The following is a 243,793-nucleotide window of genomic DNA, read 5'->3' on the forward strand; positions in this document are numbered from 1 at the left end:
TAATTGGCACAGCCGGCATGGTGGCACACGGAGCAGCTGTTCTGCAAGTTCTGAAATAAACATCTCATACACTGATGCCCAAAATTACAGGTATTGGATAGTGTGCTCAGGTATCTCAGTGTTCCAAACCCATTGTCTGGAGAGCAATGTCCCAGCTGTCTGGAGACTACTAAAAGGAATAGCCATACTTAAGAAAACAGACAAATGTGATCTGGGTCACTGCAAGACAAGAAACCAGAGGACATGAAGGAGATAGGTTAAGAGAAGGCCACAGTAGGTAAGTGTTGAAAGGGAGCATGCAAACAGATTGCTTGCAGACTTTGCTGCAGATTACATCTCAGCCTTGTAACTTTTAATGTTTCCACGAATGAAACTGACACATCTTGTGCTGACAAATTTGCCCATGACATAAAACAGAAGCATGGTTGATACTGAGGGTGATCTTTACCACTTACAGCAGAGGCTTAAAGACCCTAAGGACAAGGATCACAGGGAATGGATGAGGTGCCATGTACTCAGCTTTGTATTGGCCACCTTTAACAGGCACCTCACTTCAGCTGCTTAAGAAGTCTGTTGGCCAGAAGCCAATTAAAAAAGACAGCAAGAGGCATTTCCAGAGGGCAATTCTGTTCTGAACCCCTGCTGGAAGAGCTTGCATCTCTTCATAGTCTACACAAGGAGCATGCAGCCCTAAGAAAACTAGTTGGCTGGGATGAATCCAGGATTTGGAGACAGTAAGAGGAACTTGGGCTGAAGTTAGAAGGTAATGAATGGAAATGATCATGAGAGGAGCTAACAATGAGCTATCGGTATGAAACAACAAAATACAATACTAGGCAGTATTGGCTGTGCAGGTAGTGAAGCATCAGTGCTGGTATAGAAGGTGCTCAGGACATCTCATCGTTGGTATGGCACATAGCACTTACCACCAATGCTTAAGAAGAATGACTTCTGGCTTGGAAAAGGTGCAGAATAGCACCACTGGGATCAGAGTGTGAAAGGCTTTCCTTGTTCGGCCTGGCAAAATGCCTTCTAAGAAAATATATGGCTGCTTATAAATGTATCCTGGGTTAACTGCTAGGAGCAAATAAAACTGTTTATGCTAAAGAACAGAGCCTGCACGGGAGCAACTGGGGTAATAAACTGCACACAAGTATCTTTTAACTCTGAAGCTATGGAAACAAATGTATCCACAGATCTGTCTGGAACAACTTTCCAGAAAGTGTAAGGGGAAACAAACTTTCTTACATGTTCAGAATTGAATTAAGTAAGTTTATGAGGGGGATTTTTGTGTCCCGTTTGTCTGCAAGGGCAGAGAACTGGCTTTGATGACTAAGGAGATCTTATCTTCAGTGCTAAGCTCTTCTGACTGTCTGTCAGTGAACACGGGAATGAGAGTTGCTGGTTGCTGAAATATCTAGAATATCTATTACAGCTGGGTTGCTGAGCTGATTAAAAAAAAGCAGTCTGTAATTTAAAAATAAAAGCCTGTATGTATTTGGACATTGAATAAAGATCAGACAAGAATGACAGTAAAAAGTATAAAACCTCCTGTGTATGAAGTTCATCATTTCTGGCTAGATTTGCTGTTCCAAGGGCTGTCTCTCATTCATACTTGGGAACAGAAGCAGTTTATCACGCCATTGCAGTAACCTCACTATCAGATGGCCAGTCTATGATCTGCTTCTGCAGAAGTGCATACCAGGAGGAAACTTCAGATCCTTCGGTCTCTGGGAAATGAATCATATAACCTGGGGACTATGAACAATCCCCATTGTTATGGACAGCCCCTTCTACTTCTTTTGCCCCAAAACAAAGACGTGTGTTCTTCATGGCATATGGCTATCATGTGAAGAAAAGAAATTCCTTTGAATTACTGGATTAAACAAAAAGAATTCCACATTCAGAGTCAAGATTGGTGTTGTGGTCTCTCTCTGATGGTGGGGTTTTGTTATTATATTTTGTTCCAAAGCCAGAACAAGGCAAGGAAGATGGATGTTAAGGGAGCTGGAAAGCTGGGGATACACTGTGGAGAGTAAGTCTGTTAGAAGTAGAGAACAAAGAGATAAATGAGAGATGCAGTCAAAAAGATTCAGGATACATAAAAAAATAGTAAAAACTAATGGTTAGCTAGGAATTTATAGAAGACACCATCATTAAAGACCTTAATCACAGCCACCTGTGTGCTTTAATCCTTTTTGCAGTCTTCTGCCTTTTAGACTACAAACTTTTCAGTGCAGGACTGTGTCCTTCTAGTGCTTCAGTCAGAGTAATTGAATGTTTACAAACTGTGAATAAAGAATAGAAAACTTCATGCTTGTCAAATAAATAGCATAGAAAAGTTTTTTATTATGACTTCATGACTGGTGAAATCTTAATTACTGTTAAGGGAAATGCCTAATTTAGATGCTGCTTCTAACATAATATTGTGTACTGTTAGTCTGACAACAAATTTTATTTCACACAATTTCATCTTGTAACCAGTTAATATCAGAGAATGGAGAGCTTTTGTTGCATGACTGAACATTTTAAAAAAGCAAACAACAAAGTCTTTTGAAGTTAATTTGAAATAAAGGAAAGAAATAGTTGTCATTTATAAATCTGATAATTTTATCGCTAATGTTTCAGCTCAGCACTGCAGACTTTATCTATATTTTGATGCTACTTCATTTTAACAGTCAAAACAAAAATTCCCATCCTTATCTATCTGGTCTTAGCAGAAAACTTTGTGCTACACATGTTGATGGTTTTTCTGTATGAAATCCTGCCTAGGTCCTGTAACTGAGGTGCTAAACTAATCTCCCTTTTTCAGCAGAAATAATAACATGCTAATAGAAACTTCTGACAAGTGACTTGTATTATTTAGCAGTTAGCAACTGCCACTGTAATAGAACTGAAACATCAACAAGGATAAAATGTGAAAAATTATTTACTTCTCCCTGGGACAGTTGTTCTGTTGGAGTGTTGTGCTCCTGAGAAGCAAAACCTTTGCAGAATTGATTTGATGAAGATATTTTGAAACATACAAATACATTCATTTTTTCTTGCTTCATCAGTAGCTTCAGTCAGTCCAGGAACATTAGTAAATTTCTCCAAATTTTGTGTTAAGAAAGATTAAAGAGAAGGACATAAATATAATTTCACAGCACAGGAAGTGCTATGTAGTTGCAAAATGCAGCTGAAAAATTACCCTCTGCCTAAGACTGTCTTTGTCTTGCCCAACATGGAAACCCAGTGGGTTTCTCCCTTTTCCAGGCATGCTATCTTAACTGGTACAAACATAATGAGGCATAAGTGCAGCACAAGAACGCAATTCAAACAATGCATCTTCCTCACAAGTTCTGTCTGGATTCCCAAGTGCATTTTGTTTGTGCTGAAAGAAACATGACACACCATCAGGGACATGGCAAGGGCAGAGACATCACAGAGAAAGCTTCTGCTTCACCAGGACACCCACTGCTACTGGAGAAGACACTCGCTGCCACCCAGCAGCTGTATGCTGCTCTGGGACTGGGTAGCTAAGAACCAGGTGCCGATGGCAGACAGCAGTACTGCTACACCAGCATGGACCAAGCCCAAAGGAACATCTAGGTCAGCTCAACGTAACATGATAAAAGTATTTAACCTCTTCCCTTCAAGAAGTCCAGTTAAAGATATATGCCTTTTCTCAAATAACAATACAAAATTTGGTTTCTATTGTTTATGCCAGCAGATGGGTCAGAGCAAGTCGGATCTTTCCCCCTGTTGGTACTTAAATGTTGACAGATGAGTTAAACACCTCACTTCAAAAAGATTTGGCCTTCTGATCAAGAACAGAAAAGTTCCTGTTTTCCTGGGAAAAATTCCTCAATATGCTTTTATCCTGAACCATCTGATTTACACAAGCTTTTGCAAACTCTACCACTCTTTACCTGTCTTAGACCATACTAAAAATATTTCATCATACAGGCTGATATATTTACATCACTCCTGTATTAGAAAAGCTCTATACATACAATATTGTCAAATGTGAAAACCTGTCTGGTTGGTTTTGAAAGATATTTCATTCTAAATTACCCTTATTACCTGGCATTAAACATTTCAAATCTAAAGCATGCATTTACTGAATGGTTCTTTGTTGTTATAATTTCAGCAGGAACAATATGCTCTAACGTGTACAATATATCTATAGAATATGCTTTGGATGTGAGGTTCAAATATTTTTTATGGAAACTTGCAGACCTTTAAGGTAAGCCTCTGAAAACTTTCTTTTTGTACACCTTCACAAATATGCATACTAAAAGCCTTAATGCGGTATATGAAGGCACAGACCCCAAGTGACATCTTTTATTGCATACATAAGTGCTGGTTATACACAATCAATTATCCACCCAAGTTCTGCCCTGGAATATGCCTACACACAGCAAAGCACCTTTGCAGCCAGTTCACAGTCCACCAAGCTGTTTACTTCTTCCATGCTTATCTGAGGAGGCCTTTTCTTCCCCTATACTTATGTGGGAGGCTTTGGGCACGCCCTGCATTGCAGACAGGTGTGCACAGAACTGATTTGCAGGTGAGCTCAGAGAGCCATATTTAGTGTTAGTTGTTTCCTCACTACATTTTAAAGCATAATCACTCTGCAACCTGGCACCCAGACAATGAACAAAGCCTTTTCTCAGAAAGGGCCCTTACACCTTAATACAAAGACCAACCATCTAACTGTCAAAATAATTTTAAATTTAAAGCATTCAAAACCAAGTTGAACTGCCTAATTGGTAAATTGCTAAACCAAGACAAAAGAAATCCTACCCATAGGCCAAACTCTCTAGCTCTATCTGTCTAGCAGTTAGATATGCAAGGTTGTTAGCTAAGCTCTGTCATGGGCACCAAGGGCAGGAGGCAGGGGCCCCTACAGAACAAGTGATACCGCTCATCCATTGGAGATGGCTCATGTGGGAGGAGACACATCTCCAAAGGTTGCCTCCTTCTCTTTCCTGATTATTGATGGAGCCTGAGTGACTAGGATAGACCACATGTCTATGTGTTAGGGAGGTAGGTGGAAAAAATTCCACCCCTACTGATGCAATGTCAGAGGCAGAATAGCCTTGTGTTGACCAACATGTTTTAAACTGACTGCAGCCTTTTCAAGTCAAACAATGACTTGCTTTCTCCTACTTTACCAACAATACTTGGAAGGAGCTCCACGTAAAAAGGCACAAAACCACCTCTTGATTCTCCATCAAACCCTCCTTTTACTGTGTTTATACACTAAAAGTGCCTGACATGATTTAAACTGCCAATGCGCCTAAACCTCTGCTAAGGTCTATGATGCTGAGCAAGAAAGCTTGATTGTTTCTGTACGATCCCTTTGTTTGTACCCATCTGTTTCCCTTCCTTCTATACTGACACAGAAATCTGGGGGAGGAGGCAGACTTCATTTTTTAAACCTCTATTTGTACAGGGCTTGGTGTATGCAGGTATCTGTTTATGGATACAGGTCCTAAGTGCTATGGAAATAAAAATAATATATAGGATTAAAATGAATACTTGATACTATTATTTTTCATTGTTAATTAGCAATTTCTATGCTAAACTGCCAGTTTCACAAGCTAAAAAGGGAGCTCTGCTGGGCGGAATGTTGATCCTCTGTTCTCTCATCACTACGTTCTCTGAAAGTATTATTATCATCACAGAATGGTTTGGGTTGGAAGGGACCTTCCAGATCACCTAGTCCCACCCCCCTGCCATGGGCAGGGACACCTCCCACCAGACCAGGCTGCTCACAGCCCCATCCAGCCTGGCCTTGAGCACTGCCAGGGATGGGGCAGCCACAGCTGCTCTGGGCAACATGTGCCAGGGCACTAATCCAAATCTGCCCTCTTTCTGTTTAAAGCCATTCCCTCTTCTCCTATCGCTACATGCCCTTGTAAAAAGTCCCTCTCCAGCTTTTCCGCAGGCCTCTGTTAGGTGCTGGAAGGCTGATTTAAGGTCTCCCCAGAGCCTTCTCTTCTCCAGGCTGAACCACCTCAACTTTCTCAGCCTGTCTTTACAGGAGAGGTGCTCCAGCCCTCTGATAATCTCCATGGCCCTCCTCTGGACTCACTCCAACAGGTCCATGTCCTTTTCATGTTGAGGGCTCCAGAGCTGAACACAGTACTTCAGCTGGGGTCTCATGAGAGCAGAGTAGAGGCTGAGAGTCACCTCCCTTGACCTGCTGGTCACACTTGTTTTGATGCAGCCCAGGACATGGTTGGCTTTCGGGGCTGCAAACACACATTGCTGGGTCATGTTGAGCTATCCACCCACCAACATCCCCAAGTCCTTTTCCTCAGTGCTGCTCTCAATCTATTCTCTGCCCAGCCTTTTTCAATACTGGGGATTGCCCTGACCCATGTGCAGGACCTTGCACTTGGCCTTGTTGAACTCCATGAGGTTTGCAAGGGCTCACCTCTCAAGCCTGTCAAGGTGTCTCTGGATGGCATCCCTTCCCTCCAGCATGTGAACTATACCACACAGCTTGGTGTCATCAGCAGACTTGCTGAAGGTACATGCAATCTCACTGTCCATGTTGCCAGCAAAGATCTTCATCAGCACTGGTCCCAGTATGGACCCCTGTGGAACAGCATTTGTCATCGGTCTCCACTTGGACACTGAGCCACTGACCACAACTCTTTGAGTGGGACCATCCAGATGATTCCTTACCCACTGAGTGGTCCATCTCTCAAATCCATGTCTCTCCAATTTAGAGACAAGGTTGCCATGTGGGACAGTGTCAAATGCTCTGCACAAGTCAAAGTACATGATGTCACTTGCTCTTCCTTCATCTACCAACACTGTAACCCTGTTGTAGAAAGCCACCAGATTTGCCCCTAGTGAAGCCATGTTGGCTGTCACCAATCACCTCCTTATTTTCCATGTGCCTTAGCATAGTTTCCAGGAGGATCTGCTCCATTATCTTGCCAGGCACCAAGGTGAGACTGACTGGCTTGGCCTGTAATTCTCTGGGTCTTCCTTTTATCTCATAAGGACAAGGGTCCTTGTTTCCACACCCTGTAGGCTTCCTTTCTGTGTTTGAGTTTGTCCAGGAGCTCCTTGTTCATCCATGCAGGCCTCCTGCCTTTTTTGCCCAACTTTGTCTTTGTTGAGATGCCTCGCTGCTGAGCTTGGAGGAGGTGATCCTTGGTTATTAACCAATTTTGATGGTTATTTATTTTAATATTAATGGTTAAATTGATTGGTTATTAGCCAGGGCTCTATCCCATGGTCTTCAACCAAACAGATCCCTGAAGAGGCCAAAGTCTGCTTTCCTGAAGTCCAGGGTGGTAACCCTTCTGTGTGCCCTCCTTGCTGCCCTAAGGATCTTGATCTCCACCACTTCACAGTCACTGCAGCCAAGGCTGCCCTTAAGCTTCATATTCCCTACCAGCCGCTCCTTGTTGGTGAGAACAAAGTCCCGCATGGCACATCTCCTCATTGGCTCCTTCACAGGCACATGCTTTCTGATGTTTTCCTCATTGCCCTGGTTGGGAGAAAACACAGAGGTATTTACCGGAATGAAGCAGAGCGAATCAGGACTTGAGTCACAGGCTCTCAAAGGTAATGGAGCTCAGATATATAGATATATAAATAACCCTGAGAAGTGGCATTACATCAGGTTTGAGTAACACCAGCTCCAACAAGCCTCTCCAAATAAAGCTTGTAAAAAGGAAAGATGGTGACAAGACCTATGTGCATTGAAATGTTACCGCTGCTTATGGGAATACTTATGAAGAAAATTTCCAAACAAACAGACACCAGAGAAAACAAATTAAGCCTCTTCTCCTTTTATCATCTAAGCAGAGATATTAAAAAGGGACCTCTTGAGTCATGAGAAAGATTTTCCTAGTTACCAATTATTATTTAGTGCTGCCAGAGTTACTTTCAGTAATGGAGATAAATAATGTGACATAAACTGACACAACATTAAAAATGATGGATGACAAGTAGGCCAAAAACTATAGGACTAAAGAGATTTTAAAACAACTTCTTGTAGTAGTTTGTAAACCAATATAAAAGAGAAGAAAATGTAACAGGTTTACAGTGTTGGCTTTTTTATTTTTAAAGTGGTAAAAATGTTGAAATAATTATAGCACATATTGCACACACTCCCTAATAATTTTAATATCAGTAATTGCTCCCAGTGGTTGAAAATGCATGAGGTGAACCAGTAAGGCAAGTACACTAAAATTTTTTCTTTAGTACTGAAGTATAAAAAGATAATTGGAAAGGTGACAGGAAAGCAAAGTATGTTATATACAATGGTATATGCGGAATTTAATTTGCTTAGAATTAATTATGCTATAGACTATTCAGTCAAACATAGAAAATACATTTGCTAACAAGTACATTTTTTTTTCTGCTTTGTGGATTACCAAGTGGTAAACCTCAGTGTTGTCTTGCATTAAAGTTGTATTATCCATCTGTGTGCTTTTAATAGTAGAAAACTAGCAAATTTACAATGGAGCTGCATCTAGAGGATTTGTAGAAGAGACCAAAAAGAAGACAAGGCTATGATGTAGGTAACAGTTCTTAGAGAAAAAAAGGAGAATCTGTTAATTAGAAAATGCCTTATCTATCCAGATGGACATAGGTCGTTTCAATGACTAAATCGCTTCAAGGAGAAGACTGATAACTCCCAGACAACAGCTACAAAAGGGAAGGATTTTGAAGCATTTCTCCGTCACAGCAATAGCTGTCAGCTCAGAAAGGCTGAGATGCCCAAATTCGTGGTGAGCAGACTGGAAGCTGACAAAGGTGGAACAGAATGGGTGACATTCTCATTGCCTAACTTTAGGTGACTACAACATGCACACTTACTTCTGAGGAGCTCACTTTTGGATCATTCAAAGTCATGAGGAAGAACTAAAGGCTTTTAGATCACCCCAGATCAGACAGGTCTATGTCTCTTCTCTGACAATGAAGCATGACCACTGTGACTAGTCCAGCTGTAGCCATCTGCCTTTAATCACATGAAACCTTCCTGCTCTGCATGACTTTTACTTTGCTCTAAATCCCTTTAAAACTCTGAGTCATACCCTTTGGCAAGTAAATTTCTTCTTTTTTTTTTTTTTTTTTCTTTTTTTGAGAAGGCAGCATAACGCTCCATAACTCCTGGTAGGGAACCTGTGCAGATGCTGATGTTAAGATTGCTAGGTTTGCAACCAAGAAGATGAACCCAAAGATTTTGTCAGGTAACAGAGATTTCTGGACTCCTGTGTCATCTGAAAGGGGTCCACCTGGGGGCTAGAAAGAATCTGGAGAAGGGCACCTCCCTTTAGGAGAAAAGCTGTGTTCATCTCTGCAGCAGGGAAAGGAGGAACAGGTATCTCCTGGTATATGAGTTTCCTTGCTAGCAACATTTCTGCCTTGCTGCTAGATCTCCAGCTAGCAGAGCAGAGCTACTGGGATGAATTAACAGCTTAGCTGCTGGTAGAGACAGTGACTATAACTTTTAAGCAGAGATGTGAAAACCAACATCAAACCGTGACACGGAGTCAGAATTTATTTCCTAGGTAAATATGTACTTAGCATAGACTTCAAGTCTGCTCCCCATGCAGGGAGGAATGTGGTATGCATAGGTTAAAAAAAGTCATTTGTCTTTACATCCTGTTTTAATGTTTCATTATTATATATATTTCTATTTTCTTTTTTGTGATATATATTAAGGTCTGATGACTAGCTTGACACATCTTTTTAAAATTCTTTATAGATTTTAGATTGCATTTTCTTACATAAATACTTAAGAAGCACAAGAAACACTTCATGCTGAACAGTCCGGTGAAATCAAACAGCTGATTTGTCACTGATCCAGTCTCCAGGAGTAGGCAGCAGCCTGCTCATGGCTCTTGAAAGCCAGACTAATTATTGAAGCAAATGCATGCAGACGTAACTCCACAGACCTTTCCTCCACCCCCTAAATTTGTCTATACTGTCCACGAAAGACAAAATAGCAGAAACAAAACACAGAGAAGCACCTTTTAGAAGAAGCATCTTGTTTAGTAGAGAGACCACAATACATAAAACATTATCCTCTGCCACAGAGGATACAGCAGCTCTGGCAGAGTTCCGCCTCTGATGTAATGGAACTGACATTCACAGCTGCAGTGGCATTTCCATAGATTATACACAAAAATTCATATGCTGCCTACAGCTACTCATGTTTAACACCTAACTTCGCTATTTCTCTCCTATTAATACAAGATGACAAGCACAAGCTGCAACAGGTCATCATGTGGGCACACTCCCATGGTGTGTCTATGCTTATAAAAGTTTTAAACTGTAGAAGAAATCTAATGATCTGTTTCAAATTCCAGTCAGTATAACAGGGAGCACTGAGTCACAGGGCAGAGGACACCAACATCCAGCTCACTTTCCTCCACTCAAGAAGAATTACACTGGCACAGGTTCTTAGTCTCAGTAAGCCCAGAAAGAAAACAAGCACAGAAGCAGTAGGGAAAAAACCTCCCCCTATAGAGGTAGGAATAATTCTGTGCTTGCTTGCTTTATATTCAGCTTCATTTTTGGATCTCATTGTGAGGACCCAGAAGATGTGAGACACTTCGTGACATGGGAATAAAATAAGATGTTGTTAATTCACTTCAACATCAGTCTTGGGAAACAGCATTGATATAAAAAAAATTACAGTGTTGAGTTTTAACTGGGAACAACTAATGGAAATTCTGAGTCTTCCTTTTTTCTTTTCAGAGGAACAAGATTTATATAGAGGCATTGCTAACTTCAAATGAGTTCATTATAAGAAATTTCACAGGAGAATGGTTGCAACTGTAGGATAGATAACCTAGCTAAAATTAATTTTTACCATTTAAAAGCATTTGCAGTTTTATATTTCATTTCTGATACCTGTTTTTCTCTAGTTACCAATTTGCTTACTTGTAATGCAAAATAATTTTCAAGTTTTCAGCTGTTCTTAATCTTTACATGAAAGAAGGTGGTTGTAATTGAGGTTTTGTGGTAGTTGCTGTTGCCAGTTAACCTGCCTGATAAGCTAATTTAGAGACTCATGCTGCAATTAATAATGTGTGACCAGACTCTTGCATCCTTACAGAGCTCCACAAGTATCTGCAGGATTTCTTGACACTTTATCATTCTAATAGCATGACCCTGAAAAGTTAAAGTAGAGCCCAACCCATGTTATTTTGATAATAAGAACTATTTTAAAAAGTGTACTGAAAACCCTAAAAATGCTGAGGTTGGGTCAGTTGCTGTATTTTGTTTGCCATTTTGGAGGGATAATGTATCAGTGTTTTGGATTTTTTTTTCACTTTAGAAGAAAAAAAGAACAATATGAAAAACACCTTGAACACGAAAAAGGCTAAACTAGGAATATGGAATGGTGAATGTTTATATATTCATAGGAATCTTCCAAATATGGAGAAGATACTACCACTGTATCATAGTTTTGCAAAGGTTAAGATCAACAGAACTTTGAAAGTTATCAAAACTCCTTGGGCTTTGCAGTGGTGGAAAAAGTTACAGCATATTAAGAAGGGAACAGATTTTATGCTTTCACTGCATTTATTAGTCATTACAGGGTCTGAAGTCAGCAACAAATTTATTTTTGTTAGTAAAATAGATTTATCTTACTTTGACTTGTGTGTATGCTACAGATATGAATAACTTTATTGAATCACATAAGGAATTTTTAGAATTTTGTGTTTTCTTTTGTTTAATTAAGGCAGTAGTTTGGACCTATGTTGCAAAAGTTAGGATAGAAAATGACAGTTTTTTAGCAAAGGAGGAAAAATTAAATTCTATGGTTAAAGGTACAGGGAGAAAAGGGAGATGAGACTAGCATTTTATATTAGTATGTCTTTCAGAATTTTTTTTACAAATACTTTTCTATTTCTGACAGTGTTTTCCTTGGTCAGCTGGCAGTCTTCTGTTTATTACTAAGCAACACACCAGCTTTTTTTAAAAAAGATTTACTCTTATTACATGAAACTGTCATCTGGTAACTGTAATTATAAATTCACATTATAGCTGGCTTTGTGTTATGGTATTATGAGCTGGCAAAATTTTTTAGAGAGTATTTTTTCCATATTTTGAACTCTAGAACACATTTCCAATATCTGCAGTCTTACAGAAGGTAGAAATTAGCTGAAGTGGAGCAAAAATGTAATTTTGACTTGCTTTGGGTTTTCTTCTTCATACCTGACCAAAGTCTCAGACACTGTGTACTGGCTCAGTTCCCTACTCATATGTCATCAAAACTGAAGATAATTAGCAAGTTTGGAAAGGTCTGCTAAGATGTTTGGGTGGGTCTCGAATTTTGTGGATCAAGGTTGGTGATCCCTCTGGAAGGACATGTGTCCAATGAGAAGTTACCAGTTTGAAGCAGGACTTGAAGCACAGCTGTAGAACTGCATGATCTGGGTTGGGCAGTCAGTCAGAGCACGGATCAAAATTGTCTCATTTGCCATTGAAATCTGTGGGGAAAACCCCAAAGATTATCAATAAGTGCAATATTCAGAAATGTATACTATGTGCTTAGTTCACTAAATCAGACAATGTAAAATATTTGAAATGTCTGTATGAAAATACTATTAATTATTTTATTATTTATACATTCTTTAATACTACACAAGTTGCTCTGCTTTCAGTATGTGGTACTATCAATACCAGAATGTTTCATTTGAATGACAAGCTTAGCCACATTCTGCTTTGGTTTGCAATTGTACTGAATTAGCATCATTTTCACAACCTGGTATATGGAAGTCAGCACTGACTCAGGTGACATATTTCATATGGTATCAAGCAATCTAAGCCACTACTTTCTGCAAAAAGAATGATCACTTTCTCCTTGAGAACAAGGACATACAATGTTTTATTTATCCTGTCTTTATCCATGCTCTGTTTCTAAAGGAATAGGAAAAGCTATTTATTTTTCTAACCCCTATGTAAGCAGCATGATGACTAAAGTGTGGCTTCAACTCAACAAAACCTGGCCAGTTTCAGGGAAATACACCATTCTTTTGTACTTGGATTCTTCTGATCCTTTGGCAGACAAAAATGGCCGCATTGGTTTGTGTGGACTGGAGGCAGTACAGCTGGTATCAATAGAGGTTATACCACTAACAGCAAGCAGAACAGGAGATAAATGTGAGAAAATGTGTTTCCTCTGCACACACACAGCCAGAGACCCTTTGGAGACATTAAATTACATTGTATTTCAGCTGTGAGGTTGGAGACATTAAATTACATTGTATTTCAGCTGTGAGGGTGGAGACATTAAATTACATTGTATTTCAGCTGTGAGGGATTAGTGTCTCGTGCTAAACCTGCAGTACCTGTATGTCCCATCTAAACAAGCCTCCGGGACTCCCTCTAGGTCAGTAGGAAGAGATGGGCACTACATGGGGCAATCCTTTCGTTCCAGTCATGACAGCTGCCTAAAACAGGTGGAATAGATTCCCACTGCAGCCTTTCTACTCCACAGAAAGATGCTAAACAACTGTTTTAGGGGAGAACTGAATGTTTAAAGAGCTGGCCTCAGAACGCCGTGTTCCTAAGCGTGGCTACATCTTGGAGCCTAAGTCTCCAGCTATGATTAATGTAAACCTCACAGATGAGACGATAAAGAATCAGTAAAAACTGCAGTGAGAATAATTTAGCTATTTGAAAGCTTTGAAACAGTTTCACTTCATCTTTGAAGTCTAAGGAAGCAAGACTGTATGAAGTCCTACTTCTTAATTTAATTTTCCTTTTGTTAAATGAGTCATCTTCATAAGCCTGTACCACCATTCTGTGACAAAAATAAAGTATCAGACAGCAAAGTATAAGGTCAGAGAAGGGCTTTGATGACATTTGAAATCTGATGGAAGCAAACAGTTTTTAGTAATTACAGTTTTCAATTGGATTAGTAGTTTATTATAGAATACCTCATATTCCAGAAAAAAAGTTACACTTGATAATTAGTTACTTCATTATATCTAGCCACAGTATATTTCACAGAGGTCTCAGAAAATTTCTCAAGAACTTTTGTAACTTACAAGTCTAAATCCCACAGAAAGTTAATAGCTCTTATGCTACTAAATCACAGATACTTAGTTTGAATGGCTTGTGTTTATCCCAATTGAAACGGCAAAACCCAACTGGTTTTAGGGACTGCAGATTTCACACCTATCGATATATTCAGTGGTAGGGTATTTTGGTAATTTATTGATGTGTAAAATACACATTCTAAATGCAAAGGTCTTTTCTGTTGAAGGCCAGCTGAGACTTTATGCACCAAGTTTGAATCCTCAAAACAGGATTACTTTGGTAAAAGTGTGACTTTGACCCAGAAATATTTTAACATGGATTAGTTAGGATTTAGAATTAACGCGAGGAGTGTAGAAAAATGTCTACCAAAAGGAAGGTGTTTTCTTGACAGAATAGTGTTGAGATTAAAGAAAGAAACATCTAGGCCAAATTGAAAAGTTCTCTTCAATTTTAAAATATTTAAGTTGGGCTTGAAAATTCAACTGCCAATTCACAGAACAACAGAATTTAACAAATTAAGAAAGAGCAATAGAAATCCAAATTCAGGTTAAGAGGCAACAGGCACCAACTGAAACACAGGAGGCTCTGTCTGAACACCAGGAAACACTTTTTTACAGTGACGGTGACCAAGCAGGGGCACAAGTTGCCCAGAGAGGCTGTGGAATCTCCATCCTTGAAGATGTTCAAAAGCTGTCTTGACATGATCCTTGGCAACCAGCTCTAGGTGGCACTGCTTGAGCATGGGGTTGGTCAAGATGACCTCTAGTAATCTCTTCCAACCTCAACCACTTCATGATTCTGTGAAACTGGGAAGCATGAAGTAGTCTAAAAGACTAGCCACTCTATACATTAAGAAATTATTTAAACGCCATGATAATACTGAGAGTTCATCCCTGCAGCTTAATCATGCTTTCTTTTTTTTTTCTTTTGTGTATTCATTCCCTTTCTTCTTGAATAGTTCATCATGCTTAACTTCTGCTACCAAATAGGTAGGCTTAGTTACAGAACAACACAAAAAGTAGAGTATTGTACTTAAGAGACAAATTCGTTTTTCAAATGGCCAGTCAAGTTTTAAATAGCACCACCACATCCTCCTCCTATTTTTTCTTTTGAATACACTCAAAAGAAAGTTATCGACAAAATTCCTTACACAAACCAGAATGGTGTAGGGTTGGAATAATCAATGTTTACATGGACAGTCTAACCCCACTTCGGAACACTAAAAATTGCTTTAAAAATAGCTGCTTCTACCTGAAAGTCCCCTAGTTCGTTGAAAGCACGAGTCCAGTTCTTGATCTTAGATTATTTGGAAATACTGGGCAACTGTTGACAGCTGGAGTCATGACACTCCACACACTGTAATGTGAATATAGAAAATAAGCTAGTACTTAAGTCCTGAAAAGGAGCATCCACTGCAATTGCTCTGTTCGCAGAAAAGCCAGCCCCAGAAGCCATATCTCAGTAAAGAAAGTAACTCACCACACCCCAGTTGCTTCGCCCAGTCTTTTGAATGCCCCAGCTACCAATTTAGGCCTTTGTTAGACATGTGTCTGCCGGGCTGCTACCATGAGCTTACACTTATTGAACAACATTACTCTGCCCACCGCCTGTCTTACTGTTGTACTGGAACAAATGTTGGTACAACCACAGGCAAAACTTAATCACACTGAAAATAAACCTAGCAAGAGTACTTAGGCTGGCTCTGTTGTCCAGAGGAGTGTAACTTCAACCCAACTCAGCTTCCAAAGATATCCCAAAGACAATCTGTTATTTGTCCATAGTCACATACATCAGGTGATCTAAAGGCAGCAGCATGGAAGCAAAATGCCAGTTCTGTCAGAAATTTGTTGGTAATTCAATAAATCAGACCATAAATGGGAGTAAAAGTAATTGCATTGGAACTACGCTAGGGATAGCTTTGGTGTGGGATGAACGAATCTCTCATTACCTAAAATCAACATTGTTAAGTTTCTAAAGAGACCTGTCAGGCATGATTGCCTGCAGTAACAGTGGCCTGGCCTCAGTGCAGTTGGTCTCTCCCAGCTCCTAACTAAACGATGTACTAATGAAAAAGGACTGTTCCGGTTTTGTCAGTCAGGTCCTCAGAGTATCTCTCGTGGCAACACTCTCTCCCACTGCAGTTTTATAATGATACCTTGGAACGCTACCGCATTGCTGCTTGGGACTGCAGCTCAGGCACTCAAACCAGCTTTTCTGACACACTCAAGAGATAAAAGACTATTTTTACAACTGTTTTGTTACATGGCAGTATCACAATTATCTTTTCTCCAGTTTTAGTCACCTAGACAATTGTACCTAAAGCCTCCAAGCAACAGACCTATTACAATCAATCAGTTACTTTTTGATGTGTAGCTTGCACACATAAATATACATAACTGTATATCTTTTAATGTAAAAATTGCTATTGAAGATGGGCTCAAAATGGACCCAGAGCTCCACAATGAAGTTAATTTTCTCTTTAGAGAGTACTTTAAGACAAAGGCCTTTTTTCCCATTTGACACAGACCAGAGCGAAGTTGTTATGTACAATTCCAGTACCCTGCACCAAGAGACAACAGTCGTCAGGAAAAAGGAAGACCCATGACACAGTCCTGATGGTCTTGAATACTGCGGGCACAGCCTTTGAATAAAGCTGGTGGTCAGATAATCAGGAAACAATTGAGTAAAATATGATAAGGCACAAAAATTTATTGTAACATTTCAAAGTCAATTATGGATAAACAATCTTCCTTGTTAGTTGGAAATATCTGGGGCCTGAAGAACCTGACCATGTAGACAAGGTCAGGAAGAAAGAAGAAGGACTTCTTCATTCTGTTCCTTGTACACACTTGGGAACTGTTCCATTAAGGAAAACAGAACTGCTTACCAATAATTCTAAAGGTTATTATTGTAATATTAAGATTTTAGAGAATAATTTCTGAAGAAAACAAACACTTATTTTTGGTCACCAGCTTTTCTGTTTAGATTCCATCCATAAAAAAGCTTCATATAAATGAAAACCTGACTATTTTCCTTGTGGAATGTTGGCCATTTAATGGCAGTGAAACTATTTTTAAACAAGATCCTCTATCTGAATCCTTTTATCTGTTAGAATCATACTTAATTCTTTCTTACAACTGATGATAAACTAAGCAGTTTGTAATTTCCCACTACATATCCCTCGAACACTTAATAAATTGCTTGCATTGGATTTCTTCCAAAGTTCAGAAATCCCTTTCTCAAAAACAGACATTCTAGATGTCTTTAAAATGTTCATTTAACTCTTAATTCTGTTTGCCCCTTCCCAGAACTGACTATTGTTCCTTCTCAAAATTGAGATACAGTATAACCTAGATGCCATAGAAAGTCTAGCAATTTTTCCAAGGATACAAAGGAAAGAATTTTTAGCAATAAGGTTAAATCTGAATTATACAAGAAACTTCTGCATTAGAATAACTACATCACCTATTTAATTCTACTTAGAAGCATGCAGATAAAACACTTATTTGCAAATAGTTTTCCTGAAAAATACACAGTAATTACTTTATGTATGTGTGTGTATATACATATATATGAGATTTGAAAGTTTTTTGCTGAACTTGCCTGAGTTTTAAATGGAAAGCAGAACACTTTGTAAGCATGTGTTTTGAAGTGTAAGGCACTCTTTATCTCCTGTTAAAAAGCATACAGATTTGAAGCATTAGTTCAAAAAACATAGCAACAAAACATTATTCTGGATAGTCAATACAGGAACACAAAGCTTAGGAAGGCATTAGCAAGTTAATTTACATTTTTCTGCACTACACTGTTCAGAACCTGAATTCTTGCAAGAATAATATGAAACCTTTTCTTTTTTTTTTAACTAAAGGTGGTCTTCCACATCCAAACTAATCAAAAGGTTGAAAACCTGGACATTACAGTGCTTTCTAATCCTGTGAGTTCAGACAAGGGAGTACTGCCTACTGGGACATCAATATTATCCCATTTGGGAGCATAAGTTTTCCATGACAGATACATACGTTCCTAGATCATGTACCCGACAAGTGTGATTCCACCTGTCAAAATCACAGGCCAAGGCCAAACAGCAACAAGCACTTCATAAAGTGCATGAAAAATGTTGTTGTAAATAATTTTTGAAAAAGGTTTTACCAAGTTCATGTATTCTAATGGTGATTATCTTTAATAATTGTTTCCTTTAACTAGATGACAGTTAATGAAAAATAAATGTTGCTTTGATGTCTTGGAGACTAAAGCAGGGCAGAATCTAGGCAAAGAAGATTTCCTATTTGTACTTTTTCATTAACTACATTATTTTAGAAGGCTTGACCCCAAACAAATTATTTATCTAAATACTAACATTAATTAGCTCACAATACCAGATATAACACTAAGACAAACTCATTAGAGGTCTTTATTCTGACTTTAAGATTTGAACAAATTATCTTTAACCATGTTTTGAACTAAGACAAAAGAAACAGTGTTATAGTTTATGGTTAAAGGAGGGGGAAAAAAAAGGCAAAATATGAAAATAGTTTCCTTTCTCTACCTCAGCCTGCACCACTGATCTCATCCAGAATTTTGTTTCTCTGGCCTCCTAGGAGGTACCTGCAAGGTGAATGGCAGACAAGTTAGATTATACACTTCAGCTCTGATGTAGGCAAAACTGACCGTGGATGCACCCAAGGAGTACTACATACATGCACAAAACAGCTGATTTTTGTGTTTGCTTTGGATTTATGACTTTTCAGCAGTAGTCAAGCCCCATCACTGGGTTGTAATTACTTTATTACAATATTAATAAAGCCACAAGCTAGTGGCAAATCCAGAGACTTGTTTTCGTTGTATAATATAATCAAATGAGAACTGCTTCCATATAATTGAACAAAGCCACAAAGAAAATTCGGAGACTTTGAACAACTGTGTGAGGTGAGTATTACAATGCCAGTAGCTGACAATTTAAAATTACTCTTTGACTACAGTAAGGATTTAGGGATGGTTATTATTTCATTGTCTTGAATTGTAAAGATTTAACATCTTATTCTAGAATAAGATAATGGAAGTGAAAATACTGAAAGGCAAAAAACTATTTTTATCAATTACTTGTTCTCCTTTGAGGATGTAATCCTCATTAAGAAAGAAACTCATAAGTGGAAAATAAATCCTTCAAAACAATTTTCATAGCCACTCTCACTAGAATAATTTAGACTAAATACCTCATTATATTAATGCAAATTAGTTTTTATTATACAATGGATACTTTTAAATAAAACCTTATCATTTAAACACATTCTGGAACTATCATATCGCTTCAGGAATGTATGAGTACCCTACACATAGAAAAGGAAAAACTGGCTTCATATGTCATTGGAACTGAGCAAAAAGATATAAATATATGTAGTTTACATACTGAATGCAGGTTGTGTGTATGTATCTATGTGTAGCACAGGGAAATGTCTTGGAGATCACTGCAAAGGAAGAATTTCTTAGTTCATGCTTTAACATGGATGTTTAATATTCATTACTACTACTATTCTTAGTTTCTAGTTTGCTATTAAAATATTCAAGGTCCTGTATAAGCTTAAATATATATACAGTCCTGTTCTGAATATATTACAAAATAAGAGAACTTGTTTATCATGTATGCTTTGCTCTATTTACCACCAAATGAAATGCATTTTAAATGTTGATTTTTGTAGCAAGTGATTCTCATTTGTTTTCTATTAAGCAGTGATATCCATGAGAAGTAAAATAACCTTTCGTCTCCTTTAAAAGCATCAGCTATTTCCTTGTACTGCATATGGGGATAATAGGAATATGCCTAAAAGTCATTGCCAACAATAATGTTTCATTCCAACACAGCACCTATTCTCCTAGTTTATTACTATTTTTTCAGTTCTCCTGCTATGTGATTTCATCACAAGTCTTCCAAGAATCAGCCAAACTACAATTTAAGTATTAAGTATACCATATTTTCTGTCTTCAAGAATTGTAACTTTCTGTTACAATTAACATTGCTCCGATACTTGCAAGTAATTAATGGGCTTTAGGACCCATATAACACAGTTCTTTAAAAAGAAACAAAGAAACAAACAAAAAGAATCTTTTTTAAAAAAAAAGAGAGAGAGGGTTCCTCCTGAGAAGAGGAAAAAAGGCAAATAACAGGATCACAACCCTGCACTTCAGAAGAGCAGATTTTAATCCGTTCAGGGATTTGCTTGGAAGTATCTCATGGGAGACCATCCTGGAGAGATGAAGGGTCCTGGAGAGTTGATCGACTTTCGAGGACCATCTCCTCCATGCTCAAGAATGGCCCATCCCCATGCACAAGAAGTCACACAACAGTGGCAGGAGGCCTGCATGGGTGAGAAGGAGCTCTGACTAAAACATCAGAAGGACATGTACAAGAGGTGGAAGGAGGAACACGTGCTAGAAACACTGTCCAAGCATACAATGACAGGATTAGGAAAGTCAAAGCCTATCTGGAGTTGAATCTGGGGAGAAGGGACTTGAAGGGCACGAAAGGCTTCTACAGGTGTATTAGCAGCAAAAGGAAGACCAGGGGAAATGCAGTCCTGCTGCTGAATGGGACAGGTGACCTGGTGACAAAGGGCTTGGAAAAGACCGAGGTACTTAGTACCTTATTCACTGTTTGCTGATAAGACTTTTCTTTAGGAATCCCATGCCACTGAGATCAGAGGGAAAGTCTGGAGCAAGGAAGGTTTACCCTTGATAGAGGTGGATTAGGGTAGCATCCTGATCAGCAAACAAGCTGCACACGGGACTTGAGTGGCTACAGGACAAGGAGTAATGGTTTTAAACTAAAAGAGAGTAGCTTCAGACTAGATATAAGGAAGAAAGTTTTTAAAATGAGGGTGGTGAAACATTGGAACAAGTTGCCCAGAGAGGTGGTAGATGCCCCATGCCTGGAAACATTCAAGGTCAGGTTGGACGGGGCTCTGAGCAACCTGGTCTAGTTGAAGATGTCTCCTGCTCATGGAAGCGGGGGCTGGAGTAGATGACCTCGAAAGGTCCCTTCCAACACAAACCATTCTACGATTCTATGATTTCAAGGCCACTCATCATCTTTGAAAGGTCATGGTACTTGAACAAGGCTCCTGAGGACTGGAAGAAAGGAAGTATCACTCCTATCTTTGAGAAAGGCAAGGCAGGAACTACAGGCCAGTCAGCCCTACCTCAAATCTCTAGAAAAGTGATGGATCATATACTCCTGGAAGCCATTTCCAAACATATGAAGGGCAAGATGGTGACTGGGAGTAGTCAGCATGGATCTACAAAAGGAAAACCTAACCAATCTGACAGCATTCTGTCATAAAATTACTATCTTGGTGGACAAAAAAAAGAGCATTGGGTGCTGTTTACCTTGACTTTAGCAAGTGTTTCAATGCTGTATCCCATAACATACTGAAGGACAAATTGATGGAATACAGGATAGGTAAGCAGACAATGAGGTAGACTGGCTAAACTACCAGTCTGAAAGCATTATGACCAGTGACAGGAAATCCACCTGGAGGCCACCCACTAGTGGAGCACCCCAGGGGTCAGTACTGAGTCAATATTGTTTAACAACTTCATTAATGAGCTGGACAATGGGATAGAGTGCACCCTCAGATACAAAACTGGGAGGAAAGTTGGTACACCAGATAGTTGTGCTGCTATTGAGAGGGAACTCAACAGGCAGGAGAAATGGGCCAGTGATGCATCCTTGCATCAAAGAAGATCAGGACCATCCTGGCCGCCATTAGGGAGAACACTGCCAGCTAGCTGAGGGAGGTCATCTTTCCCCTCTGTTCTGCACTGGTGAGGCCACCTCTGGCATGCTGTGTTCACTGTTGGGCTCTCCAGTACAAGAAAGACATGGCCATACTGGAGTGAGTCCAGTGAAGAGCCACAAAGGTGACTGAAGGGATTTAAGGAATTGAAGCATCTGACATACAAGTGAGTGAGAAGGGACGTTTAGCCTCAAGAAGAGGATGTTCATGGGGAATGTGGTCCATGTTTCTAAGGCCTGGATGGGAGGTTAGTAAAAAAGACAGAGCTAGACTCTTCCAGTGGTGCACAGTGACAGGACAAGAGGCAATGAGCACAAACTCAAGAAATTCCACTCAAACTTATGAAGAAGCTTTTTTATTATGAATGTGGTCAAGTACTGGCACAGGTTGACCAGAATGGTTGTGGAGCCTCCATCCTTGGAGATACTCAAAACCTGACTGGAGATGGCCCTCAGCAACTGGCTTTAGCTGACCCCTGTTGGACTAGATGATCTCCAGAGGTCCCTTCCGATCTCAGCTGTTCTGTGACTCAGTGATATTTACAAACACTGAGCCTCCTTTCAAAAGCAATCACAACTTTGAATGAAAGCCAAACTATATGGCCTGACTGAATATTTCATGGACTAACACAAAGAGGGGTTTTCTCTTTTGTGAAAAGGAGTGAAGTTCATCAGGAAAAAGCTTACTGACAGAAGTCCACACAAACAATTTGTTCTATTCTCCTCAGTCTTATTCCACCACTAAAAGGTAACAAAGCTGTCTTTTCAGATTTAAAATGTGATTTTCTTTTTGAAGGCTATTCAAGAGCAACAGCTGACAAAGGGTTCAAGGTTCACTGAGCTTCAGACATTATATATCACAGCTGTGAACCCTGAAATACTATTGATCCAATAGCCTCTTCTAATTGTTAATTGAGGCAAGAATATCCAAACTGACATAACATTAAAACTAACAGTTGCAGGCACCCATGGAAGTCTCACAGATTTCCACTTTAACTGTAGACTCAAAAATTTTATCACAAGCATGGGAGAAGATAAAATCTGTCATAAAAATACTTAAAAAGTGAAAGTGGTACATGATTAACCAACAGATGATTGTTTGTGGGACTTGCGGGTACCTTTTAGAACCTAGGGACTGCTCTTCTTCAATAACACTTTACATTTTAGAATATTTTCAAATCACAGACAATGGGGAATATTTATGGATTAAAGAAAAATCAAGTAGAAACTCAGACCCCAGTTCTCCAGATTTTCCTCCGAAGGTCTTCATGCTACAGCGGTTACTGTGAGGATTAAAGATCAAGATTTCAAACTACTTTGTTATTTATTTTTTTGATGGATGACTGATGAAAACCACTAAAATCTGGAGAGTTAATACATTGAGTCAATATTGTAAAGTACCTAAGTTAATTGGAATTTGAAGTTACAATTTTTTTCAAGTGATTTAAGGCCAATTTGAAAAGGCATTTAGATAGAGGTAGCCATAAGCAATTTATATGTCAAATAACAACATAACATTAAATTCTCATTGATGACCCATAAATATTTTAAGTAATTATACAACTATTAAAGTATGCTCCTTAGACATTTAGGAACAAAGAGATTTGGACAGGGTATCCAGAGACATGCAAGTGATCCAGAGTCTTAACCCCAGTGGCAGTCTCCAGGACTTTGATTTTAAATGACTAAGTCATATTGTGAAAATGGAACTGGCTTCAAAGTTACTTATGTGATTTTGAAAATGCCACCCTTTTTGCAAATCAGTTAAAATTCACCCAGTCTAAAGTGTCCTGAAGAACAGTAAATTTCAAAATCAGGAGGACAGTGATCTCATCTTAAAAATCTGTTTAGACATAAAAATTAATGCTTATATGTATGGCTCAGTCTGAACACTAATTACACAATTTAAAAGCAATTTTAAAAGAACCAAAAACATTAAGGCTGTAAAATTAACCATGCAGAGATTAGAAAATGTCAGAATTAAGGTTTGTCTGTGTAACTTTAAATCTGTTTTCAGGTGCTTAGGCACCTTTTTAACTGTACGGTCATATATTACTTTTCTCTGAGGATCTACCTCATTCAGAGAATGGCAGTGCCCACAAAATTAATCAAAGTTCTGTACTTAATGAGCCTATAATGTGATTGCATGCAAATTTATATGCAAATGGCTAGATGTGCATCTAAGTGGCTACTTGTATGTATCATTACCTGATTTGCATACATAATCACTGTAATTACACAGTTTTAAAATGTGAAACCATAGTGTTTTCAGCTGAAAAATATGACTTAATTCATGTATTAGTCATGCCTATTAATCAATTATTTACTTACAATGTGTTTACATTAATCAGTTGCTCTTTGCATAACTTACATCGCTTCCTTTCCTCCGAGATTCATCCTGTTCCTTTTACCTAATCATTGTGTCTGTCTTTCCAGAGGCAGAGAACACATGCAAGCTCCCTGTCTTATGGCTGCAATCTGTGATCTATGCGCTCTGTACTCAGATTTTATCCCATATAAATCCAGAGCAATTTTAAAAACTAGGACAGATCTGTGCATCAGAACTAGTTAATACCCCTTTTCCAAGTAATATGAGGTTCTATTACTTTCACTTACATTCAATGAAAATTGTCAAAAATACCATAGCAGTTCTGAATTTGCTCTCCTAACTGGCCCCTCCACACTGTTTCAAACCAAGATTCAAACTAGGTTTATAGTCCAGAGGCTGAAGGGTGTGAAAAAATCATTAAGACATGTTACTCTTCATCAAGCAAATATGTTGTATTCAATTTGTATGACCCACTAATCTCATGTTATATTTTTCATTCACTACGTACTAAATTCTCAATATAGGCTAATCTATTTTCTCAGTTACTTAAAAGTATAAATGGGAAGACCAGATGATCTCTATATTCTCCAAGGAATAGGCCATTATTCTTTTGTGATCCATATGTCAGTCTGTTCTGCTATATTATGCACCATTACCTGCATGAATTCCAAATGATAAAGAATAAGATATCAGCAAAACATACCACACATATGATTTTCATTAAGTCTAAGGAAGAAAATAAAGTCTCTTATGTGGAGACAGTTGCCATAAGAAAAATATTACACATGTATTAATCAGAGAAAAACTGAAATGGAATTAAGGTATCAGCACTGACCAGCATCATTACAACATCTCTGAAGATGCACTGTGATGCAGAAAAGTGTTCAATGTTCGATTAGGAAACTTGTGGTGATAGAAGAGCTGTACATAAAAAGGGATCTCTGAGGCCATGAAGCTCAGTAATTGGTCAGATACTACTTTTTGTGTTAAAAGTTAATCTTCAAATTAATCTAGTCTCATAATGACAGCCAGGTGGCAGCATGCTTCTGTGATGACCTCTGGTGAGACACGCCAGTGATACTATCGGACTGAAACTAACACTAAGAGAAAGATGGTGTGGTCTGGGAAAACAGGATGCAACTACCCTGCGCTGCGCATCAACACTCCACAACTCTCATAATTAAGCTGGAGCCAACTCCGAAGAGACACTGTACAGACAAGAGAGTTACTATGTGAGCGTTTGACTGAGTCTTTTTCTACTGCATGCATTTAATTAGATTGTTACAATTAATGAGATGGAGCATCTGTCAGGACAATCCTCATGAAATACCTTCTTCAGCAGAACTGTATTGAGTTGAAACAGAGTACTCTCCCTGTTCTCTTCAACTGTTACTCAGAATGCCCAAATTACCCAACAAAGCATATGTGGAACAATTTCATCTGCAGAAGAGCTCTCCTATTCAATCATGGGAAGATAAAACTAATGGGGCTGCAATGTGTCCCTAGAGCTAATGCTACAGTACTGTTCGTACCACTAAAATTATAATGCTAGCAGTCCTACTCCCCCCAGAATTTGTCTTGGTGGGAATGGGCATGATAGATCAGCACAAAATACCATAATTTTGTTTACTTTTTTGTGATACCTAAGTAGTGCTTATAACATCAGTGCATCACTGGGAGAACCTCTGCAAGTAAACATACTGTAGTTATGTCACAGACATGTTATGGAGCCATATGCTAACACGTGTGCAAACATTACCCAGCATAAAAAGGCCTTGCTTTTTCAAATATTGTCAGTGGAAACAATTTATAAAAAATTTCATACACTGTTTAGGATTCTCGTTTCCTCATTTTATCCCCATTTACATATCTAGTCTTATTCAAGACCTTTACATAGTCCAGGCTTTCTCTATAGTCAATAGAGAGAGATATGAATTGCACAAAGGAGCAAATAATTCTGCCAGTTTAAGAAAAATGCACTATCTGGTTTAATCCCATGAGCACTTGTGCTGAGTTATGGCAAAATGTCAAACTAACATCACAGTAAAAAACTGTTTAAAATTAAATTTCTGAATGATGGCTGTTTGCTACTCACTCTGAAATGACTGACTACATTACACACATCTACAAACTAGCTTGTATGCTGCTTTCACCCCTTTTATTGCTACTTCATTCCACCTGGGTCATAAAAGAAACACAAAAATTATCTTTTTGCTCAGATTAATTTCAATTCCCATTATTCTATCAGCAACCTGATAAAAGCACCCTTTTAACTTGTAAAAAGTTCTATGCAAAGCTGTAAGAAATAATAAATGTATATTGAAATTTAAAGATAAACAGAAATAGGAAAACAAGGAAACTTCCAGGACTGATTCATAAGAGTGATGAGAAGAATACATAGCTCCTAAAATCTATTATGTGAGACTAAATCTATTTGCTTTTCTTTACAAATACACTCACAAATCCTGTTAATGCAGAGAAGCATCATGAACATGTAGGTGTGCTGACAGGCAGGCAGACTGATTAAGAAGAATTGTGTGTGTGTGCGTGCACAGGGCTGGTACCAGTGAAAGCAGACTGAGAAAGCAAGGCATCTTTGCTTGTCACAACACTAAGAACAAACAGTGTCCCTCTACCAACTCGTTCTAGAATCATTGGTTAAAGGTTATAACAGGTTCTTGCTGAACATTTCTTGAAGCATATCTGAGGCCTTCCTTCCTCTCCCAAAGACTAGAAATTTCCCAAGGAATCTTGAAAACAATGTTCTAAAGTATTATTGCATCCTGCTAACAAGTTGCCTAATATATCTTCAGAAAACAGCCTGCCCAAAATTGTTGATAGATCTAGATGTTTTATTTTTCGTATTTTATAGATGTCTTTATGTTGTGAGTACCTTAAGTTACCACTTGTATGTTTTACTTCTTGATCAACCCTGGCACCCTGGACAGAGCCTTCTTACAAGAAAGTTTACATGTTCTATTTGATTATGCTCCTAAAATATTGACCATAAAGCAAAATAAAAGGATCTTTTTCACTCTATTGGAACATCCAAAACTACACACATTCTTGAGACATTTGGTATGGGACTGGTACTGAGAATACAGATCTTACAGACTATTATTAGGAAACTTCAGGAAATTTTAACTTAATTGTAGGAAAAATGTTAATTTTTTTAATGTCAGGAGGATTCGTGCACATAATATAAAGCAACAACAAATAAACCAAGTGCTTTTGTGCAATTTTTTCAATTTATTAAAATAATCAGGTGTATAAAGAAAAAACCATAAATGTTTCCAATAGTTAAAACAATGTAGGTATAATCTATTTTTATTTTATCATATTATTTTCAGAACTACTTATTAAAATACAGAACGTAAATACTAATTAAATCGCTTGCATTTTATTAGAGGGTGGTATTTTCATTCTAAAGATATTTTTTGAAATTTTTCACTTTTCCACCAAAAAAACCATCTTGTACTTGGACAAGTAATTCCTATTTATTTACCTCAGTGCAGTTGCAGTCTCGTTTCCCCCCATCATTATCATCCTTCCCCAGCTCTTTATCCATACACCACTTAAAAGACTTTTTTCTCTTCCACAGCATTTAGTTCCTCAAAAAATATCAAACACTATTTGCTTACAGCTCTGGAACTATCTCTAGCTTTATTGCCTAAGTTGACTACTAACTGACTATGTTCAATGCTTTCTTCCTCTGTGCTCTGTTCTCTGTTTATTATGTGTTTATCTATGAATACCCATGTGTTATTGAAGATATAATTACCTGAACATTTTGTACTGGTCATTTTGTTATTGTATGAGTGTTTCCCCAAGCCAATAAAAGCTGTCTTCATAAATGTGCAGACTGAGGTGTAGAGGCTTCCATTCCTTGCTGAAATGAACAAATAAACCTATAAGAGTTATCCACAGGCAATCAAGCTACAGTCAATCAACTAATGATCACTTTTCGTGTGAGCCTATTAAATGCATCTCTGCATGAACAAGTATGAAATAATGACACTTACTGTATCTGAGGCAGACAACAGTTGAAGCAAGGGGAAAAAGTGAAGGTAATCTCCCAGAAAAGTATTTTCAGCTTCATGGCATGTGCTTTTAAAATAAACCAAGTGTGGTAGACAAACCTTGGCAAATTAAAATGCAAGGATCTCTACTGTTCCAGAAACCACACAACTATGAGGAAAATTTTACTTGGAGATCTTAAGGTGTGTTATGTCAGCTGAAGTTTTTTATTTTAAATGAAATATCACTGAAGTGTTTGATGGGTGTGCATAAAAGGAGTTTTTCTTTCTGGTTTAACTCTTCATGTCTAAAGGCTATAGCCCAGATTCTCATCAGCATCGCATCCAAGAAAAGGAAAGGATTCATGCCAATTTATACCATATGATGATCTACCTCCCACTGTTCCCAAAATGATATTGGATATTTAAAACCAGTTATTCCACTTGGTTCTCAAACTAAAATATTATACAACAGTTTCTACACAGTTGTGACTGTTTTAATAGCCCAATGTTTATTAAAAAAACAATCGGTGAAGGCCACACATGTAATATATAGATCACTTCCCTTTACCTTATCAAAATACTATAAAATTCTCTATTGCTGTAGTCCCTAAAGATTCAATTTACTTTGCTTTAATAGTTAATACAATTAACTATATCCTAGAAGCCTACATTCAGTTTCCTAAAATTAATTTGTTCTGCCACCGTGTTTTGATAAGATCATCACAATGTAATTTTTCATTATATCTGCAGTTGTATGTACCACTCTCAGAGGTATGCACTCTCACCTCACATGCATACCCTGATGAGAGGTGCATAAAAGCTCAAAGCTCAATTAATAGGTTGTTGCTGTTGTAAACCACATCCTCAGATTAATTGCTTAATACTTGGGGAGGGAAAGGGTAGACAAGAAAGAAGGTCTGCTTGCATAACAAGCAAGAGACAAAGTAAGTTAGGCAGCACAAACTACAAGTAGGAAAATGAATCCAAGCTCAGCCTTTCAAAAAGAATTAGATGTCTCTAACCGGGCTAAAGGGAACTGACTGGGAAACAGCTTCAGCTTCTGTCTGATTTGAATTAGGTATTTGAACCTCATTCTCCCACTCATTTAAACACTTTATCCACAGTTAAATTGTAGGTTGGGATCAAAAGCCCTCAGTACCTTGACTAAAAATTTCAGAATTTTTATGCTTTCCTGGCATCTGAGAAACACAACTTTCCAAATGATGCCATGCTAATCAGAGCCACAGAAATAAATTTTTTTTTACTATCTTTGTGGAAGGCAAAGCAGGAAGCTTGGATCAAACACAAAATCCCAATAATGGGCCTAATATAGGATCCCAACCCAGGGAGTGAGACCCGTGCAGACAGCACTAGTTTTATTATTACTCCTATTATGCAATTATTCCTATGCAAATTATTAAATTTCATGTGAAATCATTAAATTTTCACTAGCGCAGAAGCTGATACTTAATACTGCCAAGCTCTAGGCAGTTCTGTGCATGCTGAAAGCAGGCTGCGCACAGACTTCAGCAAGAGCTTTCACTAGAAACACAGCCTACTCCACATGAGTGGTAAAGGAAAAAAGGGTTTTGTTAACACCAGTTTTCCCTGAGCGTTTAACGAGAGCGCTGAGAGCCTCCCTGTATATTGAGCTTTTGGCTTTGTGCTTTTCTAGATGGAAATGCAGATTCAGTGGCTGCTGCATTCTCTTGTCCAGAATGGTTGCTGTTTTTCTCAGATCACTGAAGGTTGGGTACAGAGTGCTTGAAGTGAGAAACCTTAATGTTACTTTTGCCAACGTTTTTGAAAATCCTCAGTATCATGGATATTATACATTACGGATAAATAGGTATTGCTTCAAGCAGGTGGTTAGTTTTCATTGTCTGTTGATATGTTATTATTTCTCATAATTGTAAAAATGATGGCTTTATTGCTTTGCAATTATTTTGCTAATTCATGACATTGCCTAATTGTTATTGTATAACTGAAATAATTATGTAAAATCTTAAAAAATGCATGAAATTTTAGTATTATAAAAATCTTATATAAAAGCAAAACCCAGATGTTAATTCAAAACTGAATATAAATTTCAGTTATTTGGCACTTGCATTGTTTTTACTCCCTGAGCATATGGATGAAACTTATTTTAATACACTCTGTTTCTCGTACAAATTTTAGAAATTGCAAAGCAGCTATCATTAATAAAAACAATTTTGAATGAAATTACAATGCCTGCTGAATGCCTTCTTGGGCATGTAGGCAACGGCAAATCAATTTCTAGTATGCTTCATGACAGCTGAAAGTAGCTGTGCAATACTTAAGCTGAAGCAGTTTAATTAAACCTTGGCATTTTAACAGAATAAAAGAAAATTAACTATCCTATTTCATTTCCCTATAGTGTAAACAGAGTGCATGACAGGCATCTGTGAGATATGTAATTAATCCCACTAGTCTAAAAAGACTTTCAAGGATAGTTATGAAGACTTCAGCTCATATGTACAATAAAGTTTATGTCCCAAAGATGCTCATTATGTACCCCTCAAATTACTTAATGAGATGATTTATTGCTGTATACATTGCAAAAGATAAATGTATGTCTATATATATATAAGTAGATGCATTATACATATTTATTTGAAACCTTAAAGAAAGATGACTAAAAGGAAGATAGGAAAACAGGAAGCAACTGCACCTAACAAAACTGGAGAAAAAGTCTGCAAAACACATTCCATGTGCTACAAAAACTGGGTGTAAGGAAGGAATTGTATTTTTTGTTATGTTTTTGTCGCATATTTAATGAAATATTTATTCATTGATTTGAAGTAAGTATCATTGAAGTATGGAAAATGCATAGTATCTTTACTAGTAACACTGAATGACATCAAAGTATGTTATTGAACTAAAATTTATGTTTAGATTAATTTTGATAAAGCATGCAATTCATACTCAAGCTCATTTTCAATTAAGTGATAATTGAACGGTGACAGCAGGGTGACATACACAGTGAAGCAGAAGTAGCAGAACGGGGAAAAATTTTCCGCAGTATATCCCGAAGTGAAGAAAGAAATAAGAATGTAACAAGTTTTCAACTAGCCAGGAAACATTTACTTCAATTTGAGATCCTGTAGGATGTTGTAACTGGCATGCAGCTGCCAACCCAGGAGGACAGTGGTTTCCCACAAATCCGATCTCACATCTTTTAGATCCCATGGCTGCCTTGGATATGCTAGAGCACACCATGCTCAATTAATTGCATAAGCAAATGAATAAAGTTCCAGATCCCCACTGATGATAACAGAAGTTTAAGCCTTTAGTTTACAGTTTGATATATATGGGCACTTGCATGTAGGTTTCCTAATCTGAAACTGAACCCACCCTTAGAACTGGAGCAAAACACTAATAATGGGCTTAAGCATACACCCACATACAAGTGTCTCATGTAATTTGAGATGTCTTAGGTTGTCCAAGAAATCCATGTGGGGCTGGAAAAATGACAAAGGACATAGAGGGAAGCTGTGCACTGCTGGAGTGGCAGCTGGGTGCCGGGTAAGATACCCTTAGGGCATATCAAAGAGCACTGGACCCTACAGTTAGCCAACTGACCCGACATTTGCATGGGTATTAGGTGCCTAAGACAAAACTGTGGCTAAAAAATCTCTTTGGTGCACCTAACATTACTGGGTTCCTGATTTGATGTAAAGCTCTCTGGTCACCAAGTTTGAAAACCTACATGTATTCAGAACAACTCAGCTTCCACAGCTCAGTGCTGAGAGCCCACCTGAGCCGAAGTGAAATAGACTCAGCAGCCCAAAGTACCCAACATGGAAGCTCTGCACAGAGCACTCTGAGTGCTTCTATTAAAGACTCAGAGGAAAAATGGTGGCTCTGCTTCTCCCAATATCTTATATAAATAAATGGACAGTTGGCTCCTTCATCACTTAGAAATATAACCACTAATGGATTTTAGGGAAATAAAATTGATCTGCAGATACAGGAAATGTGGAACCAGACCCTTCTTGGAGGTACACTGGGGTACAGTGAGAGGAAACAAAACACAGATTGGAACACAGGAAATTCTGATTAAATATTAGTGGGGGGAAATTACCTTGAGGGTTATCCAGTCTCGGAACAGATTGCCCCGAGAGGTTGTCTACAGATTTGTAGGTGTTCAAGGCTCAGCTTGACATGGCCTGGAGCGACCTGACCTAATTAGACCTGCTTTGAGTATGGAGCAGACTAAGATGACCTTCAGAGCTCCTTTTCCATCTGAACTACTCTATGGTTCTATGAAGGTAATTCTAAGTATACAGCTTCAGATATACATATAGAATGCATAGGATTTCAGTTAATATTCATAGCTAATGGAGACTCTAGTTCCCAGTATGAAATACAGGAACATGTGTTAGGTATCTAAGCCATACACAACGTACAATCAAAGATAGGATTCCCATAGTGAAATCTAAAGTAACACATAGATTAAGCAGAGACGTAACAAACACTGCCCATGGAAGGATATTTAACCCTTCTTTCCTTCACTGTTTGCTATTCTAAAGGATAAAACGAACATGCTCACAAATTCAACAGTGGAAATGCAGATCCTAGAAATAACAAGTTAATCAGAAACTACATTTATGCTTTTTGTAACACAGAAGGTTGAAAAGCTGAAGCAGAATTGGGAATAGTGGGGGTTTAGAGGAGATTTTGAAATATTTTTCTCACTTTATGCCTATATAAGCAACTCCTACATTTTTTATCACATTAACCCTAAATTAATTTATATTTTGCAACAAAACTTTATATCTGGCACTAGTTACACAGAAGGAAAGCCTGTCTCATTTTTGTTTAAGAAAAAATATGTATATCTAATATTAAAATAAAGGCTGAGATACTTTTTTTTTTTAACAGAGAAAATACGTTAAAGAATTCTGTGATTTAATAGTGGCTTTCTTCATGATTAAATAATCTCAATTACTGTTACTGAAAATTCTTACACTTTCCTGGAATTGCATTTTAATTTTGCAGAGGTAGCTGCAATTCTAAAGTAGCTATTTTATTCTGGCTGCCATTTGCTACAATACCTTCCTTTTCAGTGGGAAAATACACCTGTCTATTGTGTTTCAGAACAGCAGAAACACAAGACTGAGGGCTCTTACAAGCTCATATATTTTTTTACAAGTTGTAAGTGATCTGTCACACTGGAATCTATCTTCAGAATCTTTCTGAACTTCTGTAAGAACATAGAATAGAAATCATTCTATGAGCACAGAAGGGAAAATTTGGAGTGTACTCTGTCACTCACCTCGCAGCCTTTAGATTAAAAAGTGAAAGTTTCTTTAATTAAGTATATGCAATTCTGAAAGACTCCAAATTGTATGAGGATTTCATAACAGTCCAAATTTTTCTGTTTTAGTCAGGACAGAAACAATGGCACAGGGCAGTGTGTGAGACTGTGGAGTGAGACCTGATACACTTCTAATGAATCCTGTACTGATTCTCATGAACTATTCTAAATGGTTTTATCTTTAGGTATTTCCAAGGAATTTTTTCTATGCATTACTGTATATAAAATAATGTTCCAACCTGTAAATATTTAGCCATTAACATAACTGAATATATTCAGTACAACAGCTGAAGTGAGTTGTATATATTCCTAACAGCCTTCAAATAGGGTAGAATTCATGACATGTTCATGTTAGTACTACTGTGTATTAATTTCTCTCTCTTGATTTTTGTAATGAACAATATTTGCTTTCTTTATTTTTATTTACTTTCCTTGTGCTTCTTACAGGGAGGTGTCATCTATATTCTTAAAAGCAAAACCTAAGTGAAACAAAGATGCACATAACAATGTAACTTAAAATATTATGACAGATATAACACATGATAGAAGTAATTCCAGCACAACTACTGCACAGTATAAAAATGATTTAAAATAACAATCAATGTAGTAACATAGCTGAAGCACTAGATTTTTTATTACCATTACTTGGTACATTTAAAAGACATATAGTGGGCATGCATTCATCTGGATAACAAAGAATTAGCAAGTTAACGAAACAAAAATGATTCCTCTTCCAGACTTCTGAAGTTCTTCCTAAAGTTTGAATAATAGTGCAAAAGAAATTTCAAAAGTACTGATTAACACTACAAGACCCCAAGGAATTCACATTTCCCTATATAGTGTCCCAGAAGGACATTGTGAGGCTGACAGTAAAGGCTTGAAAATAAAACTGTTATGCTACATGCACGTCCATAGCAATTTGGCAAGAGACAGAGTACTATTTAGACAGAAAAAAAACACCCAAACAAACAAAAAAAATCTTGTTAATGATGTTGTAAACTCAGTTTTCAGAAGGACATTAAGGGGTTTGTTTACAGCCACTGCTAGAACACCTGTAACAGAGATTTATCTTCTTTGTACGACTACAGACAGAAAGACCCTAGTAAGTTCAGGAAATCCATTTTTCAAAAAAAGATAAGTAATTCTTAGTTGTTGTAGTTAACCAGTTTAAATATAATACACTATTTAATATACATAATTGTGAAACAATGACTTTTACAAGTAATTGCCACTCTACTACAATTGCTTTACAATAACTCTTCCATGCTTCTGAACCACTTTTACTGTGACACTACCAAAACACTTATCCAACAATATTGTATCACTGACTGCTTTTGTTTAAGCTGATAGAGTAAAAACAAAATTTAAAAATTTTAATTAAAAAAATAACTTACGGTCAATGTGTGCCCTATTGTAACAAGATGTGTCATACTAAAAGGTTATTTTTAATGAATAATACCTTATTTAGAACTGTGATATGGCATTTAAAATCTTATTAGTTTATTCCTTTCTCCACAGATAGAGGAAAAAAAAAGATAAAACAGTAACTGAGAAGAAAATAATACGATATAAACTGGTATAGAACTGGTAGAAATGAGAACTGTGTATACTTTGCTAACAGTGCAATTCATATTGGTCAGATCTAAAAGGTAAAAAAAGACAAGCAAAATATGTAGTCTGAATTAATTATAGTAAAAATCCATCAAAGCAGGAAATCTTTGAAAGTGTACATTCAAAAATAAGGGGGGGGGGGGGGAAGGCAAGAGGAATGAAAGAAAAAAGGGAGCAAGGCAGGCATGCAAAGTCTGAAGGGATAATTTGGGAGAAAATGTCCTAGACAGAGGGAATGTGATTTGGAATGGTCCTCATCCCTACTGCCTGCCAGGAATGAAAACCAAGGAAACTATCCTATTTGGGTTTCCTCTTGGTTGGACCCAGTGGAGAAGGTGCCAGAAAAAGCTGCAAACCTCAGTTACTTACAAATGAATCCTCAAATTATTGCCTAAGCTCCTATAGAACCAACATGGGTAGCCAGGAATCTCCAAAAACACTCTCCAGAATGCTTAAGTGTTACACTTGGCTTTTTGTAGGCTATGCCATTTAAACTTTGAGTTTAAACAACTTCAAGAGAGAATGATGGATTCCAAGCGCTGCCTAAGGAATATAATGGGCAACAGGAAAACTGAAGAGGAGTATGTTTGAATTTCTACATGCCTCAGGAGCTCAGGGTTATAAGTAGTACAGCTGCCCAAAGGCTTCAGTCCTCTGGAGCTCATACCTAGGCTGGGTCCTTTTCATGGTCAGTGGGTCTGAACGCGACCTTGTCATCCTGTCCTCAGATTTCAAAAGGGGAGCTATTACTGATAACTAACCACAGAGCTCAGATAGCTTGTCTTTCTTGAAGGGGATAATATGCTGTTAAGGGCTTGGTAGAAGGCGACTGCTTTATATTTTGTATAGGTCTCAGAGAAGAAGCAGGTAATGATACAGAGCTGCATCCTCTAGTCCTGAGGTAGACCACCTTGAATTTTTGGGCCTTTGAACTTACCCAGTTTGGATGGTGTCCAGGGAGATGGCCTCATAAAACCACCTAAGATTTTTTTCTCAGAAGGAAGTTGATCACTCACGCATAAACCACCAAAACATGCTGCTTTTTTTTTTTTTTTATATAAGTGCTTAAACAACTGTATTGGATACGTAGCATGCACCAGAGAGATTTCCCAGAAACGACATGGCTATTTCACAGTCCAGTACATGTATTTTTGAAGGGTAGCAGTATGTTGGCAGCTTAATGGCAGCATGGCACATGACAGCACAATGAAAAGTCATACAATAACTTAATGGTTTCATTTTTGGAGAACGATGAATAAGCTGCTATGAGCCAGCTATCTACAGGTGGATCCATGCTGTCAGTATGAGCTATTCCCAAGTCTGACCTTGAGTTTCTTATTGGAAAGTCATTTAGCTGCTGTTACAACTGAGTAGGAATCCAAAAAAATACATAAGCAACGTGGCCAGTGCAGGGTGGATGGGGGACAGGGACAGGTGGGGAAGGAGAAGGTGAACTCAACTGTTTACATGATGGTATAGATGCCACAAAACCTAACTGATTAACATGTTAGGCAGTTAATTACAAAACCAAATGTCTTTACATTTGTATCTTACTCATTGCTTGCTCCATTGTACAAGAAATCTGTCTTCAAAGGCAAGTGAATACAGTCACTCAAAATAAACCAGATTTCTTCAGGGATTGTATAGTTGCTATCAGTAATATGATATTTCATTTTTAATGGAACAGATTCTTTTGCACAAATCATTACTACCTTTGAGACCAGGTGATCAGCATATCAAATTCTACTGCTGTCCCAGTCATTAAAACATACTGTATTTTACTTGCACCAATGTTTTTTTAAATCATATTTTAGATGTACAAATCCATGCACATTATGGTATGTTAGCAAGTACATACTTTAAGAAAATGACTGCATTTTCCACTGATTTTGATTTAACTTGCTAGTGTATCCAGGAAAAAAAATTTGTAGTACATTATCTCAAATTGAGATTCCAGGGAGCAAAAAAGATTTGTTACACACAATACAAACAGGTAGCAAATAGCACCTCTGAGTGGGGCCTTTAACAAAAGATTTCACGATTAGCTACAGATCTTCATAATGACCACCAAAAAAACAGGGACAACCAAGCTCAAATAACTTGAAAATGCTGAGCTCTCTTTCTTTCATATGTACAAGATTTTCATCTGTCTTGAGTACCAACTTCACAGGCAAGTCCAGGGAGCTTTCAACTCCTATGAACAACCAGCTAAACATTTATTATTTATCATTATTATTTTCACCAATACTACAACAGCACCTTGAAGTCCAGACTGGCATACCATTTTTGTGGCTACTGAAGTATGATCCTCCAGGTGTCTGGTAAAGCTTTTATAGATATTGTAAAAGTATCTATAAATACAAAATATTTTAAATTATTTTTAGACATTGGTACAGTGGTAGGATTGATGAGCCATAAGAAGGATTCTGCACAACGGAGGGCAGGAAGAATAATGATGAGAGAAAACCAAAGGGAAAGATACGGATTACATAGTCCTACACTAAAGCAGGTAGCTTTTTTTTTGGTGTTGTTTGTTTGTTTGTTTTTTTAATCCAGTCTATGTCCTGGCTAGTTCGTGCCTACAATACTTTGATTATTGTAAATCACTCATAAAACATAAGTCTTGTGCCAGACACAAGTTCACTACAGTTCACTACAGCTGTCCCAGAACAGCTGAGAGACAAGGGGTTGGAAAAGACTGGAATGAGACTCTGAAAAAGAGAAACGCTTTAAACTGTTGTAGGTCATGCCAGAAAGTTGCAGAAAGTCAACAGAGGAAGGGATTATTCTGCACATAAAATGGTAATCTGGATTAAGAGATGGGTCTGATGTTCAGCATTTCCTCCTCTCGTTCTGCAGTAAATACTTTAATGACACACTTCAGTGTAAACCCAGTAATTCCTGTTCCAGGTTCATTCATCCCTGTGTGTATCCTATCCCATATCTCAGTCATTTTCCACTTAAGGGACAGGAGTCATTCATGAACTACCATCAGCAGTTCAGTTCAGCAGCATGAGCTTCCCTTCCCACCAGCAAACATTAAAAGTAATGAATCTATATGCCCATATGTGCTTCACATGGGTTGGCTAAAAGTTAAAACTCAATTCTGCTCTCCAAAGACTAAGATGACATCAAGTCTGTAGGCACTCCTGTTTTTACTGCTGCTCCTGGATGTTTAGGATTCACTTTGCTACACTGGTTGTAAAGGTGAGTTCAGTCTGGAAAGCTGGAATCCAGCTCTCCACTACTCATATGGTATAAGGTGATTTGCCACAGAACGGCAAGATACACTGCACAATTCTTACAGAAAAAGTTTATGGACAGTGTACTTTCTATTCCATATACAACCAATACTGCCACTCCTTTCAACCAAACACTTCCATGCGTTCTGCTTGAATTTGCTAGCTCTTTCAAGCTGTGACTTGTTCTTGATATCCAAGTCCCTTCTTGTCCAACTATTCCTGCAGTGCTTGTTATTTCTTGCTTTTCCAATGCTTTCACTCGTGCATATTTCTCATAATTAAAATCCCTTTTAAATTAAAGTCCCTTCCTCGGCAGCAATTTTTTCTAACCCCCATGATAAAGCAGCCTGACTTCTCCATACCCATCATCTCAGCTTCACATGCATTTCCTCCTAAGCCCTATACAATTTGGCTTCCCCAAAACCCCGTATCTCATCATTCTTTTCACCTTCCAAACCCCTGCCTTTGCTCTCACCCATAATACATTTTCTCCTTTGTTGCCTCACAATCTTTTCCTACTGCTTTCTCTTTTTCAGTTACCCCATTGGTATTCATTCCGCTCAGCCTTTCTGTACATCATTCAGAATTCGTCAGAAAGGAAAAAAATATTTATCATTTGTCTTCCCAATCTGCAAGCCACTCTTCTCTGTCATGAGCAGTTTTCTTCTTTCCTTTCTCCCAGATCCCTTCTTCTTCTCCCAGATTTCCCAATCACGTATTCCCCCGTCCTCCTCCGGCACCCACCCCTGCTCCTTTGGTGCCCTCCACAGCCCCTGCCCTGCCCCGCCTCCTACCGCGTATCCCAGAGCCTTCCAGGAAAACTGCTCCCGACCCCGACCGTGCCCACCCCGAGCCCACCCCTCTGCCCGGCCGCCGGCCCCCGCCCAGGAGCAGCCTGCGGAGCGCCGAGCGGGCCGGGGGCGCTCTCCAGAGGCGCTGGCTGTTCCCCGCCCCGCCCTACCCTCCCCGCCGGCGGCCAAGGGCCCTGGGGACCCGCCGTCCGCGAAAGACGGGGAAGACAGGGCCGCGGCGGGGCGGCGGTGGCGGGGGGGAGCGCCCCGCACCTCCCCCCCTCAGAACCGCGGGGCTGCGGCGTGTGGGGCCGCGCCGGGCGCCTGCAGCCGCGGGGGGAGCGGGACGCGCGGCGGGAAGCGCGCGCCCCCTCAGCCGCCGCCGTCCCGCCTCCCTCGCGGCGGCCGGGCGGGGAGGGAGCCGGCGGCGCGGGGAGGAGAGAGGGAGGGCACACCGCCTCCCCCGCCCCTCGCTCGGCCTCTGCTCCTCCTTCCCTCGGTTCTGCCCTCCCTCCCCGCCGCGCCGGCGAGGCTGCGAGCGGCGCCCGCCCTGCGCCCGGGGCTGCCGCCCCGCCAGGACGAGAGAAGGAGGCGCTGTCGGCCGGGAGCAAGCTGGATGAAGACTTGCGCCTCAGGGCCGGTTCGCCGGCCCCTCGGGCATGAAGGGGACCGCGGGGACTCTGCCCTGCCCTGCAGCCGAGCGGGGACAGCAGGTAACCGCCCCGCACGCCTTCCCCCTCCGCTGCGCGCGCCTCGTCCCCGTCCCGTCCCGTCCCGCCTCAAGTGGCGGGAGACGGCAAGCGTCGCCTGGAAAGTTACCCTGCCGCTGCTCGCCGAGGGGCGGCGGGCAGAGAAGGAAGGCGAGGAGGCAGCCCGCGGTGTGGGGGTGGCACATCGGTTTACTCGGCGGGACGCGCTTCGTGTTCTAGAAACTCGGCCGTGCCTCTGAAGCCATGCTTTTCCCGCCGGGGGCGAGGCGGGGAAGGGCTGGGAAGTGTGGCGTTGGTGTGGCGGGGACCCCCTTACCTCAGCGCCTGCGGCTGGGCGGCGGCGGTGGTGCTGCGGCCGGCAGAAAGTTTCCAGCGGGGGTGAGGGGCCGAGAGAAGCGGGCGCGGGTCGCCGCGGGGGCTGTGCGCGGGGAGGGGGGCGCAGCCCGGCGGGGGGGCGGGTCGGCGTGCAGCGCTGTTGCGGGCGGGCAGCGGGTGCCGCAGCTTCCCTCCGCGTGGCGGGAGCGCTACTCCAGCAGTTCCCTGAACTTGTTTCGCTGTTGTGTGCTGAGCTGCCATTCGTTAGGGAGAGGTGGGATTAAGTATTCTTAGGGGTATAATGTCGGCGGCTTTAATAGCTACATACTAGTCTTCTGTGAAATTTGCTTGCCTCCTTGTGCCAGCTTAGGTAGTTTTAGGAAAAGAAAACGATCAACAAAATCTAACCAGAAAGAAACGCATAGCACCACACTTGAGACTTAAGCACGTTTGTTGTGTTGTGTGACATAACTGTAAATGCACCGCTGTTCTTTTTGAATCACACTTTGCTGGGGCTTTTTAACTGAACGTTTGTGGTTCAAGTATAAACTTTTAATAACATACGTGGATTATCATTAACACTGTTGGAGATTAAATCCCACTTTAAATGTTTCACAATTATTTTCTTCCCTCTTTGCTCATAATTCATATAAAGGACAGTAAGTTAGATTCGTAATTTTTGCTTAGCTCTTCTAAAGTCATTTAAGGAATAAAAAGTGAACCCGAGTGCACCACAGAGGTTCTAAGTACCTTTGCTACAAAGTGAAAAAACAACACTGAACCATCTTAAAGAAAAACAAATAGAAACCCCTATACCTTCAAAAGCCTCCTTCCTTACCAGCCGAAGCAGGGAAGTGTACATTGCAAGCTGCCCTGAGAGTAAAAAGATTTAAAGTAATTTCCAATAAGGTGAGGTCCCTCTTGTAGAGAATGTTGTGCACTAACTCCCTTGGTTAAGCCAGAGATAATCTACTTTAAGAATTAACCAGCTGCAGTAATTTTACTTCCAAATTTTCAAGTTCCAAGGTAATCCCACAATGTTGCAGAAGCCAATGGAAAAACTTATATGCAATGGGCTTGATGTCATTAGGTCAGGGAAGTATGTATATAGCTTTCTGGCTTTGTTTGTTTTGGTTTTTTTTTTTTGTTGTTGTTGTTTCTTTGGGTTTTGTGGGTATTTTTAATAATATAACAAATTTGGAACTGAATTTAGGGGACCATTCAAAAGCAGACTATATTGAGCAGCATACATATGTTACTGCAGGTAATGGCTATATGTTCGTTGGACATTGATAAGGCACTAAAGGTGATTTTCAGATTGGGACTTCTGTTAATAAACACACAGTTACATTCCCTAAGAAGGTCTATCACAGTTAATGACCCAGTGCAGCTCTGAGACTGCTTTATGTACGCTCAGTTTTTTATTAATGGACTTCTGTATTGCATTAAGCTGAGAGAGGGCTTAGGAAAGAGAAGTATGGGCATGTACAAAATTTGAAATGCTTCCCACATTTGTGTGTTTTGTTCTTTGGTTGGGTTTGGGGTTTTTTCTTTTCATTGTCACATTCATATGTAGCATCTCTCTGGGCTTTCATGCAAGTGGCAGATTTTATTAAACATACGAAACAATTTTCTATTGTAAAATGTTCTGTAGTTCTTAATATCTTGAAAAGGTAGATATAACTAGGGAATTATCATTTTTCTTGACAGCATGACAGTTAAAACTTGGTTTGCATAGGAGTGAGCATGTGTAGTGCATTAAGAGGTGTCATTCTAAACTGTCATTGACTAACTTCAATGTGTTTCTGTGAAAGTGAATACATTGCTTGTAAAATGACTGCTAGGATGTAACTAAGAGGTAATAAGGATTTAAAGTAGTAATTTAGGGTCTAATTTAAGATTTTGAGTACAGGTTTAATATTTGGATGCCTGTGGATTTAGTGCTCAGTAATGTAAACAGGTATTTGAATTAATTTTTATATTGGCATCTCAGTTAAACTCAGAAAACTGCTGTTGATGCAGCACTTAAGCTATGCAGGGGTGGAGTATGGAATTTTGCCTTTTTATAACATACTGAAGCAAAAAGCTTTGTTTGCTCCTAAGCTTTCTGTTCTGATAACATGTCCACATGGTATGTAGCTATTGCTATTAAAAAGCTGAGTTCATATTAGAAGCCAGGAGCTTAAACATAACTGTGTTGAACAAATATTCTTTTACCTCACGTGAAATCTTAAGCAATAAAAATGGTCAGGTGAAGCAAGGGAGGCATATAAAATGTCATTGTGTGGTAAGTTTTTTTAAAAGGAAAAGAGAAAGAGAAGGAATTTAGGAATTGAGGGTTCTTTGGACATGAACTTTTGCTGTAAAAACTAAGTTACCAAGTTACCAGCTTTTGAAGATACTGCATACCTTGAAGATTTGGGGTAAAGGTATACCTGGTGAAACAGTTGAGGTATTTGCTTTTACCTGAAAGTTATGGTTGCATATACAGTATTTTTGTTGTAGTTCTGTTCACAAACCTTGTGCTGCCCTACTTTAAAGCCTTCTCTTGAAGGCTTCTCTTGAACCATAATAGAATGTTTGTTAACTTCATTGTTAAACCTGTCTGGTGTGGTTGGGCTAGGTAAAATCATGGTGAAACTAGTTAACTGAGTGTAGTGTTTCTGTAGAAGCAGGAGACTGATACAAAATGGAATACTGACTTAAGAAAATTCCATCTGAGTTACTAGTTCAACACCCAGGCACTGAGGAGTACATACTATAAGCCTGTAGAAAGTGAAGGCTAGCTTTTGGGAAAGGATTCCTTTGGGTGGCCTCAAACAAATAGTATTCTGCAGAATGAGCAGAGTGAGCTTTCACTTTGCACATCCTTTCTGGTTTTTTTTCCCTGTCTTCTGTTACATCTCCACACAGTTTAATTTTTTCTTTTGTGTCACCTTTTCAAGATGTCTGGTAGTTAATATTTTCTAATGAATTCCTTTCAGTTCTTCTGTACTCCTTGGGTAACGTACCCTCTATAAAGAAAAAAAGCCATAACCTTACTAGTAACTAATCTGTAAAGATGAGTTTACACTTCGAGGCAGTCTGCTGTCTTTTATGCAAGAATATTCTATTGCTGATCACTTTTAGCTCTTGGTAACTAACCACTAAAATACCATTCTGAAGAACAGATATATATTATTTGTCCTCATCCTGTATTTTCTCAGTTGATTATTCTTAGCTAAACCATTTACCTTCTTGAATTACATCTTAATTTTCTCCTTGATCTTGTCTTCAGTTTAGCATGATCATTCTGAATTTTAGTCCTGTATGCTGGGATTTCTAGTTCTTGGGCTAATGTCATGCTTGGATTTGACAGGTATACTCTCTCATTGAAGTTATTAATAAAGTTATATTACTTATCTATCAGGACAGACTGGAGGAGCCTCTCTTAAGAAAGTCTTCTGGTTTGTCAATGTATTGGTGATAATGATTCTCTGAATATGGTATTGTAGCCTATTTTTTAAATAAAACCAATGCAATGGGTTTCCATCCACAGGTATTATATGACTGTATAAATATGGGTATTACTGTCTTTTGCCAACTATTATAAAGCCCAAAGCAGAACTAGTATATATTTCTGTTATACAGGTTTTGTTACAAAACATCACAGCTTACGCAGAAAGTAGGTGCTCTTAAGGCTTCTAGTTTAGAAATGCTTTTTAATACAATAGTTTTCACTGACCAACCAAATACCTTTTCCTGAATGTCAGGTCAAAACACTCCTGGGCAGTGTACCTTGCAATCATTTCATGTGTACTATTTGTAATTAAAATGCAGTCTGCAAACCTCATGAAAATTACCAAGGTAATATAAGTAACAGTTTTGCTTTTTAGTTTCTGACAATTATTCATAGTGACATTAGTCGCCAGATAATGGGGTAGAATATGTCAAATTATTGAGCTGTTTGATTAACTACTATGTTTTAGATAATTTCTAGGAGTCATAAAGGTCAACATTTGTATTCGTTTATGAAAATGTTAGAAGAAAACTACGAATAGTGTTAAAACTGATTCTCTGTTAGGGGTGTATGTCCCTGAAAATCTTACCAGTCTACAGTCCCTTACAAATTGTCATTATATTAAATTTGATGTTAAATTTACCTGCCTTCTGCTAATACATGCAGGTTTAGGTATAACAGAGTGATACTGAACATGTAATTTTTTTTTTTGTTGTTGCACTTCAGTGGAAACACTCACTGATGTTCCAAATTAATATATTTGTCAATATTGCCGTTAATTTAAGCCACATGATGTGTATCAGCCTCTGAAATTGAAGAATTACTTTTCGAAACTGCAAAATATGTATGTCATACAAAAACACCTTAATAATTACAGTGGTTATGCATTAAGAGTTCACTACTTCTGAAGATTAACATTTATTATAAGCAATTCTGAACACTTCATCATATCATGTCTGTATAAACCTGGAGATACAGCTTCTATTTCTTTTCTAAGAGCTGATCTGTGGAATTTAGATTTTGTATAGTGAATGCCATTGTTCTTCATTATCATAAAAGGTACTGGTAAAAACATGTTTCTTTTGTTGTAGAAGATTAGATAGCTTTTAGAGTAGGAGTTCTGAGGAAAGTTTCAGGATTCAAGAAACTGAGTAATGTGTACAAAACAAAAAACCACACTAATTAAAAAAATACAGAACAGCATATATATATATTTATGCTAAACTTAGCAATTTATTTGGCTTTAGAAACAGGGAAATTATTTACATAACTATATGGCAGTTTTCCCAAAATAAAATTTCTTTGTTAATGAGGAATTGCAAACTGATTTGCAACTTTATGTATGAAAAATGTAATTTGTGAAAAATCATAGCATAATAGTGTTTCCCTGGCTTGATTTCTGTAGACACAACACTTCTTCAGGCTATGAAGTTTTGCATGAAGATTTTTGCTAGGAGATTTGAAGATGCCTGCATTTTTTTATATACATTTTTCACAGAGGTGCATGCACACATAAATAAAAAGTACTCAGTTTTTACCTGGTGCTGATTTCAAAACCTGCAAGTATTTGAATCAAACACCAAGAAAAAGGAATTGAAATGGAAAGATCTGGCTGATTAAATAATTTTTTCTGGAATCTCCCACTCTACTTTCAAAACAGAGACTCCTCAAAATTATTTGAGAAAGAAGACTGTAACCAGTCTTGAAAAGGGTATGGTATAACCATTGTGGAAGTCCAGAGGTGGCCTGCCACCACCTCATTATTTGAGCTGACACTAGGTTCTAAAGCCTTCTATTCTTTAGAAAGAAGGTTCGGTTTTTAGAAAACCATTTACTATGTCTTGTCACTGGCCAGAGCCATCTTTTTGTCTGAAGTGCAAGGTCATATTATTACTTCTCTTGGGACATTCATGGTTGGATGACCTGTGTTCTTCACAGACCTAGGAGGAGGTTCAGAGGGCTTCTTAGGATCTTTTCAGGCATGTGATAGTTTACTAAGCCTTGCAGACAGTGGGATCTCCTTCCCTTAGTTCACTGACTGGCTAATGCAAGGTCATCCCAGCAAGTTTTTTAATTGCTTTGGTCAGTGTAAGACAAGTCTAATTGAACAACCTTAATGGTTTTGTCAATGTGAAGAATCTTCTCCTATTCCTATCAGTCTGTAAAATTATTTGAGGCAATTACACAGACACCCATGTTGTGATTCCACCAGATTCATTGCAGCAGCATGAAACCCCAGTGCACATCGGTGAGAAAAAACATTATGGTTGGGAAATTACCTCTGTATATATGTATGGTATATATGATAGTGTCTAGTATGTCTACTTATGATAGCATACATATTCCTGGTGCTTCATATTTTCCAACTAACTTTACAGTAAATTCACTCAGATGGCAGCTACTTGACCATTGAGTGATTATTCCTTCAGACATCAGGGCTTCCCTTCTCTGGCAGGTTAACCAAGCGCATGACGGTGTGCTTCTTCACTTTTCCCAGTCAGTGAAAATATGGATGCTTACAGCACGGGTTGGGATTTGTCTGAATCAAGATCAATAGTGTCCACAGAAACAGTTGCTTCATTGCAGTGTTTTGAGTTTCAGGAAGTCCAATGCATGCAACAAGGCACTATTTGTCAACGAAAATTCCCTACAGAAGCCCTTTGTCGTGTTGTCATCTATTGCTTCCACTTGCTCTGTTTAAAGTTGTATTTTGCAAAGGGTATTTTTGATTTTTGCTGCTGTCCTCCTCTTCCATCACATATCTACAATGAGTTTACACTTTTGAAGAGCTGCTTTAAAATCTAAAGGAGTGGGCTTTCCAAGTTGCTTGTACTAAATCTGATTGAGGTCTCCTTTGCTAGCAATGAGAGGGCACATATGTATATTCCTATAGTCAGTTTGTCAAAAGCTTCAGCATACCCACCCGTTCCTTGAAGTCTGATATGACATGAACAGTTCTGGAGTAATGATGTAGGAGATAACTGTTTAGTTTTTACCTCCTGACATTAATAAAGAACATGCACAAGAGAACTATCAGTGAATTTCCTCAAAGTTATTTAAATATTTATTACCCAAAACTCTCAGCTTGAGTTGTAGGACAGAAGATTCTCTAAAAGGCAAATAGTTACTTAAAAACCTGGGAAAAGGGAGTGGGAATAAATGGTTATTTTTTACCCCAGACTAGACAGACTGCCAGTGAGGTGTTAGGATAAGAGATACTGGAACATATACTGTTTAATGAATTCATAAATTATTTAAAGAAGAAAGCTAGTAGGAAGGTGAGAGCTTTAGCTGAATGATAGTGCATTAATCAAGGTAGTTGCTACTAAAACAGCAGCATTATTTCCTGGGCATGTAATTTTCATTCTCAGTAGATGCTAAAGTAACTTCTCAGAGGATCTTTGCTCTAGCCCTTGCCCTTAGTCATCTGTTTTTGAATACTGTTGGATCCTTGAAGAGGAGTAATGGAATTATTAAATATAACTTTCTGGAAATGTGAGTTCACAGCTCAGTGGTGGTCAGAAAAATCAATGGAGTACTACAAATTAGTGGAATAAGAACCAAGAACAATATTTTAAAAATTATATAATGGAAAAAATGGATATGTTTCTTTTAATTTTAAATAACATAGACAGTTACAGTTATTATGTGTCAAAAAAAAAAAGATACCAGTTTCTAAACAATTCGGGGAAAGACAGAAAACATGTCAAGGAGATACTCTACCTTCTTCAACAGATGATCAAACAGATTATAGCTCTTCAGTTTGTAAAAGAAGTGCTAAAAGGCAATGTGACAGAAGTCAATGACATTGAGTGGCAAGAAAAAAGGTGAAGATGGGCTCATTATTCACCATTTCTCATTGTATGATAACAGTCAGTGAAATTACCAGTCAGCAATAAAATAAAACAAATTATTAAGTAATTCAGCTGTCAAACTTATTGTCACAGGATGTTATAGCGGACACATACATTAAAAGCAGTCAAAGCAGTGTATATAGATTTTGATGGACTATTAGTTCACTGGTAGCCATCAGGTGGAGATGGTCCAGAGGCAGTTCCTGGGCTAGGAGGTCTCAGTTTCAAGCACAGAGAGTAGAAGAACGTGCCAGTGATGGAAGTGTCAATCCTTGACCTGTTTCTTACATTATTTTCATAAGTATCTTTTTTATTAGAGACAAGATACTGACTTGGTATACAAAATTTGGCCACCGTTGTTCAGCTGTATGATATTGATGCTGTGTTCAGATGCAAATGGACATCTGTCTCAAAGGAATGTGTTCACATAGCCTTCTACTGGAATCTAATTAAATTATCTTGTCAAATGAAGTGTTTTAATTCAAGAACATTCAGTACTTTCTTCTTGTTCAGTCTGTGTAGAGAAAGTTACAGTGCAGAATTTAGATGGTCTGAATCACTTATTACTCCTTTGAACTAAAACATAATTAATAGTCATGACGTTAGGTTGTGGTACTGCTTGGTTTAAATACCACTAAAAAAGACCAAAAGAAAACTGTAGTGTAGGGTAAGTAGACTCTGTCATCGTACTTTTTCAAGGGTTGAATTACCACGACATTTCAGTCAAGTTTTGCAAAGAATTTGCCCAAGATACCAATAAGGACTTTCCCTGTTCCAAAACACTGTTTCATGTTGAGCATTGAAGAAGTGCTTCAGTTCTTAATGCAACTGAACATTGCTTTGAAATCTATGACATTATAGTATTGCACAGGTCTTTACTGATTCTAATGCAAGGGCATACATTACGAAACTGAAAATGCAATTAAAGATACTACATTTTAAGTTGTATAGTTGGTTTCATGTTAATATTGAGTATTGCATGTTTAGGATTATAGCAAACTTGAGACTACTGAAATCTTGAATTCTAACTTCTCAGAAGAAAGGCAGAGTCAGCTTTACTCAGACCAGCAGTGAAGCTCCTCCCTCACCCTCCAGCTAGAAGGAAAACATACACCCTTTTGTTAGCGGATGCCATTGTTTTAACAGTGAATTTGACTGATGGCAGAGAGCAAAATAGAAGTCTCATCAGACCTGCCTTTTTAGGGGAAGGCATTACACTTTTGAAGTGTCTGCAGTAACCCATCAGCATGGATTACTGGGTTCTTAATACTGTATAATTATGATATATGTATGACTCTGCTCTTTGTCCAGCTTGCACTGGCCTTTCTAATCCCTACCTAGAGGCTCTTTTTATGAGAATAGGAATACATTGTATTTTTTGCAATACTAGCCTTTGGATAACTAAGGAAATATGGATGTAAGAGAGTTTTCACTATCATTGCTTTCTTATTCCCGTAAATGGAGGTTAATCTTAAATCTGAGACAAATGAAATACATATACTAAAAGAAAACAACCCTCCCTCCCCTTAAGTATGGTGCTGTGTATCTTTGAGTCGAATCTAATGATTGCTGAACTGTTCTCAGTTTTGGGATTATCTTGTGGTAATCTATCTAAGACACAGGGGCTATCTAACACTTTTTTGGAGTTGTTACTGTCATTATACAATGTCTGTTATGCAGCTGTCATGGTTTAAGCCTGGCCAGCAACTAAGCACCACACAGCCGCTTGCTTATCCCCCTGCAGTGGAATGGGGGAGAGAATCAGAAGAGTAAAAGTGAGAAAACCGGTGGGTTTAGATAAAGACAGTTCAATAGGGAGAGCAAGAGTCACACATATGCACACAAGCAAATCAAAACAGGGCATTCATTCACTGCTTCCCATCTGCAGGCAGGAGGTCTCCAAGTCTCAGCCATGTCCAGGAAAGCAAGGCTCCATCATGCATAATGGTTACTTGGGAAGGCAAACGCCGTAATTTTGAACGTCCACACCTTCCTTTTTTTCTCCCAGCTTTATATGCTGAGTATGATATCATAGAGTATGGAATATCCCTTTGGTCAGCTGAGTTCAGTTGTCCCAGCTGTGTCCCCTCCTAGCTTCTTGTGCACCCCCAGCCCACTCACTGGTGAGTTGAAGTGAGGAACAGAAAAGGCTTTGACTCTGTGTAAGCACTGCTCAGCGAAAACATTTCTGTTATCAACACTGTTTTCAGCACAAATCCAAACATAGCCCCATACTAGCTACTGTGAAGAAAATAAACCCTATCCTAGCCAAAACCAGCACAACAACACTTACTGAATTCCTTGGAATATTTTGGAAGTGCGCATAAAGTATGGCAGTTTTTTTTCCTGGATCTGTATTCAGGGATTTTTGGGGTAGGTCTTTCTGGTGTCTGAATGATAGGTTAGTTTGCAGCCAGTTCGGTCAGTAACCCAAACCCGGCATCTATTCTTTGCTCAACTGTCCAAGAATCTGCTAATAACAAATCCATTCAGTCCCCCATTCCAACAAAAAATGCAAGTGTGCCTAAGCATGCCAGTAAATTCTTGTCTCAGGTTGCTTATATACTTGGCACATGCACATATGTCTTTGAGCGTGCCAAACTTTTATCTGTGATGAATGCAAAATTGATTGAAGACCTTATATTGCCAGATAATCTTTTTTGGATATGCATGCTGATTCGTGTGTTTTCTTTAGTCTTATCATCAAGCTGGTGAACAAGTGCAGAAAATTTTTCTTGTTTTACCAGCCCATGTTTCCAGCAGACATTTGCTGCATCTACTCTTGGCTGGCAGGCTTACTTCAAGGTCCATGCTTATCCAGACATCAGCTCCTCATGCAAATATCCAAGAGTCGAGGCCATCTGTGAAATCTGCTTCTCATCTATCCATCATTAGGGTTTATTGATTGTACTGTCATTTTCAGGTATAATCTCTGATTCAGGGTCAGTCTCTTTACCATGAGTACTGTAGCGTCCAGCTCACTGTGTAAATGATGAGCATGGACTCAAAGAGTCTTTTCGCATAGTGTGCAGAAAATCCTAATTAAAAACAGAAGTGACTAGACTAAAATATTTTTTTTATGGCTGCATACAAAATCCTGTTTTCATTTAAATTGCGGCTCTGAGAGGTTTTGGAATACTTAGTAAAGCTATAGGAATACAACTTTGGATGAGTTCGCTAGAGGCTAACCTCATAGCTATGGCTACGATTCATTCAGTTTTCCTGGCAATTATATTGTTACCAATGTGCCAAAAAGTTCTAAAAAGATAATACAGACCTAGTAGTTAGCAGAAGACTACCCCTTGGAACCTGAATTTGTCTTGGCAGTTGAGCTAGTGTGTGGTTTTCCTGTCTCTTAGGAGTTGCAAAAATGGAACTAATATTTACAGGGGCCAAGGAAGCTACAAATATTTTTTTACATGTCTCCTATATGAAGATTTTTCATAGGGATAAAGATCCTACTGAAGTTTCAGCTCTAATATCAAGGTATCTCTCAACCAGTGCAACTGTCTGCACAAACAGGATTCTCCCTGTTAACTTACTCTAAAGAAGAATTTTGAATCCAATTTAAACTTACTGAGATCTGCTAAAACTTTGGAAAGATTTGAAGAATATCACACATGCTGTCTTCAGGGTTGATCTGCAGTAGTGTTCTTTCTGCAAGATTATTTTCCTGTCAGCTTTCTTCTTGTTTACCAGAGGAACGGCATAATTGGCAGTATGCATATTTGTTAAATATTGTGCTTGTGTTTGTAGCTGATAAAAACTTCAGGAAAAGAGTTCCAAGACAACTTTTAAAGTAGGCAATTAAGGCACAATTTAGTTTACTGAAGATGGGCACTGGGCCCTGTGGTGTCCTATCCGGCCAGCAGTTGTTGCTGCAGAACAGGAGTCTCACGTATTTGGTAGCTCCATGGAGATGGTTTAGGTACCCTAAGACACTTAAAATACATTTTTTTAGGCAACTGAAAAAGACCTCCATTGACAGAGTGCAGCTTTGCTGACAGGTAGACACATCCATGTAGATTTTTTTTCCCAATCTTGATGTGAATTGCACTTGGATTTCCCAAAGCCAAAATGATACTTCTTGAAACTTTTCAACAGCAAAATATATACGTGTACATTAATTTGATGAATAAAAAATCATTATTCCTATAAATAAGAGCCATAGTTTTGGGGATTGCATTGTGAAAAGGTATCCATGTGTATAACAGATATATTCCATATCTTGGCCTCTCCTCCCATTTTTTTCTACTGGTGATCTTGGAAGTTTGGAATGTGAGTTCAAGAAATTATTGATAAAGGAAATGGTTCAAAATGTTGTTACTCTGTTAAGTCCTCCAGGTTCTGGAAATGCATGAAATACGTATGCTGCCCCAGTTGACCTCATTGACTCAAAATTACCAGGCTGTCTTTCTGTGGTGCATAAAAATGCCATACATGTGTATGTATAGCAATGAAAAAAATGTATACAAGCAATAAGAAACTGTTTCTTACTTAACTGTCTTCCATTTCTACGGTATTCTTTAATGACAATGACTATATGAAAGCAATAAATTAACTAAAACCATCAGTGAGAATATTTTTATTATTTTATCTGCAGTCATGTGAAAAAAGAAAATGCATACCTGACAATAAGTGGATTGGCTGAAGTTGGTTGTAGTAACAAGCAATCTCTGCAGTCAGCTGCAACAAACAGCACATAGAAGTTGCCTGATACTCATAATATTTGAAGAGGCTGACGTGACTTTCTTTAACTCTGGAAGATGAATTCATTCTTTCTGTTCATCCTTTTGAATAGCTTATTAATACAGACATTATTCTAAAGGAGATGCTGGCATGTCTTTTCCCCCTGTTAGTTTAAGATGTAAACTCATTTAACATTAAATACCTGAATTACACTTTTTCATAATCTAGGACTTTAATGAGAAAAAAATAATGAGATAAAATTGAGATGCTCCAGGCTTTTGTCACAAGAAAGCAATTGGTACTGCATGAGAAATAGGGGCAACTGGTGATATCTTCAATAGTCACAGAAGATTAAGGAAATAGGGTGATTCAAATGGAAAGAAAAGATTATCTCTTTTTCTTGTAAAACACTTTATCATTATTCTCTAGAATCAGTTGACAGGAACAAATGAGAATCTTAAACTCAAACTGTTGATAATAGAAAGAACACAATGCTGGTATGTAAAAATGTCTGAAAGATATTCAGCAGTTTCGTTTGTCTACTCAAAATGGATATTAAAATCATAATAATTTTGTGATAACAGTCTGGGAAATGGTATCCTTTTATGGCAGATGAAATAAATCTCCTTTAACGTGGAAGGAATGTCTTTATATCATAGAATAGAATCATAGAATGGTTTGTGTTGGAAAGGACCTTTAAGATCATCTAGTTCCAATGGGGTGGGGGGCAGAGTTCCACTAGACCAGGTTGGCTGAAGCTCCATCCACCTGGCCTTCAACACCAGTATGTCCCAAAAGAGTTAGGGATCGTAGAGTAGCCTGTATATCGTTGGAGATAATCAGAAGTTAGAGTTAGCTGTCTGCATAGAGCTATGTGCAGATATTTGCAGGTGTGTGAGTTTCAGCAACTATTGTGGAAATTGCTGTGACTTTGCTGCCAATGTAACTGTTCGACACAGCAAGCACAATGCTGTGAGAGGATGTGTGCACTGTCTTTATTTACTGGCATAGTTTTTCCATGCTACACCAATGACATTATGCAAAGAGGACTCTTGTAACAGTGTATTAAATAACAAGACTAATTAAATAACTAAAAGATCTGTATTTCTGAACATCTGTATTTGCCAATATACCTTAAACTTCCATGCTATATATTCTCTATCTGTCCAGATAACTACTTTAAATTCAAGAACTGCCACATACTGTGAAATACTTAGGTTATTATGAAAAATTTAGTAAGAGATTCTAAAACCAGAGTTTGAGTTAATAGTAGAGCAGCTGAAAATGGAAAAGTTTAGATTTCTTTTTCCTGCATTATGTTTAGGATTTCATTATAAGTAATGCTTCAAAAATCTATGAGGATCAAATGTTTAATTGAATGATGATGGCTGCATATGGAAATGACATGACACTTGTAAATGTTACAGAGTGCTCAGATACAAATCCAACAGAAAATATTAAAGTGGAAGTAGTTGAAACACTTTTGTGTCCAGGGGAAAAAAAGGAGTAGTATTTCCTGTAGGTAAATGGAGGTGAGCTCACCTCTACAAACTGAGAAAAAGATTAACTTCTGTTTCACAGTAGTTGACCCTTAGAATATTGACTATTCAGTCAAGAACCAAAATGAAGTAAGTGGTTTTGGTGATACTGTGGGTTAATACTGAGGTGGTAGTACTGATAGTCTGTGTTGACTTGTTATCTAAGCAAGACAATTTTTGTAGCTTTCCAGCTTTTAAGTAGACTATGAAATTTTCTGGAGTAGTGTTGAAATTTCAGTAATTGACTCATTATAAAATCATGTAAATGAACAAGCCTCTGTTCCAAACCCCTTCAGTTCTTAAGGAAAGTCGAAACCTTTAAGCTTCCAATGATTTGTAGCAGCAAGTACTTTCTATTTACTCCTAGGAAATAGTGGGCATCAAATTCCTTTCTGATGAGATACTTCTGCTCTCTGTTGACAGATAAAAGGTTTTAATAGCTTTTGCTTATGTAATGCTAAAATGACTGTCATTGTCTCTATGACTTCTCCGTTACTTTTATGTCTTCTTCTCTTTTTAATTTTAAAACTTGATCAATAAAACCTGTAAATGTTATTATATTGTCTCCTCATGTGAGTTATCATCAGTCATCATCCATACCTATGCAACACTGCCCTATATCGCTTCAGTAAATGGAGATGCTGATGGCATTAGCAGGCTGTCCTCTCAACTATGTATGTTATTACTAGGCCATTGAAACATACTTTTCAGTGGATTTGCAGGCAGTCAGCTGCTCTACAATACACTTAAAAATTAGAAAAAATTGAATTGAATTTTAGGTTGTGCATTAGGTTGTGTGTACTTTTCCACCTTGCTGTTTCATCTTCCTTTTTTTTTTGTATTTCTGCTTAGTTCTCTATGTATTCTCCCATTTCATTATCTCCAGTTGTTCCTTGCCAGTGTGCTTTACCACTACAGATTGTTTACATCTTCTCCACCCTTTTTCATTCCCTTGCTTTTGTTTGCTTTTCTTATCCTATTTCTTGGTTTCTCTTTTGCATGCTGTTCCCCTTTCTTCATATCTCTTACCTCTTATGAAGGAATCTTATCACTCCTCTTTAGTATAGATAACTTTTTCTGTTCGTTGCCTGAGCATAAGCCAGTTGAATTTTGAAAGCCCAGTGAAAAGGTGTCTGGGTTCATTGCATAGCAAAATTCTACAGTGAGCTCCAATAACTGGAAGGAGAAACTGCAGAGAAGTTTTGCTTAGCCTAGAGGAAGATTTCTCATTAACTGGTTTCAGGAGGTTGTTGTAGATTAGTTTTAAGTAAGATACAGGTAAAACATTTTGTTATGGAAGTGTGTGGACGTTTGACTTACTGAAGAGTCAATAGTGTAGTTAGTGTGCTGTAGGAAATTAATACATAGTCTTTCTCACCACAGCTGTCATAAGAAACCATGAGGTTTGTTTCAATGAGTTTGGTATTTCTAAATTTTATATGTCTTCTCCATCATCATTATTGAGTTATGGTCTGTTCCACTAACAAATGTTTGAACTTTTTCCATTACAGAAATGTCTGTTTACAGGCAGGAAAACATTCTACTCACGGGTAGAGGTCTTAGAGTGCTTCTTACCAGAATTAAACAAATGTAATTAAAGGTGTGGTTCTGGTGACTTACTGTTCTTGAATAGTTCACTTTTTGTCTATAGAAGTAAATACTTAAATAAGACATGACACTATTCCATGCCATTCGGAGTGCCTTGTGTCTCTCAGAATATTGGCCTTACATTTTAATAGCAAATCTAACAGATCTAATGTAAATACAGAGAGTACATAGTAATATATTACTGAGAAGTTGTTCTCTGGTTTTGTGTCTGATTTTATAATAAAATTATAATGTTGAACTTCTGTACAGTAAGACTAAATAGGGCCCAGCTTGCCAAGTGGATAAATCTCATAGCTTATTTAGTGACAGGAGACACTTCCCATGCCATGTAACCTTTTGTTCAGTGGCAGAAGGTATAGCACTACTTAGAAGTGTCAGACTATATTGCAATCACGTAAGAATCCAATTATCTTTTTTTTTAACTTTCCCAATTTATTTTTTTTTTAACAACCAGCCATGCTGAAATTGTAATGAGAATTCACAGGGTTACTTCAGCAGATAGATGGCAGAATGAACATGTTTATAACTGGAATAAAAATGTTCTGGTTTATCACAAGTCCTTCCTATTATCTTGTTTACTTTTAGCAAGGTATGGCAGAATGGAATCCTGTAATATAGTAAACATTACCTCAGAAAAAGCTTCAAACAGCCCCCTTTTTGTTTATGTGCGTGTATATATATAATTAATAAGATATATAAGAACACACACATACACTTTTTTATATTTTGTTTACATATTTACTTCTCAGCTAGACCTGCTGATACATTTTAGTTTTTAATATTTTCTGGCTACACAAATCACTTTTTCCCATTTATGTCAAACTTGAGTTGATAGTAACATTAAGGTCATAGTGTTTTGGTAGCTTAACCATGGAAACACCTTATCAAAACTGCACAATGTCAAAGCAGCTTGACGTTGCATGTAATTACTAATCAAAAGCAATCCTAGCAGGCAGTTCAAATATTTCAACTGAACAAAAATACCATAACTTTGTTTTCCTTTATAAGTAACAAACAAGGTCGCAGTAACTGGCCAAGGGAAGAGCATCTAACCAAACTTCCCAGGCCTAAACTTTTCCCTTATATTGCTGCAAAGCTGAAAATAAAATGTTAATAAATTTTAAAAAATATTTTTTCCCCACTCCAGAAATACTAGGCTAACTCCATATTCATTGTAGAGTTCCACGTGTGCTACTCCAAGGAATTTGGAGTAAGCTGCTGCCATCAAAAACAATTGATTAGCCCTACTGCTGAACTCTTCCCAAAAATCTTTGTGGGACAATACAGTGGAAAGGCTGTGGATAGTTCTGTGATGGCTGTCTAGTTCCAGCCACTATCTTTTTCTGAAAACTTATGACCTCTCCTTTGGCATGAGATTGCATTTGTCACTGTGATAGGAAGTGAGCTTTTTGGTCATTTGAAAATCAGCACACTGGAAACATGTCACCACCAGCAGGGCTTGTCCAGTACAGTGCTTGTTCCTTGGTTTCTGTCCCGAAGATCCTGAGAAAAGGAGGCACCAGAAGCTGATTGGACTGCTATTGCTGGTACAGTTAGTTCATCCTGTAGCTTGACACTGAAAGTTCTCTGGAAAAGAGGGTAGCTGATAGTAGGATAAGTGTCAAGTGAGTTACACCCATGCACTGCTAATGAGCAGGCACTCTTTACAAGAAATTGTAAAAGCAGGTTTTGCATACATTGCACAGGTAAAAAGACAAATTCTGTTGTTGAGTTCACTGTAAGTCAGAGTCTTGTAACAGATCTTATATATTTGTAAATGTTAAATGTTTTGAATATTGATATTCTTAAAACATACCTGTTTAAGGTACTGTGAAAAATACTTGGTGCAGGATACATATATAGGTAATAATGGACATAATAATCATTAGCAGATGTCAGGGACAGGTTAAATGCTATGGAGGTTGTCCTTCTGAGAGGGGAATACATGATCTTTGCAAATACACCACATGCCCAAGCTGTCATCCTGAAAAATTATAGGTCATAATCAAATGAATGTAAATTTCTTCATTATGATGTGTTTTTGCAGACTGTTTTCAGGATTTTATATTAAAAATTTAAGTTGTATTTATGGGCTATGTTTCTTAAAGTTCTTGAAAGATGTCAATGAGTACCATAAATAACTGCAATTTATGTGCTGTAAGCTACGTAAAACCAAACTAAATATAATCTAATCCTTATTAGATTATAAGAAAGGAAATACTGTGTATAACATTGAGCCTTTTGTATACAAACTTACAAAATACACAAAACCAAATAGTCTCATAATGAGTGGTTACCTTTTCACAATGACTAGCAAGGTGTCTCTTTTCTCAAGGGTACTTCTTATTGGGAATATTTTGGAAGGCATTTGCCTGTGCTAAATATAACCTACTATGCATAGTTCAACAGTTGTTTAAAATAATTTATGGGTTGGTGTATAATGCACATATGGTTAGACATGTATAGTCCAGTGGCTATACATTTTAGAAGTCCAAAATTCTTTCTTCAGAACAGAAGCAAGGGAGTTATTTTACGCTGGGGAGTACTGAATTTTATTTACTATAACTTGGAAAAAGGTATGGTTGATGAGCTGTCCACCTTTTTGATCATAGGCTAGAGAAAGAGACAGGGAAGCAAGAAACCAAATGCAGAAAGTTACTGGCTATTGGAGCGTACTGCCTCATCTTCCAAGAGAATGCCCTAACACCCAGGCTAGATTAATACTAGATAGGTTTAACTCTCAAGCCGGTCTGTTCATGCTGGATCATTGTGCAGCAAAGAATAAAAGATTTAGGTGTAACAGAGAATAAGTAACAGGGAACATAATGTAGTGTAATCAGAAAAAGTCTTCAGAGAGAAATATGTCCACTGACTACACCCGTTTCGTGAGATGATTAGTGGGAACTGGTTCATGTCTATTCTTCTCAAGCTTGAGACTCTTTGGAGCGGTAAGTAGGAGTGTACTATGGCATAGCAGCTGGTTCAGAACACTTTGGACTTTTACAACATAGGCTTTGTTCTTGAACTGCTTACCTCTGGAATGCCAGGTGATGGCCATCAGTATGTTTATACAAGCCATTGGTTTGCAGTACTTGCCTAGACATGATGTTGCTATAACTGTCACCACTGGTGAAGCTGTGATCCCAGAGTGTTTAGGGTTATCCTGTTTTATGGGATACAGCAGCATGAGCTAACATGACTTGTAATTTGGCATCTGTGATCATGTTGTACTGCAAAGTATGGAAGAAATGGCTGTCTTGCCAAGGATGGTTCTCTTTGCTTGTTTGCTTTCATCAAGTGTCAGCCCTCACTGCACAGAATGTGGGTTGAGAAAACTGAACTAGATTGTCCTATTGTCGTGAGATCAAGATTAGATCTAGAAATTTTTTGTGTAGAAGCCTAGGGTACCTGACACCTGCTTTTGCATTTTCTGGGCACCTGCATGTCTTTAGATAAAAGTCCTTCACCCTGTCCTAAAATGCCAGTTGTGCCAATGGTGTGAACTTCCCAGTCCCTGGACCGGATCATGCCTGGAGAGGGGACTGACTCTGGGAAAGTTACCAGGGCACAGAAATGTGAGTAGATGTTTCTTGACGTTTTGTGGCTGGCTTACAGCCAGCTTACATGCCTTTCCCTCCTGTCCAGTGTTCTTCTCACTTGGATACTCTTGTATTGTGAAGTTCTGGGCATTGCTACCTTTTCATGTATTTTTGAATCTATGGATATAAAATACTGTCTCATTTCCCTGACAATTCAGAATTAACAGCTGTAGCATAGTAAACAACTAGTGATGTAAAGGTAAGTAATACATTCTTGCAATCCAAAGATCAGACAAATAATTACAATATCTAGAAAGAGATGTGAGTATTGTTTTGTATATGTATGTAGTTTAAACAGCTGGAGGAAGCCACATGATGACACAACCTGTTACTTATGGGGGACTTAACTACTCCAGTAACTGTAACTAGTTAAGTAGTTAAGTAACTACTAGTTAAGTAGTTAAGTAACTACTCCAGTACTACAGTATCCTACTGTAAGAGCAATGCTGCTAGCCACAAGGCAGACCATGTATGGGACAGAGGGGTACTGCTGTGGTTACTAAAAATAAAACCATGTCACCCTAAGTAGTCTAGAATGGCTATCACATCTAGGAGCTGCTGTTTCTCCCACTATTGTGGGTTAGCCCCAGTAGGTGGCTAAGCTCCACACAGCTGCTGGGTCCCTTTCCCCAGTGGGACAGGGAAGAGAATTGGAAGGGTGAAAGTGGGAAAACTTGCAAGTTGAGATAAAGACAGTTTAATAGGTAAAGCAAAAGCTGTACACACAAGCAAACCAAAATAAGGAATTAATTCACTGCTTCTCATTGGCAGGTGGATGTTTAATCTTTTCCAGGAAAGCAGGGGTTCATCCTGTGTTATGGTTGCTTGGGCAGACAAATGCCATAACTCCAAATGCCACCCCTTTTCCTCCTCCTTTCCTCAAGCTGTTTTTCCTGAGCACAATGTCATATAGTATGGAATATCTATTTGGTCAATTGAGGTCAGCTGTCCTGGCTGTGTCCTTTCCTAATTTTTATGTACCCCCAGCCCATTTGTTGGTGTAGCAGTGTGAGAAACGGTGGCGGCCATGGGACTGTTCAGCAATAGCTGAAACATAGACCAAACCACTCTTTTGGTCTCAGATCCAAAGCATAGCACCATCTGAGCTGCTATGAAGAAAATTAACTCCATCTCAGGCAAAACCAGTACACTTATCATTAACCCACCCTGACCAACTATTTGTGTAAGAAGATTTGATCAGTGTAGGTCTTTGGCTAGTAAATGATCTCTTTCCACCTGTTAAGTTCTTCCAGCAAGAGATAGACTACTAGTCTGCAACAAGAAAATAGACTGTTGACCTCCCTTCTGTGTTGCTTCGTTTTCTTTCTATTCTTTCTCCATCATTTTTTCAAAGCGGAAGATGTCAGTTTTTGCAAAACGAGCTTTATTTGCTGTGAATTACGTGGCTTCTGGGATTGTGGTGAATGGTAAATCTGGTTTGATACTCTGTAACCCCTACGTCTACAAGCCCATGCACTCAGGACGGCCCTCAGGAGCTGTGGTGGCCTTGTAAATCAGAAAAGGAGTGAACAGAGTGATACAATAGCTTTTTATTTGTAGACTATTGCTTAACATTTTCTACCGATCAGGACTCCCATGTCCAACTAAAACTCGATTAAGAATACTTCAGGTTCACACTAATTCCACCACTCTGAGTATATGTTGTTCTTATGTGTGTATATGTAGATGTGTGTGTGTATGTAGATGTATGCATCTACACACATATAGAAAATCAGGGATTTGCAGGCTGCTCTGATGGAAGGGAGTGTTTAGAAGACTGACAGATCAGGCCAGTTTTAAATTTTAAAGCAAAACTTTTCCAAATTCATAAATTAACAACACAGTTTGTGTTGATAGTTAGTATTTACATCATTATCACTACATATATGAAAATATGAGTCTTTAGCAATTGTATTCCAGGTTAGCTGTGAATATATAAAACTGAGGATGGTGCAATACAATTAGCACTGATGACTATGGTGCTTCGTTTCAGTCATTGAGATCAAAATGATTAGGTTTGAAAGCCCTTTGACAAGAGAAGCTAGAACTGAAGTAGGCTTGTTTTTTCATCTGTATTTCCTCCTCATGTTTTTGTCCTCTTTGCCTTTCTCCCCCTAAAAGGGGGAAGGAGTGTCTTACCATCTCCTGAGACTGCTTAGTTTATTTTCCTTCCAGTTGTCCTTCTTGTGTATCTGACAGGATGTTCTGCCTATTTGCAATCCTCTTATCTTGTTAATATCTTGTGCTTGTTTTGTTCTTTGTCGATTTGTTGTTACTTGAAGGCCTACTGCATTTGCAGGTATCTTAATTTGTCCTTTTGGTGGTCATGTTGCTCACAAATACTTACGCATTGTCTCTGGCTGTGTCATCAACATGTTACAAAATACCTGCGTATTGGTTTTGATAACAATGTCTAGTTTTTTGCAGTACACTTACTTTACATTTTTTTTACAGTAGTTTTAGTACACACTTGCATTCAAGGCAAACTAATAATAAATATACCTATAAAAACTAATAACAATTATACCCTGATTAGAACACTCAAAATTTCTAGGTGTCACAGGCTTCTGTTCTAGCTACAGTTATCATCTGTATCAGGCTGAGTTAGAGGTATGTAAGCTCTCTCATGTCTCTTCCTTTGTTATTCAGTAGGTTTCCTTGGCCAGGATTTTTTCCAAATCGTTTCAAACTTCCAAAGCTGCATTGGAATTCCAGGATGGAATTGGAATCGGGATGTTTCTGTCTTCTTTTCTTCTGTGTTTGGGTTGTTTGTGGTTTGGTTGGAGTTTTTGGGGGGTGGAGGTGGGAAAACAGTTCCTCATACAGTATTGCCTGGGGTTTAAAAAGAGAGAGGGTGATAGGATTAATTGACCCTTCTGATGATTTTCCACAGCAGTTTCTGTTACCAGGAAATCAAAAGGGCATCACTGTGTCTGTTCAGAGGCTGTCCAGATGGTTAAAAGCTTCCTACGTGGTTCTGTCTGAGCCTCTGCTTTGTTCAAACCATATCAGTGAAATTGTTAAAAAAGAGATACTAAACTTAAGTGTTTGTAGAATGGCAATTGTTCATTCCATTCATATTTTCAGTAACCAGTTTGTTATTGCAGAGGCGTGCAGGACTGATGCTGCATTTGTTTGGCAGAGCAGATGTGCTCAGAGAATTTTAAAACCGACTTCCACTTAGTAAGTATGGCAGAGCTTTGTTAGCTTGCTTGTGTTGTGAATGTACATCTAGAAAGTACTTAAAAGACATGGAGAAAGTTCCTTTTTGTGTATATATTGCTTAAATGCACATTCATTAGCCTTCCCTTACATCTCCTTCAGAATTCCTCCTTCTAGGAGATGTGGGGTTAAAAGGAATTGAAAATACAATGACGATCGCTGCCTTTTTTTCTTTTCTTGCATTTCATGCTATAAGGTAAGGTGATGCATATTTCTGCTGATGCAAAAGGCATCCAGATGACATGCTACTTCACCCAGATAGGTGTGCAGACAGCAATGCGCAGTTAGGTGTGCACACAGTGTGAATGTGAGTAAAGCATCCCGTTTCAAAGAAATATACATGCCACTAATATTTCTTTCATCATATGTATGATGAACGGTACGTAAAAAAACTTCGTAAGAAAAAAATGTACACTGAAAGATAGGAATAATTGGGTAACGGTTGTAGTGAACAAATTAACAACCCTACAGTTTTAACTACCTGATATATTTGATAAAAACGCATGGTCTTTCTTTCAGGAATGTTTAGAGACTGTTTTACATCTTGAAATACATCTTTATAGTTTGCTTCCATTTTTCTGTATCAGGATTTCTAAATAATTCTGAGTACTTTCATTTTCAGTAGACCTACCTAGAACCCTCATGAAGCTGTGTTAGTCTTTCGTATTTCCCTTGAAACCAAGTTGTATTACATAATCTAGGCATTTGGATAGTTGTCTTTTATCTCCAGAGTCTAAAGCCATGCAGGTTCATTCGCAAGGTTGTTTTCTAAAAGAATGAGTGTGTAAATCACCATACATAGGTTGCCAAAGTAGATTTGAGAATTCCTTGCACTGGCTCATTAAATAGGTAAATTTATCCAAATAAAGTAGCATTCTTTACATTAGTAGTTCTAATTACAATAGAAACTATTTCAATTCTATGGAATTTTGTTTCGTATAATAGCTTCTTCTGCCTTTCTATAAACTGTAAACTCCCTCTTTTTAAAGACTTTTCTCTTTGTATTTTAGTGTGTACCTATCCCATTTAAACCTGAACATCTAAGCTGTTAATTTGCTCTCATTTGACTGAGGAACATCTGAATAAGTTCTAACACTTTAAAAATAATCTTCCTATCAAAAGTTGACAGTTTTCAACCTTCATTTTAATACTGCTACCACTTCGGTACTTGTTCTTTAATTCTCAGAAAATTGGATGCTAAAATAAAAGCTTCTTTGCATTCTGTCAGTCTTTAGCATTGTCATGTGTAATTTCTATTCTTCAATGCATCTGGAAGCTTTAGATGCAGCTTTTTGACTGATTTTGTTGTTGTTGTACCCTGAGAAGTAAAAGTGAGATAAATTCATAAGTTTCTGAAGTATGTGTCATGAAGGCAAAGCAGCCATGAAAAGAACCAGATAAAGCAAATGATTGTATACTTTGGCTTGGAATCTGGCTAGAGATATTTGCTTTCAAATCTTAGATAAGCCTTTTGAGCAATACTAGTTTGTTTCATTGACATGCATGACATCACGTGCTCCTGCACATGGAAAATTACATCAGTAAAAAATATCTCATTGATTATAGGTTCCTCAGATTTCCAGAAAGCTTTCAAGAGATTTCCTAACCAAAAGTTTAAGAAACTGAGCAACCATGGCACAAGTAGTAGGGTACTGAAAGGATAAACAGATGGCTAAAACTTAAGAGTGTAAGAATATATGCTAAATTTTTGCCGTGGAGGAGCATTGTCTTTGGAGATCTGCAACAGTCTGTGCTGAGATCTGTTCACATGACACAGGTCTTGCACAATGCACATGACTTATACTATCATAGAAAAGACGTAGAAAAAAGGCTATGTAGGGTTTCGGAGGTCTGATATTTCAAAAGTAGTAAGAATTAGGATCAATTGATTAGCTTCAGAAGGAGCGTCTAATGCTAAGTGCTGAGACAGTAGTATGGCAAATGAAATCCAGGTTACAGAAACGTAAGTTATGTTAAAATAGAACAGAGTACTTCAGTTGGAAGAGACCTTCAATGAGCATGTAGTCCAGCTGCTGTGTTGTCCTCCTGAAAGACAGAATGTCTCTCAGTATGTTTCCTTGATGCTTTCTTCATTGCATCAAAATACCATTAATCTAGAGGATTCACCTCCTGGTGCTCTTTGGCCTTGTGCTTCTCAAGCTAGCTCTCTGTTGTTTTGTTCTTTACCTTTGCATGTATGAGCCTTACAGAAGGTTTCCCAAAGTCTTCATTTCCACTGTGGGAAGTGGGTTCTGTTGTTTCGGTATAGCGATTTGTCCTAACACATGTGGTGATGTGTTTGAACCTGTTATGATATTACTGGTACTTGAGTGACCTCAGTAGCTGTTCTTTAACATCTCACCTCAGACATCCTGCCATAAAGCCACCTGTCAAGCACTGCGCCATTCCCAAAGTCTACAGTCACTTTTATAATAGAGCTGTTCGAACTGATGGTTGGGTGGTGCAAGCCATCATCTGTTGTTAGAATACTTATTTGAGCCCCTCAAAGAAAGTGGTTTCTAGTTCTATACATACATTAGATAGAAAAGGCAAATCTTTTCTGCATACGTCTTTGCATCTGAAAGGAACTGATTGAAGGTGGCAGTGGTACAAAAATGGCAGCTGTGTGTGTTCTGTTTCATGCAGTGTTAGTGGGGCAGAGCATTTCTCCTATGAACACTGCAAGGTAAGACTTCAGTCTTTTGTGATTAGGATAAATACACCCTTTGTTAAAATGCACTTGTGAATTATCCAAGGCAGGAACACCATTACTGGTAAGGAGAATTTCCCCTCTTGGTTTTGAAAGCTACAGTCATGAGAAAGCACTTCAAAAATGCAACTAAGCAAGAATATCAGTGTAAAGAAGGGACTGGAGACGTAACAGCCCTTTCAGTTGAGAAGATACGGAAGATGTTGGATGAAGGTAAAAAAGACATTGGAGATAAGCTTTGTTTCTCCACCTAGCTGCAATGTGCTGTGTTTATGAATGCTGGTACAAGAATTCCCATATGTAATGCTGCATTAGTTTCACAGACAGGAGCTTGATGAAAAGAGAATTTATTTTTATGTCTTGAATTAAGCCCTATGGTAAAAAGCTGTAAAATCATCTACTTCAGCAACAGATGCATGGTAGATAGTGAGTATTTCGGTTTTATACTACATTTTTTGCATATTTTTGTAGATTAGTTGAAGCAGTTGAAAAGTAAATATAATGTGAGCAGATTTTATCTCAAATGGGGTTCAATAGCTACTATTAGATTTTAACATGGAAAGTAAGATTTACTGTATAGGCAGTGGAAGATTTACAGTGGTATGTTTGAAATGATTACTGGTTCTGAGGGAATGACACAGAACCTTCACTGCATTGATAATTGAAAATTACTGTTTTAATAAGACAAAAAAAAAACCAAACCACCCACAGCTCAATTATGCTTAGTTATCTTTTGGGAATGCAAAATAAGTATAAGGTTTGCTTTGGTTTTTTTAACTTTACTTAATAAGAATTTAACACACTATTAGCTTCCATATGTGTCCATCTGTTAGTCTTGCTATTTTTTAGCTCATCTTGCTAATTGGGTCCTTTGCTCTCCTCTGGATCTATTCCTTGGGCCTACACAGAACAAGCAGTTGATTTTATGTGGCATTTCCAGTTAGAGCATTTGAAAAAATTATTTTAAGGTAGTTATATTTTTCATAGAGGAATATAAGTAAGCATGTTAATTTTAGTCTTTACCAAGCGTGGAAGTGGAACTATGAATCTGTCCTTGCTTGTCATATTTATTTTCTTAATGTGCCATTTAAAAATTTATATAGCCAAAAATATTTTTTGTTAATTATGTTGACTTTTTTTAAAAAATAAATGAGTGTATAACACTGATGCTCTAAGTAAATATGAATTACGTTGACATATTTCCTCCATATTTTTTGGTAAACCATAAAATAATTAACAAATGCAAATTACCTGCTTATCTTTGCTAGTATAAGGAGAAGATTTAAAGATATGCTATAGACCATATGCAAATCATTGTTCCAAATGCTGATGATTGCTTGAAAAGACAGCAAGCTATATAAGGTATAGGGTTACTTTTAAGAACGCATCACAAGTAGAAATAATAGTACAAACCAAACAAAACCCACTGATGTAATCAATGAGACCATACTAATATATTTGTGAATCTTTTTGAAAAATGTCTTGTCAGATATGGACCAAACAGATAATTACATGGACTGCAGTTAAGTGAAAGTTTAAATTTATGCTTACACTTATATCTGCCAGTGATCCCACTGCAGTGTAGGAAGTACAAAAAAATACAGTCTAATACACGTGCGAATCTCTGCAATACTGTGGTTTCAGAAACCAATTTTGTCACTGTGAGTAATTTGGAGTAACATAGTGTGACAACTGAAGCTTTCTAATTAATTTTAAAATTAATGCATCTGTGAATGTTAAAACTTTAAAATTTAAGGCATGTGATCCATGATATTTTGTCCGGCCTAGAGTCTAAAGTAACAATGTGTGGTATGGATAGACAGACTTGTTTGTGGTACTTAACAGAATACATTAACAGAATACTTCAGATTTTAGATGGCATTCACATAAATTAGATGTTTACTTTATTTCATTCTTTTTATTGGAGCAAGGGAATATAGCCTAGCTAATCAGGAACGGATTGCGTATTTCTTTAAAGTCCATATCAGAATGTCTACATATAATGCTTAGTGCAGACCATTTCATATATTTCTCTGTGTCCTGATCCATTTGCGTTTGATTAAAATATATGGATGTAATATATAGATCCTCATGTGATTTATCCATTCTAAGCCATGGTTTGAGGATTAACCAAGTGTCCATGCAAGACTGCCCACACAGATTATTTGAACATGAGTGAAGAAACAACACCACCACCACCGATTTCATCGAGAAGGCAGCTGGTTCTTGCCAGAGAACCAGTGACTGGCAATGAGAGGTGGTTAAATCTGTTCTTTTGCAGTGAAAGGCAAGGGAAGAATACAAGAACTTTGCAATATATGAGGATATAAAATGCTGCTTGAGCCAAGAGATACAATTAAATGAAGAAAATTCTACTTTATGAATTGGCCTCTCCTGTAGAGGTTACATTGTATGATTAAATGGGTGTACTAATTTCCTGTATCATCTTGGGAAACATGTTACTGGAAAATGTTTAGTGTGTACAATTTGTTGCACACATAATCAAAATCCTAAAGGCCATTCTTGTTAACCTGTAACTTCCAAGTCAAGCATCATGAGCAGAACTGGTATCTGCCCATAGCACATAGCAAATTAGCTACTGAAACAGCATCCTCGGAATGCTCCTTATTTGTTCAGGGTGTCTCCTGTGACAGTGAGAGTACCTCTATTAGCTGATCCCAGAATAAGGTCAAACATTCCCACAGTGCTTTACCACCTGTTCTTGTCCTAGTCTCTCATTGTATGGCATTCACGTGAAGCATTATTACAATCTGCCCCAATGATTGAACAGCTTCCCCAGCAACAGTCCAAACACATTTTCATTCAACTTCTTCCAAACAGTTTCTGAGTATGTAACCTGAAGGTAAGTCATTGTCTTCACTTTTTCAGTCACTTGGCTATCCGTGTCACTGCAGAAAGAGTATTCCTATGTGCTGCTGGATGCTGACTATCACAAATGCAACACTTGATTTCTGTCTTCCCTAACTTCCTAGTCTTCAGCTAATGACATATTCAGGGACCCCATCATGTAAATCAGTATGGCTAGAGGCAACTTCTCTTCTAGCCTGGGTGTCAAAGTGCCAATCCCTCCTTGATTCAGCCTTAAAAATTTAAAGGAGAACACAATATCCAAAAATACTGCATCTCTTCTTGTACCATTCTCTGGAGAAAATCGGAATATAGTATTGGCCAGAACTTTTCTTCCTGAACTATTTCAGTTGCCTAAAAAACCACCATCCATTTAGTTTGTTTGGTCCTGTGGCAACTAATAGAGATTTGCGGGGGAGTTTTGGGAGATATCTATATATAGTCACATGCACCCAGGTATGTATTGAGCTCTATATCTGTTTTTAAAATGCAGCTTCATTGATTTTTTTTTTTCTTCTTTTGGGGCTATTCTATAGAAAGTAGCCAAGGATTCTTAAATTGTATAAGAAATAAGAACTACCAGCTATTGATAGTAAACTAGTATGTCTGTGACTTTAGAAAAAGCTTAAAATCCAAGCACAATCAGGAAGGAGAATTACATTAAGTATCTACTAGAGCTTGTTTGAGAATATAAAAAATTAAGTGGTCTGGTATTGATGTTTTTGCCAAGCTCAGAATCAAATTTTAAGGATCCGGTGAAGCAGGTAAAATCAGTTAAATGTAAAGTCTAAAACCACAATTAAAGTAAGATAGCCCCAAAGGTATGTACACATTCTGAAAATCTGAAAGCTTTGGCACTGATGACTCATGTGTTATAGGTCATCCCTTAAGGCTCCTTCCTATCAATATTCCAGGAAACATCAAGAATACTTCCTTAGAAAATGGTACAAACTGTAGATAGCTGTATGTCATGGTTAAACTGGGTATGCAGGTAATTATACTGTAAATAAAAGGGTCCATTCTTACAGTAGCTGACCAGTGTAACACACTTTTACACTGATTTTTGGTGCTTGTCTGCTCTGATGGTTTTTAAAAACATAACAGAGTAGGTCAAAGGCTGTCAGACACCTTTATCTTAGGAAATAGTGCATTTCTGGAAGTTGTTTCCTGATGGAGGGGCTGATCTGTGACTTGGCTTTATATTTGGTTTTCTACAACTGTTTTCTAATACCTAATGGACTGGGTGTTTGACTGCACAGCTGAAAACGGAGCAGCCTTCCTTGGTAGTATAGTTATCCAGGCAGTAAATGAGATGGTCATACGAAGTAGGATGCAGCTGTTATCAGTTTAGCTCATGCAAAACTAAATAAGCGTGAGGAATAAAGATAAGAAGTAAGATGTTTTGACTAAATAACAGGGAAAAGGGCTTTTAACCATAGCTTATGTTACTTTGGCTAGTAATCTGAAACCATTATGAATCACAAGTTCACTAAAGGAAAAACTTAGACATTTGTTGATAATGTTTATGACTAAGATCAAACCAGTTGTGTCCTGTTTTGCATAATGAGAGCAGCTGAGTAGAGCCTACTTCATTTTGTGGCCCATTTCTGTACTTGGCTTTTCTTTTTTTGGTGTTGGTTTTTTTTGGGGTTTTTTTTTTTCAAAATAGCCTGTCAGAATGGGATCCCAATTATAATAAACATTGCTCCACATAGCACTCCAGAAAGAATGTTAGGTGTGCTTTTACTTCTTGTTTAAACTAATCTAACTAATTTCCAAGTATATTCTAACTTTGCTTAGTAAGGTAGGGTGTCAGATTCTTGAAGGCTGCCAAAATTATTAATTTATATCTGTCAGTTTTAAGCCATTGGTTTTACTATGGTTACTCTGCTTGCTGTCATTGCCCACAGTTCAGCCTCATGAATAACCCTTCAAAATACTAGATAATTACACTATTCCCATGCCTAATTTACACATTTCAATCAAACAAGAAATAGCTTATGGTCTATTCCCTGGTTGATTATAGCTCCTTCTATACTAAAAGGGCTACGCTTATGATTTACTTGCTTATGCCATATGGCAAGTTTCTAATTAAATACACTTCTCATGTGCCTAATTTTTTCTCCTTGCACTTTGGCAAAGCTAAAATCTCAGTAGGGCCAACAGATTGTTGGGGTATATTATTAACATTAATAATTGTTATTTTTACAGTCTTTGTAGCAAATGATATCTCAACAAATATGATGGATCAAGGGCTGTGTCTTAACCTTTGGTAGTAAGGCTCTACTTCTGTACAAGTTCAGAATTTCAAACCAGATTCTTAAAAATGATTTGCTGTACACTTCTACTCTTGCACTTTAAAGGCTCTTTTGAGTTTCTTCCATGGATCTGAGCACAAATACCTATTTTATTATGGTGATTGGTGTGAAAAGCTGTTTGTCCTTTTTCTGCTTGCTTTCCATTGGCCTTCTTTTTGTCTTCCTAGAACATCAGAAGAGGTGAAGACTGAGGATTTCAGCTAAACACTGAGCTTCCATTGTTTGTCTGATAAGGACAATGATCTTGATCCAGAAAAGTGACTCTGGGTTAAGTACAGCAGTCTGGCATTCCTAAATTTGGTTCAGTGCAGAGTCTCTATGGAGTGATCTCAGGAATATCATCAATTAAATTATATTTTCAAATGTAGCTGCATTTTGTTAACCAAAGATTGTCCAGGCCTTCGAGGTGAGGAATTCTTTCTGTGAACTGTTTTGCTGGGTTGATTCTGTACCTGTATGGTATAGGTCTAAACTGACTGTAGCAGTTTAGAAGTGAGGGACTTGAACTTGGTTCCAGAGTGAAAAATGGAAACACTACAAAATACTGTATATTTCTAGTTTCCAAAATAACAGTTAATGTATGTGTTTTTCAGGCTATTTTACTTTATAATACTGAAAATGCTTTTTATTGTGCCTTTTCTCACCCTCCCCCCATTTTTGGTATTTTAAAATGCTAAGACTTTTTTCTTTGACATTCTTTTAATGACTCATAGGGTATAGTATGATTCTGAGTGCAAAATAAAGAGCAATTTACTTCATAACAGTTTTACAATGGCAACTTGTAAAGTGGGAAGTCATTAATTATTCAGAGTTTTACAGCATAGTTTTGAATGAAAAATAAAATGCTTTGGGAACATGCTGCCTTCTTGGCTACCAAAAAAACACAGGAGATAATCAGTACTGGATAAAAGTTTTTCCTACACTGTCTGCAAGATACTATTTCATTCAGTAACAGTGGAAATATATGTGATTTCAGAGAACGCATAATTTGGTTATAATGTGGCCATATACTTTTCAAACTACTGGGAAGAATATCTTTTTGTCCATTAGTTAATTCATCCTAATGTAAACATAGGTGGGTATGGCAGATTGCCTAATTCGGGATCTTCTTGTTCTTACTTGCTGTGCTTCATTAGTAAGAGTGACTGAATCAGGTAAGACCTCATGAAAGCAGAGAAGGTTGTTTATTGCATAAGGACACTGAAAAATACTCCAGAAAAAACAATTTCAGAAAACACAAGTTTACCAAGGAGTAAAAAGAGAGGAATACAGCAAGGGTCTAGGAGTCTGCAGCCTCAGCGGAACAGTCAAGAGCAGAAATTGCTGTAAAGTCGCAGAGCTGCAAGTTAGATTTCACAGGTGATACAATGGAAACCTGGATTCTGAAGAAAACTCCAGAGTTTTCTGCAACTCATAAAATTACTGAGGGGACAGACATCAGGTCTGAAAGCAAGGATTCTTCTCATTGAGCAGGTACTCTCTGAACAAAGAGAAATAGGCAGGGAATGACTTGTTTGTAAGCTTTCTTCTGTTTATATTCTGCCTTACTTAGCTGCTTCCAGGTTCTCCATTAAAAAAAAGCCCTTATATTTTATAGTGAAATTTTTTCCACTAACTTTTTTAAAAAAAAATAGTTTACTTTGAGTAGCTCACTGTAAGGGAAAGTTTTAAGCAGATTCACTTCAAAGTTCTGTTTTATATGTGTAAATATAAGGACTAATTGTGATAGATCCTGTAAACTCATGTAACTTTCTTATACAGCTGAAACCTTCATTATTCCTTTTTGTCTTTTACACTGAATATTCGACAGAACTTGTGAATACAAGCAATCATATAAAATGAAAATATTTAAAACTTCTTTTTGACTAGATTATTGCTAAATAAAATTTAGGATATAGATTCTGTATGCTTGCTTTGCTCACTTGTTGGTTTATACTAACATTGTCATTTCTCTTGGAGCAAGATTTATGTACATTTTACACATTAACTAACACATACCTTTGCGTTAACTCCTTCAATTTTATTTATTTTCTTCTGGGTTTGGTTAGCTTTTACATTTTCCTTCATTTTTTGGAAGCACTTCTGAGATTTTGAAAACTGAACCTTTCACACAAAAGAAATTCAAAAAAGTTCTCTTTAGGACTCATAACGAATGTATTTGATTTATACTAGCTAAACAGCCAGTCTTACTTATTCTGTCTTTGAGCATACATGCTGGTCTGTAGTAAGACCATCCCACAAATATAAAATTGCAATCAACTAAAACTTTCTGAGTGTTGAGTCTGTCAGGGAATGAGCTCTGGGACCATGGTTCCTGTTATAGTGTCCTGGCCAGAGCACTGTAATTTTCACATTTCCATCTCTTCTTCTACGTCTTTTGGAACAAGAAACATTCTTCTTGTGTGCCTTACCTAATCATTTTTTTCCTCTCATGCTTCCTTTCTTTCTTGAAAGATGCATGCTGATACTGAATGAAAAAAGTAGTCTAACTAATGACATAGACACTGAATCACAGGATTTAAACAGAGTTCTAGATGCTTTTATATGCTTTTATTTCAAATGCAGATTAGATACACCTCTTTATTATGTCAAAATCAAATGTAATGTTACTGAAAAATAACGTTTACTGATAAAAGAAAATGGGGGGGGCTTTTGTATCTGTCAATCAGCTATACATCTGTGAGTAGAGAAGGAAACAAGAAAAATGCAAGAAGATAAAAGAATTAGAAAGAAAGCAAAAGACTGTGGTAAAGTCATCGTATTCTTTAGGGTTTGTATCTGTACATGGGTACAGATGCAGACCTTCCAAGATGTATCACACCTACTCTACCGTGGAGGGACAGTCATTCAGTTTTCTGTTTTATGCAGCCACATATACTGGGTGACAGCTGTGTGTTTCACTTTAATTCTTCACAGTTCAGATATCCCAAGGCAGAAGACTAGACTATCCTGCTCTGGACATTTAATGGGTCTAGGGTTTTTGCTTTTTTTTTTTAGTAAAGGACAAGTGATATAAAAGGAAATATTATGCCCAAAGATCATGAAACACGGTTCTCTGTTGATTGCCAGTGCTATTGGTATCTGTTGTAGAAGTGATTTGACATACTGTGCAGAATACACTGTAAATGTACTATTCTGACTGTCATAGTTCTTGCAGATGGACCTGTGAGTAGCTGCACAGTGAATCGTATCCTAAAATAAAAATCCCAATGCACACAATAATGAACCTGTTAAAAAGCACTTCACTCCAGTGAAGTCCAGACTATTGCAGAGTTTCATATAAACCAAAGTACACATTTCTGGGTTTCTTCCTGAGGAAAAGCTAACAATTAACTCCTCAATCCAACAGTAGTTGAATTTCATATTTAGGAGAATGCTTGAAGTCTACTATCCATGCAATAATACAAAATCATTCCAAATCTGCTTTCTAACAACAAATTTAACATTTGGCGGGTTTTTTTCTCCCCAGTATTACATTAGGCAACATCTTCTGCCTTTAAGATACTATTATAGCACAGTCTCTCCATTGTGTCTTCCAGTCTGCATGCAAGCCACAGACTCCAGATTAGTCTTTCCTCCTCAGGTTGAGTCTTTGAAAGGGTCTACAAACCTGAGCTTGATTATTTGCTCTTAGAAAAGCAATTTGTCCCATTGTACATTTATTCCTTTAATCTTTATTTTTTTTTTGTCTGTCAGGCTCATCTTCGCACAGAGTACAGCAGTGAGCATAAAGTATGCATGCAGCTTTTCACTTGCTGCCTCACTACTTAACCTCTTTAAGGATCATACAGAATTAAACCCGCACAAATTAAATAGTTTTTTAATCCAGGCAGAAGATAGCATTTAACACCGGACCAAAAAAATCCCCTACTAGCCCTTTGTGACAGTTTTAGTCTGTTTCATGTAAATTCACTTTGTGCCTATGTTGATTTGAAAAACGAGTCAGTAGAGCAGCTAAAACAGGAGGTGTCTGGAGCCATTGAACATATGGGGAGGAGATTGCAGGTGACAGAATGTGGCCAAAAAAAAAAAAAAAAGGAGATAGAAAGGATAAGAGTGTGGCAGCAAGGAACTGGGAAGTTAACAGCTGAAGCAAAGCTGAAATATTGATAGGATGATCAGGGAGTAGACCTACAGCCAGCTGTTTGTGCTCACAGATGGAAAAAATTCCTGGAAACTAGACATGAGGACCTGCACTGACATGCTGGGCAGTTAGATACTTATTTAGAAGTCCTTTTATTTTTACCTCATCTTGCATAGTCATTTTCAGATTGTTCTGTTGTAATTTATTCTCAATCATACTCTAATAAAACATAAATATTCTGAGTTTCAAAGCTGTTTTGCACCTCCTTATAGATATGCAATGAAACAGTCTAGGCAGATCTCTCTTAAAACCTTGTATATTTGGGGGTCCTGTGCTTACCAAAGATTCCTGTTCAAGTATTCTCCACCTTGTTTAAGTAACTATTTAAAACAGTTGCATTTTTATAGCTTTAATAGGCACAACAGTAACTTTCAAATGTTTCTTTCTATTTATATGTGAAAGATTAAGTCCTCCTTTGACTCACTGTTTTGCTCGGGTTTAGAAGATGACGTACCTTTCTAGATATGCACCATAGCCCTATTCTTAGGAAGGGGCAAGGTCTCTGTCAATAAATGGCCTGCTGTCCTATCCCTTGCAAATTTAAAAGGCACATCACACATAGCCAACTCAAAATGCTTTGAAGGGAAACACTAAAAAATTTGTTTCCAACAGTTCTTGTTTCATATCATATTAGAGCCTTCAACAGCAGTGGAAAGTCAGGAGAACTGGAAAAAGTCTTTTTTGAAAAGATGATTTTTTTGTTGCATCATTATTCAAACTCACAAGTGATTAACATGCACAAGAACAAGAACTGAGAAGACTTGAACATTTCCTCTCAGTTCTTGGAAGTCCAGAGATGTCTAGTAACTAATCACTTGTTATGTTTTCTGACTATTATTAAAATTACCCCCCACTTTAATTGCTTGACATGTTGGTTGGTTTTGGTTTTCACATTCAGTGATTCTAATAGATATTTTTTTTTTTTTCAGTTGGTAGTTCTAATTGGTATATATTTGCATGTGAATTTTACTTTTTTTCCAAAGTATATGCCATTTTATCATTAATGTACATTGCTTTTGCTGTACTACTTGACCTTTCTGAACTTTTATCAAGGTATCTTTTAATATTTCATATGGCAAAACTTCTGTTTCATCTGGAGTTATATATCTGTACAACCTAATTTTAGCTGGTTTACTGTTTGCCACATAATTACAGTTGTTCAGCAGTAGAGGCTCTGTTCTTAGTTAACTTTGTTATTAACTATCTGTTACAATGCAAGTTTGGGAATGCAGGAGACTTGGGGAATCTTGTTTATTTCCTGAGGGGGGACTGTGATGGACTGCCTAATTTTAGGGCACAAAAAGAAAGATACTGCATATGAAGTGCCATGGTTTAACCTGGCAGGTGGCTGAACACCATACAGCTAGTTGCTTGCTCCCAGCACCCACCCCTCCACCTCCCTGCAGTGGGATGGGGAGAAGAATTGGGGGGGGGGGGGGGGGGGGAATTAAAATTCATGAGTGAGGTAAAGACAGTTTAGTAGAACAGAAAAGGAAGGGAAAATATTAATAACACCACCAACAATAATAGAATTATAATATACAAAGCAAGTGAGGCATGATGCAGTTGCTAACCACATGCCTACCAATTGCCCAGACAGTTTATGAGCAGCAGCCCCTGGCCAGCTTTTGACATCGTACTGAGCATGACATTATATGGTATGGAATATCCCTGTGGCCTGTTCAGGTCAGTTGCCCTGGCTGTGTCTCCTCCCAGCTGCTTATGCCCTTCCAGCCTGCTCCCTGGTGGACTGGTGTGAGAAGCTGAAAAATCTTTTATTTAGTGTAAACACGGCTTAGCAACAGCTAAAACATCAGTGTGTTACCAACATTATTGTGGTACTAAATCCAAAACACAGCATTATACCAGCTACTAGGAAGAAAATTAACACTATCCCAGCCAAACCTAAGACAATATCCACTCCTCATTCTATGCCATTTATGGCCTCACAGACTTGAAAAATATCTGAATAAGTTAAGAAGTTGATAAAGATAGGACCAAATGGCTTCTATGTCTGTTTTAGTGAGATGAATTAAATGGATATGTGGTAGTCATTGTAATCTCCACTATTGTATTGTCTTGTACTTTGAGGGATAAGCAGATGTTCTTGAAATCTTTAGGTGTGCACAGTATTTTTGTCAAAATTCTATTTTTTTGCACTAAAAAAAAGTGACATATTTTAATGGCATAATATTCAAACCACACTATATGTATCTTTTCCCATTGTTTTTTTTTTCCTGGAATAAGTTTGCAAGTACTGCTAATTAAGACACATGCTGGTATGAGTGGTTTCTGACAATGGAAGATAAATGTTTGCTTAGTTACCTTTCTAGGACTAAGTCATCAGTCATTGACTTTCAAAATCCAATTGAAAAAGGATGTTGGCAGTTTCTGTTGAGGAACAGGACATCAGCATTCTTGAACTGTGAAGATAATTCCTTGGCTCAGAGACTTAGTTTTTGTACAGATGCAATGAAACCCCATAACTGAAGTCATAGTTCATTATACTAATGCATTCTAATGCTAGATGGAATTTTAACATTGCAAGAGAAATATTTTTTATTATTTTTCACATAGATTTTTGACTAACATTTATTTCTCATTTACTGTAGACTGTGCTGTCATGAACATTTGCAGTCCAAACCAGTGCTGGGTGTTCATTGTTTCATTTGTGTTCCACAAGTTTAGTCTGTGGATTTTGGTGCATCACTTGTAAGGTGTTGTCAGTTAAAGAGTCAGGAGGATAGTTCAGGAATGTATCTTGTTCTTCCCCTTTACTAATGAAAATCTTTTCTTTCTATTTCTATTCTTTGCATTTAAATAGGAAGACAGCTGCCTTCAGATGATACAGAACTCACTGACAGTTGCTCTTGCTTCAGTCCTACTTCATGAGAACTTCAGAAGATACTGAGGTATTTCTTTGTTCTCTTCATTTTTAGAATTTCTAATTTGCAGATACTAGATAGGTAGAAAAGCATATAAAAGACATCATGAAGCTAGACCAAGAAAAGTAAATACATGTGGGAAATAATACAAAAGTTAATAGAGAGCTCTTGCATTATACAATCTAATCTCTTTCTATAGCAGGGCACTATGTTAGTTGATCTTTTTTTATAAATTGAGCAATCAAATAATTACAAATATGCCAAAAGGAAACATAATAAAATGCAGTTAAATGTTGCTTTTTTGGAGTCTTCTATTCAGTTGTATGTGATCCTCTGCTTTTCTCCAAGAGTGGACAGAAGATTTTACAGGAAATCCCTGGACATGAATACCTGATCACCTAAAGAATGAGCCCTTCAAAACTATCTGGGATTTACAGGTTTCTTCCTCTAGTACTTAACAGGGAATTTCAATTAAAGAAAATCTTTGGTGTTAACACAATATACAAATGCTTTCATCCCAGTTTATCTTTCATAAACCCATGAGATTAAATATAAAAGCTGTTTTAAAGATATTGATAAATATTTTATTACAAAAAATATTTGTCACTTTTGTCAGATACTGGTGAATTAATTCCTTTGTATAGAAAATAACTTCTCCATTTGTATATGTAAACAGAGTCTGATAAAGGATTAATGGCCACAGAATTCATAAAGGGGAAAAAAGTATGTTGTGAGCCTGTGATCAGTTGGATTTGTGTCAGTCCTAAATTTATGATCCGCAGCTGTTAAATGTCTGATATCTAAAGCATGGTAACATTGTGAGTGCATGGCTAGAAAAAAGGAAACGTGCTTTGAGAAATAAAATTTTCCAAACATATGGATGATGATTGCAGTGCTTCACATAGCACAAAACTTCTATTCTGTAAATCTTACTAATGTACGTTTTAATGCTTTTTAAATTGCAGACAGCTACTAGCACAGATTCTAAAATATCATAGGTTGAACAGAAAGTCTGTTGGTTAGTTTGTGTAGTCAGTCTAATGTAAGCAATGCTGGGCTGGAATTCTTGTTTCTGCATTTGAGAGCTCAAAGCTTAAATGGCACTGAAAAAAGAGTTTGCAGAATTTCTATAATATCATCTTAAAATATGTAATATATGCAACTTTTTTTTTAATATCTCTTGGTATTTATATGCATCTTTCTTAAATTCCAAGAATGGCTTAACCTTTTGGAAAGATGGATAATTGTTAGTGTAGTTATTGTATAAAGTTCATATGTGCTATTGTAGAACTATTATATGTATTTCCTTTTTTTAAAGAGACTTTATATACCAGCTAGTATAGTTAGAATAATGTTAGCATTAAAATTAAGTTTTCAGAAAAACTACTATTAAAATTTAGTTCGATGTTATATATGGAAAAGTAAGCAGAAGTCTTTTTTGCTTCTAATTTTACATTGTGTACTGTTAGCAGCTAACTGTGTTAATAGTTTTTATGTGCAGATTCTATGAAGTGCTGCATATTCTCAGATTTTAATAAAGCAGTTGGCATTATGTGACAGGTTGGGCCATTATAGGATGCATTATGGATTGGTTATGTCTTACAGTGGGGCAGTTAATCTCTGGAGTCAGTACACAACCATTTTAGCAGTAGAATTAGCTGCTTATGTCACAGATTATAATTAGCTGTGTCTGTATGCCAAAGCAACAGGATGGAATGCAAAACATAGCCAAACATGTGAACGAATTTTCTTCCAGTGATATTTGGCCAGGCCTAAAATATCTTCCACTCCAGATTTGAAAGTAGTGGAAAAGTTAGACAATTCTCTCTTGGGAAGAGACTGATTGTAGTTTATTCAGAAGTACACGTTGTTTCAGATCTCTAAGGTAAGTAACAATTTTTAAAATTTCTTTTTATAGCTGTATTAATATATTAGCATATTAATTATTGAGTTGGTTTTTGTTTGTTCTTTCATGGATGTATTGAGCTTCTCCCCCATCTGATTTTCTGTGCAACATTTGAGGCTGATTCTGTCCTCATTTAAGGGTTGTGTTGATGCTTATGTGAGTTATTTTAGGACCTAAATTTGAGTGTTCATTTTTATATACTATTATTTTAGATTCTGATAGTTTAATTATACTTGGGTTTACAATTAAATGCAGTACGAAATTGTATGGTTTAAACTTGCACTTGTGTAATATTAAGAAGCTAACTTTTAGTACTTTTTAAGTCTTTTACAATATCGTATTACTGAACTTACATAGTATCTGATTTGCAGTAGTAAACCTCTGATCTTTGTAGCTCTAAATTTATTTCAGCTTATCTATCACGTACTGAAATTTCATTTTAGGCAAGAATGGATCCATGCTTCTACTGAACGGTTCTTTTTGGCTTGACAGTGTAATAGTAACCTTCCATCTGAGGAACTGTTACCAAAATCAGCGCTAACTTCTGTGAAGCATACTTGAACTAATATGGAGTGTACAACTATGTGTATACAGAACTCCTTTTACAAGTTTGTAAACTCCTTGAATTCAAATACATTTTCTCATTAATAGTTTCTCTGACTGAAAGAAAATTACTATACTAGTAGTGGGTTACTGACTTATTATCAAATGATTTATTGGGTGATACTTAGTGTCTCTAAATGCACCAGCGGGTGCACCGCATACTTAATCATGCATCACAGTGAGCACATAAGTTCTTAAAACAGGGTACTGCTAAAGTGTAGGGATGTGATTTGACTGCATCAGCACTAGTCAGCTAGGCACCTTTTATTTATTTATAGGTGTGGGTGGTTTCACCATCTCTATCTTAAATCTCTTCCTACTTGAGGAGGACATTAATCACATCCTAGAAGTGTCTGCCTCTCTCTATTGTTTGTGGAGGGGGCCTAGGTAAGTATGGCTTATGTTACCTGTGTTTGGTGAGATGAATTCTGGCCTACATAGCCACATCTAGATGAGTAATCCACATGAGTAAACTATAGTAAATATATGCTATAGAGTTCCGAAAGTTTGCAGTCAAGATTTTTCAAGTTTTCGTTGTGATGCATAGTTACAACTGCTGCCACTTTGGCTGAGATGGGCGTCTGTTTATCTTCTAAACAAATTTGACATTCACATATTAGATACAGACCTCCTTTCTGTTATCTAATAAACAAATGGTCCTAGAATACCACCAAAGGGTAAGAACCACTGCATGGAATTAAATTAAAAATAAAAGCATCTAAATTAAGCCCAGCATTAGAGGGAACCATTTAAAATCTCTTTTCTAAACGTTTACACTTCTGCTAATAACATGCATCTTTTTCCTGGTTGAAAACTCAGTGGTTAAAAGCAGGTTTTACTTTAGTTTTCATTCATAATCTTAAGGCTTTAGTAGCAATGTGAAGATACAATATTAATTCTTATTGCGGTATTATACTTAGTGTTTATACTTGGTGTTTATTATACTGTGTGTTTATATGTGTGATTATACTTAGTGTTGAGAATAGTCATGCAGGAATGTATGTTTTAAGATAAGGGAAAAGAGTTTTGGATGAACAATGGAAAGAGATAAATGGATATAGTGTATCATACAAACCCAAGCCTCTGTCAAAAGGTACAGAAAAGTTGGGTGTATGCAGATCCTCTTGCTTGAATAGCCTTGTGAGATTTATTCCTTCCTGTGAAAAGTAATGCCTTTTACATGAGATACAAATCCCAGGTGCTGATGTCTTACAATTTTTAATTATTTTCATGACTTGTAATTAAGTAAGCTGGATTTTCTGTAGATATATTTCTGAAAGTTGATTGCCTTATATGTTTAACGAGCAGTGTCTGAAGGTGTTCCATAACAGAGACATTTACAAGATCTTTCTCTCATACAGGTTTTCTGATGTGTAGTAAGGTCCTCTTGCCCATTGCAGTCTCTCAGTGAAGACATAAATGGGGTTTCTTCTTCTCTCGTGTCTCATTTTCAGAAAGTTTGTAGAAATGTAGTATTTCTGAGACCTCTACTTGTCTGTTTAATTTGGTTGAAATTGGTCTAGAAACTCAAAAGCTATTGTAGGAGGGAGGGAAACGAATGGGAAACAGATGATTTAGACAGTGACATAGAGTGTGGTTGCTTTTCTATTTATTAAACCAGGCTAAAAGCATCATGGAAGTTTGGATATCAGGTTAATTCAATATCCTGTTCAAATTTTCAGCTTGGGTAACAATATTCTCACTATTTAATTCATCTGTAACTTTGGCTACCTGGGCCAGTCTTCTCATTAAACCTTTCTGTCTATCTGCCAAAAGCTGTTGGAACAGCTGCTGCATTTCCTGCCATGTTTGGTTATCTTTCTGAGGTGGATGAAGTACTACTTCTGTATAAGAATATGAAGAGGAATATAAACTGAAGTACATCAGTATTTTTAAAAATTGACTGTGGTATATGCTAAGTGTTGGATATTGCTGGTGTTACCCATAAAATACATGGTTTTCACTAAGACGTATAATACGTTTGTGTGTGTGCATATGTATGTCCTGAAGGTTGTCTGTAAGAATGATGTATATATGTATTTTCAGTAATGGGATGTAGAGGTGGAATCAGCTTGTAGTAATGCCTGTTTAAACTCTTCAGTTCCTCCTTGTTTATTTGTTGTGTGGTCAGTGCTCTGAGGAACAAAAGAAGTCTTAGTACCTTTTCTTCACCTTAGCGTTTCCCAGTAGTGCGAGTGGCAGATGCTAAATTTTATACAGACTTCTTCAATCACTGGTTTATTAGTTCTGGATACTAGTGACTTTCAGAAAAGGCTGGCTGTGCAGTGTACATCAGTCTTTGTTTCAAGTTAAAGTTTCACAGAGGTCTGACTTTGAATTTCAAAGCTGTTAGGCCGGGCTATAAGAAGCGTGCATCCTCTGTCAGTGATGGCTGCTGATGGAAGGAGACGTGTCTGCGAAGTTTCACTTCACCCTCAGTTTCCTCAGTTTTCAGGATAAGGAGATTGAAGTGGGGGGCAGTAATCAGTAAAAAAAAAAAAAAAAAAAAAAAATGTTCTGGTGACTCCTGACTGCTGAAAGCAGAATAAGATGGAAGTGGTTCTTAGAAAATAAATGGTCTTGAATCAAGGCTAAGTCAGCAGAGTGCAGCTATGGTAATGGACCCTAACTGCAGATTGAACTGCATTAGTGAGGCTGTAGGTGGCAAGCTGCATCCAAAGGTCTGTTCCAGTCCAGCTCTGAACTGGAATAGATGATCTGCAGAGGTCTATTGCAGCCTATTTTTTCTGGGATACTCAGAATTTGTTCAGAAAGATATTCCCTTTATTATTATTTGCCTACTGGTCTTCATTATTCCCCTGATTGTCTTACTAGCTGATCCAATCTGCAGTGTTTCAGATTTCATGCCTACATTCAGTATGAGGAGGGCATCACAGTGTACCAAATAAGATATATCATGGGAGATTGGTAGCTAGAAGTATTTTGAAGTCCCTGATGGGCTGGCATAAGTTCCTATAAATCAGTAAGAATTGACTGTAATATTGGACTTTGAATTTTACTGGGAAATTCAAAGAAGGAAATGGATAGATTCAGAGTTTAAAGCCAAAAATTAAGAATGAGTATTATTTTAATATCAGCATTCCCTATGAGCTGAAAGGTCACAGGAGGATATTTGGGAGACTGGCAGAAAAAGTAGTTATTGTTTGCCTTAGTGAAAGTTTTTGTAGTAGGGGTAAGAAAATGGTAGGATAGATTGCAGTATGTGGGGGAGGAAGAGGATGACTAGGGTTTGGCATGAGTGCCAAACAAGAAAGAGAGAGCATGGTGAACACTCCCAAAAGTCAGCATGGATTAGGCAGACAAGGCTGCTCCAGGTTTGGTTCCCCCCATGTTCCTGTAACAATATCCTGATAAGTTTTGTACTATCATATTATACCCCAACACTTCTAGCATATATTCTAGTTCTACAAAAAGACAAAGACAGTCATATTTGAGAGATAAAGAGGTGAAGGTTTACCCAGAGGGCACCCAGAGCCAAGTGTTGCATAGTATGGATGGATGTAGTATATAGTTTTGTGAAGATGGAGCCAAACTTTCTATAGGATGGGCAGCAAGACTAGCATAGGAGATGGTAGAGCTGTGCTGCCCATGCTACTTTTCAGGCTATTTTTCTAGTTTCAGATGCTAAAATAGACCTGATGAAGAGGCTATATGCTAAAAAACTTGTCTATTTGTCCATTCCTGCTGTTTGGTGTGATAAAATATGTTTCTTTTTAGCCACAAAACTTTTCTTCCCTGTAACATTCATTCTGCTCCTAGTTTTGTTCAGTTATGGTAGGTATTTTCTATTTAATGAAAATACCAAAGAATGCTTCTGAAAACTGTTATCTTGCTTAAACACAGAACTGCATTATGAAATAGTATATTTCATTCTGCATGATTTCATGAGTCATTTAATAATTATGTTCAATGCATGTGTGAAGATAATGCTTCCAAACAGAAATGCAGTTCTCATGAATTTGTATAAGACAATGTATTGTCATAACAGAGAAAAAACTGTTTATATATATTTGATAAAACCACTGTTTGTGTTTATCTGAGTACCCCATGTTCTTTTTTAATTGTATATTTCATTGAAATTCTGTTGGTAACAACTTTTGCGATCTGTGAAAGTACTTTTTTACATTTAGATTCATGTATTTTATTAATTTTAGTTTCACTTAAACATCTGTTGAACTGATATTGTTATGATTCACACTTGGCAATTTGTTTTAACTGATTTGAGTCAGGTTTATGGAAGACAAAGCTATATCCCTTTAGCCATGTTGAAAACATCTAAAATGCTATTTAAATTAAGATAATTAAAATTACTGTCTTCCTGTATCAGAAATCCTCAGATACCTAGTAACATATGACTTAGGTAAATATTCAAAATTAACATACAAAAGATTATCTAGAAATAAGCTTTGATTTAGGATTGTTTAGTAAGTAGAGCATATAAATGGCTAGAATGTAAAATAATGAAAACAAAGGCAGCAGAAAGCAGAATTTTTCTCTCCTCCTTTGCTTTATCTTTTGCTACCTTTCCCTTGTGACTTTCTTCAGCATTCCCTGGGTGCTTTCTCCCCATATTTTACAATCTCCACTTATGTCTCTCAAGTTAGTTTCCTGCATTCATCCACTACTTAACCTTTTTCTCTTATCCCCAAGTGTCTACTCACAGTATTTAATTTACTGTACTTAAATTATACTGTGGAGACTTTTTCTTTTTTACATATCTATTTTCATATTTTGTTAATTCACAGCTAAAAAGAAATGAGAACATTTACAAGACAATTTCCCCATCCTGAAATAGATTTCAACATTATGGGAGATGATTTTGAATTTCAGCTGAATTTTACCCATCTTTTTCTTTTAGATTGAAATAGTAGATTTTAAAGCCATGAGGACACTCTTTAGTTCTGTATGCTAGAGGCTAACAACAGTCTCTCAGTTGTCAGTAATTTGAACTAAAGCATTTCTGACACACGATTACTTTCCATAAATATGTGTAAAGTTGTTCCTCAACTGGCAGTTGAGGAATCAGAGTTATCCTAGGCAGAGTATTGTTGCCCAGATAGTAGAGAACAGTCCAAACCACCTTCAAACCTGGATGAGGTAAACCTGCAGCAATGAAGATCTAGTATTATTTATCTTTCTTTTACCATTAGAAACTTGCATAGTTTTCCAGAATTTGAGTTCAGGAAAGCCTAGTTTGTAGCTTTTTCTCTTCCTGGAGAAATCCTTATGTGAGAAGTCACCGCCACTATTCTGGGATTAGTGAAATGTTAATTTGTTGTTGACAAGTATCAGAGGGCTTTAATCAAAATATAAATGCTTTGCCACTTGCCTCTGACTCACAATGGAATTTATCTGCCAAACATATCAGATAAGGATGTTTTTAAATATGTCTGGGACCTCTTATTTATGCTGTTGTGGAACTTGCTTTTCCAAGTAAAGGCTTTGCTGGTCTGTAAAGTGGGTTTCAGGATTAGTGATCCCTAAACAGTGAAGTTGTCCTCTTGAAATAGGAGTCTAATTCGGCCTACAGTGCAGGTAGTAAATGATCTGAGCATGCACAAAAGCCACGAAGAATTTTTGTTAACTGTGTATCAGAGCCAGTACTTCAGCATGAGCTGCAGTTTTCTTTGAGCCTACAAGGAACAGTTTAGGGAATTGGTCTTAATGCCTTTAATTCTGTTCTCACAGATGATGGTTAAAAATTTTAAAGCTCTGGAGCTAGTTTGTTGCTCAGTATTCATGGGCAAAACTGCAAATAATATTGCAGTGGATACATAGGAAGCAAATAGCATACTAATATTGTTATTAGACTTTCCTGTTACAATTTTTTTTTTTTTTTTAATGTTTTGGGTGGTTTCTCTGGTAGAGATCTCAGACTACAAAAACTGATTGACATATCAGGCATTATTGTCTATATTTGACGAGCAAACAATGTCTAATTTGAGTTTTAAAAGGCAAGTTATACTTGTGTTCTGTGAATTTCTTTTCCTGTGTGTGCCCAAAGAATAACTTTGGGAACTACAGACATACTTCTTGGAGAAGGTAATGTGCTTATTATTTGATCCAAATAGGAATTGTTTTCCAGTTACCCAAATTAGGATCTTTAAAATTAAGAAATATGCCAAAAATAAGTCTTACTTTTCACATTACAGTACTTGATTTACATCAGTAAATCAACTTTAATTGGAAGTTAATAATTACAATGGTAACTGCTTATTTCCATTTCGGATCAAATACTTTCTATGGAACACTCTACTTTGAGATACAAAAAGTATATAAGTTATGTCAGATGAGAAATTTTGCTCTTAGTTTATTTTGGAATGCATACATACTTCTGGGTGTTTTTTATGCTTCATTTGTTTTTACAGCAAATTGAAAGATCAGCTATGGCTTTCCTATTGGTTTTAAACCCAGAAGTGGCATGCTGATCAAAAACAGTATTTATATATTTTGCCATGTTCTTCATCTTCTGCGTTTCTTGCATTTCATTATTGCTTTGTCACTGTTGCTGAAGAAACCTAAGAGCCAGTTGCTGCCTAAACAGTTGAAACTAACATCACCAAAAAAGGCTTCTGTAGTACATGTCTTTTGAAGATTTCCTTATGTGTCTAATACACATTTAAATTAATCTGGTTTTCCCTTGTGTAAGTAAAAATGAGTAATGAAGCTGTTCTGGCCAGGACTGCAATGCAACAGAAGCACATCAGTTTGTGTTCATTAACATTTAAAATTCTTCAGAAGAGGGCAGAGATTTAAAATATACAATGAGACACAGTAAACATAGGAAAGCATTTTGCATCCCTTGCTGCTGAAAAGGAAAGGGAATTTTGAAATCTTGGGTTAGTTTCATGTGACTTGTCAAAAAAGGTACAATTGTGATTTTCTATATGCAAGGTCAAAGTATTTTTTCAGATTTTTTTTTAAAATGTGGCTCTGATCAGTTACTTGAATTAGGGAGGAAAGACGTGAGGATTAATTTTCACCTCTAGCCTCTGCCTCTGGTTTCATTCCTCATTTCTTTGGTGTATTTTCACTCCACCATTCAAGAAAAGCTTCACAGAATAACAGTAAAACTCCCAATTACGATGTTAAATCACTTAGCAAGGCTAAATAAACAGCTTTTCAAGGTCCTCAACCAGCATAGGAAAGTACCACAGAAAGGAGTTACCTGTTTCATAACGTGCTGAAGTCTACTGTATGAACTGGAAGTATGCCTCTTCAGAGATAACAGCATGCTACCTGGAACTAGAACTTTCATAAATGCAGCAGCAAAACAGGAAAAAGAGAAAAGGTTATGCTCATGCATATTTCTCTATGTACTTAAATAGAGCTGTTTCTTTTTGCACTCTCAGAAAGTACCTCTTCCCAGCACTGAGGACGTGAAATACTTTTCCTGAGAACAACACTGAGGATGTTAAAGGACTTTTACTAAAAGCTCTGTTCAAGCAGGACTTGCATTAGGAGTAGTATTTCTAAATGATACGTTTTGGCCTTGCTGGTAATCGTTACATGATAGAAGGGTTCTGTTATCACACACCTAGAAAATAAAAACACATCTTTTCTAAAAAAAAAAAAAAAAAAAAATAGAAAAAGATGTAATTGCTTTTTTTAATAGTATTTTTTAAACATATCTAAAATTATTTTTTGTCTGGTGGACTTCCACAAAAATTATGATAGCGGGGATTCTTTCATAATTTCTCTCCATCAGTGGGATTGCTTTCATTTGTTTCACATTTATAAAGAACTTAAATCCTTTCAGTATGTTCAGCAACCTCAGTGAAGATTATTTCCCCATTCCTCCCCATGACTTAGCTTTGCAATTCTCGCACATCTGTCACCTTCCCCATAGTATATAAATAACCAGAAAAATCATGACAAATAACAAAAAAGTTTTAAAAAAGTTTATGCCTGCCCGTGTTTCGAGATTCCTTGTGTTATCTCCAGGCAAGGAAAACTGAAGGCCACAAAACCAATTCTTACTTGCATTTAGTGGTCCTTAAGAAATGAAATTTTGTACAAAGTACTGGAAGTAACAAACTACCAGATCTGATCTGCAAAGGGTAACTTTTCTGTCTGCAAAAGTAAAACTTTGTGCTGTTTCTTTTCTTAAGATACTGTACATTGATGATAAAGGAGGAATTGAAAGTAATCGAGAGCATCCAAGTAATATAGTAAAAAAACAAACAAACAAAAAAAAAACCAAACCCAAAAAAGTAATTCAGAGCAGCAATTTAAATGGCAATACAAACAGCATGGGATGTATCCATTTTGTCAAATACTCAAATAAAGTTCTTCTCTTAATGTCCAGATACCCAGTGACATAGAAACCGCTCTAATGTAGTCAGAATTGTATTTAATCACCCAAGTTAGGAGTACTACTGCAGATCTGATAGAATAAAAGTTTGAATGTTAGGACTTAATGGGAGTTCTTAGATGTTCTTTCCAAATAAGCAGGATGCTAAATAAATACTCTTGAAATAAATTAAAAACTGCATACCTTGTAGTGCAAAACAAGTATATTAAGATTATTCTTTGAACTTTCCATCCAGATTTCCTGTTTCTTAAAATCATGACATTGTTTTTATTTCTTTTATGAGGGAATATAATTTTGATTCAAACTATTATGACTTTACTATGTTTATCTAGAGAAGACAGGTTTTTTGGACTACTATCAGAAATACTTGGTACAATGGTGGTGCATATTAGAAACACATTAGCTCCCTTGAAACACTTTAAATTGCAGTCAAAAACACATCGCAAATTCTGTTCGTCTTTCGGACAAATGAGTAAATGGACGATTATGGGCAAAGTAATTTTTGTGAATTGGACATAATATAGATTACCTGTTCTTCATGGAAAGATGTTATTGCAATACAAAATTATGAAAGCTCTATATTGGCAAAACTGAATCTAAGATTTTAACTTAGATTCACCCTTTTCCCAACACAGAATAAGGTATTTCATTATGTATGTCAAATATGTAAAGTGTACTTGGTGTGTACATTTCAAGTAAAAAAACCACACTCGGCTTGTGCTCAGCTTCAAAAATACCTGCGTAAGGATGAAGGTACTTGCCAAAAAGTAAGCTGAAAGTATCCCAGAAAATACTTAGGGGCATTATATCAGAAGGACAGATTTGGTATATGCTATCTATCAAAAAAAGTTTGAGAGAGGGCAAAAGTAACTCAGCATGGCAAATCAGCAGATTAAGGGAAATAATTAGAAGCAAGAAGTCATATTTCCCAAATCTGAAGTTGTGTGCAAATGAACAAAATAGAAAAGATTGTGAACTCTGACAAATTACATCTGAAAACAATACAGCTGGGCAAAAATGTTTAAGGAACAATGAACACCATAAGTGACAATAAATCTTTCTTCAAACATGACAAGCACCAAAACCTGCTTGGTAGTTTGTATGGTCAATGGATGATCGGATTCTAAAAAGAGCGGTCAGAGAAGTGAAGGATATAAGAAGCATGCAAAATGTATTATTTTTGTTTGTTAGTTGTGGAAAAAACTGAAGCACTTTCTGTGCTAGAACCCCACTTCATGGGTACCCATCAAAGGATCTATTTAAAAAAAAAAGACTATAGAAAAAGCTTATCTATAGGGGACGTGTAGATAAAATATATAGTATTATTAAAAATCAGATGTTCACCAAAGATCTCTGAAAGAACACAAGAATGAAATAAGTGAAGGACTAACGGTGATAAAAGGCCAGCTGTAAAGACTGCAATCCTAGATTAATCTAGATTGGAATGGGGCTCTAGAAATCATCTAGTCCATCGTTCTGTTGTGCCTGATCAGAGAGTGTAGCAAATTCTTAGCAGAACATCACTTGCCCTTTTATCTGTCCTTTGTCTCATAACCTCCTGAATGTCTCCTTTTCTGCTTCAAAGCAAAACTGTATGCATTTGTCTCAGCCCTTCGCACACAGAACAACCTCTTCCTCCTTGCCTTCCCAGCCTTTCTTTCCTGAGAGCTTGTATCCATCTGTTGCAGCATTCCAGTCATGCAGGCTATCCAGTGTTTTTCTGTAATTCCAGTTGAACCATTGCTCTGCAGCTGTATGTGAAATTCTAATTGCTCTCGTTTGTTCCCCATGCTGTGTTCATTTCTGTACAGACACTGGGGATGGGCCCCAGTCATGCCTCTCTTATAAGGAAAGGGAAAGAGCCTTCTCCATCAGCTGTTCCTTGGACACTTCTTTGCTGCCCCCCCATGCATTTACTTCTCTTAAGGCTGTAGCAACCCTCTCCTGATGTATCTAATTTAAAGCTTTCCTCAGTAAGTTAGCAAACATGCTCTTGCCCAACTTGGTCAGATGGATCCCATCTCTTCTCAATAGTTCTCACTCCTTAAAGAGGCTTCTGTGGTCATAAAAGCCAAAGCTCTGCCTCTGACAGCAGCTAAGTAGTAAGGTGTTAACATGCAGGATATGACCACTGAATATGAATCTTTCTCTTTCACTGGAAGGATTGGGGAGAAAATCAGCTGGCCCTTATACCCGTCCCCCAGAGCTCCAGTCACTCTTCATGTGCTCATCTTTAGGACTATCATTGCTTGCCCATGTGGTGAGCAGCAAGGGCTGGATAAACCTCAGAAGTCTCTGCAGTATCCTGTATCTGATTGCTCAGCCATCAGCAGAACTCCCAGGACATCAAATTCAGGTCAGTGAATGGGTGCCTCTGTCTCCTGCTAAAGGAAGTCCTCCAATGACTATCAGCTACCAGTTGCCTATGCAGGTTACCACTCTCCATCTTTTTTTACTTCACTGAAGGGCATTTCAAGACTGAATGACTAGAAACAGAAATGGCAGATAGAATTCAGTCTAGGCAGATGTGAAATTTTGCACATGATGGGATGTGCAAATTCTTTCAAATTTGCTTTCAAATGCTAAGTGATGGTATCTGAACTATTAGAACTTCATAGTGAGCTCCTGGGGTTATAATGGATGATTCATTGAAAACACCAGTTCATTGCCCACTAGTTGAAAAGAAACATTTGGAATTCATGGGGAAACAGTAGAGGTCAAAAGAGTGCATTGTACAACTCCATAATCAACCTGCCTTTTGAATCCTGTGTGCTTCTTTTGTTCCTCCTCCATCTCTGAACTGAGTACGTTAAGAAGAAAGTAGTAAGTACAACCAAAAGAGTATCACTGCTGTCATATAACAACCTAGAACAGAAGTGACCAGGGTCAGAGAGAGCAATGTGATGGAGATCTCTAAGAAGGCTTCCATTCTTTCTTTCATCTATCATGTTTTCTCAAGCTGATGAAATTCCACTTACTGTTTATTCACTTCACGGTTGCCACCCCCCACCATCTTTTTTTATTTTGCAGCCAAATTTGAGTATGATAAAATGAAGGCATAGAGGTTTTGAGAGTAACAAAATTTTTTCAAGTTTATTGTGAGGTAATGCCCTCATTAAAGGAAAACTCTGTCCTGGTACATTCTGTTGGCATGTGAATAGCATCTACTGCGTCAGAACACACAATTTAAACTAGCTAGGACTGGTATTATATTTTGCCCAGGGAATTTTTATAAAGGGCTTGGAGAGCTAAAATGTAACAAGGTTACTGCATTGATGTAGATACTTGTAGAACAAAAGGTACAAATTGTATTCAACTAAGCCTCATTACTAGTTCTGTTTATAGTACAAATAATTAATTAAGCTTTCACTGTTTCTTCGCTGTTTCTAAAGGATTTTTAGACACACCTCCCAGGCCCTCTACCCTATTCTCTTTTTATTCCCTTTGTGCACTGTCACTAATTTGTTTCATCTTTGCTGCTGATATAAGTGGTAAGCATAAACTAGGCTTTGAGTTTGCCGTTTCCCAGTGCTCCTCTTAGATGAAACACTTACCTGCCAGCACAAATTCTGAGTTTGTTTCTGAATATTATTGCTGTGATCATAAAACTGGCTGTTCAAATACCATGTCTGAACCGCTTCATGATCAGAGGTAGTGAGGACCAGTTCTTCATGTCTTGTGGCTGTTTGTAACATCTAAGGATTTCTGTGTTGGATCACTCTAGAGTATCACGAGTCAGCTTTGGTAGGTGTTAAATTAATATTGGTTGATCGGGGGACCATAAAGACAGAAACTTTGCTTTACGGTACTTCCTGAACAACTTTATATGTACCTAGCCATAGCTGAATCACTGTCTTGATGTTGAATTTTGTTTGTTTTCTCCATGCATTTTAGCAATTGAAGGTAGACTTGAACAGCTTCTTCATCAGAAGATGTGCAGGGTTAGTTACCTTCTAACAATCAGTTATCATGTATGTTAAAAATTATCAAATACTGAGGATAATGTTTTTGATGATTGAAGCTGCAGGTAGCCAACGCAATACTTTATAGGAGCATTTTGGGGTGCCTTCATGCAGTCCACAGTATGCATTTTGTTCCTTTGTGGGTTTTTTCTATTGACATCTATTTATTTGTGTATATGAATAGTATACATTTGAGTACTTGATACACTCTGAATTTTTATATTTTATGAGCCTGAACAGAGCTATCAAAAAGAAAATCCTAAAGGAGTTAACATCAATGTTCCCCGTTGAGGAAGTCTGGGAAATTTCTGTATGTTCCCCTTTCTTTCTGAAGGATGACTCTGAAGAAATGTCCTAAATAAAGAAATCAGTAGAATATATTTTGGGACAAATCAATAAAATTAACAATTATTCTGTCACCAAGACCAGATGGTATTCGTTCATGTTTAGAAGCAAAAAAGGTATTTGTGTGTGTTTCTGGTAAAAGAAGTATGATACCTTCAAATATGGCTTAATCTTAATTTTTTGCCCCAAGAGCTTTTAGGTATTGCTAACTGCATAATTCTAGCTTTGCTTCAACTATATATTCCTACTGTCCATTCTTCTAAGAGCTGGAGTACAGAGTAGAATAGTGATAAGAAACACACATAAATCTTGGAATAATGTGAAATTCCTATTAATTTTTGTATGCAAATAGAGAGAATTTTAGCAATGTCAGAGTGGGTAGAATACCCCCAGGCAGATTATCCCTATCTTGATATTTTGAATAAATAAATGAACAATAATGTCAGTTTAAGCCAAAATTTGACCTTCATTCTGTTTTTAAACGGTTTTTAAGGGATTTTAAAGGAAGTCTCTTATGAATATGTAGAACGTAATGTAGGCAAACAGAGACCATCAGATATTTGCAAGCAATTGGGGAAGAATGTTATAAGTTACCACTTTTGAATAGGAGAATAATGTCCTATAAGCTTAGACTTCGGAGGGTATTGCAGATATCTTCCTAATCCATTGTAATGTAATATGAAACAGTTTTGCCTAAAGAACAAAGGCATTGTCTTAAAAATACATGTTTATGTAGTTGTCTCACAGTGCTGTAGTTTTCTGGACCTGCCAATGATACTGTAAATACAAATGAAAGAGATTTTCCCTGGAGAACAGTGGAGATTTTAGTGTATACTTGAGAATACAGGAGTAGTTCTGTCAAGCAGTCTGGAAATGAATGGCAGTCACATGTCCTTATTTTTTGTCTGGCACTTTTTTCCAGGTATGAATGTATTGCTTTCACAGGTATAACAGATTGTGGCATAAAGATATGTTATCAAGAGTAAGAATTTGAATTTCATTAAATGTCTGAAATGTTAAATTGTTTGCCAGGCTTCCAATTTCTAATACATAACAGAAATATATCTTTAAATAGCACAAGTATGTTTTACCTTTGGTAGAAATTATCAAATAATTTACAGTTTTGAGTAGTTACTGGAAAGACTGTAGCAGGGAAGAAAGAAAAATGAACCTATAAATATCAGAGCACATTCCAGAATTTCTGTCAGTTAGAATGACATCTTTTGTGCATACATGCAAATTTAAAGTAAAACCTTAAATTGTAGTTATATTATATGGCCTGATGGAGCTACCACATGATGCAAAACAATTCACTTCATCTGGACTGTCACAAGTTTATAAAACTTTTTTATTTCAAATGAGGAATTTTTTTTTTCCCTTTTATAAAAGCAAGAACATTTTTCTGAGAAGTAGGTTTAAAACTGTGTAACAGATGGCATTCTTGTTCACCACAGTTTTTTGAGATTACAATGATTATAAAAAGAAAGGTAGTGAAATGTCCATGAAGTTTAATCTATATAGGAAAATGATTGTTGCTTACTGTTTTAGAACTTATTACTATTCTGTCCAATAGACTTAACTAAGATCACTTAAGTGCTATCACAAACTTTCATTAACACAAACCAACTGAGAAGAAATAGTTCCATTACATGGCAGATGAGGATAATGTTTGTTTCAACAGAGGTTTGTTTTTTGTTTTGGTTTGGTTTTTTGTTGTTTTTTTTTTTTTTTTGGGGGGGGGGGCGGGGCAGGGAGGGGTGCTTGAGTAAGTAGCACGTGCTAACAAAGGCTAATCCTCAGCAAATGCCAAGACATAGCTTGCAGCTGTGTAACTAATTCTTATCCCCAGCAAAACGGAGTGCCCTTTAGGAAGCCCTCCTTGATGCAATCCCCAGACCATAAAGTGGCCATTGCTGTATCTGACAGGGTGCCAGGTGATATAAGCCAAGCTATCAGTGGAACAGCACGGATGTTCACAGCACACCCCTTGACCCTGCTTACTTTAATATTCTAGATGTTAGGTAGGAAAATTCTTAGTGTAAAAAATGGCCTGAGTCAGCAAATCAGGAGTGGTATGTACTGAACAAGGTATGCATTTTATGACCCTGTAAAAATATGTTCAAAAACTTAACTAATTTTTTAACCCTAAAAATCACAGTTAGTTTGGCATCCCTAAGAGAAATGTTTCAGGCAGTCTTTTAGGTTTCTGCTTTAGTTTCTTGCAGCTTTTCTCCAGACCAGATTAATGTGCTATCACCACAGAATAACTAGTTATAATCCTATAGGAATTTAGAGGTGAAGCACAATTTTCCATGCAATAGATTTGGATCTGGAAATGGGAACTGAGATCTTGTCTCCCGTAAGAATCTGTACTGTCAGTGAGATGTTTTCCTACACCTCTTCTGGTCTCTGTAAGAGAGATGGATCTTAAAGCAGAAAGAACAAAAGCCAAACAAGGAGAGGAAAGAAGCAGGTAAGAGACAGGGGACCTGTTCTCAAGAGAAACAGTAACTGAGCCTGATCAGCCAAGAGTATTGGATCTGGGAGGAAGGCTAGGAGCAGATGTGACGAAGAGACTGAAATTACCAACAAATATAAAGATTAAAGGAACAGAAGGAAAGGAGACGTTTTAAGATAGAAATGAAAACATTACGTAGCTGGACAAATATGTTGAGAAAAGGAATCAGAAAATTGTAACGGACGCAAAGAGGCAGAGGACATAAGAAGGAGGCCTGAGATTGTATAAGGGGTGAAAGAGAGATGTTAAGACTGTAAGAAAGTAGGGAAGGAGAAGGATTTAACAAAACCTGGGACAAATGCAACTGATAGGAAAGGAGACTAGGTCTGGCTATAAAATAAGTAAGAAATTGAGACTTTACTGCATGGAGAAGGGAAAAAGAAAGAACAGAAATTTTGGTAGTTTTACATGGGAAGAGCTGATACAGCTTCTGGGACAGATGGATAGAAATAAGACGCTTCCACCAAATGCTCAGAAGGGAATCTGCCATTCCTTAGTATTATCGCTGTCCTGCTGTAAATAAAAATAAGAAAATGGTGCTGCCACAATATCTCATTCTCTCCTAGTCCTGGTCTGTAGAGAGGACTAACATCTGCTCCTGCAATGAGTTTTACCAAAATCTGTGCTAGGTCTAAAGATGAGAACTCTGCAGATGAGTCAGTTCAATGTGAATAGTATGTCATGTTTTCTTTTTTTTGTTGTTCTTCTGTGTTTGTTTGGGGGGGTTTATCTAGGAAGCTACATAAAACAGAAATTGAAAGACTTTAGAGCATTCTAATGGTAGTGAAGTCAAGTACTTTAAAAAAAATCCAAAATAAAAGCTAGATCTGTACTACTAATTTAAATGTGCCTGTGGAAGAGTCAGACACAAATAGAGTGGCTGGCATCCATACTATTAACTCCCTTATTCTGTAAAACAGAGAAGCCACAGCCATACTGTCACTTATTAATTATAGTGAAGCAATGACAATGTTAAATATCTGATTTGAATATTTATGAAAACCCAGCCTTCCAGTGCATGTACATGCTATGTTGGTCGGTGTCAAGCAGGGATCAGTGGACTTGCAAAGAAAAGAACTATTCCTCTTTCCTTTTCTCCATAGATTTGTAATTGCATTGTCTATTTTTGAATGTCAGTTTCTTAGGAGAGAGGACTGACTTGAGAGCTAATTTGTGTTCTTTGCATAGAATATCTCATTGTGTGTATTTCAGAAACTACTAGCTGTTAGACTACAACATTCCCATTTGTTTCAGTGCTAGTTTTCTGTTTCAGAAAAAATACTTAAATTGTTTCTTTTACAGCTACTCGCTTGAAGAGCTGACTTGTAAGAAATTGCATTCACTCATTTAGTAAACAATTCACTATCAAGTGCTGTGGACTAGCAAATTAATAGTTCTTAGAGATGAGAAGAGAATAGTTTGAACATCATTGTTAGAATTATTATTAATATATGAAGAAGCAGATAAATAAAAAGGATTGCTAATTTTTATATAATACTTTACAAATTTACAAGACTTTGCAATGATAGAGCTGTATCCTAAGAAGTATCTTTAGATACATTAGACACATGTTCTAGTTCTTAGTTCATGCTGAATTTTTTCTCCTTTTTTCCCCTTTATTGCCGTGAATGTTAACCAGTTTAAAAAAATCCTTTAATTTTAATCTCTATAGTTATTAAAAATTCAGAATGCTTTCAAAGATGTTGATAAGTACTGAAATTAATCAACTTTTTTTATCAAGTTGTGTTGACAGCTGGTGGTACTATTATTAATTTGCATTATTGAGTGACTTGGGCAGATAGATACACAGCAAGATGTTGCTAAATCTTGGTCTGACTAAATACGTGTTTTAAATTGTCATGTTTAACTTATGATTTCAACTTATTCTTGTGTTGCTTGATTGTTCAATTATTTTTAATAATAATTTTAAATTGGATGTCTGGGAGAGTTCACATCAGAAAATCATTTATATACTGTAGACAGTAACTGTCACAGCCTTGTAACTAAAAAAATTGTTGGATTTTACATATCTAAAATTATACAAAATTCTATAATTTGATTAATTCAAAATTTTGTTCATCAAGTTACTTGCAAACAACCATAAGAATTCAATGCCAGACTTTTCCAGTAAATTACTATAATAAGAACTGAACAGAAAGGCCTTATCTGCATCCAGTGTAATGTGCCTGCCTGTCTGTTCTGAATAAGGAAATGATTTAGCTGTCACTGAATAAAAGAACTGAAGTCCTAGTGAAGAAAAACTACCTCTGGTAGTTTGTAGTAAAAGTTCTGTAAATTTGTCAGCACTCTTCTCCCCGTTTCTCTTCTTGGAGTGTCAGATAATACCTGGATTGCATTGTAAAGCTGTATTACTTGCAAAGAATGACAGCCCGAAGGGAAACCTTCCATTTTCATGTGAAGAAAAGCCCTTTGATGCCTGGAAGGGCCAAATGATCAGAGCAAGAGAGGAAGCGGTATTCAGCTCTCAGTGTAATTTATAATCCTGTAAAGACTATAATTTTAGGATGGAAAACTTAATTAAATCCTCAAATCATCCCTGTGTATTTAATTTTGTTTTGTCAGTTTTGGTGAGAAAGCCCTTTACATAGTAGACTAAATGTGCACTGTTCTTATTTTCCATAAAGACAGGGTTTTCATTAAATTTTAGGGAGAGGAAAAAGGACAATTCTGCTGGTCTTTCCATAAGGACAAGATAGCTCTCAGCATTCCTTGCCTAAAATTGTTCCTTTCTTCTACCTATCTCAAGACAGGTGATGCAGAGCTCAAGCTAATCATTTAAAGACCTGTCAGTATAAACAAAGACAATTAAACAGTTCTTCTTAACATTAGCGTTGAATTTAACTATGGTGCTACTCACTTATTCTTCCAGTCTATTTAGTTTTCTTTCATTATTTTTATGTTGTAACTTCCATGTCAAAATACATGATTTATTGATTAAGAAGGGTATTTATTATTGTGGAATTTTTTAAGAGTCGATTTTTTAAGTGTTATGAACAATAAATTGATCCATGATTTATTGTTCAGGCATATATTTGAGGTTTTGATTACAGAAAACAGGCTTATTAGCACTACCAAGAAAGATTTTTTTAAACAATAGCATCTTCTGCATTCATATCTCATTCTTATTTCCCTTCATTCTTATTTCTGCTCACACGTGAGAAAAAGGAATGAAAAAGGAATAGATAATCATCCCCTTGTGATTCATTCTAGTATTTGGAAGGCACTGCTAAGGTGCACAACTGTACAGTTCTTATCAGCTAAAATAATAAATGTATGTGAAATACTGTGTTTAACTTTCAGGCCTCAATTTGTGGAGCCAGTATTCCTGAGGTAGCAACTAAGTGGCGGCTTCTCTGTGCTTCAGGCATCCCTTCCCAGCATGAGCAATGAGAGTTGCCTTTTCCTCTTACCCTGCAAGTTGTGTCGCACTGTCCTCAGACCATCCTTCCTTTTTCTTCAGCAGAATTCTTAATTCTTTAATTCTTGACTTGTTCATCACTATCATTAGGGGAGGGGTGAAAATGCACCAAGTCAGGGAGCAAGGTATGAAAGTTGTGGTAGTGGAATTGACAGTCTATAACCATTTGCGTGGCTTCTGAACGCATTATATGTAACCACCCTAGACTTGAAAATCTGGAAGCAATTTCAAGCTTGGGAGTTCACTGGAGTTACACTTTCGGTTAAGTTGTTGCTGGACCCTGAGCCAGAGAGCTTTTTAGGATCTGTGCTTTACTATTATTCTGAATTTGACTCCCATTGTCTCAGTAGACTACACTAGGGTTCCTTGGGTTTCTCCCATCCTGAGATTACATCCTTTAAGACAAGAATTCTTAATTTCAGTTTTCTAAGACTGCTCCAGATGACATCTAGCCTGACTTTCTTGCAGGTGGGTGAACTATAAGCAGTATTTCCCTAAAATATTATTAAAAGGAGCCATGTAGTAGCAAACAACTTGCAAAAGAGCATAGATCTCTGGAAGCTGCACAGGTGGAGAATTCCTGACTGGGAGCTAATGCCAGTGTAAAACACGTTCTGTAGCTGGGAAGTGAACACTTGTAGATCCCTCGTTTCCTCCTCCATTTAAAAGTAAGTGAGAGTTATATTAAGGAGTCCTGCAAGGCTTAACACATGTTACTGATACCAGTGTCCCCACTGTAATGTTTCTGCATGCTTAAATATTATTGAGAGCTGGAATGATTCAATCTCATCCCAGCCCAATTTTCAAGACAATAGAAGCACCTTAAATTAAAATAGTTCTTTATTAGGAGGGGACAAAGAAAGAGGAGAGTGTCAGGGAAAAGTTCTACATGTGTTATCTTGGCTGATTCATTAGTTTTTTCTAAACTTAATTTCCTAGACAGGCAGCTACTAGGGTCAGTGTTCGAAGAAATGAGTTGCATCCCAGCAAAAAGACAACTTGGGAAAGAATATAATCAAATACGGTAGTTAAACTAGGCACCATCCTGGGATAGAAAACAAACTTCATTACTACAGTCCTGAAGTTGGGGGACGGGGAAAGTGGGGAAGGAAAAAAAGTTTAGGAGAATGAAGGCCATGTGGAATATAATTCAGGTTGGTATACTAAACTGGAAATCACCATTTTCTCATCTGCGTCTATGTTAGTAACATCTAAGTAGAATGAAACTTCCTGCAGGTCCAGGTAATGTACTATATTTTTATGCTGGAAGCAGAACTTCTCATTAAGCATAGAATCTTAGTCAAGTGAATAGGAATAAAATATCCCTCTGTGACTGTAACAGAACCACATTTTAAACTCTGTTTTATACATAGCTGGCTAATTTATCTTTTTTCCTTCCTTTCTTACCAAATCTGGCTACTGCAGCTGGATTTCAGATCTGCAGGAGCCATATATTTAGAATTTTAACAAAGATGGGAGAAAGCAGCTCATTTCTTCACTCTGAATGTAGTTACAGCACCAGTAATTCCAGCACTAGGCAAAGCCGGGGAAGCTATATCAGAAGTAGTTGCACCTGCTGTTCGGGTTTGACTGATAGGTAGAAGAGGGCAGCAGTATTTTTTGCAAAATTGATGATTCAGTCAAGTAGACCCCAAGAGAGGATGCCAGCCTGCAACCTTGAAACTGAGGGGATTAAAGCTACTGAGAGTCTAGAAAACTAAACTAGCAAAGAGGTTCTGAAGGCAAAGCTTAGACTGAGTGGGTAAGTGAAGACCAGGAATCCTCCATGGTAGCAATCTTTGAAACGCTTTTGCTACCACATGCAAGACCATGTGGAAAGAAAAGGGTACATGAGTAAGGAAAGGGATTCAAATTCATTAGGAGTTGGGAATATTTTTGAACTGGAGGGAACTATTAATATGAGTGTCATCTTCATTTTAACCAAAATGGGACCATGCACCTAATAACTTTGAAAAGATTAGAGCTTTTTAAACTTGAGGTTGAGGGAAAGCTGAATAGTGCAGAGGAGCACATTTTGAATGATATGAAGAGGGAAGTCATAGAAAACATGCATCCTCAGCTACAGGATAAAAAAGAACCTGGCAGTAGGATATGATGAACGAACAGTCTTACTTAAATTGAAGGTAGAAGACTGAGAAATACAGGAAATTTATACATGTTTCTATAGCCTCAAAATAGGAAAATTAAAATGGTTAGACTTAAGGAAGCTAAGAAACTAAATGAACCTGAATAGTCATGTTGAAAACATAACAGATGGAAAACAGTCAGTGGGTAACACCAAGTTAAAAACATACAGGAAAGATGGAATAGGACATACATACAAGTGGTGCCATGTGTTAACAGAAGTTTACTGTAAAGACAGATTGATATAGCAGTGGTATCAACAACTCAGCAGTTATATCAACATGCTCATGGACTGGAATGTGCAATCTAAACAGAAGAATAATAATATTAACAGTATAAATATGATTGATAATATTAAAGTCATTGTTTGTCAGTATGGTTTGCCAATGACCTGATCAGGGTGATTACAATGACTGTGACTTGCTGTAGTAGGTGAGAAACACTTTGAGAGGAAATTGTATTTTTTTCTTTTAACTTTGTAGTATAAATGTCATAATTAGGTCCAAAATTCAGACCACATTTTTAGATCCCATAAATGACTGGTTTTGGGAGCAGTTTCACAGGAAGCAGAGTCATTTCCTGACAATTGTGAGCAGTGCACAAGGTCTCTTTCATTTTGTTGTCAAGGAGTGTATTGTAACATCGGCCACGTTGATGCTAGAATAAAAATCTTTGATGGCGTAATGAGAGACAAATAATCTTAGTCATTGTTTGTAACTTTAAAAGGGCACTATTAAAAGGGAAGCAGCCTGTGAAAAGGAAACAATTTTTTGCATGTGACTATTTCAAAATACCTTATCAGATTTTCAGCATAAATACATATTTAAAAGCTATGGCTAAACCAGTATATCTAAAAAGCAGGGCAAGAGAAGTTATTAGAAGCAGGAAGGTATTAATAAAAAAATGTTAGTTTTATCAAACGGGGTAAAAATGATCAAAACTCACAAGAGGCTAAATGTAGCAACCGGTAGAAAAGTCCAAGCAGTATTTAAGAGCTTGAGAAAGAATGTAAATATTTTTTTCAAGTTGCATGTAAGCCTGCCACAGATAGTGTAGACAATCAGAGTTTAGCAGGACTATTCAGAGACACTAAGGCTATTGAAGAAGATAAATTCCTGTGATTTACGGTTACACCTTTTTGTCTAACAAGCAACCAATTCTGGTATCAAAGTTAACCTTGCTTTGAACAGGGAATAGGACTAGATGATCTCCAGAGGTCCCTTCCAGCTTTCAGGTTTTGTGATTGTATGATTCTTTTCTGGGAAAACTGTTACATGATGAATCAAAGACTACGTCTCATCACTTCATGAACAACTGAACGCAGTAACACCATTGTTCCATAACGAATTCCTGTCTTCTGTTGTACTGTAGATGACAAGAAGGTAGATTAAGCAGTCCCTAGTTTGTTTGTTTGTATTAGTTGAAAGCTTTGAGCATTTAAGTGATTCATAAGTAATTTAATTCATACCTAGCTTAATTATAAACATTTTGTTAAATGCACAATTAAAGAAAATGGGGGATCTAGCAGAATGAATCTATTCTGGCTTCTGGTGCACATGTAAATACTTTTAAATCAAGGGAAGAGAAAGCAAGAGAAACCTCACAGCCAGAAGAGCCTGCAATTGCTCTGATATTGATTGCACTACATTATGCATCTTCCATTTTCCTGGTGTACTTGTTGTCCTTTATATAATCACTGAAGTGATCTTGACACCATTATTGGATCTCAGTCTTTCATTGGTAGGTGAAAACAATGGCTGTATGGACTTCTCTTTTCTCTCTTCTGAAAGACTTATTTCTAAAATCTCTAACAGCAATGAGAGCTCCACAAGGTCTAGCCAGTAGCCTTGTGCATGGGATACTTTTCTAGATGTTGGGGTGTCACCCACACCACCATCCAATCACTTCTACATCAGTTATTCTAAGTTCTTTGTTTTCTTGAGAAGAATTTTGTTGTCTACCAGGACAGAGTGACATATATGTTAGAAATCTCAGGACAGTAAGTAATTACGAGATTTTAATTTTTACTCCCCCATTACAGTACCCAAGGTCATTCAAGGAAACTTAGCTCTAATGGTGACTGAATTTCAGAGACAGAAGATTCACTTTTTTTTTTTTTTAGTTAAATCATTCTACATGAAAGACATGGGAATTCTCATAGCAGAAACTAGCTACTTATTAAAATGTTAGTAAAGCATGCAAAAATTAAAAATTACAAAAAAGTCTGTCTAGTATTTTTGCCTGACCTTTTGATTCTAAAGGAAGTACCACAAAAATTACTTTTTCTGATTCAATAAATATTTTGGGAGTTTGTTAAAGGAAGAAAAAAAAGTTGAAAATGAAAACAGCTTTAAAACATTTTTACTGTAAATGAATTCACAAGTACACATATATTAGATAATCATTTTTAATATTGCACTTCATCGTATGTTGTCAGTGACTACCTGTCAGCTATTGCAGTGGTACTTAAAATATGCAAAGCTGTTAATTGTGACCGTGTCATAGTTATTATGTAAATTTGCACTGCAGGGTATGCAAACAGTTAACTAGGCCATATGAATTTCTTTGCCAGTTTCCACAAATTATGCTGCAGGGATCCAGCTTTTTTGAGCTGATGACACAATTCAGACTGCAATATACTAAATAACACACAGATCTCAGCAAAGCAGGGTTAGGCATGATTAAATACAATATGTTGGAATGAGGAAGGGTTGAAAGGAATTAGAAAATTTTCATCTAGTCATGAAAGTTTGAGGTTTTCCTGCTTTTCTGATTTGTCTTGAAAGCTTTTCCATATGGATTCCAAAAGTTTCCCTTCTTTTTTCTTTCTTTGAACAACACATTTGCCACAGCTGTTCTTCCTCTGTCAGGAAAATACTGCAGCTGCCCCTACTTCTGTTTGTTAATTGGTGGGCTATTTCTGTCCTCTGCAAAGGCAGAGCTGTGTGTGCCTGAATGCCACTAAAGTGTGAAGTCTTAATGTACTTCTGATGTTCATACCATAATAACCATCTAGCCCAATGTATTGTATAGAAACATTAATGAGCATAATGTTCCATGAAGCTACTCTGTGCAGATCATAGAATTAGTTCTTACTTGCCTGAGTTGACAGGTTGTTTTATTTCAGTTTGTTTATAGTGGCACAAGAATTTAGTTTAAATGGTTGAAATAGTCTTTCTACTGAACTGTTTCAGTTTAGCACTATCACCTCTTTCATCCCCACACATACTGTGAATTTTCTTTCTTGCATGTGAATGAATAGACTTCATGTAAAGAAGGAAGAGTAGAAGCACTGAGGACTGAAGTTCCCTTTCTAACAAACATATACAGTATGACCACACGATGCAAATTTCTTCAAACTTCACCAGTTCTTCTTAACTCTGATTTAAAAAAAGGTTCTCTTGAATGCTAAGCTTTTTGTCGCTTTGCTGAAAATCCCAACAGTTAGAAACAGTCCAAAAATATAAATTGCTAATAATTTTATGGCTATTAATGGATTTCTAATTGGTTATTAACCAACTAAGTAGTCTTATATTTAAATCATGCTTTCTAATAATTTTTTTATTATTAGTTACTTTACAGTATGACAAACTACTTCAGTAGTACAGTTCTGAACTGTGCATTAAGGATAATTTTATTTATATTCAAGAAAATAGCATGGCCATTTATGAACAAAACAGTGAAAACATGTTTTTACAATTGAAATAAAATGAGAGTACTTACTGTAATTGTAATAGTATTCTGTCTTCAGCAATTCCTACAGATAAATAATTTCTGAAAATAATGCGATTAACAAGCTTCCTATTCAGGCTTGCTTTCCCAAGCAGGCTTACTGATAAGTTTGCAAATTCCTTCTTCAAAACACAGCTGTCTTAATATTCCAGAGCTATCAGAATGGCTTTTTGAACTTGATATCTAAACTAACCCAATCCAGCAGTAACATTATTAATGGACTTTTTTCAATATCTAGGTATTAATATAAAAGTCGCCTGACCTCTGAATCATGGTAATCAGAGAGGCCAGTTGTCACAGCACTCTCAAAACTAGCCAGCTACAAGAAGGCTTTTACCACCCCATACCAGTTTAACTTCAATAAGTAGTTCCCGTGCCTTGCCCCAGCACGGCCACCAATCCCCCACAAGGTTTCAGAAGTTCATCTGCTGTCCATGCTGTTTTTTCATCCTCTTCAGGCCAGTCCACCCTGCTTCTCATCTCTACTGCATCCGTATTCTTTCTTCTCGAGGCTCATCTTCCAGCCAGCCTCTCCTCATCTGGGCACCCTTCTTCTCTCTGCTTCTCTTGGGGCCTCTCCTACATCCAGGGCACTCTCTCTCCTCCCTTTGCTTCTTCCAAGACTCTCTTCATCCCATACTCCTGTTCATACACTCCTTAGACCTATTTAACTACTTAGCAGGAACCAGCCACAGCTAAACCCTATCCACGTCAGCCAACCCACCACCCCTGAAGCCAGCCCACAGCTGTATATTATCAATGTTAATTAACCTGCCTTCATTCCTCTACAATTCCTCTACAGCCAGTCTCCAGGTCTTGCATGGGAAAAGGTGGAATAGATACAAGGAAATGTTGTCGTGGCTATGTATTTTTAGAGGGCAGCTTTATTAACACAATGTAGAGAACATACAGCTCTTTCATCAGCAGCTCATATGTATATTCCTATAGACATGTATTTCATGCATTACATGCAACACTTTAACATGTTACACCTGAACACAGGAGAAAATCTCATGTGGTCAAAGTAACTGCAGTGTACAAGTAATTCACAAGTTATAACCATCATTTAAAATCTGTGACAAATCTTTGGCAGCTAATTAGTATTAAGTATCTGTTTTAAGTCAGCAAGTGGACAAGAATTGGATAAAAACAGATCCCAGTAAAACAGACGATGATAATTGGAAAATACTTTAAAATAGCAAACTACCATAATAGACCTCGAGCCCATGAATTATGGCCACATATACAAAAATACGTAAGGAATGTGCAAATAGTTGACCTTAATCTTATTTGACTTCTGATTGTGTGGGCCCTTGAGTAGGAATACTAAGAAATTACACTTCCGATTAATAGAAGATTTTTTTACGGTATTGTTGACCTGATGCAAATAATACATGTTTTCAAGGCCCATTTGCATGACATCAGAATTTTGATTCTGAAACTAAATTGACATTTTATCTGCACTATAGGTTGCCAGGATGATTCTTATTCTTTGTAGTCCATCACTCTCTGCTGCCTCCATGTAAGAGAGTATAAGGATAACAGTTAGTGAAGTCATTGTTCATTCTGCAAACTTCTGGCTTCTCCCACTAACTTGTGTACACCCAGGTGTTCAGGTAACCACTTCCTTCTTAGTGTCTGCTTAGTATGCTCCTACACTACCAACTTACGGTTTCATGATTATTCCAGTCACATTTTTCATCATAGTATTAAGTATCTGTTGTTTCCATTCTAAGAGTGTCTCTTGAACTCTGGGCGACTTCACCAGCCAACCATGAGATCTGCCTGTCTAAGGCTTTGCTTTCATCCCAGCTTCCTAAAACAACCCAAACCTATAAAAGACTTTCTCTCTTGACTTCTCCAGACAGGTCTGAGCTCGTTCTCCTATGTGATTTCAGCTCATGAACACGTAAGTTAGTAATATGGGAAGCTGATTCTTCCAGAAGAAACAGTCCAATAGCACCAATTCTTAAAGCATTTCCCCTGTAATTACTTGGTACTGGGCCACTAATTCTCTTTAAAAATAATGAAATATTATATTAAGTAGAAAAATTTAATCCTTTTCAAAGCAGTCAGTTCTCTAGGCTAGCATTACCCATTTGCTAGGACCAGAGCAATTTTTGGCAGGATTAGTAATGCTCGGGAAAAGCAGAACTGTTTTCTGCCAGGAAAAAAGAATCTGTGCAAGGAACAATGCTGTGCTGGGAGAAGATCTCCCCTGTGGAATTTGTGAAGGGCTGAAAACAATCACAAGACTCATAGGCTTTTTGGTGAAATGCATAATGGATTTTGACCTTGCCTCATTAAACAGCAGTACATAATACATTATGTGGAAAACCCTCAACTCCTACAATAAACGTTTGACTACAGGGTAAAAATGGAACAGAGGAGAAGAGGAGTCAAAAGAATCCTATCTTCCTGTTAAATTACATGCTTCTGGAAATTATTCTGGTTGGAATTAGTTTGACCAAATGCTTATGTCTAAAACATGTAGATATGTACATAAAAAAAAGTCATCCCAGGCTCTTTATTTTTCTTTTTATGGAGAGAAGTTAAACACGTCTCAGGTGCCGTTCACTAGGTGTCTGAAATATCCATCTGAAATAAGTCAGATAAATAATTCCCAGCAGGGTGGGTTTATCTCCATTGACCATAAAGAGAGTCCAGGTTGGCCGGCTCAAATATTGAAGGCTAAATTTTAGGTATCTAACATTGTAAGATGAATCCCAGCCTCAGAGACCACTGTGATGAGGCTGACATAAAAACATGAAGATCTGAGAATTAATTTACTCTTTATCAATGGTGTTTCTGCTGTGAAATTTGCCTTGAAGATGTAGCAAACAGCAACCCAAGGAACAGGCAGAAGCAGTCTGTCTTGTGAAAGGGGCTTCTGTTACTACAGAAATTTCTGTAGCTGTCATCTATCTTGTTTCTTATTATACTGACACCTAACAAGTATGTGTAATGAAGGAAACAGTAAGAAACTCAGAGGATACCCTATAGTAGGGTATTAAGTAGTTATACTGTATCTGAGCAAGAACTGTACTGGTTGTTTCTCAAAGTGGATCTGTTGGTGTTGCCAGATAACAGTTAACTGCATCCTATCCTGTAAGTTAGTGTTCAGAGAAATCTTTGTGGAAGTATGGGTGAAGGTTTTCGTAAGCATTTTATGAAACCCATTGTATGTGTAAATGTGCCAATTAGTCTTACTTGGCAGAGAATGTTAAAATAGGTTTAAAATAAAGGGAAACTTCTGCATGAGCGATATGGTTTGTTATACAATGATTAGCAGGAAAACAGCAAAAAAGTAGTAGCGGCTCACATATAAATGTGATCCTATAATCAGTACCAGGTGCTTGAGTAATACACAGAACTGAAAAATGCAATCTGATAGTTTTAAACAAGCATAGTTCATGTGGTGAATATTAAGAAACATCTTGTAAATCTACAATGTTTTGCAGTGATGTTATTTCAGAATCTGATTCTCAACTAATAAATCATTATGCTATTTTCAATATTTTCAGCAGATAAAAAGATTTATATATACAGTATCATGAGCAACTGAGACTGAGCGCAGCAAAAATTATTTAGAATATTTTCCCATAATGCTGTAGTACAGTTACGTTATGAACTGCTGATGATCATCTCATTTTTAATGTAAATAAACAACAAATCAAAAGCTTTTTGAAAGTGCAGAAATAATATGACTACTATATATATGCAAAGAGATAATGCTTGAACTTCTTTTTGATTGTAAACTTTTCTTTCATTCTTTGTCTTGTAGTTCAATAAGAAGCTACAGAAACAAAAAAATGCATTTTTCTAAAGATGAGGGTTAGAACTGAGAGCCCCAAGCTTGCTACAGACACAGGATAGCTCTGCAGGAGACCTGAGAAGATCTTCAATGACGTAGAGTAATTAATCAGCTAGGCAAAGATGTAATATGATCACGTTTTGAAAGTTGTGTGAGCAGAGCACAGTAATCTCATTCCCAGGAGTAAATTTGGAATTGAGAGGAGACCTTGGTTGAAACTTGTCTGAAGGCACTGTCATTTGGGAACATTATACTGTAGGAAAGTTGACCAGTTTTTGATGTAAGATGCCTGTGGATATACTTAGCTCATGGGAAGTGCCTGAACTTAAAATAAGAATTTTCCTTTTGACATCCTCTTGTGTTTGTTTTGGTTTGGTTTATATTGGTGGAAATGAGACAGATGTTGCCCACTGTTGTTCTAGGTAAGCTGCTGAGATTTTATTTGTTTGGCTGAAATTTTAAGCTTTAATGAATGGTTTGAGTTGTTGGTTATCTCTGTGCTGTAAAGGTGGAAGTTAGTGAATACCTTCACATTTTAAGGAAGTGCAATCTCATAAGATTTCTTTAAATTCAAAGAATGCTTCTTTAAGAACAATAACATAAAGTGAAAGAAGTTGTTTAAACCCAATAAGTAATGTTTTTATTGCTAATATATCTTTAAATGTGAATATCTGATAAATTGAGAAATCATTATTTCCTTTACGTTATTAAGAACCATTTCATTTCTTTATATACAGATTCTGAAGCTTAACATATTTTGGCATTCCAGTGATACACAGTTAAGTTTTGCAACACAAAGAATGCATTTTATTACTGAATTGAGGAAAGAATATATAGAAGTGTTTTTAAACCTGTGCTCACAAGGTACTGTTATCACTTGTAACTATTTTTACAGTAAAATAAAATTGTTCTATGAGCCACAGATGATGATACGATCCTATGAAATATTTTGTGATGGTAGAATTAGAATATTATGAAAAATGGGAAGAAAGTATTGCCATTCTATATAGGATAAAATAAATTTAAGCCTCCTAAAAATGGCAATTGATGCAGTCCATATATTAAAACATCACATCGTGTGTACCAAAAAGTAAGATGTAAATGTAATTTGAAAGGGAAATGATGAAAATGCTATCCAGGTAAAACTTCATAAAAGTTTCTAGTTTCTAGTAACTTGCTGTTAGAATTATATCTTCATATTTTCTTTGGGGTTTTATATAAATATTTATAATTTACCTTGAACAACTAAGCAGCCTCTTTTTTTTTCTTTACATAGCAGATGGTACGTGAACAATACACTACAACAACGCCAGGCACTAGCCTAGAGAGGCCAAAGAATGAATATGTCTACAAAATTGGAATTTATGGATGGAGAAAGCGTTGCCTCTACTTGTTTGTTCTCCTTCTGCTTATCATCCTGGTTGTGAATTTTTCTTTGACAATTTGGATTCTTAAAGTGATGTGGTTTTCCCCAGTAAGTGTCCTCTTTAGTTTTCCATTTTTTTGTATGTTCTCTTCTATTCCCAGCCTCACCCCTTGTTTTTGTATATACATCAGGTTCTCTGTGCGCAATAGGTGGTTCTTTTTTCTTCCTTCTCAACTGTAATTTGTACTTCGATTGAAAGTATATTCTCTTTGAACATACTTCCTGATCTGTATCTCTGTATTGGTAATAATCTTTGAAATACTGAGGTTGTTGATACGTTATATTAAGGTGAATTCTAACCATCCTAAGAGAATGTATTTTCCTGTTGTCTCAGTGTCTGTTTAGTTTATATTTTATATGTGTGTTTGCTGTAACTTTTATCTCAACCAGAATTCCTTAGTGTTGAAAGATTGCTAGCAGTCGCTGTTTTTTCTTAGCTTCCTTCTCCTTTTTATCAGCATCTAAAATGTAACAATTTATTTGCCCAATTAATTACAGCTCAGAGGTAATTATTACTACTTCATGCTTGAGGCTAAGCAGCTATATTTTTCAGGAATAAATTTAATAACTTTCCACTGTCATATATATTTTAATATTTATAATGTAATTTTGCATGTAGTAGATTAAAAGGTAGCTTTCAGATGTCTGCAAGATGTAGCTTTAGTCAGAATGCAATAAAATGCATCAATGAATATTGAAGTTAAGCTAATTTGCTCCTAACATGCAGTCGTGATACACAGAAGATTTGAATAGACTTGTTACAAGAAAAAAAAAAAAAAAGTAAATTCCTACAGCGCTGCCCCTGCTACTGGAGAAAATGTTAAAGGTCCCATTATCTATCATTGTTACACCTCTGTGACTAAGTGAAGGCCATTTTATCTTCGTAGAAGCATGTCTATACTCTACTTTCTCTTACTATAAAGTAAGTAGGTTAATTTTTAAGTCCTACTTACTACTATAGTTGCTAGTGCTTGATTTCCCATCAAATTTCTTCCCCCACATAAATTCTTTTCAGCACTGTTACTGTCATACAGATTACAATGCAGAACATCTTCGATCACATACAATTTTTCTGTTATGCAGTTCACATGGAAGATGTGCACTTAGTGACTGCACATCATGAATCACAGAGAAGATGAATAACTTAAAAATTGTTTTCTGTGTGGCTCAGGCTTTTATTTTTAAGGAGTTTTTAAAATTATTTTCTGTTGGTCTGGTTTCTTTGTACGAAACTAGGTGTTTCTTCTCTAGTATCAGTCTGTTAGTCAGGACTAACAAAAATAGTTTCAGAAACTTCACTTCTAGGAACTCCTGTCTCCTACTAGTTATCTGTGAGGCACCAAATGCCTTGATCTGCTGAGGAACAGTGTCCTTCCGCCTTGGCAAGAAGAGCAGTGAAATAACAGCTCGAGTAGTGCAGGCTTTCATTCTTTCACAGAGTGGACTATGAATGCCATGATTATAAGACTTGTCCTAATTCTCTGTTAAAAAATCGGTATTCATGACATACCCAGTTAAATAGTGACTTCAATGTAATGCCTTCACTTATTTGGGATAATCTGAGGGAAATATCTATATTTCAGCTAATTATCAGCTATAAGAACATTTGTGCAAAGTACACGTGTATGTCACAGTCCTCACCAGAAGTATGTATGAGGTCATTAAGAACGGAGAACTTTTTTTTCTGGGTATTGTTATAATGGAGTATATCTGTCAAGACAAGAAGTAACTCTTGAAGGTGTGAGAAGTATCATACAGAAAAGCCCTGCTACCCTCTTCAGAAAAAAAAGAAAGAATATAGATGTTAATTGCATGCTTGAAGTCTGGAAGTATAATTGAAGCATCACAGTCCTTTCCTGTGTCTAAGGAAATATGATTTGTAAAGAACATGTGTAACACATACAAATTACCAACACTATCATCAGGTCCTTTTCCTGATGGAATTAAGCATTTATCCCTCCAAGTTTTTGGTTAATGTTTCAAAAAGAGAGTTAACAATATATTCACAGAAATAGATTTTTATGGTTCTGGTGTTCCAAGCTGGAGAAGTTTTTGCTGTCTAGTCAGTTGATTCTTATATATCCTACTTATCCAATTAAACATGCCCATTATTGGGAAGAATAGAAAAGTAATGGTGAAATATTATCTTATGCAGTCACCAGTTATCTGGCAAATATTAGTCTGTCAGCTGTGATAACACTTTATATTTATTATGCGTTCAAGGTATATTATGTAGAGGTTATACTACTTACCATGTTTAATATTAATAATAGATACTGTATTTTTAGCTAAAACTTTAAAAGTATTCAGATTCAGTTTTTTAAAAATACATTAAAATGTTATCCTTGTTAACAATATTAGAATATTAATAGCTAATAAAATAGTATTTCTCTGTAGAATATTACAAGAAACAAGTTGTATTACTAAGGCTGATAAACATATTCAGAAAAACATGATAAACGTTTTTAAAGTTATTTTTATAGTACATTTCTGAAGAGAGTTTGTGCCCGAAGAAAGCTTTAAATATAACATGATGGTAGTATGTAGTTCTATTAGGAAAACAGTTTTGCAGTATAGTGCACAGGGGTGCTGATGCTTTAGTGATTGATTGGCATAGTTCTATAGCACAGCCCTTTCATGAGCCCACTCAAAGTTGACAGAATTGTTATTTAGATATCAAAGTTACTGTTATATGATAAAAACTACTTCCTTTTTCTGGAAGGCATCCTTAAATCTTTCATTAAATAATAACTTGCGGTATAGAAAAATCACATGCTATGTCTATTCATAGTTGCAGATTAAAATAATAATGAAATTATGAACAGAGCCTCAACAAGCTCTGGCATGGAATGAATCCATGCACACATCTCCTGTCTCAATCCCAAAAACCAGACAGTGTGACAAATGCAAACAAGCTAAGCCGATAAAGGAGAACGTGAACTAGACATAGATATGCTGCAAGATTAATAAATTTTAATCTCCTTGTAGAAATTTGGAAGAATGATGAAAGATGGAGACTTTTCTAAACTCCATTGTTTGAGAGGTCTTCAGTATTAAACGAACATGACTAAACTGGACAGAATTTAATTTCATTTCATAAAATCTAGATTAAAGGGGAGCAACCTGAACAGAGAATATATTCCTTTTCTCGTACTGTTCCAGTTACATAATGTATGAGCATCCCCAAGGTGTGCAAATTGATTTACAGGGATCAGATATATCTCATTCTTTTTTTCTCTCCCAGAGTTCCAGTGGACAGGGTCTCAAGTTTTTTGGGGATGTGAGAGAAGAACACTGTGAATTCATTATATTCAGCTGTTTTAGGGGAGACTGATTCGAACATATTATATCAAATATAATATAAAAAAATCATCAGCTTGGTGAATAAGGTGAAACAGAGTAATACTAGAATTAGTTTTGCACGAAAATTAGAAATTTTGAAAAAGACCCTGGAGATTGGGTTTAATGTGTTACCCTCCTCTACACGGAGGCCAGTAATAAGTGTTGCAGGGGTCTGTCCTGGGACTGATCCTTTTTAACAACTTTATCAATGACTTAGAAGAGATGGCAGAATGCTTGCCCACTACATTTGCGGATGATACCAGTCTGGGGGTACTGTTTAATACTTTCAAGACTCAGGCTGACACTCAGAGAAGCCTAGACAGGCTGGAGGTATGGTCCAACCTTATGAAATTCAAGAGGGACAAATGCAAAGTCCTGCTTGTGGAGAGGAAGAGCCCCTGGCGCCAGCACAGGCTGATTCTGCCTGGCCTGGGGCAGCTCTTTGGAGAAGGCCCTGGGGGCCGGTGGGCAGCAAGCTGAGCATGAGCCAGCAGTGAACCTGGCAGCAACGAAGGCCAAAAGTTTCCTGGGCTGTATGAACAGGGGCAGAGGCAAAGACTCCAGGAAGTTATTATCTCCCTTTACACAGCACTCATTAGACATGCATATAATACAGCCTCCAGTTTTGAGCTTCCCAACAGAAGAGAAATATTGATGCACTTTAATATCATTTTTGCTTTTAAGATTTGTTTTGTGGTTGGCCATCTGATGTTGCCAAGACAGAATTTCTTTTTTTTCTCTAAATAATATTACACCACTGATTTCCTCTGAAAAACTCATTGCTAATCTGTTTTACGCTTCTGACAAAGACAAGATAAATGCTTCACCGGAAAAAATATATTCCTCTTTTACCCTGTTGTCTTAATTGATTAAAATGACTGCGTAATTTTAAAATCGTCCACTGACTCTAATTAGCTTGTAACATTTTAATTTCAAGGCCATCAGCTATATTAGACTAGACACTATCATATGAGATGAAAGTTCATCCTCCTAGACACTATCAGATCCTGAAATATTTAACTAGAGGAATACTGAATATATTGAACGCAAGAATACTCCTTACTCTCATTGTTCTTTTCCAGATCCTTATTGTGATATAGACTATAGAATTGGGCAATTCTCAGTCTTTCTAGTTGAAACTGTCTTGATTTACATGGAAAAACTGATTTTGTATTGGACTGGATATAACACATGCTTTAGCTGTCAGACGTTTACTGTACCCACCTTGGAGACAGAAGTTTCTCTTGTAGCTTCTGCTCTAATTAATATTTAATAAATTTATATGAAGCAGAAAAAAACCTACTAGAGAGTAAAAGATTCCCAACATCAAATGTACTATAGTCGGTTGGTTAGGGCATGGAACTCTGGGAGAAGATATAAAGTCAGATTTTCTCAGTGAAAGGAGGAATTTTAATCCGGGAGTACAACAACCCACTTGAGCCCTGCAGCCACTTGTTCTTAAGTAAAAGGACATGAGTACCTCTTCATATGGCCCCTCTTTTTCCTTGTAGGCTTTATTTGTAAAATGGTCCCTTATGAGATTTTGATTGTGTTCATGTCCAATGGTGATCAGATAGTTTAACTTCGGAAATGTTAGTATTCCTAGATCTGTTGGACAAGTGAACAGGACGTTTGAAAATCTGTATTTTGGAATTCTTAAATTATTTAAGTGTCTCCGTAACTAATTACCCAACATATAAAGTCCATATTGGCATGACTCTAGATGGCTGCATGACTGGCAAAAAATTTGGAAAAGTTGGACAATGTTGAGCTAATCTGTATAACAATGTTTTATACAACAGTGAGCATCTGAAAGCTTTGTAGAGATTAGCTGGTCAGTAGGAGGCATTAACAAGGTATTTGGCTTCTCAGTTTGTTACATAACTGATACAATTTCACTACTATAATCTTTTGCTTGCATTGCTGCCTCAGTGATTTCTGATGTGTTTTTTTTTTCTTTTTACATTTTTACTTTTCCATTATCTTTATATTCCTTAGAGAAAACTAAGTTCATGAGACTGATTTCACATTTTCTCCTGAATATAACGGTCTTTAGCTGTTCTACCCTGCTATTAGATAGAGAACTAGTACTCACCTGGTCAGAACTTTGCCCATAATACTGATCCATTGTGTCGACATTGTAATCAGTGAAGCCCTGGACCAAAATTTTTAGATCACTGTTGAATTTTATAGATTGTCATGCCAGTACTTTAAAACTGAGGTGTGAAAAAAGCACCTGATCAGATGATTACCATTTCTGATGCACTAGCAAATCGTGTTCAGAAAGCCCACATTAATTCAGTTATGATATAATTTAGGTTATGCTACATTATCATAATGCCAGGAACAGTTTTAGCCTCTGATGGAGAAACCCATGTTTCCATGGGTTTTTGTGGATGCCACAGCTATCACAATCTCCTGGAATGAGATAGGTCAAGGCAATTGTGCAGTATCTCATGTTGATGATAGTCATAAAACAAGAGTGTTCCCCAGAATACGTAGTGTCCTTTCTGCAGTGTGGTTTTTGCCATGTAGCGCAAGTTCTGCTCTGACAAAAATTTTAAACACAGTGTGAGTAAAAGAGGCAGACAGGTCTTTGTAGTTTTAGATGCACTGTCAGTCAAACGTGATTCAAATCTGCACTCATTCCCATGTTCTCCTGCCATCTGCGTTAAACCTTGCTTGGGTTTGAGTCACTAACATGAGGAGAGTCAAGCCCTAATACTAAGCCTTGGAACAACCTGTGGATCACCTTATCGTGACAGGAATTAATTTGGTATATGGAGGGCCAAGCACAAAATGTCCAATCCACCAATGCATATTCTAAGTGTAGTTCTTCCTAAGAACAGGCCAAATGTTTACCCTGCTCTCATGCCTGCACTTCAGCTGGGCTAAAAGACATAGACATTGAGAATTGGAAGGTGTGTGCATATTTAGGCTAGAGTATGGTCTTTACTTGCAGTTTCTCTTTTTATGCACACATATTTCTGGCACCAGAATAGATAGGACAATTGCTACAGTTAGACAAACATACAGGATTTTCCAAATATTATTCACAGGTATTTTCTTCTTTTGGCATGAGTGCTCTACTGATATATCTGTTCCCAGAAACTTTTTATCACAGACATACCACTCTGCTAATCTTCTTGGGTTCTCATGGGCAATTAATAATGAATACAGCAAAAGTATTAAAAATTCTTTTAAAATATTTTTCAAAGTCTTCTATAAAGCAATATCAATTTATTTACATTTAACTGTATGACAAAAATGTTGAAAAGCTAACTATATATAATATATATACATTAGTTGGCTGACAATGATACTGATCTTGATCTAAATATATATATTTTGAAAAAAACCAACTGATTATAATCAAATACTTGCGTGAACAACTATTTAAGCACTTAGAAATTCAGGCATCAAAGGTGGAGGTAATTAAGGAAATATGAAAAATACAAAACTAGGAATGTGATTAATTAAGAAAGCACAATTTTAACTGAAAATCAAGTAACACTTTCTGACACTGAGACTTACTAGACTGTGTGATAGCATGCCTTATTAAATTGGAGATGCCCAATCATTTGGAACATTTAAAACCAGACCAGACAGCAATAAAAATGTGTGGTAAAAAACCCTCATTCACGGCAAGAGTTCTCCTTCACTGCAAAGACATACACTAATGAACTTGTACAGCCTTTCCATGCGTTTTATGATTAACAGTGCTCCATGGAATTAGTTGCCATTTTGAGAATGTTACATTTTTTAATACTGAAATTAAATGAAATATTTATTTAATTATTCACAAATTCTCATCCTAATTTTTAATAAAATGTTTTCATATCAGAACACCAATATTCCATAGTTTCTACTCTGAATAATCCTGAACAGCTGTATTTTGCTATCTCTCCAATACATTAAATATAATTTGCCTTCAACCAGGCCACAGTCATTCCCATTTTCTCTGTCAGGTGGTGAATATTTAAATATTTTATGGAAGGAGTAGTTTTTGAAAGATATTGAAATACTTACTGCAGAAAAGCTGTTATCAAAGAAAGTAAGATTTCTCAGTACTGTGATATATACTTAGGTACATATAAAAATGTATTTTATTAAAGCATTTTATTAATCTGAATTATATTATGAATCAAATGTGGAAGAGTGTGGAAGAGCACTTGTTTAAATAAAAAAATGTTGGTTTTGGTATAATTTGTAATCTTGATAAAGAGTTTTCAAAGATGTGAGTACAGTGAGATTCTAGTGTACATGCAGGTGTAAGGTCTGTGGACAGATGAGTTCATGAGGGCTTGACTGCAGGTTTTGATTCTGCTTTGCTAGTTTTAAGTTGTATGGGAAAACTTAATGAAGCTGCTTTTGGCAAACACTCTGCCAAAGGAAAAACAGATGTTCTGATCTTATGGTCTGATGTACCTTCTTTTCTGAGCTCAGACACAATCAGTAACATTCAACTGCACATTTCCTTGGGTTTTTGGCATGTATTTTTGCTCCCAGGAGCAAGCAGAGCTGTTCTAATGTAGGAAATAGTAGTGATGAATGATAGAGCTGGTGAAATTTACAGTTTGTGTGGTTCAGGAATGACCTGGAAAACGTCTGTGTCCATGAAACAGTCTGATTTTTCTAGTGCTATTAGCTATATTCTATTCTATATTCATAGAAGAGGTTAAATCTCCATAAAGACTTTTAATGTGTCTTCAAATTATCATTTACTCAGCAATATTATTACAGAAATTCACATATTGAGTGAAAAATTACTGTAACATTTCTTAGAATAACATAGGTTGACACAGATTGAGGTTGAGCACACTGATGACAACAAATAACATTTGCAAAATGTGGGACCTGAAGGCTTCTTTCCCAGTGCCTGGATCCAAGTGCATACCTGATTGCACCTTGCCTGCGTGTGAGCTCCAACCTTGATCTCAGGCGCCTGAGTGCTTACAAGAGTGATGTGTGCAGGCCCTCTTCTGCTCAAAATCCACTCTCCCAAAGAGGTGCTGATACAGTGATGGGGGACATGCTGTGGCATGCACTTACTCTGCCATTTAGTACCCAAAGTCAAGCCCAGCCTACTGAATCAACCATAAGATGAAGAAAATGAAAACTTGGATCTAATTCCTATTTCTGTGTTCCATATACAAATAATTGCATATGCATTCATGTATGAAATCCAGACATCTGATCAGAAACATTCACTATGCAGAGTTCCTGAACTGCCGTTTTTCCATGTGCAACTTTTGGGACGTGTCAGTTTTGAGACTGACACTGAAATGACCTAAGCCTGCCAAGCTTCGGTAAATCAGTCAGACAGGAAAGTAACCGCTGTTCGGAAATGGTGGCTCCCTAAGACATACATTTGGTTAAACCCTTTGTATGTCATGTTCTAGTTCGTGTATTGTCTGTCATGTTAGTACTTGCAGCTAATGAATACCTTCTATGTGTTTCTGCAATGTCTAGCACAATAGGGCCTCCATCCAGATTGGGACCTGTGAGCACGACAAGACTAGGAAAGGACAATAAATCCTATGTAATAAGCAGTTTCCCATTAAACAGATATGTTCTCCTAAAATGTACAGATCTGCCTGCCAGAGAATTTCAGGAGTATTCATATTGAATTATACCTTTGGAGTTCTGCTGGTTTTTTGATTCTCTCTTTTACCTCACACAGAAACTGTTTCCATACAGGTTTTCCATAGTGGACCAGTATGTAGAAGGCAGGGTCAGAACCAGCTGTATAGTTCTTCAGAAGAACCATTCGATAGCCTATGGCTAAGCCATACACCAGTTTTGTTTCCCTTGGTGTGAATTAACAAGAAAATCCAATGGTTTCTATGATTCTCTGCAGGTCTTTGAAGACTTTCAGATACGTAACAAAGATCTTACTAATAGCCTTACTACTGTTTTTACAAATCCCCAAGCCTGTAAATTCTAGAAGCACATGACCACTCCTACAATTTCTTCCATTCCTTTTTATCTAGCACATGTTTTCCCATTGTGTTTAAGAAACGTACCTGCCCTGTCCACAGAAATAAATGTGAAGTCCTTACATTCTTGTTTCCTCAAAGGCTTTCCACAGTTCTCTATCAGGTCTTCACACATTTACTTCCTTAATGACCTGAAACCTCCATCACCTGTTTTGTTGATTCATTTTTTGTTCTAATAGTTGACCTACTTCCTTTTTAGGGAGCATGCAGGTGCCATCTCCGTATATAACGTGTGTACATATTACAATGGTCTCATATATTCTCAAGCACTTCTTTTTTGGCTTTTAAAATGTCTTTTGGTTAAAAGCCTTGTCTGTACCTTCAAGTCTGCTCAGACAGAACGATTATGAGAAGTCGTGTTTGTCCACACTTAAATTGCCTTATATTTAGGTGCACCGACTGCTGCTACTAAACTTTTCCAAATATACATTTCTGTATACATAAAGCTGTGGGGAAAATGTAGTTGAATGAAGTGTAATAATAATTAAGCAATACAGAATGAAAATGTAATTGATTTAAAACTCCTCATTATCTGTGCTGGGAAATACATGAATTTCCTAAAACTTTCTCCTTGCTTTTTATGTTGAAATATTTATTTCATGAGTGAAAAACAGGGTTTTATTTAAAAAAAAAATTTCATCTTCAACCAAATAAAAAATCTGAAAATATATGATCAGGTCCTAACTATGGAGTAGGGTATGGATTGGAAATTGTCAATTCTATATGTAATCCAACAGGAACTGCAAAAAGCTCTCACCCTTTCCAACTTTATATTTCATTTCCTTGTCATTGCTGTTATTTTTTGTGTACGTTGTAAAATTAATTTATACAAATACATGGTAAGCTACCATTTTATTGATGCATAGCATATATTTATGCCATTATTTTAAAGCTGGTATTATTTTCAGTGCTGGAGTAGAGCTTGCTGTGATACAGTATAGGGAAAATTCAACAGATTTGTTTTACATTTTGCTTGATGAGATTTACAAAAATGCATTTATCAATAATGTCACCAGAGAAACATATTAGATTATTATATTTTTATGTATAAAATCTGTTCCTACTAAATTTTTGTACCATGAATCAAAAAGTGGCCATGATGGCCTTTAGCAAAGATGACCAAAACTCTGCTCGTAAACTTTAATTTATCAGTTATACTAAGATGAGGGGAAGTCTGGGTAATTCAAAATTAAGTTGGATTGTTAATGGAGATGATCTGTTTTTAATTGTAATATACTGCAGTGGCTGCCATTTTGTATGATATTTTAAAATGAATGTGAATGATAATTGCAAGACAAAACATAAGGTAAATTATTTAATTAATTAATTTCACACAGAGCTAGCTGGAGGCATCTTCAACAGTGCTTTGTGATGAATGCAATATCTCTTTGTCCTTCTTCCATCTCACATTTTTATCATCTTGACTATTTAGACAGCAAATTCTGTCAGGGTGGAGATGCTTGTCACTGTGTGCTTACACAAGGCATAGAGCACTGAGACCATAAGATGAAACATCCCCTCGTACAAATGATAGGATTTACAATATTGAATCAATGCGTAGTCTGTGTAATCATATACACCGTGCAAATATCCCTGATTCCACAGAGGAATTCAAAAAATAAAGATCATGCGATGTTTGTTCTGAAGAAAATCCTCTTGACAACCTTTACAAATCAAAGGAAAAGATTTAATTCCATTTCCTTAGCTAAGTTGCATAATTACAAATGTTAATACAATAAAATGAATTAGCCAACTTATGAAAACTCAATTCCTGAATAAATACATGTAGCAGTGGGAGTATTGGTCTATTTTTTTAATGTTGAGTAAATCAGTCACAGGAGATGTAACGCCAGATGTAATGGCATTTTTATTAGCTGAGTATTATCCAGCTTTGAAATGTCTGTAGGAACAGACGGAATTTGGTCCTCACTGAACAAGGAAGTGAAGCTGGAACCGAATCTGTTTTGAGAAGCCATTTTATCCTCTTGAGTAATACCTGTTGTAATTAATACCTTTCTTTACTTAAGAAAGTCTGTTATTGTATATATCAGGACAAGGAGGACCTGAAAATATCTTGACAGTATGCTTCTTAAATATTAATCCTGTTTTATGAAAGGAATCTTATCAAAACTAAGTAAATGTCAACTATGTGATGAATTTGCATCTTTCATTTCCTCAAATAAATACTGAGTTCAAAGTGGCCATCTACTTTTCTAGATCATGGAATATTACCTACCCTCTTTCTACCCGTATCTGTAAAGAATGTTTTAGTCTGTATCCAGCTCTAAGCCAGGTGAAACTAACTTCTGTTCCAGGAGTGCTTGCTGTTGCTAAGGGCTCTGACTTGACCCATGTCTTTGACAGAAAAGACTACACTGTCACCTAAGAAGAGGAGTCGGATAACCTTCTCTGTCTGAGCCCAGGAAATAGAGTCCTTGCAACAGAAAACGAGATGAGGCATCAGTAATGTTATTATTATACCAAGCACGTACTTAGCTCCAAAATAGATATTGTAAGTCAAACAGAGAGTTTCATCAGATTCATTACCAATCCTGTTTTGCTGATTGCTTTTTAACAATCTCTACCCACAGACCTATTATCTCAATGAAACAGTACACTCTTGTTTGCAAAGCAAGTTCTCCAAATAGTAATTGCTGCAAGAAGTACTGCAGTGAAAGCTGGATCTATAAAGCCATTAATTGAACTAGCTTTGGGGCACAACAAATGATGTCTTGGTCTGAACTTGCCAAGGTCTTTCCCTGGGCTGGCCTAGAAGTAGGATGTAAGTATCCTGTAAGTAAGAAAAGGCGTTACCTGAATGGAAAGGCTGCACCCTCTCTAGTCTGAAGTTAATATCGTTATCAGTTCCAATCAGCAACTACAGCATGTGTGGATTTTTAATATTTGGAAAATTTGAATATTCAAGGAGCAGATACTACAAATTAAACATGCTGTTAACTCCTGAGAGAGGAGCCACTTGATTTGAATTGAGTGTGTGTTAAAGCTAGTGTTTGAATCAACTTGGAGATCTTTTTGTTGTAACCATGGGAATATATGGATATGCCTATCTTTCCAGTATTTGATCTCTACCCAGAAGAGGAAAATAGACATCTTCCTGTGCAGCTATTAGCTGATACATAGACCAGAAGTTTGATTTCTGTTGTCCAGAGGAGTCTGAGGACTGCAGTTGAAGTGAAGTCAGAAGGTGCAGCAATAGTGATGATATGATATGAAATTATACGAAATTATAAGAAATTATATGAAATTATATGAAGAGTGGTTGACCCAATATAGTCAGCCCCCATGTGTTTCAGTTTCTATATTGACAGGAAAACGTAAGTTACAGTTACTGGTTGAATTGAGGTGACTAGAAATACTATTTGTAAACAGAATGAATGTTCCTCATGCCTCATCCTTGTTTTTAAAGCCACATGCCTACAGCAGCAGACCTCTACATTATTATATTGGCTTGGGAAATAAGTCCCAAAAATATTATCTGATGCTGTTTTGACTCCATAATCCATAGACAGCATGATGCTCAACTACCTGAGGGCAAGTTGCTGTGAGTGCAAAAGCCCTAGAGCTACATCTTCTTTCCACACCTAGTAGTCCTACGGCACTGTGCATCTCCTTCCACGTGACTTTCATGGTCATGAGCCAGTGCAGCAGGTCCCACTATAACAACAGGTGAAAGAGGGAAAGTTCTTGCATCCTGTTTTAACAAGACAGGCCTTTAGCACTAGCCATACCGATGCTGTTAAACTTGCTTTTATCCAGTCATTTCTCCCTTTTCTTTGACACAGATATTCATAGCCAGAAGAAGGTGGCCATACCACCAGAGCCATCAGTATGGCTTTTGGAACTTTTTGGTCCTGAAGAAAGACTTAGTCCTTCTACAGTCCTTTGAAAGAAACTTTAGGGCCTTTCCATGGCTTGTGGACGTACTGCACTCCTCTGCTGGCTTTGTGGAGGACAGAACTGCTTCCCATTATTTCGGAGGAAAAATATTTTATATTTGTTGTGTCGAAAAGAATGATAACCCACCCAAGACACTCCTCCCATCCAGATGCTCCATAGCACAGTGAGTCTTACCTAGGATTCTGGTAGTGGTGGCTACTCATTTCAGGTTGTTTGGAGTACCCCTGTATAAGCAATTCAGTTTTGTTGAGCTTTAATGAGGCTTGAACACACTCTCAGCTGGATTTTTTTGTAGAAGGCCTTGTCTCTGTTTCTACAAGCACTTAGGTCCTCGGGAGCATATTCAAATGATGAAAAATGCTTTTAGTGCGGTTGAAGACATCCTGTTACTCCAATTAGAATATGCATAGCAGTTTTGAAATGAAGACTGGTCACACCTTTGTGAACACTGATGCTAAATTGCATCTTTGATGCATAAGGGTTTGGCAGCTGCCAGCAGTTTCCATGCCAGTCAACTCCTTGCAGCAATAGCAAAATCTGCTTAGTGTCTACAGAGGTACCATTTCATCCTCCTCTTCTATACAGCTCGGTCCCTGCCTCACTGAGGGCTGAGAGTAATTAGAAAACGAGTCTCAAAGCTATATGCACAATAATGTGTTATAGCTCAGGGCCAGTACACTCAAGCAGTGACAGTCACCAACATCAGGATAACAAGAATCCAAACTTGCCATATATCTATGTTCAGTGAAGCACTTCCCACACACACAATCAATAGCTTATTGTATAACTGCATCAAAATCCACATCTAACTGATACCTGGACACTTTCCCCAAGTCAATAGAAATAATAGAAATATTTTAATTCAATGATTTGAATAGGAATGGAATCAAAACCTTGAAACTGAAAGCATCAAGGTTGTTCATCACTGAGGAAGTCACAATACTCAGTAAATAATAACTGCCTTCTCCTAACTGGTAATGTAAGAAGCAGAGTGGTTGTCAAGAGATTATGTGTAACTATTATACTCTTCTGTTTCATGGAACTTCTCATTGGATCTCAGTGCATTAGGGTGGTTGTTTATCCTAAATCCCTCTCTTATATTCCACGTAACTTCAATTTGCCAATTATAAAAGGGGCATAATAGAATTTCCTCATATCACAGCACTGCATAACTCAGTACTTTTACAATCTTGAGATGCTAAGGAAATAATAATTGTTTAGTCACAAAGGTAATAGAAGTGAGGATCATTATATGAAATCCACATTTTTCTTGTTCTCATGCATGTTATAGACTTTATCTGTTAGTCATCACAGATAGTCACTTATGCAGGTAAACCAAGTCTAAATTTCCGTGTGTTTTTGCACATCCCAGTGGTCAATGAGAATGGATAAGAGGCTCTTATTCAAATATGTGAGAATGTGAGCTTTGTGTCAATGCTTAAATGAAAAATCTGATGACAAAAATAGGACATACTTGAAGACGTACAAAGTAATCCTGAGTGATATGACTGGATTTACTGAAAAATAAGAACGTATAGATAAGTTAATTGCTAAGTTTTGTCATATGGCATATTATTCCTGATGTCAAAGACATTCCTTTGTCTATATAGCATTTTTAGAATAATCATTGCTGAAAAATCTGAATCCATTAGAAAGGCTGTGCTGAGTAAATTGCATAATCTTCTTTTTCAACGTCATTATAGCGTGTTTTTTTCTCTGCTAAACATTTCTTCCTGGCAAAGCCAAAGGCAGGATGGAGATTGCCACCCAGGAGTTTGTTAATTTTCCCCATCAGCTTCAGAGCAAGAATTAATTGCTACTTCTTCCTCTGCCTTCTTAAATTTCAGATTTGTCAATGTCATTTTTAATACTTGCTCTATAATACACTGTTTATTTAGTTCTTTATATTCCAGAAAAATATGCAAACTGTTTAAACCTGATGTGTAGTATATTCTACTTTCACCTGATGGGAAAAGGCATGAGATCAGAGCAAATAACAAGACCCTAAAATTAGTTAAACGAAAGCCATTTGATAGTGGTATTTCTTTAGAATATCCTGACATTTCATGTCATGTTTTTCTAAAGTGTTTGTCTTAAAACTTGTGTGTTTTTAGAGTGTTGAAGTGATCTCTGTTTTGTATTACAAATTAGAAAAAAATATCCATGGTTTTCACTAGAAAAACATCTTTCTAAATTACTCCATGCTGGCTAGGAATTGTGATTGTGAAATCCGTAGGGGACTCATCACAGGTATTTTTTTAGTTTTGCCTCATGAGATGTATCAGTATATACCAGGTACTTTTTAAAAGCTTTGCAATGGTGTAGCATTTAAAAATTGTGTCTGCTTCCACTGAGAAAAGTCAGTACATTATATATTTCAAAGCAGTAAAATATTTGACCCCGAGTAACATATTCCATAAATAACTACTCTAAAAGCCTCTCTCCTGAAATAAATCCTTGCTGAGGAGGAATCGTAGTTGTGCTCTCCAGTGGAATGAACTGCTGACATTAGTATTTCTTACCTTATGGAATTAACAAAGCTTGTTTCTTTGTCTCTCTTAAAGCCTGTTCAAATAGCTGCAGTTTTTCATTGAAGGCTAGTTAGACATTATTTAGCATTTTTTATATAGAGATAAATACATAAACTCATTTGTCAGAACGTAGAATATTTGAAAACAATGGCAATCTCTTAAAGTTTTAACTTTTATCATTGGTAGGCATAATTCGTTAGATGAACAGGTTATTGATGTATCATCATCAGTGGCCTGTCATATATCTCTTCTTCTCTGCTTATGTGGAGACAACCTGAAAAATACTTGGAGTGGAAATACTTTTTGGATTTATTGTTTTTTATTTAGCCCTTCCACCTACTCCCTGTAGTTTAAAGCAGTTGACCTGAAATATTTTCACATGTGGCTGAACTGTAAGTCTGCAAATTTTTTGCAAAGTTTTCTCTCACTTTTTATGGTAGAGTGAGTGGTGAATCCTTTACAAATTAGCTAAATACCAGTGAAATACCTTGTGGCTGAAGCTTGCAAGTCGTCAACAGTATTTACTGAAGTAATTCCTCAATCATTTTTCACATTATCAATTCTATGATAATCATAAAAGTAAGGAAAAAGAATGAAATAAGATATGTGCTGGAAGAGCACAACTGGGCTAAATTTGGGAGGGAGTGTTTAAGAATGAGGAAGGTACAAAAACTGACAAGCAGGTGATAAAGAGAGAAGAAGATGATAGTGTGAGACTTAGAGCCTTGACCTACAATTAGAGCAGAAAAAAAAAATAAACCAAGGAATGAAAAATTAATTAAAAAGAAGTAATTACTGAAAATGGAAGCAAATAAAAAACCCTCTTTGTCGCTTCAATACAGTTAGAATTATTACATTCTTTGTAAAATACATTATTAATAGAATAAACCTTGAGATGTTAACTTAAGGTTTGTTTTATGTGAGTACTCGTGTAAAATTTTATTGTTCATGGCATTTTTAGAAGGCAAGTACAAAGTCTATTTCAACGCAGCCAATATAAATGCACTTCTTTTTAATTTAATGGCTGTAATACTGTATTTTTTCTTCAACAAAACCCCAAAACCGACCTTTATAAATTTTTCTTAAAAGCTATAATTTCTTAAAGAAACGTACTCCTGCAAGAAATGGCAAATTCTCAAAATTTTAAATGCATTAGTATAGGTATCTTTATCAATAGACTAGAGGCAGGCAGCTCTGCAAATTTTTGAGTTTATGAGAAGAACAAAAAAAATACAACAACAATAACGAAATACGTATAACTCTTGCATCTTCTCCTCAGACTGGAATGGGACACCTGCGTGTTACTAAAGAAGGCCTTCGTCTGGAAGGGGAATCAGAATTCTTATTCCCTCTTTATGCCAAAGAAATCCATTCTCGAGTGGTAAGCAGATAGTCTTTCAATAATGCTGAAGAAATATTAATGCACTTATGAACAGTTTAATTTAGGCAAAGTCCAGGCATCTGTCATGGAAGTATGTGTGGGTGTGGGTTTGGGCATGTGGGGGGTGTGTGGGTGTGGGGGGGGTTGTCTGTGTGGGTGTGTGTGTCATGGAAATGTGTGTGTGTGTCATGGAAATATGGGGGGGGGGGGTGTATGTGCATGCAGATGGTTTTTTGCATGCTTTAGAAGCTGCAAGGTCAATGTTCTGATGCTGTGGTAGAATTAACATTTTTCTCCTAGGCATATGATAAAAAGTAGCTCAAAAAGGAGTTACAAAGGTCAGTGTGTGTAAGTAATGCTGAAATTTTAAGAGTATGTCAGAATTTTAAAATTATTTTTAGCGAGATTATTTTTTGATGCAGGCTTCCCTGTGAAACTGATTGTTTTGTTTATCCATCCATTACAGATTGGTTTCAGTATTTCTAAAACTAGTGGATCCTATCGGAAAAGTTACAATTTCTCTAATAAGTTCGGGTTTTGTCACTTTTAGGGCAACAATATTAAATACATGATATCTTTATATACTTATGTATATAAAGTCTGCAAGACTAAATTAAAAGATTTAGGATTTAATCTTTTTTACATAGGCAGAAAATTTTGTTATTATTGAGATAAAAAAGGAATAAAATACTTGGTCAAAGAAAATATCAAGCAGGTTGAATTTAAAATGGCACTGAGAATGGAAATGGTATGAAAAATTTTTATTGAAGTACTGGGTTTAGACGAAGGAAGAAAGAATCTGCATTGGTTTTTAAATATCCAGGTGAACTCTGAAACCTGTTCCAGTAAATTTTTTTGTAGAGCAATATCTGTTTCTGGCCAACAAAATGAATATTTTTCAAAACTATCATCTGTAATCCAAATGCTCACAAAATAAAGCCATGTTTTAGGAACATTGTCATCAACCAGTGGGACATTTCACTGAATAAAGTATTCAATGATAGTGAAAGCCAAATATAGCTCTTTCATTACTTCAAGCATATAATCTTCCTCAACAAGAAGAGATAGCCAGCTATGAGACTTTTCTGAACCTAGGGGAAAAGTTGGTGTTTGTATCACTATAGCAAGAGAAAATATAGATAGATTTATCAGAATGAGGTTGCTAAAATGCTCGATTACTGAAATTTAAGCAATGCCAACATATTTGATGTCTGTTAAGCCTTTCTTTTTCTTTCTGCAACAGGTATTTCCAGTAGCAGAACAGCTCTTACTTAGAGGGTGAAATTCCATTAGTAAATCTATATTTCCATTTTATTTCTTATGCTGTATTCTCTTCTGCCTCATAGGCAGTGGGAGAACTATTTATGTGCTTAAATGAATTTCCCTTAAGGGTGTTTATCCAATAAGACATGTAACTTTTTAAGACCAGAATAGCTAATACTGAAGAACTCCCTCTGCCCCCAAAAATCGTTATGCAATGTTAAACTACCGTTCGTGCTCTTTTAATATTCCTTCCAGCTCTTAATACATTTAGTACAGTATAGGATAAAAGAGGTGTGGCAGTATCTAATATAAGCTTAGCTGTTTAATGACCCATCATGATCATTAGTAGGATGCATTAATTAGAGCCTTCAGGCTATGGCATGTCTCTGCCCCCTATGAACTGATAATTTATTAGACGGGGTTTGTTTGTATGTTTGCTTGCTTTTTAAAATATTTGAACTCTCTGGAGGCTTAGTTGGCTATAGTTTGATCTCCTGAGTGCCATCTTTATATTTGTTCTCATAAAGTTGCTTATTTGTTATGATTTCTTTTTCCAAATTTGTTTGTTAGAGAATTGGGCCACTCACAGCTATCATATCAGCTTTCTCCCTTGCCTTAATAGTTTTCTCCTTGCAGTATCCTAACAGCTTTTCTCACCTAATGAGTTCTCCAAAGTGCTAAGAAAGTATGTAGCAGAAAATCTACTTGCTGTGCATCATCTCTGGAGCCTATTACAAGTTTATGGCTTCATTATGAGCCCGACACAAGAGTTGTGGGCAACACCGCTGCATCTTAGCTAATAGATATTCATAGAAAGATAAAAGATGAGCATTTATCAATGTGTTACTAGATTCTAATTAGTCAACAATACACGTGTGGAAGCCACAGGTCTAGAAAACAGTTGATTTGCACTTACTTTTGATACTACAAATTACTAACTTATTTTTTAGATCAACCAGCAGCTGTCAAATAAGTGTAACAAAAATGCCCAGATTTGTGAGTCATTTAGCACATGTACTTAAACGTAATATATTTACCTGATCTTTGTTGACCTTCTTTTTCCAGTTCATACTAATTGTCCATGCCTAGTCTGATGGGGCACAGTGGGCAGCAGGGTCTTTCAAAACAATTACTTGTCTGCTCGTCAAGACAAGGAGAAGGTTGAGGAGGCTCCAACGGGCCTGAAGTGTAGAGTATGAGTGGAACATTTGGGAATAAGTTATGGAAATGATGGGAGTAGTTCAACAAGCACAACACCAAGCCGTGAGTTAACACAAGGGGATGTTTTGGTAAAGTAATTCCGCACTGGCTGCAGTCTTAAGAATGACATGAAAGTTTGAATTGCCTACCATAGCTAGTCTGGATTGTGGTGTGGTGTGGTAGGGATGAATAAAGATACCAATTACACCTGCTTGGCATGCTCTAGCTTCCATAAGTAGCACACAATGATGGATAGGCATGAGACTGATTGCTCTGCAAATGTCCCAGCTGTGATGCAGCTTGTGAGGAGAGTTAAACTGAGCATGAGTGCCATTGCTTTGTGACCTTCAGATGTGATTTTGTATACTGGGACACCAGATATGGAACAGCATAGGGTGTATTAGGCTCAAATCATGATGCAGGGATGTGGACACGCAGGTGATGCTGTTCAATCTGCTGATAGACTTCTGTCATCTTTCTGAGTGGTGGACAAGGAGATGATTTAATTTAGACTGACACTCTTATCTGTACTGTCATCTATTACAGTCAGCTTTGAGCTAGCCAACCTGCCACTTTTTCCATCACCCACTGTGAGTTTCCTTACCAGGAGAGTCAGTGCTAGGTGCCAAAATCAAGCCAAAGCTTACAGGCTGCACGGACCACTGAGGAAGCAGAATGCATATGCATGTTTCTCACCAAGTTAATATGACAGTATAAATTTGCAGACTGGGGTACTCACACTTCAGTTAAATGGCTGTCCTGTAGGAGTCTTGATTATGTATTGAAATGTAGTAAATCTAGTACTTAAGCTTTTTTTTCCAAAAGATAAAATGTTAGCAACCATGTTCATTGGGCCAGTAACACAGATTTTGTTCACCTGAAGTATTCTCTATAACTTTTTTCTTCTTTTAAATCTCATATAGTGAAAGTAATCAAAAATATATGCCCAGATTATTTGATAACACCTGTGTATGGTTTTGTAGCTGCAAAGCTCTTTCAGTGACTGAGTTTAATGTAATAACTAGAATAAATTTTGAAAATTGTTAACATTTCTAATTATTCTGCTGAATCTACTCTTTTTTTTTTTTTTTTCTTTCTCCATACTTCAGGACTCATCACTGCTTCTCCAGTCTACTCACAATGTGACTGTGAATGCTCGCAATTCAAATGGGGAAGTCACAGGCAGATTAAATGTTGGTAAGTCTAAATGATTTTTCCTTTTTCACTGTTTTGGAAACATTGTAATGAATATTTGAAAGGCACTTTGAAGAAATAAAGCACTAAATATGTGATTATTTTTTACTATTATGGTAATACTTGAAAAGTCTAGCTGCCACTCAGTAAACGCCAACAGTATCTTTTCAATTTCTCAGTTAAGCGTTAATTCTGTAAATCATAGAATCATAGAATGGTTTGGGTTGGAAGGGACCTTCCAGATCACCTAGTCCCACCCCCCCTGCCATGGGCAGGGACACCTCCCACCAGACCAGGCTGCTCACAGCCCCATCCAGCCTGGCCTTGAGCACTGCCAGGGATGGGGCAGCCACAGCTGCTCTGGGCAACCTGTGCCAGTGTCTCACCGCCCTCGCAGGAAAGAATTTCTTCCCGATATCTAACCTAAATCTGCCCTCTTTCAGTTTAAAGCCATTCCCCCTTCTCCCATCACTACATGCCACTGTAAAAAGTCCCTCTCCAGCTTTCCTGTAGGCTCCTTTAGGTGCTGGAAGGCTGCTCTAAGGTGTCCCCAGAGCCTTCTGTTCTCCATGCTGAACCACCCCAACTTTCTTAGCCTGTCTTCATAGGAGATAGGTGGAGATTCAAATTCAAATATTTGAAGCACTTCTTTATTGCAGTTATGCAAGAAAGGTCACTGCAGAAGTTACTCTTTCTTGTGTAAATGTCTGTTGGTAGTTGCAAATCATAGAAAGAAAATGCAACAGAATACAGCTATGTCTCTCTCAATTTCCTAGTATTCCAGAGAGAAATACATTGAAGCAGATGTCCTAAAAGAAAATGCCAGTTCACAACTTGGAAATGTACATGTTTTACTATATTTGGTAGCAATAAGATACCTTGGTATACTAAGTTAAATCAATAGGTCTAGCTACGTGTTGGTGATAGATCTTGGCAGCAAGAATGAGCAGACCTTAACTTTTTAAATCGTATTTTTCAGGCAATAATTGCAACAATATGGGTCAGACACAATGGAATTTTTCTTAGTTTTGTTAATATTTTTCAACTTTTATTGACTTTGGAGGAAAATGTAACAATTAATTAACTTGTGTCTTCTAAGAACCTCATGCAGCAAAGCATAAATTTCTCCTTATTTAACTGTATGACTAACATGATATGCTTAAATAGTTTACTAGACTGGGACCCAGATGAGCATTCATGAGCAGCTTTTCCATGCTGATGAGACTGTGTAACTTGTGTGGCAATTCCTGTTTGAAGAATTATATCAATTTATTGAACATTTTGCAAGCCTCACTGTTTTCAAACAAACTTCAGATAAAATATGTAATTTAAAACTTACAAAGGAGCCTGCTTTTCCACTTAAGATGTATAATTATACAGTTAATCACGATTTGGCCTTTAAATGTTTTCAAATTATTTTTTTTTTATTCAATCTATTGATAAAGATCTGAATAATTCCTCTTAAGAAGATGCCCCTAAGTATTTATGAAAACATGATAGTTGCATCCATATATAATTTTGGTAAGAATTAAGGTATGAAATGTACAGTTTCATATTATTAGTAAAGTTATTAAATCAGTTTGCAATAATTAACTATACAGTAACCACATGACCAAACCAAACACATCACATGGTCAAAATTTCTGTGACACAATATGTATGCTGTTGATTCTGACTGCTACATAGTGTTTGTGGTTACCCATCGTGGGACCAGATGTGTATCTGCACTGTGGTCATGTGTCCATCTTGCCTGATGAGAAGTTCTCAGGAGGTCGTTTGGGAAAAGCAGACCACAGAACAAATCATGGACCACCACCCTAATTTATCCAACCTGATCCCTGCCAGTCTGGGAAATTTACAGGTGAAATCATGTTACACAGTAGCCCAAAGGCCTGATGAATTGTTTGACAGGCTGTGTCCAGCCTGCATGAACTAGAACTGCTAATAGGAAAGGTGTGCTATAAAGATGTTCATGAATACTTGGTCCTGTATTGAGTTTAGGCACTTGTCAGACAAGTCACCCCATCGTTAATGGGTGCTTTTGCATGAAAGTGAAAAAAGCTGCTCTCATTTCTGCTGCTCGTTCTGTCATCATATTTTAATATAGTCATGATTCACTTAAAGGACTGTGTCCCTATGGAAATATGGCACCTCCATATTTCAGGCTGGAAATAGAACATACCTTTGGCAGGTGGAAGGTGTATTGCTTCTCAGACAATGTTTCTGCATGAACAATTAAGAAACTTTGTTGGGGTGGGGGGGTGGGGAAATGTCAGCGCTGAAGAGTGATATGGCCCATTTGGACTTTGGCACCTGTACTGTAACTGAGGTCCATAAATGAGCAGTCTCAGATACTCACCCATAGTGTATCTTTCCTGTTAACAAAGAGAGCTTCAGTGCTGGAAGCAGTGTAAAGGATATATTTTACTGAAATGAAAGATACTTTACTTATTGTGCCAGCCAATGGGTATAGATATTACCTTAAGAAAATTAAGCCTGGCAAAAATAACAACAAATCTCAGACCATCTTTTCTTTTTTTCCCTTCCCAGTTACCCTTAGTCTTCTGAGAGCATTAACAAAGATCTGTACAGAAAGTGAGATGGCATGTGCTGCCTTAAATAAACAGAAAGTTTAAAACATCTGCTCTGTAAGGCTAGAGGCATCTAGATTGAAGAAAACTTTGTGAAGACCTGATAGACAGAGAAGGGTCAATGGAAATGTTGTAGAATATGGACTGTGGTGTTTAGCAGGTAGAATTCTGCTGGATGGGAACTGTCTCATCATTGGTGAATCATTTATAGCAAGTATCACCCATATTTCATATTTTCCCTTCTTATTGGTAATTTAATTCTATTTCTCTGCTTTTCATCACCTGGCTTTCCTGGCTCTATTCCCAGTAACATGTCGTTCAGTAGGTTTTGTACCCTATCATCTCAAGCCTCTTCAACCTTTTCCTAAGGGAAAGCCAAATACTTAAGAGTTGTCCAGACAAAAGGCTGTCAGGCTGTGCAGAGAGGCTGTATCTAGCTTAGGCAGCATATGAGGAAACCAGTAGGAAAGAGCAGAATATAGACTGGAAGACCTGCATCTCAAATCTTTTAAAATAGTTCAGTGTACAAAGCCACTTCACATTCAACATTGAAGCAGTGAAGTTCTCTGACAGCATTCTGGCTTGCTCTACAAGAAGTACTTAGATAAGATGGTGAAATAATGATTTGAGTCTGGGAAAATCAAAACTACATCAAAATGAAGTGCTAGAGTGCATTTGCATATTATTTGAAATATTTGATGTTTAATCTTTTTGACTGGCAATTATATGTATTGAATTAGTTAATAATTGGTCTTATGTGCTGTCTGGTGTAGTTGGTACCATGGTAAATACTAACATGAAATATTACTAATATTAAATCATTCTAATTTTAGCCTGATAGAAAAATGTTCAAAGAGCAGTAAAAACTTGATAAAGAACTCTGTTAATATCTAAATATATGGTCAAACAACAGTGGCTGGGGTAAAGTGATAGCCTATTAAAGTAAATGACCATCGGTATTTTTAGCCATTGTCCTTAGCCAGTCATAAAATGCATGCGCATAAGATGATGTTCCCATATAAGAAGTGTGAAAAATTGGTGGCTGGCTGATTTACTTCATATGCATAAGACTTTGCTAAAGAATTAATGCCTTCCACAGTTGCCGGCATGCTGGAATTATGTTTTAATACTCTATTCATCTTACAAATATGAGTAGTTGCCATTGTGAAGGAGCTGTATAGATAAGTTTGGGATCATTCCAAAGATGACAATATAATACAGTATCACTTGTAAGATCATAACAACAATACCTTTTAACTCATAGAAGATTGGATTTAAATGACCTGTTAAAATATTTTAATGTTACTAAGACAGATTTAAATACCCCGTCTTTAATAGAAGTAATTCACAAGAGAGATCTGAAACAAATCTTTACTTGAGGAGTTTCAATGAAGTACTCACTCGAGGACAACAGGCAAATATTATGCAAAAATGAAAAAGGTTTCCCTCATGAATCACAGATACAGTAAAATGACATCAAATGCAAGCAACTTCCACCATGAGCACTCTTGTTTTAAAATTTCTACATGCTACCCAGTTTACCTACGTGACATGCTTCTTGCAGGAGTTATCTGGACATTATAGCACTATATGTGCTTCTATATAGGCTATATTATACTATAGGCTTCATTGTGGTTTGGACAGTGTTCCATAATTACACTGCTTTCAGAAGCCTCACTGAATGCAAATACATTTAATAGCTTGCCAGGGAAAGAATACCTTCAAAATAATAGGGTTCATAACTAGAAAAACAGACAAATTCTGTGCTCTACTCTTTTTACTTTGGTATCCCTCTGGATGACAGATACACATTTTGTTTGACTTCCTCTTTAAAATCATTTAAACCTCATATATCACCGAAATGCATATTAAAACCAAGTAAATAATTAAAAAATAATAATTTAAAGCAAAAAAGCAAATGGGACTTTTAGTTAAGGGATCATGGGGATGTGATTGCTTTGAAAATACTTCTGGGAGAAATGGAACTTAAAAAAATCATGTTGGCCCACAGATAGCAAGAAAGGAATCTAAGCAAGGCATAGATGTGGGAAGGTACAGAACTGAGAGTCAGAGGGTATTAAGAAAGCCATGAGAGCGATGCTTATAGGCAGGGCAAGGATGTCCACAGAACAGATGTTAAGTATTTTCAATGGAACAGCTCCTGTCTTTAAAATCATGAATAAGATTCAGATGTCATTATCACAGCTTGCTCATCAACCTTCAGAACTGAAATATCTAGATAATACAATCTTGATAATCCAAGAAATCCAAGAAAGCAATTGAAGAAAGCTACTAACCGTTATCTCCAAGATTCCTGTTCTAACTATGTCAAAGCCTTGGTCAGTTGCAGGATAAAAAAGAAATGTATCACCTTTGATTTACACCCTGAGCAACTTAGTGTAAATTTTTCAATTTTTTCAGTAAAGAATGATAAGAATATATAATATATATAAAAGAAACATATAGACAATATAATCAGTGATCACATACTTAAGAGCAACATTGGTATCAAACAGTAAATGATATTTCACCTGAGTAAATACATGCTTACATATATAGCCTACAAGCAGATTAATATAATCCAGTCAATTTTTGCAGTGTTGTTCCATTCCCGAATATTAAGTGGGTGAAAAGCAACATGTTGCCAACTATATTTACTGAAAAGTAGGGCCAGTTTTTGAAAAGGTCCATTTTTCAAGGATCATGTAAGGAGACTTCAACTTACAGAAGACCCTAAGTCCTGCCTGTAATATGGCTTTTTCAGAAGAAAAAACAATAAACCACAAAGGAAAAAGGCTTCCAAAATCATGCAAGGTCTGTGAGAACAGATTCCAGTACAGTGGGCTGCTGGTCTTCCTCCTAGTTCAATCATTTACACCAAGGAACAGTAATATCAGTAGCTCCAGGTCAGGGGTTCACTTCAAAGTATTTTAAAGCTAGAGGGAATTTATTTAGATTGCTGGTCTGTACTTTGAAACATGAAATCGGCACCACTCAGAAAGCATGGGAATATGGTAAAAATCAAAATGGTTTATGCAGTCTGAAAACAGAATTACAGTCAGAATTCTGCCTAGAGACTATTTTCATATCCATTACATTAATCTGAACAGCTGTTACAATGAGAGCATTTGTGCTATCCCACCCCTCTTTTTTCAAACAGGAGCAACATTCTAAGGAAACAGATAAGTGTCACTACCTAATATATTGCTTCATTAGCATTAATTGCCATCTATAAACTACTGCTTTCCAATGTCAGATCATTTCTGGTTCTCTTATCAGCATTTTGATTATTTTTTTTCATGTTACGGTATTTTTTCATCAGAGACATAATAGGAAGAAAACAGTGTTAATGAAGCGTGATGTATGTAAGAAGAGTTTGATGGTATTCTTGCGGGGAAAACCCTGAAGCCAGTTGCATAAACTTGACTTAATTAATGACATTGTAAAATGATTTAGCTTTTCCTTCTTTATTTTTCCCAGAAGGCTTTCATTAAAAACTCCATTTTTGTCCAAATAAATTCTTTCTTATCTTTAAGATAAAAGCCAGAACATATTTCTTGAAGATCCTTCTACTGCAGGAAGATGATTATTTGCACAATTTTAATTGCTGTCCAGCTGGGTTATAAGAAGGAAAGATACAACATAGGAGTAATTAACAAAAAGATAAATCAGAAACTTCATTGAAGTATTTTTGAGGTGATTAAGTCTTCCTATGATCAAGAACTTAGAGTATTTGTTCCAAGGGGATTAAAGTAAGGATTTTTACTTCCAGAAGTTTAAAAATTTTTCGGTACCAATGAATATGATCTTATCACGACATATGTGCTAGTTTTATTTAAAAGTAAAATTTAGTTGTCTTACATCAGGCAATATTTAGAGAATCACAGGTGGCTGCTAAAACATCCTACGGGTTCTTAACCAACCCACTTTTCTGATTTCCTGTTTTAATCCATGGCAGATGTGTTTCTGTTTATAGTAAATGCATATGCTGTTAGTCTTTTGTGAGACCATTGTGTACTTGAATGGATACAATGTTGAAAAGAAGCAAACAGCAGAAAAAAGTTAGTAGTAGTCAATATACATTTAAAGCTAGCTATGCATATCACCTTGAAAACTTATTTATGAAAAATGTAATTCAGTCATTACAGCTACAGTTTAATATTTAGACTCAAATGAAAAGTGTCCTCTTCAGCAAAAAAAATGTCATTGATGTCTATGTACCATGTGTAGTAAGGTACTTAGCATAGCAAAACTTGCACACCCTGTCCCCAAATATGATAATCTTTGTGAAGATATATGTGATGATGTTCAGGGTCAGCAATGCTGACTTTAGCCAGACTTTTAAACATCCTCTAAAAGTTAATCAGGTAGTTTGTGTGTATTGCCAGCTTGCTTAAATATTCCAGCATCACAGTTAAGGGGAAATTTAACCTGGCCAAGCATATTTGAATCCTGTGCTGTCACTTCTCTTCTGTGTCCAGCAGAGAAAAGCAATATGCATGTAAGTCTACAGAGCTTAGCTCTGAAAGGCTAATGTTTGGGAAATCATTTTTTATCTGGAGAAAGAACTAGATAGTGGATACCTGTCTCGTATCAGAGAGCAATTACTCATCTGAGTAGCCCCATTCTCTCTGTATTTCAATGGGAGAAAGGAATTCAAAGTAAGTGAAGAAAGGGGAATTATTAAATATTTTACTACCTTCTTGACTTTCACGGTCTTCAGTAAATTTGCAACCCCAAATATATTTTGGCTTGTGTGGTATAGTAATCATTAACGTAAGTCATTGGATGATAATTTGAAGGTAGCTAAAGGTAAGAACAGTTCCTGTACTTCGTTCCTTTAAAGTAATAGGAAGATTGAATTACTGGCCATTGGTTAAGGCTAGATGAATTTGTGAAGGTTAGCTTAAAATAGCTAAAATTTACTGTGACTATAATCTATTATAGAATTTGGATAATTAAGTACATCTAAAATCCTAGTCATTTCAAGTGTATCAGTACTTCTTAAAGCTAACAAGACTCCCAAAGGCAGTTCAGTGGCCCAAAAGGAGCTAGATCCCTACCTTTTTTCGCAGCAGGTCTGCAGAAGAAGACACACACACCCTCCATCCTGGTGGACTACTTGAACATATATCTGCAGTGTACCTTGTGGCAATGAGAGGTCTAATAGCTGCACCTTTCCACTCCTGGGGGACTGCATCTGCAATACTGTTTTAAGTCCTCTTTGGTGTGACAGAGCTATGAGCAAAATGAGGAGACTCAAACGGGGAGCCATTAGGAAGGTCAGAAAGTGAAAGCATGTGAAGCATAAGAGGGTGAAGAATTTGTGGTTTTTTAACCTGCAGAAGGTTAAAGGGGGCTCCTAACTTCTGCCTGCTACTTGGAGGGCTAGAGACAAGATGAAGCCAGACTTATCAGAGGTGCACAGACAAAGGGCAAGAGGCAATGATTGTAGTTTGCAGTGAGGCAAAATGCAGCTGGATAGAAGGCAGGGACAGGGGGGCGGTGGGTAATACCACTGTTAGAATGGTTAACCATGGGAACAAGTTGCCCAGGGAGGCTGTTGAATCTCTTTCCTCAGAGGTATTAAAATTCCACCTCAAGACCCTGAGCACCTTCATCTAACTTCCAACCAAGCTGACCCTGCCATGAGTAGGAGGTAGGACTAGGTGAACTCCAGAGGTGGCCCCTGACTTGCATTCTTCTGTGATTCTATCTTGCCCAGTCTTCAGCTGAGACTCTGGAAGGGCTCAGGTTGCTTACAGACCCCATGTCAGACTCTCTAGTCTGATGTAGAAGTCTTAGATACTCTGTGGCATCTAAAATAAGCTGAAGGCCAGGCAAAGAACACCAAAGTACATATAACAGCACTAGACAGCAAGCCACGCCCCGTCTGTTTAATCGGTCCTCTCACATTGTCCTCTGCCCAGATCCAATAGGCATGCTTAGAATACTCCTGAAACAGCGTTGGAGTTGACCTTATGCAAATACACCAATGGCTTGCTTTAACAAAAATAAATATATAATTGGAGGAAAAAGAATGATCCATTATACAGAAGATAGAGTAGTTAAAGTATTCGCTCAGGGATGAGAGACTCAGATCAGCTGTCTTCTCTGCATACAGGGTTTCAAATTGTCATGCCTCATCTCCTTTAGTACTTTCCTTTTCACCTTACATGTCTGAGGACTGTTTCACCCTTTCCTGTTGAAGTTATTTGTCGTGCAACAGATTATGGATTCATTGGGCCTGAGAGAAAAGTTGACACCATAGCCTTTTTGTCAGTTCACTGCCTGAGAAGCATGATCTCCTATTCCTGCCATGGTTTCTACATGCAATAATCCATTTTACAGTGAAATATTTAAGCAGTTTATTTATTTATATTTAAGTATTTTATAAGGATATTACCTAGATGAATAAAGATGTTTAGTTAATCTAGTAAATTTAGATTAATCTAGTTAATTTAGTAAATTGCTCTGAGAGCAGGAAGTACTGCCACCTAAATACCTAACACTAGTTTGGGTTGCCAGTGTCTGCATGATCAGTGTTTGCAACCATCATTCAGAACCAATTTTTTAAAGATATCTAGACTTGGGTTCAACCATAGAGAACAGAAAAGTGTAAGAAGTGATGAGAGTAAGGCATCTTTACCTTGATCTGAGAGGACATAATCTTTGCATCCATTGCATAAAAGGAGAGCTGAGAGAAAAAGAGGAAACAGGAGCAGCAAGTTTTCTATTAATGTATTAGAGATGTTTTTTCAAGGTGATGAGAGATGTGTGATATGGACATAAAATGTATATATGCAGCGTGCTTCATGTTCTCTGTAATAATGCATTCGTTCTAATAAAAGATCAGCAAGTACTTCCATACTATTCCATATGAAAATCTGGCTATTTTTATGCTTCTGAAAGTAATGGCTTTACATTTATTGGTATTCTACTACTCGTGGAACTAGAACTGAATCTGTAGGAGTATTACATTATTAATACACTTTTAATGAGATCTTATTTTAAGTTAGGTGCTTTAATTGAGTAAAAATAACTAAAAAATGAAATTGCATAGCAATACCCCAAAGCACTCAGGATTTTTACTTATATTCAACATTTCACTGATTCTACGTGGTAGGAGAAGAGTGAACATACAGAGTAGGTGACAGCCATAGGTTATCAGAAACAACGGCTAGCAGAAGAGAGTAAGAAAAGAAAAGATCTGAAATTGAGTAAGTCACTTTGTGTTGGAAAGCCTTTTCTTCTGAAAGGTCTAAAGACAAACTAAAAGTATTTAGTACTTGGCAGAACTAACTGGATTTGAAGAGCCTGCCTACGTGTTACCAATTTCATTGACATTAAACATTTGTGGATATGTATTTTATGGCAGGCCCTATTTTTGATGGAAGATTCTTTGCCATCTTGTCCTATATTGGCCTGGAATTCAAAGGTCAGGTAGCAGTAGCAGGGAACTCATTTAAATGTTTGACTGAACAAAAGACTTTTCTTCCCTGGAAAACCCCTAGGGGAGTCAAGATTGAGGGGGAGAAACAAAAAGGAAGACTGTTTAGCAGTGTGCTGTTTTGCAGGCAATAAATCAATCAGGTTTGGAACAATTTGTCATCATTTAAAGTGGCATCCTTGGTGTCAAGAGGTTTGTGATGCGATGGTCATGTACCAACTCTAAATCAGAACTGCAGGTGTTAAAGGAGGAAATGTAAAGAAACAATGTGCAATTATTGGTCAGCCTGATTAGCAAGGATAGCCTATAGACCTGAGAATTCCTCTGACACCCCTGGCAGCAATCAAATGCTATAACCTGCGTTCAGTCATGTTAAAGTTTTATTTGTAGGATTTTATCAACAAGTATGATTGCATAGTATCAGTTGACTTACATGTAGTTAATATACTAGGGCTGTAAACAAAATGCATTTAGGAATTAAGAGATTAAAGTTTCAGATATTTAATTTGGCAGCTGTTTATGAGTTGACAATTAACCTCACTTTGATCACAATACAATTAGTGTTATTGCTGTATAGCTAGTGCACACGTATTGTGAAATACAACTAAGAGAAATTAATGGCTACTTCTGGTAATATAAATTTATTCCCATTTCTTAAAAGCCTATTATTGCTTTTTGAAGTTTGTTCCGCATATACTGATATGTCTCATCTCTAGCATGAATAAAACATATACTTAAGTTTGGTTTACCCTAGCATTCTCTCTGAAGATTTAAAATACATCAGTTATCCATACCATTCTTGGATAATGAGGATTGTCTATAGGACAGCCCTTGTCCCACTTTACTGGGGCATTTGTCTTGAGAAAACTATGGACCTGAAGATTCTTCTTGAAGATTTATTCGAATGTGTAAGGACCAGGATCAAACAGGAGAGAAATCTGGATGCAAACTCAGCGTGGGCAAGGCCATGAGTTCTAGATTCTAAGAGCCACCAGTTGAGACTCCTTCGGAAAGTATATAATGTACACTGAATGCTCTCAGTGCTGGCAGAGTTTTTTTCTTATTTAAGTCTAGCTTTAAAATATAATGGATATAGTTCACAATACACCCATCTTAGATCCTGCCTAACTGCCCTCTACATGCTTAAATTCAATGTTTAAATTCTCCTGATGCTTCCTCAGGAAAAAAAAAAAAAAAAAAAAAAAAAAAAAAGAGTTAAGAGCAATAGGCACCAAACTTTTCTTAAGCAATAAAAATTGCTGAACACCTCAATGAGTTACTCACAGGGTGACCAGAAACATCTAAAATAGGAAAGTATGCAGCAAGTAGGGATAGGCTATGTCTACATCAGCAACCAAACCAGGCCTGTACCGACAGCCTGTCCCAGGGGCAGATGGCATGGCACAACTCTCAGCTAAACCCACTTCCCTCCACAACTGGAGAGCTTTATCCCCACTGTCTGTGAGGAACAGACCCTGGTCAGGGGCATTGTCTGGGAGGTCACAGGTCAAGACAGTGCCAGAGAACATGCTAACCGGATCAGTAGAAATTGGCAGTGCTTGTGTCTCCTCTGCTTTGGCCTTCTCTAATTTCTTGGTATAGATGTGTTCATTAGCTTGTTAAAAATTACTGCTCAGTCAGGCTGAGCACTTTTCTACAGATCCTGTTCTGCCTCTTGTTCCTCTGTCTAAGATTTTTCTCTGGTTTTCCGCCATCTCACTATTTTAGAATCATAGTATGGTCTGGGTTGGAAGGGACCTTCAAGATCACCTAGTCCCACCCCCCTGCCATGGGCAGGGACACCTCCCACCAGACCAGGCTGCTCACAGCCCCATCCAGCCTGGCCTTGAGCACTGCCAGGGATGGGGCAGCCACAGCTGCTCTGGGCAACCTGTGCCAGGGCCTCGCCGCCCTCACAGGAAAGAAATTTTTCCTAGTATCAAATCTAAATCTACACTCTTCTAATTTCAAAGGAGCTTTAGAGAAGAGCCAGCTTGAGATCAGTAAGGCTGTACCTGGGTACACATGTCCAACAGAGTATAATGTACTGCAGAGGTCAGCCCTGACCTTTTTCAAGTAGAATCAATATTGGGTTTTGTGCCTTAGAATTGTTGTCCTAGTTTAGGACATTATGGCTTCTATAACCCTTTCCGCACTTGGTGGGCAATTAAAGCAATACTTTGCATCTGCTGAGTGAAGCAATAAGGAATTTGTATAGAACGTTATGGCATGCATCTCTCACATTAGCTAGCATGCAGATTTTAGGAAAGACCTGAATGTATTTCTTGGCAGTATCAATCATCCATCACCTAATGCCATTTTAATATAAGATCTAATGGGAAAGAAAAATTTAATCCTATTTCTGTTGAGAATTACTGCCTGGAATATGTTTAACATTTATGGGATGCAGGCATGGTAAGACAGGTTCTTACTGGGAAGGAAGCAGCTCAAGTGCCTCTGGGTCCCATGCACAGTCAGTGCATAACCTTTATTAAAAATTGCTGAAAAGGAGTATTAACTGCTTTGACTATTCTCTGTAATTTTAAATCTGAACATAGATTTAGATGATGACCCTGTCAAATAGACATTCAAACTTACATGATGTGAATTTTTAATTGACCTGGTTGTTGGAAAGGGGAATATTAAGGGCTTGATTTATGCCTGCTTACCAAGCCAATACTGTAAAACAGGATGTTTTACTGAATTTAGGATCTGGTAGCATATAAAGACGGTCTTGCACACAATCATTTTAATTTTTGGAGTACCAGATCCGATTGCAAATATTCTCGTAGCTTTTTGAAAACAAATTCCAAGAACATAATCAGTAACATTTGTTAGATATGTGGAGCTAAACTATCATTTGTTACAGGGAACTGAGAGTTCTGCTCTTGTATGGTATGTTTGTAATTTTAAAGCATTTGAGACTCCCTAATCAAAAGGGAGGATGCTGCAGAGACTTTGATAATTAGTTTCTATGTTTAAAAAAAAAAAAAAGATAGATTCAGACAGATCAAAGAATCTTAGCAGTTTCAACACCAAGAACATGAATGTTTGTCTCAGTCGATTCGTGAGGGCTTTAGTAAATTCCCTGGAAACCCAACTTGAAAGCATGACTCTCCAGGCACAGTTTTGAACAACAAATTAGATCATATAAATAGACATATCCAATTTCAGTACTTATAGGGCCACTATCCTTAGAATATCTGTGTGCTTTGTGATGCCTAATGTACTTAAATGAGTCACTAAATTATTAAGACCATAATTCAAATTATTAGCAATTGTTTTAGAAAACTGAAGGAAGCTGATGTAATTATTCTGTTCTTCTACTGTGCTTTGCAGGTCCTAAAATGGTAGAATTCCACGGTCAGCAATTTCAGATCAACTCAAAGGATGGCAAGCCACTTTTTACAGTGGATGAAAATGAGGTTGTAATTGGCACAGATAAACTTCGAGTCACAGGTTTGTAATAGTTTAAGAAATGTCCAAATAATAGCCACAAGAAAAGTACAATTAAAATGGCATTTTTAAATATGTCATTGTATGTGAACACATGTTCTCGTTTTACATCATTAGGAAATAGAAAACTGTAGATATTCTGACCTTTTTCAATAAATAATCAGTAAGAACTTTTAACAGCAAAATAATAATTATTTATATATATATAAATATGTACCTATGTCCATATATGTGTATTTTTATTTTAAAGCCAGTAGTGACTGGAACTGTACTAGCACATTTTTTTCTGTATTATTTAGTGTTTCCAGTACACACTGTTAACTGAGGCTGAAAAAATTCTATATATCCCAGTTTGAGTTCTTTTGAGTTTTATTCGTGAAAATGTTTCAGATTCTCTGATATTTTGATATGGTTTTATCTTTCAAAGTGGAAGCCACTGTATTCCTGTGTGTAGCACATATGTCACAGGATGGTATTTGTAGTATGTTTAAAATGTCATCTGTCAAAAGACAAGTTTGTCTTAGACTGTTTCTGCAAATCACCAAAGTACTCACTTACAAAGTAAGATGTCGAAGTTATTGCATGAAAAGCTATTTCGTTTCATATAACCTGATAAATTCAACCTTCATTTTCCAGGTGTGAGGTTGCATTAAAACAGATACATTAAGGTGTGATTCCTCTTTAAGCAGAAGAGTCCATCAAAGGAAATACTGAAATTATCCTGCAGCTTGTTTTCAGTTACATTTTTAATATTTTTAACCTGATTGCAACTCTCATGTTTAACTTTAACTAATTATTGGTCCTCTGAAATCTCGAAGTCTTAATTTGAATAGATATATTCATATAATTTCACTGTGCAAAACTACAAATGTGGTAGTTACTATACAATTAGTGTTTCAAAGCCAAAGTTAAGTTATAATAAATGTGTTAATAAATTTTGTTTACGCCTGAGGGTGTTATCTTAAGTTTTTTAGTTTTTAACCTAATTGAAATTACAACTTTGTTTAACCAGGAAACCATATCAAATAATTATTGTTTGCCCAAGGGATGCTAAACTTTAATAGAAAAGCATGTTTAACAAAGATATGAAAAACTGCATAATTGTTAACTGATTTGGAAAAGGTCTATCTCTGCTCAAAGTAAGTAAAAATCATTCATACACGAGTAGACATTGTTATGCTAAAGCATGTATTCTGACTCGTCCAATATTAATCTTTACACTACAAGGATAATAGTTTACTTTAGCAGACATTGTAGAAAGACACATTGCCTGTTTCTTTTTCACAATTTAGTACAGTTCAAAAGCAAATCCATTAAAGTCAATGAGGTTATTTCAGTGTAAAATTAATATAAGTGAGAGGAGATTCATGCCTACTTTGCTTCAAATTAATTTATTAAAATTGTGATTTATATGATACTGTTAGCATGAAGGATAAATTAGTAATACTTTGCATACTGAGATAATTTTTTAAACATTGTAGATAGAGAACAAGATCAATGTGAAATAAATTTTGAAAAGTTCATGCCATAAGAAACAGAATACCTCAGGCTTAATATACACAAATAAAATTTTGCAGTTTTTTATGTACAATATAGTGAACTATTTGGTTTTACTCCTCATTTATGTGAATTATGAAAAGCTCAGTAAAGATTTGTAAGAAAACCTAACAGTTTAGAACTAAAATATAATACAGCAGAGAGCAAATGTCTGTGATTTATGGTATTTCAGGAAAAATGAAAAAGTGTAAGAATAAGCTAATCCAACCCAGCACCTCAGGAACTGTCATTTTCCAACAATTTGAAACGTTTGACCTCATACGATTTCAGTCAGACATTTTCTCGCCCATGTGGTAGAAAAAAATAGCAGAGGTATCTTCCTGTTTTCCGAAAAAGAGCAAATGCCTGGGGAAAGCCATGATCAGTGAAATGTCTCAGATACTCCACGGGGTCATGGACAGGTCTAGGTGCCCATGTTCAGACAATTGAATTGAACCTCCAGTCAGCATAGTCAGTGCAGCCTCAAGCATGAAGGAGACACCTGGAGCTGGCACGTGGAGAGCTCTTCCGCCAACCAAATGCCGTTGTCTGCTTTAGGATGAGCACAGTCACTTGCTCATCTGTCTTGAATATAGTGGCTGAGTTCAAATGCTAAAACATAAGCATCCAGAAGTGTTTGAAACACCTCAGGGTATGTGAGACACCTCATGATATCACTCTATGTACTACAGGAGATGCTTCCTTTGATCACGGCAGCCGGAGGCCCCACAAGATGTACAACGGTATTTTAGATGACAGTAGGTACATATGATTAGGCAACTAAATTGGGCCCCTAGCTCATCTGTGACACCTACATCATAGATATTTAGATTTAAGCGTATGAAACTGAAGCTTAGCTTAACCCTTCATGACAATAATGCTACCTGAAGGAGCATGTCCTCCAATTACATCCTCTTTAATATTGTTTCAGTAACATGTCTTTTGCAGACATCTGTTATGCCACTACAGAGGTTTCAAACATCAGCATTTTGTCCTGGTAAGGTTTTATACATTCAGGTGGCACTGGTGACAGTGAAACCCACCTTGTAATAGTGTATTGGCTGGCAGAGAGCCAGTCACTTTATAACTGACGATATCGTCATGGCAGAAGGAGTAAAGTCACAGCACTGGCTGGAAACAGAATCCTCCTGCATTTTCAGTGAAGAAATTTTTCCTTGTATCCAATCTAAACCTCCCCTGGCACAACTTGAGGCTGTTTCATCTCATCCTATCACTTGTTACTTGGGGAAACCTGCTTTCAGAGCAGGGTGTATGTTTTAGGGGGTGGGAGACCTGGGCTGAATTCCCTTCTTGACCCAGGAGACTTCCATCCTGCAGTCCCACCTCCCAGGACAGCGGTCTTGCAATGCCATACAAAATGTTAGGTGCCTAGTCTAAGGGGACAGCTGGGAGCAAGCACTTTTGATGTCTACCAGCAAAGCAAAGCTCTGCCTCTGGCTCTCTCATTTCATCCTCTTTCACAGTTTACCTTCAAAAAGAAGAGGACAGAGTGTGATCCCCAGAGATGACCACTGCGAAGCATGGGCTTCAGTCTCCTCCAGCAAGGAGGGAATGCTGCAGTGACAATGCTGTTTTATAAAGCCATTCAGAAAGATATTTTTTAATTTAAATGCTGTAATTGCTGGGTTGTAGTGCTGACTCCAGTGCTGTTGGTTTTCACATGCTGAGAGCTAGCAATACAATTGGGCTTCTCTGGGGAGTTTAGTCTCTCTGTTCTCTCTGCCTTGTTTGTGAGCCACAGTGGTGCTTAGACCATCATGGCCATCGAGGACCAAGAGACAGGAGCCGATCCCTAAAACAAGGATCTGCTTTATTTCAAACAAGGCTTCAGCAACCATAATTGCACTCAGGCCTCACAAATCTCCCTTTGTATAGATATTCCATCCTCCAATCAGTTTTGCCAGTCTTCTGTTTCTGACATCTCTCAGTGCCTATCTGGTCATCTTTAATGCAACAAGTCCAGACTTTGATAAAAATGTAAAAATTGGACTAGAAGAGGCAACTGATTTATCAGCTCACATCCCCTTCATAGACAGACAAATAGTTCATATAATGTCTTTTATAATCTTATCAAGCTACATCTCAAATGCGAACAAACATTATTCATTTTTTATCACCAAATGTGAACTTCTGTGTAAAAGGTGCTGTAGTGATTGTATGAATTTCTAAAAGTGACAGAGGCATTATATAAAAATTGGGCAGAGCACAGAGTAGAGCTTTTCAGAGTCTGCCCATGCTGGTGGTGTCTATTGTGGAGACAGAACTCACCCAGCTGAGTTTGAGACATGTCTTTCCCTTTTGAAGTCAGTATTTGTTATTCTGTTAGCAGTAGCAGGTAATAGACTGTGTTCATGTAGTTAAACTACTAGGCTCCGCTTACCTTTTATTACTCTGATTATTGCTGTGATGGCTAGATATGCCATTTCATGATATTGTGAGTATCCACTAATGTTACTTTTGCGAAATATTAATGGAAGTGATTATTTCCTTCCCTGATCTTTCTAATAATTGAAACTATATGGTTTATAGCAAGTGGACTAAATAAAAAATGTGGGTCTTACACACAAACATAGCAGGAGAATTTATAACAATGCAAACATAAGACTAGATTTTTAATGGCAGTAAAGCAGTGTTACAGCATTAGGTTCCCTGGAGCTGCTCCAGTATGCACTGACCGTTTCAGTGCTTTCAACCTGAGGACTTGTATCTGCAGTAATGACACACTATAACATGCAAACAGGTAAGGTGCTTTACAAATGTGCCACTCAAAATAGTTCACTGGAATAGAGGCTCTTCAAGAAGGACGGGCTGGAAAGGTGAGGGGGAAATTGCCCTTTATGTGTGAGAGCAATGGTAGTGCATGGTGCTCAGCCCTGGGACAGATGAGGAGCCAGCGGAGAGCATAAGCATAAGGTCAGGATTAGAAGGTGGCTCAACATGGGCAACATTGTGGTGGTTGTATACTGCAGGCCACCTGATCGGGAAGAAGCAGGTGAGACCTTCTTTAGCCAGGTGACAATGGATAAGTCTTTCTCTCCAGAACAGCAGTGTTATCAAATGCTCAGCTATTCCTATAGCCCTTAAAAAAGGTGGAGATGGATCTTGCATCCAGAAACTGCGCCAAGATCCTCACTGTGTGATACTGTTATTTAGATATCAAGAAATTGGCACACAGTCAAATTCTACCACCACGGTCATTCTGTGTAAGGATATGTGGCAGTGTAGCAAGGCATGAAATTTCAAACTATACAGTTTCATACAGCTGGCATTTTAAGAAACTATGCAGCTTATCTAAGAATGGGAATTCACTTGTATCTTCATTATACCTCATCCTATGACACGGTACAGCTAAACTAATACTGAAAATTGCTGAAAAAATTTAAAAACTGTCTAACAGAAAAAGAAATGGATTCCAAACCATACTCAAGTGGAAGAGCACACCATAGATCATATGTTGGTATAGGAGATGCATGCATGAGTAAGAAAAAGGAAAGACAAAATAAGGGGGGGGGAAAGTGCCTTCCACAATCATCAAACTAAAATGTGCTTCCCCAACAGCATTTTGTTCAGTCAGGACTGCACTTGTGCTGCAGATCTGTTGGTTCTGACAGTTCTCACATCCCACTGTTTTATACCATTGAGGAGTCAGGGAGTGAATACAGTGGATTCCTTTTGGAAGAGCCTGAACTGTGAAATGGGCTGCAAGAATGCATTTATTTCATCAGAACTGCAAATATGCCTGAAGTCCACAGGATGAGACTAGAGTTGGTCCGAAGTAAAATCCCCTAAAACTCTATAGTATGAGCAGCAGATCTTCAGCACCAGGTATATTACCTGTATAAATCCACCCTTTTCAGGTCATGTTACCTCCTAACACAGACATACCTAAAGACTTCCCAGAGCTACAACTGGAAAACATTAAGATCAGGCTATCTCCCCTGATAAATCATATGTTTGGAGATCATTCAGAGTTACTGACAAGATAAGTCTTTTGTTAGCACAAATAGTGTTGTGACACTATATATTTCACTGAAATTACAACTTATTCACTGTAATCCAAGATGAAAATATGAGCAAAGAAAAGAGTGAAATGTTTGCTTAGCTAAGAATTATCAGGTAGGACGTAGTGGAATGAAGTACAGTGAGGAACCGTGACATATTCTCAGAGGACCGCAATGTCAGAAGTCTCTGCTCAGAGTGAAACGTGAATTCATTGCCACCTTTAGCTGGCAAGTAAAACAAGTCAGGCATTTTGACATTTCAGCTTATCCCTGTAAAATATCTTAGTTCTACCAAATCAGCATTTTCTGACAAACGTATTTAATTCGTTAAGGTTTGGGGGTTTATCATCATCTCCAATGTGTAAGGTTGCCACCTAGTAACACCCACCGGCACAAATACAAGAACAGGAGAATAATTAACTATGTCAGGCCAGACATTAGGTTTTATCTTGCAAAATAATCTTAATGCTAATGAATAAGGGTTAAAGTCCTGTCTGAATTAATGAATTTTATATTTTCCAGTGTTACATTTGTGCCAGTTAGCCGATTCCAGAAATGCTTACCTATCTAAATTGATGAAGAGGATATCAACAGCTAAATAAAATTTAAACAGAAGCTTAGAAATCCCTGCTTCCTGGATGTAGGGATTTAGTATGGTAATTCTTACATTCTGTGCACTTCAATCCAAGCTAAGGAGATTTCATTCTAAGGAATCATGATTTCAGTTAGAGCTCTTCTCAAAAAGCAGCATATTTCATATTTGCTTAGGACATCCTGAGTACTTTCCCCCAGCCCATATGAAGTGACAGAATCAGAATGGTCTGGGTTGGAAGGGACCTTCCAGATCACCTAGTCCCACCCCCCTGCCATGGGCAGGGACACCTCCCACCAGACCAGGCTGCTCACAGCCCCATCCAGCCTGGCCTTGAGCACTGCCAGGGATGGGGCAGCCACAGCTGCTCTGGGCAACCTGTGCCAGGGCCTCACCGCCCTCACAGGAAAGAATTTCTTCTCGATATCTAATCTAAATCTGCCCTCTTTTGGTTTAAACCTATTTGCCCTTGTCCTATCACTACACTGTAAAAAGTCCCTCTCCAGCTTTCCTGTAGGCTCCTTTAGGTGCTGGAAGGCTGCTCTAAGGTGTCCCTGGAGCCTTCTCTTCTCCAGGCTGAACCACCCCAACTCTCTCAGCCTGTCTTCGCAGGAGAGGTGCTCCAGCCCTCTGAGCATCTTTGTGGCCCTGCTCTGGACTCACTCCAACAGGTCCATGTCCTTCCTGTGCGAGGGGCTCCAGAGCTGAATGCAGTACTCCAGGTCTCATGAGAACAGAGGGTGAGAATCCCCTCCCTCAACCTGCTGGCCACGCTGCTTTTGGTGCAGCCCAGGACATGGTTGGCTTTCTGGGCTGTGGGTGCACATTGCTGGCTCATGTTGAGCTTCTCTCCACCAACATCCCCAAGTCCTCCTCCTCAGGGCTATCTTCCTATCAGTTGGCTCAGCAACGTATTCATTTTTAACGGTATCTCTTGATTTTACTTTTGTCTCTTTTACCATGTTGCCCCCACTAATTTTTATTATTTTTTCCCTTTATGTGACACCTGATAACATCTAATACCACATCTATACCATCTGCACCATACTTTCTAATAATCCATTTCCCCTGGGCTTTCCTTCCCTCTGCCTGATTCTACATGTACTTTCACTTTTTCATCCCAATCTCATCAGGTCTTCCAGACAACATAAAAAACCCCCAGTTTTCTTTTGTTTACATGTATATTTGCACTTAATATGTTACCTATGATGATATTAATATTTAAATAAGAATGCACATGCATGCATGCATGCAGATTCACCAGCCTGCCACTCAAGAGGTGTCTTAAGAGTTTGTTTCTTTAGATGGAGTCCAAAGCCCTGACTTAAGGCTTTCTCCAGCCCTGAATTCTTTCCAGAGGGTTACTGCATTCTCTTTTAATTCAAAGAGCAGCCAGAATAGCCACCTTGAGTAATAGCCTAACAATTAAAACACAGTACCTTGCTACATATCCACCTGGAAAGTGCTTAGATATGTGAATCCTCTAAGGCAGCCACTCAGCCTCAGGCCTCTCCAGCTGTAGGTGAGTGCCTTCACAAAGCCAATGAGCAGAAGGTGAGAGACTCCACCCTTGCTGCAGCTGGTGTTTAGCTGCTTTTTTGAGCCATCTCTGTTGCTGATGGGCTTTTGTACTAATGCAGCTAGTTGCCTGATCCTAGTGAAGCTTGGGTGGGAGATGGCCACTGAGCTGGTGACACTGTGATGGCTGCGGTCCTCAGGAGAGCAGAAATGGAGGTACCTGGAGAGCTTTCAGGTTCAACAGGGAGGCTTCTGGTGAAATTGGGTGCCCACTATTTCTTCCTTGTTGGGATGAAACTACCTTTATTTCAAAAGATAAACTATCTGATCCCTTAGTCATTACTGGTTTATGTGCATAAATACCATTTTGTATTCAGCAAGTCTGCCTAAAAATAGGGGGGCATCTTTAATGAAGTGACATGCCAGAATTTGTGCTATGTATAGAATAGTCTAAAATAAATGTGATTATTTAGGTCTGTAATATTTGCAAAGGTTTTGTGGGATTTTAATTATCTCTATTAACTCTAACGGAAGTTACATAGTAAAAATCTTATTTACTTATTTTGTTGTCCCATGTATTTTAAAATTTCTTTGTCTTCAGGCTTTTTAGATTTCACTTTAAGAATTTATACATGTACTTCTACATTACCTGTCAATATTGTGATAGGATGGTAGCTGTATTTTAATTGTCTTATTGTTAGTATGTTTTCTTATTTCAATTTTTGGTATCAAAGTGGCCATATGAATCACTGTTGCAATTTTTTTACATTTGAGTTTTTACAATATAGCATTTTTCTTTTTTTTTTTCAGGCCCTGAAGGAGCACTTTTTGAGCACTCTGTAGAAACACCACTTGTGAAAGCAGAAGCTTTTAAACAGCTTAGGTAAGAATTTATACATAAAAACATAAATCTAATAAGTAAACATTATTTGCGATAAATATTCACATTTTTCTGAACACAGGATTTTCAACAGCATTTACAGAACTACTAATGACTTTTTCAGTTTTACATGACAAGTTATTGTTTTGAAGGAAAAATTATACATTGCTCTGCATTTTTGAATCTTATGAATGATATATTGCTGATGGTGAATATTTAAAGCCACATAATAGACTGTGGCATGTTTTTCTGTAAACTTCTATTTTTCAGCTTTGAAAACTTAAGTATGACACTTTCTACTGTGTTACAATAGAAGTTCCTTGTCTGCAGCAGCTCATCAGCCTATAATTAGTTAAGATTTTTAGAAACTAGTTGCAATCTGAGGAAGCAGATTAATAAGAAAAATTTGGAAATGTGCAAATCTCTGTATGACTACAGAGCAGTTTGAGTTGAGAAAATCATTATAAACTACTCTGTATGTTTCGGAGAGCCTTAATTCTGGGATACCGTTTCTTTGTGCGTTATTCTATGCCATTTTGAGTATTCCAAATCAGTTTATATGTTGGTGATGATGAGGTAATAAACTCAAATTACATTCTGTTAATGAACATGTTATATTTCATTTTGTAAGCCAGTTCAAAGGAAAATTTGAAATGAAACAGGATCTTTTTAACAATTATACTTCTGTCCTTTCATACTTTGGCAGTTTGCTATTTTCTGTCATAACTTCTCTTCTTAGTGTTTCTTCTCCAGTAGGGATAACTATTAGAGAGTAGTGGACGATGATTGAAGCTATCAAGAACACTGTATCCTGGTGACTGCCATTCTCGATTTGAAAATTCAAATGAGAGGGAGACTATTAAGACACTTCTTTTAATTTTCTCCTTGATATTCAAGATTTACTTACAGCAAGATACCTTGTGCTTGCATTTGAAGACAGAATGAGCTTGGGTTTTACATGTTGATGTCCACTTTCAAAAAAGTGTTCCTTCTACTGTGATAGAATTTGGATGTGACAGACTTTGACCAATATGTAAGGATTCTGCATTGTACTGAACAGATTGTCTGGTTTTGTAGAGATTGGATTCATTATGTTAGAAATTTGTCATTTCCTGTGATTATCTCAATTTTGATAAAGTAGACTTTGAATTCTGTAATTACAAAGTCAAGGCAGTCTCCGCAAATTTTAATTGGATACATATTAATTATTTTCAGTGGTTGTTACTTTGCTTCAAATGTATCGTCAATTAAGAACATTTTAATAGGCTTAAAACTTTAAGTTTTGTTCTACATCCGTCATACTATGTTATGTGTCAAGTTCTTACCTGCACTTGTTTAAAAACAATTACAGTTTTTCAGACTACATACATCTATCATTATTATAAATTTTTCACCTGTTTTTGAAATAGGGTATCATTTGAAGGAAAACACTAAGACTAATTCACAGCATTCATAAAGCTCTCCTGCATGGATGAGTTTACCCTGTGGCTTATCTCTTTAGTGATTTTTACCATGTCAACTATGAACACATATTTTGATCTAGAATGTTGCTATGTGTTAGCAGAGCTCAGGTGTAACTACTAAAATCCCATTCAATTCTGTCTTTAGTTAACTTAAAACAGTGGGGAGTACAGATTCTTCCAGAGTTTACAGAAGTTGGCTAATAATTATTACGATGTCAAGGAAGTGTGTATGTGGCCACATCAACACTGACAATTGCAACTGACATTAGTATTTCAAAAAACCCCAGAGCTGCTAAACACCTGCACTAGAAACGGGGTTAGCTTAACCCTAAGAAAAATGCTGAATATCAGGGCATGAAGCTGTGCGATGTGTGCGCCACTCGCTCATGCCCTAGCAGGCTCTTACCTAGAGTAGTTCAAAATGCCTCATTCCTTTAATGTTTTTAATATGGGTTTTTTCTGTCTTTACTACCCATAATCAGTGTCAAGTCTGAAAGCAGAGATGGCAGTGATTTCATGGAGGGCTTCTGGGGAGGATCGGGAAGTAAATGCTTTTGTCTGCAGTGCAGACGCAAAGTTAAGAAGTAGGCAGAAAAGATCAATTTACAAAGTTTGTGCTGGAAAAAGGTTACTTCCAAGGGTAATCTTAAACGTCAGGGTAAACAAAATTAATGCATATGCCGTTATGAAGGAGCTCAGACAAGTTTACCAATGAATAGCTATTTTGTAATGCTTTATAAATATTCTGTTTCATTTCATACTGTTAAATACAGGAATCTACCAACTGAAAAGCAATTCAATATGAAAATTTAAAATGCAATTTTAAGTATTTCTTTTATTTTGAAGTTCAATATGCTTCATTTCCAGATTAAGGTAGCAAGTACCCAGTTACAGGTAATATAACCTATTTGCTCACCTCAAGCCTTATCTCCACACTTTCACCATCTATTAATCTTCTGCTATTTTTCCTCTATTTTTCCTTCAGTGGTTGTGCTGTGCCATAGGAATGTGATATGCTGGGTGAATGTGATATAAAGCATTATGGTGTGCAGCATTAAATATAGGGAAAACTGCTTCAAGAAAACCCATCCACTTCAAATGTAGTTGCATGTTTCAAGGAGCTGACTGGAAAGCTGTTAATGCTCATAACTTTTCAGCTTGTGTCATACGAACAGAGGCCACATTCATTCTCTGACATTCAGATTTAGGGCAGGATTGCAAACAAAGCTGACACAAATGGCCTTCTGAATTACACATTCTGCTGGCTTTCCTGTCCAAATGCTGAATTTCAAGATAGACTGCTTTTCTGGAAACAGATAAGTGTGTTAGAACGTATCTTTTTATAGCTAAGTAATGGAGACAGAGCAATGCAATTATACTGTGGTCAGTAACGGTCTTTTCATTCCGTAATTTGAAGGAAGCATATAGAGTCCTTTTCAGCCTAATAGATTGAATTCATGACTCACCCGTAAAGAAAAGGAGATGTCTTGCACCTACTTCCAGCTGGTAGAAAGAGTTATAACAAAAAAAAAAAATTACATTTCAAAATTGAAGCTTTTCTGGGTTTAAAATAACATTTCTTGCTTTTTAATTTCTTTCCTGGAGTTCTTATATCTAAGTAAGATACCTGGTTTCCATTTACAAAATTTGTTAAAACTTAGGACTTAGTGGAGACCTAAAAACAGTGTCTGACAAACATCTCAATGACATGTTTACCGTCAATGGGAAAATTTGGATATATCCAGGAAATATCCTCCACACACAAACACTGCTGAGGGGGTACCTGGTTAAAATTAGCAAGTTGTAATTAGTTAGAACAGAAGTACGTCTGGACTCCTACTTCTCTGTGCAGTTCAGTTGCCTGATACAGTCAGGTGCCTACACAGCTGCTAGGTGCAGGAATGCCTTTGTGACAGCAAGTGCCGACCTACTGGGTCACGTTCCCTCTCCTTTGGCTGAACCTGTTCATCGGTGTCGTCACAGGACCTCAGGAGAGCAAGCAAGAGGAAGCACAAGTTATTCCTGTGCTTAGGGCATTCAGCCAAGAGTAGGAGGAGACCAGGGGGGTCCAGTTAGGATTTAAAAAGTAATCCTGGAGGAAGAACCAGATGAATGTCCTGACCACTAGGTTATCTGCTCTGTTTGCTCTGTTTCTTGCCAGATTACTCGGTTGTGCAAAGACTGACGTTCAACAGAGACTTTGCCCCAATACAGCTTTTTACTCCTGCTGAACTATTTTGTAGTCTGGTAAATAGAGATAACAGATACACTTTTCATTCCCCTCAAGATGAGGAGGGGATGGATGCTTCAAAACTCCTTGCTGAATAGCAGAATCAATAGGATTGTATTGTATGTAACATAGCATTATACATATTAAAGCATCTATTAGAATATATTATATATATATTATTTAGAATATTATAAAAAGTTAGAAAGCATTACCTTTTCTGTGGTTCTTCATGAAAGTGGCCACAGCTATTGTACTTGGATGTGCATTTGGCATGATGGGAACTTGCCTTGGTCAGACCTTCTGGGGATTTTCTAAAGTTTAGCTGCCACCTCTGACTGGATCATGGCAAAGTTTTAATGAAAACAGGTACCTTGCTTTCCAAAAGAAGGAATTCAAACTGAATTATAGAAGCTTGTTTTCAGGTGTCTCTTGTGACTCAAAATGTAGGTGAGAAATCCGTAACGGCAACTAATGGAACTGGCTGCTGTAGACAGAGATATTCATACCAATTCCGTAAAAGCCAGCTTCTCCCCAGGTTCCATATTAGGTACTGGAAGTAACCTCTTCTGATACTATCTGGAGTTTCATGACAGCACACGTACCCTTTTATATCCCCAGTTACCAAGTAACAGTCTCTATATGAAAACCAGTGTCTCCATTTAGACCTATTTCCAGTCTGATGGCAACATGTTTTTCTGATAATTTATAGCACTTTAGAATATTATTTAGCATATTATTCTATTCCTCCTATATTTTATATCCCTGAAAAACACACAATTCATACATGGTTTTGTCATTTCGATACTGTTCACTTCTGTGATCCACATGGCTTGCAGTTTTCTAAGGGAAAACAATGGATGAGCAAACCTCTTCAGTCTCAGAAGAATGTTTCTGAACTGAGCATTCGCATTTCCCAGATTTAGAGAAATGTGCTTACAGATGCGTCATCTTTCCATTTATTAACTAACTGTATACCCTGCATAATGAATATAATGCTCATGAATGAGTACTGGCTTCGTTCTCATATTTGCTGTATATGGATGTCTGACAGCCAGCACTGTGCCTTCTGAGCACAGATCCTGTAGGAAATCACTTTTAGTACCTTTTGTGGTATTTTGCCAGTACTTCAACTGAGAGTTTACATCTGTGTACCAAAGTGGCCCACATCATTCCACCCTTCTTGGATCTGAAAAGCACTATAGCAGGAATGATGTCACTGTTTCAGAGAGTCAGCTTTTGTCAGGGTATGATTTTAGATGTGTGTGTGTGTATATATATGGGTGTATTTAACAGCGTATGGGTATATTCTGAAAAGCTTTCAGTATTTCCCAGGGAAACATGTATTTTAAACAAATGCACGATATTGGCATTCACAAAAACCTTAAATATATAATTTCAGAAGCATTGCTTCATATTTTAATAAAATACCTATGCCCGGCACTTAAAAACATACCAGAATGTATTTTCTAGCTTTTGACTTAATGTTATAGAATATTGTATAATTATGCCCTCAGGTTATTGCCTTCTAGGTATTTGGTTGAGGTAGGTTACTGTACTGATGGGTTGCTGGTAGACCTCCCTATCTATGTATTCAGAATAAGTATATCCTCTTTATTTTTCACTTCTTTTCTGTAGCATGCAATAACTCAACTTTTCTTATGGCTTCTACTTCTCTCTGATTCTTTATGAAGGCTTACTTTCATCCTTTCCATTCTCCATTGATAATATGATTTTCTTTTGAAGTGTTTGGTAGGGTTAAACTGTAATAAGACAGAAGGGCTGAAAACTGAAGTTGTGGGGTTTTATGGCCCTATGCATAAGAATTATGAAGGAAATCTAGAAATAGATGTATAAAAGGCAACCAGGATAAAAATAATTGCTAGATCATTGCTTAATCATACTAGTAATACTAATGCTTACATGCTAATTGCCTGAAAATACTGTCTAGCTGAAGTACGGTGATTTTTATTTGCATTCATTATGCAAATCAAAAGCCCAGTCAGAAGAGAATGAATTATGTAATGGAAAAGTAAGTCTGCAGTTATGATTCAGTGTTTGTAAAGCATCTCTGCTCCCTGACTAGTGAGATATTTCTACTTCAATGCAGTTCTATGAGCCCTGGCATTAATTTGCTAGATATAAATTTGCACTCATGTACCTTACTGTATTCAGGTTAACTAAGAACATCATCAAATACTTTTTTTTAGAAGCTTAACAAATTTCTTTCCATTCATCTGATGGACTCAAATCTTTTCAAATCTGTGAAAAGGCATAGTTTAGAAGGATCAGATGATACAGGGCATCATGTTTATCACCTTTTCAGAAGCGTTTCTCACTCAGGTATTTAAAAATACCTTATTAGCAAAGGTTTGGGTACTGCTTCACATCTGGTCTTTTAAGCAGTGATTTTACTTGAGAATATTAATCCTAAAGCAAAAAGAATTTTCCAAGCACAGTCTCTTTTCCCTGTCTTATGTTATGAGCTATTTGTGTGGACCCATTTTCTTGCAAAATCTTGTTCATTGCAGTTTAGTTATGAACCTGCAGGGCATAGATATCGTCTTACCTACGGACCATATGACCACAGGAGATAGACTTACCTCTGCAGATGAGGTCATCCTGCCTTCTCTCATTCTGAGTCTTCAGAGGGACTCTGTACTGCTCTCACGGAAGGGGTTTCGCTCCTGAGGTAGGAGGGACACTTGGTGTCCAGTGGCAACAGAGGCTCGGGTCTCCTAGTGAGCCTGTTTGCACATGGATGTATTGGCAGTCAGAGCTGCTCTCCTGAGCACCTACAGCATGTGTCCTGTTGCAGAGGACTGCTGGCCTCTGAAACTGGTGAGCAACAGAGAGATACCTCCATAACAGGAGGAGGGGAGATCCATGCACTGATGTCAGTGTCCTTTTTGCCAGGTAAGGTCTCCCTGAACACTGGCCAGGTTTCTGCCCACTGTCATAAGTGACTTAAGCCAGTCAGGTGGCTGATACTCTTCCTAAAGCCTCAGTTTTTCAGAGATGTCACTGAACACATTAAAATCAATAGAGAGTTACTTCTGCTGCCTGTATGGGGCAGTCATTTATGTATTTTCTGTGGCTGCTTATGTCAGAAGTGCAAAGACCAAACTCGCAATGATTTCTACACCTACGCTGTTGAACTGAGTACCTGACAATGTCAGACTGCTCAGTGAGATTGCTAAAGTGAACTTGTCATCAGTGATTACAGCATACTCTACCAGAGCGCAAGCTGCCGTGAAAACTTCTTTAATGATTGTCACAGTTATAGACACCTTGCAGATGACCACCTGGAGCTCTATTTGTACATCTATGATTGTGCTGTCACTGGTCTAAGATGTAATGCTGAGCTGGGTAGAGCATCCCTTACATTATCTTTCGCCTGTCTGCACGTATATCAACGGAGCTGGCGGGGGAGGCATGAAACAGGAGTCACCCACCGTAAGGACGTGCATGTGGCAAACACTGGAAGAAAAAAGGGATTTCCTAACAACAGTAATTCTTCCAAGATATATTGTACATGTGCACTGTCACTACTCACACTTTTTTTCCTGTCCCTCAGCCTGTGTGTGCAGTTGTGATACTTCAGTTGTGAGGAATCTGGCGCGTTCAGCCACTGTACTAATGAATCACCAGAGGGGAGGGGTATGACCTGCTTGTCAGCAAAGCCCTCTTAACTTGAGTGTTTCTTTTCATGCAGGACAAGTGGACACTATGAACAGCATGTACCAAAGAATTCCAGTTAGCTTGAAATCTTTCTGTGCCTCTGCATATTAAAGAAAAATTAGCCTGAGATATATAAAAGAAAGGCATGGCAAATTTTAACCTGGAGGGTAATTTTATGAAAATACTAACCAGATTTTTTACAACAGTGATGCAAATACTGTTATTATATGACAGTAAAAATTTATAATACAGTAAGTTATTTTGTAATATCATTAAAGTCGTTTGAAAAAGATGGCCGTGCTGGAAACATCTGTGATGTGCCAGATTCAATCAGATTCAGAGGAGCTTTGGCCGTTTTTAATTACCTGAAGAGTCAGCACATCATAAAATTGAGGTCATCACAGAGACCTCTTTTGAATTAGCTCTGCTTACCATCTTTATCACAGCTGTCAGTCTTGAGAGAAGCTTCTATTTTAATCATATCTCAGTTCCGATCTTTAGTTTTCATTCCTTCAACAACTGTATTGAGTGACAGTGGACAAACAGGCAAAAACACCTTAATATTTAGGATGGATGGAGAACTAGTAAACAGGTAACTACACTGTAATAATCATGTCTGCTGTGTTTCTGAGTAGGTTATAAATGTTTTAAATCTCATAGTCTTTTCAGAGTACCAATAAAACTGGCTACTGTTTAATTCTCTTTTTAAGAGAACATGTAAGTGCGTTTGTCTTAGAACTTTGAACATTTCTTTTATATCGCTTACATAAAACAAGTTCTGTTAACAAAACCTTGGGAACTGAAAACATCTGTTATTCAGATCAGGTTTTGTAATTGTGCTTGTGCACAGAGATCACCCCTAAGCCAAAGACCTCTAAAACTGATCAGAGTAATTATGTCCTAGCACTGCCTGTTTCTCTCTCTTCATTTTGAAGAGTGCACGGGGGATCACCTATACTCCTTAGTATAGGCAACTACTTTTTTTTTTTTTTTTTTGTAGAGGAACCGTGCACTTATCGACTATGCCATGTTTGGTTAAGCTCTGAAGGAATGAAAATTCATCATAAGAAACAAGGCCACGCAGTGTGCTGGGAGATGATCAAATCCCAGAGTAAAGCTTTTCACTTGTAACCCTATATTGCATAAATTCATCTAAATTGTTAATCATAGTTTATATAACCTTGTAACTAGGATTAGCAAATGCTGCCAATTACTGGCTCCTGTTTGATATCAGGCACAAGGTAATGAGTGCTTCCTGGCTAGTAATTAGCTTGGAGGCCCTGGCCATGCTAGAACTTTATCCTTTCAGGAAAGTCATGACACCATCATATTTACCTAAAAGAAGTGTTTTTTTCCTTATAAGTTGGTAAAAATCCATAGCTGTCTTATACTCACTAAAGACTTTGAGAATTTCAAAGTACAGTCTTGATGTTTTCATTGCTATCAATTTTCTGACTCTTCTTTCTTCAAAACCTTCTGCATAGCATCAAATTCAGACTTTTTTGTACTAGTTCTAATAATTGTGCGTCAGCCTTCCATCCTTGTATTCACATGTATACTATCCTTTACAGTTGTACCATTGACTCCAGCAATTCTTGTTCTGAGGGTTTTTCTGATTTTTCTGTACTGCTCTGCACCATTCCATTAAATTTTGTAATTTAACTTCTTTCTTAAAGCTTAAAAACCGGCACATTTGTATCAGGAAAACAGCACAATCTCTCTTTTCTTCTAATCTTGGATCATCAGATTGCCCACAGCCTGAGGCATAAGAGAGGATAAAAACCTTATATTGTTTGTGCTTTTCTTTCATGGAGTTCTTAACAAAGAAGTCATTAAAGGAACACAGTCCTGGTTGGTTTCTTGGGTTCTTCGGTTCTGAAGTTGTAATACTTGAAATTTAGGCACTCAGATTCAGCAGTGGAACAAGTAAGAAACCCAACTCACTATCCAAGCTGAGTTACAAGACTGTAGTAAGTTTGTGGATAAAGTAATTTAAATACAGGATTATACATGGATAAATTGATACCTTTATCTATGGACAAATAAATATATCCACAGAATCTAATTATGATTTTTTTTTTCTATCCAGTGATCATCTAATGTAAAACACACAAAAAGTCTAAGAATCCATTACTGCAGCGGCTCAGGATTCTTTAAGGTCATTTTAAGACTGTTTTATCTTTAGAAAATTCATTCCCTGTAGGTGAGCTATGCTTAGTTGAGGGTAGTGAGTATTTATGATCTGACTTCTTGGTTTCTCTATTCCACCACCAAGTGGCTCTTCATGAAATATTGACTCCATTGGCATCAATGGGATTTTATCCTTTCACTGTGACTCCTGTTCATTCCAGCCAAGCACAGTAAGACCAGCTGTGTCACTTATGATGAGAGCTCCTTCCTGAGAGCTGACAGAAAGGGAAATAGGAAAGTGGTTCAGTGGGCTTTTTTTCACCTCCACAACTGAGAACTCAACCATGAAGTGGTCAGGTAATGAAGAGCTCCTATCCCTTACCAGTGCAGACATCTGGGAGGGGAATCCAATAAACGTTGTGCCCTCCAGAAAATTTAGCTATAAATGTAAGCAGCTTTTAAAAAGATATTTCCTTGATCATACAGAATGTGTTATAGATTTGAGAGTTTAATTTTTAAGCTAACTAACTATACCTTATTAACACTTCACACCTTGTTGATATCAGAAAAAAATACTTAATCATATTTTTATTTTTCCAAAAGGAATTATTTTTAAAAAGAAAAAATCCTGCAGCAGTTTTACACATGCCATACAAAAGTCCCATACTTCTGTTAGTAGCCCTCTTGTAACAACTGCTAGTGCTTCACACATTAGGACTGTCAGTATATGTATGTATGTAAATGTCAAGAACATTATTGTCCCAAGAAAGAATGTTGCCAGCAAAAGCAGACCCTACCACATCCTTGAGTAATTATTTCAGAGTAGCTCTGCTGTTGTTGAAGTGTTCAGGATGTTTCCATGCATTACAATGTGCATTTGCGACTTATTTTTTAGAGGTTAAGAGATGTTACAAACTGCCAGCGAAGCCCAGCCCATTTTGAGACATTCCCAAGTGGTTTGAGACAAAATGATAGACCTTCCAAAGTGACATTTTCATTAATGCATTTAAGCAATAAGCAGAAGAGAGTCAAGAAAAAAAGTTAATTTTAAAATCAGATTACAACTAATTACTCCATTATTTTACAGTCTCCAAATTGCAACATGGTGCCACTGAAGATGTTTTTAGAAAAGCTTCATAATTACTAGATAAATGGGGTGCTTTATGTACAACTGCTTCATTCCATCCAATTTTTCTTTAATGCAGTTCCTATGTATGTATACTTGCCTCTTAAACAGTCACCCTCATAGTATGTGTCTCTGGATTCATTTGTGCACTGTTTTCTTATGATATTATCAGACAACTTTTCTTTATTTTCGCAAGATGATGGTGATGTTTTTTATTACTGGCAGAGAAACTTCATTTTTGAGAGGTATTAGCCTTGGCATGCTTAAGTTGAAAGTACAGTTCTCATATTAAGCTGTATCTTGTGCTGCTATAACTTTTCCTCTAAATTTGTCTACAAAGAAATAGCCAGATGCACTTGGAAGAAAGTGCATAAAAGTTATTTTTTTCATTCTAAATAATTTTTAATTAATTTTGATTCATTAAAACCATACGGGTTTGCATATTATATTTTATAGTCACATAAATAATAGACTAACTTGAGATTCAGTTAAGGGAGATGTAGGTATTGACATTAGCCTTACTGAAATGGAGTATGTGTCCTAATGCAGGCAACTCCCAGGAGCAATAACCCTTTGAAAATGGGGTCCTTGAACTAAGCTACAAAAATTGGGATGATGTAATATAACCATTGACCAAGTAATGGACTTGACAGGGGAAAATAGATGCTGTTTTTCAATTTTTTTCATTATAGTTCATTTAGTTTAACTCAGTGAAACTCATACTTAGAGCATCCAAGTGCACGGAAGAAATATGGAAGACAGCGTCATCCAGGTAGGAAGCAATTATTCCACCTTTAAATGAGGAATTTCAGTACTTGTGATGCAACATGGGATACTTTAGAAAGAAAAATCGGTCAGCTTTTGAAAGATTTACAGTAGGTATGTCAAACCAGAATTTTGTGCCAAGGCTTGACTAAGCAACTGCTGTGTTTCCATTACTGTGCAGAAACTGATCAGGGAAGAAGATTTAATGAGTCATTACTGTTTTGTATTTTGTGACATTCAATAAGAGCTTTCAAGAGTTTACTGTTGAATACTAATACTTCCATGTCCTTAAGATATACAGGGTTGTTGGAACATGCTGTGAAACTCATCTTTCCTGTTTGCAAGAAGATCTAATTTTAGGAGCCATTCCAAAGAAAATAATTTTACAAAACAAAACAGAAATTAGGCATATACCAAGACTGAGGTCTCAGCCCTGTTGTTTTGTCCTTCTTTTCCTTTGGACTTGCTGGCAAACAACTAAAAGCCAGAAGGCAGAAGACCAAGATCCGTAGCTTTAGGTAATCATATTCTTCTTGCTACATCCTGATCGCGCTCCCCACTTGCCTGACCTCAAAACAGCAAGCTGCTGGGAAATCAGTGAATATGAGTGGGAATTGGCCAGCAATGGTGTGTGCCTGCTGCTCACTATCCGCCTCTACAATTCCAGCTTAGTTTTGCTCAGCTTGTGTCAACGGGAATCCAGCTTCCTCATAAAGAGAGAACATGGTTTGAAATTCTGGGTTTCGGACCATAAATAAATGCCAACAATCTCTTTTTCCTGTGTAACTAGTGCATGCTCTGCCTATGGTTTACTCTCTTACAAGGTCTAGCGATGTTGCTGGTGAATTAGACTGCTTTCAGACTAAACGAAAAGCCAATACACTCCTATTGCCTTTTAAAGGTTAACATGCATTCCAAAAGCAGGGCTGAAAGCAGACACCTACGGAGAACCAAGGCCAATTAAGCCCACAGAGTCCTCTAGGTTGCTTTTTTGACTTTCATGACATTAATTCCTTGACAGGTTAAAGATTTGCCTTTTCCTGCTTTTATGCTTGTGGGTTGGGGCCTTTTTTCCTTCATTTCTTACCTTTCCTATTCTTCCTCTGCTCCACAACCTCCAATCACTTCCTAATTTAATTTCAGTTCCCCTTTCACCTTTCCAAAGTCAAACTTGAACTCGAGGGCAGGCATTCACGGCAAGACTCCTTTTCTGTACACCAGAGGCATCAGAAGGTTTCTTCCTTAATGTGAAAAAGCTGTTTGGTTACGTGCCAGCAGCATCTGTGTTCTATGCCCCATTTTCACAGGCTGTCCCCTATGCAACCTCAATGCTTCTGTGTCTTTATAGACTGTAATAAGACCTGTAGCCATTGCTCCCCTAACTCTTGTTTCCCTCAAGAAAAGAAACCTGAACATCTGTAAGTTTAAGAGACATGATGAGATGTGTCCCGGAGTCCTGAGGGAGCTGGCTGTTGTAGCTGCTAAGCCATTCTCCATGATATTTGAAAAGTCATAGCAGTCAGATGATGTCCCTTGTGACTGGAAAAATGGTAGAAAGGAGGACCATGGGAACTACTGACCTGTCAGCCTCACCTCTGTGGCTGGGAAGATCATGGATGAGATCCTTCTAGAAGCTATGCTGAGGCACATAGAGGACAGGAACCTGACCGAAGACAGCCAACATGACTTCACCAAGGGCAAGTCCTGCCTGACCAAGCTAGTGGCCTTCTATGATGGAGTGGCTACATCAGTGGACAAGGGAGGAGCTATGGCTGTCATCTGTCTGGGCTTCTGCGAGGCTTTGGACGTGGTTTCCCCACAACATCCTTCGCTCTAGATTGTAGAGAGACAGATTTGATGGGTGGACTGTTCAGTGGATGAGGAATTGGTTGGGTCACATCCAGAGGGTAATGGTCAACAGCTCAATGTCCAGATGGAGATCGGTGACAAGTGGTGTCTCTCAGGGACCCGTACTGGGACCAGTTCTCTTTAATATCTTCATCAACGACATAGCGGGCTAGGTGCACCCTCAACAAGTTTGCAGATGATACCAAGCTGAGTGGTGCAGTTGACATGCCTGAGGGATGGGATGCCATCCAGAGGGACCTGGACAAGTTCAAGAAGTGAGCCCAAGTGAATTTCATGAGGTTCAACAAGGACAAGTGCAAGGTCCTGTACCTGGGTCAGAGCAGGCTGGGGAATGAAGGGATTGAGAGCAGCCCAGTGCAGAAGGGCCTGGGGATACTGCTAGTTGAAAAGCTGGACATGAGCTGGCATGTGGTCACAGCCCAGAAGGCCAACCATATCCTGGGTGCCATCAAAAGAAGTGTGGCCAGCAGGTCAAGGGAGGTGACTCTCCCCCTCTACTCTCTGCTCTCCTAAGACCTTACCAGGAGAGCTGTGTTCAGCTCTGGAGTGCTCAGCACATGAAAGACATGGACCTGTTGGAGCAGGTCCAGAGGAGGGCCCCAAAAATTATCAGAGGGATGGAGCACTTCTCCTGTGAAGACAGGCTGAGACAGTTGTGAGTCGTTCAGCCTGGAGAAGAGAAGGCTCTGAGGAGACCTGCTTGTGGCCCTTCAGCACCTAAAAGGAGCTGGTAAAAAGATGGGGACAAACATTTTAGCAGGACCTGTTGCAATAGGACAAGGGGTAATGGTTTTAAACTAGAAGATTTGGACTAGACATAAGGAAGAAATTTTTTTACGATGAGTGTGGTAAAATACTTGAACAGGTGGTAGATGCCCCATCCCTGAAAACATTCAAGGCCAGGTTGGATGGGCTCTGAGTAGCCTGGTCTAGTTGAAGAACATAGAACTATACAACCATTTAGGCTGGAAAAGACCTTTGAGATCATCAATTACAGCTGTTAATCCAGGACTGTCAAGTCCACCACTAAACCATGCCTCTAAGCAACTACACAGTTTTTGAATGCTTCCAGGGATAGTGATTCCACCATCTCCCTGGGCAGCCTGTTCCAATGCTTCACTACCCTTTCCATGAAGGAATACCCAATCTAAACCTGCCCTGGTCAACTTGAGGCTGTTTCCTGTCACTTCTTACCTGGGAAAAAGAGACCAACCCCCATCTGCCTACAACCTCCTTTCAGGTAGTTGTAGAGAGCAATAAGGTCCCCCCTGAGCCTCATTTTCTCCAGACTAAACAACCCCAGTTCACTCAGCTGCTCCTGCCAGGAGGGATAAAAGATGTCCCTGTTCATGACAGGGGCAGTGGACTAGATGACCTTTAAAGGTCACTTCCAACCCAAACTATTCTACAATTCTAGGAAAATAAAGTAGGAATGAAAAGTTACATATATTCATAATCTCAGGAAAAGATTAACCCAGTCTTACAAGTACACATGTACAAGTGGAGTCACACAGTGCTTACTTTCACAGGAATGCAGGCTTGCAGGATCAGATCTTCTGTGCCATAACTGCCAACCTTATTGGACTCACTGTACTGGCTTTATTTGGCCTTGGAACAGTATAGTCAAAGCACTGATTTTTTTTCAAATGTTTTCTAACTCTGAGAAGTCATGGAGGTCATTTACTGAGAGGCGCGTCAAACAGTTGTTTACTCAGAAAAGTAGGAGACATCCTTATGTGGTCATCATGTTTTACTGTAGCATCTTCATGGAAGTTCAAGGGAAACAAGAACAATATTGAAATACACACCCGTTGAGCAAGTACCATTATTCCAGCTTCAGCTCTTCTGAGTTTCATTTTCTATATCTCCTCTTTTTTCTTCATAGTCTTCAATCTTTTCTCTGATACTGCATTTCCCATGCATGCTCCCCTATCGATGCCTAGAAACAAGAGTGAAGCTGCATCTTCAGTCCTACAAAGCAGCAAGGGGCATGGGATCTTTCATTGTCTTCTGCTCCCTCATACGACTTTCTTTTCAAATCAAACCTTTATATATATATATATATAGAGAGAGAGAGAGAGAGAGTGTATCTTTTTGTGTGGATCCTTTTACTTTGATTGTACTAAACCACTATGGGAGAAAGACTGAGCATATTAGAGAAGTGGAAGTGATAGATTACTGTATTTTATGAACTTTCATAAAAATCAATACCAGAAAGCTTTGTGAAAAACTTGTAATGAAAAGACATTACGAACTAGGCAGCACTGAGGATCTGCCTGAACCCACCTTGTGTTCTTCCAGTGTTTAAAAGGGCTTCACAAAAAAGAACCCACCCTACAGGTGAACACCAGACCAATATCCGGTTAATGATCTAAACAAACGTAATGCTGTGAAATAATATGATCTAAAGTAAAATAAATCGAATCCACTGTATTTGACATTTTCTCCTGTGTGCAAGGGCCCTTTTCTTTTTTACTTAAAGCTGAGTTGGGGCCAAAATACATAGGTGTTTCTCTTTTACTGATACAAGAACATATTTAACTCAAATACTTAATACACTATACAATGCTAAATTCTTTACCATTCCTTTAACATTGAAGTGCCAGGCTTACATTTCATAAAATCTTCTCTGGATGGTAAAATTGATCAGCCTGTTTTAACCAAAAACCAAGGGGGAAGGGGGGGGAAGAGTTAGCTGTGTGGATTTATGGGCACACCAGTTGTTGGGTGCACCACGGTTGTAGAGGCAGTGTCCATCTACCTGTCCAGTCCACTTACAGTAACCCTGTTCTTCCTCAAGTAGGTGCTGGCAGAAATGCATACACGTAGGGAACTTTTATCTAAAGTCATACCGAGTAATTCTGTCCCCATTGAATTCAGGAGACATGCTGACTCATCAGATGGAAAGGACAGAAAGTGGCCAGAAGGAAGGAATAAACTATTCCCCAAATTCACTGATTCCTCTGTCCTCTCAGCGTCAAGCAACCCCACACTGTGGTAGGGCACCTGGTCTCCAGCAGACTCTGGTGCTCCTCCTGCAGTACTGAAACCAACCTTCTAATGCACTGTGGTACAGGAATAACCAGGAATCCCTCCACCTCCTGCCAGAACAGGATGAAAGAAGAGATCAATATTCCTGCAGCATGCACAGGCAGTATCAGCTGCTTCTTTGCCATGACTGCAGCAGGCTGTTACTCCCCTCGTGTCCTCCCTAAACAGCCATCTGAGCAATTTCTGGTAATCTGGTATCTCCACGAGTTAGCAATATGCTTGTAGGGAAAGGTGGGAATCTCCAAGCCTTCAGGCTGTTGGGATGGTTTCAGATCCAGAGCCTGGATGCTGTCCAGGTTCCCTGAGAAGACTTTCACACAGTCCTTCATGAATTATTCTGCACATCTCAGCACCAAATTTCCATGGCAGCCAGCCAGGACAGTATAGTCAGCTTCTGGAACAATCTTACCAGCAAGGAAGAAGACAGTGATAAAAATATTACCTTCCTTGTAATCGGTTGCTTTAGTTGCAGTAGACTACTGTTGGACTGACATCCAGCAGATGACAGAGCTGTGAAATATTAGCAGGGACCACCTAGTCCCCCACCCATGTCTGCAGGGGTTGGGGTGAAGGAGAGCAAGGCAAGCTACCTACACTGCAAGTGGGCCTAGATATGGTTTCTGTTGCTTCACATTCCAGGGATACGCCTACATGAGTGTCTTAATTCAAATTAGAAATGTGCTTTTGAGGGATATCTCCCAACTGCCTGAGCTCCTCACATCTTGGTTCTCATTGTGAAACTGCTTGGGGTAGGTGAACAGGATGACATTTGGATCAAATTAATCCAGGGGTTGTGCTGTCCTGGAGAATGCCTGATGCGCTCCAGCCTTTCTGGGCATCCAGTCTTCAGGGTCAGATAACAGCAAGTCCAGGTACTCCTCAGGACACATATAATGGGGGTGTCAGGTCCTTGGCATCAAATGTTGTGCTGTCCAAATCAATTCCTTTTGCACCACACCACTTGCTAATAGACCCCTGGCAGCTACCCCAGTACCTAGAAGCTACTCCTAAGTACAGAATCCATCTTCCCAAATGAGATCCAGGCTGTGACAGATGTCTCATTTAGGACAGTACATTACATAGATTAATTCCTCTAGATGATAAAGACCATCACTCCATTCTGTTAGATGTAATTTATGTGCCTGTAATTTTAAAAGATAAAGTGACTGATAACAATATAATCCTTCTTCATTCTACTGCCCAAATTCAAACAAACACTATAAAATGACCAAAAACTCTTAAGACAATTAGTTTCTGTCTCCTCAGTCTCCAAGCATCCTCCAGCATTTGCAAGCAAACAAAATTATTGTTTTGCCAAGACTTTTAAGGGACGCACATCAACGTTTTGCTCAGTCCAGCCTGCTCTCTTCCTCCTTTTATTGCCTAGGGAATAGATCCCGAAGCTTTCTTATCAGCCATTATCTGCACATAGTCGTGTATCTCCTGACTGACTGACACAAACGGCAGTGCAGAGCAACTTCCTCCCATCATCTGTTTCAAGTAGATCCACTGATACTGATAAAAAAGAAGCCCATTTTGCTTTATAAATATGTATTTAAAACACCACCAGTGTTGATAATTGCAGTGCTCTATTCTTATCTTCCCGAGAGGCTGTGAGTTCATACAAGTATCTCCATCACTCAGCTCTTCTGCTAGGGCAGTTCTGTGGTCCCCAGACCTTTAAGCATACAGGAGAAGTCCAAACCTGCCCACCAGTGACAAACTGGGAGTGCCTCAGGGCCAGGACCACTGAAGAATTTTAGGTAACTTTATGGTCAGTGTCTAAAGGACTGAGGAAGTCATGCGTCTTCAGGAACAAATGGGGACTGAGAAGGGACATTCAAAGTCAAGGTTCAACTCTCACATCATTTCTACACCAAGTACCCATTCCCCTTTTAGTGCATCTAGACCTGAGACGCTGAACCTTTGAATGCTGTATGAAGATACACATCGTTAGTATTACTGAATGTGGCCTTTGCTAAAATCTCTCTCACACAATAGTTCCAGAAGGCTTTAAAGTCCCTGCTTTACAGTGATTTTACTTTTACTGCTTTTTTTTTTATAAACAGCAGAAATTTAGGATTGTGATTAATATAGCAAATGTAATTCTGCCATGTAATTTAAGTTATATGTAAGTGATACCATAAATCTGTAAATGCTTCCGAAGTCTGTAGGCTTCTTGCCAGCATTAATTTTGGTATAAAGTAAGAAATATTTCTCCAGTGTTTGATTGCTTTTCAAAATCCAGGTCTGATACGCTCTTCAAAAATCTTACCCAGTCTGTCTTCTTGTAATGTTCAGTGGAGCTTAGAAATAAAAATTTATGCCTACATATAGATTACTTACATAGGTGAAATACTTTACAAAAAAACGAGCTATTTCAAGATTTATAGCTTTTTGCTAAAACTATGGCAACAGTTATATTCAACTACCTTGACACTAACTTATGAAAATATATTAAATTTTAAATATAGAAAATACAAACTTTCATTAATTCTCCATTTTATAACGCATACAAATGTGCACTGAAAAATACCCCAATGAAACAAACCTCCCATGTAAATCACTCAGAGAAAAACCGATTTCCCATAAGTCATAGCGTTCTTAAATCACCAACACTAGTTAATGAAGATTGCTAATGCTGTATTAGATGTCTGATACAGAACAGACTCATACTTGTGCCCTTGTACTCAGCATAATCATGGCAGAAGTTCATGCCATCTCAGAGTCATGGGTTATGTCCAATATGGAGCTATGATGCAGTTATCCATCATTAGGAATTTAAATTATCAATCTGACGTTTAAACTAATTGAAGGTGACTAACCCAGGAGATGGCGGGGAGAGGCAGATCGTAGAAACACAGAGTCACAGGGTTTGGATTGGAAGGGACCTTTGAAGATCAAAGAAGATAGAATCGTCTGCTACCTCTGGCCAGCAGTGATAGGCCAGTATTGCCAGAGTTATTTTCAGATTTGGGGATAAAAAAATGAAGTTTCAGTGGCTGTGCTTGACTGTGCTCAGATATCATGGGTTTAGGTTTTAAGATACCAGCTGGATTTAGCTGCTTCAGTATTCTAAGATATAACTGAAATTTCTCACAAGCACAAACTGACTTCTTTAAATTCTAGTTTTAATGAGCTAACTGCAAAAAGAAATAAGAACTGAAGCAGTCTGAGTAAATGAAACCCAACAGACGGCTACATCAGGATTGTGTGCAAAATCATTTCATTCCTATAACGTGTGATTGGCAGGCAGCGTCAGGGCTCGTGACCTGATGCATACCTAGCAAAGGAGCTGCTGGGACACAGTCCACTCGTCCAGACTGGCAGCTGTTGAGCATGCACGGAGCCATCACAGCATCTGCTGGGAGTGCGTGTGCAAGTGCGTGCACGCGCAGACCCCCCCACTCCACATTTCCAGAAGACACAGTGGGTGAGCACGTGCAGACCTGTGAACCCGGGCACATGTCTGAGTTCTGCACGATGGATGGAACCCACACTGTTTTGTACGTTTCTAGAAAACATACAGAATAGAAGAGGTAACATGGATGTGAACTGGGACACCAGTTGATTCATTTTCTCTAGCCTTAATATTCATCTGGCTAATGTTGGCTGATCATGTAAAATTCAGGCTGGTGTCATTGGGGAGGGTGAGCCAATATTCAGGAGCAAAACCCAGTAGGTATCAACCCTGATCCTGCAGTGTTCCCAGTGCCTCCAGGCAAAGCAGTTCTAGGTGACGGTCAAAAGAAGCAATATAATCACTACCTTGTTGCTGAGCTTAGGCTTTTTCTTTCCTTCTCATGTTTTTTTATTAATACGTCTATCCCTGCTGCTTACTGTGGAAATGATACCAACGTTCTGAAGAAACTAAGCCTTATCTCTTTGGAAAATAAAAATCCTTAGTGCTGCACAGCTGACCCAGCGAGGTGATTACTCAGCTAATACAGTACCTGTCTGCCATCTTGTGGCACTGTAGGGTTTGCAACTTTCTGGTTTATTGCATAATTTCTATTTCAGATAAAGTTACTGGGTTTTAACTTTCAGATGCCATCTAGTTAAACAACACACACACACAGAGTGAAATCTTGGTTCTGCTATCTTGACTGATAGCAGACTGATAGCAGTGTCAAAACTCTTGTTGATTAAAAGACTTCCAGACTGCACTATTTTTATTAATTTCAATATCTTATTATGTCAAAATGAATATAAATTCAAACTATAGAATCAAAAAATGGGTTTGAGTTTTAAAGAATACATTACTTTTATACTGAAATAACATAAAGTTGTCTCTGAAATAATACCTTGTGTCTGTATTATGAATTCATCTGTATTTTTCATTTTGAATACTTTGGTGTTTTTAAATAGCTACCTCCTTTTTCAAGTCTGCCTGAAGAAAAAAGAAGCTGCTTCTTTTGTACGACTTCAGGCGAGATCCTTCGAGTGCTTGTTCAAAATTTACTTATTTTTCAAAAATAAAGGAACATATGGGAATGTGCTACTCAGATTTCCTGCTCCTGTTTTCAGGCTGGAATCACCAACTCGATCTTTGAGCATGGATGCACCACGAGGAATTAATATCAAAGCACAAGCTGGGAATATTGAAGCTCTTTCCCAGATGGATATCAAACTACACAGCAGTGATGGTGTGGTGAGTACAAGCTCTTCTGTTTCCATAACTGGTTGATCTTGCTGTCAGAATACAGCTAATGACTTCAAGTCTTTCTTTCAAGTTCTCTTAATTCCTCAGATTTTAGGATATTAAAATTAATGGTGCCAATAATAAGACTTCTACATAGGGGTCATATTAAATACTACTACCAAATGACATAATGTTGTATTAGTTTAGAGAAATGTTTTCTAATAAAACTTTGAGAGCGCTCAGCTCCCCCCTAGCACAGTGATCCCCAGGCATCCCAGCATGGTCCTCAGCCCAGAGGTAGACACTCGGTCCCAGAGTTGTTAAACTAGGGAGGTATCTGCAGACATCATTAAGAGCTGCCCCAGCAGCAGCAGCACGCAACACACAACAGCCTGTTTATCCCCTCTGTGAAGCTGTACAGTGCCACTTCTTCCACAGAGGAACTCCAGACCAGCCTGTATGTCCATCCTTAACTAGGTGGCACAGCTGTGATGTTCCAGCACTTGGGACAGGACAGAGGACAGACCTGGGTCCAGCAGCAGCAGCAGAATCTATGTCCCACTATTCAGTGTGCAGGCAGGGGCTCTGACTCTTGTCATAGAATCATAGCATGGTCTGGATTGGAAGAGACCTTAAAGACCACCTAGTTCCAACCCCCCTGCCATGGGCAGGGACGCCTTCCACTGGACCAGTTTCCTCAAAAGCCCCATCCAGCCTGGCATTGAACTAGCCTTGATGGGGCATCCACAACTTCTCTGGGCAACCTCTTCCAGTGCTTCACCACCCTCACAGGAAAGAATTTCTTCCTAATGTCTAACCTAAATCTGCCCTCTTTCAGTTTAAAGCCATTCCCCCTTGTCCTGTCACTACATGCCCTTGTAGAAAGTCCTGCTCCAGCTTCCCTGGAGGTTCCTTTAGGTGCTGGAAGGCTGCTCAAAGATGTCCCTGGAACCTTCTCTCCTCCCAGCTGAACCACCCCAACTCCCTCAGCCTGCCTTCACAGGAGAGGTGCTCCAGCCCTCTGAGCATCTTCATGGCCCTGCTCTGGACTCGCTCCAACAGGTCCATGTCTGTCTTCTGTTGGGGGCCCCAGAGCTGAACACAGCGCTCCAGGTGGGTCTCATGAGAGTGGAGTAGAGGGGGAGAATCACCTCCCTCGACCTGCTGGCCATGCTGCTTTTGATGCAGCCCAGGGTGTGATTGCCTTTCTGGGCTGCTAGTGCACATTGCCCAGTCATACTGTTCTTTCATCCACCAATACTCCAAAGTCCTCTGCAGGTCTGCTTTCAATCCACTCATCATCTGGCCTGTAACTATGCTTGGGATTTCCCTGACCCAGATGTAGGACCTTGCACTTGTCCTTTTCGAACTTCAAGAGGTCTCTGCTAAGGAAGAGGATGGACACCAGATTATCCCTCCCATGTTCTGGTGTCTGCCCAGAGCCTCAGTCTCAGAGCAGCTTTGTGTATAACTACTCTATAGGCAGTAGGAGGCTATTCTTAAACCACTGCCTAGACAAAGTCATTTTGTGACATGCTATTGCATTATTATCTCTAACAAGCCCATTTGTCATGCTTTCTCCCATGCAGCTTTTGCTCGATGCTGAAACTGTGCGACTGCCCAAATTGCCTGAGGGTACAAGGGGTGGATCTGGTATTTCTCAGGGGCTCTACGAAATCTGCGTGTGTCCGGACGGAAAACTCTACTTGTCGGTGGCTGGCGTGGGCTCCACTTGCCAAGAATACAGTCGTGTCTGCCAGTGAGGCACCAGAAGAGGCTGCACAATCCCCTTGCTAGTCTCAGTTTTATATTATTGCTGAAGAGCATTACTGAAAGCAGAATTTTCAGAATTTTAAAAACAAAGTACTTCAGTTTAGGAAACAAATCTCTATCTACAGTTCTGGACTACAGGGTGAAAGGAGAAGAGCACAAATAACATTTCAACTTCAGAACAATGATCTGAATCAAATTATATGTTCTGTCAGTAACACTTGGAAAACAGCCTTACAGAGAGCATTAAAAAAATAAAAGGAATATGTTTCCTTGCTGAACTATTATTCAGTCAGATTATTATGTCATTGTTAATATTTTTGAGCTACATGGTTTTTTTCTCTCACTACATGTAAACACTTACTGCATTAGTGGGTGAAATTAAATTGAGGGAACTACTTGAACTATTTGCTAAGACAACGCATTATTTGGGGAATTCAGAAAGTGCCAGCAAATGGTCTATGCAATTTTGTTCTTGCAATAACACAAGATACAAAAAATGTGGTATTTGTACAAGTTCTATGTAAAAGGTGTTAATTTGCTAATAGCTTTCTGTTTTAATTTGGCAACATATATGCTGATTTGCTTATTACTGAGATTCATATAAAAATAACTAATACAAAAAGCTCCAGGAGTCATTTATACCTCCCCCCTGTGTCTCAAATCTGTTCACTGTACAGCAGAGAAATATGTTAGTATATTTTATAATAGCAATAGTTTGTTGTTCTGCCTGTACCAGCATACTCATTGAAACCCTTTTATATTTTAGGACATGCTAATTCAACAAGGCAATTTGCCAGCTGGACGAGTAAAAAGAGAAATAATATGTGGCTCCAGATTGTCTGACACAAGGAACTGTTTGGGCGGTGGGAAAAAAAAATCCTTTTTTGCAGCCCACAGGATTCAATTAAGAGGACTGTTTCATTCCCATCTGTAGCTGTTGACTGATATTTCTGATCCTGTCAGAGTGAGAGACTATCACAAATGGAGAGAGTAAAAGTACTCTTTATTATTTTTTACATCAGGACTTTGGATACAAAATAGATGCTCACCAGAGTTGCCAAACTATTTATTGATGTTGTAGAGAAACACCACTGCAGACCTATTCCCCTGTACAGTGTTGCACTGAACACAAATAAATTGTTTGCACACCTCTGGGTAGCAGGATTTGATTTAATAGTCTCTTGTTTAAACCTTATGGGGTTTTAACTCCTTTGATGCTATTTTGTATACACTTAATAATATTATTACCCAGGTAGGAGTTGCTATCACATAGTGCCTTGGTGTCTATTTGCAGAAAGATTTTAACTCATAGTTGTTATTTAAACACAGAATGTCCATCCATTACAGGAAAGAATCATCATCCTTCGAGCAGGAGAATCAGAACAAAAGAACTGCTAAGACTGTGCTGGTTTTTAAACTTGCTACTTCAGCTCTGGTGGACAAGCAAAGAAACGCAGCGCTCAGTTATGATCCCAGTACCAGAAAAGACTGAGCTGAGAAAGAGCCCCCAGTTAACAGTATCCACTGTTACTGTGGTAAAGCCCTGGGTAATTCCTGCCCCAAGGGCAGCCTTGGTAATTTATCCAATGAGTCTAATGTGCAATACTGAAATTGTCCTTCATTAGCAGGGTGGAGCCCTCAGCAATTAATGCAAACCAGAAGAACTTCAATAGGAAAAGTAGGAGACGTGCATAAAATTAGCTTTTGGGTCCCTTCAGGCAAAGGAGGCAAGTGGATCAGGGTCACCCATGCTATTTGGAGAGTGCTCTGATGGCTAACATAGTCCCTAAGGGAGAAGTAGGAAGTCACACATCTTCCATTTCTGAAATCCCCTTTTCCTGGGCTTAGACATATATATCCAGGTGTGCGCCCAGGGCTGTTGGCCCTACAGAGAGGAATATTCGCCTCTACAGCTATATCTCTCAACTGTCTCTCAACTACATCTCTCTCTCAACTAAGCCCTCAGCTGAGACAGAGTGCAACGGAAACGTGTCTCTTCAGCATTCCTTTAAAGTCATTTTAGGTGGTTCCAGCTTCATGTGCAAGCTTTTGCAAACCATATTATGAGCAGAGTTATGTTATTCATTGGATAAAAAGTATGAGTCTTAAGGACAGCAAATTCCATTGGATGTGCCAGCTACCTAAAAACTGCTGCTACAAGTCACGTGGAGGGCTACCTACTGTCTTTTCCAGATGTAGTGTAACAGCAAAACTGGGACTTCAGCCCTTAGAGGATCCAGCCACTGCTTAGGCATTTGAATTGTCACCATATCTGTGTTTCTGACATCAAGGAACACACGCCCACTTCCATGTCATACCAAACTACTCATTCACCGAATCTAATTCCTAAATATTAGCCAGATACTGTAAGTAAGTATGTTAGTTACAATCTGCCTATTCTGCTGGCAATGGAAACACAACATTTTCAGTTGTGCATTTCAAGCTTCTGTTTTGGAAGCACATTTTTCAAATGTGATTTGCCAGTTAATACAAAGCAAGGGATTGAATCCAGGCTTTCCATGTATCACAACAGTAACCTAATCCCTGAACTACTGGGTATTTGTAAGCCACTTCTGTTGCCGCTTCTTACGTTGAAGTTGCTCTGTTTTAGATAACATTTTTACAAAGCCATGGCATACAGCTAGCAAAATCGGGGTGCAGTTCCCTGGCTAGCAACACGACTATGTGTTATGGCCTCTCAGTTAGACACGGCAGTAACTGCTGCCTTTCTTGTGGAGATAAACCCTTTGGACTTGCTTCAGTTCACAGGTGGATTCTGAGTAGTACAGAAAAACTGAAGAGGTCTGCTGTGTCCTCAGTTCTGCCATCATCCAAATCACCAGCTTGCCCCCTTCGTTGTTTAAATTTCATTCCTCTTTCCATTACGCTACAAAATTGACACTGAAAATGTAGAGTTGCATTATGTCAGTTGTGCATGTTTTTTAAAGCATGGATGGCAACTTCTTGTGACTAAAGAATATCTTTGGGATTTTTTTCTTTTACGTGCAGTTAGTGGAGAAACAAAGTTTATGCCAAAGTTACCACAGTGTAATCAGCTGACGCGATGATCTGAATTGTTGTTAATCTCAATATAGTTGATACATCACTGAATTATAATTTCTGGTTTCTCCATGTGGGTGTCATTCCATCTCTCCTTAATATTTCAAAATTATTGCTTCTGCTTGAATCAAACTTCAGTAAATAGTTACAGATTAACAGAAAATTATGGCACAGGAAAGTGAGAGCACGCACTTGTAGTTTATTTTCAAAAGCGTTATCCAAATGGAGAAGAAAAAACCCACTACCCAGCATAATGAATTGTACTGTTTGCATATTTTTTTTCCCTCAAAAAGAATTATTTACAGCAGTCTTGTAACTGGTTGGGATTGTTACACAGTAGAAAAGTAAAAATATTAAAATGGTAGTAAATCTTTATTGGTGATTGCCCAAACAAAAACGTCTTTGTTTCTATTTCACAGTTCTTTAGTATTGACATTTGCCTATCTTCCTATAGATTTATGCAAAAGGAATTGCAAAAATTAACTGAAAACTGAGTTCTTAAATAAACTTTATACATTTTGAAAAGTCTGCTGCTTCTTTTGTGTTCAAATGAAACACAGCTTAAATTAATGTTTTCATTTTTAAAACACAATTATCTTCCCAAGAGTAAGAATGTGAAATTAACAATATTTAAAAATATGAACAAAAATCTTGGTCCCAACTACAAAACCACTTTCCAGAATTTAGAAAATGCTTTACAATTAGATTTCACTGGACATCTGTAATTCCTTTGTTTTCATCTGTAGTAGGTGAAAATAAGCAAAAAATTGTGTCAGTGTTACTGAATTAATTACCCAGAAAGCAAACCAAAAAAAAGATAAGCAGTTTTGATGAAAAACTCATTGACAGACACTTCCATGTGACAAAAATGTGAGTCTTCAAATGAAAACATCTACTGTGGCTGTCATTTAACTATTTTTGAACTACTACTTCTGCCTGTGTTCCACAATGCCAATCCAGCCATCCTCAACGTGTTCAGATCCAGCAATTGGAAAGCTCAAAGCTGATACTACCTTCCTTTAATTGGAGCAATTACAGTAGATTTTATTAAGCCTCATTAAAAGCAACCCAAGTACCAAGTGAATGTAATCCTTATCCTAATAGCTCTTAAATCCAGATTTTCACATCACCATAGTAACTTGATTTTGATGATTATTTGAGCACAAATATTGCAAAGCTTCATCTCTTTATACCACAAACCCATTTGTTTTTCTTTTGGTAGTTGCCTATGCAAAATCTATTTTGTTGATAAAAGGTCTCTATCTTGTCACCAATCGCTGAGGCAAGTGTTTTTTAGAATTGGTGCTAATGCCATTGTTTGAGAGGAAAACTTTTAAAGCTTCCACAAGATGAGTAAGAAACCTCCAAGGCTTATTACAACTGCAGTTCCTTAGATTTAAGCTATGGAAGTACAGTTAAACCGGTTTCCTGAACCACTACAGGATCTTTGCTAAACCTCACAACTACAATCCTGGGAGACATGACTACCGAAGCTGCTTTTCCTAGACACATTACTGGTACTTGTGGAAGATAAACTAGGACATATACCTGGCTGAAAAGACATTCTCTCCCTTGTGAACTTGTGTAATGTGCAGAGTTACTTGTAAAACGTATTTCTGTGGAACCTACATGCTAACATTTACTTCTACACACCCCTACTAAAGAATCATTACATACTACCTGTTCTGAGCTTCCATGCCCAGCTTAGAAACAAATAACGTTCCGCATTTCCCGAGGCTCCCAGCTGAGCCAAATGGAAGCATCAATTATTTCATTATTTATTTCTTAATTTTTATGCAGGAATTAAATGGCACTTATGAAATCAGTTTCTATCGCAATAGGATTTCCTGGTCTCGTGAGGACTCTTTAGGCTAGCTGTTACAGTGAGTTAAGCAACTAAAAAAAGAAAAGAGACTTGCAATTGAGACACTCTTGCCTGTCTCTCTGCATCCATACGTAAATTTTTTTGCAACTGATTGATGCTATCAACCCAGAAATAGTACAATAAATTAATTTTTCTGTGTCATTCAGGTTTCCTTGCTTACTTTGGTTCAATATTTAAAATTGCTCCAGATCCTAAGAACTGGGACCATTTTCTTCTTCACGGTGTCATCACTCAACAATATATACAAAATAAAATACTTTTTTTAAAAATAGTTCTGCACAGACAGTTTAGTCGTTCATAACAATATTGGTAAGGCAACGTAAGTCACTTACAATACTCAGTTATGTGCTTAAAAGATCTCCTTCCTCAAGATCTCACCTAAAACTGAGAGTTCATGTTGCTCCTCTCTTGTTTGCATGCTACCTTATGTTTTAGCTCCATTTAAACTGAAAAGCACAGGAACTGTTTCTTTTTGTTAGTGTTTTGCTTACCCTGAATACAGCCTGACAATGCACAAAGTAAGAGCCACAAAGGAATCTATTTAAAAAACGTAGGGAATTAACTAACTGATTTATTTCATGGCACACCATGATTTGTGTTTTACTTAAATGCTATTTATTGAAAAGAAAAACCATCAAAATGTACAATTTCTTTGAGAAAACTGCAAACATTTGTCATTGCAAGAAAATAGCTTTTTGCTTTTTAATAATATTTGTATATTTTTTCAGAATTAATTGAAAAAAAGATTGTGTATTTACCTGTATAAAAGAAAGCTTGAAATAATAGGTAAATTTAGTCTACTTAATAAAACCAAAACACATCAGACTGAAATACATGTTTGCATTTTTCTTTATTAAAATTATGGCACTTATTATCTAATAGCAGAAATAATAATAGGGCTTCACAATCAGAAGCAGTATTGTTTTCCAAACATCACATTTTCTCCCACTACAATTTGTGAGGTTTTTCAGAAGAGAACAAGCCATTTATAATTTGCACAAAACTGAAGAAGCCTTCATCATAGGTTTTGTTTTGTTTTTTGATTACAACACTATCACAGCTCTATCAGCCCTGCAAGCTCACTGTGGTTTATTTTCCTTTGTATTCTGTAAGTTAAAATTATGGTTTCACTGTGCTGTCAAGTGAACAATTGTAATAGCCTGTCACTGGAAAGCATTTAACATTTATGTCAAATGTGACTGATCCAGCAAAGAGTAATCCCTCCATTTAGCATTATCCTTCCATATTTTTTTTATTTTTTTAAAGTTTTTTTTACAAACAGCTAATGTTGAACATATTGCATGACATTACCAAAAGTATTACAAACAATAAAACAAAGACTGTGAACTAAAAATCAGACTTCTTTAGGGCTGTAGTGAACAGCAAAATAAAAAGAGCATTACCTTGCAGCACCCTTAAACATGTAACAAAAACCAGTGCTCAGTGTACACCAAAAATGGGTTACTGAATTGTACTATTATCAATGTTTGTGGAAAAATATATATATATTTATGTACACACACAAAGGCACACACACACCAGGGGCGGGGCGGGGAAGAAAAGAAACTCAAGCATTTAGATGTCTGAAAACAGTTTTGGTGTTCAAAAAAAATCATAAAACACCATATAATAATGTTCATCAGTTTTATATCATCCGCATGCATTTTTCATTAAACAAAAGATGACAGGCTCTAGAAAAAAAAAGTAAATTAAATAATTATTTTATAATAAAAGTAAATGCAATCAATGCATAACATGAAGTTGCATGTTAAATCAAGTATCATTATTCAGCATTAAAATAACTGTACCAGTTCACAGGTACTGAACTATCCTTTAAATGTTCACAACGTGATGGTGCAGCAAATCGATAATCAGATCCAGCTGATAACCACAGAACACAAAAGATTACAGAAATGCTTTGGAGCAATACCTCCAAAATTATTTTAATTTCCATCCCATCTCCTATTTCATTGTATGTCCAGTCTTAAGATTAGTACACTGAAAACTGACATTACCATTTTGGAAACATTATATTAAATGAAATAAAATCTAATAAGGAGTTATAATTACAGGCTTCTTCTAACAGAAAGCTAAGCTTTGGTTATATAAAGTGCAGTTCAATAATATGCCAATTAATCACAATATTGTACATACAGCTAATTTTTGCAGCTCAGTTTCCTTGCAAATTTTAAAAAATATTCATGTTTTACAGTTTGCTTATACAGCAGGCTCAGTTTAAAAAAAAAAAAAAAAAAAAAAACCACATTTAAATACATTTCAATTCTAAGTACTTCAGTACCGTCCGCCTTTGTGCACTACACTTTTAAACTGCTAGGCAATGTGTAACCTCTTGGATGATCAGTAATCTGCACAGTTGCATTTGTATCTCATCACACGAAACACCTAAGCTCTTGACAAAACAGTTCCCTAAACTCTTCATATCCCTTATACCTTTTGTTGTATAAAGTTTTCAAGTTTTATGATGATGCAAGCAGTACATTCCATCACTCTCATAGCAACTTCTGAAGTAAACCTGTCATTGGGAATCTGTGGGAAAGGAAGTAAGTCAGGATACCTAGTTTTTAAGCTATCTACTCCATAAGCTTCCAATGTCTGAACATCATTTGTAAGCCCTTCAAGTTGCTGACTATATTCCTCTATTTTTTGTGCCAGGGCTGCTGGTTTTACGTCTTTGTCAGATTTGCCCTTCACAGCGTAGTCAGCTGCAATCAAGGCTAGTTTAGTAGAAAGGTAGCACTTAAAGCATACCCATTCGTTGGCATTTTTATGAAGGTCATTTCTTGCAGCTGAAAAGTTAGCTCGGGCCTGCCTGAGCCATCGACGTGCCTCTACAGGATTGCCAACAGACCTGAATGTAGGTGGGACGAAAAAGCGTTGCGAGGAAGATGGCCCCGTGGAAGATGGACACTTTTCTTTATACTGTTGCCTTTCAGATTTGTGACTTGTTGCTTCTTGATTCCATGAAGTATAAAACCTCTGAAAGGAAAATTTGTCTGACTGAAATCGAGAAGCAGAGGATGAAAATGGTCTTCTCGAGGCTCTGTCCATATTTTGATCCATAAAGGCCTGCTTTTCCAGCCTGTTAATCTCATTCTGTAAATGTTTGAAAACTTCATTAGCTATATCCAGATTCTCTGCATTTTTATCTGGATGCCATTTAAGGTAGAGCCTCCTAATAATCTTTTTTCTTTCGGATTCTGGAAGCTTCCAAGCCTGTTCAATCACAGATGTCACTTCCCTTAATATTTCTGGCAATGAGTTTGACTTTATTTTTTTTGGAGAGTGATGTTTTGAGGACATTGTTTTGTGGCTGTCTCTACCAGTGAAGAGAGGTGGAATTGTCCTTGGTCCATGTGCTGGAAATTCTGTAGGACTGGTTGGGGTAGAAGGTGCGCTATCCCTGCTTTGAGAACTTTCCTCCGGTCTTGAAAATTTGTACAAGTCAAGAGAGCTCACTATTTTATATTCACTGTATCCAATATCAATCTGGTAAATCTTCCCTAGAAAACTGGGACTTTCATCATCTTCTCTTTCTACCTCTTGAACAATGATTGCATAGGTGTAAGTTGGTTGATATGATCCATATATATCACCACCTTCTGCATCAACAAGGTAACCAACATATTCACCAGGATAAAAGACATTCATTGGATCCATAAGAAGCGTATAGTGAATTTCAGATGGTATAGGAGTGCCAGGTGTTGGTAGTTCAAGTTTTGATGGCTCAGAAGAGTCATACTTCACTCCTAAACTGTCAAGCTTCTCACCAATCCGGTAAATATCATTACAACCCAGCATGGCAATTAAATACGAGGTATCAGAAATCAGGTTGTCGGTTGCAGATTTTAAGGTCATTGCTAATGCTAACAGGAAATTTATGTCTTTGCTGTCAGAATGCTGTATGTAAAGCAGTATTACTGCATTTCCATACCTCTTCAGGAAAGCAAATGTTTCACTTTTGCTGTGGGGAATAGGAGCAAAACCTTTAACTCTTAATGTTGTTTGCAGCTTCTCAAAACAGGAAACTTTCAAACCTTCTCGCAAAGCTTTGCAAAGCCTTATTGCTTTCTCTTCATTAGCTAAAAAAGCATTATCATTTTCATGTTTCATAATCCTAATGAGCCCTGTGATGAACTGTTCCGAAGACAACAGTAACTGTAACCTTCCCTGCAAAGAACATAATGCTCCAAACTGACAAATTTTAGGAGACTCTTCATCCAATTGTTCTTCAAGAATACTGCTAAGTAAGCGAGGCCTCAGTTTCTGAGGGAATAACATTATCAATTTAGTGTGAAAACCATGGTCTTTGCCCAAGTAACACTGGCTAAGGTCAACAAGCATTTGCACACCAATGTTACCTTGGATTCTGCTTTTGTAATGGGGTGCATCATCAAAAACTAAGATACTAGACTTTACCAACCTACCATCTTGACTGGGGAGGTAAAGGGCAAAATCCCTCATATTCTCAAGGTCATTCCTAACCTTGACAGAATCATTCTGAAGACTTTTGAACAGGCCAGAAACTACTCTCTTAACTGTGCGCATTTCATTAGGATCCAATTGCTTTCCTTCAGAGCTCTTGAATATGCGACCTAAAACTTCAACATATTGCTTTGTTGAAATAATATCTTCAGTACCCAAATGCTTAAATAATTGATGGAAAGTACCAAGTTCTAAAGGAAGTTTGTAAAGATAAGGTTTAAAATCAGATTCATACTCAAGGTTTATTACCACCTCTTCAGGCTTAAGGAGCTTCCAGCCTTCTTCCACCATTACAAAAGAAACACCTCGAAGCTGAAAGCGGAATTCCCTTTTCTCTGTACTAAGAAATTCATAAATGCTTCTCAGGACCTTAGCCCTAGTTTTCACCATGTCCTCATCCAAAGTTGTTATATTGCATATGTTCCTGCAGTTATTGATAACTTTGTCCAGGGGAGGGTCCAAATTAACATTCAGCATAGTTAAAACTTGCTCGAGTTGTTCTTGCGCACCAAGACTACTTCCCTCTTGCTCTTTGATGCTTAAAGGTGTTGCTTTCTCAGGAAGAATGGGACACGAAGTCCACAGCAACTGCAACACATCAGTCTGTTTGAATTTAGGATTCACCTGTGCCCCATTAAATCGTATAAGAGGAAGTGTCCCGTTGACTTCTTGATACTGAGGATGAAATCTAACAAATTCTGCTGGAGCTCGTTCAGGGCATAGAAAAGGAATTAATGACAATTCTTTCAGAAAATTCCCTGACAAAAGGTCAGTTCTTTCTTGAAATATGTGATGAAGGAGGACATCGACAGTATTCTGTAGTGTTTCTTTAGACCAGTTTTCTGTATTCGCTCGCATGCTGATCTCCTTAGCAAACTGTAATAACTGTTGCTGTGAAATTATGAATTTCAATCCGATATGTCGTAGAAAAGTTACCCATGATGGAAGGAACGCAGCTTGATTTTTCGGTTTTGTAAGCTGCTCTAGTTTCTTAAAAAAATCTTGAGGTATGAAGAATTTTTCAGGAAGCATAACTTCAAAGACTTTCACAGTCCTGTCATAAAAATATTTTGCAGGTTTTAATCTACTGCTTACATCATGAATGATCAAAATGCCTTCAAGCTTTTCAAACAGCTGTTCTTTCATTTCTGAAGCTTCTTCAATGCTAGTTAGCCTATTCTTTAAGTAGATCAAGTGTTCTAATTTTGCATCATAAGACAGACTTTCAATTTTTGGCAAAAGATGTTTCAAGTACACTTCAAGATCATCCACAGAGACACAGCCAAGCACAGTATACAAATCTTTCAAATGAACCTTCTCTTCAAGAAAAGCTGATGAAGTAGACTGTGTCCATCTGTCTACTTCTACTGATGGAATGCTTTTCGTGAGAACATAACACATCCCATATTTTGAAATACTGATGTATCGGCCACTGATCGATTTATAACATGGAAGAGACTTTAAAATTTTAATGTCATCCTGAGATGTCAAGTGACATAAATTGCAATTGAAGTACATTAAGAGAGCCTCAAAGTCACTTTCTGCTAACTTTTCAGTCCTAAAAGTTGATGTCTGTATCATATGTTGTATGGCTTTCAGAATGCTTGAAGGATTATCTATATTTGCTGTACATCCTGACAACAAAGGCACTAAAGCACTGTCTTTGGAACAAATTTTGTTCAATGCCAGCTGAATACAGCCTGTTTTCATTAAAGCATGAAAGACTTTATCGCTCTGAGCATTTGGAAAAACAGCTGTATGCATAATGCTGAGGGGCAGCAGAACATCACACTCTGGCACAACAAGATGATTAGCTGAGACAGTAAACCTTACACCTGGGAGCAAAGTCCAGTCCTTCAAGGTTTCAACAACATCATCAAATTTTGCTTGCATATCTTCTTGCTCTTCCTTAATATTTATAGACTCACTAATAAAATGCCAGGCATTTTTAAGCCAAGATTCACTTGCAAAGTTCTCCTTCCATTTCATACAATTTCTAGTTTTATATTCCCTAGGTAACACAGATGATAACAATTCAGCAAAACTTTTGATATCAAAGACTTTCGCTACCTCACTGCTAAGTAAAATACTGTTGTATCTCAAATACAATGTGTTCATAAAGAGATCCTTGCGAGATGGAATCAGTTCATGGTATGTCGTTAGGAACTTCGGTCGCTTTGAATCAAAAACTTGCAAAACGTTGTCAAGAGTAATAAGGAGTGGCAAGCCCTCAATTACAATTTCGTTTTCTTCTGCATCTTTAAAACAGTAGTCAACCAGAAGTTTGAGACTATGGAAGAGTTTCAAATTTGTCTGCTGAAGACGACAGGGTAACTTTCCAATGTGGCAATTAGAGTCTGGAAAAGAAAATGTCATCAGAAATAGTCGGACGTCAGCAGGTGTCACATAGGTGACAGGAATATCTGCATCTACCAAACAGTGGTAAAGATTTGCAGTTTCATCACAGTTATATACCAAATTAAATCCAATTTCTAAGAGTAAATGCTTGAGTCTGTAAACATTTTCAGCTACTGTCTTCCGTGTTGTGATGTTGTATTCTGTATTTTTGAGATGCTGCAATTCATCTTGTAGTAAATTGTCAAAGAATGGCCTGCCTTTGTTCACAGTAGACATGTTAACCCATGTGATGATAACAGCAGAATGCAAATCAGAACCATCGATATTTGGAGCTCGCATAACAGGTAAAAGACGCTTCAAATCTTCATATATGCAACTGTAAACTGCTTTCACCAAACAATACCAATCCGGCTGAATATCAAGTCTATTAACCGGAAAGAAGGATAAAAATTTTTTTAAAGTGTCTTTCACAACATGAACAGGTGTGTTTTGCAGCACTGATACTGTAGGATCAGTGCCTGGAAAATACCGTTTCTTCAGCTGAATCAACAGTTCAACATAGGCCGGTGCTATCAGTGCTGTCATTAAGCTACTATTCCAGTCACTTCTTACTCCAACACCATTGTCATCACGCCACAGATTTCTTCTTGCAGAATCCAGAGCAAAGTGTCCATTCACATGAAAAGGTAATCCAGTTTCTAATGATAACGGTAAGAAACAGAACGCTCTATGGGGTTTTTTGTAATTGTGAGTAATGCAAGCTGCTACCCCACCACGTGGAAAAAGAGTAATGTCCTCATTCTTGTGGGCTGAAACCACACTTTTGGATACTTTTTCCATGGCAGAAAAGCCTGACCTGTTACAAATTAACCAAGTTGTAAGATTTCCTTCAGAGTCTTCCGTATCCATTGTGTAAGTAATCTGTTGCACAGGTATTTCACTTAGCTGCTTTTTTTTAGTTACACTGTCAATTACAGATGCATGGAATTGCTTTCGTTTCAGTCTGTCTCCATCAGTGATTTTGCCTTGTACAGAATAGAGCACATTCAGTGCTCCTGTTGTTTTTTCTATCTCACAAATAGAAATTTTTTCCATATGGTTCAAAAACATTAAGAGTTCTGCTCCATCTGTACGCAGCTTATCTAAAAGATTTTGGACCATTCTATCTGAGCACGGGACTGAGGAAATCTCTGATACTTTCGCCATGTCTCCATTTCGAAGAGGAAACCTAAACATTGTGCAATTATCCAGTTTAAAGTGATCTCCTAAGTAGAGGTCCAGTACGTCTGAGAACTGCGTTCTGAAATCTGCATCTAAATCTCTAAACATGCGGCCAGGACTTGTTGATGTTGAACCTGGTGCATATCTAGCATGAGGATCAAAAATACAAAGTATATCATTGCCAGATATGAAAGAAGGGCAATCAGTAATATGATAAACAGAATTAAAACCTATACCATATTGTCCAGTTTTGCAGGGATTTCCTACTTTTGTACCTTTTCCAAGGTTCTGAATCCCTCGAATATCATCTTCTGTAAAAGGCTGATTGTTGTAAACACACAGTGCTGGTCCTTGAAGTGGTGCCCATTTCTCATCAAATATTCTATCCGCTGGATGCTGTCTAGGATCAAACACAAAACAGATCTCTGTAGCTTTTGCATCATCTGCATTCTGAAGGAGCTCTTTCAGCATTTCTTTTTCTGAAGGGTAGGCATTAAGAATGCTTTTAATTCTACTTGTCAATTTTTCTTTCTGGCCAAATTCTGTTCCAAGGGTAGTAAAACAGATATTGGATGCATATCTTTCTAAAGCTTTATGGCGTTTTGGTATTGCTCCAAGCTTTACTGCAACTTCTCTTGGAATATCACCATGACAATATTTAACAGTTGTGTCTTTAACTTTAATCCACGGACAGTCATTGTAACACAAAGATTTTGCAGGCAGAAGTGCTAGACGAGTATCAGGTAACAAAATCTCACCATACTTCTTCTCACAAAATTCCTGCTTCTTCTCTCTAATGAGGCCCCATATTCCTTCACTAATTATTCTCCTGCAAAGCTGAAAGTTGTCTTCTGTTAGTTGTTTGGTCCCTCTTTCCTGGTTTATTAATTCCAGAACTACAGCAAAATCTTCAACTGTAAAAGCCTGTCTTACACCCACACTTTCAAATAGCTCACGGAAACTATTTTTATATTTATTAGGCAACTGATAGAGATAGGGCGCTGCTTCAAAATTCAAATGAAAAGAGACTTTTGTTGGGTCAACATACACATTCTCAACCAGAATAAAACTACAGTTTGTCAGTTGTTCAATTATCATAGCTTTTGCTGACTCATTCTGTAACATTGCTTCATGCAGATATTTGTAACAAGCATTAGTGATGTTTTCTTGATATAATGTGATACCATCAAATGACTTTGCAACTTCTTCTAACTGATTTATGACCAAATCAACAGCTGGTTTCTTCAGTAAACCCAAAAATTCTTTGACAGCTAATGACAAAGCACCACAGCCTTTGAAGGAGTGGGAATTTTCATTAAGAATTGGTTGTATTAAGCAAACTACATCTTGATGATCAGCAGTGAAAAGATCAGTGGCTGAAAACATCGCTTCAGACTGAAAATCGCTGCCTTTCCAGTGCAGTGAGAAGCCTGCTGGCTTGCTAAGGAAAGGAAGGAAAGGGATGCTTTGACATTTTGCAGCAAACTCCTTAGCTCTGGTGTCCCTAGATTTTAGTTTTTCATCAATGAGACTCAATATAACACTGCTTCTGAGACAAGCTGCAGCATGATCAATCTTGTTGACTTCAGCTACTGACTCTGCACGTTCTATCAGATCTTCCCATAAAATATCATCTTTAGCCATTCCCAACTGAACAAGTTTAACCAAAATAACTGGGTTAAGATAATCCTGAGTGGTGCCATAAGGAAATCTTCCATCTTCGGCATCATATAACTTTGCAACTCTTCCTTCAGGATGGATCAGTCTTGATGGTGTCACTAATGGATGTCCATCCAACGAACAGGGAATACAGGGAGTAACACGAAGAATTCCTGAGAACTCCTCAACTTTTTCATTGAGAACATAACGCATCAAAGGATCACGCAGCTCTGCATCAATCTCCTGAACATTAGGGAAAAATACCTCAGAAAAGAACTGTTTCTCAGAGAAAGTGTTCTCCAATAATATGTATTTGCATCCTGCTTCTTCAAATCCTGTCTTTACCCAAGATGGGAGATCTACAGCACACAGATTTTTGGAACCAGTTCTCTTAAGGTACTTCAGAAAGATCTTAAAGGCTGATGGTCCAACATCTGGTCGTTTGAGTATTGAGTCATCTAAAAACCTTACGTTCTTCATGGAAACCCAAGAGAAACCATCAGAAAATACTTTGATTCCTTCTTTGCTTTTCATATGAGCTATGTCTTCATAAAACCCTTGACAAATTACAGAAAAATCATCATGAACTGAATCAGGATCTGGCCACACTGCACAGTAACTGTAGTCAACTAGCTCGCCATTGATTGCCATGTCACGTAGAACACAAAGTGCTTCTATGTAGGCTTTTACAATAACATGCCTCATGAATACTGTATTCCACCTTCCTTTCGTGTCCGTTTTCCAAATTTCTTTCCGATTTGAAGTAACTGCAAAGCAGCCATTTATATGAAGAGGTAAGCCTGTTTTTATTCGTAGAGGTAAATAGCAGAACACTTCACCTATGGTGTTGCAATTAGGTTTCACAAGCCACTTTTGATCCTGGGTTTCAGACAGCAACACTCCTACTCCACCACAGGGAACAAGACCTAATCTTCGTCCACTTTCATGTAATGAAAATTTTAAAGCATCTGCAACGTCCATACAAGAACATATAAGCCATGTTGTTGAATCTACTGTTTTCTGTGGCAATTCATCAGCTGATCTTTTCATCTGTCCCGATTTAGCCATTTCAAAGAAAGAAGCTGGGTCATCTTCTGTACCTCTGAAGAGTGGAGACTGTAAATCAGCAATCCGCCTGAATACATGGTGAAATTCTTCTACTACGATCTGCAAGATACACGAGGACTTTGGTGTTTCAGTGGGAAGCTTTTTATTACTGCTGCTGCAGACCTTCATGAGTTTAGCTGCTTCCTTTAAAACACTTATATTTGGTGCAGTCAAGGCTTTGGAAGAACAGAGATTTTTTTTTATAGTGACAACATCTTGTGCCACCCCAGGATCATCTGCCTCAATTTTCAAGTATTTCAAAACCATTGAATTTACACTCTGAGCAAATATTATCAGTCTATGACCGCAAATGCTAAATTCGTCCACAAGAGAATAAATGTCTGCTGTATTGTAAGATGCACTACTGACTTCGCTCACTTTAGCTTCCTGCTGAGTTCTAAAGGACAGCCTGAAAAGTGTTCCTTTGTAGCTGTAAGGAGATTCTACAGACAGTGGTAATTGGCAACCAAAAACTCCTATAAATGGCTTAAACTGATTGGGAAATTTTCGCAGCCTCTTCTGTTGTTTACTCCAGTTGATTTTGATCCCAGGGTTAGATTTATCTCTAATATGCTTACTGATATGGTTAACATTTGGATCAAACATAATCATGAACTCCCGGCTCAAAATAATAGGAACATCAGTGATATGATAAACAGAATTGAATCCCAGTCCAAATTTTCCTACTTTGTCAACTTCACTCCTTTTTAAAGACTCTCCTAATCGAGTTATATTTAGAAAATCAGAATCTGAAAACTCAGAATTATTGAATGACCACAAAGCTGGACCATGACACGCTGCCATTCCTGGATCCAGAAGATTCTCCCTTATATCCATATTTCTTCTCATGTCAATCAGGAAATTACATTCTGTTGCATTGGCATCATCAGCATTTTGAAGAAGTTCTTTAAAGATATCTGAAATTGAAGGGTATTCTTCCAAAATGTTCTTAATTCTTACAGTCAGAGGCTCTCTTTGCCCAGATTGCTCAAATCCCATATTTTCTGGATTAATCAATCTTGTGCTAAGGCATGGGACATTTAACCACTCAGCAGTTTTCATTGGTATGTCTTCATGCACCAAAATTATTGGCTCAACAGAATCTTCAAGCAAATCATTTAAGTCATCAACTTTGATATCACAGTAACAGCACTCATGAATTGGCCTCATTGCAAGTTTGTAAGGAAGTTTGCCACTGTACAGTGGCATGGGTGTATGCAGACTTGCAGGAATCTGATTGCTGTACAGCCACCTTATGATGCTCAACATAATGTGAAGATTTTGTTTGCTCTCTTGTTCTGAGAGACACTGCTCACTTTTTAGATATATTTTCTGAATGACCATAGAAACATGGTCTGGCGTTAACTGCTCAATTGAACCACAGTATTTAAATAACTGGTGAAATTTTGCCATAGTTTTTGGCACATAATGTAGGTAAGGCTGGAGATCAAGATCAGGTACTGACTTTATCACTGCTTGTGTGAGGGAACAAAATGTTTTACCTGTCCAAACCCAGGGAAATTTCAGGGCTTTAAAAGCTTCTTTGCCTTCTTCTAGATGATCATGCATAAATCCATAAATCTCAAGCAAGATATGCTGAAACTGATAATAGTCCTCATCACTGAAGGTTTTAGAACCGTGCCAATCAACCACCACCTTGAAATGTTTTAAGACTGCTTTTATGCTGGGCTTAGTGGGGATGCCAAGTGCTTTTTGTATATCCAGCAGCACATTTTCCACCAGAGGAACTGAGGAACCAACTAAAATTGCATGAGATATATCACACATTTCTGGTGGCAAACACAGGCTACAATGATCTCCTTTCCAAACTAAGGATCCTGGATAATTTGGAGGTCTTTCCTTAGATGCAGGAATCCATTTTATTTTTTTCAGTGCAGCTTTTGTTTCAGATGAGTGAAGCAGTGTATGGTTTTTGTTCAAAATCATCAAAAGAGTTCTAGCTTTTCTTAACAGTAAATCATGATTGGTGTTAGAGTTCGCATGCAAACTTTCAATTTTATTTGCCACTCTCAGAATATCACTTTCCTCAAGATTAGCCTCATTTTTTAAGCCTATTTGCCTCAAAGAATGAAGTATATCTGAAGACATAAAGATAGCAGGAGGGAAGCAAATTTCCTCCTCAGAATAAAACAAATTTTGCAGAAGTTCTACCTCAGGATCAAAGAGTTCATTTGCTGACATTACCCCTTCCTGTGAAACCTTAATAAACTTTAGTGATGTCAGCCAATCTATCACATCTGTATTCTCATTTTTCAGAAAAGTCAGATTTTCAAGAACCCATTGCATTATCTGTGTTGTTTCACTGTATGAATAAAAATCACTTCTTATGTCTTGTATAACAAATTTCAAGCAATCTGTGCTCTTTAGCTGTTCTATTTTTAGCAGGTTAGCTAAACGAATAGTAGCTTCATCACTGCTGTCAATTACTGGAATAGAAAATCTTAGACCAGGAGGTATTTTGGCAGTGTGGTGTAATACCTTACTACCTTTTAGCCCAGTAAAAACAGGGACACTTTCATCAGATGATTTTTCAATTTTTTTAAATATTAGCAATTCCTGAATAATTCTTCTCTCTTTTTCACTTGCATCAGTTAAACTCGCTAAGAATGCCCTAAGAGCATCTTTATGCGTTGATGGGAATGATGCAACCTGATTGCATAGTTTCTGTAAGGACATTTTTTCCATTATTTGTAAAACAGCACTTGGTAATGGTGGATGCACGTATTTTTTTATAAGTGGATGTTGGATAGAAATATCCAGCTTCTTAAGTACAACTCCACCAACTTTCTGAATAATATCAGCTAAATATTCCGGGAGCTGAGTCTCAGATTCATCTTCCAGAATGATAGGTGATGGATTCCTAAATCTAACCAGTTCCACAGACATTTGGTTTTCCTCCAGCGGTGTCTTGGGAATAAGCGGCATGTCATCAAACACACTCAAGTCATCAGAAAAATGTATATACAGGTTCTTCCAGACCATCTTAAGCCAGGAAACTGATGGGTGACTTTTGTCTTCCAAACCTGGATACCATTGTACCACCATGTCTCTGCCAGGCCACACACTATTCATAACTTCTTTAATGAGCCGGGCAAATCTTTCTGGGTTCAGAAGCTGCAGCTGAGTGCATGGCCTTCCTGAAATTACCACAAAAGGACAAAGATATGAAAATCACAGAGCAGTACTACATAACAAAGTGCTTTTGGTTGTTAGGGGAGGGGAAAAAAAAAAAGAAAGAAAAGAGAAAGGAAAAAAAAAAAGTCTGACATGTGTCCTGTCTATTCTTCCTGTGGAAAAAAAATGGTTTGTTAAATAGAACTGCAGATACCAGCCCCCCTTGCTTTTAGAAGTTAATTAAAAGCAAATACATTCCATATTAATATAAAAATAAACACAAATTGGAAACAATAAATATGTTATTGCATTTGTTAGTTTGACACTAAGATAACTCAGGCATACATAGCAACTACAGATTTACAATCAAAGTAGAAGCTTCAAACTTCTGGGGAGTTTTTTTGGTTGATTCTTTACATCACTTATTTCCCTAGTGGTAAATAAGAGCCTAATGTATTTGCTTGTCTATAGCTGCAAAAATTCAAATAGATCTGAAGGATTATTTATTAGATATAGCAAAAAGCAGTTCAGATGCAGAGGATCTTACACTAAAACTGGCAAGCAACAAAACTCAGTTGTGCAAGGAATGCTGAAATTAAGTTTAGTTGTATGTGCTTTTATTCTTATTATCAAAGCCCTCTTAACACTTATTTCTTAATTATCATTAAGACAGCTTATATTTAAAAACTACATAATGTCTAGGGGTAAGAAAATGCTACAGAATATAAAAATACCACTACCTCTCAATGACATAAAAAACAATGACAGAAATGGAAGCAAGAAATCTATTTGAATTTCAGATCATTCTTCCCTCTAGATAGCACTGCCATTTCCTTAAAATCAACAGTCTAATTAAAGGTATTATCTACTGTCCCTGCTCTGTTGGAAGTCAGTAGTCAGATATCCTTCAGAAAAGATTTTTTTTCTTTCAGTTCATGCCTACAGAGCTATGCATTCTGTTATTTCTACTAAACAGAAAACACAGGTAAACACTGCAGCCTTGTGAAAGTGAGAAATACTTGCAGCAGTGGATCAGCAAGCTAAGAATCTACTTAAAAGCTAAGCTTAAATCCCATTATTTGAGCACAGAATTTTTGAAATCCTGTTTTAAAACCTATACATGTGATCTTAAAATACTGGAAATCTTCCTGCATAGGAATTTAAATATATATAAATAAACAAATTAAAATATCGATAATGTCCATGTAACTACAAGGTTCTCAATTATTTAATCTTTGGTAGCTATATTTTAGCAGCTCTATTTGGCAAGTTCTCTTTACAAGAAAGCTGGGGTAATGAGAATAGCTCATCACCAAATTCACACAATATCAAGCTTCAATCCAAACCAGTACATCTTCCGTTAATAATCATACCTGAAAATCCCCAGAGAAGCTGTTGGGCTAGAATATAATCAAATCCATTTTTAGAAAACATCCTGTGAGTTACACATTAACACACTAAATACAGCAACAGTTATTAATTAGAAAAATACAGTACACATTTTAGGAGAGAAAAAAATCAGATAACAAGATCTGGTTGTCTTTGTACAACAATTCTAAAAATTGCATCCCATCTTCTCAAATAATACAAGGAAGTTTCTATTTCTGCAACTGTATCAGGAATCTCTCTGATGTAATTTCTATAGCTATGTAAATAAAACTTGCAACAGGTAAGGTTTCAAAACCTACCAAAAGCCCCTCTAATACTTTTTATAATAACGCACAACTTCTATGGTACTGCAGTTGTACTTCACAATTATGCAAAATAGAATGAAGAATAACTTAGGAGGAGGTAGAATGAAAAGTAGGACTCTAAAATCTTGTAAAGGATTATCTTCAAGTCCTTAAGCGTTTCTAGAATATTTAGAAGAATTAACCTTGTCATATTAATTTACAAAAATATGTTCTTCTGATCAATAAGAGGAATACTACCAACGAAGAACAAGTCCCTAGAAAAATATCATTCAAAGAAACTGCCAGAGGAAGAAGAGAGACAGAAGCAAGACCTCAAATGCAACCAAAAGACTTCCCAGGAACTAAAAAGAGTAGATAGCCTTGGCTGCAACTCAGAGACCAAGCCTGGAAGTGAAGGAATGTCCAAAAGGAGCTTAGCAAGGGATTGCTTTATGAATACATAGGGTTTTTTCAATTTTAGTCACCTCTGCTTTTTCTGTTTAAGATGTATTATGGCATATAGTCTGTCAAACCTGTATTTTGTTTTCGTTGTTTTGGTCCATTTTTTATTTTATTGTGTAGGACATCTCAAAAGTCAATTTAAGGTATCATCACAAGGAACTGGCATTTTTTAAACCTAATATTTTGTCTTCCATACAATCCTCTATCCATCTAATCTCACTGTGACTGTCTTGATCCCTATATATTTCTGTTCTTTTAAAGTCCCAGAAATTACTACTACAATAAACAGTATTTCTTTATGGTTCTATCCCAGATTAAGAATATTCACTGTTTGGATGCACAATTTAAAGCAATCACTACTTTCAACAATTTATAGTCTGCATTAAAACAAATTACAAACAGTACTGGAAAAAGTAACAGGAAAAAAATACTAAAACAATCATATTCTACTGCAACAATATACATGACACACATCATATAATATACCCAAAGGCTTTGACAATTCTGCTTTTTAGAACAAAGGTTTTCTCTATTGCAGTTTCAGACTTGCTGTTCTTCATATTTATTGACAGTCTCAGCACTGACTTCACATCTTCTATACAATTTATATTATTTTAAATATTTACACTATGCAATAAGTCACTCCCAATTCTTTCAGTGTTTTCATGGGCGCTTTGCCATACTTTGAAAATTTATCATCTTGTCTCAGAATTATCTTTCTTTTTTCTTATTATTTTTTATAATAAGCAATGATCAAGCCATGGAGAAAGGAGGCTTCCAACTGAACAAGCAGAACAATAAACAGAGAACATATAAAGGATTGAAGGGGAAAGGTCAGAACACAGACTGAAGAAATACACTGTGACTGAACGACTGAAGACCATGATAAAGGGTATTCAGAAAAGCAAATCAAGACAATGATTTATAGTATTCTATGTCTGGTTCTAATATCTTCAGTCTAAAAAAGAATTCTGATTAAATGAGCAAATTAAAAAAAAACCCAGAGATAAGAATCTTTTTCTTAAAGCACATTTTCTAGACATTGAAGAATAGCTTACCATATTCTTGTACTGTTTAAAAATAAGCTGACGAGTGACTTGTTTGCAAATTGTGTTTACATGGAAAGACTTCTGAGACTCAAAACTATGCATTTGATTGGTAAATTTGAAACGAAACCCAAGGGTGGAAAGGTAAATTATAGAAAAATTCCAAACAGAAAAGAAGCAAAATAAATTGTGAAGGCAATTAAACATAGAAGCATCTTATTTACAGATGCAGCAAACTTCTTCACAAAGTTTTTTGACCAAGATTGGAAGGAAGTATTTCAGTAGGTCCACATGGACACAACTACAAGCTATGAATTAAGACTGAGGTAAGACTTGATGAAATTATGTGATCTACAGTATGCTTGAGGCTAGATGCTTAAGCTGGTTTCACCTGGTTTAAAAAAATACACTGATGTGGTCATTGCAATTGTGAGGTAAGAGATTATCTACAATGCCAAAATCATGACATAGCTATTGCATATGCAAAATACAATTCAGACCATCTGGAGTGGCGGAATACTATTTGAACAAAATTACTGAACCTTGAACACATGCCTTACTAAGCAAGTATCTATTCTTTTATTGTAAATTTTCATCCTTCTTCCCTTGCCTTTTTGTCGATTTAATTCTCATTTGTGTCATGCCCACTTCAAACAATATGGGCTATCATACCTTGATGACCAACTTGTTTATGTGAACTCAATTTCAAAAGAGACATTACTTTAAACCTGAGTTGACAACTAGTGTGTTCAACCATTAGAAATTTGTTTCACTATATGGAGAATACGAGACATATTACCTCGGCTTTTGGCAGCTTCTTTTAAAGCAGCTAGAACCTCAGGCTTCAAGTCATCAGAAAGTAACCTTCCTTCCAGGCCAGGAAAGAGTGATCTATCACACCATCAAAAAAAACCCAAAACAAAACAAAACACACTTTAGCAAAGCATCATTTATGTTGCTGCACAGCCATTACCAGCATGGTAATCATCATGGCAAAACAGTTGCATGCAAAGCAATCACTTACATATGCAGAATAGGGCTTTCAGTGGGTGTTTCTTTATAAATGAAATAAATCATACATCTAGAAGCACAGAGTAGTAAGAAACTAATTTTCCAACTACAGTTCTTTTCAAAGCAGGTCTAAGCAAGTTGTTTGGGTTTTTTTATATTAAAACTGGGAATAGAAAATAATTTTCATCTATTTATGTTCTTAAAAACAAAAGTAAAACTGCACCTACTATTCTCTCTTAAAAGATTCTTTTTGAAGGCATACAAAAAATACAACATGTAATTCTAGGACTTCACATCTTACTGTCACCAAAAGTCATCTCATCCTGCGCTTCCCTTCCTTTATATTAGCACTTAAATAGTTTTTCAGGGCTTTGGTCTTCCTAAAATAAAAAATAACTATCCAGTTTAATTCTGACAGCAGGTATGTTAATTATACATAAACCAACACAGAATCCTGTTCTTCCACAGGTGTTAACAGAAATTCTTAAGAGCTTATTTTACCTTTTCAGCAGGCTCCAAATTTGAATGTGCAAAAAGCCAAACTCTTAAATTGAAAGTGGTTTTAAAACACCTAATGTAAGTCAGTTATCATATTTATGACATTCGAATTAAAAATAATTACTGCAAGCAACAATAGAAGCAAATAAAGCATTACTATTTCAAGTTTCTGTATTATCATAGCTAACAAGTAGATTTATGCCTGGTATAACATGTTTTTTTACCGGTTTTATAAGGCTAACCAAACTGAGTCCATTACCAACAGCCATGCTTTCTCCCCAGTGACCTGAAGGTCACTTACTCCAGCTAGCCTGCCCTTTGCTATCCCCTCCTGTACAGTGTCAGTGCAAGCTCTTTTGGCTGATAAAATGTGAACCAAATTGGAACATGATGCAGCTGGGAAATAAGCAAAGAAAAAAAATTAATTGGAGAGGGACTGGAAAGAACATAGGGAGAGCAGATGTAAAAGACAAGCCCGCTTCTTACCATGGTAGTATCTGCTTGATTTCTGAAACCAGTATGTTATTAGTACTAAGCCCTTCACTGAAAGTAAGCATGTTGTGTAAAAAAAAAAACAAAACACACATACAAAAAAACAAAACAAACCAGCTTGAAGCAATCTCAAACTTTAAGTTTAATAAACACTCTTATCATTACCTAATTTAATGTACTTCCTAGTATGCACATTTCTAACCTCCTCCTATTTATAATTGCCAGAAAAATGGTGATTTGAAATGTACCCTGAGGTGTTCCCTTAAAGCCTAGATCACACAATTCTTTATAAAATTATAATGGCCAGCAGCTGTAAAACTTTCCAAAGGAGACATCTGCACACAAACATGTACATATATACAGAAAAATGAATTCTATCTATGCATTATTTCATTACTGTACAGGCTGCTGCTTATCATCCTGTTTGCTTATAAGCAAGTAACAGTCTGAAGCTCTGTTTTAACATTTAAACTAAAAAAAAAAACCCACCAAAACCAAACAAACAGTATTTAAAATATTAAGTATACCTGGGATATTCTTCTGAGGTTATGTAAACTACATCCTGTTCTGACACAGATGAGGAAAAAGAAATAAAATTTCCATTCTGTAATGGCAAAAGCTCCAATCCAATCAGTTCACTGTAGACTCCATCAGAAAGCACAAATTCTAAAAGATGAAGCTTTTCTTCAGCAGGTCCACTGTGCCCACACTTCCTCAGTACTTGCCGTATTACAGCAGGAGTCACTTTTTTCACAGCTTTAGCAGTAGAAATAGTAAGATGCACTGCACTAGCAATGTTTGCTGGTACCTTGGCAATCTGCTTCCCTGAATTCTGGAGGTAGTTGAGAACAGACTGTGTGTACTCCAAACTCTCATCCATTTCAGAAAAGTGCACCTGTTCTACCTTTATCCACTGATTACTCACTGAGTAAATAACTGTATGCTGGAGCAGCTCTTTAAAGAGAGGTACTACAATCGGTTTCCACGGTACCCTGATTTTATTCTCATCTGGCCATAACCTATAAATTCTTTCAGCTGACAATGGAAAATCTGAATTCTTCTCAGTCTCCATTCGCTTGATAGCTTCCAAAATAAGGGTGGTATATGCCTTTGGCACTATATTTACCACAAGAAGATCATTCCACAAAGCTGCTGGATCTCTCCATTGATCCAACTCTCGCCATTTGATGCTCCTCCTATTGTCTGTGAGACCAAAGAAACCACTAACATGAACTGGGAGTCCAGTTTTGCTTTCTTCACCTGGAGGCAAAGGAAGAAAACAAAATGCTCTTCCTGAAAAGTCTGCTACAGCCGCTTTTTCTTCCCCATTAGTTGATAAAGACATAGCTATTCCAATAGCAGGAACAAATTTCAAGTCATCAGCTAAACAGTCCAATTCAGTACACATTCCTCGACCACCTACACAATTACATACTAACCAAGAAGTCTTCTGTGAGTCTTTAACACTCTCATCTTCTACAACTATATTTACATGGTATGTCACACATGTTATGCTATTGCTTGGAACTCCCTTACAATACTGATTTATTGCAGTTCCTAAGATTTTGATAGAATTGGGTCTTTCATGTTTCAAGGCCTTGTTCTCACTAGCAGTTACTCGAAAAATCAGCCTCTCAGTTCCATCAGCTTCCCTAACATGCAATGATACATCCTGAACACTCTTCAAGAAGAGCAACACAGTGTCCGCATCTGCTCTGAAAGATTCAAACAGCTCTAAAACCTTCTGTTTGTCATAAACATTGCTGCTCAGTTGGGAAGGCTGCAGACGAAGTGGGAAACGAAAAAAGGTACCAGGAAAGTTTCCATTCTTAAATGTTTCCTTAGTGCTGCCAAATACACCAATGAAGGGTGCAAACTGGTCTGTAAGTTCATTGATTTCCTTGCTATCTTCTTTTAGATTCCAACACTGGCCTGATTCATGAGATCCAAAAAGGGTTTGATGGGGATCAAGCATTCCAATCTGGTCACCACTGAAAATACTAGGGACATCTGTATACATAAAAAACAACAACTATTAATAATCCTAAAGCAACACATTTTTCAAATACAGGCTTAAGGAACAACTTTGAAAAGGGGGAAAAATACCCCAAATGTTATAAAACAGTAATGAATGAGTATAATACCCAGGGAAGTGGCTGAGTCACCATCTCCACAGTATTTAAAAGACGTGTAGATGTGACACTTAGGGACATGGTTTAATAGTGGACTTGGAAATGCTACGATTATGGTTGGACTCAATGATCTTAAAGGTCTTTTCCAACCTACATGATATGATTCTATGACTCTGATAACTTATAATTCAGTGCTTATAAACAGGGAAGAAACAAGCACACCCCTATTCTGCAATTAAACATATAAATAGTCATTCAACTATTTGAAATCTAACAAACAGTCAGCAACAGAAAGTATAATTTTTTTCAACTCTGTAATTCTATCTTTCCAATATTTTCAGGAAGAAAAAAAATTACTAAAGATGTATTCTATTAAATTCATATTTGCAGATCTTGACTTGCAAACAGTAATCTTGCACACTTAAAAGCATAAATTCCCAGAATTATCAAACTACTGAACATACTAAGCTTTTATTCATGCTCTACTAGATAAAATATTGTGAAAAAACATCCTGTCTTACAAGCTAACTTCACAAGCTAAAGATCTTATTTCAGCAAAAATTTGCTTCTTATTCTGTACTATTATAACTATGTAGACTGTAAGCACTATTTACGCTATATGCTTCTTCTGTACAGCGGTAAAACATTTTGCCAGAATAATAGGTTTCAAGACTGAATACTACCAGCTTGTAAAAGAGTATGCACTACCTCTCTCAAATGTAAATGTAAATACTTCTGCTACAGAATATCCTTTCTACCATGAAATAAAATCACTGCTTAGTATGCAAGGAACCTGCATAAAAGTTTCAGTCTAGTCTAAACTTGCACTTATTTTCTACTTAGATATCTACCCTATATTATAGGCCTCTATAATATAAAAAGCAGTGCATAACTGAAATGACATTGTAAATGAATGTTCATTTCAGTATAAGGGACTAAGTACTGATGTTACTAGAAGAAACAAATCTCCTCCAAAAACCTTCAAAATCCAAATAATACCTTCTAGAGTTTTAGGAAATATGAATGCTTCTTAAGGAAACTTAGCCAGCAATCCAATTTTAAAATGCACTATAGAGAAAATACTAAATGTTTGATGAATATCTAAAATAATTAAACAATTTAAAATGTCAACATTTTCATTTTAAAATATCTACTGAGAGTACCTGTTATATGATAAACTGAATTAAAGCCAATTCCAAATCTTCCAACTTTCAGGGGATCATCTTTCTTCCTGCTTCTTGCTATTTCCTGTATACCATGCCAGTCCTCAGGGGTAAAAATTGCATCATTGTATGCATAAAACGCTGGCCCTATAATAAATAGGCAAGTGTTAAAAAGATGGCAGAAGGAAACATTTTATTGTTTAAAATTTCTAGGAAATGAACTTACAGAACTAAGAAAGTATTTCTTTAAAGTATGCATGTGCAAATTTAATGGGAAAGCTATGATTCAAGCTGACATCAAATTACGCTTGGTGATGAACGGGAGATACAGAGTAGCAGCAAAAGCTAAAGGCAAGGAGATGGATTTACCTCCGTATATGCTACTTAAGAGATTTATATTCTGATGTGGTATCTAGTTCTGGTGTCCACATTTTAAAAGAATGATTCTGAAAAACTGAACATAATGCAGAAAACAGCAAAACGTCTGAAAGAAGTGTCCTGTGGCACAAGGCTTAAACTCAATCTGTTCAGTCTATCAAAAGGATGTTTGAAAGATGTACTAACACGGTCTAATAAAACCTCCACTGGAAGGGAATACATGGCAAGATATAACAATAACCCGTGTCTAGAAGGTGAGACAAATTCAAATTAGAAGACATAATGGGGCTAATTAACAACTGAAAAAAGCTAGAAACAGGATGCAGTGGATCATCCATCACTGTAATCTTCAAATCATGCTGAATGCCTTTTAGGATGATTATGCAAACTAATTTGTTTGATAAATACATAAATGACCTCTATCACACAAAGCTGTATTAGAAGATATAAAAACCTGAAAGTTACAAGAAACTCCATTTGCAATATACAGGCAGCATGGTGCAAAGTTTGGTATGAGAGAGAAAAAGATAGGGAAGAAAACAGAACTGCCTGGAGAACGCTGAAGGGGTCAGGGTCATCTTTACATTAAGAACTGGAGATAGCTCTCAAAATGTAGAGGTTAATACACAGAAAATCTAAAAATTACTGTCTAATACCCCAAGAATTCTTTTTTCCTAGGTCTTACCTATTAAACCTTCTTTATTTGTTCTACTAAAAATCTCTTCCTGTATTTTGGAATATCGAGTGACCCCAGGGTAATAAGCCACAGGATACACAGTCACCCTGGAAGAAGGGACTTAGAATAAAGCAGAACATGAAGGCTTTCTCAAACAGCATTAACTGGAAGCAGTGGGAAAGCTGCTACTGACAATCTACAAGAAAACAGTTTAAGGCCTTCAACTGCCACACTGGCTTTGGAAAAGAACAATATTGGGACATAGACAAAATATGCACCTAATAAGGTGATCACTTCCATACAGCAAGGAGAAAAAAAAAAAAAAAAGAGAGAGGGGGAAAAAAAACCAGCAACCCCCCACACACACAGAACCACATGCATATTGAAGAATAACGGCCAAAATTAATAAAAAATATGTTTACCTTGATACTGCGCCATGTCCTTCGACCACAGAGTTTCTGTTCCATACTGAGTTTCATCATATAAAAACCTAACTTCTGTAGCACCAGCATCTTCTGCATTCTGTATCAGTTCCTGAGGCAGCAAAAAACCAAAAACAAAGTATAATGTAGTAATGTTGCACATGTTCTAGCCATGGCCCTCCAATTTAAGCTGTAGAAAATAATAAGCAATTGTCTCAAGTGTAATTGTTTTCATACTTTCCAACCAAAATTATTTTATCCAGTTTACCTGAAAGAAAACAGACATCATTATAAAAGGAGTATTCAGACAAATACTATAAACATTATTTGAATCTGGAGCTCAAATTCCATACACTAACAGTTACAAAGTTGAGAAATAAGCTACTAAACTGTTACTGCTATATTATTCCGAATTAGAGTTGCTCAAGCCTAAAAACAATGCAAGACAGCACAAAAAAATTATAACAACAGAAATATCAATGTTCACTGCTAAGCCCACACAACAGCTGTAAGACAACAGTGAAGCAACAAGTCATAAAAGGGCAATATACAGCACTCTTCTTTACATCAGCTGAATTCCATTTAAGTTCACATTTCACAGTATGAACCAACCATTCAAAAGCCATGGTGCTCACTTCTCACACCCTTTCAGCAAAGGGCTGCCAAAGGGTTCTGACCAGTAACTCTGTAAATCATGAGCCAACAGATCTCACCTGTTGAATGAAGCCCATGCAATAGAAAGAGGCTTACATTAAGACTGAGTATTTGTTAAATAGTATTAGTAGTGGTGAGAGCTATGGAAAAGTCCAATAACTAAAATGTCAATAAACTAGTTCTGTAAACACTACCATTAATAAAGTATGCCTAGCCAGTCACATTTACATCAACAGCATACGCTGCAGACACATAAGCACGACTATACATCCCTACAGAATTTGAACTTCACACAATGTTCTATTTACACTGAATCAAAGTGTATCAGGGCTCCAAAGATACACACTCACATGTACATATATATAAACACACGTACACACATGTGTGTATGTTTGTGTGGGTGTATCTAAGTTTGGCATAAGGAAGTATCTCAGCTGAATTGAAAAGCTATGTAAATACATCACATCACATGCAGTGTACTCATACAACATAAACTCCATTAAATTATGCATAAAAATAAAAGGCTTGTTAGCAAGATGAATCTTTACTTAAGGAAAACACATCACCTAGCAGCAGATATTTAGGTTGCATTCTAACACACTCTTGACAGTAAAATAAGCTCCTTGCTATTCAATATCTGGTTTCAAAACCCTAATCCACTAGACTTTTCACTTTGTGACAATACGTTCAGTCTATAAGGCATACCACACAAGTAACCAAAACATACTGTTTATATTGCCACTTTACATAATTTTGAAGCACAATGAGATAGCAAGAAATATACCCACAGTTCAGCGTAAGTAATACATTTTTAAAGAATCTCCACAAGTATTTAATTAAAAAAAACCCACGCAATTCTGACCACAGCAATCATCTAAGAAGACGCAGAAAGATAGCCAAAGCCTCTAGAAATATTAAATACTAAGTATGGAAACCACAATGTAGTCAGAGACTTGCATTCATGCTGTGGGACACGGAGCATCTGCTACATTCAGCGGTAATAGCATTGTATTTGAAGAATCCGAACAGTGAAATCAATCAGATCAGCAAAATTCCTGGTAGTAATCCCTCCATAACAGCCTGTTAACTCTAACTTGTAAACTGTTGAAAAGAGAAACATTTCTACTTTTAGATATACCTATCTGATTTCTAAGGACATTAAGGAATAATTACCTTATTTCTTCATGTTGGAATGAAAATTTGGGTCTAAATTGTTAAGAAGGTCTGAACCTTTCATGATTCAAATGCATCTTACAGATTCAACTAGTACTAGGAAACAGTAAAAATGTAAGCACCCATCCTATGCATAGACACTGCTCAGAACGTATCCAGGATGCAGTTTGCCAAAACAATTGAAGATATGCTTATCTTAAGCATTCACACTAAATTAATCAACTTCTAGTTCCACAGTTGCAAAGGAAACCTTCCAAGAGACAGCAGGAACTGTCATCACCTGACACCATCTGTATTTGTGTGGTTTATGTATACAGATAGATATACACATATATCTGTACCAAATGAAATTAGTTAGAACCTAGTACTCCCATATACTAAGGAAATAAATCTCCTAACAGCCATGTGATGAAGCATCCTGGCTGAGAAGTTTAACATCCAACCATGAACTAAACACCCCAGACGCTCTTAAAAAAAAAAAAAAATTCAAAATGACACTTTCAAACATTAGCATAGGAAGCTATGATAAATCAGACAAATCATCTCCTATAGGCACCTGTCTTTCCCCTTGTGGGATTTAACAAATTTGGAATTATTTGTATTTCTTGAGATCATAGAACTGTTTGGGTTGGAAGGGACCTTTAAAGATCACCTAGTCCGACACCCCTGCCATGGACAGGGACATCCTTCATTAGATCAGATCACTCAAAGCTCTATTGAACCTGACTTTGAATATTCCCAATGATGAGGCATCCACAACTTCCTCAGGCAATATGTTCCAGTGTCTCACCATCCTCATCCTAAAATATTTCTTCCTTATGTCCAATCTAAACCTACCCTCTTTCAGCTTAACACCATTGCCCCTTATCCTGTCACCACTACAGGCCTTGGCATAAAGTGTCTCTCCATCTTTCTCATAAGCCCTCTTTGTATGTTGGAAGGCCACAATAATGTCTCACCAGACCCTTCTTCTCCCCAGGCCAAACAACCCCAACTTTCTCAGCTTTTCTTCACAGGGGAGGTGCTCCAGCCATATCTAAAGTAAGGTGAGGTGAACTCCATTCTACCAGTTCACCATCCTATTTACTGAAAAAAATCTTTAGTGCTTAAATCAACGTTGTCATTTTCATTGTTAGGCTTGTACATGTAACATTCAACATTCAAATGTAGAGCACGACAGCGTAACATGCCCTGATGTTGCAAACTTCGCAGTCTCCTGGACCAATGATAAAACACCACAAAGAACACTAACCTCAGTTCAGAAAATCCTGTGACATTCTTTCACTATGAGAACCAATGTCTAGACTAAAAATATTTTTCAGCCCATACAAAACTGATGGGTTCATTATGCTTATCACTCTAGAGCAAGTCTCCCAAAAGCCACTCAAAAGCCATCTTGAAAGTGTTCTTAATCTAATAATGAAACTTCGTGATACTGTCATAGTTCACCAAGGAAAATGTATTTAGCTACCAAGAAACTCCACAGCAAAATCTTGTATTAAGATCCCTAGCTTCTCCTAATCTTACACTAAGATAACACCTTCCCAAAATTTTATATACTACTATGTGGTTTGACCATAGTTTATAGCAGACATGAACCATAAAGTAATAGGCAAAATAAATATTTTTGATAGCTCACTCAAAGTACATCATGAAGTCTCTGATTTATTTATTACTTCTGTGTTTATTTTTATCTATTTATCTTTTATTTATCTATATTTTATAAATTATAATGGTATCTGTGACAAGCAAACTCAGAAACATTAAACACAAGGAATAAAAAAACAAACCAAAACACAATTCCACGACTCACTTTGCCTTGTCCACAGAAATGGCAACATGTATCTCCTCTATTACAATGAATAACTAATGAGATACAACTGCAAGATTTACTGGAAAGTGTTAAACTAATGGTATTATGTCATGCACATTAAATGACTGCTAAAAATACCATTTGTTGTATACCTTAAGAATCTGTCCTCCTTCTGGGTATCTTCTTAAAATATCCTTAAGAAAATCAACAAGTGGTGGAGTTGTTTGTCCAAAACGACCTAATAACAAACAAACAAGAATCTGTGTATTATGCTGCAATGCACTTAATTTCAGATTAAAAAACAAACAAACACACACACACACACACAACCTCATTATACAATTATGGGAGATTTAAATTTTTAAAAAAATTAACTCAAGGCCTGATACTGTACAATCTTGTATTTCCAAAATCAACTGTAATAATACATTATAAATATTTTTATCAAAATAGCAGACATATCTTGTTTCATATCTAGATGGAAAAAAATTTGGGAGCTAAGTCTTGGCACCAGTTATACTCCCAACTACTGGATGTTCAAATGCAGCAACTTCTAAAGGACTACGGCTTTTTAAGTAGCAGGACAGTATTCTAGGGCAAGAGTGTCTCTAACTTTTTTATAGCCAGTGGTGATCCTACTGAAAGCTACGCACAAGCTCAGTACAATTTGGATCTAGCGTCCATCTCCTGTTCTGGCATACCATGGTGCTAGGCCTTGCGCTAGCTTTGGTGGTACCTGGGCTTCTTAGCACAGGAGGGAAAAGAGTCTCAGAAAGGTACTACCAAGCATCATGAATTTCTTCTCTAAGAGAATGAAAGACTCAATACGCTTCAATTCAAACTCCAGTCTGAGGCTAAAGAGCAGCTCACTAAATCAAACCCTCTAAAACATGTGCTCCAAACAAATGTTAGTGATGCAGTCCTCAACTGATGCCCCATCTGTCACTTCCTTTTAAAGTTAATAAAGTAAATAATCTCTCTCTCCCCCCTCTTCTGCATAGATATGTTTATCAAGCACACAGATTCAAATACACACATTATATTTATTATAGAATAAACAATTATATGATAAGGAAACCAACCATGTAATCCTCAGCAATGTGGAAAAAAGGGATAGATAGATCTATTTGCTGGGAGAACATCGTCACAACTTCAAACGTCTTGTCTTTACAAAATTTCTGTATCACTTATTTAAGGTAACTTAATAGCATCAATGAAAAAAAACCCAAGAAATTGCAACTTACAGCTGAAAGAGTGGAAAGTGTTTTCTAACTTCTGTTATTATTTTTACAGTATATAGAAGTATATGGAAGTCAACATGCATTATGCAAACTTCCAAAATAAGGTGAACTGATTAACAGTAGGAAAGCCTGGGTGTTTCTTAAGTTCTCTAAAACCAAGAAACCAATCTTCTCCAAGTCTAAGTTGGGCAGGCAGGCGGAAGTGTTTAAACTACCCATTTCACTATGGGAACCACAAAAACAAGACAAGTAACTTCAAAGTGATAGGACTGAAGATACACATCATTCTAACTCTTTACATCCAAGAGCAGAGCTGCTCCACGTATGTCACAAAAACTACCCTGTCTAGAGATCATGACTTACTGCATCCTATCAAAGGCTGAACTGATATTTCTTGAGTATTAGCACTGGTCATATTTAACACAAAGCTGGTTCCACAAATCTGAAGGAGAAACTTTTTCCACCATAAGGGCAGTCAAGCATTGGAACAGGAGCCCAGAGCCTGTGCAGTCTCCATCTTTGAAGGGTTTCCAAACTTGACAAGATCAACCCTTGAGCAACCTGATCTGACCTCAGAGCTGACCCTGCTTTGAACAGAAAGTTGGAGGAGAGACCCGGTGTCCCTTCCAAGACAAATTATTCTGTGATCATATGAAAAGATTGTACATTATTTGATAGACACCAGTGTTGAGCGAACACAAAGGTGACATGGGTGATGTTCAGAGTACTTCAGCAACCAATGTGCTTGGCACTACTGACCATGCACTTCCTGAGGTTAGAAATTCAGGGCTTTCCTTGATTCATTTGCTATAAGGAAAAAAAATCTCAGAACTGAAGGACTCCAGAATGAACACAAAAGGCTGATACTAAAGCCTTCAGATCTCTTAGATTGACTTACATGAGAGTTGTGGGCCAGAAAAATGCGAGCGCTTCATCTAGACATGGACTGCTTAGAGTGGTACCTCTAAGAAAATCTCAAAAAAAAATATTCCGTTCCTAGGCACCAAAACCAGCAATAGTTTCTCCTTCCCATGAAAGATTTCCTTAGGGCTACTTCATTGTCTTCTCCACATACTTGCATGGCAAAAAAAACCCAAACAAAACAGCTCAGAGAAGAAAAAAAAAAGCTTTTTATGTAGTCTATCACAGCCTACACACAGCAAAAAATTATCAGAGCAAAAAAATCAAGAAGGAGAGAAAGACACTCATTTGATGCCACAGAACTATAAGGTTCACTTTCATAAGTATTTTCTAACCATTACGGGTTCTAGAGGATGTGAATATGAACTTCTGGCTAACATACAAAGATTTAACTTTCTTCTGTCACTAGAAAAGCCTAATCCAGTACACTCATGGCTTACATAGGCTAAGAAATAAAACATTTTGTGACTCCAAATAAAATATCTGCATGAAAAGAAAGGTTTCCTTCTCATCCCATTAGCATTTACTTCATTCCCTTATAATAAAGTTATTGTTTAAAAGAATATTAATACTGGCAACCAAGTAACATAATCATTAAAGATTTTAATTAGAGCATTTCTGAAGACATTCAGGTATCATAAGCTAAATCAAGATACCATACCAACAGATATGAAACTTTTGTAACAAAAATGTAACTAAACATAGAGAATCAAAACAAAACCAAACAAACAAAAATCAGAGGAAATCAAAAGCTTTTTACAGTGTTCCAGTTTTTTTTCACAGTAGTTACAGAAAAGATATCCTTCCATTATCTGAATTGCTTACAAGTATTCAGCTTATTTTATATGAAAAAAGGCAACTATTAATGCTGTTGCCAGGCAAGTTTTACTGATTCCAAAGGACAGCAATACTCTAATTTCTACATATGAATTTACAAAGAAAAAATTAAACACCAAGACACCTAAAAAGAGAAGTTTAATTTTCCTGGAGCATAATGAAAAGAACAAGTGAAGGGATACCCAGGACTTAAGACAAAAAATAATTACTTCTCATTTTAATAAGAGAGTAATTTCAACTAACTCCACATGCCATTCAAAAACGCTTTGACCCTCCAGTTCATAAACAGAGACAAGTATTTTTCATACCTCCTCCTTTCAACCCTTTTGACTGAAGCTTTAGAAAAACTTGATTTTGAGACTTCTGAAGATCCACAATCTTGATACCATCAGATAACTGAAATAAAAAATAAGACAGATCTTGATCAGAACATTATGCAGCATTAAAAAAAAAAAAAAAACCACAAAAAAACCCTTCATTTCCTACATATTTATTCCATGAAATCTGGTTTTATCTAAAAGTACACAAATCCTCTGAAACATCAAGTATTCAGTTTGAGCAGCATTTTCAGTATCCAATGTCTAGGATGGCCTCCTTTGCCTAATGATACTCCTCAGGTGAAGTATCACTTTGTTAGTAATGGGACAAAAAAATGGCTGAAAACAAATGGAAAAAATGTCTACAGAGACAATTGTCTAAGAGCAGGCCATGGCCTGCCATTTTGGGGGTTGAAAAGTTGCATGTTCCGGGAACTTCTGGAAGTGTACAACTAAAGCACTTACTTTTCTAATGTACATGCCCGTAAAGAAAATAAACATATCCAGGAAGTACATGGTCTATGTACTCCAAAAAGTACATACGGATATGCAATTTCATAGGAGTTTTAAACTAAGCAGTATCAGCTCAAAGCAGCAGAGACTAAAGTACGTGACAGAAACACCTATGAAGAATTTGACAGCCTCACCTCCACATTACCTCTGCATGCAGACCTACGGACTCTCTGGAACATCAGAGAAACTGGGGCAAACTAAGCAACAAATTCCTTAACAGCCATTGGGAAAACTGTTCAGTAATGACAGCACATAACAGCTTTGTTGCAATTCTAGTTTCACATTATATGTGTGTCCCAGTCATATAGGATATGATGCTAAAATAGTCATATAAATGTTATCCTGTATACCATGGTAACAAATGTAGAATTAGAAGTTGTACTGTGCTAATTAGAAACTTAACCAATTCACATTAGTTTCCATTTATAGTAAACTATACTAAAATTTTAATATGTGAAATTATATTATTATGTTCATCTCCGTTTATAGCAAGTTCAGGACTACTTCCCCACTTTGACGGGTAAAAACAAATTACTAGAAAGCTGATGCTTACACAGACATAGATTCTTACAATCTATTTAATAAGCAACAAACAGTCCTAATCCATAGTGTGTAGTCATAATTTGAAAACATTAATATGAAAAAAATTGTATTCCTTTTTACTTAACAACAGTTTTAATTAGTACTTACAAAAACAGTGTGTTCATTCTGAGTTCCTACAGAAATATTATACTTCAGGTAATCTTGTCTCAAGATGTAAAATAGCTTACACTGAGTACACCAACTACTCAGGACTCACAAAACCAAAAGGAATCCACAGAATGCTGTAATCCATCACGAAGAATTAAAGGGATAGACTAACCTAATTTTCTCAGGGACGACTTTTGTACCAAAACACCAGCAGAAACAAGGAGGTTGAATAGATTCACATTAAGAGTTTAACACAGTAACAAACTATGAGAAAAAGAGATACTGGATTTTATTTAACAACTGTAAATGGCACGTAGCAGCTTACAGTGGAAAAAAAATTGACTGATGAATATTCTACTACCTATGTAATTTAAAAAATAATTTGATCTCAATAAACAGGAGTTCAAAAGTTTATAAAGAATTTTCAAAATTGCTACAGTACAGAATAAATATCCTCATATGTATTCTAGTTTAATATTAAAAAATAAATAAATATCCAAATAGCTATTACAGTCAGCTCACTGACTATTCCCTGCCAAAAGATAGCTTTCTGTGCCAGACAGAGTGCTGCTCAGATATTCACTTCCAGACAAATTTTAGAAAGTGATATACAGACATTCTGCTTCCCAAATCAGGAAGGCCTGGAGAGAACAAAAATCAAATACCCATAAAACCAGGCAAGAAAATAAAAGATAAACTACATGCGTAGTTTGTTTCAAACCTGGGCCCTCAAAGACTACTTCTTTTCCCCATTTAGGTTCTTAAAAGCTTCTTGAGCAATATAACTACTAACATCTAGTTCTTTCGTAGCATCGTGAAATGGTTTGGGTTGGAAGGGACCTTTAAAGATCACCTAGTCCGACCCTCCTGCCATGGGCAGGGACATCTTTCATTAACTGAGGTCACTCAAAGCTCCATACAACCTGTCTTTGAACATTTCCAGTGATGGGGCTGAACATTTCTGATGACGGAGCATCCACAACTTCCTCGGGCAACCTGTTGCAGTGCCTCACCACCCTCATCCTAGAATATGTATCCCTTATGTCAAATCTAAATCCACCCTCTCTGTTTAAAACTATTGTCCCTTGTCCTGTCACTACAGGCCTTGCTGTAAAGGCTTTCTCCTTTCTTATAAGCCCTCTTTGTAGGTTGAAAGGCCACAAAAAGGTGCCCCTGGAGCCTTCTCTTGCCTATGTATTTGCAAGTCTCCTTGCCCTATTAAACCCCAATTTCCAGCCTCCTCCCACTCCCCTTCTCGCCTCTACTCATCTCATCCCACCAGTACCTCCAGGTTCCTGCTTCCCGGAAGCCTGGCTGGGAGCACGCCAAGCAGTACTGGAGCAGGGACCCCAGGCTGAGGTCAACAGAGCAAGGTCACTCATTCATCTGACTCTCCCTTCCGTACCCAGGCCTCAGTTTTTAACCTGCCAAAGCTTCCTGCCATAGCGATGTCAGCCCCGCTGCTGAAGCCGGCCAGCAGGTAGGAAATCAATTCAGGATTGAACGGAAGCCAGAAAAAGCACATCAGCATTCTCTGGTGAGTCTTCTGCTCCCCCCCCCCGCCCCCCCGCCAAGAAATACAAGTAAAGATTCGAGAAAGCTGGAACGACAGAAGCTGACACATCGAGGGTTGGCTGCCTGCCCACACGACCTCCCGGCCCCCCAGGCGGGCCCCGCACCCGCCGTGCTGCCCAGGCACCAGGGGACCCGGCGAGCCCAGCAGGGAGCTGGGTGCGGGCTGCCCGCCCCGCCGGCGCCCACCGCCCCTCACCTCTCTGCCGCCCTGCCACAGCCGCTGCTCGGCGCGGGGGAAGCCGGCTTCCGCGTCGATCCGCGCCTTCACGTCCCCCACGGCCGCGGAAGGCGGCAGCTCGAAGGTCCTGCAGCCCAAGCAGTCATGAAGGACGGTCACCCGGGCCAGCCTGCAACGACACGACGGTCACCGGACGAGAAGAGGCAGGCAGCGCCCTGCCCCGCCGCCCACCAGCCCTCGCCCTCGGGCACCCCGGAGGCCCGAGACGGGCGCCGCAGCCCGCACGGCGACAGGGATGGGCGGGCGGGCGCCTGCCCCCCCAGCCCCGCTCCGGCGGGGGAAGGAGCCGCCGAGCCTGCGAGCGGAGCCGCTCCCGCAGCGCCGCACGGCCGCGGCCTCCCCCCCGTCCCGCCCCGCCGCCACTCACATGCCCGCCGCGGCGCACAAAGGCCCGTTAGCTGCTGCCGCGCCGTGCCGCTCCCCGCGCGGGGAAGGGCGGCGCTGCGCACGGAGCGGCAGGGAGGGGCCGGCCCGCAGCGGGAGGGCAGGGGCAGCGGCCCGGCGGAGAGGCCGCCCCGGCTGCCGCGGGGGTGAGAGGCGCCCGCCCGCCGCCCCCGGCCCTGCCTGCGCGGCCCCGCGGCTGGGCTGGGGCTGGGGTTGGGGCAGGCTGCCCGCCGCCCTGTGCCCGCTTCGCGGGGCTCGTCGCTGCCGCCGCCTGCCGGGGCCCTGGGGCGAGGCGGTGAGCGCAGCCGCCCGGGCCTGCGCGGCATGAGGCCGCCGGCGCCGCAGGCGAGCGCCCCCGTGCGGCGGGGCAGGCCGGCGGGCAGCTCGGGCGCCGCCACATGCGGCACACACGGTTACACACAGTTACCGCTGGTAAACCCCGTGTTCCTCAGGGGCGCCGCGCACTGAAGGAAACGTAATCCTTCCACTCCTCGGCCAGTCGCTTCATTGGTCGTCAATATTTATTGGTATCGATCTTCTGCTTTACCTTCCAGGGTGCGCGGTAAGCCTCTGAGCCATTCCAGACTCCCGGAAGGTGCTCTCTCTCCTGAGCATGGAGCTTTAGCCTCCCTGCGACCCCCGTGAGCTGAGGGGGCCAGCAGAAACCCCCCAAGTTTGTCGCCTGCGGAGCTCTGCGCCATGGGCTGTGCATCAGTGACGGGCCCAACCGCAGCCCTGCCTCAAAGCGGCTGGTGGCTACCAGGCTGGGTATGAGGCAACAGCGTCCTCTCTAGAAGGAGGGTGGCAAGCAGATCGAGGGAAATGAGTGCTCAGTGCTGATGAGTCTGGACCTAGGATACTGGGACCAGAATGTGACATCTTGGGCTTCCTCGGCTCCAGATCCCGGCAGAGGACTACTAACGCAGTCAGCCCAGAGCACACGACTGACAGGGAGAAGATGGGTGAGTTGGGCTCGTTTAGTCTGATGAGGAGGAGACCAAGGTGCAATACCCTAACATCCCACACCTACCTGAAGAGCGTTTACAGAGGCAATAGCACTGAACTCTTCTGAGTAGTGCAAGATGGGTCAATGCCCACACGGGCATTGCTAACACGGGTCAATGGCAACAAACTGCAGCTTCGGAGGTTCACACTGGACAGCAGGAAAAAAACCTGTCACTAAGAGAGTAGTGTGGTACTGGCACGGGTTGTCTAGAGGCAGTCTTCATATTGGCGTATTTTCAAGGCTTAGCCATGTCTGACCTGATCCAGTATTGGTGATCCTCCCACTTTGAGCAGGAAGATGGACTACACACTACCAGCCAACAATTCCATTTAATCCCAACATGTTCTCAGTGCTAGTGCCTAACTAAATTGAAACAGTTATGACTTTACTCAATGACAGGGAATTAAAACTGCTACCTGGCAGCAACAAGTATCAGAGTTTCAGTGGAAGGGGGAAAAGATACAATGAGCAGAAAGTGTATCAAGCTAAGAAAAGATGAGCCTGCTAAAGTGGAATGCAGCTTAAATCTCACTACGGTCAGGTGGATCAGGATCCAACACAGTATGGAGGTAGACAAGCGTTTTGCCAGTGCTGCAACGTGCCTTATTTCATTCATTAGTAATATTTTTATATTTAATACTACAGCTTGTTAGAACAGGTGTTAGAAATTGTGTGGGTCTGATCCTGTTTTCACCACAAATAATAAAAAAACAACCAAACCAGCCCTATTTTAACTTAAACAAGATGGATCTAACTCTGCTTTAGTTTTGGAGTTTGTTCATTTTTTTTATCATTTCATGGTTTTAACTTTCAGTTTTGTTACATCCCCTTCACATTTGTCATCACAGATTTTTTCACACTACATCCAAAGGAATGAGAAGGCTGCCTTCCAGTCTCTCATGTTCATCTTTTTATGTCTTGATACCTGTGGAAAAGTGCGGCATGAGGGGCACAAATGTGCATGACTGAGCAAGATGGAAGGAGTTGAAACCTGATGCAGTCCCATCCATATCAGCTACTAAAATAGTCTCCAGACCAGTTGAACCACCAGCCCACACTGGCAAAATCTAATTCTTCTCCACTGGGATCACAGGAGTGATCTAGCATTTTATGAAGCATGCACAACTGTTTGAGTGGGACCCTGGGGAGGAACAGAGCTATCTCAGCTACAGCCACCTCTCTATGCCGAACATCTCAAATGGTAGGACACATTCAGGGGCACAGACAATCCTGCTGTCAGTGATTGTCTAAAGTTCCCCAACCCATGTCACATCCCAGGACAAGACAATACTCCCAGGTTATGTCCTGTGATGATTTAACATTAATATTGGGAGGAGTAAGCTCCATGTGTCACAGACCCTGCCTAGTATGTGACTTCTGTAGTAGCAGGGCAGGAGTTGGGAGGACTGGTGATAAAGAACTGGAGCTGTGCAAGGTTCTGGACAGAGGAAGGAGCTGGTATCCTGAGCTCATGGAAATTAGTCATACCTGTTCCCCTCATAAATCTGATCCTTATGTTACAAGGGAGGCTGGTTTTTTTCATACTGGCAGGAATGAATGTCCCATTTCTATTTACTATGAGACAACTTTCATTGCCTCTCCTTTATTATGTGTTTTCTAATTCTTTTTTCCCTTTTGTTTATTTCTGCCCTTGGGTTGGGTTGTTTTTCTGTCCATCCAGATAGAAGCAAGATGTTCATCCTCTTAGTACCGCTGTATTACAAGAGCAAACATGACTAGGGCATGTGTTCCAATGCAGCCCTTTGATCACCTGCACTGTTTAACTGTTGTCACGCTTCTTGGTGCAGTTTTGACCTATAACAACCACCAGTCTTCAGGAAAATGATCCAACATGGTATGTAAACCAGGGACAACTCTCCACTGGAAGAACAGATAAGGACATTTTGGTTTAGGCCCACAGACAAGTTTTTTAAGACGTGAGCTGTGCTATGCCAGTTACCCTTGGAGTTCTGGCCCCTTCTGGGGCCCCATCCCATTTTTTTTCTTGACTAGATGTTGCTATTGATGATAATAAGCAAGACTCCTGCTAATTTCAGTGATGCCAAAATTTCAAATTACCAATTTCATGTCATAGCCTCCTAACAAGAGAAGGCACTGATTTCAGTTACAAAAATAAGGAAAATGAACACCAATACTGATACCAGATCCAAAGAGTGGGGGAAAATGAGCTCTTCTCAAACTCTACAAAAAAAAAAGAAAAAAAGTAGAAGTATTCCAAGTACAGTTTCAGTAGAAACCTATTTGCAGAAACTTAATTGGAATTTAAAGCCACTCCATTAATTAAAACACTGATTTCTATTAGCAACATCCTGGCCACTCATCTGGCAAGGAATGCAGAATATCTATCTCCTTTTTATTACAAAGCAATTTATACATACCCTATTATCTATCATCAAACTCTATCTTTTTTACAGCTTATGACAGTGACCTTTGTAAATGCTTGTTGGTTGGTGGTTGTTTTTTTCCTGGTATCTAAATAAAAATGTTCTAGAGAAGTGACTATATAGAAATTACACTGTCTCACCAAAAGGGAGTACTTGTTCCAGTTTGCAGATTTTTGCAACAAAAAAAAAACCCCCAACCTTTTTTTAATTTTAGTTTTGCTTATCTCTTTGGAATACAGAACTATGGAAGCTCTGCAATCCTAGTTAAAGTTATCACAAGTGTATTTGTTATGCAGAACTACTGTTAATGTTTGTATGTGACAATGTAAAAAAAAAAAAAAATCTATTTGACCTGACCAGGTGGGAATTTTATAGTCACGGCAGGTAGAAAAAAAAATCTTCTAAATCTAAAATGACTGGGACTGATTTGAGAATTTTTAAATACTACGTATAGAAATTCCTATTATAACATTTTTATAACCACTTTTCCAAGCAGAACAGCATTTAGATTTAAAAATACATATGGAAAATTCTCCTGTGGCTATAAAGAAGTGCTCTGTTTGGTTCACAATGAGGTCATATAAGCCTTACAAGAAGACAATATGCAATAAATAAAAAAAAATATGGAGTCTTTGCAACATTAAAGTATTTTTATAAAATGAAATGAAAGCCATTTTCATAGTGACAGTTCCCTGAAAACAGAAACTTCTGTGTAGCAGAACCATCTCATATTGCCAATAATTAAGGAGAAGTGTGCAGCAGCAGAAAGAGATGGATGCAAGGCCTTTACCTTTCTTATCAGTGTGCTTAGAAAGATGGAATGGAGTCTGCAAAAGAAGTGTGTGGTGTGATAAGAAACAAATATGATTAGGTCACTAATGCAAGAGGAAACCTGCTGCAGTAGCTTCCAGTGCAGCAAATAACATTCTGCAGTGCTGGCAGGCAAGTAGCAGTGACTCAACAACTACATCTAGATTTAAGATGGTGCACGCCAAACATGAAATCAAAACTTCCTATGACAGAGTAAGCACTTACCTTCATTGTTAAATTGATTCCTTAAATGTTTCTAACAGATGTTTTGAACATTACATTGTGTATTTCACATTAGCCGGAGATTACGGATTGCATTGGTCTGTAGTCATTGCCAGGAGCTTGCTTTATCCTTGCTTACTAATGCCTTTTCAAGAAGTTTGAGAATAAACATATTTGCTGATGACACACGTGCTAGTCATTGGAAAGCCACTCCTTACTGGAAAGTTTCTATTTTATTTGTATAGTTCCATTAACAGAAAAAAAAAAGTAATTTCTTCTTGAAAGAAATCACTGAAATTACTATAGACCTATCTAGTGCAAATGATCAAAAAAACCCTCTGGCCTGTGAAGCATTTGATTCAAACAAAATATCTAGTTCTGTCGTAAAAATCTATCGTGCAATTTAAGTATTTTTCTGAAACTATTTTATTATAGATTCGTGCAGTGAGTTTAAATCAATTCTCCTACTCTGCATTCCACATGTGAAGCCATTATAGGTTTCTAAGGAAAACAACTCTGTGATCATGGCTTAGTCAAGTATTAAAGAACTGGAGGAAAGTATTACCTTATTCCTTTTGCAAGCTGATATATTTCTAAACATCAAATATCAAAAGAATGGGATACTTTTGAAATAGTACTAAAAACAAACAAAAGATTTAAAGACACAGGCACCAGAAACATTTATTTCCATCTAACGATTTTGATCTCAGTTATCTGCTTTAATGCTCAGGCCAGTTCCTTGGCAGCACTAAGCAAATGCTAACGGAAAGCACTTATAAAAAAAAAAACTATAAAACTTGTTTTACTTTTTCTTTGCAAATAAAGAGCAGAGCAAGAAGGCACAAACAGATGGTTAAATTTCAAAATCTTCTCAAATGCCAAAGCAAAATTTCCTCTCAGATCTACTTAGATCTACTAAGGCTACTTTAAATTAAGCCTTTGAAAAGAGGACCTAACCTTACTCTTAACTATACTACAGTAGCCATTACTCCACAAATGGGAATTGCTAAGCATCACAGGGTTTTCTATTCCAGATGGTACAAACAGCAGAATACCAGTACAAAATGCTTGGTATTTCAAATTATGCAAAAGATTATTTTTATCACCATTTTGGTTTAAACTCCTCAATTGCTCTTTAGAGAATTGCGTTAGGAGTGACTACCGTGTTGCAAGAATTGCTGTTGGTATGCATTTTTAATAAGCAATATGTTAAATTATGGGTGGGTTTTCTTTTGGCCTCTGGTGCCAATAAAAGGGCCAGATTTAGAACACCCACTTTAACCTTGAAACATCAAAAAAGCAGAGCCTAAATTTGAAAATTGATTTCAGTGCCTAATGTAGGTTCCTAGGTTCCTAAATACCATAATGAATCGAGGCCTAGGTTTTTTACCTCCATTTAGGACACACAGTAATCAGCTTATCGGGGGGCGGGGGGGGGCGGGGGGGGGAGGCGTTCCATCTTACCTTAAGACATTTTTCTTATTTTCACTCCGGAGTACTTAATGAAGCTATTATCTTTCTACATAAGTGAGGAAAATTTGCTCAATAATTAAAATGAGATCAGCAGCCTCAGATTACACATTCGTTAAACATTTCAAGTAGTATTTTTCCATCCCTATTGCTTCTGAATACTGCATCTAATCATGCTCCAAAACTTCATAGTATTTTTTAGGCATCAGTGAACAAAGCCCCATGTACATGGTGAAAATTAGAATATCAAACAGAAGGAAATACAAGACACATCATTTTCTTAAATTATGAAAAGCCACAACTTCAAGTACTTCTGCAAGGATCTGTACATCAGAGAGTGGATGATACCCAGTAATATCCCTTCAGATAATGCTAGCTCTTTACCACCTCTGTATCAGGTCTGTCTCCTTCATGACAGGGTTTCATACAGAAATACAAGCAACAATTTATCCTTCAGACAACAGAAGGATGAATGGCACAGAGGAATAAACTTGAGCCATATGTAAGGGCAAGTGATAGGAAGGAAGGAAGGAAAAGGGGAAGAACCAACACAGGGCATCCTCTTCTGGGAAAACACAGAGAAGTGAAAGGGATTCCTGGGCTACATAACACGTCCAGTCACACAACTGCAAGTGAATACTGCTCCAAACACGCTCATACACAGGAGATGCAGAATCTTTCACTGGCAATCAGAGGCTGTGTTTCCATGTCCTGTCCTACATAAAGTAGCATGTGGTAAATCATCAAGTACTTCCAGCCTCCTACACCACCACTGCATTTCACTCTTCTTTCCAATTAACTGATGAAACTTCTTACATAATTGCCCCTTACCCTGGTTCATATGGTATTGCCCAATTTAATAAATTCTTACCATTTGAGCTGTTTGAGCTAATTTGGTTCATTTTGATGGAGCTGAGACACAAAGCGCAAGGCAGCTGTGATATTTTCAGCATGGAGGGTGTGCTAGTCTGGAGCTTCAGCAAGGATAAGACATAAAGACATTCTAACTGCCTCCAGTGAATTGAATGGTAAAACTTTCACTAGCTGGGAACAGGGTGCTTTTGGAAATGCCATCATTGTTTGCATCCCTGTCAGTGTGGCAGAACAGATACGGTGTGCATCTCCCTTGGCATACCTCTGTATATTTGGACACAAGAGAAGCAGGAAATGTAGAAGCCAAGGGAGTCTTCTACAGAGGTTAAGGAAAGTGAAACAGGGAACAGCATACTTATAGAGGCTACAGAGCAGGTTTTTAGATGTACAACAGACTGTATGCTTATTTATTATGCATAAGTATTTATATTTGCACATACTTATGGAAAGAGTTGATTAGATACAATGTGTCTGCTATTATAATCTATGTAAAATCTCTATTGAAATATGGGTATGACTTAAGTGCAAGTAAACTAATCCTGTGTTAACTTCTCTTCAATTAGCCTGTTTGTGTCTAAATGGAACAGAAGTAGCCACACCAAAAAAAAAAAAAATTGCAGCAGTGAAGGGTTTCACAGTCAGCGGAGATTGGATTAGGAGCTGATGTGTTGTGGTAACTAAAGCTGTAGTGTGACTGCATCCCCATCTGAGCTCCAACACTGCAAGAGCTGCAGTGCACTCACTCACACCCTCAGGTCATTGACCAATTCAAAGCACCTGAGTACCCAAAGATCTTTGTGGATGCATAGTAACCAGATCAACAGCAGCATGCGCTTAACACAGAGTAACATCACAGCAAAACCCATCTACAATGTAATGGATGAATCTTGGAACAATCTTTCTGGAAAAGAAGTTCTGGGGTTTTTTTCTTTTTAATATTTGCATTGCATCTGTGTGTTGATAGGAACAGGAATGAAAATGGCAAGATAAAGGAATTGCAACCCTGTTACCATTAATTAATGTAATAGCAGCAAATACATATAGTGAAGAGAAAAAGTCTAAAAAATTTTGAAGTCAAAACCTGGATTGGAAGTCTGTACTTTAGTTACAGTCTTTTTATATATATCACTAACTCCATGAAGCTCTGGCTGGGAGCAGTCTTGTTATTATAGGCACTGTACAAAAAACCTCCAAAAAGGATAAAAGCTTGGCTCTGCCCCAAAAGCCATATATTTGCAGTGGATTAAAGGCATGCTAGACAAAGGGCATACACCAAAATTTGAGAAGCAAACTAATTTGGTGCAACATCACAAGGGCACAAAGGCACACTAAAGCTAGGCACCAAGTTAGGCATCTAAAGCCCTAAATTTGCACACCAATTTGAAAACTGATACTTGAATACCATTAAACATAGCCAGGTACAATATCAATATTAAAGCTGAAGCTCAGGTAAAATACTGTACGAAAATCTTTGAGATGTGTAATTTTTTATAATTGACTGATACTGAAATAAAAACAATTTTTTAAAAAATGGAGATTCTGAAATATCACTATATAGTCTGATGGAAGCTCAATTTAACTGAGACTTGCATAAAAACCATAAACTGCATGGAACCAAATGAGCAAAAATCCCTACATAACCAACGTGGCAGGACGTTTGTCATTTAAGAGCTTGGTGGAACAAAGCCTATCATTTAATAGTATCCAAGAATGTCAATATTGAAAAATAGCATTTTAAATTGTTGGCAGCATGAATAACACTCACTGCAAGAAATCTGCTTTTAGCAGAACAGATTGAGCCATTCACATGTAAAAGTCAAGTATGTGTCAAGTCTGCTTGCCTCTCCCTGGCTTACAGCTCTGAAGCCTGATTTTTCCAGTCCCACCACTCTCCAATGCAGTCTCCAGCTTGAACATTGGCCCTGCCACTCAGCCTAGGACAATCCATACTTTCCAGCTCTTGTCCCTGGCAGTTCTGTAGCTTCATCTCTGGTCCTATTTCACTCCTTGGTTCCAACCAAGCTGATCATCAAACTAGGTCTTTAAGGACCTTCATGTCTTACTGGATTATAGAAGAGCTTGCTGCATGGATGGTTTATGCAGTGTCTAAACCTCAGAGTTTTCCAGATGTACAAAATTTGCATTAGAAGAGCCTAGTTAAGTAATCTGGAAGAAAAAGAGAGAGATTCAAACCCCCAAATTTTCCAACCCACAGTCACCTTGCAATAGGAACACACGACAAAATTACTCAGGAAGCCAGTGGAACAGACCCTGAAACACCAGTCAGCTGTTGCTAACAACAACTTTCTAACACAATCCAAAAACACCTCTTCTTAACAGGAAAAAGCAGAGGCTGCATGTTATCCCCACACCAGCGGGGATCCTGCAGATTGCAAGGCTGAGGGTGGAGGTTGTCGTCTTCCCGCAGGCCCACTGACAGCAAATAAGAACACTTCTAATTACAACTTTAACATCCAAATAAGCATTTATCTCATATGATTTTAGATACTGTTCACACAGTGAACTTGCTTAGCTTTTTAGTTGTTAGGGAGATCATACATTCTTCCCAGTAAAACAATATGTTAAATTCAAAGTTAGGCAACTGCTGGAAGAAGACTTTTTCTTTCGTGTGTTTTCAAAAATTGCCATAGTGAACATTGACTGTACATGCAAATTGAATGTTAGACTATAAATTAATTACTCACAGGGCTGATTGATTTTTTCAAGCAGTTCTCATTAATTTCACAGACAATTCATAAGTAAATGCAGCAGAACTTGCCACCTATGTATGATTTTATAACTTAAGAAATTAATTTCACCCTCAAAAGTAGCAATTTTGTACAAACACTAGGCAAGTTTCAGACTCAAGTCTTTAACTTACTGACCATGGGGTTCTGAGGAAGAACACGTTAGCCTAACAGAAAATTCTCTCAGGAGTGAATTATTTTTTTTACCTGTTCTTATCCTCGATCTCCATTGTCTCTTTTTCTTTGATATCTTCTCGATAGGAACATGAAGCAGATGTTGGATTTACAGACTAGAAAATTATTTTTTAATCTTCTTTGCTTGGTGGCTCATAACCTCTTCAGTGGACAGTAGAAAGCCCAAGCATATGGAACTCAATTCAATGTTCATGCCACCCCTGAACTGCCAAAGAAGTCTGTGTGCCTCACCATCTGCTACTTCTCCACTTTTCTTTCAAAGCCACTTGCTTAATTGTTCACAGAATTAGGAACAGACTTAACAGGACAGGTCTCAGAAAGCAAGGAGGTCTTGTTTAGTTTCTTTAACTGAATTCAGGCTATGTTCTTGTGCAATTGATTTATATTTATCTTCTGGAGAAGGAGTGGAATTCTGGAAGCTGCTGTTTCTGCTTTGTCTTCCTTTTTTCTGGAAGCAGGCACGGTTGGAAGAGTATTCTGAGGGCCAAGGTCTGACTTGTCTTTTCCCTCACACCTGCTAGAAGACACTTCTTAACATCAGCTTAGCAGTTCTGGAAGAAGAGACACAAGACAAAAGGGGTGGGCCATTAATGCAAAACAGTATTGAACTGAAGGATATGGAGAAGTCATTTCCTCTGAGGGCATGGTTGCAGTTACCAGTATTAACTGAGTCATGGTACTAATTATAAACTGCCTTGTGCATTACACTACTTCTAAGCACATGGAGAACTGAAAAAGAGCAGTGAGGTTTCCTGCTTTCCTCCAGTACAGTATCACACAATCAGTACAATAATGAACATATGTAGCTGTAGTAAGTACACTGAAAAATGGGAAAGTTCTCAATTTCTTTCTTTGAATTAGTATCTGCATTAAAAAAAAGAAAAAAAAAAAAAAGAGAGGGGGGGGGCAGGGAGGGCGGGAGCTCCAGGATATCTAGTACAACCTTGATATAAAATTATGCCATCAAAGAAAATAACAGGCTGGGAAAAACATTTATGAGGAAGGATTTTGCGTTTCTATTCAAATGGTTTTCCGCTAGGGGAAGAGATTAACTAGCTTGCAATGACTTTCCATAGGGAGGATTTCGAAGTCTTCCCAGCTAATACCCACTCCCAGCTATATAAGTCGACATCCCCCCTTGCTGCACATACCTTCGGGAACCATTTCCTTCAAGCTGAAACACAGAATTTTTCTAGCACCAGAACAGTGTATAAGTGAGGCAAGGCATGTGCTATCAAGCAGCAGAAATCATTTCATTCAATATACATTTAAAGTTATTACCAAAGGAATATACACTTGAGAGAGCTGGGAGGACAGCAGAGGTATTCCATTATTGCTCTGCATATGTGCAAATGTAAATCCTTCTCTGAGCTTCTGACAGTGTCGGCAAGTTTTTCCATAATGTGCAGTTTTGTACGGCTCTCTTCAAACAGTAATGAAGAGACACTCTTTCCTGCCCCAGAAGGAGAAGCGACTGTGGCTAAATTGCAAAAGGTGAATTAATTTACTATGAAAGCATGATATTGAAATACAAATTGTATGAAAGAAAAGAGGCTACAATTTGTGAACTAAATATATTTATATTTTTTTTAATACTTGGGGATTTACCTACTCAGTTAGTAAATGCAACATCAAAGTATACAGACTGAAGATGACTTCGGAATGCATGTTTACTGTGAAAAGCATCACAGATAATTTAACATAGCATAATGTGTTACAAAATGACTTCAATATAATTCTTTCTCTCTACAGATGCTGAGATGTATATCTAGCATGTAATTCAAAGAGAAGTTCCACACTTAAGTCATACTTAAGTAACACAGACTTAAGCAAAGAGCCATGCAAATCCAGCTTCATTTGCCCAGGTATGAATGATTCCATCGAAAGTAAAACCGTTGCAGCCCTGCTGCTTAATGGGCTGCAGTTGAGAGGGGAGCACCCAGGAAAGGTATTCTGACTGTGGTGGAAAGCCAGGCTCAGGGGGGACATGGCACTCCATGATGCAGCCATAGTTGAAAGACTAGGCCAGCTTATATGTTCTTCCTAAAACATCATTAGTAAAATCATACCTGAAAAACATTTAAAGTGTTTTGAGCAGCTTCAATTGTCTTGGGGATGGAAAAAGAAAAAAATAGGTTTATAATAGAAAGCTAATTATTACTTTAAGAGACAGCTTCTCCATAATTAGTGAGTGACACACTTTCTCAGTCTGCATTCTATTTCTGGGTTTGGCCTTTCAAAGATTGTCCTTTATTATGTTGCTGTGGGGAAGCTTTTTAATTCATTGCAATTTTGTGCATGACTTCGCACGTAGGACTGTGCATGACTTGCATGCTGACAAGACTCTAGCTAAATCCTTTGTAAGTCAGTAATTCCTGTATTTCTCCCAGGACACTGAAAGGCCCCTTGTTTCAAATGAATCGGTATGTTACTTGCTCTCGGTACTGACACACCCTAAGAAAATAAAAATATCTTCTAGGATTTTTGGCAATGGCACCTTGTCCGAAAAATGTATAGGTCCAAAATACCTGAAAGCAGTCTAAAAATTATTAATTCAATAAACAGTTTGCTTAGCAGAAGAGCAAGTTATATCAGTACAAAGTGACATCTCTATACTGGCAAATAATTCTGTTAGTCCTCGAAGGAGCTTGGTCTTGCCAGCATGGATGTGACCAAATGGTGTTGTCAGTTTGCTACCAGATCACGTTACAATCCTAGAAAGATTTTGATACAGTCATCTCTATGTTGTCTCCTATGGTAAGAAAGAGAGCCAATTTGGCTGTCAGATACCAGATACAGACTGACCCTGGCATACTTAACTTCCTGACCTTACACTTCAGTGCCTGAGGTGGTCATACAGGTTACTTTGTAGTTTTATATGACATAGAGCTGCAGCATCTGAGAACATTCTGTCACTGAATTTATTAGTATAGACATAACCATAAATCTGTCCTGGGAAAAAACAGTTACAACCATTGCCTATGCCAATATTCTACTGTCTGTTTTATTAGTTTTTAAAAGGAAACACCTTTGCTGGAGGATTTTATGTCTGTCTTTAATTGAATTTTGGTGAAGGAGGTTTAGTAGTCAATCTGTAAAAACAGTCTTCATTTTTATGGATGCCTGTAATTAGTTGTAGGTATGAAGCCACAGGCACAGCTATGCAAATACCTAATTCTACCTGCAAATCAGGTAGATACATATATATTAATACCATTCCAGAAATTTCTGGTGTGAAAATCATTAGTGGTTATCTGACTATCTGTTCAATTTCTTATCCATCCTTTTAATATTGGCATCAACCTAAAACTCACAGTCTACTACATACAGTCTAAACTACACATACACTGAGTTCCTTTCCTCAGCAATAACAACTAAATCAAAACTGTTGATACTCCATCCAGTAGCATGGGAAGCATGCAAGAACCATCATAATTATTGAACACAATCCAAAGTTTAGTGGAGAAAATTTGTGAACAAAGCACAGCAGTAGCTAATCCTCAATTTATGTTTTATACAGTTTAAAAGCACAATTTGATCACAAAACCATTATTGCTTATGCTGACCTCTGTTGGAATAAACAAGACCACAACAACAGAAGGTATATATCCTCGAGCAGGAGAGCAGTTGTGAGCAGCATACCCTGAGAGTAAGCTGAGCTTACCAGAGCTGCAGCATGGCTGGGTCACTAGCAGGGTGTGCGTAGCCCAAGATGCCCCATCCATCTGCTGCATTCACGGGTAACCTTGGCTGTACCTACCATTTGTCTTCAAGGTTCAAGGACACGCCGTGGCTCCATCACCTCACACTAATCATGGCTCCTTTCAGTATCACAGCTACAAAGAGTCCATGTGTAAACGGGATGGGGGAAATGCACTTTTTTGTTTCAGGACATTTCACTCTCCCCCCAAAATGCTTTCTCAGTAAACTGTAAATTGAATGAAAATGTACAAGTCTTTACCTCATGCATATGACATCATTTTGGTTTTACCAATAATGGTTTTGCCAGCAAATACAGGCAGATGCACCTTATGACACAAACTATAAACGTGCCTTCTTCTAAACCTGTTAGTGTGACAGAAACATCCTTTAAAAAAGGCAAAAAGCAAGGACACCTGGCAAAACTGAAGGCTGGCAAATGAGTGCCGAGAGAGGCAGAACAAGCTGGAAACTGAATATACCCAAGGTCTAATCCCTGACCTCAAGTACTATGGTGTCATCTCAGGGCTAGTTTGCAATCTCCAGTGTACCACTATAAATGCAGAATGGTTCTACTGTTTCACTAAATTTGGCTTTCTCCTGGATTTATTTAGGCAGAAACATATGACAGGCTTAATTCTCATAATTAAAATCTGCCTCCTTGCAATGGTAGTGGTAGACCTGAATGAGCCTAGAGCACACTCACTATGAATAGGAGGACCCATGCACAGTCCAGAGCAAGCAGCTAAATCATAAGAAAAAGACCATCCAGCTATCAAATACAGAGAATACAGAGACCTCTTATGTACAAATTGTTCCTGTCAATGCACTAGTATACTAGCTGGTTTCAAAATGCACTTCTATCAAAGGTTAAATTAAATTCAAGGCTATCACACAACTGCAGGTACCACACAAATGTACAGAGCTGCTTCTCAGAGACAACTGTTCTGCAGAAATTTGAGATGGACCTGAAACAGTGTAATACAATAATGTGCCAGTGAGCTAGAAATACTGGAAGTAAAGTAGGTATGTCCTTAATATGTTTATTGTCCAGACAGTTTTGGTGTACAAAATTCAACTGAAATGAGTAGCCCAGGCCATTAGCAAATATAAATCAGAGCCATCAGCAATGCACACCTCTCTGCATTTATAATGTCATACATTACATGAGCTTTCATGCTTTATCATACACAATTTTAAGATTAGAAGTAAACTAAAAGCTTTCAAAAATGCCAACACTTTATACTATTGATAGCATTAATACTAGGAATACTTTATGAATAATGCTATTAATATTATAATGAACAAAATGCTGCACTCCTGTTGATTTTTATACAGAGGACAGATTGATAGTAGCTGTACAAAAGTGATTATCTAGAGTGTGATGTCTTCAATATATTTGGCACAGTGGACGTTGCTCTTTTTTGATGAAACATGACAAATAAATGTACAAGGATAACAATATTTAACAAATGAAAAGTGGGGCAATTTTGTCGTCATTGGGTTTTTCTGGACCAAATATTGTTGTTTGTGCCTAGTCGTTTCAAGGCCACACCAGCAATAGAAAGAGCAACAATTATCCCTCTTAGATCCCATTGAGTAGTATAATCACTGACCAGCAGCTCCATAATTGCCATAGGTTCCTAGAATAGCAGGAGGTTTGATAAACAAAGAAAATTCCAGCTAAACCTGAGCTAGTGACTATATGCCACATGGGGAGTGAGGGGTCAAAAACCACAGAATGCTCTGCCAAGCTAATCACAAATCTGGGAACTTATTCAGCCTTGACTGCAGGAACGAGGTTTCCAACCAAGTATTTAAGAAAAGTCTGATTTATGAAGGTGCTCTAGGAATTAATTGCATCTGGTTTAGATTTAGGCAGTTTTAGCATCTACTCAAACCACGAGACTCAGAAAAGAAAAAAGCTGCACCAGCAAGAGTGTGGGTGAGAACACAGACACATTGCTCATCAAAGCCTGCACCGGAGCCCAGGGCAAGCCCAAAACAAGGCTAAGGTGTGTTATCTGCAGCAAGGTTACGTAGTTCCCTCAGGCTGAGTGAGCCCCCTCTCCTGATCTTTGTCTCACAGTGTGGTGGTCATCTGCCAGCCACTGAAATTAATTAACTGAGAAAACTATTATTAAGAGAGATGACAGCCTCCAGCAGCAGATGGTGAAGTTAGGCCGTAATGGTAAGCAGTAGATTAGGTATGGATAAATCTGTAGCACGTACTGGAAAACAGTTCAGAGTTAGAGTTATCCAAGCAAACGTAGCAGCTGCTGGCTCCAAAATCAGAAGCAGCAAAGCAGTAACGAACCATCACTGCACTAAGCAGAGCTGATAGCCCTATGGTTCTCAAGATTAAGCCAGTACCTCCTTGCAGCTCAGTGCTGTGTGGATATATTAGTTGGTTGCTACCCTAAGCCATGAAGTGGAGGGAAATTTGTCTCAGGGGCCAAAAAAATGTACACTTCCTCTCAAGAATAAGACTAAGTTACTTGCAACAAAAAACCAGGTCCTGCGCCAGCTTCATCTTTTTCTTTCTCAAAGGAACAAGGGAAACACAATTCTCAAGAAGTAAATGTGCTTAACACAAGATTTGCAATACTTCACTTACAGAAAAGGTGACTCAGGAAGAATGGCTATATGCAACAATATGAACACTCTAAAAATTATTTGTAATAATATGACTACTTCACAGTTTGATCCTGTGGTATTCAAATGACCTTACAATAACCATCTGGGACTATGTGGTTGAATTATGCATAAAGAATCCTTTCATCAGATTCTGATGAAGTAAATTTAGATACCCAATAGAAGTATCTCAAAGTGATTTCTCAACAATGAAGAGCAGCTGGAGAAAAAGTCTTAAAAAACCCCAACCAACCAACCAAAAAATAAAACCAACTGAAGGAAAGAGTCAGGTTGTTAAAACCTCACTGCTGTTCTCCAGAAACTTGGAGATTTTAAGACCTCTCCTCTGAAACTGAAAGCAATGGGTGCCACATAAAAGGACAAACAGGAAACCCATTTGTGTTTAGAGTCAGTTCTGAACCATGTAATGGGGTTTCGAATGAAAACGGGAAACTGAGGCTTTCTAGGAAACATAATACAGAGACCTGAAGATCTCTGCAGTCAAAAACATATGAACAATGGGGCTATTAAGCAGAGAAGAAAACAGCAGGAATATGGATTATGACTTGATTGCACAATACAATGCCATTTAGAGATACCCAGCTTAATTCAAAAGCTTTGCTTGCTCTAAAGCAGGGTACTCTAGGTCCAAGCTGAACACTAATGCAGCTGTATAGTTTCTAGGGTCTAAACTACTCTGGGCCATCCACCATAGGAACACACTGTTCCGTGCAAACTTGCTAATACAAGAGTTTATGAATTATCTAACAGTGGGACACCAGTCTTGTGAGTCCCTGATAAGAAACCAGATGAAGGGCAGGATAGGAACTAAGCCCTTGTACAAAAACACTAAAATTTCAGTATGATTATGGCAGCTGAATTTTTTGATACAGGGCTGGAAGAAAAAGTATTCGGTCAAGTGTTCTGAAAATACGATTCCCCGGGGGTGGTGAGTACTTTTACACATTTCCTTCTCTTTGTTTTTGTTTTAATTAGATTTTGTTTGGATTTCTATAATGATTCTTTTCGCTACAAAAATATCTCCCTCCAGCACTTTTCTTCAAGAGTACCCTGGAAAGCTTACCCCTTGATTATTGTTTTGCAACATTACTGGTGGCTGAAATAGAAGGAAAACTTAATGCTCTTCACGGTCACCTAAAGGCACTATACAGTGCTGTACACAAAAGACCGTTGTAACAGACACATGAAGTCTAAGGGTGCCCCTGAAGTGCACTTTGCAGGAATGCACTTAAGATGAAACAGTAAATGAACTTATTTTAAAGATGAACTTAGGAAGATTATCTATTTACCATAAAGTCAGTTATGCCCTAAATTCTGAATACCTAATCTTGGCACCTGAATTCTTTACCTGTTTTGCCTCTTACCTGGTAAACTACTAACAGGCAACTCAAGCTTAAGTATACTGAATCAGCATACGAGTTGGGTTATTTGTTTTAGATGATCACAAATAATAAAGTCTTTGTGTTCAAATATCCAAAGCAGAAAAAAATATACTTAGAAAATTTATTACCCATTAAGTAAATCAAACTCCAAGTAATTATCATAAGTAATGCTTATATGTGGAAAGTTATCCTTTCACACAATGTTTTAAAAATAATTTTTACTTTACCTTCAGGTGAAGGGTTTAGCTATATTCAAATCTTCCTACTGATCTTACTTCAACTTTTAAATTAGGAGCAGATGGGTTCAGATCTTTAAAAAAAATTTTCTTCAATCAGTAAAATGAATATTTGGTTTAGGCATTACCATTCCCTGAACACTGTGTAACCTCAGCTATCAGTATGATAGCTTAGCCTTGCCACTTTCTCTGGCCTGGCATCTTCCTCTCTGATCACCTTGCAGCACAGATGACCAGGAAGGAAGGATGTTAGCCTGCTGTTAGGAGCAGCTGTGGTTTTAGTTGGACTTTCTGTCTTCTAAGGACAGTTCTGGGTCTTTTTCATTATTATTATTATTATTATTATTATTATTATTATTATGGCAATGAAAATTGGAAGAAATTGCTTATCAAAGCAATCTGAAAGTCCTAAGAAGCAAAGCTGTTTCAATTGCTGACTTAATATTTTTTTCATTAAATAAGCATTTATTATTATATGGAGGTTCCCCCTTTTGTTTACAGATATTTGGATTCAGGCAAGATTGATAGCCACAAACCACTAACTGTATCAGATATACATAAATGTGATTTATTTATTTACTGTATGAATGTGTTTTGCAGTATCTTCTTCAAGGTTTGAAATTCTTGGACCTACAACTCAGAAATCTGCACTTGACTGACAAAAGCCTGACAAGGAAATCTCAAGTCTACAGTTACAGAATACCCCCAGCACTTTCAAGGAGGGGAAGATATTACCAGCTCTCAAAGGAGCATTCAAGAAGCCAAGCCTTCTCCTAACACTTAGCCTGTCCTCAGATGTTATTGCAAAAAAAAAAACTTTTTTCATGTTGAATTACTGGAAAGCTTATGATGTGATAATCTTGATAGCATCATGACCCTGCCAAGTCATTCTCTCCTTCAGGAGGTATGAGATATTCAGACAGCCCTGCTTTGAGGGATGTCTAGCTGAGGCAAGTGTGTATTGCTGACATAACTGCATCTAACAAAACTGAGCTCTGGTTCATCATCAGGGATGTCATGGACCCTGTCGGTTTTGGACTGCAGATGTGTGTGGTGGACGACTTCACCAAATGATGCCTCTCCTACTCAGCAACAGCTTCTTCCAAATGATTTCTGGGCATAATTTGAGATACGGCCTTTTTACTTACAAAGTCTCATGCGCAACCTGTAACAGAGGTAAGTAGATTTTTTTAATTATTTTTTTTATTTTTAGCATTCAATATGGAGATCAAATGACATGGCTAGTAGAAAAAAACTTGAAGAAACTGAAATTCCATAACTGAGGTGGGAGTTAACTCATTGTGGTTGGAAGAAATGAGATCATCTCTGTCCAAGAACTCTGGAATACAAAATCACAGTTTTAGTAGGAAATACTTTTAATAAATCAAGCAGAGTTTAGTACTGTATGACTGGGAAAAAGTGATCTGGGCAACTACAGATCCTTTGTGCAATGTCAAGAGTGTGCAAGGCTTTAGAAAGGAAAGACCAATTAAAGACATAAAAGCAAATGCAAAATGAGTTAAAATACAACAAAATATGCAGTCAACCTAATATCTTCCATTGAAAAACTGTCTTCCAGAGAAAGGAAAAGGCATAAATCTCATCTCCTGAAGTTTAGAAACACTGACCACATTGAAAACTATCAGTTGAGCAGGAAAAGATGAAAATTATTACAATAATCATAGATACAGAACCACCTTTATGGCAGATAATAATAAGAAGCTAATGAGAGTTTCCCAAAGACATGCCTTGAAACCACAGGGACCGCCATGGGAATCAACAGCCTGTCCGCTAAGCAGAGACTAAGAGAAACTGGCCTCTTTAGCCAAAGAGAATGGAAGAAAAGATAGCAAAGAAAAGGTGAGATTATTCTTCGTAAATCTATTAGAGGAATGAGCGCAGGAAAAGCAGTAGTCCTATTTGACCTATTAGATTCTGTGGGCACAAAAATATATAGGTTTAAATTGTCCCAGAATAAACCAAGCCCAGAGTGGGTAAGAATGAATCGTAAGAGCAGTGAGGTTCTCCGGCAGCCCTCCAAAAGGAGATGCAAGCAGAGAAGTGGCAGCTTTGGAGACTGATCAGTTTTCTCCCTAAGAAGGCTCTTACAGCTTACGACATCAGAGCACGGCTCTCTTCCAGGAGATCCCATCCAAGCCCTCTGTGCACAGCCAGGCCCTGGGAATCTCTTGGGACATCTAAACTGAGAGTTTCTAAATTTGTGTATCTGGAAAATGGCAGCTGGGGAAGGGTGGGGAGAAGCTCTGAGTTCTGACATTCACATCTACCCTCTTACCTGAGAGCAACTAAGTTCATTGGCCTGTGGGGCATGTCACCAGATCACTGCATTCACTCCTTATTTCTTGGTTAGAATGAAATGATTTTGTATTTATGGGTTGGGAATACTTTTGTGTTGTCAACATAGTGGTTTAACCCCAGCTGGCAACTAAGCACAGTGGTTGAGGCAGCCTACGCTTGATGCTTAGGAAAAGAGAGGAATCAAGGAAAGCATAGAGCAGGGCAGCCTTAGTCTAGTGGCAAGTCAGGAAAATAATTTGCCCAGCAGCATCTGGATCGCTATCAGCAGGGTAAGACTGTAACTACAAAAGCGCAGAAGAGGAGGCTGTAATATTTAAGATCCAGGACAGACATATGACTGATGTTCATCTACCTGGTGTGCCAGGGTGTTGTTCAGACCAACAGATAAATACTTCTGAAGTGTTTGTTTCAAGGTCAAATTTCATTCTCAGTTACTGTTATTAATAAAAAATAAATACATTTTCTTCTTCTCTTCTGTTCTTCCAAGTCCAGTTTTATATAAAAGCAGCAGGAACAGGCTCTTATGATCACTACATACTTATAGAAGCATGAATAGTTTGACAGACATGACCAGAAGTATTTTCATTTCTATGCCATTTGTCAGCCAAAATTGATGACAAATGGTATGGCATTTTCTCTCTATGACTAGTATGCTTTTAAGCAGGGAATTTATCTGTATGAAGTGCTTCTTCATAAGTAGGAGGGCCTGTCTCTAAACTGGGACACACTATGCTGAAAATTTTCATCTAGGAATGCCAAATGTTGCAGAAGCAAGATTAACACAGAGAATTGGCTCCATACAGCATGCCAAGACAGTGGGTAGAAAATCTTTTAAAAGCTGAGAGTACTGAACTCCTTTGCTAATGCTGCAAACCAGTGTGAAAGCACTGAAATGTAGCCTGTTTATTTAGCAGGAGGCATTCACAACAGGAATTGTTGTTGAAAAATACTCTCAGAAGAACTCTGCCAAGATTTGGTGTGCCTGTACTTTGTCGTCTCTTCTTCTATCACTTCACAACATACCCAATACTAGGTATTACTTTCTAAACACATATTTCAATGCTCTTTTTTTTTTTTTTTTCCTAATTAAAAATACTACAAAGGTGGCCTAACACTGAAAGAAAAAGACCAAGGGACTGAATATGGACATTTCAGCATATGAAACAGAAATAATGTTATTCACAAACAGCTATATTAAGCAACAGGGGTATCATAAAGCTGCATTCACGAGTGTTTGCAGAGTGTTTTGAACTACTTGATTAAACAGCACCTTATTAGTGAAAATTATGATTAATGAGAAGCTTATAACAACAAAGCTCTCTCTCGCTGCAAGCACTGTAATAGAAAGAAATGAGAAGCACATTTCAGATTGGAGTCGTTACATTAACAATTAATAAATGAAGCTCCACTGAAAGGGCATTTGGAAGACTTTTATATTACAGAGTTTAGGCTAACCAAAAAGAACATGCCTTTTTTTCTCTTATTTCTAGTTTTTAATAAAACTTTAAGAGCTTATCGTTATTCTTCTTAATCAAAGTCGTATTCTACAACATGGTGAGAGAGATGCCAGATATCAAGATAAAGGGGCAGGCAGAATCCCCAGGGATCAATACACTCAAATGAGTCTGAGCAATTTGGTTACTCCATTATGTTCCATAAAGCAAGCTGGTGCCTTTTCCATCCAGCTATAACTTTGATCCATTAAAGAAAGAGGAGACAAGGTCCTTCTCATTTATTATTTATGAGACAGGGCATGCACAACTTCTCTGACATCATCCTTGTCACAGCTAATGAGAAACTGAAATAAATCAGTTTTCATGGCATCACAGAAGAGATGGAAAAGCTCTTTCAGCTCTAACGATCCATTTTTCTGCAGTAGGGGAGTGCTTTCTAACATATGCAACCAAGTAATTTATTGTATATAATCGTGTATGTCCCAAAGTGATGAGTTTTCCACACGGCTACTGCTGTTTGGGGGAAGTCCCCATGTACATACACATACATTGTATAAACATCAGACAACCAGTATGATTTAAAGAGGTGAGCTTAATGTTGACAGAAGTAACCAAAACAAACCAGAAAACACTTTAAGTTCTTCAATTCTTAAATCTAATTTGCTGTGGTGGATTACCACTGTTAGGCTGAGACACTGCACGGCACAGGACTGCTGCGGTAACACAAGGCTATGCCAAGAGCCAGGCGAGTGTTTCCAGTGCCAATGCAATATGAACGTGAAGGTGACAAAGTGAAAATTACTTATGAGTGCCTGGAAAAAGACTTCACAATGCTCTACAGTGCAAAAATCACCTTCCAGTGGACAGCTCGCTCCATCTCTTGTTCATGGACTGCTCTAGACAGAGTGCCTGGCTCAGCACATGCTTGTGCTGGTCCCAAGGCGTGAGCTTGGCTGCACCTCTGAGCACAAAGGAGAGAGCTAAGGACCTGAGCAGATATTTGTTCCGTAGCTCTCTTATTTAGTAACACAGATATGGCCAGAGCCTGCAAATTCACCCTTGGGGAGTAAGAGAAATGTGAGATGCTGCTGGAGGATGGGGGCTGGCCAGGGACACTGCTGTTGCAAAAAAAACCCTCATGAGAGTTGATCAGAAGTGGTAATTCATGTAGGAATTGTGCTGGGACAGAGAAGAAAGACAATATGGAGGGAGAAATTTGAGAAGGAAGGGGAAGGTTTATAGGGAGCAATTTATGGGGAAAGCACAGGTAGCATAAGCAAGGATTGAGAGCCCAGCTGTAATTCCCCTTCTCTCCCAGCAGGTCTCCAGACATCTGACATTAGCAATTTCTTTCATAGCGCAAATGATTTTATGGAACAGGACTCAGCGACAGCTGGTGACTGCTTGTGAAGAGCATCAGACCATTCTGTAGCTACCAGCATGTTCTACAGGATCTCAGCTTACATTAGTTAAAACCCGACAATAATGTTGTTGTTAATGCTGCAGAGCTCCACAGTGTACCATATATAACTAACGAAGCAACAGCCAGGTAAATTAGCCTGTCCTAAAACAAGGTACAAGCTGTTCCCTTTGCTTCACCGAACCTTTGACTAAAACTAGTAATTCAAATACTAACATTGGTATTTCCTTCTTCACAGGAGACCAGAGTGTTAAAGCTTTGACCTTTACTATTTTCCACCAGCTGTCTTATCTCAAATAAATGGTGACTGGGATATGCAATCAACTGTATCATTCTCCTGTAAGAAAAAAGAAGCCAAACCTTACCACTGAAAGGAGCCTGGGGCACATTTGTGCCATCCTGACAGGTCACCAGAGGAGCTCAAAACACCTGCCCCGTCATGTCCTGAGTGTAATCATCGCCTATCAGAAATGCTGCCTTGTTTTGGTTTCACCGGGATGGAGACAATTTCTACAGGTAAGTTTAGGGAAGACAACTAAGCCTTATTTATTTCTAGTCTGACCTTCATGGATGCACATTTCTTTGTATGTAAACACATGTAGGTTCTTCACAGGCAGTGTGAAACCTTCCTTCCTCCCTCACACAGCTTTGGTGTACCTCCATCACAACCAACAACATACTTGCTAAAAATTCCTAATAATGACTGTCTTCTATTGGGCTGATCAAGAAGAAGACGAAAAATGTTAATAAACTAGAGCACCCCATTTAAAGATTTAGTTCAAGACTACTAAAATGCAAATATATCCATTAAATATACACTCATAGGAAAAATCTGAGTATGATTTACAGAGAAAACCTAGTGTACCAAATTAATGTGTGACTTTTATTTCTTAGCGGAGGCAGAAATAATTGATGAGTAATTGTGTATATAACAAAAAAAATTGCTGAACGAATTAACATATTTCTAAAAAGATTAAGTCTTCCAACAGATCAAATACTTCAAAGTCTGACATGCATTTTTCTCAATTCCATGTGTTGTATTAACCCTTGGAACAAACTGGAAAGCTAGACACCATCTAAACTCTTCAAGAAAATGCTCTTTTGGATTACAAAACCCTACATTTTTTAATGTTTTTACATAAAAACTCATCTAGTATGTTAGAAACTGTGCTTTTGAGAGCAAGGTCCATGCAGCCCCAAACACTGTGGAGTACAATGACCACTGGCTAATTTTAGGTATGCAACATATCAGTTTTCCTGGAAGGGCCTCTGTTTTTTCCATTGATTTTACAGGGACCCTCAGGCAAGCATGGTTCTAACTTGGGCATCTTAGGTCCTTCGTATTATTTTTTTATGAATCTGGGCCTGTTGCCTTGAAGGCCATAATAATTAATGCCTGACAAACAGGAAAACAATTAAGAAAGATGGACAGAGAAAGAAAAGTTTTTTGAACTAGCCCCAAAAATGCCAAATTCACCCCAGTGTAATTCTACTGAAAACAATGGAAGCACACAGGAGCTGAACTTTTCCCACCGTCTTCACAGGACAGTAAGCAGACTATAAAACAATTTTATCTAATTAAATTACGTGACGGTCCTGCACATTTTTAGCATGGGAACACAAATTCTCTATGTGGGATTGACTTTTTGTATTCTTAAAACACTCACATGACAATGCAAATGATTACTCTCTCAGTCTTTGGAAATCCTGTTTACAGCTAGAGATGCTGCTTGGTGTTGGGAAGGTGACAATCCAGCCACAGGAGAGAAAGGAACAGAAAGAGCACTGACAATACCACAGCCTCAGCAGTCACATTCACTGCTGGAGCACTCCCTAGGTAGCAGTATTTTGTTACAAGCTCATTAAGGGCTAAATTGGGCCTCTTACAATTCAGTTTCTGGTAGCAAGCAATAAGAAGTTGTTTTTCAAATAAACAGCTGATGGAGCTGTAATACCCCTAAGAATACGACGAGGTGAGTGCAACTCCAAAATCAACGGGAAACCTTCCTTGTGGGTTCCCCAGCGTAAGGGAACGTCTGCCTTACAGCCCCACTGAGGCCATCGTTGCAATAGGGGCAGAAATGCGTAGCTACATGCAGACACCAGCATCAGGAGCTGCAGTTCTGCCAGCTCCCAAAAAGAGATGCACGAAAAAGGACTCCTCCTTGCATCAACTACTCATCCTCCTTAACACGCCAGCACCGCTGCTCATCCCAGCTACCCTGCTGTTACCTCCCCTGCTGCTGGAGTGAGATCTCCCAGTGGTAGTGGTTTCTGCAGCTGCTCGGTAAGTGTCAAGGTACAACCACAGAGGCCATCAAATAGATCATATTCTGTGGTTTAAAGCAAATCACCATGCAGTACTTAGATGAAAGCAAAATTAATATTCTCATACAATAACAAGGATGATACTCATTGCTTAGTTTTTTAATCCACTGACATGCATAGTTTTAGCTACAATAAAAATTTTTGCCTGATTACCAAAAAAATTTGCTGAGAAACACAGTGCAGTAAACTTGCTCTAGCTCTGCTTTTTCACTTGTTTTTAAAGCTGTACTAGATCATTAGGGCATGTGCAGAATAAAAAACACAAAATCATTTGCCAAAGAACAAGATGCTGGATTTCCATGAGAACAAATGTTTACATTTAAAAATACATACATCTACTTCAGCTAGAAACAGACCAGTGATAGGAAAATATTCATTCCTTTGAGTAATAAATCATACTTGGCACTGTCTTTGGGAGAGCTATGTTATGAACCAGTCTCCCAGTGGTAACACACAAAGCTATTGGAATTTCATAAGCTTTCTACAACTGCATACATCAGAAAAATTAAGAATAGAGTACTTGGCATGAAGTAAGTTTGTGTAGCAAGTAATTCTAGGATTTTTTAAAATTAAGTCAGCCACTGTAGCATGAAAAAATGCATTGTGTCCCAGTGCTTGAAGGCAGCGCTGAAATTCAGAGAGAGGCCTTTGCACAGAGAGGGTGGTACTGCAGCAGTCTGCTAGCACATCTACAGAGCAGAGCCCAGCCAGCCATCAGGAAAGAACAACCTCATGTGCGAAGAGTCCTATGCTTCACCCACCCTGCCAGCGCACTGCAGCTCGCGAGTCACCCCAAAATCCTGCAGAGACGCAGACAATACAGTTATTTGCCAAAATACACTATGAAACACGTCACGGTCAATGCTTTCTCCACCTGTGAGTGCAAAAAGCACCAGGGACACCCATAAAACATCTCCCACAAACAACTGCAGTGGCTACGGGATCGGCTATTGAGCTCATACTTACAGCATCAGCCGGGGTGAAGCTCGGTATTCAACTATTTCTTCATAAACTGCTTCCACATGCTTGTCTGCTCATTGTGCCATTTCTTCCATTGGTTGCTTGTGTTTGACAGCATCTGGACCGCAAAATGATCCTTCCCCCCCTCTTCCGCAAAATCAGCAGGCTGTGGAGGGATGCGTGACCACTGCTGCAGCCACCCTGTATCCACACAGCCCAATGCAGCAGAGGCTTTAGCTCCCCCTTCCCAGCGTGGGTTTTTTTTTTCTTTCTTTGTGTGTGTGGTGTGTTGTTTTTTTTTTTTAAAGAGACACGGTCCTGACTAACCTCAGGTTTCAGGAGTGCAATGCAAACTGCAGGCACGGGGTAGTCATCGGGTGGAGAAGGCTACTGAGACAGAAGGGCAAAATTTGGTGTTTGGAAGAGGTGTTACTCAAGGCATAACATGTATTTGAAGTAAGTATCTCCTGTAACAGATCCAATGTTATGGTCTGTTCTGTTTAATTCAGATTTACTTCCTGACACTTTGCTGCACTATTTCTTTTTTTGACATTTCTTTCAGCTTAAATTATAGAAATAACAGGATTTCTACCTATTTATTTCATGCTTGAACTATCCTGCTGTGTCAAAATGTTCACAATTTGAAGAAGTCGCCCATGAAAACTTCTGTCTGTGTAGCAGCCTTAGTAAATACCATTACTGTTCTGCTTTTGCTTCTTTCCTTTACCAACAGTAAAGTATGCTGGCGCTGTGTAGGACTGCCTTAGATTAATTTCATCAGTGCTGATTACATCAAGGCTCAGAAGTCTATGTGCTACCAGTAGCATCCTGAGTTAGGTTTCTTTTTTCCAAGTTGGCACAGGTAGCTGTTAGCACTTACACATTTTAAAATTTAGCTCCTTAGATACTTCACATTTATACTTCTACTTGTGTCATCAACTCTGCACAAAGCAGACCTCAGAAGAACTGGGGATCTCAAATACAACCTATAACAGAAAAAGGACCACTGAAGGCATTGCTAAGATTTTTTTCGTTCTCTCACCTTAGTCACCCATGTTAACCTGTCAGGTTGTCCTCCAAGGAAAACCAAGAAACTTTTCCCTTGAAGGCTCTTCTAACTTTGCCAGTCCTGCTGCTTTGAACTCCACCTGCCAGTGTGGAGTGCTGTCCCTCCCCATGGTCCAGCAACCCACAGCCAGAAACACACGGTTCCAACCCCTGGCAGTCTTCATTTAAAATGCTATATTCAGTGCTATAGCACTTTCCAAGAGCTTTGGGACTGGCTGAAAGTGTGAGATTAGGGATTTCTTGGGAGTCTGGAGCTCCCTTTTCCCCTCTGCAGTCCTTGGCTGCACAGGATGCACTAGAAATAGCTTGTCTACAGGGTAACACCTGCAGAGGCAGAGAAAACAAATATTGACAGGAAGAAAACACAGTGCTATTGCAGCTTTATACAGACAGAGGACGACTCCTTAGAGAATTCCTGGACTTTACTGTGACTTTGCTGCTTTTGATTAAAAAAAATAAAAACTGTTTCCTGCCAAGGAGCTGAGGCTGACTTCTCTCATACTGAAGGTTAAAGTAACACTGAGAACACCAAGAGGCCTCTGCAGCATTGTATAAAAGGATTTATTAATCTTACAAGGCCTGTTTCATGTTAAAGTACATCTGATAGAAATCATTTGTGTTATCACAAGCAGTTTACCAGAGGAGGCCAACATCCTTATGTTGAGAGCACTTGTCTAAATATTTAGAGAAAGGTCGAGAGGTACTGACCATAAGTAAGCAACAAAACTGGCCCTACAGTATTGGTTTCTGTACCACAGAGACCAGGAAAAACATATTTTTCTGGTCATCATATCTCAGCTTTACGAAAGTTCACCACGGTCACAGTAAGAAATCCTCTCTGAGTTCAAGGAAACAAAAGGACATTGTAACCAGGCAGAGCAGACTGTTTAGCCAGGATAACATGCAGTGCCAGTCTCCAGAACCCTGCCCCACTGGCTAAGCTCCTGCAGCACAATGATCTCACACAGCTGTCGTGTTGCCCCTAAGTTTAGCTGCCGAAAGCGTTGGCTTCAATGCAGTGGCACGCTGAGAATGACACCTTTTGCTTCCCAAGCAGGGCACGCGTGTTGGTTGCAACTGCCTCGGGCTGTGCTGGCCACAGAGGTCAGCAGGGTGGCATTAGCCCTGCTTATCAATCTCAGATGCTGAAAGCAGAAAAAAATCCATATAGAGGGGTGAGAATGAAGTCATGGATGACACAGGAAGCATTGTGAGGACAGAAGGCAATGTAGGACAGGACACTGAAAAGAGAATGTTTTAAAATGTTTTAAAATGATTCTCTCACAAAGTGCTCAAATCTTTTTTAAGCAGCAGGCATCAAGAGTCCTCCTTTGAAATTCCCTTCCTAGAGTGAAAAATAGATTGGGAACTGCTAGCATTATTAGCAATCTTCTCACAAAAGCATGGCAGCTGAGGGCAGCCCTGTGTCTGGAAACCGAGCCTGGAAGAGCAGCTGGGCTTCCAATGTGGGAAGCAGGTGAAGGCTGAATTTCCCCTCCAGAGACATTTTAAAACAAAAGCAAAAATAAATATTTGATTGATGCATTCACCATCCCAGCTGTGAAAACCAGGTAAAATTAGAAGTCTCATTGCTGCTGCTGAGTTTGACATGACTTTTATTGGTGCCAGCATGGGTGAAGTGCAGCCAGCTACCCAGATGGGTCACCCACAAGGCTGACACCTTATAAAGTTCACCCACCTCCTCCCTCAGCCAGAAACTTTCTTCTTGCTTTGCCTCTTTTGTTTCACCTCCCTCCTCCCCAGATGGGCCACCTCCTCTCACACAACAACCCTGGTGCTGGCAGCCTCTGTGCGATGCCCACAGAGGGAGCTGCACAAAGCCACATCTCCTGCTGCCCCTTGCAGCACAGTGGCCGTGGCAGGGTGGGGAGAGCTGGGCTCCCACCAGCCAGCACCGGGCTGGGGGCAGCCAAAAACACATGCTGTCACACACCCCTGCAACACACCGTGCCAATGCAGTGCTCCAGGCTGGGCAAATGGTTTCATCACCCACATGCAGCCCACAGCCATCACCACAATGAGGGGAGCTGAAATCTTCCCCAAAATGCGATGTATTGCATTGACGTAATGGGCACAGATCAGAAGTTATATGGGAGCTCTGACTGCTTTAACTTTGTGGAAAATCTCAGAAGAGGTGATGCAGCCATTAAGAGAAATATGAAATGGAATTCAAAATCTTAACCAGTTAATTTTTGTAGAGAGAGCTCTAATTCCTAGACGACTTGATTACATTTTTCTGGGCATTGCAAGATTTCACTCCACAAGCTCTTGGAGGAAACCCAGCAATTTTCTCTTTAATCCACTTCCCCAGCCCCCAGCATTCCTAACCTCACATTAAAGGGGATAAAAATGAAGCTTGGC

At 37.9% G+C, this 243,793-nt stretch overlaps 2 protein-coding genes across 9 annotated transcripts; one reads left to right on the forward strand and one right to left on the reverse strand.

Annotated features, from left to right (window-relative positions):
• The first annotated feature begins 39,653 nt into the window (after positions 1-39,653).
• SGCG (sarcoglycan gamma) lies at positions 39,654-178,510 on the forward strand. Of its 7 annotated transcripts, XM_037375755.1 has the most exons (10): positions 77,044-77,127; positions 78,857-78,985; positions 108,637-108,763; positions 109,176-109,373; positions 126,395-126,496; positions 130,069-130,156; positions 143,534-143,653; positions 152,129-152,201; positions 173,038-173,161; positions 174,742-178,510. In XM_037375755.1, the coding sequence occupies exons 4-10, from the start codon at positions 109,179-109,181 to the stop codon at positions 174,913-174,915; spliced, it is 876 nt and encodes a 291-aa protein (XP_037231652.1). In that variant the 5' UTR covers positions 77,044-77,127; positions 78,857-78,985; positions 108,637-108,763; positions 109,176-109,178; the 3' UTR covers positions 174,916-178,510. The 7 variants fall into 7 exon arrangements, with proteins under 7 accessions (XP_037231649.1, XP_037231650.1, XP_037231651.1 ...); XM_037375752.1 differs by lacking the exons at positions 78,857-78,985; positions 108,637-108,763 and adding an exon at positions 39,654-39,854 and having other exon boundaries at positions 77,040-77,127; XM_037375753.1 differs by lacking the exons at positions 78,857-78,985; positions 108,637-108,763 and adding an exon at positions 39,654-39,854 and having other exon boundaries at positions 77,040-77,127; positions 109,179-109,373.
• A 2,191-nt stretch (positions 178,511-180,701) lies between these two features.
• Positions 180,702-240,549, reverse strand: SACS (sacsin molecular chaperone). 2 transcript variants are annotated; one of them, XM_037375750.1, is made up of 10 exons: positions 240,350-240,549; positions 223,903-224,441; positions 213,737-213,887; positions 210,754-210,841; positions 207,599-207,684; positions 203,807-203,918; positions 202,331-202,477; positions 199,563-201,045; positions 197,834-197,925; positions 180,702-193,876 (listed from the first exon to the last, which is right to left on the reverse strand). In XM_037375750.1, the coding sequence occupies exons 2-10, from the start codon at positions 223,923-223,925 to the stop codon at positions 182,316-182,318; spliced, it is 13,743 nt and encodes a 4,580-aa protein (XP_037231647.1). In that variant the 5' UTR covers positions 223,926-224,441; positions 240,350-240,549; the 3' UTR covers positions 180,702-182,315. The 2 variants fall into 2 exon arrangements, with proteins under 2 accessions (XP_037231647.1, XP_037231648.1); XM_037375751.1 differs by lacking the exons at positions 223,903-224,441; positions 240,350-240,549 and adding an exon at positions 214,146-214,206.
• Positions 240,550-243,793: the final 3,244 nt, after the last annotated feature.

The sequence above is a fragment of the Falco rusticolus genome, chromosome 2 (assembly GCF_015220075.1).
Source record: "Falco rusticolus isolate bFalRus1 chromosome 2, bFalRus1.pri, whole genome shotgun sequence".
In the NCBI taxonomy this organism is placed as follows: Eukaryota; Metazoa; Chordata; class Aves; order Falconiformes; family Falconidae; genus Falco; species Falco rusticolus.

Excerpts from the sequence above, each read along its gene's own strand:
- SGCG (XM_037375752.1), top strand. The coding sequence starts at position 77,104 with ATGAGAACTTCAGAAGATACTGAG. Across the intron at positions 152,202-173,037 it reads GAAGCTTTTAAACAGCTTAG|GCTGGAATCACCAACTCGAT; the intron begins GTAAGAATTTAT and ends TCCTGTTTTCAG. Across the intron at positions 173,162-174,741 it reads TACACAGCAGTGATGGTGTG|CTTTTGCTCGATGCTGAAAC; the intron begins GTGAGTACAAGC and ends TCTCCCATGCAG.
- SACS (XM_037375750.1), bottom strand. The coding sequence starts at position 223,925 with ATGGAGATCGAGGATAAGAACAG. Across the intron at positions 203,919-207,598 it reads AAGGAGGACAGATTCTTAAG|GAACTGATACAGAATGCAGA; the intron begins GTATACAACAAA and ends TTGCTGCCTCAG. Across the intron at positions 202,478-203,806 it reads GGACATGGCGCAGTATCAAG|GGCCAGCGTTTTATGCATAC; the intron begins GTAAACATATTT and ends TATTTATTATAG.